The following is a 288,358-nucleotide window of genomic DNA, read 5'->3' as shown; positions in this document are numbered from 1 at the left end:
TCCCAGGCCCTGAGGTCACATCACAGCCAGAATTTTCCTCCACCAGGCTATATCTCATCCTGTCCTTGGCCTAGATATGTCCTGGCCAGAGGTTGTGTCAACCCCCTTTTTTTCACATGCCTCTCCACCATATATGGCATGGGCAGCAGTTCAGTAAATAAACTACTTTACCTGACTGAATACCATGCGGTGTTCTCTTCATTGGCTACCTAATGAAACTTACCTTATTAATATACCTTACACTTCAGAGTTTCTAGTTATGAATTCATGGATATTTTTCTGACATATGTGAGATCAATATCTACAAAACATATGTACTAACTCAACATTTAACAGTAAAATTCTGCCTGGAATCTTTTTTTTCAATTTTTTAATTTTGAAAATAATGTACAGAGAAGTTGCAATTACATTTGCAAGATAATGAGTACATGTCTTATTAAGCATTGGTGCCTCCTCCTTTTTTTTCCCCTATTCATCCCTTCCCATCTCCCACTTCCTCCTCCAAAGTTGTAAAGTTCGTTTTTTGACATAATGTGTTGTACATCTCATTGTTGCTATGGATCCACCTGTATCCCTATTGACATAATTTGTTTTTTTCCCTTCCCCTCCACAAAGACTACCAACATCTGAATTTTTAATAGCAGCCTAATTAACCTTAACATCTATTTTGTTTGCTTTGCTTTGTTTTGTTTTTAGCTTAAAATAATCCAAGATTTGGTGGGACAATCTGCAAAGATCTCTGCCTTCATATTTTCTAATCACCCTGGGCTACAACATGTGTGCTACCAGATCACATGATGGAACTTTGAAAAACTCGACAGCAGATACACATCATAAGGTCCATGGCTTTGGGATTTCTCAGATTCTTTTTTAAATGTAATTGTTACTAAGGTGTGTAGAGTGAGTTTACCATATCACAATTCATATAACGTGTACATTTGCCTTATAGACAGCGCCATCCTTCCCTGACCTTTCCCCCAGTTTTTGTTTGTTTTGTTGTTGTTGTTTGTTTTTGTTTTTGTGTCTAACTATCAGTTTCAACTCAGGATTGGTTTCTGCACCTGCGTTTTTGTAATCAAGGTTACTCTACCTCTGGAGTCCCAGCTCCCTTTATGGCTTTTTGGTTGTTAATTGGAGAGAAGAGTCACAGATTTTCTCACTCCTGCTGTCTTTGAACTGTGATCATCAGCCTCCTGAGTAGCTAGGATTATAGGCCTGAGTACCCAGTGTCCAGCTACTAACGTGTTGGTTTCATGCTTCCCTGGTTGTGTTACAATTTTCCTCAACTCTTGGCACTAATACTACATATTGCCTGGCTCAAATCTGAATTGGTGGAACATGCTTTTATTTTGAGGAAGGCAGGAATAGGAAACTATAGGCCATAGGGACATATAAGCTAAACAAATCATTTGGGACATGACATAAAGACAAGTAAATTTATTGCCAGTTGACTGTGTCCTGTCTTTACTGTTAATTTTGCATGGCCTGTGAATGATGTTAGACACATCCAAATGTCCATTGGCAGAAGTAAGGTTTCTCATCCTTTTCTAAAAACAAAACAAAAAGCCACCAAAAAATATTACGTATGAGTCCAGCAATTTCCTTGAATTACAGACCAATCTGCCCCTATTTTATGAAAAAATGTCCTTTATTCAAGTGCTGCTACTTTTTCTAACTACAAATATAATGAAAGCTTTAGTAGTCTGTAGAATTGTATACCACAGCTGTCATTTTAGTTTACAAGAAATTCAGACTTTAAAATGTTTATTTATTTTTTTGACAGTTATGGGGCTTGGACTCAGGGCCTGGACACTGTCCCTGAGACTCTGTGCTCAAGTTAGTTAGCATTCTACCAATTGAGCCACAGAGTCACTTCTGTTTTATGAGTTGTTGATTGGAGATAAGAGTCTTATGGGGTCTTTTCTTCCTGGGCTGGTTTTGAACTGCGATCCTCAGATCTCAGCCTCATGACTAACTGGGATTACAGGCATGAGAGACTGGCACCTGGCTTTAAATACTCATTTTTAAAATGAATTGCTTGGTGCCTCTGGCTCACATATATAATCCTAGCTATAGTTAGGTTTACAGTTATGAGAAACAAACACTAGGTAAGTGTTGTTCATGATGGTTTGTATTGCCATGCTTTAATATTGTTTGTTTCTTGTACTACAATGCTCTTATTTTTATTTTCACCTAGGAGCGGGTGATAAGTGCTAGTCAGTGTTGAACTTTCTTTGGATGAGATGGAGCCATGTGGATGATCTTTCCTAGAATGGCATGGAATTGAAATCTTCCTGCTCTCAGCTCCCCATGGGCCTGGGATGATAGAAGTATTCCATCACGCATAGCCAGGGGTTGGGGAGTATTGCAGGTAACCCTACACTGGTCTGGAACTGATGTCCCAAATACCTAGCTTTACAGGCAAAACCATCTTATATTCCATTTCACTTTGAATAGCTTATGTATATACTTAGAGCGTACAATGATAACATACTACATGTTAAGTATATAAAATAGCCAATATAATTAGCAGGTTTATCTCCCTAAACATTCAAGCTCATTTATTTTGGTAACCTCCTGACTCTAACTATTTGGGAATATACCATAAACACGAATACACTGACAATATGCAAATTATTGGAAGTTGACAGAGATAGAAACAAGTTAGATTGATGTTAGGAAAACGATCCCTTAAATATGTATTTTAATTTTTTTTCTTTCATGCATGTGTTTCTAACGCATTTATAAGATTATTTCTTTGTTGCTTTGTATGTTCCTCCCCCACAGTGTAACCCCCGCTTTCACTATATTTGATGTCAGTATAACTTGTGGAGGAGATGGGGACAAACAAGTCGTTTAAGGATTCAGGTGGACCTGTTGCAACAATGAGAAGTACAAAATGTCATGTCAAAACCAGCTTTACAATGTTGGTGTGGGGGGGAGGGGGGAAAGGATTGGGTGGGGGGGAGTGGGGAGGCTGGGAAGGGAGGTGAAGGGTAAACAAAGGAGGAGGCTGCAATGCTTGGTAAGAAATGTATGCATTATCCTGCCCATGTAATTGTAACCCCTCTGTACAGTATGTTCTCAAATAAAATAAAATAAAATTAATTAAAAAAAGAAACAAGTTAGATTATCTATAGTAAATATATATTTATCTATTGCTCCTCTGAAGAATATTATCATATATTCACCATGACAATACCACCATATATTCACCATGACAATAATTTTCCTGCAGTGTAGAATTTCCCATTTCATAATCTGCCATCTTCATCTTTTTGCATCTTTTTAGGTTATAAGTATGAATGTTTTCCTGTTTATTATAATGTTTTGAAATTATTATATGATGGAATTAAAAATTTGTAGAGTCTACTGAAATTATCTCATTTTGTTTGGATTTGTGATGCTAAATCAATAAGACCATGGTTTCCGGAAAATTATGCTAACAGACTATATCACCAAATTATATTCTAATTACATCTTATTATTGTATTTTTATATAGGGTTCTACTGTTGCTGTTTTATGATATAGAAAGTTGTGAAGCTAGACTGAAACTTGCAACCACACTGCCTCCAGTAACAATGTGTTATAACCAGGTTATGGAGGCTGATAAGTATAACTCTAACTAATCAGGAGTTTGAGACCTGAGATTTAGTTCAGACAGCCTGAGCATGAAATTTTATGAGTCTCTTCTCTCCAGTTCAGTACAGAAAGCTTGCAGTGGAACTGTGGCATAATTGGTAGATCACTACTGTCACCAGAAAGATACTCGGGCTTGTCATATAGCCCCTGAATTCAAGACCTAAAACACAGATATGCACAACACACCCTCACACACATACACACACACTCCAACACACATGTACACACACATTCTCTGGCAATGTTGTATCTTAAATTCTTATCCAGAGATTGGGCAATAGGCCACTAATTTGTGAAGGTTTTTTTCCTGATTATTTTGAAGGAGGAGGATAGTTCATGGGACAAAGATGACAAGACTTTAGTGAGGAATTCTTTATAAACGACTAGCTTATAAAAAAAAAAAAAGAGCACAGTTTTTATATTTAAAGCTTACATTCCTTCAACTATAGTATTTCTCTATAATAATCATTGAATTATGAGAAGACAATGCAGCACCTCTTCCCTCCTCCCCTTCCCCTCTGTCATAAAATATGACAAAAGTATCAAAAATACTCTCTTATCTTACAAGAATGTACATCTATAAAAATGTCTGACAATATGTGTAAGGTTTATTTTAAATACTTGTATGATTTTCCCACCTCTAAGTACTTAACTTTTTTCCACATGACAGCACACTGGGGCTTCAAGGGCAAACAAGATTAGGAAACAAAAAACTAACAAAGTCCTAGGATGTAGATGTCAAAAATAGATGCAAGAAGTACATGGCAGGCTGAGAGGGCCCAGAGAGGAAAAATGCTTTCTGTAGGATGAGAGGAAAAGTGACAAATAAGGCATGGATCTGACCTAGGAAGTGTTCCTTGAGGTTGAGACCATACTGATTCCCAGGCCTAGCTGAGGATATTGGGATTTGACAATGTTCACATATGTATAGAGTGATGTGGGAGGGGAGATTTCAGTCTCCAGTATGTCTTTGGGATGGTCTTATGTGAGCAGGAAGCTTAGATCATTGGGCTTTGAGAGATGACACTCTCTACCTCATAATGGAATAGAATATGGAACTCTGAGAGCCAGGCCACTGTAACTGACAGTCAGCTCAAGCCAGCTCAAGTGGCCTGTAGCTCAGGAATAAGAAAGATGTTCCTGTGTTGTTTGCAAAGTTCAAGAGACTCAGATCTCAGGCATGAGAGGTGTTAGTGCTTCACTCAATGCTGTAGACATTGGATCAGTGCCAAACCACGAATCCATATTCTCAGGCCCTTTTTAATTTTTTTATTATAAAGATACTATACAGAGGGTTACAGTTACATGAGCAAGGTAATGAGTACACTTCTTATTAAGCATTGTTACCACCTCCATTGTTTTCCCCCTACCATCCCTTCCCTCCCTAACTTCCCCGAGGTTCTTTTTTTTTCTTTAATAGTGATTAAGTGGTAACATAATTTCCCAAATTTCAAAGTATTGTGGAATAAGGATGCGCATTTAAAGTCACAAGCTCATTCTAATTTTCCTGGAGCAAATTCTCTATCACAGTCTATAACATATAATGGTGTACCCATATACACCATACATGTGATCAGCAGTATGGGATAATTAGTAGTGGTTCGACCAGATGAGTGGGAGTTCTTTGTTTCATAAGTCCTGTTAATTTTGTCATAACACCTAACATTTTGGATTTAGCATCCACTTATCAGGGAGACCACGTACCGCTTGTCTCCTTGCTCTTGGCTTACCTCGCTCAAAATGATTCCTTCTAGCTCCATCCATTTCCCTGAAAATGCCATTATTTTGTCATTTCTAATGGCTGCATAATATTCCATTGTGTATAGATACCAGAATTTTTGGATCCATTCATCTGTGGTGGGGCATCTGGGTTGTTTCCATATCCTAGCTATTGTGAACAGTGCTGCAATAAACATGGAGGTGCATGTGTCCTTGTATATTGGTTCCTGTTGTTGAGGGTAGATGCCTAGAAGTGGTAGGACTGGGTCATAAGGGAGGTCAATCTTTAGCTTTCTAAGGACCCTCCAGACTGCTTTCCAAAGTGGTTGTATAAATGTACATTTCCACCAGCAGTGTAATAGGGTTCCTCTTTCTCCACATCCCATCCAGCATTTATCATTGGCTGATTTGTGGATGTGGGACATTCTGACTGGGGTAAGGTTGTCTTTAGTTGCATTTTGGATTAAAAAACAAGACCCCTCTATCTGCTGCCTTCAGGAGTCACATCTTGCCCGTAAAAACAAACACATTTTCAATGTTAAAGGTTGGAACAAAATCTACCAAGCAAACGGCCGCCATAAACAGGCGGGTGTTGCAATCCTAGTATCAGATAAAATAGACTTCAAATTAAAATTCGTGAGAAGAAATAAAGAAGGTCGCTACATACTAATTAAGGGATCTCTCTTTCAGGAGGATATTACAATTCTAAATATCTACTTGCCAAACAATGGTGCACCCAAATTTATCCAAGAAACACTACTTTCCCTCAAATACCATAAAAATCCAAAGACATTAATTATTGTGGATTTTAACACACCACTCTCTCCACTAGATAGATCAACTCGGCAAAAACTCAACAGAGAAACTGCAGATCTAAACAGCTGCATAGATCAACTAGATTTAACAGATATCTACCGAACATTTCACCCAGCAGCATCAGAATACACGTTTTTCTCAGCAGCACATGGAACATTATCTAAAAGAGACCACATTTTAGGCCACAAAGCAAACTTGCCTAAATTAAGAAACATTGAAGTTATACCTTGCATCCTCTCTGACCACAAGGGAATAAAATTAGAACTCAACACCAAAAGCCACCAAAGAAAGTCCGGTATCACATGGAGGCTGAACAACACACTGTTGAATCACGAGTGGGTCATGGAAGAGATTAGAAAGGAAATTCAAATGTTCATGCTATTCAAAAAAATGAACACACAAATTACCAGCACCTCTGGGACACAGCAAAAGCAGTACTCAGAGGCAAGTTTATAGCTCTGAGCTCCTACATCAACAAATTGGAGAGATCAGAAATCAACAATTTAATGACACATCTACACCTCCTTGAAAAAGAGCAGCAAGATAAACCCCAATCCAGTAGACGGAAAGAAATAATTAAAATTAAATCAGAATTAAATGAATTAGAATCCAAAAAAACTATAGAAAGAATCAACAAAACAAAGAGTTGGTTCTTTGAAAAAATTAACAAAATTGGCAGACCCTTAGCAAACCTTATCAGAAAAAAAAGAGAACACACCCAAATAAATAAAATCAGAGATGAGAATGGAAACATCACCACGGAAACAACCAAGATTCAAGACATTATAAGGGAATACTTCTCAAAACTTTATGCTAATAAGTTTGAGAACATGACAGAAATGGACCTTTTCCTAGCAAATATTGACATGCCAAAACTAAAATAAGATGAGTTATATCAGCTTAACAGGCCCATATCAAGCATTGAAATAGATACAGCAATAAGAGACCTTCCAGCTAAGAAAAGTCCAGGACCAGATGGTTTTACAGCGGAATTCTACAAGGCCTTCAAAGCAGAGCTCACACTAACACTCCTCCAACTCTTCAATGAAATTGAAAGAGAAAGTTCACTACCGAACACATTCTATGAAGCCATCATAACCCTCATCCCAAAACCAGGCAGGGACTCATCAAAGAAAGAGTACTATAGACCCATTTCTTTGATGAACATTGATGCAAAACTTCTCAACAAAATTTTGGACAACCGACTTCAACAATTCACCCGAAAAATCATACACCATGATCAAACAGGATTCATTTCAGGGATGCAAAGTTGGGTCAATATACACAAATCAATTAATATTATTCATCACATCAACAGGAGCAAGAATAAGAACCACATGGTTATCTCAATAGATGCAGAAAAAGCATTCGACAAGATCCAACACCCCTTTATGATGAAGGATTTGGAAAAATTAGGAATCCATGGAACATTCCTCAATACAATAAAGGCTGTATATGACAAACTTACAGCCAGCATTATACTTAATGCTGAAAAACTAAAGCCATTTCCTCTTAACTCAGGAACAGGACAAGGATGTCCACTCTCTCCAATTGTCTTCAATGTAGTATTAGAATGCCTAGTTACAGCAATAAGACAAGATGCAGACATAAAGGGGATCCAAATAGGGAAAGAAGAAATAAAACTCTCCCTCTTTGCAGACGACATGATCTTGTATTTAAAGAATCCCAAAGACACCACTCCCAAATTACTCAAGCTGATTCAAAACTTTGGCAAAGTAGCAGGGTATAAAATTAACCCCCCAAAATCAATGGCTTTTCTGTATGCCAAGAATGAGAAAAGTGTGGCTGAATTTAGGAAAGGAACTCCATTTGTAATAGTCCTACCAAAAATAAAATACCTAGGAATTAACTTAACCAAAGGAGTGAAGGACCTCTATGATGAAAACTTTAAAATCGTGAAAAAGGAAATCAACACAGAACTTAAAAAATGCAAGATCTCCCATGCTCCTGGATTTGAAAGATTAACATCGTGAAAATGGCAATACTTCCCAAGGCTATCTACAAATTCAGCGTGATACCTATCAAAATTCCAAACTCATTCTTCAAGGAAATAGAAGAGGCAAAACTTCATATGGAACAATAAAGGACCCCGAATAGCAAAAACACTCCTCAACAGAAAGAACATTGCTGGAGGAATATCAATACCAAATTTCAAACTCTACTATAAAGCCATAGTAATCAAAACAGCTTGGAATTGGCATAAGTACAGACCTCAAGACCAATGGAATAGAATTGAAAACCCAGAAATGAACCTAGAGACCTACAGCCATCTAACTTTCCATAAGGGAGCTAAAACAATAGTATGGAACAAAGACAGCCTCTTCATTAAATGGTGCTGGCAAAATTGTTTAACTACTTGCAGAAAACTAAAGCTAAACCCTTATATATCACCCTGCACCAGAATCAACTCCAAATGGATCAAAGACCTCGAAGTCAAACCAGATACTCTGAAAACATTAGTGGATGGAATAAGAGAAACCTTAGGTCTCCTTGGCTCAGGCCGAAATTTTCTGAATAGAGACCAGGAAACACAACTAATCAAAGAAAGGTTGGACAAATGGGATTGCATAAAGTTGCAGAGCTTCTGCATTGCAAAGGACATAGCTAGCAAGATCAATAGAAAGCCCACGGATTGGGAGAAGATCTTCACTAGCCATACAACAGACAAGAATCTCATATCTAAAATATACTTGGAACTCAAAAAATTAAATCCCCAACAACAAATCCTCAAAGAAAAAACTGCCCAATAAATAAGTGGACAAAAGACTTAAAGAGAAACTTCTGTGAAGAAGAAAGAAGGATGGCCAATAGACACATGAAGAAATGCTCCACATCAATAGCCATAAAAGAAATGCAAATCAAAACAACATTGAGATACCACCTCACTCCAGTTAGAATGGCAAAAATTAAGAACTCTAACATCCAAGAGATGCTGTAGGGGAGGTGGACAGAAGGGAACCTTACTTCACTGATGGTGGGAATGTAAACTTGTTCAACCACTTTGGAAAGCAGTATGGAGGTTCCTCAAAAGACTTCACATAGAGCTCCCCTATGACCCAGCAATCCCACTTTTGGGCATTTACCCAAATGTTTACAAACAAGACCACACTAAAGATACCAGCACAACTATCTTTATTGCAGCATTATTTACCATAGCTAAGATCTGGAACCAACCCAGATGCCCCTCAGTAGATGAATGGATCAAGAAAATGTGGTATATATACACAATGGAATTCTACGCCTCCATCAGAAAAAATGACATTGCCCCATTTGTTAGGAAATGGAAAAACTTGGAAAAAAATATATTAAGTGAAGTAAGCCAGGCCCAAAGAAACATAGGCCCCATGGTTTCCCTTATTTGCAATATCTAGTATATGTATGAGTCAAGCGGAAAAGGTCAGATAATGTGATGTTAGGAAAATGAACCCTTAGATATGTATTTTAATGTTTTTTTCTTTCATGCATGTGTTTCTAACGCATTTATAAGATTATTTCTTTGTTGCTTTGTATGTCCCTCCTCCACAGTATAACCCCTGCTTTCACTATATTTGATGTCAGTGTAACTTGTGGAGGAGATGGGGAAAAAAAAGTCGTTTAAGGATACAGGTGGACCTGTTGCAACAATGAGAAGTACAAGTTGTCATGTCCAAAACGAGCTTTACAACGTCGGTGCAGGGGTGGGGTAAGAATGATTGGTATTGGGGGGAGGGAGGCTGGGAAGGGATGAGAAGTGTAAACAAAGGAGGGGGCTGCAATGCTTGGTAAGAAATGTACGCATTATCCTTCCCATGTAATTGTAACCCCTCTGTACAGTATGTTCACAAATAAAATAAAATTAAATTAAAAAAAAAGTATAACCAATTTAAGAGGTCAAATACGTATTTTGTACTGACAATCATCTTACAGCAATAACTTACTAACTAATTATGTCTGTATCTTCTTACCTAACATACAATAAGAGCTGAAAGCAGTCTCTTTTTCTAAATTAATATTGTAAATGCTTTGATTATGATGACTTTATTATTAGACAAATAATATGTACAGAAGGGTGGTTCCACTGAAATGACATGACAGACTCTGATAAATAAAAACATTTCAACACAGTTAGCTTTTTTCAGCCTCACCCTGTCCCCATTGGCAAACAACATTGCCACAGCACATGTACACATATACACATACACACATGTTCGCACATGTACACACACATATGCATGCATGCTAAATTCAGGGTTTATTGTACAAAAAATCCAAATAAAATATTAGTGATTAGGACAAATGATAATATGCCTTATTACAAAATAATACATAAACCATTACCACACATGTTACATTTTACCTGCCTTTCCACATGTGACCACTTAATTTATTTTTAATTAATTAATTACCCTATTAATTAATTCATTTGTTTGGTGCTAATCCTAGTGCTTGAACTCAGGGCCTAGCTTTGTCCCAGAATTTATTTTTTGTTTCAGTTTTCTCAAGGCTATGATTTTACTGCTTGTACCACAGCTCCATTTCTAGCTTTTGATTGTTACTTTCAAATTAGAATCTAATGGACTTTTTTTTTCTTGGTCTGCTTTCAAACCACAATCCTCAGATTTCATCTTTCTTATTAACTAGTACTAAAGACATAAGCCATCGGTGTGGCTTCTACTTTTTCCTCTATAGTTATCTAATGCCCATACTTATATAGTAATTTTAAAATGAGAGTATAGAAGCAAGATGTACAGTGATAATACTGTCCTGTCAGAAATTCAAGTTAGTAATGTAAATTTATTATTAAAACCATGCACAAACAATACCATGATATAGTGTAAGAGAACTCACTATTGAACATACGAGCTTTAAGAGTTTTCTAATAGATCCATTATTTATTGGTACCCAACATTAGAAAAATGTATGAGGCATTGGTAAAACAGAAGTCCTTTGCATGACTACATACATTCTTTTTTTTTTTAAAGACACTTTCTTTCATCTAAAATGTAGGCCTGACTATTGTCTTCATGTGATTTTGATGATTTAAAGTGCTTAGTGAGAAAGTCAAAACGTATTAGTAGTCCTTAACTATCAATTCTCATTTTCTTCTTGGAGAATATTATGATCAAATCAATAGTTCAGAATCAGCAAGCAATACTTCACAATCATGCTTCCAGTGCAAGTGGATCACCAGTAAAAAATCCTCAATACCAATTTCCACAAAGTTTTGTCACTGATACAATCTCCTTGCTTTCTCTAGCTGCTTTACTACCTTCTTATTCCTTCATTGTACAGGAAAAGTATGATTCAACTGATTTCAGTCAGATCTGTTACTAGAATTATTAAGGATTTAGTTTATTGTGTGTAATTTTGTCAAAGTTATATCTCTTTACATAGGCTACTAAAAATGTATTTACTAATTTCAAGTAAATACATAAATTCTATTTCCATCTCTTTTAAAAAAAATTTTGTTTGCTCTATAAATTGATCAGAGGCATGGATTTTGTGGCTAGCTAGGTCATTATACATCTGTCTCTCTCTTTCTCTCTCCCTTTCTTGGTTCTCATAGATAATATGATTGCTCCATAATTATCCTAATTTATTTTGCTTTTATATTTTTGATTGCATCATTTCACTTTTTCCTCTGCCATTTCCCATATCATTTATATAAAAGGCATTATTTCCTATTTCTCATTCCTAGAATAAGCTGCACATGAAGACATCACAGGTCCTCATTTTCATTGTGTACATTTGAATATGGAGGAACATCTTTCTGCTGCTCTCCATCAATTCCCTACTCTCCAGTTAGAATAATTTCGAATAGTAAAATTGGAAAAAGAGAAAATAAATCATGATGAATAAACAGTTGCAGAAAATTCACAGGATATTTCTGACCAGTTCAACCAATGTGAAATATTAGGGAAATACATGGACACCTCATTCCCACTGGCACTCAAAGTCTCTGGTTAGGCAATTCTTAGGAATATGGGGAACAAGATGAAAAAGTAAGGAATGGTATCAATTGCAAGAAATAAAATTGGAGAAGGATCCAAGCAATTTTCTTCATTGGGCTGCCGAAAATATTCAGCTTATTACATTGCGGAGACTTCTTTCCCAAAAGGCCACTCATGTGAATAGTAGGGATGATGATGAGTATACCCCTCTTCGAGAAGCCTACAGTGGACACTTAGACATTATCAGTGAGTTGATGTCTCAAGCGGCACATGCAATAACTGTAGATGACTGATCGCCCCTGCCCAGTGCATATACATGGAATAATACCAGAGTGGCTTCTTTCTTACTTCATCATGATACAGATACCAATGCCCAGACTAAAGGACTCATTTTTTTTAAAAAAATTTTTTTGGTTTGGTAGTGGGACCTGAACTCTGGGCCTGGACGCTGTCCCTCAGCTCTTCAGCTCAAGGCGAGCACTCTACTGCTTGAGCCACAGCGCCACTTCCCCAAACTAAAGAATTTTTGACACCTTTACATCTTGTTGCTGAGAATTGAGATAGCAAAGATACGCTGGATCACCTTCTGTTGAACCATTATATAAAACCAGGCTGGAAGAACAACATAGAAGATACTGTATTTGATATTGCCAAAAGGATAAGTATGTATCACTACCTCTATGAAGTTGTGATAGGCTATACAAATTGTTCACTGAAGTCCTAATGGTCGGGTTAAGTTTCTTAAATTTCAAAAATGCAAGTACATCTTTTGTGTCCCTATAAAATATTTTCACAATCCAAATAAGAGCAATATATATATTTTTTGGTCAGTCATGGGGCTTGAAATCTGGGCCTGGGAGTTATCCCTGTGCTCTTCAGCTCAAGGTTAGCGCTCTACCACTTGAGACACAGCTCCACTTCCAGTTTTCTAGTGGTTTATTTGAGATAAGTGTACCACAGACTTTCCTTCTCAGGCTGGCTTTGAACCATGATCCTCAGATCTCAGCCTCCTGTGTAGATAGTATTATAGGCATGAGCCACCAATGCCTGGCAGCACCAATATTTTACTGTAAAAATTCATGGATTCCGTGGAATTCTTCCAAGTGAATTGCCTGCCTTGGATGTCAAAATGTATTCAATATTTTTTGTATATATGTATAATAATTTCTTCAGAGTTTGTGATTTTTTTAATCAGAAATAATTTTAATTTATCTGTTGAAATGAGTAGTACAGAAACTAAAATATTTCTTGTGCTTGTCTGAAAAAGTATATTTTAAAATATTCTATATTATATGTTTGCAAAATGTTCATAATTTATTTTATTTTCTCCTAGATATACTTTGAATTCTACATTATCTTATAATATATAGGTTCATTAATGTGTCCTTTCCGATTGCATTCCATATAGAAACAGTTTGCTTCCTTTTTTTCTAGGACTTAATATTATTTTTATTTGGGATAAAATGACAATGTTGTCTAATTTGAGAATATTTGTAAAGTTTATGCTATGTAAACGCCTTTCTGAGGTGAAGATTTAATACACTGATGTCAAACTAAATTATATGAATTACGTGTATTTTACACTTGTAATTTTGTAATCAACTTTTTAATAACTGTTTTTCATTTCTTGAATCTGAAGAATGAAAAATATGGAATACTCCTCAAATTTTCATATTATCCTTGTGCAAGTGCCATGTTAATCTCTGTATTTTAATTTGAGTATACGTGCTGCTAAAGCGTGTAGTATCCTCTAAATTTAAGTAGTTAATCATGCAATCTTTATACAGGTTTATGTCTATGGGTGCCTACTTGTAACAAGGAAACTTTATTGTTCCTAACAATGCTATCGATCTTATTTCCCTAAAATTCTGTGAATAGTGGAAAATTTATATTTATCAGTCGATTGCTCACATTTGCAAAATTTTTTTGTCAATGACTATCTTAAGTCTTTTTATTTGGAATTTGATCATACTCTCAATTATTTATAGATAGGTCCAAAGGTGATGGCTTTTTCAAGTACTTATTTATTCAACCGAATTAGCTTTGCGGACCTAATGGATTCAAAGTAAGCGTTGCTTAAGAGCTACTTCTAAACTTCTTCAGCTGACATTTTCCCAAATGAGGTGTTACAGGAACAAATGTCTACCTGAGCCTTTACACTTCTTCCATGTGGGAACAGCCCAACCAGAATATCTTACCCTGACAGCATAGATTGTCTTACTAGAAGAAAACTAATCTTGGTTACAAGGGATCATAGAGAGATGAACAGTTCAAACAGAACTGTTCAGACTAGAAGGTATTTTATCAAAATATAATTGTTTATTATACCTTCCATTTCAAAAGTAGCTAATGCCAAGAAGGTGAAAAAATTGTTGGTATGCATGATTACTTAATGTCCTGGCCTGTCTACCATCCAACCATGCAGCAACTTACACTACTGCCTTTTTATCACCCAATATTTTCATAGTTGCAGGAGAAGTGCATATGTTTCTCCTCATTATTAGGCATTAAATTGATAATGTTTTAATCACAGTGTTTCCTATTGCCTCCATGCTGTAAATCTACAAATGGTAAATCTTTAGGTCTAACTCTATCAGACACTGAAGTAGAGATAATGGAATAATACTTTAAAATAGAGTTGCCTTTAATACAGTAACTACAACAGAACAATACAAAACGTGTGCTTTTTAATTATATTATATATAGTTATATATTTTATATTGATATGTGCTGATTTTATATTTCACACATTGAAACTGACTAGAATTAGTTGATAGTTTGACAAATAAATTGATATTTATTTATTCCAATAAATAGAATTGGAATATAAATAATTAGGTTTAAAATATATATTAGACTATAAAAATATCAATGCAATGTTTTTAGTATAAACTTATGATACATTCTAACTGTTCTTGGTCTTCTGAATCCACATGGTAAAAAAAAACAATGTTTTCCTCTAATCAATAATGGATTTTACTCTGCTGTTGTTTATTGTTTTAATTCGCTTGTCCCAAACTGTTTTTCTCCATATTTCTAAAGCATTCCTACTGATTATGCCCAAATTTTGCTAAGATGTCTAAAAAATATTATTCTTCAGTAATGCCCATGCATACTAGGAACCCAGGTCCGAGTTACCTGCATCATCAGATAACAGGGGCAAAACTTCTCACCAAAGCCCATGCAACATATCAACACAAAGTAATTGAAGACCCATCTCAATTTCGCATTTCCTATATTTCAGGGCACTAATTCCTTGAGATGCAGGAATTAGAAGTAAGCAATTGTGAAATACAAGGCTACTTAAAATGAAGGATGAGATCGCAAAATTTGAGAGAAAGTACTGTAATTTAAACATTCAACTTACAGATGACCAGCCCATATGAGTGAACAAGTTCACAAAGTGTCATAAGATTATTTTTAATACCCCTCACCTATTATTAACGAAAGATTTTATTCCAACATAAGTGGGCCAAAAAATAGTTTCTGGGAGGATAGATCAATAACTGGTCTACCAAAGCACTGAAATCTTGACTTAGAGCTCAAATGTAATTCAGAAAAACATTTGAAGCACTAAAGAGTGCTTCAAACACTGGGAATTCAGTACAACATGTTTCTGTGGTATAAAAATGTCACTCTCAAACCAATGATAATCTATATTTAATCTCCTGAAAGTGTATTCCTTTTCAAATAAACATTTTGAAATCACATTCGCCAAAATAACATTTGACAAGTTGATGATACTTAGTGACATTACAAGTTTTTCAAGTATAGGGAGCAAGTTACAATAGAGTTGAATTATTTACACAGCACTAATGCCAAACATGTTCAACCATTCATTAAAGTGTAGAAATAATACCACCCACAATTTGTGTTTTTCAGTAAGAGACTTCCAGAAGTGTGTTAAATAGATCAGCCTCCTAAATTTCAAACCCAAACGTTACCTAATAAATTTCATCATTTATTAAGGTACATTTTTAAAAAATCACAAATAGTTGCCTTATCATATGTTACTTTATGTTTTCCCTCTGTCTAACATAGTAAGAAATATGACTTTAAGTCTTGAATATGGGTACTCATCAGAGATATGACAAACATAATATCTGTCTTCTATTTCTATCATATTCCTCTCTAGGAATAAAGTAAATTTTCTTCTTTTTCCAAAACTTATAGGTAGTAGAAAATATTATTCCATGTAAAATAAAAGAATCACACCATTGTACAAAGCCATTTATAAAAATTCATTGTTAGGAGTACATTCTAAGCTATTTTTTAACTTTCTTTTTGACTAAAGATTAATCTTCCAAATGGGTGAGAATAAAATCATGTTTAGGTGCTTCACGTCTCCAGTCTTGCAAATTGTTGCTGCAGATGAATGAATTATGGAAATATAAGCTGACATCAGTTCAAGAATATGCAGGATTGAGACTCCATGGAATGTATATAAACCTTTCAAAGTATTAATAGATAGTTTAACAGAATGACTATCAGGAAGTTGAAACCAGAGAGGAATTATAATAAAGACATAGAATGAATGAAAAATGAACAAGGGGTAAGTACAGCTAGAATACTCAATGTACACATATCATGAAGGGAGTGGTAAATTGGAAATAAATCTTGGAGAAAGGGTTGGTTGAGAATGATGGAAGGAGTGACTCTGATCTAGGAGCATTGGACAATTAGATGGATATATTTAATTGTAACACAATTGCACAACCTTTTAAAATTCAGTTAAAAAACACAAGAAACAAAAACACACAAAAATCACAACCAAACAGCAATCTCTAGAGAGTATGAATATTACCTCTCAAAATTTGAATCAGTTAATGAAGGGCATTCTTGGGAAAAGCAAACAAAGCTGTTCAAAGAGGAAGTTTGGGGTAGGGGAGAATTTTGAACAGAATTAAATAGATTGTCTAAGGTTATAAATCACCTACATCTGCTCTAAACAGTATCTTTCTTCTATGAGTTTTCTGTCTGAACTGTATAATCCAGTCCTGAGAAACACTTGGTAGCTTGTGAGGTAGAATGGAAGAAACAAGATCAAGAACCCATTACTCCACTGGAGAGAAAACAATCCTCTATATTTTCTCTAATCTCTCTTCACTACTCTTTCTTCATAGTTTTAAGTCAATTGATTTTGAATTATATTTTTCCTTTTTCCTCTGGCAAAGTAATTGGTCAAAATAATTTCATTAAATATTATTTGTCATTTTCTTCTTTCATGCTGTTTAATTGGCCAAGTGAGTCCATTAAACTTCCCTCTTGCATTTGGTTGCCATGAAACAACATCTATGTTAATGAGGAGAAATCTAATGCTAAACTTTGTCTCCAGAAAACAGTCCAAGAGGCTCTAATCACAAATATTTGGCTGCATTTTTTTTTCTTTTACCTTGAAAGACTTCTTCTGGCTAAAGTGCCCACAATAAAAAGTACTACATCACTTGTTGGTTCAATCAGAATTGTCTAACCTCAAAGATATATTTTGCTAACAAGATGCTTAGAAGAAACAAAAAAAATACTGCACTTTTATCTTCTCTCTTAAGATTCTCCTTAGATACTATATCAGAAACAGTGAAGTTATTCTATGCAAAATTATTTCAATAGATTATTTTTCTCTTGGTCTTGCATTAGTTCACCAAGATGTATGGAGGAGAATAGAGTTAAATCACCCATACCTTGGAAGAAAGTGTGTGTTACAAAAGGACAATGCTTCTATGTCCTACTTCTATGTCCTTCTCTTAGCTCTTGCCGAGTTCCAATTAATCACAGCTTCTTGGCTTCAAGTCTAGTGAAGCTGAAGAGCCATACAGGCTCCACCACTGCTACATCTTCATTATTTCTCTTTTAAAACTCTTTAAGTTGCCTCATTTGGATGTGGAATTTATTTTCATGTCTTCATTCAATCAGTTCTGCATTATAGTGAGACAAATGTGCTCTGTAAAATCACTTTAGGGAGTAAAAATACTAACACAATTTACATCAAAAAGTTTTGGCCTCCCTTCACTGCAGAAGACAATACGCTTAGGTAAGGCTTCTAAGAAAACTTTTTTTTATTAACTTTTCCATTTGCTCAATTCTTTTCTGAACTTTTAGGCATATGTAATAAAAGAAGTCTTCACTATCTCATATTAATAAGAATATTATTTTTATGAGCCACTTGGAAATGTGAAATCATTGGTTTGAAGTATCCAATCAGATTTTTTTCTGTGTTTCACTGCTTCACGTCCAAAGACATTGTGGAAAGTGTTACAAACAGAAAGGTGTAATCCCAACACCTTCTTTCATTGTGGAGGTCACTTTCTCCCTAAATATTTTGACTCAAATTATCTTTTTCAGAGAATTAATGTTTGATAATTAAAGGTAAATTCACAAATTTTGATGCCTTATTTTTTTAAGAACTTTTAATTTAAATTCCAATACAACCTTGTTTCAAACACTGAGAATATAGTTCCTGGGTAAGGACAATTCTCAAGGGAACCTACAGGATTTACAGCAAGGTTTCTGAGGTCTGATTGTTTAGTGTGAAAAAGAGCCATCTTCATCCACATTGCTCCCTCTCTACTAAGTCTCCTTGGATTTCTTTGCATGAAAGCCTATTCTTCCAGGCAATTTAAAATTTTTTTAATAGGCTAAGTTGTTAAAAATTTTGAACAATTAAATTTTACCTGTCATAACTTTAAAACTCTTTGAAATCCTTTATCAGAACCGAGAATTCACCAATCCTAATTCCACCTTTACCATCAAAAAGTTAACATGCTTTTTTCAGAATGTTATCAATGCAGCTATTATTTTCCAGTGGCTTTGTTATGCGTATATATAACCATATTAGCTGATGCTAAGCAAAATGAATTCCAAGATATGGAACCAGATTTTTTTTTCATTTGTGGTTGTTGTTTTTGATGAACTATGTGATTTCTGTTTTCTTTGGGTTTTTCCCCTATGGTTTATCCCTGCTGTATTTCATTTTGTATTGTGTATACATTTACCTTGATTAGCGAAGGGAAAAGGAAAAACATAATGGTGAGACAAAGGACCAAAGGCAAACCAATGCAATAACACTACTCACAAGACATTATGTTGGAAATGTACATTACAACTTGTGAGGGGTAAAGGGGTGAAGGAAAACTGTGAGAAAAATGAGGGAGGGTTATCAAGTTTGAAAAGTTATGATTTTATACCTTACAATTACTGTAACCCCACTGTATATCATTTTTATAATAAAATTGAAAAAATAAGCTGCATAAAATATAATTTCACTGTATTGGCCCAGTAAATAATATTCTTTATGTAGTAACATTTTAAAAATCAATAATATTTGGCATCTAATTTGAATTAATTACCCCTTCTTTATCAGAGGGTCATCAACTTGAATGTTATCCAAGTAGACAATATTTTCACAATATACTTGCCAAATTTTTCAAAAAAGAATAAATTCAGTACTTTCTCATTCTAAAACAGAAAACAGTTTAATGCTATGGAAATCCATAATTTTTAAAAGTAAGTAAGTTGTTAAGAGGACAGAATATATGTGTTCTTCAAAATTCCTATGATTAATAGCTACTCATTTTTAAATTCTCAACATTCCTAAGAGATTCAAAACAGTACCTGTTTGCATGTTATGTAATTCTGCAATAGATGCACTTTCCAATGGGGTATTACAGATTGAGAACTAAACAGAAAAATAGCCACATTCTGGTAGAGGATAAAACTGTGAAGCATGTGTAATAATTAATTCTTCAAAAGTAAGCAATTGTTTATGAGTAAGCTATTATAAATATGACCATCAATCCCAAGATTTATGCCATAAAGTCATCCTAGCCCAACAGTTTCCAACTTGTAAGGGACACCTTAAAATTCCTTAATTCACATCATGAATACCTTATCTCTATTTTGAAAAAATACTACACCTCTGCTAATGTGACACCCTCCTTGTTCTGAAAAGAACACAATAAACTGAGCTGTATCATTGTTCCTCCACTGGTATTCTTGAGATCAGAACACTTGCAAATATTATTTATATTTATACTTTTTAAATTATCATAGATATTCAGTATGCTAAGATAAGAAAATTATGATCCAAAGCCCACCCAGGAAGGAAGGTTTCTTAGAATCTTACCTCCAAAAATCTCCACGAAAGCCAGACTCAAGTGGCCCTGAGATTGAAGTGGTAGGACATGAGCCTTGAGCATAAACAGGCTCAGAGACACTGTCCAGGCCAAGAGTTCAAGCTCTAGGACGAACCAATAAAACAAAAACAAAATTGAAAACAAACCCCAATCCCAGCATTTTTCTCCATGTATACAGAGGCACGTAAATAAGGAAATGGCTTCCTGTGTTACATATATGAAGAAGAAAGAAGATGTCACACAATTACTATCTTCATACCATATTAAAACAAACCCTTAAAAAATTGGTTTTTCTAAATGTATAAATTAATGTCATCCATTTGTTGGCAACTCTGTCTAGATTATTCACATTAACATGGTATACATGAACTGTGCAAATTATCTATTAACTATGTTCTAATTATAACTCTTTTGAAAGAATAACTAGGCAAATAGAATGCCAGAATCATTTGTGATTTTTCACTTAATCCCTCTACTTAAAAAGAATTTTGTAGTATCCTATAGAATATGAAATTACAAACAAAACCAAAAAATATATTTTAAATTTAAATTCTAATTTAACAAGGTCTACAAAGTCCTACATTAGACGAACTTTGATATTTCTCCAGACTTAAGCTTTTGTAATCCTTCAACATTTATTTGGAATCCAACAGAATGAGACTTACTTACTTTTGCAAATTTTTGGATGGGAATCATGAGCTATCTTGCATCTATGGATGTTCTGTAATGATGAGAGCATTTAAAACACAAGTGAGGATATATACGAGTTGCATTCACTAGGAAACATAATGACAAAATTAGGCCAAACTTACAACTGTGTATTCCTTTAATGTTGTTTGGTTTGTTTTACTGAGACAAAATTATTCTACCTGGTCCAGGGAAGGTACCGTTATGTAATTCCACTCTCTAATCTCCTGTCTGAGTGCTAGAATTCCAGGCTTGTATCACATTGACCTGCCATATTTTCTTTATTTAATCTAGAAACAGACTAGCAATTCTGAACTTCTCCTATGATCTTATCCACTAGACTGACTGCTCAGACTGTTTATGTACTATTTTCAAAGATGTTTTAACATTTGACACTGGATATAAACATTTTCAGATGCACCAACAGGGTTCCCTGACTCATTCCTCCATGGATCCTATCCCTTTAATAATGATTGTTTGACTCTCTTACTATCTTTGGTCCCTACCTATGTAATATTCTCAACTTCTGGGGGAAAGTTCACTTGAGGGATTTCTAATATTAAAAATTATCACTTGATTCTAGTCTTACTCAGGACCTATTTTCTATTTTTTCTAACTTTTCTACATATTCTGAGAGCTGTTTCATTTGTGTATTTTAGTGTGCGCCTATAAGTGCCTCTGTGTGTATGTGTATGTTTGTATGTATGTATGCAAAAACCTAAAGCTATTATTCAGCAATCTTGCTCGTGACTGGTATTCCATCTTTTGGCTGGTTAATTATAGGTAGTGTCTTAAAGCCTATACTGTCCAAGCCAGATGAAAATTGAACTTCCCAGACTCCTTTACATTCTTAGGTTTTATTTTTCCAGGAGTATCAACTTTTAAACTTCAAACACTTTTGTGAGTGTAAAGTCTAACCTGTAGCCCAGATTTTTAACTCAAGAATTCATATAAAGATAGATGAACATTTACATTACATATCCTGATTGTACACTGTTAGAAATGTGATCATAAACCAAGTCGTTGTGAGATCTGAGGATTGGGGTTTAAAGCCAGCACGGGTAGGAAATTCCTGGAGACTCTTTGCTCCACTAATTACCAGAAAACTGGAAGTGGCACTGTGGCTCAAGTGGAAAAGCACTAGCCTTGAGCTGCATTTCAGAGGGACAGCCCCTTGTCCCATATTTCAATTTCCACGAACAACAACAACACAAAAAAAAAAAAAGAATTTAAGAAAAGGAAAGAAAAAGAAATGTGATCTTAGCCACCAGGTTCATTGCTAGTATAATTCCTGTTCTCTCAGATGGACTCTTTTTTTCCAGTTAAGTCTATTCTTCCATATCTGACTTACATTGGAAACAGAATCCTTCTTCCATTCTCCTTTTTGCACATTTACGTGATTATCAAGCGTGATTTAGAAAAGGAGTAGCCTCATGCTTCATGTTCCACTTAGGAGTAATGGTTTCTCCATATCACTCACATAAATCTACATACTGAACTTGGCATTATTGTTTCAAAGTTTTCTTATTTGTAGAGTATTCTATATTGTATTGAACACTTATACATAAACACAGAACTTCTTTTTCTCCTATAATTGCTATTGTTTCTCTTACGGTTAACTCATGTACACTTGGGAAATTAATGCACAGCACATAGACTCACAAAAAATGATCTGAGGACCTTCTTCCCATTTAAAATTCACATTAATTTACAGAGCACATAAGAAGTTTGAACAAAATGTTCTCATGGATAATGTATAAATAAGCAATTTAAATTGCATTTCTATTTACTAAGTTGTCTCTGAAACACGTGTTACCTCATGTCCAAAAGTGTCCTTGTGCTATTTCAATGAAGCCAGAAAACAGTCATTATTTTCTGTAGCAGCACCATAGATTGTTACTGGAAATAAGTGGAAGTAACTGTTATTGGACGTGGAAACTGATCCCAGGAGAGGAATTGAACATGGAGAAATGATAAAGTTCAAGTTAACTATTGCTTTCCTTTTTACTGTACAAGAAAAGAATCCAAGGCTGGAAGGAAACTCTGTCCGTGACTTTTTTGAGTGTGTCCTTTACTCATATAAAACTTGTCTGTAAACATCTGGTTGAGAGTATTACAAAAGGAAACAATATGCCATTTGAAGGCCAGTATAGAACAAAAGGAAGTAACTTTGTTTTAAAAGTGTTCTACTGAAAAGAAGCAAAGATATGGAGGTTTTTAAGTGTCTTATAGATGGATGTTTCACTCCTGAGATGATTCTCTTGTTGCAGGAATCAGTTATCAATTCCTTTAGTCTGGTCATGAGTTTTCGATAGCAATAAGGATTCCAAAAAAGCAGGATCCAGTGAGTATGATCAGCAAAAGCAGTCTCTTCTCGGACCACCACTATTATAAGGAGAGTCCCAAAGAAATACCCAGGGTTTGTTTTGTTTGCTTGTTTATTTAGTTTGTGCTGGTTCTGGGGCTTAAACTCAGAGACTGGCCCCTGTCCCTGAACAGTTGTCTTTCTTTCCCACCTGGCCCAAAGCTAGTACTCCACTGCTTGAGCCAAAACTCCACTTCTGGCTTTTTTGGTGTTTAATTACAGATAAGTGTTTGACAGACTCTCTTGCCTGGGTTGGCTTTAAAATAAGACAATAAGAAAGCTAAGACATCAACTGTATTGACTTCTCTTTTGAACCAAGAAATATTAGATGAAGTTTATTATAAAGCTAATATTTGACAATTTTTAAAGGAGAGAATATATTTAGCAAAGAAGCCATAACAAATAACTCAGCGAAAGTAGGTGCACTACTAAATCATTTGCGAAGATTACAATTGACTTCATCATTTCTTTGGGGGAAACTTAAAGCCATATTTGCACTTTTTTGTTGGTTGTGGGGATTGAACATTGATCCTGGGCACTGTCTCACAGCTCTTCAGCACAACTTGATCACTCTACCACTTTAGCTTCAGCACCACTTCCGGGTTTCTGGGGTTAATTGAAGATAAGTGTTTCATGGACCAGTGTTTCCTGACCAGGCTGGCTTTGAACCACAATCCTCTGGTCTCAACCTCCTGAGTAGCTAGGATTACAGGCTTGAGCCACCAGCACCCAGCTCATATTTGCATTTATGTGCACTTAATGTCACTATGTAGACAAAGAATGGAAATCTGAAACAAATGATGTGACATTGCAGCTTTTCAGAAAAATTGAAGTAGCAATAAATATGTCCTCCTTTTCCATTTTGTTACATTAATGACTCATGAGTTATGGGACTCTTACATTAGCATCCCCTTTCATCTTTGTAGGCGTATTTAGTATCAGGAAATGTTCATAGAGAAGTATAGAAAGACAGATTTTTAGGAAGCAAAGGAGATCAGGTATGAAAGAACAGCATGGAAGAAGATACATTTATCACACAGAGATTAAGAACTAGCCTAGGAGATTTTTGAATGCTAAAGGCAATGAGGAATAAGCCTAGTTGATAACTAGTTCTTCAATAACCAAACATGGTTCCCTAGAACGGTTTCTCCTGTACCTTAGTTACTATCATTTTTTCTTTCCATCTGGAGTTATTCCTTCTCTTCTGTCAAAACTGTTAATTAGCCTTTGCCTTTTTGGTGTGATGACTAGCCAAAATAATTCCCAAATCTCACTTAGATTATCCTTCTCATGGTGACTAGCAGTGACCCCACTCAAAAGCCTGGAATCTTTTAATTTTCCAGTATTAATCTTCACCTGACATCTAAGCACATTCCCGGCATTAATTGCTGTGACCTAATGAACAAAACATTCTTTCAACACAGTATCCTAACATAGGTAAAGTACATGAATTAGGGACTATTGTCAGGTATTAGTATGGAAGGAGCAATTATATATTCCAAATATGGGTTCTTTATTTTGCATTTACTAACTAAATTGTTGTTGTTGTTGCTGTTGTTGTTTTGGCAGTCCTGGGACTGAACTCAGTGCTTGGGAATTATTCCTCAGCTTTTTTTTCCCTCAAGGCTAACCCTCCACCACTTGAGGCACAGGACCACTTCCAGTGTTTCCTTTTCAATTTATGTGGTACTGAGGAATTGAACCCAAGGTTTCATGCATGCTAGGCAATCACCATACCATGAAACCACATTCCCAGAACCCTAAATGACTTTCTTAAAATGGCATTACATTTTCATTCTGTAATTATGTATCATAATTTTAGCCAGTAATTTTTGCTAGAAAAGTGCATTGAACACAGTACGGAGTCCAGGAAGGCTAGACGGACAATGCATAACTGTCACAGTGTAGCCAGGGCACAGAGGGACTTACCTCATGGTGCTGGTACAACAGACTGAGTGAGACAGCTCCTGACCCACAGCCTACCTCCAGAATGAGAGGGCCACCTTGGTTCTAACCACATGGGGATGCTGAGAAAGAGAAAGAAAGAAGGCCAGAATTACACTTAAGCCAAGTGCCGGTGGCTCAGTCCTATAATCCTAAGTACAATAGAGGCTGAGATATGAAGATTGTGGTTTATAGCCATCCCAGGCAGCAACACCTCTGAGACTCTTATCTCCAAAGAACCACCAGAAAACTGGAAGTGGTGCTGTGACTCAAGTGGTAGAGTGCTAGCTTTGAGCTGAGGAGCTCAGGGAGCTGCCCCAGGCCCAAAGTTCAAGCCCCATGACTGAAAAGAAGTGGACTTCCCACCACAAAGTGTGGACTGAATAGCACCCATTGTCCTAGGGAGCATGGCAGAGAAGTCAGGCCGAGCTTCCTGTTAGCTGGGAGTCATTAGTAGGTCACCCGGTTTATCTGTGCCTCAGTTTCCCCAGCTTTAAAACTGAACAAAGTGAAGGATCCCATTACTCATGGGGATAGGATAATAAATAAAGAGATCCATGTTTTGTTTCATAATCCCATACCTGTTGCACCATTAATAACACACACCATCTGAGATCTTTCCGGGTATCTTCCTATCATATGCTCACGGAATTGCCAAGAATAGTATCAGATGGCCTCTTCCTCTGTGCCTGTCCCTGATCCAGAGATCCCTCTGTATTAATCTCTTGTTTCCTCACAACTGTCCCATGAGGAGATTGAAGTCCAATGGTTGAGGCCCAACCCAGAGTTTCACCTCTGGTCAAGAATCTGCTGCCGTGGACTGAGTTTGGGCCAATCTGACTAAACCAATGACTGAGCGTGGTGCTACATATCTACCATTCCAACTACAGAAGAACGGGCCTGGTGGCTAATGCCTGTCACAGATAGGAGGACCATGATCCAGCCCAGACTGAGCATATATTAATTCTCCATCTCAGAAATGCCCAAGACAGAAAAGCTTGACTCTCATGGTAGAAGACCTAACTGGCAAGCCTAAGGCCTTGAGGTCAAACCCTAATATACCAAAAAGAACCAGAGTCCCAGTGCCAGAGGCTCATGCCTATAATCCTAAGTACTCAGGAGGCTGAGATCTGAAGATCACAGCTCAAGATTTAAAATAGGGTTGACCTCACCCATCAGACGTCATGATGAGAAGACCCAGAGTCTGACCTATGCTCTTGCGCTCCATACAAGCAGAACTCATATCCTTACTAAGTGTTGGTCATGCTCTATGTCCTCCTGGGAAGCCATCCCCTGCAGGCCGCACTCCCAGGTCCTACAAAGCTCACACTGCCACCAACCAGGCCAAAATAGTACACAGCTCCATTGCACACAGATCCCTTGTTCTTGTAATTTAACAGTGCTGTGTCCCCTTCAAGCCTCTCACCTTTCCAGGCCCTCGACCTCAGCTGTGAATCCCATACATGCCCCAAAGTTAGCAGGTAGAAGTTAGCAAAGCATTCGGCCTCCTTGTTACAACCCACTTCTACACACACACACACACACACACACACACACACACACACACACACACACACACACACACACATCCAGACCGGTGACAGAAGTTTCATCCATGCAGCACCTGCAATTTGCCAACTGATCACAAACCTGAGCACAGTCAGGCTGTACAAGGAAAAAGATGATCTCTCTCTCTCTCTGTCTCTCTCTCTATGTCTTTGTTTCTCTGTTTTCAGGTGAAAGGTTGACCGAGCACAGAAGACAATGGCTCACACAGCAAGGTGTCTATCATCTGCATCCAACATCTCCTATCCCCAGAAAAAAAGGAAAAGACCCCAGAAGGCAGGTGTATACATGCTGCTCTACACCTCTGATTAAAGCCACCGGATTCTCATAATGGAGAGGAAGGGCGCAGATGTGCGGCTGTGTGGCTCCCACTGCTACAGGCCAGGGGATCTGTGGCACCCACTCCTCACCCAACCCTGCAACTCCCCGTTTCCTGGGACACTAGCCGCTGGGGATGGGGGTAGGATCTTCAGGTCAACACCCACCCCCTCCCCTCGGGCACATTTATGTCAGGGCATGGGCCAGAAGGTGGGGCACAGGAGAGGCGTGGGTCGGGGTCAGAGGGAGGAGATATGGGGTCCCAGGGTGCAGGGCTGTGTGGCAGCCATTCACATGTGTTGCTGGCAGAAGCTTTTGGCAGCTGCTCCAGGTGGGGCAAGCAGCAATGGCAGAGGCATTACAGACACTCAGGCCCTGAGCAGAGGACAGAGGAGCCAGGACCTGGGCCGCAAACTGGCTCGTGGCGCACCATTGCACCATTGCCTGAGGAAACCTTGGGTCTGAGCCCGCAGCACCAGGTTTGAAATGCTGCTCCATGGGGAAGGTGGGGAGGGGGCCGGGACTCAGGCAGGCACAGGGTGGGCCTGAGGAAGGCCTCTCCTTGTAGGCCTCGAGTCTCTTGCTCACCACTCAGCCACCTCTACCTTCCTTAACTGCTGGTAGTGGTGTCAACAAACAGAGGGAATCATGGTGCTACTGGGCAGCATGGAATGTGTGCGTGGCCACCATTCTTGTATCCCATTGGTCAGAAAGAACCATGAAACAATGGGGGTGTGGCTGGAATTCTGTGATGCAGGCAGAATGGGCGGAGTCAAAATGATGGCAGCCCCTTTCCCAGAGAACTCTGTCCAATCCAGTTGGGGACAAGAGGGTTACCTGCTTTAGCCGGATGGCTGCACAGATTGCTGTGTATGTCTGTTTGTTCCCAAACCTTGAACCCAGGATCTGGGCACAATCTGTGAGTTGCTTTAGATCAAGGCTAGTTCTCTACTACTGGAGCCACATGGCTTTACTTCTGGCTTTGTTGGCACAAGTTGGACAGGAGTTTCAAGGACTTTCCTGCCTATGGTGACTTTGACAACGATCCTCCTTTCACAGCCTTGTAAGTTTTAAGGAGGACAGATGAAAGCCACTGATGCCTGGCTAATCATTGGTTTTGCTGATGTTCTTGGACAGGCCTGTGAATTCCCTATCCTCAGGTTTAATTGGTAGGAGCTAGAGCCCACAGTTTGAATCCTAGTCTTGCCACCAACAAATGGCAGGAGATCCTATGAAACTCATTCCTATTCATATGATTACCAAAGGAATGTGAGGTATGTCATGGTTAAATGGGCAGTACTTGAGTGATTCGAGGATAAAATTATACACAATTACATTATAGGACACTGGTCAATATTAATTCTTTATGAAGCATTTAAACATTCACCTTCATTAAATAGAGTGCAAATGAAATACCTACGAATTGGGCATCACATAGCATGGAGATGCCTTTTTTTTTCTGCCAGGACTGGGATTTGAACTCATGGTCTAGGTAACCCTGTTGTTGCACTGTGTGGAAAGGGGAAGCTTGCCTCCTTGAATTCAAGAAATTCAAGTCTGTTCCGCGGGCCTGAAATCAATGCCCACCACTAGAAAACATCCTATTTGTGTACATTTTAAATATATGATTTATATTTATATGTATATGTTGATTACATATTGCATTCAGTGTAGTTACTTATTTTATTTTTTGTTTTATTCATGTATTGACTACTTATTTTGTTGACTATTATGACACATAGAACAGTGATTCCATTGATTACATAGGATATAGGTTTGCATATGTATTGCACACCCAGGACTTTACAAGAAAAGGAAAACATATGTCACCATCAGCTTCTTACTACACAATTCATTTTTTGGGAGTGCTGGCATCTGAACTCACAGCCTACAAGGACCAATTCATGAATGAGTGAGTGTCAGCCTGCCATCCTGTGTCAAATTGAGCTGACAGGCAGTTCCGAGTACCTGAGATTGAGCTCCAGCGGTTGACAAAATAAAAAAAGATTGACATGCCGATGGTAGTACACTAATAAATATATATCTTTATAGAGTGCCAGATATGTCTATACATTATTTAGTTATATAGACTACATTCCTACCAATTCTTGGGTATTTATAATGCTACATGTAATTAATGTTATTGCTTTCATGCTTAACAAACTATTAAGTAAATCAATCAATATTCTGAAAATATTGCATTCTGTAAATAATAGTATTCTTTTAATGCTTCATAAATATTAAATATTATCAGTCTCCTGAAATGATGCTGTCTAATTTTATAGGAGCGTCATTCACCATCAACTCATTGATAATATTACCTTGTTATTCCCATGGATGGGAACGAGTCTCTTAGTATCTCCTGCCATTGATTGGTGTCAGGACTGGGATTCGAAATCAGGGCCTACATTACCATGTGGACCTATGACTTCCTCAATAGTCTGACAACCTTCAGCAATCCAAGATGAAGTACCCTTTGCAAGAGTGTCATTCAGACCTAGGAGGGTAACCGTGCAAGGGAAGAAGACATAAAAAGGCCATCTTGCTGCATTTTTTCTGTACATTTTTGCCACACAAGGCCTGGGGTCTAGGATCCCAGTATCTACTGTGGGTCCAGTGGCTGCACCCCAGCATAGGGTGATCAAAGCTGAGGCAGAGTTACCACAACCTGAGTTCAAGCCCCCTGCTGGGCAAAAAATAATTAAAAAAGATTAGCTTCCTGGCTTGCAATTCACCCCGTTTATTCTGCCAGGGTTTGGATTTGAACTCAGAGTCTGGGAAAATCTGCAGCACTGTGGAAGAAGGGGAAGTTCACCGTACTTGAAGATAAGAAAGTCAGGCCTGTACTCTAAGCCAAAATTCAAGCCCCAGCCTTGGAAAACATACTATTTATATACATTGTAAATACAGGATTTGTACTTACCTATGGATGTTCAGTCCATACAGGTTAGGTGTGGTTGTTCCTTGTACTTTTTGTTTTATTCATTTATTTACCATTGATTTTATTATGATGAAACCCCTTCCCTTTATTACATTGATGACATCCTATCATATGGAATCTAATCTAAATTTGTAGAAGTGTTCTCCATCATGCCTGACACCCAAGACTCTCAGAGAAAAGGAAAAAATTTTCACACTTGGCTTCTTACTGCATGATCCAATTGTTGGTAGTGCTGGGATATGAACTCAGGGCCTAGCAGGACCAATTGGTGAATAGTTTAAGGTGACCACACCAGCCTGTGAGCAAGAAAGGTGTTAGGCCATTCCCAGGAACTGACATTGATCCCCAGGGTGGGCCACGATAGTCATAAATTAATAATTTAAACATAGGATCTATATTTACATATATGTGTGGACAGCATCTTACGTTTGGAGTACTTTTTCTCCTTATTTTCTGTCTTATGTAAGTTTTGTGTATTTTACTGAGTAAGGTAACAGATATAACTCTGCTGACATGGATGACAACCTGTTCCTATAGGTATAGGGTTGCCTATGCATTCTACATCCTAGTGGAAGACTGGGACTTACACAGGAGAGGAAAACATGTTTAACGACTGGCTTCTGACAACAGAATGAAACTTTTGTCAGTGCTGGGATTTGAACTGAGGTCTGTGTAGCTCTTTTGCACTTTGGGGGAAGGGAAATCTCACCATCCTTGAAGAATAGAATGTCAGGCCTGGTGCAGGGCCTGATATGAAGCCCCAGCACTGGACAAAAACAAGCCCGCCTTTTGTAAACATAGGATCTCTCTTTACCTACAAGTGTGGTATGCATCTTGCATTCAGTGTAGTTTTTCTTTTTATTTTGTGTCTTATTCATGGATGTATTGTGTATTTTATTGAGTATGGTGATAGATATAACTATGCTGACATGGATTACAACCTATTTGAATGGCTATAGAGTTGTCTATATAGAATTCTCCATGCTTGCTAAGACCCAGGACTTTCACAGGAGAGGAAAACAGGTGGATCGATTAGCTTCTCAAATCTATGGTGAATCTTTTGGCAGTGCTGGAATTTGAACTCAAGCCCTAGCAGGCCCAATTGGTGAATGGGTCATGGTGAACACACCAGCCTATGAGGCACTAAGGAGGTAGGCCATTCCCATGACCTGAGGTGAAGCCCTGGTGGGCGCCAATATAGTCATAAATTCATCATTTAAACAGAGGATCTATATTTCCATACATGGATGGGCAGCATCTTGCATTCAGTGTAGTCATTCTCTTTATTTTGTGTCTTCTTCATTGATGTATTGTGTATTTTCTTTATTATAGGATGACACATATAACTGTGGTGACCTGCATGACAACCTATTCCCATGAGTATAGAGTTGCCTATGCATTCTCCATCCTAGCTGAGACCCAGGACTTGCACAGCACAGGAAAACTGGTGCAATGACTGGCTTCTCACATCAGGGTGAATTTTGGCAGTGCTGGTATTTGAACTTCGGGCCTAGGAGGCCCAACTGCCCAATGGGTCCACGTGATCACACCAGACTGTGAGCCACTAAGGATCTGGTCCGTTCCCAGGAACAAAGATCGAGCACCAGGGAGGCCACAATTGTTCTGAATGAATCATTTAAACATGGGATGTATATTCAAATCGGTATGTGGACTGCATTGTGCATTTAGTGTAGTTATTCTATTTTGTATGCTATTCATGGATGTATTGTGTATTTTCTTCAGTATATGATGACAGGTATAACTGGGCTCACATGATAACAACCGATTCCCATGGCCACAGAGTGGCTCATGCATTCTGCATCCTAGTTGAGACCCAGGACTTGCACAGGAAAGGAACACAGGTGCAACAATTGGCTTCTGACATCAGGATGAATCTTTTGGCACTGCTTGGATCTGAACTTGGGGACCAGCAGACCCAACTGACAAATGGGTCCCTGTGAGCACACCAGCCTGTGAGCCACTAAGGAGTAAGGCCGTTCCCAGTACTTGAGATGGACCCCCAGGTGGGGTTGGGGGGACACACAGCAGTCATCCATTCATAAGTTGAAGGTAGTATGCAAATAAGTACACATTTGTATAGAGTAGGAGAGAAGATAATCTGTGATGGAATCCAATCTACCATCTGTCTACTGATTCTAGGATCTTTCCAGATGCCTTCATTTCATGACTGTGATGATTCCTGTCACGCTTAATCAACACTACTTTACAAATAAGCTATACCCCATGAGTCTTGCCTATCACTTCCTAGTCACATCATGCATGAACTACACATTCGATGAGATCCATGACTTTTCCTGGTACAGAAACCAGTATCTCAGGATTTCCCGCCATTGCTTTCTCATTGGGGTGGGCTGAATTCAAGCCTCAGGCATGGAAAACATACTCCTTGTATACATTTTAAAGACAGGATTTATACTTACATACAGATGTTCAGTAGATATCGTGTTTGGTGTGGTAGGATTTATACTTCCACACAGATGTTCATTCCATATCACGTTCAGTGTGGTTATTCATTTTATTTCTGTTTTTATTCATTTATTTACGATTTATTTCATTGACTTTCATGACACCTATACCATTTATTACACTGTTTACATCCTATCACATATCATCTAGATTTGTAGATGTGTTCTCTAGCATGCCTTCCACCCTGTACTCTCCCAGAAAAGTAAAACATGTGTCACACTCTGCTACTTACTCAAAGATTAAATTTTTGGCAGTGCTGGTATCTGAACTCAAGGCCTAGCAGGTCCAATTCATGATTGGATGAGTGTGAGCACAGAAGCCTCTAGCCAATTAAGCTGTCAGGTGGTTCCCAGGCACTGAGATCAAGCCCCAAGTTTGGCCAAAACAGCAATACATGGATAGGCAGAGGGTGGCATACAAATAAATATATATTGTTAAAGAGTTCCAGAGCTGTCTGTCTATGACTGAATGACATCTATTACGTTCCTACCAACTCTTAGGTATTTATTATATCTCCATTGAAACAATATTATTCTTTTCATGCTTAATAAACTATTAATTAAAGTCAATTAGCATCCTAGGATTATTGCATCCAATTTTAGACTAGACAAATGCATGAATTACTCTTTCAATCTGTATTCTTATGCATAGGAACGAGTCTCTTGTGATCTCCTGCCATTGGTAAGTGTAAGGATTAGGATTTGAACCCTGGGCCTATGCTGACATGTTGGCTTATGGCTTCCCTGATAGCCTGCCAGCCATCAGCAACGGCAGGCCATGTCCACTTTGAAACCATGTCATTCAGACAGAGGATAGTCACCGTGCAAATACAAAATTGTAAAACCCTGAGCCCTCTACAGCTCCCCACTTTTTGTGCTGTTCTGCTTTTTTTTTTCTTCTTGCAAGCCTTCTGGACCTAGGGTTCCAGGGTCAGCTTTGGGTCCCGAGGGTCCACCCCAGCCTAGGGAGAGTGAAGCTGAGTCAAAGTTGCCATGACCTGAGTACAAGCCCTGTGGTTGGCAAAACTAAATAAATTGAAATAATAAAGCTCCTTGGTTTGGAATTTTTGCCAGTTTTCTTTCCTAGTCTGGGATTTGAACTCAGAGTCTTGATGAATCTGTAACAATGTGACGAAAGGTGCAGAGTTGCCATTACTTGAATTCAAACCCCATGCCAAGCCAAAGAAAAGTCACTGACCTTAGCAGGAAAGTTAGTTGTGAAGATGGTAGGGAAGGGATGGTAGGGGAAAAACAAACAAGGAGGCAACAATGCTCAATAAGAAATGTACTCACTACTTTGCTCATGTAACTGTGACCCCTCTGCACAACATTTTAAAAATTAAAAACGTACAAAAATTATGTAGTGCTCAAGAAGCACTTTGGGGATAAGAGATGGATGTCTGCATAGCTGTACAAAATTCTACAGTGATTTTTTTTTCAGTGTTCAGTATGGAACTGAATAAACATAACTGTTTCTGTTACAAATATTAAGTCACTGTCTTGGAACTGGGGCCAGTATTTCTGCCATTGCTGGGATTTGAGCTCACTGCCCAAGTAACTCTGTTGCATTTTGGGTGAAGGCTAAGCTCCCTGTCCTTGAGGAAATGATTTTCAAGCTAGAGTTCCCAGGGCCTGAATTAAGGCCCTGCAATAGAAAAAATATTTGTGTACATGTGTAGTATAAATATATATAGGTACATATGCATGTTTTTTTCATATTATGATTATTATTATTGATTTTGTATTTAATTTTTATTTTGTACATTTTATTGTTTATTGTATTTAGTATTATTATACGCATAATAGTTATTATGTTGTGTACATATATTATAAATTATACACAATAATTCAGTACATTGACTCATTTTCATTAATTATTAAGTGTTGAAACATGATACATAATTAAATGGAGGTATTTGTCAAGTCATTACATGGTTAGAGTCTGTCCCCAGTATGAGCTTTGTCTTATTTATCTTTGGACAACTTCCTATAGGGATTTGTTTTGATGATTTATACTCAGAAACCTTTTCTCGTGACTAGGCAAGTTCAGGGATAAAATCTTGAATTTGGGGCTGGGAATGGGGCTTAGTGGTAGAGAGCTTGCTCAGCATGCATGAATGCCAGGGTTTGAATCCTCAGTGCAAAATACTCAGAAAAAGCCAGCAACTGTGGTGTGGCTCAAGTGGTAAAATGCTAGCCTTGAAAAAAAGTAGCTCAAAGACAGTACCCAGGCCCTAAGTTCAAGCCCCAGGTCTGGCAAAAACAATACGCCAGATTCCAGTGGCTCTGGAAACCTACTTTCTCAGGAGGCTGGGATCTTAAGAGCGTAGTTTGAAGACAGCCTAGGAAAGGAAAGCCTGTTAGACTGAACCATCAAAAAACCCCATGTGGGACAAATGGTAGAGTGTTTGCCTTGAGCTGAAGGGCCCAGAGACAGCGCCCAGGCTTCAGTTTGAGACACACAACTGGAAAAAGAGTGAGGGTTAATCAAAGTAATTTTCCTATTTGCTATTTATGAGAATATTTTTTGGAACATGAATGTTGATGTACACCAGAATTGGAGTCAGACCTCAAGGTTCATGTGTAGCACATCCATAAGCCCAGCCTCTCAGATTCTAGCATTATAAATATGTGTCCTACAGGGTTCTGAAAGGCACATTGTTGAAAGGCTTAATATGCTCCCCAAGCCTTTTGTGATAAGCAGTTGACTTGTATTGTCAATGTCATTACAGTTCTGACCCTAGCAGAGAACCAGTAGCTCACGCCCATCATCCTAGCTCAGGAGGCTGAGGTCTCTATCACAGGGTGAAACCAGCCAAGGAAGGGAAGTCTGGTACATTCTGACTTCCTGTTCTGAAAGGTCAGATGCTTAAGAAATTCCTGTGTTTCCCTTGGGGATGAGAAGTAACTTGCACTCTAGATGTTCTTGGAGTTCTTGATCTACAGAAGAAGGAAAGAAATATTATTGACCCAATCGGGGTTCAAATGAAGTTCTCAGGATCCAAACCCTAGCTCTGTTAGCAGGAAGAACTCCAGTGTAACACTATATTTGAAGGACAGGAAACTGTTTCAAAAGCCAGGCTAGGTACAGAGAACTAGGCCTGCAGGATTAGGAGGCAGAATGTACACACTCAACAGGGAAGTGAGCTGTGAAACCACTTCATTCATTCCAGGCACAGCCAGCAATGGGGTAAACCTGAAACATTTGTTAGAGTTACACCAGGGTCAGGCTTTTCTCAGCTTCCTCAAACAATGACTAATTAACCTTCCTCCCTCAGGTTAAGGGAGTCTCAGGCTATCTTTAGGTTACCAATAGAGAGACAGTTTAGTGGGGGGAGAGGAGGAACAGAGTAGAAAAACCTTGTTTTCTGGTCTCAGGGAGTGGGTTATTGTCTCTCCATTTGTCAGGTTCAAAAGCCCTTCTATCTCTGCCAGTCTTTTCTCCTTCCTTCATTCTCCACATCATTAATGCTAATCCCCAGTCCAAGGAGGGGCATGGCCATTTTTCTTCTGTCTCCAAGCACCTGAGTTAGAACCTGGCTCTGCCCTCTTGACTCTGGGACCCTTGGCTGCCTGAGAAGTGGGACAGAGACAGTCATCCTGCTCTGCATTTGTGTGAAGGCGATGCTGGTGTCCTGGCACACTGCAGAAAGGTTCATGACTGGGAATGTTCCCTTCTTTCTTTCTGATATCAAAAACAGATTCTTCTATCAACCTTCTTTCTTTCTTCCTTTCTTTCTTTCTTTCTTTCTTTCTTTCTTTCTTTCTTTCTTTCTTTCTTTCTTTCTTTCTTTCTTTCTTTCTTTCTTTCTTTCTTTCTTTCTTTCTTTCTTTCTTTCTTTCTTTCTTTCTTCCTTCCTTCCTTTCCTTCCTTCCTTCTTTCTTTCTTTCTTTCTTTCTTTCTTTCTTTCTTTCTTTCTTTCTTTCTTTCTTTCTTTCCTTCTTTCTTTCTTTCTTTTCTTTTTCTCTCGCTCTCTCTCTATCTCTATCTCTTTCTATTTCTTTCTTTCCAGCTATCTACCTACCTTCCTACCTAGGTAGCTATCTCTTTGCCAGTTGTTGGATTGAACTCAAGGCCTGGGCACTGTCTCTAGCACTCTGCTACTTGAGCCACAGCACATATTCTGGCTTTGTATGTGAACGGGTACCTGAGGAATCAAACCCAGGGCTTCTTGCATGCTAGGTAAGCACTCCCTCATTAATCCATATTCCCAGCCACTTCATTTTTTTTCCTTAATGGTAGTTTTTACATAAGTATGCTACCATTTTATGTTCTCAAGTTGAATTTTCTGAATACCGGTTACTTCTCTTCCCCATCTGATTTGTGATTGTTCCTGCATTGCCCTCATAATAAAATGTAAATAAAGCCTGCTGAAAGCTTCAGTGTGCATCATATAAAGGCACAGGCCTAGAACCCTGGAAGACAAAAGCAATGGGTCTGAAATGAAGAGAATGATGCTGTATTCACAATTAGCATATCTGAAAAATAAACCAGTAAATAAAAGCAGAGTTTGCACTATGGGAGGTAATATCCATACACACATAAGTAGGTAGGATACTGATATATAAACTTGGCCGTCTCTTTTTGAATTTTTCTGTGGCCATCCCAGGGCTTAAACTAAGGGCCCGATGTGTCCCTGAGCTGCTTTTGCTCAAGGCTGAGGCTCTACCATCACCAAAGCTCCACTTCCCGCCAACTGGTAGTTAATTGGACATAAGCAATTCCCAGGCTTTCCTGCCTGGTCTGGATTGTATCTGCTGCTCAGTTTTCGCTCTCAAAGCTGGAGCTCTACCCTCTGGGCTACTGCTCCACTTCTGGTTCTCTGTTGGTTTATTGGAGAAAATAGTCTCAGAGACTCTCCTGCTCTGCTGGTTTGAATAGCGTTTTCCTGAGGAGGCTTCAAGTGGTTTCCTCAGGGATTCACCGAGGAGCCGCTCCACACAAACCCTTAGTCTAAATCTCTAGGAGTACTAGAGAAAAATGGAAACATTGTTATACCCCAGTCGCAGGACCCCCACCAAAAAGACCACCGAGAGTCAGAATTTACAGCTGTTTTAATGTTTTACTTAAACGGGCTGCAGCTCGGGCCTTTTTATACACTCCGACACAGCAGCACCTAGGAGAAGAGCCCCAAGGTAAAGATTTGCAGGGTTTATAAAGGCACACAACCAACCAGGTGTTTGGATTACCACCACATGTTGCTCTGCTAGAAACAAGCAACAAGTGGTCACTGCCTCAAAACTTTAACCCTTCATTCTCCCCCCTTGACTTATGGTCCTAAGACACAATCTTGTGGCTCCAGCCTCAAACTAAACTCCAACAGCTCTTGATCTTGAAAGGGTATGGTCCCTAACTGACCTTAGCCATACTATTAAACAACAATACCAATAACAATCAGTTCATTTTTCTTTGCTTGAGGTTAACTCAGAGTGGTTGGGTAGGATGCTTTGAGACTTCCCATGTTTCCCCAAGGTTGTCCAGGGCAAAGGAGGTCCGCCGGTCTGGCGTGGGAGCAGAGGATCCAAGCAGCAATTCCATCCACCTAAAGGGATGTAGGTGTAGCCAGTAGCACCATGTAAAGTCCCTTCCACCGTGGTTCCAGAGATATCAGGTTGTGCCTTCGAACAAACACCCAGTCACCTGGTTTAAACAAATGTGGGGTAGGAATAGAAGCAGAATCATATAATGCTCTAAGCTGGGGCCACATATTCTTATGCACCAGCTGTAAATAGTCAAGTTTACACAGAAATTCAATATCATCCAAATCAGCAAGCAATTCTGTCTGAAGGCTAGGGATAATGGGTAGAGGGTGTCCATACATTATTTCAAAAGGAGTAAAGCCAAGCTGATTGGGTGAATTTCTTACTCTAAACAGGGCGAAAAGAAGCAGCGATACCCAGTCTGCACCAGTCTCCAAGGCCAATTTAGTTAAGGTCTCTTTTACAGTTCGATTCATTCTTTCTACCTGCCCTGAACTCTGGGGTCGATAAGCACAGTGCAATTTCCTATCCATCCCCAGTGCGGTGGCTATTACCTGACTTACTTTTGAGTTGAAGGCCGGTCCATTGTCCTACCCGATGGTGGATGGGAAGCCATAACTGGGTAGGATTTCTTCCAGGATCTTCTTCGATATGATATTCGCAGTCTCATGCTTTGTTGGGTAGGCTTTAACCTATCCTGAAAAGGTGTCTACAAAAACTAGCAAGTATTTATATCCAAAATTTCCAGTTTTAATTTCTGTGAAGTCTACTTCCCAATACACACCTGGCCTATCTCCATGGAGGTGAGCTCCTTTTGTAACCAGTTGAATAGGGGCATTGGTGAGCTGACAGGCTTTAAAATTTTTAACAATGTCCTCAATGAGTTGATTTCCTTGCCTGATTTTTATTTCTGAGTGTCAGCAAGTCATTCATTCTTCGGGTTCCCATTTGAGAGACCAGATGGATTCTCCTAAGAATTCCCTTGGCCAATCTTTGAGGCAAGATAAGTTTCCCCCACCAGTTTTCCACCAGTCTTTATTTCTTTCTCTGTTTGGGGGTTTAGAGGACATGGAAATTTTCTTTATCCACTCCAAGTCTTCTTGGGAGTACTGAGGCTCAGGAGGCAAAGCTTGTGACCCTGGGTCTACTTCCGCTCTGGGCTGAGGTTCACCTCCTTAGCTGCCTGATCGGCCAAGTTATTTCTTTTGGTTATTGAATCACTTACCTTTGATCTCCAGGACAGTGCATAATGGTAATATTTACTGGTTCCCATAAGGCCCAGATGAGGTTTCAAATTTCTTGTTCATTTATAATAGCCTTTCCCTCAGCTGTCAACAGCCCCCTCTCTTGGTAAATGGCTCCATAGACATACACAGTGGCAAAAACATACCGACTGTCCATGTAAATGTTTAGTCTCTTCCCTTTTCCCATCTGTAGCGCTTTTGTTAGTGCCTCTCTAGTTCTTCTTTTTGTGCAGACATTCCCTGGGGGAGTGCTTCTGCCCACAGTATCTCAATGTCCGAGGTGACTGCTGCACCAGCATACCTTTTTCCATCTCAAATGAAACTGCTGGCATCTGTTAACCAGGTATGCCTGGCTTGTGATAGTGGCGGGAACAACCAGTCTGGCCTCTTTTCTTTGGCCTGGTCGCTCCTTTCACAGTCAATTTCACGTTCTCTGTCCTTCCTTTCCTGTCTTTGCTGCTGTCTCTCTCTTATTGTAAACCTTTTCTGCTGCAGCTACTATATCCCTAATAGACTTTTTACCAAGTCTGTCTAGAGCCTGCAACTTTCACTTTATGTCTGGTGCAGCTTGATTTATATAGGCAAACATAATCATCTGAGCCAACACCTGGGTTTCAAGATCAAACAGGTATATTGACTAAAAGCTTTTATGAGCTGCTCAAGATATGCTGCCGGACTTTCACTTCCTCCCTGTCTATCATCAAAAACTTTGGCCATATTACTAGTTTGGCAAGCCACCGCCTTGAGACATGCCAAAAGAGCCTGGCGATAGATGAGGAATGGCTCCCTACTTTCAACTGTATTGTTGTCTCATGATGGTCAGATCTCAGGAAAATAGGCAGTTATCAGGGCAGGATCCAGGATTGGTGCTCCTGTGGGGCCAGGGATACGTTTCCAGGCTGCCTCTTGGATAGTCTCTCTCTTCGGTGGTAAAAAGGACCTGTAAAAGCTGACTAAAATCATCCCAAGTGGGCTGATGTGTAAAGAGAATACTTTCAAGCAAACAAATTAAATCCTGGGTTTCTTAGAAAAGGGGGCATTTTGGGTGTGCCAGTTGTATAGATTACTGGTAGAAAATCACCAATATTGGAGTGGCTGTTGACCATCCGCATCCACAGCACCTATGGCATGTATGGGGAAAACAGCTGCATTAGAAGGGGGGTTGATCCCATGGCATCATCGAGTGATTGACCCCTCAGAAACTGTAAGGGCAGGTGCCAAGTGTTCTATAGCTCCCTCCTCCTCTTGATCATTCTCAGGTTCTGCAAAAGGAACCTGGAAAGGAGAGTATGGTGGAGGAAACATTTCTTCTTCCAAGTTATCTCCCTGAAAAACCGGGGCGTACCTTTTCTTTTCCTCTGTCTCAGATTCTTTCTGTAAGTCTAGGGGGCTAGATGGAGTGGTGCCTATGGTTTCCAGTCCCGTAAGACATACAGTCCAAAAAACAATAAACAGTGCAAACAAAACACACCTTACAGTTACAAAAAAAGCCTTACAAAGTGGAGATCTCCCAAATTGGTCCACTGACTACAGTCACGGTGTGGTTCCACACCCAGGCCACACAGCAGAAGGAGCAGAGCCACAGTGGGGGAGTTGGGCCTCTGTTAGGAAGCACTCTTGGTCAGTTCCGGCCAAACACTGAATCGATCCCCACCCCCCAATTCACATGGCGGGGTTCCAAGAACCCCCACCCCACAAGAGGATCTTGGACGTCTCCCAGTTCCTCCAGGGTTGTGGTGCAAGCATGTCTGCTTCAACAACCCTTTATGAATCAGAGTGTCCATCCTCACAAAGGAAAACGAAAGTAAAACAGACAAATGATAGGACAAGACAAATTAACAATGACAGCTCTGTTCTACCTTTGGAGTCAGATCTCGGGGGTCTTTGGGGGGATCCCGGACGAGCCCCCACTAATATGTTATACCCAGGTCGCAGGATCCCCACCCAGAAGACCATCGAGAGTCAGACTTTACAGCAGTTTTAAGGTTTTATTTAAACGGGCTGACGCTCAGATCTCATCCTATACTCCAACACAGCGGAGCCTAGGAGGAGAACCCAGAGCTAAAGCTTTCAGGCTTTATAAAGGCACACAACCAACCAAGTGTTTGGATTACAACCACGTGTTGCTCTGCTAGAAACAAGCAACAAGCGGTCACTGCCTCAAAACTTTAACCCTACACATGAAGATGCTATTAGTGTGTTCTAGACACTTAACGCTGGAGACACAAAACACTCATAATTATTAGATCATTTTATAGCAAAAGGAGCAATGTAGACTGTATGAGGATCGCTCCAGCTTTCAGTCCTCATATCCTGAGACAGTAAATTCACAGCAGCTCAATGCAAAGTGACATAACTGGCATGTACTGTGGATATTTGCTCCCAAATCCTGTGACACTCATTTCTCACTTTTGGCCTAAACCTGTGACCAGAGGGGAAGATGAGGAGAGAAAATCATTCTCAAGGAAAGCAGCTATAAAGAACATTGGGTAGTTTACTTATAAATTAAATCCTTGGGAATGTCCCTGTTAAGAAGTCAGATTGTCCAGATTAAAAAATGAAGAAGCAAAGAAATAAGGTGCCAGTGGCTGCTGTCTGTAAACCCAGGTCCTCAGGAGGCTGAGATGTAGAGAAACTTAGTTTGAATCCAGCCATTGTAGGAAAGTCCGTGACACAGTTATTTCTAAGACATCACAGAAATACCCAGAAGTGGGCTTGTGACTCAAGCTTAATGCAGTACCTTTGAGCAAAAGGAGCTCAGGGACCATGCATAGGCTCATATTTCCACCCCAGGACCTGCCCCCTCAAAAAGAGCCTGTACTTCCATGTCTTTGTCTATGTATTGTATTCTTATAGGTGAAATTTCCGATTAGCTATGATGAATGGCAGCAACGTAGGAAATTTGTATTCAGTACAATGAGTTCATAATAGAGAGACTTCTTTCAAGATAGTGCATGTTCCGCGACTCCCCTCACTGTTCACAGTGTAACATGAGGTTTTCTCTGCATCACAGGCCTGCTGGAGGACGTCTCTCTCATTGCTTGGACAGGCACACAAAAGCCCTCACTCCTGTAGAGTTGGGTAACAAACAACTCCATCTGGGCCAGTTAGTGAGGATCTATGGGCAGGCTCTGAAGGTCAGGAGAAAAAGGCCTCTTTGTACCCTTAGCTATCTCTCTGCTCAATGCTCTGTTTCAACAGGAGACCTTCATTTGTGCAATGGCAGGCCAAGTTCTTTGCACTTATCCTGCCTTTGTGAGACTATATTCTGTTGTTCAGTTACAGAGCTCAATATAATTCAGGAGTCCTTCAGGCAGACAACTAGGGCACTGAACATAATGAAATGATTCATTGCAGGCAATTTTGGGCCTATGGTGCCTCTCCTATGTTTCCAGAAGCTTGGGAAATCCAAGCACATATTGGATATCACAAAGCTTCCTGTCATCTAGGACTGGTGAAGCTCATCAGGTTTTGAAACCATTGACTTCTCCTAGTTGGGCCCAGGGTGGCTAGGTTTTGGGTTTGAACACAGGGCCTGGGTGCTGACCATGAGCTCAGTGCAGAAGCCCAGTGCTTTACCATTTTGTGTAACAACATCACTTCTGCTCTGTGAGTGTATGTGTGTGTGTGTGTTTGTGCACACCACGTGTGTGTGTGCATGGCTGTGTGTGTGCATGCACACATATACATGAGTCCTTAAGCTTGACCTCAAGACCTGAGCACTGTACCTACTTTCTCTTGTAGAATGATATCCCTCTCCCACTTGAGCCACAGAGCCACTTTAGGCATTGTCCTAGTGATGTGGTCCTGAGAAGCGAAGCCCATGATTTCATATATGCAAAGCATTCTACCACTAAGGTACATTCCCAGCCCTCTACTTCAGCTTGGTTAGTTTATTTCTGTCTTTCTTTATTGTTGTTGTTGTCAGTGGCAGGAGTTAACGTCTTGGCATGGGTGCTGTCCCTGACCTCTTCAGCTCAAGTCTTGTGCTCTACCACTGGAGCTACAGAGCTACTTCCAGTTTTCTGGTGGTTCATTGGAGCTAAGTTTCTCATGGCCTTTCCTGCCCAGGCTAGCTTTGACCCATGATCCTCAGATCTCATCCTGCTGAGTAGGTAGGATAACTGAAATAAGCTCAAGCACCCAGCTTCACCTTCAGGTTCTTAGTAGTGAATTGGAGATAATAGTCTCATGGTACCTTTTGTGACTGAGATAGTTTGGAGTCCAGATTTTTAGAACTTAGCTTCCTGAGAAGGCAGGATGACAGACTTCAGCTATTGACCCGTTGGCCATGGCCTCTGCTGCAAGGGGGTCCATGGCTCCACGTGGTGGAGTGCTAGCCATGAGCCCAAGAGGTAAGGGTCAGTGCCTCAGCCCCGAGTTCAAGGTTCATGACCAAGAAAAAACCAAACCAAACAATTGTCTGCTGTAGACAACTCACGAGTCTTCAGTAATACATAATTTTGTCCCTGACATGGGGACCTATCTGAGCCTCAATATTCTGGTTTGTATAATCATCTAAGTTGTGGAGCTCTTACATAGACAAGATGTAAGAATGCACACGGTTAAGGACATAGCACATGGCACTCTTTGCATCACTCAGCACACAACATCCTATGAAAGATTCAGCACCCAGCACCCAATGCAGGACTCAGCACACTGCATCCTGTGAAAGACTCAGCACATAGCACCCTGTGTACGACTCAGAACTGAGCACCCTAAGGAGGACTCAGCACATAGCTCCATTCCACAAGCTGTCATTAGAATTAGGGTGCTTTCATCAGTATCACCATTCTTTGAGGAAAATTTACAAGCCATACAAGTTCAAATCTAATGGTTTAGTCGGGTGTTTTTCTTGGGAGGGGTTGTTAGCCATGGGGCTTGAACTCAAAGCTCTACCACTTGGAGCCACATTTTGAGGTGTCTCTCAGACTTCCTGCCAGGACTGGGTTTTAAAGCCCCTGAGCAGCTAGGATGAATGGCATAAGCCAGAATGACATGGGTAACCCGTGGATCTGGGTTGCAGTGGTTTACATATGGCTAAGTCAGGTTAGGTGGCAGCTGTCAGCACCAGACTCCTAGCTTGATCTCTAATGAGGTATTTGAAGTTCTGTCCTTCTATAAGTGCAGTTAGAATGTCCTACCTTTTTTGGCATCAGACCTAGGGCTTGAGTAAGAGCTTAGACACTGTCGCTAAACGTTTGTGCTCAAGGCTAGCACTTCATTGATTGAAAGACAGCAGAACTTCTGAGTTTTCTGTTTTGTGGTACTGAGGAATTGAACCCAGGGCTTCGTGCTTACTATGAGAGCACTCAACCACCGAGCCTCAGGAGTGAACGAGATGTAAATAGATAACGATTGCTGTATATAAATATTTTGTACACAAAAAGAGATTTCTGCATATTATTAAAGTATAGATAATATTGCTACCAATTCTTAGGTATTAAATTATGTCTCCATTTAATGATGTTTCGCAGTTAACAATTAATAAAGCATTAATTAATAATTACTCAATATCCCATAATTGTTTATCATGTATGTACATATAGCCGTACATATAATTAGATATTTCATAGAATGAGACCAATGTCTATATATTGTTAAATTATGCATCATGTCTTACTCCCAATTATTAGTTATGTCTCCATGTAATTTTTATTCTTTTAATGCTTAATAAAATATTAATTAAACTTAGTGCACATCCTACACTTATTGCATCTAATTTTATCCTAGAATGATTCATTACTAATTCAATCTGTTTATCATTTACTGTAGTGGTAATTCTTCTACCTATGATGTTTTTTACCTTTATTACATCCTATTACGTAGTATATAGATTTGCATCCAAATTATACATCCTACCTGACAACGAGCATTTTCACAGAAAAGGAAAACGTGTCATGCTCGGATTCTCACTCCAAGATTACATATTTGGGAGTGCTGGGATCTAAACTCGGGGCAAAGAAGGCTCAGTTCATGAATGGGTGACTGCCAGCACAGCAGCCACTAGCCAATTCAGCTGCCAGGCAGTGCCCAGGCCCTGAGATTGAGCCCCGTATATTGACTCCAAATTGTGCTTAGTGTAGTTATTCATTTTATTTTTTTATTCATTTAGCATTTATTTTATTGACTGCTATAACACATGGAATATTTACTACATTTATTACATAGGTTATAGAATTGCCTATGTATGAAACTTCACACCTGACACCCAGGACTTCCACAGAAAAAGAAAACATGTGTCACCCTGTGTCTTATTGCATGATTCAATTTTTGTTAGTGCTGGCATCTGAACTCACAGCCTACCTGGCCCAATTCATGAATGGGTGAGTATCAACATGCCAGCCTGTGGTATATGGAGCCGACAAGCAGTTCCGAGCACCTGAGATTTAGCCCCAGGGGTTGACAAAACAAGAACAGATGGACATTCAGATTGTAGTATACAAATAAATATAGATCTTTATAGAGTGCCAGAGATGTCTATACATTGTTTAGTTATATAGGCTACATTCCTACCAATTCTTGGGTATTTATTATGCCTCCATGTAATTAATATTACTGTTTTCATCCTTAATGAATTATTCATTATATCAACCACTGTCCTGAAACTATTGTGTCCATGTAATTAATAGTTTTCTTTTAATGTGTCAAAAATATTCATTAAAATCCATCGGCCTCCTAAAATCACTCTCTAATTTTATGCTAGTATCATTCAGGAACAAGTAATTCAACCTTGACATTCGTAACTTTCCATCAGTATTCCTATGAATCGGAACGAGACAATTAGGATCTCCCTCCATTGGTAGGGGTCAGGACCTTGCTTCGAACACAGGGCCTATGTTGTCGTGTTGGCCCATGGCTTCTCTGGAAGAACGACAGCCTTCAGCAATGCCAGGTTACCAACATTTTTCAGCCCTGTCATTTAGACCCAAGATGGTCACCTTGAAAAGAAAACAAATGTAAAACCGGCAGCCATCTGCAAGTTACTGTTTTTTTTTTTTTTTTCCTGTGTCGTTTTATTTATTTATTTTTCCTGTCAGCCTATGAGGCCCAGGAACCTAGGTTCGCCTGTGGTTCCAGTTTCTGCAACCCAGCCTAGAGTGATGAAAGCTGAGGCAGAGTTGCTATGCCCTGAGTTCAAGCCCTGTGCTTGACAAAATAAAAATACATAATACATACATGCATACGTACATATACATTAAAATATTTAAACAATCATTAGGCTACTTGGCATTGTATTCATGCCATTTTTTTCTGCCAGACCTGGAATTTGAACTCAGGGTCTGGGTAAATCTGCATTCCTGTGGGGGAAGGGAAAGCTCACAGTGCTGGAAGACAAGAAAGACAGGCTTGTTCCTAGCATTCGTAAAAATAATATTTGTACACATTTTACATACAAGATTTATATTTAAATACACATGTTTACTGCATAATGCAGTTAGTGCAGTTATTCATTTTATTTTGTTTTTTATTTATTCATTATATATTTTAGAGAGTATGATTACAAGTATGATATTTTTTACATCCTATTACACAGAACATAGATTTGCCTATGTATTATACATCATTCCTGAGACCCAGGACATTCACTTATAAGGAAAACTAGTGGGACAATTGTCTTCTTCCACCAGGATTAAGTTTTTGACAGTTCTGTGATTTGAACTCTGGGCCTAGAAGGCCCACTTCCTGAATGGGTCAATGTTAGCACACCACTCTGACGCAAGTGAAGTTGTCGGGCAAATTTGAGGACCTGAGATGAAGCCCTAGGAGTGGCCAATATATAAACAGATAGATGTGTAGATTGCAGCGTGTGTGTGCATTTACATATGTATATGAATCTATAAATAAAGTTATATAGAGAAACAAATAGACATTTATGTAGATTCTAGTGGATAACTCTGTATAAAGAATGATGACCTATATCTTATTTTTATATATTCTATTACTATGAATTATTTGGTCTAAAATTATGCCTCCATTAATTAATCACGGTGGGAGACTTAATAAAGTATTAATTAAATTAATCAATGACCTATATTTATTGCGTACAATCTTATACTACAATGACTAGCTAATTAGTAGTTCAATTGGTACATTACAAAGATTCTATTATTGTTCCTATAAACAGGAACGTGTAGGTGAAAGTCCCAGGATCAATCTCAGGGCCTAGGTGTCTTCGCTGGGCTCAGGCTTCACTGACAGCCCACCAGACTTCGGCCATGCAAGGACATGTACAATTTTCAAGCTGAGTCATTGAGAGTCAGGATGGTCACAGTGCAAAGGAAACAAAGGTAAAACTGTTGTCTAAAACTTCCTGGTTTTTCCTCCTCCATCTTGGTTGGTTTATATTTTTGCCAGAGCTGGGAGTTGAACTCGGGTTGTAGGAACCCTGGATCATCTGTGGGTGTAAAAGCTGCACCCCAGCCTAGGGTAATAAAGGCTAAGGCAGAGTTGTGGCGACCTGAGTTCAAGCCCCGTGCCTGCCCTCCCAAAAAAGTTAAGGTCCTGGATAGGAGTTTGAGCCATTTTATCTGTCATACCTGGAATTTGAACTCAGGGACTGGGTAACAGTATTGTGCTCTGGGTGAAGTGAAAGCTAACCTCCTAGAGGAAAGAAAAATCCGGAACATTTCCCAGTGTGTGAATTCCAGCCCTAGAAATGGCAAAAAAAATAATATTTATATACATGTATAATATATATCATACACATGTATTTGCATAGATATTACATATTGTATCTAGGGCACAATATTTCCACAGAAAGGAAACCAGGTCAACATTGGCTTCTTACTCCCCTATTGACTTCGGCACTCCTGGGATTTGAACTCAGGGCCTGGAATGTCTAATTCATCAAGGGGTAGTTTAAGCACAGCATCCTCAAACAAATTCAATGCCAGGCAGTTCCCAGGACCTGAGTTCTAGCCCCAGGATTGGCCAATATATAAATAGATAGATGTGCAATTTGCTGCAAATATATGTAAATAAATATATATAGTGAGAGAAAGAGAGAGATGTATATGTATATTCCAGTGTACATTTAAATATAAAAATATTATAGAATGTGAGATGTCTATATATTATTAAATTACATGTAATATATTACTAGTAATTATTAGGTATTGAATTATGCCTCTATTTAATGAAGTATCATGGATTAAGGCACAATAAAGTGCTTCCTTGTGTAAATGGAGCTCACAGACAATTTCTAGGCTCATAGTTCAAGCCTCAGGATCTGCACTAAAAAAAGGGAGCCAGTAACTGCATGTGTATGTGTATATATGCATGTATTTCTATCAGTGAACATCATAGTCGTTATGAAGAATAGCACCCAGTAAATTTGCTTTGAATTGAATGATGTCATAGCACAGAGAGTGCTTTCAAGACAGTGCATGTTCCTGGTCAAAAAAAATTTAAGACCGTCCTTGGAATTTGAACCATTTTTCTGACAGGCCTGAGATTTCAACTCAGGGTCTGATTAACTCTCTGACACTGTGGGGGAGGGGAAAACCACCATCGTTGAAGACAAGAATTTCAGACCGGTTTCCAGGGCCTGAATTCAAGCCCCAGCATTGGAAAAAATCCTTTATTTATTTTTTATTGATTTTATTTAGTAGTATTACATATATAACATTTATTTCACTTATTACATCTTATGACATTGACTTATTTCCATATAGATTATACATCACACAGAGACCCAGGACTTTCACAGAGAAGGAAAAAAATGTGTCAAAATTGTCTTCTGACTCTACATATAAACTTTTGGCCAGGCTGGGATTTGAAATCACAGCCCACAATGCACAAATCATGAATGGGTCAGTTGTAAAAAAAGTCTTTGGCAAACTGAACTGCAAGCCATTTCTGAGGACCTGTGATCAAGCAATAGTAGTGGCGGGTAGACAGATAGATAGATTGATAGACAGACAGACAGACAGACAGACAGACAGACAGACAGACAGACAGACAGACAGACAGACAGACAGACAGACAGATAGATAGATAGATAGATAGATAGATAGATAGATAGATAGATAGATAGATAGATAGATAGATAGATAGATAGATAGATAGATAGATAGATAGATAGATGTGTAGTTTGTTATGTATATAGAGAGAATGTGAGGATATTAAATTATATATATTATGAATTATTAGTTATTAAATTATGCCTCCTTTTAATGAAATGATGTATCATGGTTGAATACTTACTAAAGCATTAATGTAAAAGTAGTCAGTATTCCTTAATTGGGAGAATCATACCATGGTGCTAGAATGGAAGACATTATCCAATACGTTTTGTGTGGCATTCTATAAGAGAATCATGAACTAACTGCAAATTTAATTGTTACTTTTATAACATTCCATTGGGCATTCCCATGGATAGGAATGATTTTCTCAAGATCTCCCTCCATTTGTAGATGGCGGTACTGGCACTTCAATTCCAGACCTGGGTATTTTACTTCGAAATGCAAACCATTGGAATTGCACTGTGAAGATTTCAAATTGTCAGGATGAAAGAAAAGAATGAGAAGAAAAGAAAGCCAAGTGTCTGTGGATCCTACCTGTAATCCTAGCTCTTCAGGAGGCTGAGAGGTAGAGAATGCCAGTTTGAATTCAGCCAGGACAGGAAATTCCACCACACTTTTATTTCTGAGGGATTAGAGGAATAAAAATTCCCATGAACGGAGCTCTGACTCAAGGGCAGAGCGCTACCCTTGAGCAAAAGTAGCTCAGGAACATTGCCTAGTCTCACAGTAAAATCCCTGGACCAGCCAATAAAAAAAAAGCCAGTAACAACATGTCTCCCCATGATTGTATGCATGTATTTCTACTGATGAAGGTCTAGAGTTCCTATGATGAAAGGTATCCAGCTAGGCAATTTGTTTGAATAGAATGATTTCATAGAACAGAGAGAGTTTTCAAGACAGTGCATGTTCCGGGGCTCCTCTCAGTGTTCCCATTGTAGCCTGAGGTTTTCTCCACATCGGGGACTGCTGGAAGAAGTCTTCCTCATTGTTGGAACAGGCCTCACTTCTGTACAGCTGAGTGATAAAAAAAAACTCCTTCTAGGCCAATTAGTGAGGAGTTTGGGTAGGCTCTGAAGGCCAGGAGAAAAAGGCCTCTATGTACCTTAAGCTATCTCTCTGTCGAGAGCTCTGTTGTGACAGGAAGACTTCATTTGTGCAGCTCCCGTGGCCAAGTTCCCTGCACTTATCCTGTCTTTATTAGACTATGTTCCAGTGTTGAAATAACAATTAATTCAAGGGTCGTTCTGGCAGACAACTAGGGAGCGGAACCTAATGAAATGATTCATTATTGGCAATGATGCCTCCCTGGGTTTCCAAAAGCTTGCTAAATCAAAGCACATATGTAATATCACTATGCTTCCTGTCATCTAGGGCTGGTGAAACTCAACAGATTTTGAAATTTTGACCTCTCCTAGTTGGGCCCTGGGTAGCTGTGTTTCAGGGTTGAACACAGGACCTGGATACTGACCATGAGCTCAGAGCAGAAGTTCAGTTCTTTATCATTTGGTGTCACAGCTTCACTTCTGGTATCTGTGTGTGTATGTGTTTGTGCATGTATGTGTGTTCATATACTTGTCCTGGAGCTTCAACTCAAGACCTGAATACTGTACCTGAGTTTCTCCTGTACAAGGATATCACTCTACCACTTGAGGCACACAGCCATTCCAGGCTTTTTTCTAGTGATGTAGTACTAAGGAATCCAACCCAGGGATTCATACATGCAAAGCACTGTACTCCTAAGACACATTCCCAGCACTCTACTTTAGATTTCTTTCTTTCTTTTGTTGGAAGTTGGAGGTATTTAAGTCTAGTCCTAGGTGTTGTCCTTGAGCTCTTTAGCTGAAGCCAATCACTCTACCACTTGAGCAACAGCACCCCTTGAGATTCTTGGTGGGTCACTGGAGAGAAGCGTCTCAAGCAATTTCCTGCCCAGGCTGGCTTTGGGCCTTGGACTGTGATCCTCAGCTCTCAGTGTCCTGAGTACCTAGGATGACAGGCACAAGTCAGCAGCCACTAGCTTCCACTTCAAGTTTCTAAGTGGTGAATAGGAGATCATAGTCTCATGGGACCTTTGTGTCTGGGATAGTTTTGAACCCAGATCGTCAGATCTCAGCTTCCTGAGTAGGCAGGATGACAGACCTCAGCTACTACACGCCTAGACTGTAACAGTCTGTTGCAAGGGGGTCCTTGGCTCCATGTGGTAGAGCGCTACCCATGATCCCCACTGGTAAGTGTCAGTAGCTAGGCCCTGAGTTCAAGGTTCATGATCAAGAAACAAAAACCAAAACAATTGTGTGCAGGAGACAACTCACTAGAGTTAGGTACATACATAATTTTGGCCCTGACATGAGGACATATCTGAGCCACAAGTTTCTCATCTGCACAATAATCTTACTTGTGGACCTCTTACAAGAACCAGATGAAAAAATGCACCCCATGAAGGACTCAGCACACAACAACTCATGAAAGACTCATCACATAACTGTAACCCACATAATGTCATTAGAATTAGGGTGCTTTCATCAGTATCACCATTCTTTCAGAAACACGCCACATACAATCCAAATTTAGATTTTAGAGTGGTGAGGGTTTTTTTGGGGGGAGTCAGCCACGGGGATTGCACTGAAATGTTGGGGGTACTGTACTAAGGTCTTTTGATCAGACTAGAACTCTACCACTTTAAGCCACAGCTCAGAGTTTCTCACACTTCCTCTTAGGGCTGGGTTTTAAACCCACCAGTGTCAGATATCAACTCCCGAGTATCATGGATGACAGGGTGAGCAAGCCAGCAGCATCTAGTCCCTGGCACTGGGTTCCAGTGGTTTACCTCTGGCTAATTCAGGTTAGATGGTAAATGTCAGCACTAGACCCCCAGCTTTCTCTCTGATGAGGTATTTACAGCCCTATCCTTATATAGTTGCAGTCAGATCATTCTATCTTTTCCTTTTTTTTTGGTTTGGTGCCTGTCCTGGGTCTTGAGTAAGGATCTAGACACAGTCCCTAAGCCTTTATGCTCAAAGCTAGTGCTCGAATGTTTGAGCTGCAGCACAACTTGTGGATTTCTCTATGCAAATGGTAGTGAGGAATCGAACCAAGGGCTTTGTACTTACTAGGCGAGCACTCTACCACTGAGCCTCAGTAGTGACAAGTGTATAAACAGATAAATGTGTAGATTGGTAGATAGACAGACAGATAGATAGATAGATGTAGATATATTTAACGAGAGATGTCTGTAAATTATGAAATTGAATATAAATATTGACAATTAAATTATTCCTTCCTTTTTAAGTATCATGATTGAATGCATAATAATGTATTAATTGAAAATTAGTCAATGTAGTATAATTGTTGTGTATAATTTTATAATATAATCGTACACTAACTACTAATGTAATTGTTACTTTTACAACATTCTATTTTTACAGATGTCTATTGGAAAGCATTTCTTCTTTAATTTTAATTTTTTTAATTTGTTTTTTTTTGGGGTCCGGTTGTGGGTCCTGAACTCTGGGCCTTATCGCTGTCTCTCAGCTCTTCAGCTCAAGGCTAGCGCTCTACCACTTGAGCCACAGCGCCACTTGCAGCTATTTTTCTTTTTGCTAATGTGGTGCTGAGGAATCGAACCCAGGGCCTCTAGCATTCAAGGCAAGTGCTCTACCACTGAGCCACCTTCCCAGCCCTGGAAAGCGTTTCTTAGAATCTCCTGCCAGACATTCATTAGTGGGAATCCGCGGATTCAACCTTCAGGCCTAAGTTGCTCATTTTGGCTTGGCTTCCCTAATAGCCCGCCAAACATCAGCAATGTAAGGTCATGTACGTTGTCTAGGCATTGTTATTTAGACCCAGGATGGTATTATACAAAGGAAAAAAAAGTAAAACCATCTGATTGAACTTCTCAGTTTTATCCTTTTCCTTTTTATTTTTTTTGCCAGCCCTGAGATCTGAACTCAGGACCTAGGATTCCAGGATCAACTTTGGAAGAAATGCCAAGATTTGAGTTCAAGCCTGGTGCTTGGACTAAAAAAAAATAACAATAATTATAATGATAACAATAATAATAATGATGATGATGATGATGATGATAAGGCCCTGGCTTGGAATTTGCACCATTTTACTGGCAGGCCTGGCATTTAAAATCAGGGTCTGGGAAACTCTGTGGCACTGTGGGTGAAGGGGAAGATCACCGTCCTTGAAGACAAGAACTTCAGAAAAGTTCCAAGGGCCTGAATTGAAGTCCGAGTACTGGAAAAAATAATACTAATATATGAGATCTATTTACATACATGGGTTTATTCCATATGACTTTTATTACCCTTATTTATTTAGTATAATTACAAATAAAACATTTATTTTATTACATCATATCATGTATACTGAGACCCAGGACTTTCACAGAGAAGGAAAAAAATGTGTGAAAATTGGCTTCTTACTCCATGAATACATTATTGGCCATGCGGGGATTTCAACTCACAGCCTACAATGCCCAGTCCACCAATGGGGTCACAGTCTTAGCCCGGAAGATCTGAGTACTTGTGGTCAAGCCACAGTAGTGCCATACATATATCTATATCTATATCTATATATCTATATAGATTATCTATCTATCTATCTATCTATCTATATATGTGTGTGTGTGCATATATATATATGTGTGTATATATATATATATATGCATATATATATATATATATATATATATAGTATACTGACAGAGGGAATGTGAGGATATTATTGAATTATATATTTTTACAAATAATGTGTTATTAAATTATGCATCCATTTAATGATGTATCATCATCTAATACTTATAAAATATTAATAAAAAATCAGTCAATATCCATAATCATACCATCGTGCTAGAACGGAAGATATAAATTCAATAATTTTTGTGTGGCATTCAAAAATAAAGTCATGAATTAAGTGCAAATTTAATTATTACTTTTATAACATTCCATTAGCATTCACATGAATAGGAATGAGTTACTCAGGATCTCCCATTATTTGTGGGTGGCCATCCTAGCATTCGTATTCCAGGCCTGGGAAGTTTACTTCGAATGCAAACCATTGGTATGACACCGTGAAGAATTCAGATTGTCACGATAAAAAAGAACAACAAGAAGAAAAGGTTGCCAGGTGTCAGTGGCTCTTGCCTGTAATCCTAGCCCCTCAGGGGGCTGAGATGACAATTTGAATTCAGCTGGGTAGGAAAGACTGCGATATTCATAGTTCTTAAGAGATCACAGGAAATGAAAATAACAACAAAAAAAACCCTGAGTGGTCCTGTGGCTCAAGTTGCATAGCACTACCCTTGAGCCAAAGGGCTCAGGGACATGGCCTGGATGATGGGCATTCAGCAGGTTGCCATGCCCAGTCCCCCAACCTTGACAAACTGGAACAAGCCCTCAGAGAGTGCTAAGTCTGAGCAGGCAGCTTGAACAAACATCCTTCAGTGCAGTTTAAGAACTGAAGCCAGGAAGCATTTGCCTGGGCTGGTGTGTACAACAGGTGAATTATGTCCTGACACTTATCAAGGGAAAACACAATTCTTAGGCTGTAGGAATTGTCGAAGGTTGTGGCTCCATATCCTATATCCCTCTGTAGGATGTGAGCCTAGGTCTCTGGGGCCTGCTGGCCATCACTCATTCATCATTCCTCATTGCCGAGTTTCAGGCTGGTCCTAAATCCTGGGAAGATAGAAAATAAGCAGCAATTTCTGTGCCAAAAGGGGTAATCCAATAAATCCCACTGTCATAACTCCTGTTAAAAGTAAGACTTCAGCTTCAAATGTGGCTTACTGGTAGAGTGCTTACTTAGCACACATGAAGCCCTGAGTTTGATTCCTCCCTAACACGGAAATAGAAAAAGCCAAAAGTGACACTGTGGCTTAAGCAATAAAAGTGCTAACGTTGAGCAAAAGAAGCTAAGGAACATGCCCAGACCCTGAGGTAAAGCTCCAAGACTGGCCAAAAACAAAAACAAAAAAAAACAAAACAAAGGTAAGCATGGTAAGACATTTTCTACTGGAACGTAGAAGAGGGCCGAGGTTATGGGTAACAGGTAGAGGGCAGGTGCTGTTGCCTCACCCCATTAACCTTAGGTATTCATGAGGCTGAGATTTGAGAATCCCAAATACAAGCCAGAAAGTCTATATGATACTCTTTTCTCCAATTAAACTCCCAAAAAGCCAGAAGTACAGCTGTGGTTGAAGTAGTAGAGTGCTAGTCATGAGCATAAAAGATCAGGGATAGCATCCAGGCCCTGAATTCAAACCCTAAGACTGGCACACGCACACACACGCACACACACACACACACACACACACACACACACACCAAGATAGAGAATTTGACAGTCAGCCTGCACAATTTCCACCTCAGAAACTCAATATTTAAAAAAAAAAGAGGGAGAAGGGAGGAAAATCTTGCTCTAGGAGGTGATATGATCAGTGCCAAAATTCCACAGGAGTTCTAAGATGTGGAACAGGACAGAGAGCCTCAGGCACAAGGTACAGCATGGGCAAAGGTATTGATTTGTGGGGTAGAGCATGTGGTGTGGATGGAATGAAGGTTCTGTGGCTTCATACAAGTCTGGCCGAACACTGAAGGTTGGGTCAAGTTTTGTACTTGAGTCACAGGTAGGGCAGAGGGAGGGGTCCCAGATTGAGGCCCAGAGAAAGATTAGCTTGACTCTTCACCAAAGACCCCAGACAATTTCTGTGGCTGGAAGCCTATTTTTCACAGCTCCTGACCCTCAGGCAGTCTTTGCATGGAGGAGTCAGGGCAAATGCAGGGAAGAACTCTTGCTTAAGAAAAGTTTCTAGCTCAATCCCACCAGTGGCTCACGCCCTGCAAACCCTAGGTACTCAGGAGCCTGAGAGCAGAGATCATGGGTCAAAGCCATCTCAGAGGAGGAAAGTTAGTGAGACTTTCTTGACCATGAACTAACAAAATCCAGAAATGGAGCTGTGGCTCAAGTGGTAGAATCTCCACATTGAGAAAAAACGTTAAGAGACTACAGGTCAGAACCTGAGTTCAGGCCCCAGAATTGGCACCTAAAAAATAAAGAAAAGCTTTCAGGAGCTCCTAGTCCACTGTGGTGATAGGCCTCATCAGCCAGACAAGGATGGCTTATGCTGGCCCTCCTAGCTCCTCAGGCTGACATGTGAGGATTGCCGTGCAAATCCAGCCTGGGCAGGAATGTCCGGGAGACTCTGATCTCCAGTGATCCACCAGAAAACCAGAAGCGGTGATGTGTCTGAAGTGCTAAGCTGACGAGCTGAGAGATGGTGCCCAGGCCCAGACTTAGAGCCCCATGACCAATACCTGGCCTACTTTGACCTCATGCTGTGGCTCTAGGCAGACTACTTTCCACTGGGCTCCTGATGGTCTTCCAATGTCTATGTGTCTTACAAGCCTTGAAAGCAGCCTCCCTAAAAGCCTTTGCCTACAGAGCGGGACACAGTACAAGACAAGAATCAAGCCTTGTGGCATGGAGGTCATAGGCCGGGTCATCAGAAGGGCATCTGTCATGAGTGCAGTATGGATCTGAGCACTAAATCGATGTCTCAGACCACGGTTCTGCATCAGAAGGGGTAGACCAGATAACGCCGGCTCACAAGGGAATCACAAGAATGTGAATTTGTCAGGCACACCGTGGGCAGGTTTTGGGCTCATGAGAGACTTGTAGGCTGAGGAATCCAAAGCAGGCTGGCTGCTGCTTGTAGCAGTCACTATATCCCAGGAGTCCCAGGGTTCAGAGCCCTGCTTAACTCACCATTGCTCATTGGCAGATGAAGGTCTGCTATCATGGGATAACTACAAAGGAGCATCCATAGTGTCCTTCCCTTGGTTCTATGGCCCCGTGCTGGGATGGAGGGGCAGGTTCCATGGAACTTCCTGCCATAGGCCAGACTCCTCAGCCCAAGAAGGACTTAAGGAGAAACTACTGACGTAGCTTGAGAGTTTACTTGGATTATGCCTCAGGACTGCCCCTAGTTCTAGCTCAGCTTATCATTACTACCTTCCTCAGTGTGTGTGTGTGTGTGTGTGTGTGTGTGTGTGTGTGTGTGTGTGTGTGTGTGTGTGTGTGTTTGTGTATGTGTGTGTGTGTGTGTGTGCATGCACACACACGTGCATGTGAATGTGTGCATGAGTGAAACTTAGTAGTAGGGCTTGACTTCAGGGCCTGTGCTCTGTCCCTCAGTTTTTTCATTCAAGGATAGCACTCTACCACTTGACCACAGCTTTTCTTCCAGCTTGCAGGTGGTTCTTGGGAGAGGAGAGTCTCACAGACATTTCTTGTTGGGCTGCATCTGAATGTTAGTCCTCCGATCTCAGCCTGCTGAGGGAGCTAGGAATATGAGAGCATGAGCCATTAGAATCTGGCCTCGCTTTCCTTCTTGGATAAAACAGAATACCTATTTCCTAGCCAAGCACCCATCTACAGCTATCCCTCTTTCCCTTCCCCTAACCCTCTGGGATTCAGAGGAAACATACTCTTCCCTGAGGACAAAGAAAAAGGATGCCCTGACAGGTTTGAGCTTTATGTTCTCCACAGAGTCAGGGGCTGCTGGGAGCTGATGTACAGGTCAGAGATCTAGGCCAGGGCAAGTAGACAGCTGTTAGAACAGATAGTATGAAAAGACATCCGTGCAGCTGCATGCAAGTGGCTCATGCTTATAATCCTAGCTACTCAAGGCTGACACTGGAGGATCAATCAAGATTCAAAGCTAGCCTTGGCATACTCTTATCTCCAAAGAATCACCAAAAAGCTTGGAAGAAGAAATACTATAATTCAAATGTTAGAGCACCAAACATGTGCAAACAAGCTAAAGGTTACCCCTAGGCTCTTCAAGCCTTGATAAACACACACACACAGAAACACACACACACACAACCCATATGCATGCAAAATCAGAGATTTCCACACTGTAACCTTTGGGTATTCTCTGCCTTTTTCCCCACTAAGTCTGGTGGTTGTTGGCCTAGGAGTTGGATGCATCCAACACCACCTGACATCTATAATTTTGGGAACACACTGGCTATAACGTCAGCCTTCCCCAATCCCAGTTCCTTGATTGGATCATAGTCTATCCAGACCCTTTGGGGTTCCTTTTACAGACTTGCCAAGATCCTTTAAAGAGGCATCACACGCTGGTCACTGGTGGCTCAAGCCTGTCAAGTTAGCTACTCAGGAAGGTGAGATCTGGCTTCCAAGCCAGCTCGGGTAGGAAAGTGTGAGACTCTTATCCTTGAAGAACCATCAGAAAACAAGAAGTGTCCCTGTGCTCAAGTGGTAGAGTGCAAGCCTTGAGAAAAAGAGCTCAGGGACAGCTCTCATGGAAAACAACAACAAGGAGAGGCATTGCATGTTGGCTTTGGGATTGGCATGGGCCAAATATTGGAAATTTCAAGTGCACCAAGATAAAGCAATACTTCCTTTAATCCCATGCTCTTCTATCTTGTCCAAACCGTGGCCTTGGCCATGCTTTGGGTCAAGATGGCTCTGGCTTGACGGGAAAGCTCCAAGGAGGAAGATCCCAGACCAATTGCCCTGGCTCCTTCCTCCATGCTCACACTGCTGCTTCTGCTCTTTGCCATAGACCTTCTTCCTGAAATCCATCCATGAGATCATTGACACCAACACAATGGTGAGTGGTGGGTCCAGCCTAACTCGGGGAAGTCAGAGGTGGAAGTCAGATTGGGACTAGGAGCTTCTACCCTGGGTGTGGGCTGAGGCCAGTGCTGACATTTATTTCATCCTGAGCCTTGCAGGGGCAGGGGACAGTGTAGACAAAACATTGCGTCAGGTAAGACGGGAATCTGTAGGACCACTTGTGTTGGGGAGACTGTGGGACTCAGGGGACCACTGTTCTTGGTACTCTTCTCTCAGACGTCCCTCTCCCTCTCTCATCCCTCAATACTAAAAGAGAAACTTTAAGTAAGGGTGTCGATGAGGGGGCAGGGAAGTATTTCCGCGTGAGCCAGACTTGTGCTTCATATTCATCCTAACCCCTAATTCCTATTTATCTGAGGATTGGCCATATGGGTTTAGGGGTGGGGGATCATCCTAGATGAGAATGTAGCTCAGAGATAGTCACCTAGCAAGCCTGAAGACCTGGGTTCAATTCCACCAAGAAACCCTGGAAGGGGAGGTGGGGCTCAACTTGTAGACCACCAGTCTTGATCAAATGGAGCTCAAGGACAGTGGCCAGGCCCTGAGTTCAAGCCCGATAACTGGAAGAACAAATCTTTGTTGAGGCTTTATTTTCCCTTTGGAAACGATTTATGCTTTGTGATAAACACAACATGGGCCTCTTCCCTGGCCACCAATGGGCCATTAGATGTCCCTGGAATTTGGGCCTCCTCCCAGCAGCCTCTGCTCTACTCGGCCCACAGTTTACCCTTCCATCACCAGACAGATGGAGGCCTAGAGAAGCCCACCTGGCCACCTAGTTCTGGTGGCTGCTGAGGATTTTGGGACTCAGCATGTCACATAGGGAGTCATCATCCCCATCAGTCTACAGGAAAAAGAGATGGAGCACTGCAAGCCTGAGTGCACCAGCTGTGGTAGTTTTGGATTTGGGGATCTGCCGCAGGATATGCTCTGTGGGCTAGTCCTGTACGGGGCATGGAACCCTGACCTCTCCTCTTGCAGTTTCCACACTATCCTGAAGTTGCAATTCTTCAAAACCTTTCTGCGCCTACCTCATCTTGACCACCCATGAGCCTGAGGCCTCTGAAGCAGCTGCACTGGTGGGGAGCCCAGCCTGTGTTGGCATCTGGAGCCCCGTGTAGGAGTGAGAGCAGCTCTTGCAGCTATCTACTCTTCATCTTCTCCTGGGACAGCTGGCACATGCACGGGGCTTTCTCCTGACACAGCTGATCCAGAATGAGCATCTGTCCTTTAAATGCCAGGAGGGATTCCTGGGCAGTGCGGATATGTGCCGACAGCTGGTTGCATCAATGGTGGAGCTCATCTGCAGGACTCGGGAAGTCCACCTCATCAGGCAGGTTGTGGATGAAGCAGATTTTCTTCTTGGATGCCCGCATGTCCCACTTCCCATTCTCCCACATGTTGTGGTGGCAGCTCACGGGGTGGAGGACCTGTGGCTCTGGCTCTATCTGGCACTGAGCTGTCCAGAAAGGGGGAGTGCCTCAAGCAGTCCGGCAGGAGATTCCCCATGTGGATCTCAGCCTCTGACAGTGCTAACAGAGCCACATCCCTCTCAGTTTGGGGGACATCTCCATCCTCTGCCATGGGCACATTGAGGAGAGTCGCCTCCTCAGATTTTGCTTCTCCAGGGTTCACAGCTTCCCCTTCCACAGGGAAAGCCAGGAACCTCAGCTGGGCCTGCAGGTGCTTCCTCTGTAGACTGGTCACTTCCAGGCACTTGAAACTGTCCTGTCACTTTGGGGGCACCACCTAGTGCCCCAGTTGGTCGGACCCTGCAAATGTTTCAGCTGCTCCAACAGCTGGGTCAGCTTCTGCAGGTGCTACTGCAGGACCTACTACTTGGAGCACAGCTGCTCACTTGAAGTGATATGATGCTCACAGGTGGCTCTGAGCTCCTGTATCTAGGCCAGAGACTGCTCCTGCTGCTCCTACATTTCCCGAATCGCTTGGCTCTCTCTCAGCCACCTCTTTCCATTCCTCTATCTTCTCCTCTGAGCCGTCCAGCTGTTCCGGCAGATGTTTCTTCACCTGCTGCTCTGAGTCCAACGATGCTAGAGAGAGCCTCCTTCTCACTGCTCACCCTGTGGAGAGCGTCCCGCAGCAAGACCAGCTGTTCCTCCAGCTGTGGGTTGCACACACATGCACATCGTGGGGTCTCGGGGATCTCCTGCCGATCCTTGGTTTTCTTCTCTAGTCTTCCCAGTTGCTCCTGCTGCTCCCCAATCTGGAGATGGAGTCTCTGGTTTTCCTGGACCTAGATATGAAGTTGTTCCTCCAGGTATTTCAACCCCATCTGCTGCGGTAGGTGTGGGCCTGCAGTTGATGCTCCTCCTGAGATGGACCCTCGGGGGGCCATGGCTCTGCCAGCTTCCTTCTCTGTCCCCCCAGTTATTCTCTAGGTGCAACACCTACCTCGATCCTCACTCCTTCTCCTCTGTCAGTTGGTTTACCTGTTCGGTCAGCCAACACGCCTCCTCCTTCTGCGCGGACCTCTCAATGCTCAGGTTCTACGAGAAGGTGTCTGTCTCCAGATTTGCTGCGGTCACCATTCAGCTCAGGTTGTCCTGAAGTCTCTTTAGTACCTCACACCCGTCCAGCACTTGTTGGAACTTGAAGATTCTGTTCTTCTTGTTGCTCCTCTATGTCCAGAGTGCTTCCAGCTTCTCCTAAATCTCTGTGTTCACTTGCGCCAGGTCATAGAAACTACTGGGTTTTTCCTTGAGTTGAAGTGTTACATCATTCAGCTGTTCAAACAATATTTCAGTCTCCTTCTGTAAGTAGTAACCACAGAAGCCTCCATCTCCGGCTCCCCCATGTACTGCTCTGCGGCCTGTAGGCAGCTGGTTAGAGCTTCGTGCTCCATTTCTCTGTCATATGCCATGAGCTTCATGTGGGCTTGTGCCGATTGTAAATCACTTTCTGCTGAAACCAACCTCTGTTTGGGTAGCTTGTGGATGTCTAGCTCTGTTTTTGGTGCTTTGTGCACTTGGGCTACCTTCTCCTTCTCTTTCTCTTGTCAGTCCTGCAGGTCTGTCTTTTCCTGCTTCAGTGGTTGGATCTTGGCACAGAGCACCTGGTTTCTTCTTTTGCTGCAGTACAGGGAAGGCACCACATGTTGGTAGCACCTCTGCAGATTCTTGGTGGTATCGGGACCCTTGACACTCTGGACAGTGATGGCTGTGACTGTGTCCAAAGGCAGGGGAGGCCTGTAGTAGGCATCACCTTTGGCCAGACCCTGCATTGAATCACCCTCCCAGTAGTGTTTGTTACCATTCAGCTCAGGTTGTGCTGTAGTCTCTTCAGTACATCAGGCTTCTGCAGCACTTGTTGGAACTTGCAGATTCTGTTCTTCCTGTTGCTCCTCTATGTCCAGAGTGCTTCCAGCTTCTCCTAAAACTCTGTGTTCACTTGCTCCAGGTCATAGAAGCTTCTGGTCTTTTCCTTGAGCTGAAGTGTTACATCATTCAGCTGTTTGAACAACATTTCAGTCTCCTTCTGTAAGTAGGAACCACAGAAGCCACCATCTCCAGCTCCCCCATGTACTGCTCTGTGGCCTGTAGGCAGCTGGTGAGAGCTTCATGCTCCATTTCTGTCATCGGCCGTGAGCTGCATGTGGGCTGGTGCCGATTGTAAATTACTTTCTGCCAAAACCAACCTCTGTATGGGTAGCTTGTGGATGTCTAGCTCTGTTTTTGGTGCTTTGTGCACTTGGGCTACCTTCTCCTTCTCTTTCTCTTGTCAATTCTGCAGGTCTTTCTTTTCTTGCTTCAGTGGTTGGATCTTGGCACAGAGCACCTGGTTTCTTCTTTGCTGCAATCCAGGGCAATCACCACATGTTGGTAGCACCTCTGCAGCTCCTTTATGGTATTGGCACCCTTGACACTCTGGACTCTGGTGGCTGTTACTGTGTCCAAAGACAGGGGAAGCCTGTGGTAGGCATCACCTTTGGCCAGACCCTCCGTGTTGAATGACCCACCCCAGTGGTGTTTTTCTTTGGGATCCTTCCCTTTTTTGTATTCTTTGTTTTCTTGAATGTTGAAGGTCTGATGGGAGGATTCTTCTGGTGTTCTGGCAGTAATTTGTTGCCCGCAGCTCTGTCTCAGAGTCTTGTTGTTTCAGGCATCTGCGCCCTGGGATGGGAAAGATGGGCTGGCCACATTCGCAGGCTCTGGGAAATGCTCTATTCTCCCACTAACTGACTAGGTCGTCAATTTCCTATTGTACTCCAAATTCGCATCGAGACTCTTGCTTACCCCTCAGTTACCTCTACCTTCCTCAACTGCTGGTAGTGGTGTCAACCAACAGACGGCCGGATGGCTGCACAGATTGTTGTGTATGTCTGTTTGTTGCCAGTCCTGGATATTGAACTCAGGATCGAAGCATAGTCGATGAGCTGGTTTTGATCAAATCTACCCCTCTACCACTGGAGCCACACGGCACTACTTCTGGCATTGTTGACACTGAAATTGGACAGGGGTCTCAAGTACTTTCCAGCCTAGGGTGATTTTGACCATGAATCTCCTTTCACAGCCTTGTAAATATCATGGAGGACTGCTGAGAGCCACTGGTGCCTGCTTAATCATTGATCTTGCTGATGATGTTGGACAGCCTGGTGAGTTCCCTATCTTCAGGTTTAAGTGGTGGGAGCTGGAGCCCACAATTTGAATCCTGGTCCTGCCACCTCCAAATGGCAGGAGATCCTAGAAACTCATTTTTATCCATATGAATACCAATGGAATGTGATGTATGTCACGATTGAATGGGCAGTTCTTGAATGATTCTAGGATAAAATTATATACAATTATGTTCTAGGATACTGATTGATTTTAATCAATACTTTATGAAGCATTTAAAAAATTATATTCATTAAAAGGAGAAATAATGAAATACCTAAGAATTGGTTGTCACATAGCATAGAGATGCCATTTTTTTCTGCCAGGAGTGGGATAGCAACTCAAGGTCTGGGTAACTCTGTTGCACTGTGTAGGAAGGGGAAGCTTGCTTTCTTGAAGTCAAGAAATTCAAGTCTGTTCCTTAGGCCTGAAATCGATCCCCACCACTAGAAAACATCCTATTTGTGTACACTTTAAATATATGGTTTATATTTACATTTATATATTTACTCCATATTTCATTCAGTGTATTTATTCATTTTACCTTTTGTTTTGTTCATGTAGTAACCATTTATTTTATTGACTATTATGGCACAGAGAATATTGATTACATTGATTACATAGGATATAGGTCTGCATATGTATTCCACTTCATACCTGACAGGCAGGACTTTCACAGGAAAGGAAACATGTGTCACCATCTGCTTCTTACTCCACGATTCATTGTTTGGGAGTGCTGGCATGTGAACTCATGGCCTACAGGGCCAAATTCATGAATGATTGAGTGTCAACATGCCATCCTGGGACAAATTGAGCTGACAGGCATTTCCCAGGACCTGAGATTGAGCCCCTGGGGTTGACAAAATAAGAACAGATTGGCATGCACATGGTAGTATGCTTATATATATATATATATATATATATATATATATATATATATATATCGTGTTCCAGAGATGTCTATCCATTATTCAGTTATATAGACTACATTCCTCACAGTTCTTGGGTATTTATTATGCCTCCATATAATTAATATTGTTTTCATCCTTAATAAACTATTAAGTAAATCAGTGTCCTGAAATTATTGTGTCTCTGTAACAAAAAGTTGTCTTTTACTGATTCATATTAAATAAAATCAATCAGCCTACTGAAATCATGATGTCTAAATTTATATGAGTACCATTCATGAGTAACTTATTCAACCGTGACACTTACAACATTCAATCATTATTCCTATAAATGGGAACAAGTCTCTTAGATTCTCTGGGATTCGACTCTAGGCTTATATTGCCCTGCAGGACTATGTCTTCCCCAGTACCCTGCCAGCCTTCAGCAATACAAGGTGAAGTACACTTTAGAGCTGTGTCATTCAGACCCAAATGATCATGGTGCAAAATGTTAAAAAGCCATCCCACCACTTCTTCTCTGTACGTTCCCCCCACCCCCACCACAAGGCCTGGAAGTCTAGGATCCTAGGATCGCCTGTGGTTCCAGTGGCTGCACCCCAGACTAGGGTGATGGAAGCTGAGTTAGAGTTGCCGTACCTGAGTTCACGACCTTGTTTCGTAAACAAAGAAACAAACAAACAAAAATGATCTGCCTGGCTTGCAATTGGTGCCGTTTTTTTCTGCCAGGGTTTGGATTTGAACTCAGGGTCTGGGTAACTTTGCCGCACTGTGGACAAAGGGGACACTCACCGTGCTTGAAGACAAGAAAGTCAGGCCTAGTCCCTAGGCTTGAATTCAAGCCCCAGCCCTGGAAACATACTATTTATATACATTGTAATGATAGGATTTGTACTTACTTATAGATGTTCAGTACATATCCTGTTTGTTGTGATTATTTATTGTATTTCTGTTTATTCATTTATTTACCATTTATTTTATTGACTGTGGTAACACATTCCATTTATTATTTTGATGACATCCTATCACATAGTATCTATATTTGTAGATGTGTTCTCCATCATGTCTGACACCCAGAATGCTCAGATCAAAGGAAAACAGGTGTCACACTCGGCTTCTTACTCCACGATCCAATTGTGGGCAGTGCTGAGATCTGAACTCAGGGGTTAGCAGAACCAATTCATGAATGGGTGTGTCAAAACGGCAACCTCAATCCCAGGAAACTGAATTCCCAGACCCTGACATCGAGCCACAGGGGTGGACAAAATAGCCATACATGGATAGGCAGGTGGTAGTATACCAATAAATATATATTTGTATAGAGTGCCAGAGACATCTACCTAGGATTCAATGACATCAACTACGTTCCTACCAACTCTTAGGTAGTTATTATGCCACCATTGAAAGAATAGGATTCTTTTCATGCTTAATAAACTATTCAATAAGATCAGTCAGCATCCTAGGATCATTGTGTCTAATTTTAGACTAGACTGATCCATGGAGAAACTTCTCAATCATGAGTTTGCTCACATTCCATCGGTGTTCCTATGCATAGTAATGAGTCTCTGGGAAATCCCCTGATTGGTAGGTGTCAGGACCAGCACTTGAACTCAGGGCCAACATTGTTACATGGGTCTATGGCTTCCCTGATAGCCCACTAGCCTTCGCCAATGCAAGGTGACGTACCCTTTGTAGGCGTGTCATTCAGACCCAGGATAATCACCGTGGAAAGGAAACATTGTTAAAAATCCATCCTGTGGCTTTTTTTTTTCTGTGTGTGTATGTGTGTTTTCCTGCAAGACATCAGGGCCTAGGATCCCAGGATTGACTATGGGCCCATGGCAGCCCGCCACCCTAAGGTGATTGAAGCTGAGGCCAGGATAGTCCTAAATTCATAATTTAAACATAGCATCTATATTGACATACATGTGCAGACAGCATCTTGAATTCGGTGCACTTCTCCTTAATTTGTGTCTAATTCATGGAGGTATTGTGTATTTTACTGAGTATGGTGACAGTTATAACTGTGTTCACATGGATGACAACCTGTTCCCATTGTTATAGCGTTGCCTATGCATTCATTCTCCTTCCTAGCTGAGGCCCAGAACTTTCACAGGAGAGGAAAACAGGTGCCATGACTGGCTTCTGACATCAGGATGAATCTTTTGTCAGTGCTGGGATTTGAACTCAGGTCTGGTAACTCTGTTGCACTGTGGGGGAAGGGGAGGCTCACCATACTTGAAGACTAGAATGTCAGGCCTAGTGCAGGGCCTGATTTGTAGCCCAAGCACTGGACAAAATAAGAAGCCCAGCTCTTTTAAACATAGGGTCTCTATTTACATACAGGTATGGTATGCATCTTGCATTCAGTGTATTAATTCTTTTTATGTTGTGTCTTTTTCAGGGATGTATTGTGTATTTTATTGAGCATAGGATGACATATAAAACTGTGCTGACATGGATGACAACCTATTCCCACAGATCTAGGGTTGCATATGCTTTTTTGACTCTTGCTGAGACCCAGCACTTGCACAGTACAGGGAAACAGGTGCAAGGATTGGCTTCTCACATCAGAATAAACCTTTTGGTAGTGCTGGGATTTGAACTTGGGGTCTAGGCAGCCCAACAGCCAAATAGGTCCACATGAGCCCATCAGCTTGTGAGCCACTAAGGAGCTAGGCCATACCCAGGACCTGAGATTGAGCCCCAGGGTGGGGATGAGGCACAATATTCATCCATTCATACGCTGAAGCTAGTATGCTAATTACCTATTTGGATAGAGTAGGAGATGTAGTGAGCTGTGTTCGAATCCTATCTACCATTTGAGTACCGATTCTTGGATCTTTCCCAATGCCTGCAATTCCTGAATATGATTCTTATTGTCACACTTCATGAACTATTATTTAAAACTAATTGTTGTGCCATACATCTTGCCTATCATTTCCTATGAATTCAAGCACCTCATAACATTTATAGACATGTTAAATTTATGATTTATACTTACATCAATATATTCAGTCTATATCATGTTTTTTGGAGTGATACATTGTGTTTTACCATTTATTTATTTAGTTAGCATTTATTTTATGGACCGTTAGTGCACCTATAACATTTATGACATTTATTCCCATCTATTCCATAGCATGTAACTTTGCAGACATATTATGAACTTGTACAGAAAAGGAAAACAGGTGTCACCCTTGAAATCTTACACTAGGAAGAAATTTTTGGTAATGATGGTACCTGATGTGAAGGCCTGAGAGGCTCAATTCATGAATGGGTGAGTGTCAGCACCGCTCTAGCCCATTCAGCTGCCAAGTGGATCTCAGGACCTGGGAGCAAGCCCCAGGTTTGGCCAAAATAGCAGTAACTTTCTATGACGATGGTGGTAAATAAATTAATATAAATTTATTTATTTATTTATTTATTTTGGGGTTCCATCGTAGGGCCTGAACTCTGGGCCTGGCGCTGTCTCTCAGCTCTTCAGCTCAAGGCTAGCACTCTACCACTTGAGCCACAGTGCCACTTCCGGCTTTTTTCTTTTTGCTTATGTGGTACTGAAGAATCAAACCCAGGGCCTCAGTCATGCAAGGCAAGAGCTCTACCATTGAGCCACTTTCCCAACCCAAATATAAATTTAGATATTTAGGTACTGCCAGAGGTGTCTATCTAGTATTCAATTACATATATTACCTTCCTACCGATTCTCATGTATTAAGTGAGGACTCCATTTAATCAATAGTATTCTTTTAATGCATAATAAACTATGAATTAAAATCAATCCTGTCCAGTGATTATTGGGTCTAATTTTATGCAAGACTGATTGAGGGACTACTCATCCAACCATGACATTAATCACATTCCCCTGGTGTTCCTATGGACAAGCAATAGTTTCTTAGGCTCTTCAGCCCCTTGTAAGTGGCATGACCAGGATTTGAACTCAGGGCCTAGTGTCCATGTTGGCCTATGGCTTCACTGACAGCGCCAACCTTCAGAACTGCCAGGTGACCTACAGGTTGCAGCCATGTCTTTCACACCCAGGATGGTCAACGTGCAAGGAAGGAAAACAGAAACTGCTGACCATCCGTGGTTTGTGTCTTTTTTTCGATGCTGCTTTCATTTTGTTTTCCTTTGAGCCAAAATAGCAATACATTTCTATGCAGACAGTGGTATACAAATAAATATATATTTAGATATTGCCAGTGATGTCTATCTAGTATTCAATGACATATACTACCTTCCTAGTGATTCTCAGGTATTTAGTGAGGACTCCACTTAATCAATAGTATTCTTTTAGGGGCTGGGAAGGTGGCTCATTGGGAAAGTGCTTGTTTTGCATGCATGAGTCCCGGGTTCGAATCCTCAGCAACACATGATCAGAAAAAGCCAGGAATGGTGCTGTGTCTCACATGGTACCACACTAAACAAGAGCTGAAAAGCTGAGGGACAACACCCAGGCCCAGAGTTCAGGACCCACTACAGACAAAACACACACACACACACACACACACACACACACACACACACACACACGCACACAGTATTATTTTAATGCATAATAAACTATAAATTAAAATCAATCCATATCTTGTGAATTCTGGGTTTAATTTTATGCTAGACTAATTGACAAACTAGTCTTCCAACCATGACATTGACCACATTCCTCTGGTGTTCCTATGGACAGGCAATAGTTTCTTATGCTCTCCAGCCATTTGTAAATGTCATGACCGGGATTCAAACTCAGGGCCTAGGTGCGAAGATTGGCCTATGGCTTCGCTGACAGCCTGCTGACAGCAATGCCAGGTGACCTACAGGTTGCAGTTGTGTCATTTGGACCCAGGATTATCACCATGCAAGGAAAGTAAACTGAGAAACCTCAAACTGTTCGCAATTCATGGCTATTTTTCCTTGCCATTTTCACTTTTTTTCCTATCAGCCCCTGAAGACTAGAATCCCAGGATAGGCTGTGGGTCCAGAGGCTGCACCAACCCAGGCTAGGGTGATGGAAGCTGAGGCAGAGTTTCCACAACTTCCAGCTCCGTGCTTGGCTAAATAAATAAATAAATAAAACAATAAAATAATGAAATATATAGAAAATAAATTAAAATAAAAAATTTAATATATTAAAAATACTAATGGAGCTCCCTGGCTTGGAATGAGTGCTCATTTTTTTTCTGCCAGGACTGGTATTTGAACTTGGAGTCTGGGAAACTCTAATGCACTATGGGGAATGGGGAAACTCACCCTCTTTGAATAAAAGCAATTCTGGCCTGTTCCTTAGGCCTGAATTCAATCCCCAGACCTGTAACTTAATTTTCATCCACATTTGAAATTATTAATATCCACATACTTATGTTTACTGCATATTGCTTTTTTGTATTATTCATTCATTATATTTATAGACTATTATTACACTTATAACACATATTAAATTTATTACATCTTATGAAAATTATACAGATTTGCATATGTATTATATATCTTACTTCAGATCCAGGACATTCACAGAAATACTATAGTAGATGATTCCATCCTTAGAAAAACAGAAAGAATACACCAACCAAAGTCTAGTTTATCACTAGGCACCACAGTAGCTCACATCTGTAAACTACTCAGGAGGCTGAGACCTGGAAGATGAAATTTCAAAGCCAATGAATGCAGAAAGACTGAGAGATATCATCTCCAATTAACTGGCAAATGCCAGGCTACAGGCATAGCTGAAGTGGTAGAAAATCAGCTATGAACAACGAAGCCAAGAAAGAGCAAGCTGAGTTCAAATGTGAGGAGAGGAGGTAGGGGGATAAAAGGGAGAGAAATCCTCCAAAAACAGAACAAAACGACAATACACAAACCCCACCTAATTTAAGGTACCAACCAAACTGAAAAAAAATGAAGCTTGTTCAGTTGTATAACTTTACATTAGCACATAAGATCTTAGGTGCACTTCAAAGCTATGTTTTATGTTTTTAATAATATATGTATATATATATATATATATTAATAATCCATGTATATATATACATATATATATATGTATATATATATATATATATATATATATATATATATATATATATATATCTTTAAATAAACTAAGAATCCAGCCAATGAAAAAATACTTCTGAATTAGTGCCTTAACCATGGCATTATAAATTATTTGTACTAAAAGTGCATTCCAAGTTTCTTTTCTCAGAATCAGGAAGCTGTGATCTGAGGTTGGTGGTTCAAAGTCAGCCCAGGCAGGAAAGTCCATGAGACTTATCTCCAAAAAACCACTAGAAAACCGAGGTGGCACTCTGACTCAAGTAGTAGATCCCTCGCCTTGAGCTGAAGAGCACAGGGATAACCCCTGAGTTCAAGCCCCAGGGCCAAAAAATAAAATTTTAAAAAAGTTTGTTCATGCAGATCATAAAATTCTAACATTGTGAGCTTTAGGAAACTTTTCTGCCAGGGTCTTATGCTCTTTAGGCAAATACTCCACTACTGAGATAAATCCAGTCCCATTGTTTTTGTTTTTCATTTTGCAATCCACTTTATTGAGGTTTTATTCAGAAACCCAACATTTTGTGCTATGAGGACTCCCCTAGTGTATTCCGTGGTAGGCACTGAGGAAAACTCATATGACACAAATGCAGAGAGTTTAGAATTGTGGAAATAACACTAAATAGAAATAAATTCATCTGTCCCGACATTCTAGGGAGAAATGATGTCCTTATTTTCATTCTCACTCTTCAGGGCAGATGGTCAAAATAGAAACACCTATGTATTATGCTGAAATGTAAATGTTTAAACCCCTTTTTTTGAAAAACTCTCGTGCTATAAAATCAATATATATCAAATAAAGGCGAAGTTAACTTAAAAAATATTAAAAATGAAGCTCCCTGACTTGGAATGTGTGCCATTTTTTTTTGTCTACAAGTCCTGGAATTAGAACCCGGGGTATGGGTAACTCTGTTGCACTGTGGGGAAGGGGGAAGCTCGCAATGCTTGAAGACCAGTATGTCAGGCCTGTTCCCTAGGCCTGAATTCAAGCCCCAGACCTGGAAAATGTACTCCTTTACATATTTTAAAGATAGGATTAAACTTCCATACAGATGTTCAGTCTATATTATGTGTGGTGTGGTTATTGATTGTATTTTTTATATTTTTCATTAATTTACCGTTTATTTTATTGACTGTGATGAATCCTAACTATGTATTACATTGTTTGCATCCTATCACATACCATCTAGATTTGTAGATATGTTCTCCATTATGCCTGACACCCAGGACTCTCCCATAAAAGGAAAACAGGTGTCACACTTGGCTTCATACTCCAAGATTAAATTATTAGCAGTGCTAGGATCTGAACTCAGGGCCTAGCAGGTCCAATTCATGAATGGGTGAGTGTGAGCATAGCAGCCTCTAGCCAATGAAGCTGTGAGGTGTTTCCCAGGTGCTGAAATCATGACCCAGGATTGGCCAAAACAGAGATACAAGGATAGGCAGTCAGTAGTATACAAATAAATATATGTTGGTAAAAAGCACCATAGCCGCCTATGTATGATTGAGTGACATATACTACATTCCTACCAACTCTTAGGTGTTTACTATACAATAATTAAAGGAATATTATTCTTTTCATGCTTAATGAAGCATGAAATTAAAATCAATCATTGTCCTAGGATTATTGCATCAAATTTTAGGCTCAACCAATGTACAAACTTCTCTTTAATTGGTATTCCTATACATAGGAATGAGTGTCTTGTGATCCCCTGCCATTGGTAGGTGTCAGAACCTGGATTTGAACCCAGGGCCTATGTTGATAGGTTGGCCTATGGCTTCCCTGCTAGCCTGCCAGCCTTCAGCAACGGCAGGCGAGGTCCACTTTGCACCCATGGCATTCAGATCCAGGATAGTCATCATGCAAAGAAAAAAAAATTAAACCCCCAGCCCTCTGCAGCTTGCTACTTTTTGTGCTATCTCACTTTTTTTTTCTTTCTGCAAGCCCTCTGGGCCTAGGATTCCAAGATTGGGTAGGGTCCCGAGGCTGCACCCAGCCTACGGTGATCGAAGCTGAGACAGAGTTGCCACGACCTGAGTTCAAGCCCCATGATCGGCCAAAAAAAAAAAAAAAAAAGAAAAAGAAAAAAGAAAAAAGAGAAAAGACAAAAATTGATTATTTAACTAAATTTAAAAAATAGAGCTCCCTGGTTTTGAATTTCTGCCAGTTTTCTTTCTTAGACTGGGATTTGAACTCAGGAACTTGTAGCAATGTGAAGGAAAGTGCAGATTGCTACTACTTGAGTTCAAACCCCGTGCCAAGACAAAATTAAAAAATTAAGTCACTGAGCTTGGCAGGGGGAGTCATTGTGGAGATGGGAGGTAAGGGATGGTAGGGGGAAAACAAAGGAGGAGGTAACAATGCTCAATAGGAAATATACTCATGACCTTGCTCATGTAACTGTGACCTCTCTGTACAACATTTTTTACAATAAAACCATACAAAAATAGACAATATAGTATTCTGAGAAGCACTTTGAGGTTAAAGGAAGGATGTCTGAATAGATGTACAAAATTCTACACTGCTTTTTATTTAATGTTCAGCATGAAACTGAATAAACTGCTTCCATTAAAAAATTAAGTCACTGTCTTGGAACTGGGGCCAGTATTTATACCATTGGTGGGATTTGATCTCACATTCCAGGTAACTCTTTTATACCATAGGAGAAGGAAAAATTTACTGTCCTTGAGGAAAAGAAATTCAGGCTAGAGTTCCCATGTCCTGAATGAGGGCCCTGCAATGGAAAATATATTTCTATACATGTGTAATATATGATATATACTTACATGTGTATGTTTTTTACATGTTATGATTCTCATGATTGATTTTGTATTTATATTATTTTTTATTTGATTCATTCTTTTATTGTTTTTCTATTTATATTATCATTCTCATTTATATTTTGCACATCTATTATAAAATTATACACAATAATTTAAGACATTGATTCATTTATCATTAAAAATTTTTGTGTTGAAACATGATACATAATTAAATGGAGGCATTTGTCACAGTTTTCTCACGTTTAGCGTCTCTCCCAAGAATGAGCTTTGTCCTATTTATCTTTGGACACCTTCCTATAGGGATGTCTCTAGATGATTTATACAGAGAAGCTTTTTCTTGAGGACAGGCAAGTTGTGGGATAAAATTGTAAGTGGGAGGCTAGAAATGTGGCATAATGGTAAAAAGCTCACTCAGCATGCATGAACACCAGGGTTTAAATCCTCAGTGCCATATACTCAGAAAAAACCAGACGAGGTGGAGTGGCTCAAATGGTAGAATGGTAGCCTTGAGAAAAACAATCCCCAGGACTGTCAAAAACAATAGACCAGATGCCAGTGGCTCACACCTGGAAAACTACCTCTTCATGAGGCTGAGATTTGAAGACCACAGTTCAAATACAGGCTAGGCAAGAAAAGCCTGTTAGATTCTTATCTCCAGTGAACCACTAAAAAATCCCATGTGGAGCTGTGGCTCAAGTGGTAGAGGGTTAGCCTTGACTGAATTGCTCAGGGACAGTTCCCAGGGTTGATATAAGACACACAACTGGAATAAAATTGAGGGTTAATCAAAGTATGTTTCCTATTCGCTAATTATGAGAACATTCTCTGGAAAATCAATGCTGATATATACCAGAATTGGAGTCAAACTTCCAGGCTTAAGTGTAGCAGATGCACATGCCCATCCTCACAGACTCTAGCATTGTAACCTTGTGTCCACAGGGTTCTGAAAGGTCCAATGTTGAAAGGCTTAATATGGTCCCCAAGCCCTGTGTGATAAGCAGTTGACTTGTATTGTCAATGTCATTACACGTCTGAACCTAGCAGAGCACCAGTAGCTCTTGTGCATCACCCTAGATCAGGAGGCTGAGGTCTTAGGATCACTCTGAAGCCAGCCAGTGCAGGAAAGTCTATGACACTCTGACTTCCACGTCTGAAAGGTCAGATGTTCAAGAGCTTCTTGTTTTTCCCTTGGTGATGAGAAGTTACTCTAAATGTTCTTAGTGTTCTTGACACATCAACCTATCCTGGGTTCAAATGAAGTTCTCAGGATCCAATCCCTGGCACTGTTAGCAGGAAGAACTCCAGTGTAACACTATTTGAAGGAGAGAAAACAGTTTCAAAAGCCAGGCTAGGTGAAGAGGACAAGGAGGCAGAATATACAAATTCAACAGGGAAGTGAGCTGCACAACCACATCACTCATTCCAGGCACAGCCAGCAATGGGGGAAAACCTGAAACATTTGTTAGAGTTATACCAGGGTCAGGTTTTTCTCAGCTTCCTCAAACAATGACAAACCTTCCTCCCTCAGGTGAAGGTAGCCTCAGGCTATCTTTAGGTTACCAATCGAGAGCCAGTTTAGTTAGGGAGAGGGAGGAACAGAGTAGAAAAGCCCTGCTCTCTGTTCTTAGGGAGTGGGTTTTTTACTCTCCATCTATCAGATTTAAAGGCCCTTCTACTTCTGCCAGTCTTTTCTCCTTCCTTCATTCTCCACATCATTATTGCTAATCCCCAGTCCAAGGTGAGGCAGGGTCATTTCTCTTTTGTCTCCAAGCAGCTGAGTTAGAACCTGGCTCTGCCCTCTTGGATCTGGGGCCTTCGCCTGCCTGAGAAGTGGGAAAGAGACATTCTTCCTACTCTGTGGTTGTGTGAAGGTGATGCTGGTGTCCTGGCACACTGCAGAAGGCCTCATGACTGGGAATTGTTCCCTTCTTTCCTCCTGAAGTCCAAGACCAGCGTTATCTATCATTTTTATATCTATCTATCTATCTATCTATCTATCTATCTATCTATCTATCTATCTATCTATCTATCTATCTATCTATCTATCTATCTATCTATCTATCTATCTATAGGCCTTTCTTTCTTTCTTTCCTTCCTTCCTCCTTTCTTTCTTTCTTTCTTCCTGTCATTCTTCCTGTCTTTCTTTCTTTCTCTTTCTTTCTCTTTCTTTCTTTCTTTCTTTCTTTCTTTCTTTCTTTCTTTCTTTCTTTCTTTCTTTCTTTCTTTCTTTCTTTCTTGCTTGCTTGCTTGCTTGCTTTCTTGCTTGCTTTCTTTCTTTCTTTCTTTCTTTCTTTCTTTCTTTCTTTCTTTCTTTCTTTCTTTCTTTCTTTTCTTTTCTTTCTTTCTTCCTGTCATTCTTCCTGTCTTTCTTTCTTTCTTTCATTTTCTTTCTTTCTTTCTTTCTTTCTTTCTTTCTTTCTTTCTTTCTTTCTTTCTTTCTTTCTTTCTTTCTTCCTGTCTTTCTATGTATGTATGTATGTATGTATGTATGTATGTATGTGTGTATGTATGTATCTATCTATCTATCTACCTATCTATGTACCAACCCACCTGCCTGCCTACCTACCTACCTACCTACTACCTACCTACCTACCTACCTAACTACCTAATAGTTATCTCTTTGACATTTCTTGGGCTTAACTCACGGCCTGGGCACTGTCTCTAGCACTCTGCTACTTGAGCCACAGCACCAATTCTGGATTTTTCTGTGTATGTGTTACTGAGGAATGGAACCCAGGTCTTCTTGCATGCTAGGCATGCACTCTCCCACTAATCCACATTCCCAACCCCCTCATCTTTTTTCTTAATGGTAGTTTTTACATATATATACTACCATTTTGTGTCCCCAAGTATAATTTTCTGAATACTGCTTATTTCTATGAACTCTGATCTTCTCTTCCCTGCCTGATTTGTGACTGCTCCTGCATTGGCCTCATAATAAAATGTAAATAAAGGCTGCTGAGAGCTTCAGTGTGCACCTTATAAGGAAACAGGCCTAGAACCCTGGAAGAGAAAAGCAATAGGGCTGAAATGAAGAGAATGATGCAGTATGTACAATGAGCATATCTAAAACATAAATCAGTAAATAAAAGCAGAAGTTTTGCATATAGCCTCTTTGCATTTAGGGAAGTAATATACTCATGTAAGTAAGTAGGACACTAAACTTGGCTTTCTCTTTTTGAATTTTCTTTTGTGGCCATCCCAAGGCTTAAACTGAGGACGCGATGCATTCCTCAGCTGTTTTTCACAAGACTGAGGTTTTAATACTGCCACAGCTCCACTTCCAGCCATCTGGTTGTTAAATGAACATAAGTGCCTCCCAGGCTTTCCTGCCTGGTCTGGCCTGTATCTCCTGCTTGGCTTTTTCTCTCAAAGCTGGAGCTCTACCCTCTAGGCCACTGCTCCCCTTCTGGTTTTCTAGTGGTTTATTGGAGACAATAAATCTTTCCTCCTAGGGCTGGCTTTGAATGGAGATCTCCTGAGGAGGCTTCAAGAGGATTACCTCAGGGTTTCACCTAGAAGCCGCTCCACCAAAACTTTAGTCTAAATCTCGAGAGGTACTAGAGAAAAATGGAAACAAGAACATGCTTCTAGTGTGTCCTAGATACTTAAGGTTGGAGATACAAAACACTCATAATTATTAGATCATTTTATAGGCAAAAGGAGCAATGCGGATAGTATGAAGATCGCTCCAGGTTTTGGTCCTCATGTCCTGAGACAGCAAATTCACTGCAGCTCACTTCTAAGTGACAGAACTGGCATGTCCTGTGGACATTTGTTCCTAAATCCTGTAACACTCATTTCTCACTTTTGGCTTCAATCCTGTGACCAGAGGGTAAGATGAAGAGGGAAAATACTCTCAGAGAAAGCACGTGTAAAGAACATTAGTAGTTTACTTATAAGTCCAAACCATAGAAATGACCCTATTAAGAAGTCAGTCCAGATTATAAAACAAAGAACTAATGAAAGAACTTGAAAGTGCCTGCTGATTGCAATCCCAGCTCCTCAGGAGGCTGAGATGTAGAGAATTTGAGTTTGAAACCAGCCAGTGTAAGAAAGTCTTTGACAATGTTATTTCTAAGAGATCACAGAAAAACCCAGAAGTGGGGCTGTGACTCAAGCTTAATGCAGTACTCTTGAGCAAAAGGAGCTCTTGGACCAGGCCTAGGCTCATAGTTCAACCCCAGGACCTACCCCCTCAAAAAAAAACCTGTACCCCAATTTCTTTGTGTATGTATGGATGTATTCCATAGGTGAAACACCAGAGTAGCTATGATGAATGGCACCAAGCAAGGAAAATTATATTCAATACAATGAGTTCATAACACAGAGAGTGCTTTTATGATATTGCATGTTTCAGGGCTCCCCTCACTGCTCCCAATGTAGCCTGAGGGTTTCTCTGCATCCCAGGCCTGTTGGAGGAAGTCTCCCTCATTGTCTGGACAGGAACACAAAAGACCTCATTCCAGTACAGCTGTGTACCAAATAACTCCATCTGGGCCAATTAGTGAGGATGTGTGGGTGGGCTCTGAAAGTCAGGAAAAAAAGGCCTCCTTGTACCCTTAGCTATCTCTCTTCCCAGTGCTCTGTTTTAACAGGAGACCTTCATTTTTGCCACCTCCCATGGTAGGCCAAGTTCTGTGCTCTTATCCTGCTTTATGAGACTATATTCCGGTGTTCAGATACAGTGCTCAATATAATTCAGGAGTCTTTCTGGCAAACAACTAGGGCACTGAACATAATGAAACGTTTCATTGCCGGCAATGATGGGCCTATAATGCCTCTCCTAGGTTTCCAGAAGCTTGGGAAATCGAAGCACATGTTGGATATCACAAAGCTTCCTGTCATCTAGGACTGGTGAAGCTCATCAGGTTTTGAAACCTTTGACCTCTCCTAGTTGGACCCTGGGTGGCTAGGTTTTGGGGTTGTACACAGGGCCTGGGTGCTGACCATTAGCTCAGAGCCAAAGTCTTTACCATTTTGTCACAGCTTCACTTCTGCTTTCTCTCTGTGTGTGAGTGCGTGTAAGTGCATGTGTGTGTACATACACTAATCCTGGAGCTTGAACTCAAGACATGAGCACTTTACCTAGTTTCTCTTGTACAAGGTTTGCCCTCTCCCACTTGAACCACAGAGCCACTTCAGGCTTTTTCTTACTGATGTGGTTCTGAGAAATCAAGCCCAGGGTTTTATATATGCAAAGCACTCTATCCTTAAGGCACATTTCCAACCCTCTACTTCAAGTTTGTTAGTTTGTTTCTGTCTTTGTTGTTGTTGTTGTCATTTTAGGAGTTGAAATCTGGGCCTGGGTGCTGTCCCTGAGCTCTTCAGCTCAAATCTTGTGCTCTACCACTTGAGCCAGAGAGCCACTTCCGGTTTTCTGGTGGTTCATTGGAGCTAAGTGTCTCAAGGACTTTCCTGCCCAGGCTAGCTTTGAACCATAATCCTCAGATCTCATCCTCCTGAGTAGCTAGGATGACCGGCATGAGCCACAAGCACCTAGCTTCCACTTCAGGTTTCGTAGTGGTGAATTGGAGATAATAGTCTCATGGTACCTTTTGTGTAAGGGATAGTTTGGAACCCAGATCTCAGCTTCTTGAGAAGGCAGGATGACAGACCTCGGTTATAGAACCCTAAGATGTGGCACTCTGCTGCAAGGGGGTCCTTGGCTCCATGTAGTGGAGTGCTAGCCTTGAGCCCTAGAGTATGGCTCAGTGCCTAGGCCTTGAGTTCAAAGTTCATGACTTAGAAAAATCAAGACAAAACAATTGTCTCCTATAGACACATCACTAGTCTTCAGTAGTACATAATTTTGTCCCTGCCATGGGGACAGATCTGAGCCTCAATATTCTTTTCTTCATACTCATGTCAGTTGTGTAGTTCTTATGAGGACAAGATGAAAGAACGCACCCTTTGAAGGACAAAATACATAACACTCTTTTTTTTTTTTTGTCGGTCATGGGGCTTGAAATCTGGGCCTGAACTCTGTCCTTCAGCTCTTCAGCTCAAGGCTAGTGCTCTACCACTTGAGCTACAGTGACACTTCCAGTTGTCTGGTGGTTTATTGGAGATCACAGATTCAGCGACTTTCCTGACCGGGCTGGCTTTGAACCACGATCCTCAAATCTTAGCCTCTAGAGTAGTTAGGATTACAGGCGTGAGCCACTGGTGCCCGCCTGCAAATAACCCTCTTTACAGGAGACAGCACACAGCATCCTGTGAAAGACTCAGCAACCAGCACCCAATGCAGGACTCAGCACACTGCACCCTGTGAAGGACTCAGCACATAGTATCCCGTGAGGGCCCCAGCACCCCAGGAAGGACTCATCAAGTAGATGTATCCCACAAGCTGTCATTAGTATTAGGGTACTTTCATCAGTATCACCATTCTTTCAGAAATACATCACAAACAGCACAAAGTTCACATCTAATGATTCAGAGGGGTATTTTTTGGGGGGGATGGGAGTCAGCCACAGGGATTGCACTAAAATGTTGGGGTTACTGTCCTAATATCTTTTGCTCAAGGCTAGAGATCTATCCACTTTGATCCACAGCTCAGAGTTTCACAGACATACCGCCAGGGCTGGGTTTTAAACCCACCAGTGTCAGATCTTAGCCCCTGAGAATCTTGGATGACAGGGGTGAGCAAGCCAGAAGCATCTGGCTCTGTGGGGCTGAGTTGCAGTAGTATACCTCTGACTAAGTCAGTTTATATGGCAGCTGTAAGCACCAGACTCCCGGCTTGCTCTGTGATGAGGTACCCATCTTGGACCTTGAGTAAGAGTCTAGACACAGTCCCTAAGCTTTTATGCTCAACGCTAATGCTCGACTGCTTGAGTGAGAGTACAACTTCTGGATTTTTATATGCATATGGTAGTGAGGAATCGAATCCAGGGCTTTGTATGTACTAGCCATCATTACACCACTGAGCCCCAGGAGTGACAATTGTATGAAGAGATAAATGTGTAGATTGGCATATATGTATATATATATATATATATATATATACATATATATATATATATGTATATATATATATATGTATATATATATATATATGTATATATATATATATACACACACATACATATATATACATATATATGTATAATATATATGTATAAAACAAGAAAAAGGTGTCTGTATAGTATGAAATTACATATATTACTACCCATTATTGACAATAAAATCATTCCTTCCATTTTTAAGTATCATGGTTGAATACATAATAAAGTATTAATTGAAAATTAGTCAATGTAGTATAATTGTTGTGTATAATTTTATAGTATACTCATACAGTAATTACTAATTTGTTACTGTTATAAAATTACATTCCTATGGATGTACATGGGAATGGGTTTCTTAGAATCTCAGGCCAAGACTTAATGGCAGTCCCTGGATTCGACCTCCAGGCCTAAGTTGAGGTTTTGGCTATGGCTTCCCTAATAGCCAGCCAAACATCAGCATGCAATGTCATGTACACTTTCTGGGCCTTGTCATTTACACGCAGGATGGTCACAATTCAAAGGGGAAAAAATGTAAAACCACCTTCGTGTATTTCTCCATTTTATCCTTCTGCATTTTATTTTATTTCTTACCAACCCCGAGATTTGAACTTGGATCCTAGGATCCCAGTGTAGCTGTGGCAGAGATGCCAAGACCTGAGTTCAAGCCCCGTGCTTGGCAAAAATAAAATAAAATAAAATAAGGCCCTGGTTTGGAATTTGTACCATTTTTCTGGCAGGTCTGGGATTTGAACTCAGCATCTGGGTATCTCTGTGGCACTGTGGGTGAAGCGTAAGCTCACCGTCCTTGAAGACAAGAATTTCAGACCAGTTCCCAAGGCCTAAATTTAAGCCCCAGCACTGGAAAAATACATACATGAGCTTAGCGAGTATGGCATTTATTACCTTTATTCATTTAGTATTATTACACATATAACATTTCATTTATTACATCCTATCACACAGGATATATTTGCATATATGAGACCCAGGACATTTTTTCAGGAAACAAAATGTGTCAAAAGTGGCTTCTTACTCCATGAATAAATTTTTGGCAATGCTGGGATTTCAACTCACAGCCTACAATGCCCAATCCATAAATGGGGTCAGAGTCTTAGCACATCAACCTCTGACAAACTGAGCTGCTAGGAAGTTCTGAGGACCTGTGGTCAAGCCACAATAGTGCCATATATATATATGTAGAGAGAGAGAGAGATGTGTAGATTGCTGTATATATATGCATATATATATATATGTAGAGAGAGAGAATGTGAGGATATCATTAAATTTTATATATATATAGTTATAAATAATTAGTTATTAAGTTATGTCTCCATTTAATGAAGTATCATAGTTGAATACTTATGAAAGCATTAATTAAAAATTAATCAATATCCTTCCATTAGGGGAATCATAACATGGTGCTAGAATGGAAGATGTAAATGCAATAATTTTTGTGTGACTTTCTAAAATAGAATCATGAATTAACTGCAAATTTAATTATTTTTATAACATTCCACTAGCATTCACATAAATAGGAATGAGTTTGTCAGGATCTCCTTCCATTCGTGTGTGGCAGTCCTGGCATTCGTACTCCAGGCCTGGGAAATTTACTTCGAATGCAAACCATTTGAATGACACTGAAGATTTCAGATTTTCATGATTAAAAAAGAACAACAAGAAGAAAAGAAAGCCAGGTGTCAGAGGCTCCTGTATGTAATACTATCTTCTCAGGAGGCTGAGATGTAGAGATGCCAATTTTAATTCAGCCAGGGCAGGAAAGTCCGCAACACTCTTATTTCTAAGAGGTCACAGGAAAATATCCCTATGGGTTGTGGCTGTGGCTCAAGGGCTGAGAGCTACCCTTGAGAAAGAGGAGATCAGGGATAGGGCCTAGGCTCATATTTCAAACTCAGTCCTGTCAAAGAAAAAAAAAGATGGCAGTAACTACATGTCTCTGTGTATTTATGGATGATGTGTGGATGATGGGAATTCAGCAGTTTGCCCATGACCAGATCCCCAACCTGGGCAAGCTGCGACAAGCCATCAGAGAGTACTAAGTCTGAGCCTGTAGCTTGAACAAAGCATCCTTCTCTGCCATTTAATAACTGAAGGCTTGCCTTGGCTGGGGTAAGCAATGGGTGCATTATGTTCTTGCTGAGTTGTCCCACTGGAACATCTAGCAGCTAGCCGCTGCCTCTAAGGGAGACCACTGTTCCTAGGTGGTAGGAGTTGTGGAAAGTTCTGGCTCCATATTCCATAACACTCTGTAGTATGTGAGCCTAGATCTCTGAGGACTGGTGGCTATCACTCATTCATCATTCCTCATTGCCGAGTTTCAAACTGGTCCCAAATGCTGGAAAAGATATGAAATGGCCAGCGAATTCTTTTTTTTTTTTATACAGTGAAAGCAGGGGTTATACTGTGGGGGAGGGACATACAAAGCAACAAAGAAATAATTTTATAATTGCGTTAGAAACAAATGCATGAAAGAAAAAAAACATTTAAATACATATCTAAGGGTTCATTTTCCTAACATCATATTATCTGACCTTTTCTGCTTGACTCATACATATACTAGATATTGCAAATAAGGGAAATCATGGGACCTATGTTTCTTTGGGCTTGGCTTACTTCACTTAATATAATTTTGTCCAAGTCTTTCCATTTCCTAACAAATGGGGCAATGTCATTCTTTCTGATGGAGGCATAGAATTCCATTGTGTATATATACCACATTTTCTTGATCCATTCATCTACTGAGGGGCATCTGGGTTGGTTCCATACCTTAGCTATGGTAAATAATGATGCAATAAACATAGTTGTGCTGGTAGCTTTAGTGTGGTCTTGTTTGTAAACATTTGGGTAAATGCCCAAAAGTGGGACTGCTGGGTCATAGGGGAGCTCTATGTGGAGACTTTTGAGGACACTCCATACTACTTTCCAAAGTGGTTGAACAAGTTTACACTATCACCAACAATGAAGTAAGGTTCCCTTCTGTCCACATACCCTCCAGCATCTGTTGTTATTAGAGTTCTTGATTTTTGCCATTCTAACTGGCATGAGGTGGTATCTCAATGTTGTTTTGATTTGCATTTCTTTTATGGCTAGGGATGTTGAGCATTTCCTTATGTGTCTATTGGCCATCCTTCTTTCTTCTTCAGAGAAGTTTCTCTTTAAGTCATTAGCCCACTTATTTATTGGGCAGTTGTTTCTTTGAGGATTTGTTGTTGGGGGATTTAATTTTTTGAGTTCCAAGTATATTTTAGATATGAGACCCTTGTCTCATATCTGTGGGCTTTCTATTGATCTTGCTAGCTATGTCCTTTGCCATGCAGAAGCCCTGCAACTTCATGCAATCCCATTTGTCCAAACTTTCTTTGATTTTTTGTGTTTCTGGGTCTCTATTCAGAAAATTTTGGCCTGCGCCAAGGAGACCTAGGGTTTCTCCTATTCCACCCTGTAATGTTTTCAGAGTGTCTGCTTTGACTACGAGTTCTTTGATCCATTTGGAGTTGATTCTGGTGCAGGGCGATATATAAGGATCTAGCTTTAGTTTTCTACAAATAGTTAACCAATTTTGCCAGCACCATTTACTACAGAGGCTGTCTTTCTTCCATTCTATTGTTTTAGCTCCCTTATCAAAGATTAGATGGCTATAGGTCTGTAGGTTCATTTCTGGGTTTTCCATTCTATTCCCTTGGTCCTGAGGTCTGTTTTTGTGCCAATACCAAGCTGTTTTGATTACTATGGCTTTATAGTTGAGTTTGAAATTTGGTATTGATATTCCTCTAGCAGTGTTCTTTTCGTTGAGGAGCGTTTTTTTTATTCGGGGTCTTTTATTGGTCCATATGAATTTTTGGATTGCCTCTTCTATTTCCTTAAAGAATGAGTTTGGAATTTTGATAGGTATCGTATTAAATTTGTAGATAGCCTTGGGAAGTATTATGGCCAGCGATTTCTGTGCTGAAAAGTGTATGCCAATAAATCCCACCATCATAGATCCTGTTAGAAATAAACCTGGGACTGTGAATGTGGCTAAGTGGTAGACTGCTTACCAAGCAAGCATGAAGCCCTAGGTTGGATTCTTCAGTACACATAAACAGAAAAAGCCAAAAGTGGCACTGTGGCTTAAGTGATAGAATGTAGCCTTGAGCAAAAGCAACTCAGGAACATGCCCAGACCCTGAGTTCAAGCCACAACACTGGCAAAAAAATGTGAGCTTGGTGAGACATACACTTCTGGAACTCAGAGGATGGCCGAGGTTATAGGTAAGAGGTCGAGGGCAGGTGGTGATGGCTCACACATGTAATATTAGCACTCAGGAAGTTGAGGTCTGAAGATTATAACTGCCAGCAAGTGCAGGCAGGAGTCTATATGATACTCTTTTCTCCAATTAAGCACCAAAAAAACCAGAGCTGTGGTTCAAGTAGTAGAATGCTAGCCGTGAGCATAACAACTTAGGGATAGCATCCAGGCCATGAATTCAAACCCCAGGACTGTCATACAGACACACACACACACACACACACACACACACACACACACACACACTGGAAATTCTACTTACCTATCAAAAAGAATATTGTACCATTTCTATCTCTCATTTCTAATGTCATCTGCCTTGTATCTCACTACCATTGTATTTTCCCTGTACTGCACTAACTGACACATGCAAACTGATGTAAATGATTTTCAGGGTTATGGGCTAACCATAGATTCCTGAGTATGAGTTCTCTGCTCATTCTCTTTGTCTATTCATGCCTTTGAGTAGTGATTGTACAGATTCATTTGTACCATTTGCTACAAAGAAAAGAGATGAACCATACATATATATGTATGTATATATATATATATATATATATATATGATTATATACATACATACATGGATATATGCACACATTGGATATATATTGAATACCTGAGTACGTTTTATGTTTTCAAGAATTATGGAGCTAACAAAAATCACATGTATTTTCCTTCCTTTTCAATTTTTTTCAAAACATAAAGAACTTTGCCTCTTTTGAATATTAATTTTTAAGAGAATATCACCATCTCTTATTTGTCAGTTGCCTTGAAATTAGATGTTCAAATGGACAAAATTATTTAGGCTTTTTGATGGAAGAAAGGAATATTACTAGGGTTCTATTCAGGGGTTCTCTGCTTGCTAGACAAGACTTTGTCTGTATAGCACCAAGCAGCTCAAATACTTTGCCATACTTCTAGTCCATTTTATTTACTTTAGTTCTTGAACTTTTTGCCCTGGTCTGATCTTAGATTGACTGAGACTTGCTACCTATGCCTCATAACATAATTAACTAAGATTACAGATGTGAACCACTAGGGCCAGCTTGTTTGTTGAGATGTTTGTCTTGGCAGTTATTTATCTGGCCTGGCCTCAGACCATGACGCTTGTCATTTCTGCTTCCCAATCAGCTGGGATTACAGATGTGGGCTACTATACTTGGTGTACATAAAACCTTCTGTTTTGTGTTTTTTTGTGTGTGTGTCGGTAGTGGGGTTTGAACTCTGGGCTTGGTCGCTGTCCCTGCGCTCTATAGATCAAGGGAGCCACCTACCGCTTGAGCCACAGCACCAGTATCGGTTTTCTAGTGGTTTTATTGGAGATAAGAATCTCACGGACTTTCCATCTCAGGCTGGCTTTGTACCTTGATCCTCAGATCTCAGCCTCCTGAGTAGCTAGGATTTCAGACGTGAGCCACCAGTGCCTGACACACCTGTTTTTTAACAGAGGTTTTTATTGCAAAAATAATGTATAGAGGGGTTAAAGAGTACAAGTTAAAGAGTACATTTTCTATCAAGCATTGTTACCTCCTCTTTTATTTTTCCCTAACCCTCCCCTCCCACCTCCACAACTCCACTCCCCTCTCCTCCCTTCCCCTCTTCCCCGCTTATATTTTAAAGATCCTTTTTCAACATTGTGTCTTGTGCATCTCATTGTTACAATGGGTCAGCCTGTATCCGTATTTAACTATTTTGTTTTTTCCCTTCCCCTCCCCAAGCTAGAGAAGGGTGTATACAGGATGCAGTGAACCGTCATTAAATACAGTGAAAACAGAGGTTATACCATAGGGGAGGAACATAAAAAGAAAAAAAAAACACATGGTAGATTATAAACCCTATCTTGGGGTTCATTTCGCTTAACATCATCTTATCTGGTCGTATGTACATAGCTTTTGAACTTTTATGCTTCTCTGAGACATATAATAGTTATTTTAAATAAGGGAAACCATAGGACCTATGTTTCTTTGGGTTTGGCTTACTTCACTTGATATAATTTTTTCCAAGACTCCACTTAGAGTTCCCCTATGATCCAGCAATCCCTTTTTTGGCATTTGCCCAAATGTTCAAAAACAAGACCATATTAAGCTACCAGCACAACTATGTTTATTGCAGCGTTATTTACCATAGCTAAGATATGGAACCAACCCAGATGCCCCTCAGAAGATGAATGGATCAAGAAAATGTGATACACACACACACACACACACACACACACACACACACACACACACACACACACACAAAATGGAATTCTATGCCTCCATCAGAGAGAATGATATCGCCCCATTTGCTAGGAAATGGAAAGACGCAGAAACAATTGTATTAAGTGAAATAAGCCAGGCTCATATAACCATAGGTCCCATGATTAATCTTACTTGCAGTAACTAGTACATGGTACCATATAACCATATAAGAAGATGTTATGTGAAACGAACCCCAAGATAGGGGTTATCTCTATATAGTCCCCCAAATAAAGTTGGAAAGGGAGCTGTCGTTCAAATACAGAGCATCACCCTTGAGTTAAAAAGCCTAAGTGACAAGTTAAGGTCATGAGTTTAAACCATAATATCAGCAATCAAAAAAGTTGATTTCTTTTCCTTGAGGTTTTTATTAAATTGCTCAGAAAATAATCAACGTTATATTTATGTTTAGCATTACTATTAAAATCATGATATATTTCTTTATGTTATTCTTTATTTTCTTTTTTTTCTTTGTTGTTTTTTATTAAGTTTTTTTAATTGTGAAAATACTGTACAGAGGGGTCTTTATTTTCTTAAATTTTACTTACACATTAATATCCAGTAATGATAAGAGATGATTACTGTTTCACACGTTTTTATGTCAGTTGAATATATGGATGAGAGGTGCATACAAGGAGTTTGGACTGAAAATAGATAATTGCAAGCCCTTCACATAAAGAATGGATAGTTGAAGGAGCTGCGGGCATGTATAAGATAAACCAAAGAAACCAGCAAGGAAAGATAAGGTATGATTCTGGAAACCACACAATTTTGGAAGAAAAAAAACAGGGAAAATATGTGGCTTTTGGTAAGAACTTTGTAACCCACCTACATATTTGATTCCTTATTTCTAGCGGAAGGCATTTCAGTTAACTTTATTTTACAAAGTTAAACATGATTGACCTTTAATGCTAACTGGCCTCTGTCTCAGGTAAGCAATTATTCTACCCAGGTGCCAGGGTCTCATGCTTATCATCCTAGTTACTCAGAGAGCTGAGACCTCTAGATCGTAGTATCAATCCCATCTGGAGAGGAAAATTGGTGAGACTTTTCTGTTCAATTAACCATAAGAAAATTGGAAGTGGCACTGTGGCTCAAAGTGGGAACACTAATGTTGAGTAATAAATCTCAGAGACAGAACCCAGGCCCTGAGTTCAAGCTCTCTGAAATTATTCTTAAAATACTTGTTCTCAGTAATTCTTTAATTTGTCTAGAAGACTGTCTAAACTTAGAGATTTTTTTATTTAATGTTGTCAGAATTTAATTTTAAGATGTTCAGAGAAAAATTATGTATATTAAGAACTGGTTTGTATTGCTTTGTATTACGTATTGCTTCTACACCTACAGATCAGCTGGAAAGTAGATGGCCAAACCACTTCTACCCCCAATAAAGTTGTAAAGTTCATGTTTCGACATAATGATTCGTACATCTCATTGATGCAATGGGTCCACCTGTATTCCTAGTTAAACGATTTGTTTTTGCCCTTCCCCTCCACAAATTATACCAACATCAAATGCAGTGAAAGCAGGGGTTATACCGTGGGGGAGGGACATACAAAGCAATATAGAAATCATCTTATAAATATGTTAGAAACAACTGCATGAAAGAAAAAAAAATTGAATACTTACCTTGGGGTTCATTAACCTAGCATCAACTTCATCTTACCTTTTCTGCTTGACTCAGACATATACTAGATATTGCAAATAAGGGAAGCCATGGGACCTATTTTTCTTTGGGTCTGGCTTACTTCACTTAATATAATTTTTTCCATGTCTTTCCATTTCCCAACAAATGGGGCAATGTCATTCTTTCTGATGGAGGCATAGAATTCCATTGTGTATATATACCACATTTTCTTGATCCATTCATCTACTGAGAGGTATCTGGGTTGGTTCCATGTCATAACTATGGTAAATAATTCTGCAATAAACATAGGTGTGCTGGTAGCTTTAGTATGGTTTTGTTTGTTATCATGTGGGTAAATGCCCAAAAGTGGTATTGTTGGGTCATAAGGGAGCTCTATGTGGAGTCTTTTGAGGAACCTCGATACTGCTTTCCACAGTGGTTGAAAAAGTTTACACTCCCACCAACAATGTAGTAAAGTTCCCTTCTGGGCACATCCCCTCCAGCACCTGTTGTTATTAGAGTTCTTGATTATAGCCATTCTAACTGGGGTGAGGTGGTACCTCAATGTTGTTTTTATTTGCAATTCTTTTATGGCTAGAGAGGTTGAGCATTTCTTCTTGTGTTTATTGGCCATCCTTCTTTCCTCTTCAGAGAAGTTTCTCTTTAAGTATTTAGCCCACTTATTAATTGGGCATTTGTTTCTTTGAGGATTTGTTGTTGGGAGATTTAATTTTTTGTGTTCCAAGTATATTTTAGATATGAGACCATTGTGCATTGTATGGCTAGTACAGATCTTCTCCCAATCTTTGGACTTTCTAGTGATCTTGCTAGCTATGTCCTTTGCCATGCAGAAGCTCTGCAATTTCATGCAATCCCATTTGTCCCATTTATCTTTGTTTGTTTGGTTTTTTTTTTTTTTTTTGTATTTCTGGGTCTCTATTAAGAAATTTCGGCCTGTGCCAAGGAGAGCTAGGGTTTCTCCTATTCTGTCCCGTAATGTTTTCAGAGTAAGACTTGAAACTTTTAGAGTTTCAAATATTACAGGAAGATCTTGGATTCATGTTGAATGGATGTGAGTAGATTAAGCTCTTGCAAAATTCGTGTGTGTGGGGGGCGGGTTATGTTTATTATTGAAATCAAGGATTAGGAACTTGGTTCCTTTTTCTGAGATATACATTATGGTGTATCTTTGTTGGTGGTAGGCTCTGATTGCTTGCCTTTTCCTGACGTGTACAATCCAACTCTATTTTTCAATTAAAGTTCTTTAATTATTATTGAACTTATAGTGCTCTGATATTGCTTTGTCTTTAGTCTGCCATCTAGGATCTTCTTTTCCTCTTAAATGTTAACATTCAATATAAATTTTACCTCCTGACTGATTTCCCCCTTTAATCTGCATTTTGCAATAAGTATTATAATACCTTTGATCTCTGTATTCATGAAGAAAAACCGTTTCGAATTCTTTGTTTAATGTAATAACACCTGGACAGAGTTGTTAGCACCAAGACCTTAAATTTTCTTTTGTAGTTTTAGTTTAAAATAACCTTCCTCCATGTTTTTAGCATAGGTAGATAAAGAATTCCCACAATGCCTCACAATTTTTATATTTCACTTTGTCTATGTGTCTTTGTCCCTGCTAAATTTTTCTGGATGCCTGTGTTAGCTACCCCAACCCTTGCAAAGCTGTTGCTGCTACCCAATTTCCTGCCACTGCAACTCAGCAATTACAGTCACACTTACCCTTTCCCTGGTATTCCCTTTCTCTGCTACTCATTTTGCTACCCATAAATCTTATCACCATGATTCCAGCCACCTGATCCCTGACACCCTTGTCTCTGCTACCGCATTCCCAAACAAAGCAAGGCAAGAGTAGGCACAGACAGTCGACTTGGGTACTACTCTTGCAAGTACAATGGGGCGTTATTCCTCAGGTATTTATTATGAGGGACTAACTAGTGGTGAAAAGAGAAGAGGTTACTCAGAGGGGACTAAAATCAAAGGATATCAACTTATAACTTGTTTCTAAGAAAAGCAGACCCTAAGGTGAAAGTTAATGAAAAAAGAAAATTTGACAAACATATTGGCGATGATATAAAAAGTTTAGCTGAGTCTCTTGTACCAGTGATATGAATTATTTTATGACATAGATATGTAACTACTTTGCATTTTAAAAAGTATATGAAGATGCACATTTATGTGATACTTATATTAATTTATGGAATAGTTGCATATGATCATGTTAATGATATTCAATAGTTTATGCTTTATGATATGCTGATTACTCTGCCTTTAGCAATATGAATTGAGCTCTCTAAAAATAAATGGAATTGCAATGTCAAATACTACAAGGAGATTACTGAGGCTAATACCAAAACCAAAGCTGATAAAGAAAACTGAAAAAAGCTACAAGTTTGAAGGGAAGGGATCAGTGGTATATTACTAGCTTTTTAAACATTCTTAGAAAGCAGAACATGATTTTTGATTCTTGCATTTTGGAACCTCTTTAATGAGTAAAACAAACAATTATCGAAATGACTGAAAATCCACTGACATGAATTATTAGATTAACATTATACTCAAAGTTGCCTTGAGATGCAGGCAGGCTTTATTCCTTTCCTATTAAATTAATGGAATAAGCTTACTTTTGAATGGTTGGACAGTCCATGACACTTGTTCCAAAACAAGAAAAGATACTGGAGAGAAAAAAAAGAGGAAGGAGACTCAAGGCTGCTGAAATTAGCATATTTTCCATTTGGACTTTAATGGGTTGTTACTACAAAGAATTAGAATTTCATCTTAAGATAATAATTTCAAAATGGATGTGCTAAAGGATAGCTTCGAAATGTAATATTTAATGCTGTTGGATTACTTAAAGACAAAGGTTTACAGAAAACTTTAAATTCCAGAGAAACTGTAATGTACCAATAAACACCTAGAATAAACATAATTTAAAAATTCACCTGTTCAAAGCAAACCCTTGCAGGAAAGTCTGCGAGTCACTTATCTCCAAATAAGAAGTGGCTCTGTGCCTCAATTGGGAGAAGGCTCACCTTGAGCTCAAGAATTCAAGGATATGTTAATACCCAGTCCCTGAGTTCAAGCCCCATGGCTGACAAGAAGAAATTTTAAAGAATTAAACCATTAGGGCCGGAAGGAGACTCAGTGGTAGAATGTTTGTCTTGCATGCATGAGGTCCTGGGTTCAATTCCTCAGCACCACATAAGCAGAAAAACCTGGAAGTGGCACTGTGGCTAAAGGGAAGTGTGCTAGCCTTGAGCTGAACAACTCAGGGACAGCACCCAGACACAGAGGTCAGGCCCCCCTATCACCACCACCACCACCACCACCAACAACAACAACAGTTAAAGCATCAAACAGCCTGAAGATGTTGTCCAAAATAATGAATGCAGCATTATCCATTTACATGACTTAGTGAATTGAAACCTAGTTTACCAGTGGAGATGGTAGGCATTTTGTGTGTGTGCCAAAGCCTGCAAAATTATTTTGTACTTTAACAGGGAGGGAGAAAGGAGGAAATGGGGGGGAGAAATGAGGTGTTTGGTGGACTTGCCTTTTGATTCACTGATTGTTTTCTGGAGTCAAATTCAGAGAAATTCTGCTTGCAATCCTAGTTACATGGGGAATTAAGAAGCCATGTCCTGGAAGTGGTTTTGTCCTGTCCTTGGCCTGGTTCTAACCACCACTGGATAATCCAAGTCCCACTTCAGGAACAAGATGCCTTGAAGACTACTGATCCATTGAGCAGGTGGACCTAACCACAGCCAGAATAGGTAGAAAATGCAATTCCGAGGGCAGCCCTGAAAATCTACAGCAGGTAGAATTTTTTATATATTTTTATTGTAAAAATACTGTACAGAGGGCTCAGAGTACAGGACTAGGTAATGAATACATTTCTTATACAGCATTGTTACCTCCTCCTTTGTTTTTCCCCTGCCATCTTTTCCCTCCCCATATCTCCAACTCCTCCCTCCTCGACCCCTGCCTGACATTTTAAATTCATTTTTGACACAGTGTCTTGTACATCTCATTGTCACAATGGATCAACCTGCATCCCCATTAAAGCATTCTGCCATATCCCTTCCACTCCCCAAATTACAAATATATATATACGATTCAGAATACTTGAATCAAACAGGGGTATACCGTGGGGGGATGAACCTACAAAAGAAAGAAAGGAAAAACCACTTGTGTCTCTGACTTGGGGTACATTTCGCTTAACATCATCTTGTATGGTCATATGTTCTCAGCCTTTGATCTTCTCTGCTTGTCCTTGACATGTTCTAATCCTTGCAAACAAAGGTAAAACAAGGTAAACCATGGGTCCATTGTTTCTTTGGGTCTGCTTACTTCACTTAATATAATTTTTACCAAGTCTTTCCATTTCCTAACATATGGAGCAATGTCATTTTTTCTGATGGAAGCATAGAATTCCAGTGTGTGTGTGTGTGTGTGTGTGTGTGTGTGTGTGTGTGTACCACATTTTCTTGATCCATTCATCTGCTGAGGTGCATCAGGGTTGGTTCCATATCATAGCTATGGTGAATAATACTGCAATAAACATGGTTTTGTTGGTAGCTTTGTGATCATTTGGGTAAGTGCCCAAAAGTGGGGTTGCTGGGTCATTGGGGAGCTCTACATGGAGATTTTGAAGAAATTCCATACTGCTTTCCAAAATGGTTAAACAAGTTTACTCTCCTACCAATAATGCAGTAGGGTTCCCTTTTCGCTACACCCCCACCAGCATCTGTCATTATTACATTTATTGATTATAGCCATTCTAACTGGAGTGAGGTGCAATCTCAATGTTTTGATTTGCATTTATTTTATGACTAGAAAAGTTGAGAATTTCTTCATGTGTCTAATGGACATTTTTTATTTCATCTTCAAAGAAGTCTCTCTTTAAGTCTTCAGCCCACTTAGTTATTGGGCAGTTGTTCCTTTGAGGATTTGTTGTTGTGGGATTTATGATTTTGAGTCCTAAGTATATTTTAGATATAAGACTTTGTCTGTTTTATGACTCATGAATAACTTCTCCCAGTAAGTGGGCTTTTAATTGATCTTGCTCTCTATGAGCTTCACCTTGCAGATGCTCTGCTTGTTACATGCAATCCCATTTCTACAACCTTTCTTTGATTTGTTGTTTCTTGTTCTCTATTAAGAACATTTTGGCATGTGCTAAATAGCCCTTGAGTTTCTCTTATCCTTCATGTAATGTTTTCACGGTGTCTGCTTTTATTTTGAGGTCTTTGATCCATTTGGACTTGATTCTCATGCAGGTTGATATATATATAGATATATCTATATCTATATATCCATATAGATATAGATATATATGGATCTAGCTTTAGTTTTCTACAGGTGTTTAACCAATTTTGCCAACACCATTTACTGAAAAGGCTGTCTTTCTTCCATTCTATTTTATTAGCTCCCTTGTCAAAGATCAGGTGGCTATAGGTCACTTGGTTCATTTCTGAGTCTTCAGTCCTATTCCATTGGTCCTCAGTTCTGTTCTTGTGCCAGTATAAAGATGTTCTTATTACTATGGCGTTTCACTATAGTTTGAAATTTGGAACTGATAATGCTCCAGTGCTGTTCTTTTGGCTAAGGACTGACGAATCTACAGCCAGCATTATACTTAATGGTGAAAAGTTAAAGTCATTTCTTATAAATTCAGGAAAGAGATAAGGATGTCTGCTCTCTCCACTCCTCTTCAACTTAGTATAAGAATGTTAGCTGGGACAATAAGACAAGATGGAAAATTAAAGGGAATCCAAATAGGAAAAGATGAAGTAAAACATACAAGATGACCAATGGAGTAGAATTGAAAACCCAGAAATGAATCTACAGTCCCATAGGCATCTAATTTTCGGTAAGGAAGATAAAAAATAGAATGGAAGAAAGACAGCCTCTTCAGTAAATGGTGCTGGCAAAATTGGTTAACTACTTGTAGAAAAATAAAGCTAGATCTTTATTTTCACACTGCACCAGAATCAACTCCAAATGTATTAAAGACGTATGAATCAAAGCAGACACTCTGAAATTTTTACAGGATGGAATAGCAGAAACCCTACGTCTCCTTGGCACAGGCTGAAATTTTCTTAATAGAGATCCAGAAATACAAAAAATCATCAAAGACAAATGGGAAAAATGGGATTGCATGAAATTGCAGAGCTTCTGCATGGCAAAGGCATAGCTAGCAAGATCACTAGAAAGCCCATGGATTGGGAGAAGATCTGCACTAGCCACACAATGGACAAGGGTCTCATATCTAAAATATACTTGGAACACAAAAAATTAAACCCCCCAACAACAAATCTTCAAAGAAACAACTGCCCAATAAATAAGTGGCCTAAAGACTTAAAGAGAAACTTCTCTGAAGCGGAAAGAAAGATATCCAATAAACACATGAAGAAATGCTCTTTAGTAATCAAAGAAATGCAAATAAAAACAGCATTGAAATACCACCTAACCCCAGTTAGAATGGCTATAATCAAGAACTCTAATAACAACAGATGCTGGAGGGGATGTGGACAGAAGGGAACCTTATAGTACTATTGGTGGCAGTGTAAACTAGTTCAACCACTTTGGAAAGCAATATGGAGGTTCCTCAAAAGATTACACATAGAGCTCTCCTATGACCCAGCAATCTCACTTTTGGGCATTTACGCAAATGTTCACAAACAAGTCCACAGTAAAACTTCCAGCACGACTATGTTTATTTCATCATTATTTACCATAGCTAAGATATGGAACCAACGCAGATGCCCCTCAGTAGATGAATGGATCAAGAAAATGTGGTATATATACAAAATGGAATCTATGCTTCCATCAGAAAGAATGACATTGCCCCATTTGTTAGGAAATGGAAAGACTTGGAAAAAATTATATTAAGTGAAGTAAGCCAGACCCAAAGAAACACACCTCCCATGGTCTTCCTTATTTGCAGTAATTAGAATATGTCTGAGTCAAGCAGAATAGGTCAAATAAGTTGATGTCAGGTCAATGAACCCTAAGATATGTATTCAAATGTTATTTTTTCTTTCATGGGATTGTTTCTAACACATTTATAAGATTATTTCTTTGTCGGTTTGTATGTCCCTCCCCCATGGGATAACCCCTGATATTGGTACAATTTCTGGAGAGGAATGGCAAAAACAAATCATTTAACTAGGGATACAGGTGGTCCCATTGCAACAATAAGATGTACAAGTCACTATGTCGAAATCGAACTTTACAACTTTGGTGGTGGGGACCAGGATTGGGTGGCGACGCAAGGGGAGGATGGGAATGGATGGATCTGGGAAACAAAGTGGGAGGCTACAACGCTTCAGAAGAAATGTACTCATTATCTTGCCCAGGTAATTTTAACCCCTCTGTACAATATTTTCACAAGAAAAAAAATAATAAATTTAAAAAAAGAAAACAAAACCGGAAGATGACATGATCTTGTATTTAATGGACTCCAAGGACTCCATTCCCAAGTTACTTGAGCTGATCAGAAACTTTGGCCAACTAGCAGAATATAATTTTGTCTCAATAAAACCAACAAAGAAAGGAATAAATAATAAACAAGAAAGGAATACACAGTTGGAAATTGGGGCTAATTTTGTCATTATGTTTTGTGAAGTCAAGTTCCCTATACAAATGCAACTCATATATAATGCTCAGTTGTGTTTTAAATTTTGTCTTAATTACAGAATATTTCCAGATGAAAAAGAGCTCATGATTCCCAACCAAATATTGTATAAAGTAAGCATCATTCTGTTAGATTCCAAAGAAATGATGAAGGATTAAAAAGTTTAAGCCTGTATAAATAGGAAAGTTCATTTAATGTAGGACTTTGTAGACCTAGCTAAATTAGAATTTAGATTTAAAATAGATAACTTTTGTTTGTAATTTAATATTCTATAGGATACTACAAAATTCTTTTCAAGTGAAAGATTTAATTTACAAATTCACAAATGATTCTGGCATTCTAATTGACTAGAGTAGTCTTTCAAGAGAGGTATAACTAGAACTTAGTTAATAGATAATCTCAACAGTTCATCTGTAAAATGATAATGTGAAAAATCTATACAAATTGCCAACAAATTGATGATATTAATTTATAAATATAGAAAAAGAGCAATCTTTTGAGACTTTGGTATAACATGGTATAAGGAGAGTAATTGTGTGACATTTTTTTTTCCTCCTATACATAACACAGGAAGAAATTTCCTTAGTTATGTACCTCTGTACACAATGAGAAAAATGCTGGGTTACAGGTTTGTTTTTATTTTGTTTTTGTTGTTTGGTTTGTCCTAGGACTTAACCTCTGGGTTTGGGCACTGTCCCTGAACCTGATTATGCTGAAGGCTACTGCTCTACCACTTGAACCTCAGTGCCACTTGGATCTGGCTTTTCCTTATGAGTTTATTGGAGATAAGAATCCAAGGAACTTTTCTGCCTGGGTGAGCTTTCAACCATAATCTTAAAATCTTAATATTAAGATATACAGATCTCCTGAATATCTATGATAGATAATATATAGATATGTAATAAAAAACATAAAATAAAAATAAAAATAAATAATATTTGCAAGTGTTCTGATCTCAAGAATACCACTGCGGGGAAAATGATGTAGCAAAGTGTAGTGTAGTATTCTTTCCACAATAGGAAGTACATCACATTAGCAGAAGTGTAGTATATTTTCACAATAGTGATAAACTAGTCATGAATTTAGGGAATTTTAAGTTGCACCTTACAAGTTGGAAATTGTTGGGCTAGGATGATTTTACGGCATAAAAACTTGGGATTGATTGTCATAGAAATAATAGCTTAAGGGAGTTCCGGGAAGATGGCGGAGGAGAAGCTGGAATCTGAACAAGCTCTCGCATAGAAAGCAGTTTTAGAGTTCCAGTGAACAGTCCTAAGCCAGAGAATCACACCAAGTGAGCCATCACAGGACAGAGAGCTAGACAAGAGAGGGGAAGCCAAGACAAGGAGACACATCTGAGCGCCTGCCAGCAGCCGCCGCGGCGGCGGCAGGGTCGCAGCGGCGACCGCAGCCGCGGCCATACCTGAGCGCTCACACAGAGAGTCCGGGACGAAGGAGCCAGACGCAGCGGGCGAGAGGATTCTACTCAACACCAGCAAGAACCGACAAGGAGCGGACATCTTCATCCTGCACTTTGCAGACCAGAGACGACCCAGGATCCAAGGCTCGGCGTGAGTAGAAGCCCGACGTCCTCACTCCTTCTCAGGGAGCAGAGGAGGGAAGGCCACCCCTCCCCCCCCCAGCACCGGTGATCTCCATCTTGGATACCGACAAAGCTCGGAGGAGCTGCTAGCTCCAACTCAGGCCTTGGAATAAAACGAGTCATTTAACAGGTCACAAGAACTTAACGGCGAAGTGACCTGCCAGACTGAGCTCCATCCAGGGAAAAGTCACCCAGCTCAGGCACCAGCCATTGGAGTGGCTTTCCTCACTGGGTAACCAGAGCCAGAGGCTGCCCCTCCCTCTAGCAGCCACCACAATCAATTGAAAAACAGAAACCCTGAGAATGGCTCCAGGGTGAGCTCTGTGAATTTTTCACAAAATAACCCCAGGGAAAAGCTACTGTTTGTTGAAAGGCCTCAACTCTACCAGAACTTAGCCTCATCACCCCTCTTTTGTGATTCTCAAAGCAGATCACCCTCCCATTAAACTAACCTGGGAGGGGGATCTCAAAATCTTGGGTAAAGCAGAGCATTTTTCTGCCTGTTCGAACAAACTGACTTAAGAAACCAAACAAGCCACAGGACCTCAAGCTGACCAGACACTCCAACAAGAGGCTGGTTACAGACAAAAGGGAGATACAGGATTCTTCCCACCCCTCCCAAAAAAATCAAAAAAAAAAAATCAAAGAACTTTTTTTTTCTTCTTTTTTTTCTTTTTTTTTTTTTTGGTACCTTATATATATAAAAAAATTTTTTTTTCCTTTTCTAAAACTTTTATTAATCTTTAATTTTTGCCTTTTTTGAAAAATAATTGTTTTCCAGTAACTTTTTTTTCCCTCTTATAATTTTTATTTTAGGAATACGTGAATGTACGTTTTCCTTTCTTTTCTTGTCTTCTCTCTCTTTTTCTTTCTTTCTTAATTATCTTTTTGTTTTTTGTCTAGCTCTACTGAACTTCTGATCTTTTTTTTTTCTCCCTTTCTTATCCTTTTCACCTTTTCCTTTCTTTTGTTCTTCTGTATGTGACTTAACTCTTGTCCTGCACATCCTCAGATAAACCCATAGTTAACTAGTAGACCCTATCCCCCATTGTGTACACACTTAATCCACAAATTTATTATTCAATCCGAAACCTCTGAGACTTAAATTCCTTAATAGCAGTACTACCTCTTTATACCTATATAATATTTTAAGCATTTTTTAAGTTTTTCACATCTCCTCTATCTTCTTCCTGTTTTCTCATTATATTCACATTCCTCTCTAAATAGATGGTCTTTCAATCTCCATAACTATATTAATTTTTACGTTTCTAATTTTTTTTCTGGTCTCTTTTCATTTCCCTTTCCCTTTCTTCTTTTTCTCTCCCTCTCTACTTGCATCCTACCCAACGTATTTCCTGCATTGAGATTAGGACATAGTTAACTCTCCTTGTGCCTCCCCACACCAATCTATTCCTAATTTTTACCCACATCTCTCCCTAACCCTAAAAATTTCTGGTTTTCCAAATTCTTCTCTGCGGTTCGAAGCCCATTAACATATAGTTGTTTGATGTTGAATAGATGTATCTGTTGAACTAGATTGTATCTGTAGACTATTGACTGTATAAATGCAAACGTTGGTTGATGGTTGCCTTAAGATAGTGTTCTAGCACAAAACTGGTGCTATCTTCATCTGAAATGGGCAGAGTAAGCCGGAAAAACACAAGAAAAATGGCAAATCCGGGTATCTCAATTCCCAATCTTGATAATCAGGGGTCAGATCAGATAATGAACAATCCAGAGGAGAGTTCCCAAATAGCTCTACAAACACTGGTGGCAAACATGATAAATGAGAAGTTTGACAACTTACAAAGGACTCTGTATGAGCGTGATAGGGAGAGAGAGGAGGCATCCCAAAAGTTTATACAGGAATATCATAAGCGTGAGGAAGCTACTCAAAAACTGATACAGGATTTGCGTGAACAACTTGAGAATACTCAAAGAGAAAGGGAGGAATGGCGTGAGCAGGCTGAGAACACTCAAAGAGAACTGCAGGAATCCCACAAACGGGAGGAAGCTAATCAAAGAGTAATTCAGGAATTGAGAGACCAGGTAGAGAACACACAAAGATCACTAAAGGCATTCATGGAATCCATTAACAAAGAGCTGAAGGAAGTCAGGGAGACCACAAAGGGAATTCTGAATGGAGCCCAACAGAAGGAATGGGAGTCCAAAGAAACCATAACCAATCAATTAAGTGATTTGAGAACAAACACTGAACACCAAATTAAGGAAGTAAAGAAATTCATACAAGACCTAAAACAGAGATTCAACAAAGAACTTGAAGCCATCAAAGCTGACCAATTAGAAGGAAAAGAGATAAAAAAACAAAGTAGAGAGTCTTGACAGCAGGTTAGACCATGCAGAAGATCGAATCTCAGGGATTGAAGACAGCCTAGCTATTATAGAGAAAGAACATACAACCATCCAAGACAAGTCCAAGAAGTATGATAGATCTATCCAACACCTGGAAGACACCATCAGAAGGCCTAATCTAAGGATAATGGGTGTAGAGGAGCACCTAGAAACAGAAGTTAATGGTCTAGGAAATTTGTTTAACAGGATCCTAGCAGAGAACTTCCCAAACATACAAAAAGATAGGCCTATTCAGATACAAGAAGCTTTTAGAACCCCAAATAGACCAGACCAGAATAGAACATCCCACCGTCACATTATAATCCACACAGGATCAACTCAGACCAAGGAAAAGATCCTTAAAGCTGTCAAGGAGAAAAGGTTAATCACCTATAATTGGAAACCAATTAGAATCACCTCAGATTTCTCAGCAGAGACAATCAAAGCAAGAAGAGCCTGGAATGATGTATGCCATGCCATAAAAACAAACAACTATCAACCAAGAATACTGTACCCAGCTAAACTCTCCTTCATAACTGAAGGCCAAATAAAAACCTTCCATAGCAAAGAAAAATTGAAACAATACATATCCACCAAACCAGCCCTACAAAAGATTCTTAAAGATGTCCTACAAATAGAAAACCAACAAGACCGCAACGAAGGCCAAGAAACTGCACCCAAACTGAGAATCCAAGAACCATAGGAAGAACCCAGTTTTCGCAGCCCCCAACAAGGTGGATAACATGGCAGGAACTCCCAAATACCTCTCAGTCCTATCTCTTACCGTTAACGGACTGAACTCTCCAATTAAGCGACATAGACTGTCTAGTTGGATTAAAAAACAAGACCCTCTATCTGCTGCCTGCAGGAGTCACATCTTGCCCGTAAAAACAAACACATTTTCAATGTTAAAGGCTGGAACAAAATCTACCAAGCAAACGGCCCCCATAAACAGGCGGGAGTTGCAATCTTAATATCAGATAAAATAGACTTCAAATTAAAATTCATGAGAAGAGATAAAGAAGGTCGCTACATACTAACTAAAGGATCTCTCCTTCAGGAGGATATTACAATTCTAAATATCTATTCACCAAACAATGGAGAACCCAAATTTATCAAAGAAACACTACTTTCCCTCAAATCCCATATAGATCCAAAGACATTAATTGTTGGGGATTTTAACACACCACTCTCCCCACTAGATAGATCAACTCGGCATAAATTCAACAGAGAAACCGCAGATCTAAACAGCTGCATAGATCAACTAGACTTAACAGACATCTACCGAACATTTCACTCAGCAGCATCAGAATACACGTTTTTCTCAGCAGCACATGGAACGTTTTCTAAAATAGACCACATTTTAGGCCACAAAGCAAACTTGTCTAAATTCAGAAACATTGAAGTTATACCTTGCATTCTCTCTGACCACAAGGGAATAAAATTAGAACTCAACACCAAAAGCCACCAAAGAAAGTCCGGTATCACATGGAGGCTGAACAACACACTGTTGAATCAAGAGTGGGTCATGGAAGAGATTAGAAAGGAAATTCAAATGTTCATGCTATTCAACAAAAATGAACACACAAATTACCAGCTCCTCTGGGACACAGCAAAGGCAGTACTCAGAGGCAAGTTTATAGCTCTGAGCTCCTACATCAACAAATTGGAGAGATCTGAAACTAGCAATTTAATGACACACCTAAACCTCCTTGAAAAAGAGCAGCAAGATAAACCCCAATCCAGTAGACGGAAAGAAATAATTAAAATTAAATCAGAATTAAATTAATTAGAATCCAAAAAATCTATAGAAAGAATCAACAAAACAAAGAGTTGGTTCTTCGAAAAACTTAACAAAATTGACAGACCCTTAGCAAATCTTATCAGAAAAAGAAGAGAACACACCCAAATTAATAAACTCAGAGATGAGAATGGAAACTTCACCACGGAGACAACCAAGATTCAGAACATTATAAGGGAATACTTCTCAAAACTTTATGCTAATAATTTTGAGAACTTGACAGAAATGGACCTCTTCCTAGCAAATATTGACATGCCAAAACTAAACCAAGATGAGTTAAACCAGCTTAACAGGCCCATATCAAGCATTGAAATAGAAACAGCAATAAGAGACCTCCCAGCTAAGAAAGGTCCAGGACCAGATGGTTTTACAGCGGAATTTTACAAGGCCTTCAAAGCAGAGCTCACACCAATACTCATCCAACTCTTCAATGAAATTGAAAGAGAAAGCTCACTACCGAACACATTCTATGAAGCCATCATAACCCTCATCCCAAAACCAGGCAGGGACTCATCAAAGAAAGAGAACTATAGACCCATTTCTTTGATGAACATTGATGCAAAACTTCTCAACAAAATTTTGGCCAATCGACTTCAACAATTCATCCAAAAAATCATACACCACGATCAAACAGGATTCATTTCAGGGATGCAAAGCTGGTTCAATATACGCAAATCAATTAATATTATTCATCACATCAACAGGAGCAAGAATAAGAACCACATGGTTATCTCAATAGATGCAGAAAAAGCATTCGACAAGATCCAACACCCCTTTATGATGAAGGTTTTGGAAAAATTAGGAATCCATGGAACATTCCTCAATACAATAAAGGCTGTATACGACAAACCTACAGCCAGCATTATACTCAATGGTGAAAAACTAAAGCCATTTCCTCTTAACTCAGGAACAAGACAAGGATGCCCACTCTCTCCACTTCTCTTCAATCTAGTATTAGAATGCCTAGCTACAGCAATAAGACAAGATGCAGACATAAAGGGGATCCAAATAGGGAAAGAAGAAATAAAACTCTCCCTCTTTGCAGATGACATGATCTTGTATTTAAAGAATCCCATAGACTCCACTCCCAAATTACTCAAGCTGATTCAAAACTTTGGCAAAGTAGGAGGTTATAAAATTAACCCCCAAAAATCAATGGCTTTTCTGTATGCCAACAATGAGAAAAGTGTGGCTGAAATTAGGAAAGCAACTCCATTTGTAATAGCCCCACAAAAAATAAAATACCTAGGAATTAACTTAACTAAAGAAGTGAAGGACCTATATGATGAAAACTTTAAAATCTTGAAAAAGGAAATCAACACAGAACTTAAAAAATGGCAAAACCTCCCATGCTCCTGGATTGGAAAGATTAACATCGTGAAAATGGCAATACTTCCCAAGGCTATCTACAAATTCAACGCAATACCTATCCAAATTCCAACCTCATTCTTCAAGGAAATAGAAGAGGCAATCCAAAAATTCATATGGAACAATAAAAGACCCCGAATAGCAAAAACGCTCCTGAATGGAAAGAACACTGCTGGAGGAATATCAATACCAAACTTCAAACTCTACTATAAAGCCATAGTAATCAAAACAGCTTGGTATTGGCATAAGAACAGACCTCAGGACCAATGGAATAGAATTGAAAACCCAGAAATGAACCTACAGACCTATAGCCATCTAATCTTCGATAAGGGAGCTAAAACAATAGAATGGAAGAAAGACAACCTCTTCAGTAAATGGTGCTGGCAAAATTGGTTAACAACATGTAGAAAACTTAAGCTAGATCCTTATATATCACCCTGCACCAGAATCAACTCCAAATGGATCAAAGACCTTGAAGTCAAAGCGGACACTCTGAAAACATTACAGGATGGAATAGGAGAAACCCTAGGTCTCCTTGACTCAGGCCGAAATTTTCTGAATAGAGACCCGGAAACACAACAAATCAAAGAAAGGTTGGACAAATGGGATTGCATAAGGTTGCAGAGCTTCTGCAGGGCAAATGACATAGCTAGCAAGATCAATAGAAAGCCCACGGATTGGGAGAAGATCTTTACTAGCCATACAACGGACAAGGGTCTCATATCTAAAATATACTTGGAACTCAAAAAATTAAACCCCCCAACAACAAATCCTCAAAGAAACAACTGCCCAATAAATAAGTGGGCGAAAGACTTAAAGAGAAGCTTCTCTGAAGAAGAAAGAAGGATGGCCAATAGACACATGAAGAAATGTTCAACATCCCTAGCCATAAAAGAAATGCAAATCAAAACAACATTGAGATATCACCTCACTCCAGTTAGAATGGCAAAAATCAAGAACTCTAACAACAACAGATGCTGGAGGGGATGTGGACAGAAAGGAACCTTACTTCATTGTTGGTGGGAATGTAAACTTGTTCAACCACTTTGGAAAGCAGTATGGAGGTTCCTCAAAAGACTTCACATAGAGCTCCCCTATGACCCAGCAATCCCACTTTTGGGCATTTACCCTAATGTTTACAAACAAGACCACACTAAAGCTACCAGCACAACTATGTTTATTGCAGCATTATTTACCATAGCTAAGATATGGAACCAACCCAGATGCCCCTCAGTACATGAATGGATCAAGAAAATGTGGTATATATACACAATGGAATTCTATGCCTCCATCAGAAAGAATGACATTGCTCCATTTGTTAGGAAATGGAAAAACTTCGAAAAAATTATATTAAGTGAAGTAAGCCAGGCCCAAAGAAACGTAGGTCCCATGATTTCCCTTATTTTTAATATCTAGTATATGTATGAGTCAAGCGGAAAAGGTCAGATAATGTGATGTCAGGAAAATGAACCCTTAGATGTGTATTTTAATGTTTTTTTTCTTTCATGCATGTGTTTCTAACACATTTATAAGATTATCTCTTTGTTGCTTTGTATGTCCCTCCCCCACAGTATAACCCCTGCTTTCACTATATTTGATGTCAGTATAACTTTGGAGGAGATGGGGAAAAACCAGTTGTTTAAGGATACAGGTGGACCTGTTGCAACAATGAGAAGTACAAGTTGTCATGTCCAAAACGAGCTTTACAACGTTGGTGCGGGGGGGGGGGGAGGGGGAGGAGAAGGATTGGGATTAGGGGGGGAGGGGGGAGGCTGGGAAGGGATGTGAAGGGTAAACAAAGGAGGAGGCTGCAATGCTTGGTAAGAAATGTACGCATTATCCTGCCCATGTAACTGTAACTCCTCTGTACAGTATGTTCACCAATAAAATTAAATTAAATTTAAAAAAAAAAGAAAAAAAAAAGAAATAATAGCTTAATCTGATGAACAAACGTTTACTCTTACGGAATTATTTATTGGAAGTGGCGCTGTAGCTCAAGCGGTAGAGCACTGACCTTGAGCTGCAGAGCGCAGGGACAGCGCCCAAGCCAAGAGTTCAAGCCCCACGACTGACCAAAAAAAAAAAAAGGAATTATTATAGATACTTCACAGTTTTATCATCTACAAGAACATGTCTATTTTTTCTGTTGACTTTTAAGTATGTAATGCCTCATTGAAAAATGTTTCTATTGCAGAATTAAATAAAATGCAAAGAGGTACTATTTTGAATGTCTCTGGTATGGCATTTTCAGAATTTGAAAATGAGTAGTTAGTAGTCATAGGAATGTTGAGGAACAGATATATTCTGTCCTCTTAACAATTAGTCAGTTTTCAAAGTTAGGAGTTTCCATAGATGTGAACTGTTTTCTGTTTTAGTATGAGACAATACTAAAATAATGTTTTTTCCAAAGAATGGCAAGTATATTCTGAAAATATTGTATAGTTTGATAACAGTTGATGTCCCTCTGATAAAGAAAGAGCTAATTCAAATTAGCAGCCAAAATGTTCATTTTTTTAAAAGGTAATATACATAGAATAATATTTACTATACAAATACAATGAAATTATATTTTATGTAGCTATTTTTTAACTTAATTTTAATGTCAAGGTGATATATAGAAGGGATTACAGTAACTGTAAGATATTGAATACATGACATGTCAAAATTTTTACCCCCTCCCTCATTTTTCTCACACTTTTCTTCACCCCAATACCCCTCACAAGTTGTAATGTAAATTTTCAACATGTTGTCCTGTGAGTATTGCTATTGCATTGGTTTGCTTTTGTCCTTTGTCTCGACATTTTATTGTTATTCTTCCCTTGCCAAATGAAGATAAATATATATACAATATACAGGATACTGAAATAAAATACAATACTGGACATACCAAAGGGGAAAACACAAAAGAAAAAAAGAAATCACATCGTACCTTAAAAACAACAACCACAAAGAAAAACCGCTCTTTCCATATCTAGCAGTTTATTTTGCTCAGCATCATTTTATATGGTCATTTATACATAGCTATGGAGCCATTCTGCTCATCTGCTAGGACTATCTTAGATATTTCCTAGCTATTACAAATGAAGGAAACCATGGAATCTGTTTCTTTGTGTCTTGCTTATTTTTCTTAGTAGGATTTTTCCAAGTCTTTCCATTTCCTTATGAATTGGAAGCATAGACTTACTCTGTACATATATAAACCACATTTTGTCAATTCGTTCATTTACTGAGTGGCATATTGCTTTAAAACATGATTGCATGTAAGTATCACTTAAGACCATTCAAAAATGACAGATGCAAATTGTCATGTCAAAAACGAGCTTTACAATGTCGGTGGAGGGGAGCGGGGGGAAGGATTGGGTGGGGGAGAGGGGGGAGGCTGGGAAGGGAGGTGAAGGGTAAACAAAGGAGGAGGCTGCAATGTTGGGTAAGAAATGTACGCATTATCCTGCCCATGTAATTGTATCCCCTCTGTACATTATGTTCACAAATAAAATTTAAAAAATGACAGATGCCACCTCACTAGATATACTAATATCATGATTTCTAAGTAAGATAGTATTTTATGGTGGTAGAAGTGTTGAGATATAGGATGAGTCTAAGGTATATATTGCACTGAATTAGACAGGAAGATATCCAATATCATGTAGGATAAAAATGGTAGTGACAAAATATTTCCCTTGAGAAAGATATAGGAGGCTGCCAGAAGTATGAAGTAGTTCAGATAATTTTGAAGAACTTAGAAATTCAAGCTCAATTATGTCTCTTTAAATAATAGTTATGTAAGTGGAAGGGCAAAAGAAGGGTAAGAGAAGAAAATAACTGACAGTAGATCATTGTCCCAAGGTAAAGTATAAAAAGACATAATCTATAACTTCTAAGTTAAAGTGAGACCAATATAATACGTCCCACTTAATTTAGGTACATGCAAAATATTTACTTGGATTTTCCCTACTTATATGCTCCAAAATAAATGAACATTTATAAGAAAAGTTATGTGATTGCCATTGCTTCAACTTGAACACTAACTGTGCTCAGCCCTATTTTCTCACTTTGCACTTGGAAAACAGTCCCTAAGTTGATGATGTTGTTGTGGCTGATTAGAGTCAGAGTTAGGGGCTTCTACTTGTACAATTATCCCATAATAGGTTAAGGCAGTTTTCCCCCAAGATATCCAACTGCATTGTCTGAATCTGTACTTTGAACACACCCTCACACCTGAGCACATTATTTGAAATTATACTTCAGCTTTTCTTGGTACATTCTACTTTGTGCCTTTGTCTTCTTTGCACATTCCTTTTCAGTTCATAGTTGCTCTATTTCCATTTCATCTGTACAAATTGCTAAGAACATTGTTCAACTACCACTTCTTGTTTGTACACGCCCAGTCTATGAATGAAGGTACTTTGTCCATGTTAAGCAATAGGGTAATACTCACTCTCTGAGGAGAAAAGTTCCACAATATAACCCTATGCCCACATTAAAGGATATAGAATTTAAAGCATTTTGAGACAAACAGTGATATTAGAATTGAAAGGCTTCTTAGGGACATTTTCCTGGAGTTCATTAGTTTACCCAGGAGAAATATATATATCCACAAAATTTGGAGCTATTTAGTAAGTATCCGAATTAACATTAGATCCTAGATGTTGTGTTAATACAAGTCACGATTGTATTATTGTTAAATCAGAATCCTTCACTACTTGACAATGTGTATGAGAAAATGAAAGAAAGGCATTAAAATAAAATGTCTTATCTTTTTAGGAATTTAATCCTAGGGGTGAGAGTAATGTCTGAACTTTTCCATTCAATAAAAGCTTGAAGTTTATAAGAACATTTTCCTACATATAAGAATTATTGTCAGGTTGGTTGACAGGGTTATTTCAGCATGGAGATTTACCTAACAAGAATTAGATTTCAATAGTGTATATGGCAGTTATGATGTGTCAATGGCTATTGAGGCATTTTCTATTCTAAAGAGGAATAAATTCCTGGAGTCTTCCGTCACATCAGTAAAGCTGTATATTCAACCTAATAATTGGTGTTACTTGTCCTACATTTATAATGAGTAGGCTGATAAGATATCCAAATATATCTAAATATATTTCAATAAAATCCCACAGATATGGGTAGATGGGTCACTAATTGGTAGGACAAATTAGGCCTGTCTGTTCAAGCTAAAATCTCCTGGCTAAATAAAGTTTTCAAAAATATTCACACAATACCAATGAGTAAAGTTCATGACAGTTATATCTGTATAATATTTCTAAGGTCAGGATTAAAGCATTTATACCCAACATTTAGAATCAACATGATCTGTTGAATTAATGGATCCAGAATTTATGTCTTCACATTCATATCTCAACATTTTACCAATATGACTTTCACCAAAACACTATTCTTATTGAACTTGTCTATGTCCTTTTACTTTCCAAATCCAAACAGTAGATTTCCTTCAATATCTTTCTGAAAATTATTTCCTTCCTTTTCTTCTGTAAATCTGTGTTTATTACTTTTTTGTTTCCTTATTTATCTATTGCCTCCATCTTCTCCACACTGGTACTCACATTGTTCACACTTTAGTCACAACTTTCCTTTTACTCTTCCCTTTAATAATGTCCCTGATTTCATTATTATTTTTCCTATTTATGTTCATGGATATTTTGATGATGTTCAAACAGACTTGCATCTGTTTAACATAAACCTTAGAACTAGCAGAGAGTTTTATCCTCTAAATCCATGTTTTCCACCTGTTGTCCTTATCACCAAGAATGTAACTAACACAGTTAGGAGACAGAGATGTGGAAACACTGTAGATTTCCTCTTACCCTACCTCCATCCATTAGATAAGATGAATGATCAAGATTTTCTCAGTTTCTGTCACTAATGTAATTTCTATGTACTCCTTTTTATACCCCTGACACAAGCCTATTGCAAATACTCATCACCAGTCACTCAGTCCTAAAACAACTGTTTACAAAGTATGCATTTCTCCCCATAGTCTTTTCATATTGGTCCTCTCCATCACCCAATGACTCTCCTTGTAAACACACAGAGTGAAGAACTCAGACAAAAATTCTAGTATCATTATTTACTCACAACATTGACTGGTGATCTTACATTTCTCATTTGGAAATGGATGTAATCTACCAGAAATATTAAAGAATATATTTGTTGAATTCTAGAGCAAGGAAAAAGAAAAGTGAAGAGTCCTTACATTTTCTAACTTATCTTTCAAATAAGGAAAGAGTCAAATTCAGTTTGTTGGTATAAAGTCAGAAATAGTTTCATGCTGAAATAAAAATAAATTTTAAATCCTGGCTCTAGAGCCTGTGTCCTTTTATGGTACCTGCAGATATATAAGTAGTATTATGTAAATTGTCTCATGTATTTACAGCTGTAATGAAGAACATACTCTTAATATATCATTGTAAAACATTGGTTATTGAATGGTATCCATATGAAAATGTTATTCGAACTAATCACACAAAGTTGGAACCTACATCTTAGTCCATCAAAATATGGAAATAAACGATTTTATTTATAAGAAAATAATACCACCAAGAAAGGTGAGTATACATTAGAAAGACTGCTGGAAAAAAATTAGGGTTTTTACTGACTCTACCTGCTTATTTGATTGTATTTCCTGATATTCAAACTCTCCTCTTGTTATTCTGTTTTTATTTTTTATTTTGGTTGGTCATGGGGCCTGGACTCTGGGCCTGGCACTGTTCCTCAGCTCTTCAGCTCAATGCACTCTACCCCTTGAGCCACAGTGCCACTTCTTTCTTTTTCTGCTTATGTGGTGGTGAGGAATCAAACCCAGAGCCTCATGTAGGCAAGGCCAGCACCCTGCCACTGAGCCAAATTCCCAGCCCTCCTCCTTTTATTCTTATTGTATGTAGTCCAATGCTGTTTATAACTATGCATTCAATGTGGGAAATTCAACTTCAAAGATGTCTAAGTTTTTTTTCCCTTTCAATCACAACATCGTCATTATCAGGCTACACTCTGGTCATCATCCTCTCCATCAAAATTATTATTAGCATTATAAGTGCTAATTATTGAACGTCAGATATGTGTGTATTATTTTATTATTATTTGTCTTTTGATTAATAATTTTAATGTTAGCACTGTGCATGCGTCCATATTGAAATTTTGAACAAATAAACAAAAAACTAAACCATATCAGATAGCTTGACTACGTGCTTATAACAAATTATGGAATAGATTGTTTTGAAGCATTGCAAATTCCTAATCAGTATGAATTAACTTCCTCATCCCCTAACTACAATCAAATATTTAAGAATTTGGGCAGAACCTTTTCAAGTAATATACTGTAAATGTTACTACAATATCATGTGTATATCAAAAATTCTCTTGAAAGTAATAAACTCTACTTTCTATTAAAATATTAGCTTTTTTATTGTAGGAAACTTTTAGAAAAAGAGACTGTATATCTTTCAAATTAAAAAGGTCAAAATTAGTAGCATAAATATTTTAGAGGGAGTCTGTCTTCTCTCTCTCTCCCTCTCTCTCTGTATATATATATCTGGCTTCTATATATATGTGTTATGTATACAATAGTACATTTTTAGAGATTATTTTTCCTCAGGAATATATACATATATAAAAATTTATGTGTAGAATGATATACATTATAGTGAAACAAGCATCTTAAAATATAATTAAAATTAAAAAAAAAAAAAACTTCATGAAACCAAGTGCCTGTAACTGACCCTTATAATAGGAGTTATTCAGGGTGCTGAGATCTTAGAATTGTTTTCTAAACTAGCCCAGACAGAAAAGTACTTGTTAGATTCTTATCTCCAATTAACCATTAAAAACAACACCCACAACAACAAAATTTATCACATTAATTTCACAAAGGCCTCTTTTAACTGCTGTGAACATTTCTTAGAAACATGAATACATAGCCCTGGAAAATGTTAAGTAAAAAGTCCAGAATAATTACATCTATGTTAAAGACATGACTATTTAGATTGTTTAAGATATTTAGGTAATGATTAGAAGTTAAGAAAAATGATAGATAGGTAATATATTGGGACTGTTTTTTTCATTCTATTTTACAATAGCAATAAAATGATATTTATAATCATTATATAAAATTACTCTTGGGAGGTGAAGGGTAAACAAAGGAGGAGGCTGCAATGCTTGGTAAGAAATGTATGCATTATCCTGCCCATGTAATTGTAACCCCTCTGTACAGTATGTTCTCAAATAAAATAAAATAAAATTAAAAAAAATAAAATAAAATTACTCTTGCTTGGTATTTGAATTATCATAAGTGATAAATATTTTTAAATGATTTCCAAAGCAAAGGAATATCAATTCTTTTGTAATTTCAAAAAGATTAAGAAAATGATTTCAAGGCTGGTTCACTCTAAGTCTATATTTGTTTTCTTGTTCTAGTTTTCATATGTTAGTAGAAATTAAAATTCCAAAAATTTAATGGATATTGGCATTCAGGAACATCTTCACATACACTAATATTGGAGTCCCTTAAGTGGAATTGTTTTATTTCATTTGTTGCTCACAATAAATCAAGATTATTTTGTATTTTGTTCTTTTCACTGCTTTTGGCTCTTATCTTGAGAATATGTTTTTCCTAGCAAAGTAGAGATAAGCAATTGGATTAAGTAAGTAACATATGACTTTCATAAAATGCAGATGCATAGATTTGGGTCTTCTGTCATTTGCTAAAACTTCCTTCCAGAAACGTTTCTCAATTACTTAGAAGTTTTTCCCCTTCCCCTCCACAAATTATACTGACATCAAATACAGTGAAAGCAGGGGTTATACTGTGGAGGAGGGAGCAACAAAGAAATAATCATATAAATGTGTTAGAAACAATCGCATGAGAGAAAAAATAACATTTGAATACATATTTTAGGGTTCATTTCCCTAACATCACCTTATCTGACCTTTTCTAGACTCAGACATATACTAGATATTGCAAATAAGGGAAAGCATCGGGGAAAAAATAGGGCTACAAGTGGACCCATTGCAACAATGAGATGTACAAGTCATTATGTCAAAAAGGAATTTACAACTTTGGTGGGGGGGTAGCGGGGAGGATTGTGTGGGGAGGGGGGGAGGGAGGGAAGGGATGGGAAGGGGAAACAAAGGAGGAGGCTACAATGCTTGATAAGAAATGTACTCATTATCTTGTCCATGTAATTGTAACCCCTCTGTACATTATTTTCACAATAAAAAAATAAAAATAATAAAAATTTTACTTAGAAGTGATGCATAATTCCTAGGTAGTCCAGTTATCACATATACTTTTGGATTGAGTTATCTCTGTATAAACTCAAACGGACAAAATACCCTCAAAATAAACAGAAATCAAATCTTTGTTTTAAATGCAGTAGTTTACAAAGAGTTTTTCGCCAACACCAAAAACATCTTTTTAGCTATTTTGCATTTTGTGTGAAGAAGTATTAACAATAGTTTTTTTTCCTGACATGCAATTCACTTACAATATATTATCTCTTTTTATTATATACATTTTAGTGCTTTGGAAGTAAATTATACCTTCATAGGTTTTCAAAGCCTAATTTTCACAAACTTGCATCTTCAAATAGAAATGCTATAAATTTTAGAACAGACATTAAAATAGATGTAAAATTCAGTTACAGGAACTTGTCCAGCATACATCCTCTATAGTGTGTCTTTTCAAATTTTGTTTTTGGGGATTATTTCCAGGGTCTCACGCATACTATTGAATTTCACTGTCAATAAACTACATTCTCTGTTCAAAAAAGTTTTTTACTTCTGTTTAATACATTTATAGAAGTGTAATGCCTGGATCCTATAAAATTCTCTTTCACCTTTTGAAGACTTCAAAACTTGTTTGCTAAAATGATTGCAGTATTATACAAATCGATCACTATGAGAAATATATCAATTTCTTCACAAATGCATTACTATATTTTGCGTCCTCTTTTTATATTATGGTCATACTAGTGAGTTTTCATTTTATTATTTCTTACACACCAAAGAGTAGCTTATTTCATATGCTCCTCCCATTTACTATTAATTTACATATGTTATTTAAAGAAATATCCTATTCAGGAAAAAATTTATATAGAATTAGAAGATATAAAAATACTTAAGTTTCAGAATCATTGTAGCATTAACAAATATGTGCCCTCTATCTGTTGGATATGGTTTCATTTCTGTTTTAGTGACCTTTGAATTATGAAAGGTTATCACTTGATATAATCAAGTTCTTACTTTTCTTTAGCAACTAATGTTTTCCATGTCAAATTTTTAGAAACCTTACTGATCCAATGTCATGAATTTTTACATTTATGTTTTATAGGTTTTTACATCTTACATTTAGTTTGATAATCATTCTTTATAAGGATTGAGGTAGGCCAAGTGCCGGTGGCTCACGCCTGTAATCCTAGCTACTCAGGAGGCTGAGATCTGAGGATCGTGGTTTAAAGCCAGCCCTGGCAGGAAAGTCCATGAGATTCTTATCTCCAATAAACCACTAGAAAACCGGAAGTTTTGCTGTTGCTCAAAGCGGTAGAGTGCTCACCTTGAGCTGAAGAGCACACGGACAGCGCCCATGCCCAGAGTTCAAACCCCATGACCGGGATACCAACAAACAAACAAAGGATTGAGGTAGTAGTCTAAGATCATTCTTTAAATCTAGAGAGGCAATAGTGCCAATACAACCATTTAAGATTCTGTTTTTATTTCATAAAGTCATAGCATCCTTTTCAAAATCTGTGGACCATAAAACTAAGAATTTATTTTTGACAAATCTGTTACCTTCTTCTATGTGTCTGTTCTTATAGTAGAACTATGTTATCTTCACTAAATATGGTAATATGATTCAAAGCTAGTATGAAGGCTCAAGCTACACCATTTTACAAGATTTCTCTGACTGACTTGTATTCCTTGAATTTACATACGAGATTATTGAGCAGGTGAACCAATATTCTACAGAGATATCTAGATGTTTGATAGCCACTCATATTTCCCAACTTGTGAAAACACAAACCCCTGATATTATGTATAGAAAAATGTCTTTAGAGATTGCTCAAAGCACCTAAAATTAATTTAGGAATGAGTTAAGATTTAGATAACATTATAGCATAATAAAGTTGAATGATAACTACTTGAGCTGTACTGTAGAAGAGGGGGGGGGGAAGAATGGTGAACCACATAGGAGCTGTATGTCATTGGTATTGTTTCAAAAAACAGAAAGACTTCAGAGAAGAGAAGGAGAAAAATAAACTGTCCTGAATCTAGTTTGTTTTTAATCCACCTGATAGTTTGGACTGAAAGTCCGATAACATGGGAAAAATAAAATAGAAAATAAAGCATTGTATATAGCTGTTACAATGTAAAAAATTTGCAATAGGAATATAATTAATTTTAAAAGAAATAAGAGAAAGAATATCAATAACAATTGCTAAAGTGGATAGAAGATGGATCACATTTTATCATATATAATTTTGAAAAAGCATACTAGCAATGAAAATTTAAAAGTCATAACTTAAATACAATTTGTATTACAACTAGACAGTATAGTTCAGTGGTAAAACATTGGCCTAACATATGTGAAGCAATTGTGTGATCTCCCAAGCATTACAAAGTACACACAGAAAAAACCCACATAGACACACACACACACACGCCACATACACATATTTGGAATATTGTTATTATCATATTAAACAGAGGAAATTATCACAAACAATAAAAGTACTTTAATATATAAAATCATAATATTGCTCATACTATTTTAAAGTTTAGTAGAAATAAAATACTCATAAGATAATTGGATTCTTATAGATTAAGTAAATTGAAAATTAAGATATAAAAGACATGTGAAATTTTCAAACAAGTTTTAAATAATAAACATTTTGAAACATGTATCCTTTTATTTTGACAAAAGATTGATGTTACTGGTGTTTTAACTCAAGATTTAGAATATGATAACCAGGTGCTCTATATCTTGCTAGGGATGGCTATATCTTTAATCATTTCACTCTGGAAATTTTATGATAAGTTCTCATAGTTTCCCAGTCTCTCCTGAATTACAAACCTTATTTACACTTCCCACCATAGTTAAAAAATGGAAACCACAAATCACTATGCCCAGCTCAGTTTTTTTTTTAATTAAAGTATAAATATTTCCAAAAAGTGACCATGTAATGAAGCCTTTTTAATAAAGTATGTGATTCTTAAAAATACAGTATTTGTTACCTGGACAAATATGTTTAGAACTATAAGAAAATAAATATATTTAAATTCACCAACCATATAAAATTTAAGAAAATAATTTTTAAATATTCACATGTTAACTATTTTGAAAGCAAAATATATGCCTGAATAATTTACATGTGTTAAAATTATGCAAAACTAAATTAACTAATCCTACAACTCTGAAAAAAGAATTGGCCTAAAGAAACGAAAATAATTAAGTTCAAAATTTGAAATTTAGAAAATTAAATGAAGTAACTTAAGTAACTGTAAGCCCTCTGTATATCAATTTTATGATAAAAAATGCATTAACAAAGAAAGAAAAGTACCCATTGGACAATAGCGACAGGAAAAGTATCAGTAGTTTTTTTTTGAGTGTGCAAAAAAATCAATGGAAAAGATAACAATGTTCTTTCCATAATAAATGTACTCATTACCTTATTTATGTAACTATATCCCCTCTGTACATTACCTTTACAATAAAATTAAATTGAAATTAAAAATAAACTAAATAATATACCAATTAAGAATTCGTAGAGAGCTAGGAAGGTGACTCAGTGGTAGAGCTCTTGACTTGCATACTTGAGGCCCTGAGTTCGTTTCCTCAGCATCACATAAACAGGAAAAAAAAGCCGGAAATGGCGCTGTGGCTCAAGTGGTTGAGTGCTAGCTTTGAACTAGCCTTGAGGAACAGCGCCCAGGCCCAGAGTTCAGGTTCCACGACCGGACCCCCCACCAAAAAAAAAAAAAGAGAGAGAATTACTAGAAACCATTGGTTAAAAACTTTTAAAAAACTGCCCTAAGTACCCAAGTAATATAATTTGATGACACTATTAAATTAGTTCAAATTCAGCAGAGAAGCCAAAAGTTTAAAAACTGTTACAAAGTAAAGTAATAAATCAGAATATTTACTACTACTAATAATCATAAGATGAATTTATAGTGGTAGTCAAATATGTAAGAAATGAGGCAATTTGCCATTCGTTTGCACTGAATAAGTGAGAAAGAATTTTCTAGGTCTTATTAAATATATAATAACTTTAATGAAGAAACTATTCATCATATGATAATTAGATGAAGCTGATATTAAAGAGCAGATTGTACTAAGTTTTTGGATGTTTAAGTATATACTTATTTTGGTTGTGGGAAATTGTGTTCATCTTGGGGTATTGTTTTTGTTAGACTGGTGTCATATCAGTGATTAATTTTAGGATAGGGGTTCCCTTTCCACAAGAACATGCACCTGATCTGTCTTCTTAGCCTCCCCATTATCAATGGCTTAAGAGTTGCACACCAACTTGCCTAGATTCCTACCTTGGCTGGCCTGGATTCTGCAGTCCTTCCAACCTCAACCTGTAGATAGTGCAGGAGGGTGGAAATGATCCAATGCACCCAGCTATAGATTGAGAAAAATTTCTACTAATCTTTTGGCCTGGGTTCTGTTCTCAAGCTTCCTCAGTAGTTAAGAGTTCAGATGGGAGCCCCTGGTGCCAAGCAGTAAGAGTATTTCTTAAAGCAACTAGACATATATATGACTTAGGCATGTGAACACCTCAGGACAAGAATAAAAGAGCAGTGAAGCGTAGAGGACAGGCCTAATTTTAACTAGCTACTTGGAGGCTGAATAAGCTTAGCTAGTTACTCTGGAGGCTGAGATATGAAGACCACTATTCAAAGCCAGTCCAATCATGAAAATACATGCGATTATCTCTGAAAAACCAGAAGTAGAACAATGGCTCAAGTGGTAAACCTCTATCCTTGGTCACAGAAGCTTAAGCATGATGAATGAATGAATGAGCACTTGCACATGGGCATGTGTGTACAAACATGCATGTGTACACACACATACACACACACACACACACACACCTGAGTATTTCAATGCGAAGTTCTTTTTTTACCTTGCTGTACTCTATTTCCCTGTATTGGTTTACAAATTAACAAAATCAACTAAGCAACTATTTATATACAACTCATCATGTTTCTCTAAACTCAACTATCTTTTTGGAAGCATGCTTTTATTTGACCCAAATGTAAACTATTCAGGAATTTGATTCTTCTCCCTCAATTCTGTAGGATTAGATGATTGTTTAGCTTCCTCCAAGCAATATAATTTTGTGAAATCCTGCATCAAGCAACATATTTCTTTCACTAGAAGGGAAGCCTCTGTCAAACAATTAATAATAGATTTTTCTTCTCCTTGCTAGTATCTGTAGTTTTATTATCTTCATATATTTCATGATCTGTCTGTGTATAACAAAGACTGCTGTAAATATAAAAAGACTCTTCACAGCACTTATCATTTATATACCATCCATAGGTATGAAGGTGTTTAAATATTACTGAAATTGCTTTGGAACAAATCATGTTCATATTGACTGTCGTGAAAAATAAGAATTGGTTTCTCAGCACTTTAGGTAAGAACTTTTTTGAAAGAAACAAAAGGAAAAGTAGGAACAACTCAACACATATATTCAAATGAAACAAAACAACCCAAGAAAACAAATTAATTCAGTACTCATGAACCTGCAGGAAATTCAAAGATTAAAAAAAAAAAAAAGCATCAGCTATGACAAGCTTATGAAAATCCTGACTACATGGGAGTCTACTCTTGTGAGGATAGAGGTTAAAGCCCAGACTGGACAGAAATATCTGTACACAATGCCATGTACCTGCTATTCTAAATTCCAGGAAGAATAATATAACATGGACTGAGCCCAAGGTCATACACAAGTATCTGAAAAATAATCAGGATGATTTAGGTCTGGGGACATGACAAAGTGGTAAGAACACCCATTTAGGGGACACAAGACACTCAATTCAAACTCTAATATTTGGGTATTATGTAAAAAGCTATGATTTTAAATAATTGGAATAATTGTAAGATTTGAGTATTTGAGTGGAAAAATGCATGAGAGAGATAGAATGAACCCATGGTGCAATACTTTCAACTTAAATGAAAATGTTTTATGGTACTTCAGACAAAACAGAGTTACCTTGCAAATGAGCATGGTTGTACATTTGGGTGATGGAAATACTTTACTTACACAGGTGTAAATTAAATAGATTTTTTTAGGTAGATTGTACTTCTTGAACTAAGACTCTGGATGATGTCCCTGAGATTTTTCTCAAGACTACCACTCTACTACTTTGAGCCACAGTTCCAATTCTGATTTTCTGTTGGTTGTGTGGTGATAAGAGGATGCTAGACATTCTTCCCCAGGATGGCTTCAAACCATGATTGTCAGATCTCAGCCTCCCGAGTAACCAGGATGCCAGGCATGAGCTGTCGATAGTTTTCATAATTTAGTAAATTGTACAGTTACCGAAGTTGTACATTATCATTATAACCTGTGTAATATATGTGTGTATGTATATATCAATGCATACGGATAGAAATATTTTAACATATTTTTGTATCTACAGTAGATTTATGAAATTATCCATTATAAAATAAAATGGAAACAAAAGTTAATAAGGATCAAAACAAAGGAAATTATCACATGTTTCTTGATGTTTAATGGAATACGAATTGCGAGAATCAGTTTGGGAAAACCATCTCTACGTTAACAAAATGGATAAAATGGATAAGAGGTATTAATTCCAATCCATCTATTTGCCCATATTGTGCAACCTCACACATGAGTGTCAAAATCAAACAACACTTTTTGCCTTTGCTTTTAACTCACCGGTTATAATTTACGGGTTAGATGAAGTAATCAAATAAAGATTAAAATAATGTTATGTGAGGCTATGAATTAGAGCTGAAAATGATTTTAAACATGATAATAGCTAATTAACTTGCATATTTCTTACTTTTACTTTGTCATGTCCCTCATTCCCATATTAGGAAAGTATATAGAAGGTTCTCACTGAATTATATGTACAATTATGAAAAAAAATGTATTGAAAGAATATGGGCACAATGTGGTTTTAGCTTATTGAGACCTGTAGGGGGAAGTGTGTTTTTGAGGACTTGCAATACATTGTGATGAAGATGAAGGGAGGGATGTGCTTATTCTGGAAAACTGGCTAGGGGATTGCTCCCATAAAGGTAGTGATGAATTCTTCCAAAAGGTTACAGTAAAATCACTTTCACAAGCATGTTCACTGCTGCACAATTCACCGTAGCCAAGTTACGGAAACAGCCCAGATGCCCTTGGGCGGAGTGTTGGTTGGAGAAAGTGTGGCACATATTCACAATTGGATTGCACCTATCCATTTTTAAGACTGTTACATTATTTGCAAAGAAATGGATAGATCTAAAAATTTATTAAGTGAACAAAGTCAGAGCCAGACACACAAAGGACCCATGTTCTGTCTCATATTTGGAAGCTAGAAATTTATACAAGTTTACACAAAAATATTAACCAAAGCATGAGATTTGCAGAGGAGTATTTCAAAGTTGTAATTTCTTATAAAATTGAACTTTACTCCAACAAAATTAATAGCAGGAAACTATCATTTGGACGATGTGAGTGGAAGTCAAAAGGAAGGAATAAAGAGAGTTATGGAAGAAGAGAGTGAAGGTATAATATTCAATGCAACTGTATAAAACTAGAAAAAATTAAAGTGGGATGAGGTTTGGAAGGGTGTAGAAAAGTTATATAAAGATCCATTATATTAAAAAACTGATTTGATGAATGGAAATTCCCTTGTACAAGTATTTAAGATAAGAAAATTATAATCAAAAACAATGGAGACATCTGATCATAAATTCTATTTCCATCTCTTTTAAAAATAAAAATTATTTGTTCTATAATTTGATCAGAGGGATGGATTTTGTTGCTAGCTATGTCATTGCACATCTGTCTCTCTCTTCCTCTTTCCTTCTCATGGTTCTCATAGATAATATGATTACTCCATAATTATCCTACTTTATTTTGCTTTTATATTTTTTTTACATCATTTCACTTACTGCTCTGTCATTTCCCAATTCATTTACATATAAGGCATTATTTCCTATTTTCTCATTCCTAGAATAAGCTGCACATGAAGACACCACTGGTCCTCATTTTCAGTTTGTCCCTTTGAATAGAGAGGAAAATCTTTCCTCTGCTCTCTACCAAATCTCTACTCTCCAGTTAGAATAATTTAGAATAGTAAAAATGAAAAAAGAGAAAATAAATAATAGTGAAAAAACAGATGCAGAAAATTCACCAGAATAACGATGAATATACACCTCTTCATCTAGAAGCCTACTGTGGACACTTAGACATTGTCCATGAGTTGGTGGCTCAAAGCAGATATTCATGGAATAACTGTGAAAGGCTGGATACCCCTGCCCAGTACTTATACATGGAATAATACCAGAGTGGCTTCTTGATTTCATCATGATGCAGACACCAGTGGCCAAACTAAAGGCCTCTTGACCCCCTTGCTGCTGGGTATAGATATAGCAAAGAATCGCTGGATCTCCTTCTGTTGAACCATTATATCAAACCAGATCTGAAGCACAACTTAGAAGAAACTGCATTTGATATTACCAAAAGGATAAGTATGTATCACTACCTCTTTGAAGTTGTGGAAAGCTGTACAAATTGTTCTCTTAAGTCCTAATGTTTCCATTAAGTTTCTTAAATTTCAAAATTGCCAGTCCATCCCATGTGTCCATACAAAATATTTTCACAATACAAAGCAACAGCAATATTTTACTTTAGAAATTCATGGATTCCATGGTATTCTTCCAAGTGAATTGCCTGACTTTGATGTCAAAATATATTCGAGTTGTTTGTATACATCAATAATGATATCTATAGAGTTTGTGATTTTTTTAAATCAGAAATAATTTTAACTTATCTGTTGAAATGAGTAGTAGAGAAACTAAAGATATTTCTGGTGCTTGTCTGAAAAAAGTATATTTTAAAATATTTATATTCTGTTTGTATAATGTTCATAATCTATTTCTTTCTCTCCTAGATATAATACTTTGAATTTGACATTATATTATAATATATAGGTCCATTAATAAATGTGTTCTTTCAGATTGCATTCCATATAGGAACAGTTTAAGATTCCTTTAATTCCTAGGTCCTTATAGAATTTTATTTGTTTGGGATAAAATGACAATGTTATCTTATTTCAAAAGTTTTATAAAGGTTATGGTATATAAAGGTCTTTCTAAAAAGGTGAAGATTGAATACACTCATGTCAAACTAACTTTTATTTCTATGAATTATATGTATTATTACACTTGTATATTTGTAATCAACTTTTTCATAACTGTTTTTCATTTCTTGCATCTGAAGAATGAAAAATATGGAATACTTCACAAATTTTCATATCATCCTTGTGCAAAAGCCATGTTAATCTCTGTATTGTAATTCAGGTAGACATGCTGCTGAAGCATGTAGTATCTTGTAAATTTACGTAGTTAATGATGAAAACTTAAGATAGGCATATATCCTTGGTTGCCTATTTGCAACAAGGAAACCTATTGTTCCCAAATTTGCTATTCATCTTATTTCTGCAAAATTCTGTGTATGGTGGAAAAAACTTATATTGTTTGTTCAATTGCTCACATTTGCAATTTTTTGTCAATAACTATTTTAAGTCTTTTTCATTTGAAATTTGATCATACTTTGAAGCCTTCATAGCTAGGTCCAAAGGTGATGGATTTTCAAGTACTTATTTTTTAACTGATTTAGCTTTGTGGAGCTAATGGATTCAAAGTAAGCCTTGCTTAAGAGCTACTTCTAAACTTCTGCAGCTTAAAATTTCCCAAATGAGGTCTTACTGGCACAAATGTCTGCCTGATCCTTTACCCTTGCTCCATGTAAGAACAGACCTACCAGAATATCTTACCCTGACAGCATAGATTGTCTTATTGGAGCAAAACTAATCTTAGTTACAAAGGATCATAAAGTGATGAACAGTTCAGACAGAACTGTTCAGACTAAGCCAGGCGCTGATGGCTCTCGCCTATAATCCTATCTACTCAGGAGGCTCCAGGAGAAGTCCATATGTTTCTCCTTGTTATTAGGCCTTAAATTGGTAATGTTTTAATCACAGTGTTTCCTCTTGTCTCTAGGATGTACATCTCCGAATGGTAAAGCTTTAAGTTTAATTCTACCAAACACTGAGGTAGAGGTAATGGAATAATATTTTAAAACAGTTGTCTTTGTTACCTTTACCACAACAGAACAATGCAAAGCATTTTCTTATATTATATATACTTATATATTTTATATTTATGTGCTGATTTTATATTTCACACAGTGAATCTTACTGGAATTAATTTATAATTTGACAAATTAATTGATATTTATTACAATAAATAGATAGGAATATAAATAATCAGGATTAGAATATATATTAGAATATAAAAAGTATCAATGCAACGTTTTCAGTATAAACTTGTGATACCTTCTATTTGTTCTTGGTTTCTGAATTCACATGGTAAAAATAAACAATGTTGTTTTCTTTTATCTATAAGGGATTTTACTCTGCTGCTCTGTTTATTGTTTTAACTCGCTGGTCCCAAACTGTTTTTCTCCATATTTCTGAAGCATTCCTACTGATTATACTCGAATTTTGCTGATATGATGTCTAAAGGGTATTATTCTTCCACAGGATCCACGGGTCCTAGGATCCCAGGTCCCAGTTACCTGCATCATCAAATAACTAGGGCAAGAGATCTCACCGAGGCCCATGCAACATACCAACAGAAAGTAATTGAAGACCCATCTTAATTTCTCATTTCCTATATTTCAGAGGCCCAATTCCTTGAAATGCAGGAATTAGCAGTAAGCACTTGGGAAATGCAAGGCAACTTAAAATCCAATATGAAATCACAAAATGTGAAAGTACAGTAATTCAAACTTTCTATTTTCAAATGACCATCCCATAGGAGTGAACAAGACCACAAATGTCACAAAATGATTTGTAATACCCCTCTTCTAATGATTAATGAATGATTTCAGTCCAGCATCATCAGGCCAAAAAATAGTTCCTGGAAAGATAGATCCATAATAATTGATCTACCAATGCTAGGAATATTTGTCATACAGTTCAAATATAATTCAGAAAAAACATTGATTGAGAAGAACCTTATTGCTTCAAAACACTAGTACTTCAGTCAAACTTGGTTCTGTAGTGTAAAAAGGTTGTCATTCTCAAACCAATGATAACCTACATTTAATCTCCTGAAAGTATATTCCTTTTCAAATAAACTTTTTAAAATCACATTTGCCAAAATAACACTTTACAAGTAGATGATATTTAGTGACGTTACTAGTTTTTCAAGTGTAGGGAGCAAGTTAAAATAGAGTTGATTTATTTACCCAGCACTAATGCCAAACAGGTTCAACCATTCATTAAAGTGTAGAAATAGGACCCCTCACCATTTGTGTTTTTCAGTAGGTGCTTTCGAAAATTTGTTAAATAGATCAGCCTCCCATATTTCAAACCAAAACATTCGCTAATAAAGTAAATTTCATCACATAAAAAATACTTTTTAAAAAGTCATGAATAGTTGCCCTATCATATGGTGTTTTATGTTTTCCTTATCTGTCTAACATAGTAAGAAATATGACTTTAAGTCTTGAATATGGGTACTCATCAGAGATTTGACAAACATAAAATCTGTCTTCTTTCTCTATCATATTCCTCTACAGTAGTAAATTTTAGTTTTCTTCTTTTTCCAAAACTCATAGGTAGTAGAAAATATTATCCCATGTAAAATAAAATAATCACAAACCACTTTACAAAGCCATAGGAATACATTCTCAGCCATTTTTAAACTTTCTTGTTGACTACAGATTAATCTTCCAAATGGAGGGGAATAAAATCAGGTCTAGGTGCTTCATGTCTCTAGGCTTGCAAATTGTTACTTCAGATGAATGAATTATGGAAATATAAGCTGACATCAGTTTAAGTATATGCAGAATTGAAACTCCATGGAATGTATATAAACCTTTCAAAGTAGGAGCAGACAGTTTAACAGAATGACTATCAGGAAGTTGAAACCAGAGAGGAATAATTGTAAAGACATAGAATGAATGAAAAATGGCACAAGGGTCAAGTACAGCTAGAATACTCAATGTACACATGTGAGAAAGGAAGTGGTAAATCGGAAATAAATCTTGTAGAAGGGGTTGGTTGAGAAGGATAGAAGGAGTGACTCTGATCCAGGAACATTGGACAATTAGATCGACATACTTAATTGAAACACACTAGCACAACCTTTTGTAATTCAGTGAAAAAATACAACACAAACACACAAAAAGCACAACCAAACAGCAATCTCTATAGAGTATGATGATGACTTCTCAAAATTTTAAATAGTTAATGAAGGACAATCTTGTGAAAAGCATACAAAGTTGTTTAAAGTGGGCAGTTTGGGGTGGAGGAGAATTTTAACAGATTTAAATAGATTGTCTTAGGTTATAAATCACCTATATCTGCTGCAAATATTTTCTTCTGCATGTTCTCTTTGTCTGAACTGTATACTCCAATCCTGAGCCACACTTGATAGCTTGTAAAGATAGAATGTAAGAAACAAGATCAAGAACCCATTACTCCACCGGAGAGGAAACAGTCCTCTCTGTTTTCTCTCATTTCTATTGACTACTTTCATTCATAAGTTTATGTCAAGTGATTTGCATTATATATTTCCTTCTTTGTTTTGGCAAAGTAATTGTTCAAAATAATTCAGTAAATATTATATTCCATTTGTTCTATCATGCTGTTTACTTATCCAAGCGAGTCCATTAAACTTTCCACTTGCATTTCGGTGCCACGGAAACCCAGCATCAATGTTAATGAGGACAATCTCTAATGTAAAACTTTGTCTCCAAAATACCAGTCCAAGAAGCTGTGATCACAAATATTTAGCTATACTTTTTTTTCTTTTACCTTGAAAGTCTTCTTGTGTCCAAAGTGCCCTCAAAAATCAGTACTCCACCAATTTTTGGTTCAATCACTTCTAACCTCAAAGATATATTTTGCTAACAATATGCTTAGAGGAAACCGAAGAATACTTCACTTTTATCTTCTCTCTTAAGATTCTCCTTAAATACCATATCAGGAATATTGAAGTTATTCTTTGCAAAATTATTTCAGTAGATTATTTTTCTATCCGTCTTGCATTTACTCAAAAAGTTGTATGGAGAAGAATAGAGTATAATCACCCATACCTTGGATGACAGTATCTGTTACAAAAGGACAATGCTCCTATGTCTTATTTCTCTGTCCTCCTCTTAGCTCTTGCCTGATTTCCCACTTATCACAGATTCTTGGCTGCAAGCCTAGTGAAGGTGAAGGACTATAAGGGCCTCCCCCATTGCTACATTGTAGGGCTAGATCTCCAGCATGAGGTAATCATGAACGACGCACAAAAGGAACACATGTTGGGAGAACAGACTTAAGCATGTCTGGTTTTTTTCTGCACAAGGGTTGGGATTTTATAGCCCCAGCTTTTCCAACCTCCGGAGTCCTTCCCAGCCAATTACTTAGCAGGGAGTTGATGATGGGCACTGCTTGGTGACAGGCACTGTTTGGTCCCCTTGGGGCATGTAGGGATCTTGGATAGCTCATGGCTGGGTCACATCTCTATTAGCAGGAGGTGTGCTTCAACAGCTACTCTAGCTGACTCAACCAGATCTGACCGGCTCTACCCACAAATTTCCCCTTTTCTTTTAAAAGGACCGTCATTATGGTGACCCGTTGTTGGAGGCGTTTTTGCCGGGAGTGCAAGCATTTAATAATTCCTAGGAGAGAAAGCCCTACAAGTGCAAGGCCTCCCCAGATGACCAGAGAGGATGTCAAAAACCATTGTTGTAACTTTTTAAGCACTCTTCTAAAAAGGAGGCAGTGGGAATAAGCTGTATGGTGGTTTGGTTTAGGCGGGTAACATCATGCACCAGGTTTGGGGTGAAGTTTAAGTACTTAAGGGACCAAGGGCCTTTGATGTAGTTACTAAGTTCAGTGACATTGGGTGCAGGAGTGGAAAGCTGACAGACAGAAGTAGTCATTGCATTATATAGTCCTCCTTGTTGTAATCGAAGAAACGTAATCTGTTCTTGGAGCAAGTCTATTTGTTGTTGGAGCACAAGGAGGCCTCCCTTAAGATGATTGGCAACTTGTAAATGCTGTAATTCTATGGATGACAGTTGAGGGATGAGCTGGTTTATCTGTTGCACAGTGGACACGCTTTGGGACAGCAATATAGCAGCGGTGGTAGCTGAAGCCACTGTAGTGATGATTTCGGACCCGATTGCAATGATCAATCCTACTGCTCTTTTAGTGCATGGGCGAATTAATTGAACCTGGGAAAACTGAGAGTCATTAGTAGAGAGATCAATAAATGGGGGAACACGTACCAAACCTGCAAAAGGCTATGAGTCATTGGGTTGCCAGTGATTGCTGAGAGTGCAAGTAGTGGAAGAGTTGTCTCCTAGACAAAAAAAGAATGGGGCTCTAACCACTACCATTCCTGACACCTGGTCGTATCCATATTGGTTACAGTGACGAATATTGGCCAATAGGAAAGGGGACAAATCGAGGCAGGAATGTGATGAGCAAACGATTGGCATGGTGGCTCCTAGGTCTCCCAATCATCCTCCTGAAGAGTCAAAAAAACTCATTTAGATTTTGAGGTTTGGGATCTTTTTCAGATTGGTTGTATATAGCCGGGTAGAGGGACAACGCGCGAGCTCCCCAAACACTTTGCCTTGCCAAGAATTGGCACAAAGGCTAATCACTAATTGCTCAAGAGGAGTGCGTATAGTGCCAAAGCTATCAAACTCCCAGCGTGGGCACAACTGCATATGAAAATGTATGTCAGTAGCCTGATTACAATTTTTTTCCAGTGGGACAAATGGGGTAGGGTCCTGTGTAGTTCCACCATCCCATCCCATGCATTACTGTTGCGAGGGGGATGGTACAGCCATCAAATTGCTTTATCATCTCGTTTGAAAAACAAAAACAGATGGCTCCCTTCCATCTAAAAATAAGGTTTGTTTTTTGATGCCATAAGGCGTCTGCTGAGAAAGGAAGGCCAACCCTGCCATTGGAAGAAAGCATTTGAGATCATTAAGATTTGGGGGCTGGGCACTAAAGTTATCTTACCCTGCCCTGCAGCAGATTGAGAATTGGCTGTAATAATGGCACACAATAGGAGGAATAGAGTACCATGCCCTGGGTCAGGGTCTGGGGCCATAACCTGGGCTTGTTCGACCAATATCTTTAGGTCTCCCCAAGTGTTGGCATGGGCTCTAGCTCGAGGTTTGTGTCTCCTCCTCCTCACACTGTTCACGCATAGCTGACGCATCTTGTGCTTAGGTGGTGACGGTTGGTCAGACAACTCCAGCTGGGATCCAAACAGGTTTATCACTCGTGTCTGGAAAGATACAAGCAAATCCTGTCCCTTGTGCCATTAAGGGAGCAGGGCCCTCCCATTTTCTTGTGATGGGGTCCCTCCATCTATCCAAAGGGACCAGAGTAGGTGTTTCATGAGTCCCCAGTACAGGGAGGTGGGGGGTCCCACATGTGGTGGGTGTGAATGTTAAAAAGTTTTTTACTATAAGGCAATAATTTAATTGTGTTTGGGGATTTTTAAGCCCTAGCCCCTCCAGTTCCCCCTTTTCTTTTAAAAGAATGGTCTTGATATCTTTATGACTGTGTTCAACAATGGCTTGCTCTTGTGGGTTATATGGAATACCTGTCTGGGGTGTAATGTTCCAAAAGGTACAAAATTCACAAAAATGTTTGGAGGTGTAAGCAGGGCCATTGTCTGTTTTAAGGGTCCAAGGAACTCCCATAATTGTAATGGCATGTAGAAGTGACTTAACAGCGTGCCTTTTTTTTCACTGTTAAGGCTAAAGCAGTTATAAAGCCTGAGAATATATCTATGCATTCAGAGATGTACTTTTGTTTACCGAATTGGGGGATATGGGTTATGTCCATTTGCCATGTTCTATTGGGTCTAAGGCCTCGTGGATTTGTTCCCATGGGTTGAAGTGATCCTAAGGGTAAAAGAGGTGCACAAGAGGAGCAGGACCGAATCATGTGCTTGCATTGTTGGTGTGTTAAATCAGGAAATAACTGTTTGATAGTAGCTGCCGATAAATGAAAACGATCATCTAATGTTCGGGCCTGGTCCATGCACATATTTGTGAGTAGTACAGTTGGTGTGACAGCACGATCAATGGCTTCATTACCAGCAGCTAGGGGTCTGGGGAGGTTAGTATGAGATCTAATGTGTTGAATGTACCAGGGTTGGACACGATTGTCTAATACATTTTGTAGTTTACACATTATTTTTGCTACACCATCTTGTAATAAAGCTCCAGGAAGAATGGCAACAGTTTGTACAGTATATAAAGTATCAGAAAATATATTAAGAGGTTCTTTGGGAAAAGATGTGAGGGCGAGCAAAATGGCCAGTAATTCAGCAGCTTGAACAGACGGAATGTTTTTGAAGCATGTATTTTTTAGTATTGGCATTGTAAAATCCATAAACAGTTTTGTTAACATCTGTAAAAAGTACAATGGCTTGATGTATACGTTGCCCATTGGGACGAGTACAACATTTCCATGAAAGTGGGAGTTCTTGGGTAACTTTTAAAACGAGGTTTTTGGGCATATGATTATCAATGTTAAAATAGTAGTGGATGACTTGTAAAGCTAATGCCTTTTCGGTTGTTAGGAAATCAAAGATTGTTTTTGTAATGGGCCATCTAAGATGGTCAGGGAATCGGCCATAAGTTTGACGGCATCATTCCGCACATTTGATGGCCAGATTGCATAGCATGGTAATGGATGTGCTAATTTTTGGTAATTGGGAAGTGGCAAGGTATACCCATTGTAACAAAACCATGGGTTTGCATCAGTGCCACCATTAGACCATTATTATTTAATATAATTAGGTTGATTTCTTGGGTGGTATCTAAAAACACCAAGGGTGTTGAACATAATCAATCAGCGACTTGTTGTGAAACTTGTGGAGCATCAGGTGAAAGTATATGAAGGGAAGTTGGGTCAGAGGGTCCTTGAAGCAATTGAAATAACAGTTGGAGTTGTTGGGTGGGGAGACACATAAAATTGCATAACCAGTTGATATGTCCACATAATTGTTGTAATTCAGTTAAAGTATATTGAGATTTAATGACAATATGAGGCCCATTTGGGGTAATTGTTTGATTTAAATGGTATCCAAGATATGCGTAAGGGGCTTTGAGTTGAATTTTTTTCCGGGGCAATATTAAGGCCCAGCACTGTAAAGTTCTCCTTGAGTTCTGTTAAACAGATTTGCATGGTTGTAGCATCTTTATGTGCTATTAAAAAGTCATCCATGTAATGGACACAAAAGCATTTGGAAAGCAAAGTCCTAATAGCATGGGCAACATACATCTGACACATAGTAAGGCTATTTTTCATACAGTTAGGGAGAACTTTCCATAGATATCGGTGAGTACGTAGTTGACAATTAGGTTCACATACTGAGAAGTCAAAATATTCTTTATCTTTGGGGTGTAGGGGGGTGGAAAAAAGCAGTCCTTGATGTCAATAATGGGAATGTGCCAATCTTTGGGTATTGCAGAAGTGTGTGGAGTCCGGGTTGAAGCGTTCCTATCTTTTGTATATGACTATGGAACGTAGATCATGGAGAAATCTCCACTTTCCTTGAGCCCTTTTTTGGATAATAAAAATGGGGAATTGTGGGGACTGATGCTAGGTTCTATGTGTCCCTTTTTTAGTTGCTCCTCCACTAGAACCTGGAGATGAGGGAGCTTTTCAGAGGAAATAGGCCACTATTCGACTCAAATGGATTTGGTGGTGTCCCATTGGAGTGGAATTGGCTCTGGTCATGCAACAGTGGCCATTAGAATTGGGGGTAGTGTGGGTTATTAACGGCTCGATCGGTTATGATGTCTTCATAAAAAGCCGTATCATCTGTTGTTATCAGAGTACCCATATTAGTGAGGACATCTCTTCCTCAAAGATTGTATGGAAGGCCAGGGGAAACAAGAGGTTTAAAAGCCCCGGTGGCCCCACCACAGTTTTCCCGTCTTACAGGCCATTGGACATGGAGGGAATCTGTTTTTCCACCGACACCTTGTATGCAGGCGCCAGGAATTAGGTTCCATCCCAACCCTTCTACTTCATCTTTTCTAAGGACTGTACAGTCAGCTCCTGTATCAATGATGCCCTTAAATTCTGTTCCATTGATTTTAAGTTTCATTCTAGCTTTTCCATTTTGGGTAGGTACTCCATAACACTTGAGGTGGTGGCTGTTGCCTTTGTCCTATTGTGGTCGGGGCTGAGGACTGCCCCTTATTTAGTTGAAAGGCTGAGTCGTAGAGCAGCATTCAGAGGTCCAATGAAAACAATTTTTGCATTTAGGACATACAGAAGGAGGTTGTCTTCTTTTGGGTGAGCCCCAGAGTGATGGGCAATCCTTTATAAAAATGACCAGTTCTGCCACATCCCCAACAAGGTCGATTTCCCATTCTGCCATTAGGGGGCACGCGAGCACTGGCAGTCATAGAGGCTAAAGGAGGTGCAAGGATACTCAGCATGAGTTGATGACCCCAAATCTTTGGTGGATAGGATGCAATCAGTGATCTCCATATTTCGTTCAGGGGCAATGGCTTTTCTGCATTCCTGTGTAGCCCCTTCCCATATTAGGCTCTTGATTAGCACATCTCAGGCTCCAGCATGGGATACTTTCCAGGCCAATGCTTCTTGAACAAAGGCAACGAAGTCAGTGAAAAGATCGTTGGGACATTGTATGAGGGGTTTTAGTTGTTTGTCCCCTTCTTTAGAAGGGACTGAGGAGACAACCCTCAACGCACAGAGGCGTACTTGGTCAAAGTACTGTGGAGGTGCTACTGCTTGTGCGGCAGGAGATGCATAAGCTGCCTCACCTTTTAAACAATCAGGGTCCCCCATGGTGGCATCCTGCCCTCTGGTAGTGATATTTTGTGTGCTTTGTTGTTCACATTTATCAGAAAAAGCAGCCTTCCATAAAAGGAAGACCCTGAAGATAATGCTGTGTTCATTAAACTCTTCCAATCATGGGGCAGTTAAGATCAATGCTAAGGGATTCAAGCATCTGTTGAGCGTTCAGGGACTGTAACCCATCTTCCCTGACAGCGGCCCAGTATTTGTCAAGTACTTTTGGGTCACGGGGGTACCATTGGTTAGGTCATACAGAGGTTCGGTGGACGTTTACCGGGAATATGAACTGGGGTTCATTTATAGGCTTGGCTGTCGTTGCCACGATAGTTGTGGGGCCCATGAACAACTGTTGTATTACTTGGGGAACAATGGGTTTTTGTTCCTGGGCAAAGTTGGATATCTCTGCCCAAGGACACAAAGTTTTCTGAGGGGAGTTCCCAGGCTGGCCTAAACAGCAAAAAGAAGTGACTGGGCAGGCTTCCTGGGACTGATAGTGTGGGGGAGGCGGTTTTACAAGTATAGCTGGCCAGCCCCCTGTGTCACTTGATAGTGGAAGTTGTTGGTTATCTGTGTTCTTGCTGGAATTGTTTGCTGTATCACAAGAAGATGGGAGTGCTTGAGCAGCTTCGCCATTTTCCTTTTGTTGTTTCTTCTTGCAGCGAGGTGTTAAATGCCTGCAGAGTTTCCCCTTCTTCTTTCCCTGATAGACAGGCTTGAATACCTACTATGATGGGGTAAAAGGTTAGGGGCAGCTCAGCGCCTTCACGGACTTCCTTTTTATGAGCTGCCTGAAGGACGTGGGTCCACCTGTCTGGATCCCAAATGTCCCCGGTGTCAATCCAGGGACACAATTCACTCACTATTTCCCATATTAAAGTAGCTTCCTTTTGTGATACTTTCATCTGCCTACTCCAGAACAGGGCAACAAGTGCTCGTGATTGAGGCTCTCCTGCTGCGGAGGAAGGTTACCCATAGAGGCACTAACCTTGCACTAGACCCTAGACCATCTATCTGCCAAAAGCAATCGAGCCTGTCGTTAGGCACCACTTGTAGGGCTAGTCTCTGGCAGGAGGTAAGTGTGAACGAAGCACAAAACAACACACGTTGGGAGAACAGGCTTAAGTAGGTCTCGTTTATTTCTGCACAAGGGGGTGATTTTAAAGCCCCAGCTTTCCCAACCTCCTGAGTCCTTCCCAGCCAATTACTTAGCAGAGAGTTGCTGTAAGGCACTTGTGATGAGCACTGCTCGGTGACAGGCACAGATTGGTCCCCCGGGGGAATGTACGGAGTATGGACCGCTCATGGATGGCAAGCTAGGCAGACATGCCTGTGGATCATGTCTCTATGAGCAAAAAGTGTGCTTCAACTGCTACTCTAGCTGACTCAACCAGATCTGACCCACACTACATCTTCATGGTTTTCCTTTTACAACTCTTTTTATTGGATGTGGAATTTATTTTCATGTCTTCATTCAATCTGTCCTGCATTGTAGTGATCTAAGCTCTGTAAAATCACTTTAGGTAGCAAAAATATTAAGACAATGTATATCAAGTAGTTTGGCCTCCCTCCACTGCTGAAGCCAATATGCTTAGCTAGGGCTTCTAAGTACGCGTTTTCTTGCCTTTTCAATTTGCTCAATTCTTTTCTGATCCCAAAACTTTTTGGCTTATGTAATAAGAAAAGTCTTCTCTATCTCATGTTAATAAGGATATTATATTTTGTGAGCTACTAAGAAATGTGAAATCATTGGTTTCAAGTATCCAATCAGATTTTCTTCTGTGGTTCAGGGCTTCATGTGCAAAGGCATTGTGGAAAGTATTACAAATAGAAAAGTGTAAACCCAATACCTTCTTTCATTGTTGAGGGCACTTTCTCCCTAAATATTTTGACCCAAATTATCTTTTTCAGAGAATTACTGTTTGGTAATTAAAGTCAAGCCACCAATTTTGATGTCTTTTTTTTTTTTTTTTAAAGAAGTTTGAATTTAAATTCCACTACAACCTTGTATCACACAGTAAGAGTAGATTTCCTGGGTAAGGACAATTCTCAAGGGAACCTACAGGATTTATAGCAAGGTTTCTGAGGTTTGTTTTTTAGTGTGAAAATGACCCATATTCATCCACATTGCTCCCTGTCAGCTAAGTCTCCATGGATTACTTTGCATGAAAGCCTATTTTCCCAGGCAATTTTAAATTTTCATAATAGCTAAGTTGTTAAAAAGTTTGAACAAATTAAAATTTACCTGTTATAATTTTAAAACTCTTTTGAAATTCCTTTATTAGAACCACGAATTCACCAATCCTAACTCCTCCTTTACCATCAAAAACAGTTAACATGTTGTTTTCATGATATAGTGTCCATGAAACTATTATTTTCCAGTGGCTATGTTATGCATATATATAACCTTATAATCTGATTCTGAGCAAAATGAACTCCAAGATATAGAAACAGAGAGTATTATTTGTGGTTGTTGTTTTTAATGTACTATGTGATTTCTATTTTCTTTTGGTTTTTTCCCCTATGCTTTATTCCCTGCTGTATTTGATTTTGGTAGCCTGTGTATTGTGTATATATTTACCTTAATGAGGGAAGGGAAGAGGAACAACAAAATGGTGAGACAAAGGACAAAGGCAAACCAATGCAATAACAATACTCACAAGACAATATGTTGGAAATGTACATTACAACTTGTGAGGGGTATTGGGGTGAAGGATAACTGAAGAAAATGAGGGATGGAGTAACAAGTTTGGAAAGTTATGTATTCACTACTTTAAAATTGCTGTAACCCCACTGTACATCACTTTGACAATAAAATTAAATTTTAAAAATAAGCTGCATGAAATAAAATTAAACTGTATTGGTATAGTAAATATTATTCTTTATGTAGTAACTTTTAAAAAATCAATATTGTTTGGCATCTAATTTGAAGTAATTATCCCTTTTTACTCAGAGGACCATCAACTTGAATGCTATCTGACTAGACAATATTTTCGCAATATACTTACCAATATTTTGAAAAAAGAACATAGTACTTTCTCATATTAAAAGCGAAAACAGTTTAATTCTATGGAAACCTATAACTTTTAAAAGTAAATAAGCAGTTAAAAAGACAGGATATATGTGTTCTTCAACATTCCAATGACTAATAACTACTCATTTCAATTCCGGAATATTCCATACCTGAGAGATTCAAAACAGTACCGGCTTGCATGGTATGTAATTCTGCAATAGATGCATTTTCAAATGAGGTGTTACAGATTGAGATTCAACACAAAAATAAGTACATTCTGGTAGAAGATAAAACTAATTAGCAACTGTAATAATTCTTCAAGAGTAAGCAATTTTTTATCACAGTAAGCTATTATTTTTATGACCACCAATCCCAATATTTATGATATAGAGACATCCTAGCCCAACAGTTTAGAACTTTTAGGGTGCACCTCATACTTCTCTTAATTCACATCATGAATAGCTTATCTCTATTGTGAAAAAATGCAACTCTGCTAATGTGATGCCATACATGTTCTGGAAAGAACACCACAATAAACTGGTTTGCATCATTTTCCCACCACTGGTATACTTGAGATTGGAACACTTGCAAATATTATTTATATTCATACTTTTTTAACTATCATACAAATTGTGGAGGCTAAGATCATAAGATTACAGTTCAAAGCTCACCGAGGCAGGAAGATTCCCTAGATTCTTATCTCCAATAAACTTATCAGCAAAAATCAGACACAAGTGGCATTGAGGTTGAAGTGGTAGAGCACGAGCCTTGAGCATAAACAGGCTCAGAGACAGTGTCCAGGCCCAGAGTTTAAGCCCTAGGACAAACAAATAAAACAAAAACAAAAATAAAAACAAACCCCAAACCTAACATTTTTCTCATTGTATACAGTGGCAAATAATTAAGGAAATTGCTTCCTGTGTTACATACAGGTAGAAGAAAGAAGATGTCACACGATTATTCCCTTCATACCTTGTTATACCAAATCCTCAAAAAAATTGCTCTTATTATAATTTATAAATTAATATCATCAATTTTTGGCAACTCTGTCTCCAACATTCACATTATCATTTTATACATGAACTATTTTAATTATCTATTAACTAAATTCTAATTATAACTCTCTTGAAAGAATATTCTAGGCAAGTAGAATGCAAAATCATTTGTGAATTTGTCAATTAAACCCTCTACTTAAAACGAATTTTTGTAGTATCCTATAGAATATGAAATTACAAACAAAACCAAAATATTTATTTTAAATCTAAATTCTAATTTAGCAAGATCCTCATAATCCTACATTAGATGAATGTTATTTTTAGATGAATTATTATTAGATGAATTGCTATTTTTCCAAGCTTAAGTTTTTGTAATCCTTCATCATTTCTTTGGGATACAACAGAATGATGATTACTTATTTTTTCAAATTTTGGATGGCAATCATGAGTCATTTTGCATCTGGGAATGTTCTGTAACGAAGAGAGAATTTAAAACACAAGTGAAGATTAAGTATGAGTTGCATTTCAACAGGAAATTTGACTTCTCAAAACATAATGACAAAATTAGCCCAAACTTCCAACTATGTATTCCTTTCTTGTTTGTTTTGTTTTATTAAGACAAAAGTATACTACCTGGTCCAGGGAAGTTATCACTATGTGATTCCAGTCTCTAATCTCCTGTCTTAATCTCAGTGCTAGAATTCTAGGCTTGTATCACATTGCCCTGCCATAGTTTCTTAGTTTATTTAATCTAGATACAGACTACCAATTCTGAACTTCTCCAGGGATATTATACACTAGAGTGACTGTTCAGACTGTTTATCTACTATTTTCAAAGATGTTCTAACATTTGACACAGGATATGAATATTTTCAGATGCACCTGCGGGGTCTCTGATTCATTCCTCCATGGAAGCAATCCTTTTAATAATGATTAATTGACTCTCTTACTATCTCTGGTCACTACCTATGTAATATTGTCAAACTTTATTGAAGGAAGTTCACTTGAGGACTTTCTAATATTAAAAATTATCACTTGATTCTAGTCTTCTTCAGGCTATATATTCTGTTGTTTTCTAACTTTTCTACACATTCTGAGAGTTGTTTCATTTGTGTATTTGTGTGTGCACATATAAGTGCCTCTGTGTGTATGTGTATGTTTGTATGTATGTATGCAAAATCCTCAAGCTCTTATTCAGCAATCTTGCTCATAACTGATAATCCATCACCTGAGCCATCTTCCAATCCAGGTTTGGCTGCTTTATTATATGTACTGTTGCAAAGAGTGTTCTGCCCAGGCTGGATGCAAACTTAACTTCCCAGACTCCTTTACATTCTTAGGTTTTATTTCTCCAGGAGTATCAACTTTTAAACTACAAATATTTTGGGGCTTGGAAGGTGGCTCAGTGGTAGAGCACTTGCCTTGCATGCCTGAGGCCCTGGGTTCGATTCCTCAGCACCACATAAGCAAAAAGAAAAAAGCCGGAAGTGGCACTGTGTCTCCAGTGGTAGAGCACTAGCCTTCAGCTGAAGAGCTGAGGGACAGCGCCCAGGCCCAGAGTTCAGGCCCCACGAATGGACCCCCCCAAAAAAAAAACTACAAATATTTTTGTGAGGGTAATGTCTAAGCTGTAGCCTAGATTTTTAACTGAAATATTCTTTTTTGTTGTTGTTGTTTTGGTGGGTGGTCCGGTCATGGGACCTGAACTCTTGGCCTGGGCGCTGTCCCTCAGCTCTTCAGCTCAAGGCTAGCACTCTACCACTTGAGTCACAGCACCACTTTCGGCTTTTTTCTTTTTTGCTTATGTGGTTCTGAGGAATCGAACCCAGGCCTCATTCATGCAAGGCAAGCACTCTACCACTGAGCCACCTTCCCAGCCCCTAACTCAAGAATTCTTATAAATATAAATGAACACACACATTACATATCCTGAGTGTACACTGTTATAAATGTGATTGTAAGCTGGGTTGTGGTGAGATATGAGGATTGGGGTTCAAAGCCAGGCCAGGTAGGAAAGGCCCAGAGACTCTTTTCTCCAATTAACTAAAAGAAAACTGGAAATGGCACTGTGGATGAAGTGGTAGAGCATTAGCCTTGAGCTGAATAGTAGAGAGACAGCTCACAGGCCCAGAGTTCAAGTGCCAAGACCACGGCCAACAAAAAATATACATAAATAAGTAAAGAAATAATTAAAGAAATGTGATCTTAGCCACCAGTTCATTGCTAGTATAATCCCTGCTCTCATAAGATGAACATTTTTTTTCCAGTTAAATCCATGCTCTTATATCTGACTTGCTTTGGAAACAGGATTATTCTTCCATTCTACTTTCTACGAAGTTACATGATTACCAAGCATGATTTAGAATGAGATTGGCCTCATACTTCATGTTCCACGTATGAGTCTTGCTTTCTGTATATCACTCCCATAAATCTACATACTGGAATTGGCTTTATTGTTTCAATGTTGTCTTATTTGTAGTCTTCTATATTGTATTGAACCCTTATACTTAAACACAGAACTTCTCTTTCTCCTATTATTGCTATTGTTTCCCTTACTGTTAGCTCATGTCCACTTGGGAAATAATGAACAGCACATACACTCACAAAAACAATGTTCTGAGAACCTTCTTCCCATTTAAAATTCGCTTCAATTTACAGAGAACTTACAAAGTTTTAACTCAATGTACTCATGTATAATGTATTTATAAGCAATATAAATTTCATATTTTCTCTTTACTAAGTTGTCTCTGAAACACGTGTTACCTCAGGCCAAAGGTGTCATAGTGTGATTTCAGTGAAGCCAGAAAACGTTCATTATACCTCAAGCAGTACCATTGATTGTTACTGGAAGTAACTGTTACTGGATGTGGAAACTGACCCCAGGAGAGGAATGGAACATAGAGGAATAACAAAGTTCAAGTTTCCTTGTGCTTTCCTTTTTAGAGTACAAGAAAAGTATCCCAAGGCTTGAAGGAAACTCTGTCCCTGGCTTTTTCAAGTGTGTTCTTTACTCATATAAAATTTTTCTGTAAACTTCTAGTTGAAAGTATTTCAAAAGGAAATAATGTACCATTTGAATGCCAGCATAGAACAAAAGGAAATAACGTTGATTTAAATGTGTTCTCCTGCAAAGGAACAAAGACATGGAAGTTTTAAAGTGTCGTATGGATGGATATTTCACCCCTGAGATGATTCTCTTAATGCAGGAGTCAGTTATCAATTCCTTTGGTCTGGTCCTGCGTTCTCCAGAGCAATAAGGATTCCAAAAAAGCAGATTCCAATGAGTATGATCAGCAAAATGAGCCTCTTCTCAGACCAGTACTCCTTTAGGGAGGGTCCCAAAGAAATATCTGTGATTTTTTTTTTGTATATATTTTTATTTTAAAAATTCTGTACAGAGAGGTTACAGTTACATGAGTAAGGTAATGAGTACATTTTCCTATCGAACATCACTACCTTTTCCTTTGTTTTTACCCTAACATCCCTTTCCTCCACACCTCCACAACTCCTCCCCCTCCTCCCAAAGTTGTAAAGTTCACTTTCTTTTTTTTTTTTTTAATTTTATTTTATTTTATTTGAGAACATACTGTACAGAGGGGTTACAATTACATGGGCAGGAAAATGCATACATTTCTTACCAAGCATTGCAGCCTCCTCCTTTGTTAATATCTGTGATTTTTATTTGCTTGTTTGTTTAGTTTGTGTTGGTTCTGGGGCTTGTACCCAGAGGCTGGATCATGTACCTGAACACTTGTCTTTCCTGCCCACCTGCCCCCAAAGCTAATGCTCTACTGCTTGAGCCAAAACTCCACTTCTGGATTTTTGGTGTTCAATTTGCTATAACAGTTTGACAGACTCTCCTTCCTGGTTTGGCTTTGAATTAAGTAATAAGAAAGCTAATGACATCAACTGTATAGACTTCTCTTTTGAAACAAGAAATATTAGATGAAGTTTATTGTAAAGCTGTTTGACAATTTTTAAATTAAATAACTCAGTACAAGTAGGGGCACTGAATCATTTTGAAATTATTTTTTCTGCTTGGGAAGATTATTGATCTTGTCCTTCTTTTTCGGGAAACTTAAGGCAATAATTGTACTTTTTGTTGGTTGTGGGGCTTGAACTCTTATCCTGGGTGCACTCCCTCAGCTGTTCAGCTCAAGTTGAGCACTCTACTGCTTAAGCTACAGCACCACTTCTGGGTTTCTAATGGTTAATTGAATTTAAGGGTCTCATGGACATTCCTGACCAGGCTGGCTTTGAACCACAATCCTCTGGTCTCCTTAATAGCTAGGATTACAGGCGTGAACCACCAGCACCCAGCTCATATTTGTGCTTACGTGCACTGAATGACACTATGTAGACAAATAATAGAAATTTGAATCAAATGATGGCATTGCAGATTTTCAGAAAATTTGAAGTAGCAATAAATATGTCCTCCTTTCCATGTTGTTTCATTAATGACTCATGAGCTATGGGACCCTTACTTTAGCATCCTGTGCCATCTTTGTAGGTGTATTTAGTATCAGGAAATGTTCATAGAGAAATATAGAAAGACAGATTTTTAGAAAGCAAAAAAGATAAGCTATGAAAGAACAACACAGAAGGAGATACATTTATTACACAGAAATTAAGAAGTAGCCTAAGAGATTTAGAATGCTAAAGGCAATGAGTAATAAGACTTGTTGATAACTACTTGTTCAATAACCAAAAATGGTTCTCTAAAACAATTTCTGGTATATCTTAGTTACTGTCATTTATTCATTAACTCTGGAGTTATTCCTTTTCTTCTGTGACAACTGTTAATTTGCCTCTGCCGTTTTGGTGCCAAATCTCACTTAGACTACCCTTGTCATTGTGATTAGCAGTGACCATTTAAAAACCTGGAATCATCTTTACCTGACATCTAAGCACATTCAAGCCATTAATTGCTGTGACCTAATGAACAAAACTTTTTTTCAACACAATATCCTAATATAAGTAAAGTACATGAATTAGGGACTACTGTCAGGTGTCAGTATGGTAGGAGCATTTATATATTCCAAGTATGGGTTCTTTACTTTTTATTTACTAACTAAATGTTTTTTGGTTTTGTTTTGTTTTTTTTATTTTGTTTTTCTTTGCTAGTTAAAGGGCTTAAATTCAGGACTAAGGAATAATTCCTGAATTTTTTTTTTTTGCTCAACTCTATCACTCTACCACTTGAGGCATGGCACCACTTCCAATGTTTTTCTGTTTATGTGGTACCGAGCAATTGAACTTAGGGTTTCATGCATGCTAGGCAATCACCTTATCATGAAGCCATATTCCAAGAGCCCTAAATGACTTTCTTAATTTAACATTACATTTTCATTCCATAACTATGTACCGTAATATTGGCCAGATGCTAGAAAATGATGTGGAAAAGAATACAATAAAATAAATCCAGTAAGGCTACATGGAAAATGAATAACTCTCACAGTCTAGCAAGAGCACAGAGGGCTTAACTCATGGAGATGTACCAACACGCTGAGTGAGACAGCTCCTGACCCAGTGCCAACCTCCAGAATGAGTAGGTGATCTTGGGTTCCAGCCACCTGGGGACATTGGGCCACCTCCTACAGCACCCATTCAACCAGCTCCTGAGGGAGAGAGAGAGACAGAGAGAGAGAGAGAGAGAGAGAGCGAGCCAGACACAGACAGACAGACAGACAGACAGACGGACGGACAGACGGACAGAGAGACAGACAGACAGACAGAGAGAGAAAACCAGAATTAGAGTTAAATCTGGTGCCAGTGGCTTAGAACTCTAATACTGACTAAACAGGAAGCTGAGATATGAGGATCATGGTTCATAGATAGCCCAGGCAGGAACGTCTGTGAGAATCTTATCTCAAAGAGCCACCAGAAAACTGAAAGGGGCACTGTGCGCTCAAGTGATAGAGTGCTAGCCTTGAGCTGAGGAGCTCGGGAACAGTGCTCAATCCTAGAGTTCAAGACCCACGACTCAAAAGAAGTGGACTTCCCACCACAAGAAGTGGATGGAATAGCACCCATTGTCCTAGGGAGCATAGAAGAGAAGTCAGGCCGAGCTTCCTGTGAACTTGAGGTCATAAGTAGGTCACTTGGCTTCTCTGTGCCTCTGTTTCCCCAGCTGCAAAACTGAACAAAGTGAAGGATTTCCTTCTTCATGGGGATAGTGTAATAATGAAAGAGAGCCATGTTTCGGTTCATAATCCCACACCTGTTCAATGATTAATAACAGGCCCCACCTGAGCCCTTTCTGGTATATTTCTGTCATATACTCACAGAATTGCCAAAACCTTATCTGAAGGCTGCTCCCTCTCTGCCTAGCCATTCTCCAGAGATCTCTCTGTATAAATCCCTTGTTTCCTCACAACTATCCTGTGAGGATAATGAGGTCCAATGGTTGAAGCCCTACCAAGAGCTTCACGTATGGTCAAGAATCCACTGCTATGGACTGAGTTTGGGATAATCCTTCTAAACCAACTACTGAGCATGGTGCCACAAGTCTACCATCCCAACTACAGAGGACCAGGCTTGGTGGAGCATATCTTTCAGAGGAGTACAGCGATCCAGCCCATCCTGAGCATATATTTAGTTTCTATCTCAGAAATGCTCAAGACAGAAAGATGGATCATCAGAGCCGGGGAGAGGAAAAAACTAGGGGGGTCATGGTGCCCCCATAAGGATGTTTGACCAGGGTTGAGTTGGTGTTGGGGTGGCTACTCAACTGTGATGCTGAGAAAAGCTGTTGTCAGCTGCTCCAAGTGGAGCAGCAGAGATGGCAGCAGCAATGCGGACATATGGGCCCAGAGCAGAAGACTAGGGGCAGGGACCAGGTCGGGGATTTAGGACGGCTGGCAGCACACCAGTGCCTGAGTTTTGAAACCAAGCACCGCATGAAGGGAGGGAAGGGGACGGGTGGGGTAGGGGCATTAATTTCCTACTATACTCCAAAGTCACCTCAAGTCTCTTCTGCAACACTCAGCCACCTCTACCTTCCTCAACTACTGGTAGTGGTGTAAAGTAACAGGGAATAAATGTGTTACCTGGCAGCAATGGAATGTGGGTGTGGGCAGCATTCTTGTATCCCATTGGTCAGAAAGAAACAAGAAAGAATGGTGGTGTGGCCAGAATCTTGTGAAGCAAGGAGAATGGGTGAGTGTCAACAGGCCATCCTGGGGCAATTTGAGCTGACAGGATGTTCCTAGGACCTAAGAATGAGCCCCAGGAGTTAACAAAATAAAAACAGATTCACATGCAGATGGCAGTATGCTAATAAATATATATCTTTATAGAGTGCCAGAGATGTCTATACATTATTCAGTTATATAGACTATATTCCTACCAATTCCTCAGTATTCATTATGTGTCCATGTAATTAATGTTATTGTTTAAATCCTTAAATTATTAATGAAAGCACTCAGTGTCCTGAAATTATTGTGTTCCTGTAAGTAATAATATTCTTTTAATGCTTCATAAATATTAAATAAAATCAACTAACCTTCTTAAATGATGCTGTTTAATTTTATAGGATCATCATGCACCATGAACTCATTCAACTGTGACACTGGCAAAATTCCAGTGTTATTCCATTGGTTGGGAACCAGTTTCTTAGTATCTCTTGCCACTGGTTGCTGTCAGGACGGGGATTCGAAATGAGGTCCTATGTTGCCACATGGGCCTATGGCTTCCCTGATAGTCTGTCAGCCTTCAGCAATGCAAGGTGAAGTACCATTTGCAACAGTGTCGTTCAGAACCAGAAGGGTCACTGTGCAAAGGAATAAAACATAAAAGGCCACATTTTTTCTGTGCATTGTCTTCCCTGCAAAACCTAGGGTTCTAGGATCACAGGAGCACCTGCGTGTCCAGTGGCTTCACCCCATCCTAGGGTGATCGAAGCTGAGGCAGACTTGCCAAGACCTGAGTTCAAGTCCTTTGCTGAGAAAAAAATTAGCTCCCTGACTTGCAATTCACACAGTTTATTCTTACAGGCTTTGGATTTGAAATCAGGATCTGGGTAAATCTGCAGCAATGTGGATAAAACGGAAGATCACCTTACATGAAGATAAAAAGTCAGGCCTGTTCACGAGTCCTGAATTCAAGACCCAGCCCTGAAATACATACTATTTATATATATTGTAAACATAGGATTTATACTTACTTATGGATGTTCAGTCCATACATGTTTGGTGTGGTTGTTCCTTGTATCTTTGGTTTTATTCATTTATTTACCATTGATTTTACTATGATGAAACCCATTCTATTTATTACATTGATGACAACCTATCACAGAACATCTAGATTTGTAGAAATGTTCTCCATCATGCCTGACCCCCAGGATTCTCAGAGAAAAGGGAAAAAAGTTTCAAACTCTCCTTCTTACTCCATGATCCACTTGTTGGTAGTGCTGGGATCTGACCTCAGTGCAGAGCAAAACCAATTGGCCCAGCAGTCAAGGTGATCATATGAACCAGTGAGCAACTAAGTTGTGTGGCCAATCCCAGAATCCGACATTGATCCCCAGGATGGTCCACTATAGTCATAAATTCATAATTTAAACATAGGATCTATAATGACAAAATGTGTGGACAGCATCTTGTGTTCAGTGCAATTATTCTCCTTATTTTGTCTCTATTTCATGGAGGTATTGTGTATTTTAATAAGTTTGGTGACAGGTTTAACTGTGCTGACATGGATAACAACTTGTTCCCATGGTTATAGGGTTGTCTATGCATTCTCCATCGTATTAGAGACCCAGGACTTTTACAGGAGAGGATAAAAGGCACAACGACTGGCTTCTGACATCAGGATGAATCTTTTGTCAGTGCTGGGATTTGAGCTCAGGTCTGGGTAACTCTAACTCTGTTGCACTGTGGGGGAAGGGGAAGCTCACCATTTTTGAAGACTAGAATGTCAGGCCTGATGCAGGGCATGATTTGAAGCCCCAGCACTGGACAAAATAGCAAGTCCACCTTTTTTAAATATAGGATTTCTCTTTAACTACAGATGTGGTATGCATCTTGCATTCAGTCTACTTATTCTTTCTATTTTGTGTCTTATTCATGGATGTATTGTGTATTTTATTGCATATGGTGACAGAAATAACTGTGCTGACATGGATGACAACCTATTCCCTTGGCTAAGAGTTGCCTATATAGCATTCTCCATCCTCAATGAGACCCAGGACATTCATAGGACAGGAAAACATATGCCACCATAAGCTTCTGACATCAGAATGAATCTTTTGGTAGTGCAGGAATTTGAACTCAAAGCCTAGCAGGCCCAATTGGTGAATGGGTCATGGTGAGCACACCAGGCTGTGAGCCACTAAGGAACTAGGCCATTCCTGGGACCTGAGATGGAGCCCTGGTGGGGGCCAATATAGTCATAAACTCATAATTAAATAGAGGATCTATATTTCCAAACATGAGTGGGCGGCATCTTGCCTTTGTTGTAGTCTTTCTCTTTGTTTTGTGTCTTGTTCATTGATGTATTGTGTATTTCCTTGAGTATAGGATGACAGATATAACTGTGGTGAACTGGATGACAACCTATTCCCATGAGTATAGAGTTGCGTATACATTCTCCTTCCTAGCTGAGACTCAGAACTTTCACAGTACAGGAAAACAGGTGCAATGACTGGCTTCTCACATCAGGGTGAATTTTTGTCAGTGCTATGATTCAAACTTGGGGCCTAGGAGGCCCAACTGCCCAATGGGTCCACATGATTTCACTCGACTGTGAGCCACTAAGGAGCTGAGCCATTCCCAGGAACTGAGATCGAGCCCCAGGAAGTCCAAAATAGTCCTCAATTATCATTGAAACCTGGGATGTATATTCACATCCGTGTGTGGACTGCATCGTGCATTGAGTGTAGTTATTCTCTTTATTTTATATGCTATTCATGGGTGTATTATGTATTTTCTTGTTTATATGATGACAGGTATAATTGGGCTGACATGGATAACTTATTCCCATGACTACAGGGTGGCCCATGCATTCTTCACCCTTGCTGAGATCCAGGACTTGCACAGGAAAGAAAACAGGTGCAACGATTGACTTCTGACATCAAGATGAATCTTTTGGCAGGGCGGGGAATCTGAACTCGAGACCTAGCAGGACCAAGTGGTGAATGGGTCCACATGAACACACCAGCGAGCACACCAGCCTTTGAGCCACGAAGGAGGTAAGCCATTCCAAGGACCTACGAATGAGCCCCCGCCCACAAGGGGAGAGCGGGGAGCACAACAGTCATCCATTCATATAAGGTGTAGGTAGTATGCAAATAAGTACACATTTGTATAGAATAGGAGAGTGGTAACCTGTGGTGGAATCCAATCTATGTGACTACCGATTCTTGCATCTTTCCTGATGCCTCCATTTCATGACTGTGATGATTATTGTCATGCTTCATCAACTGTTCTATACAAATAATCGATACCCCATGAGTCTTGCCTATCATTTCCTACTTACATCATGCACAAATTACTCATTCACGGATGAGATCGATCACATTCCATGACTCATCCCAGGTTCACAAACGAATATCTCAGGATCTCCCGCAGTTCCCTCCTCATAGGGGGGCTGAATTCAAACCTCAGGCCTGGAAAAGATCCTCCTTATATACTTTATTTTTTGGTCCACTCGTGGGCCTGAACTCTGGGCCTGGGCGCTGTCCCTCAGCTCTGCACATCAAGGCTGGTGCTCTACCACTTGAGACACAGCGCCATTGCCGGCTTTTTTTTCTGCTTATGTGGTGCTGAGGAATCGGGCCCAGGGCCTCATGCATGCAAGGCAAGAGCTCTACCATTGTGCCACCTTCCCAGCCCTCCTTATATATATTTTCAAAGTGATTTATACTTCCGTACAGATGTTCAGTCCATATTGTATTTGGTGTGGTTATTTATTTTATTTCTTGTTTCATTCATTTATTTATAATTTATTTTATTGACTCTGATGACACCTATACCATTTATTACATTGTTCACATCCTATCACAAAACATCCAGATGTTAGATGTCTTCTCCATCATGCCTGGCAGTCCCAGGATCTGAACTTAGTGCCTAGGAGGCCCAACTCATGATTGAGTGAGTTTGAGCATGGTAGCCTCTAGCCAATGAAGATGTCAGGTGGTTCCCAGGCTCTGAAATCGACCCACAGGTTTGGCCAAAAAGCGATACATGGATAGGCAGACGGAGGTATACAAATAAATATATATTGGTAAAGAGTTCCATGGCCGTCTATCTATGATAGAAGGACATCTACTATGTTCCTACCAACTCTTAGGTATTTGTTATATGACCATTGAAGGAATATTATTCTTTTCACACATAATAAACTACTAATGAAGATCAATCAGCACTCTAGGATTATTGCATACAATATTAGAGTAGGCCCATGCATAAACTACTCTTTAAATCGGTATTCCTATGCATAGAAATGAGTCTCTTGTGATCTCCTGTTATTGGTGTCAGGACTAGGATTTGATCACAGAGCCTATGTTGACAGGTTGGCCTATGGCTTCACTGATGGCCCACAAGCCACCAGCAATGACAGGTCAGGTCCACTTTGCAGCTTTGTCATTCAGACCCAGGATGGTCACAGTGCAAAGTAAAAAAAAAAAAAAAAAAACCCAAGCTCTCTGCAGCTCACCATTTTGGTGCTTTCCAACTTTGTTTTCTTCCTGAAAGGCCTCTGGCCCAAGGATCTCATGATCGGCTATGGGTCCAATGAGTGCACCCCAGTCAAGTGAGATCGAAGCTGAAGCAGAGTTTCCACGACCTGAGTTCAAGTCCCATGCTTGGCCAAAAAAATAGAAAACAAGAACATATAAAAAATTAACTATTTAATTAAATTTTAAAAAATGAAGCTCCCTGGTTTGGAATTTTTGCCAGTTTTCTTTCCTAGCCTGGGATTTGAACTCAGGGTCTTGGTAAATCTGTAGCAATGTGAGCAAAGAGTTGCCATTCCTTGAGTTCAAACCCCGTGCCAACCAAAAATGAAAAACTAAGTCTCTGACTTCGCCAGTGGGGGGTAGTTGTGGAGATGGGAGGGAAGGGATGGTAGGGGGAAAACACAATAGGAGTAAACAATGCTCAATAGGAAATGTACTCATTACCTTGCTCCTGGAACTGTAACCCCTCTGTAGAACATTTTTACAATAAAAAACAACAAAAAAAGACACAATGTAGTTTTCAGAGAAGCACTTTGCAGGTAAGGGAAGGATGTTTGAATAGCTGTACAAAACTCCACACTGCTTTTTTAAAGTTCAGTATGGAACTGAATAAACATAACTGCTTCCATTAAAAAAATTAAGTCACTGTCGTGGAACTAGAGCCAGTATTTCTGCCATTGCTAGTTTTTGAGCTCACCGTCCAGGTACCTCTTTTGCATCATGGGTGAATGCGTAGCTCACTGTTCTTGAGGGAAAGAAATTCAGGATAGAGTTCTAGAGTTCCCAGGACCCAAATGAAAGCCATGCAAAGGAAGAAATATTTCTATACATGTTTAATATATAATATATACTTATATATGCATGTTAATTTCATATTATGATTTTTATTATTGATTTTGTATTTTGTTTTTCTTTGATTAATTTTTGATATTGTATTTAGTATTATTATACACATAATATTATATTTTGCACAGCTATTATAAAATTATACACAATAATTTAGGGCATTGACTCATTTTAATTAACATTTTATTAAGTGTTGAAACATGATACATAATTAAGTGCAGCATTTGTCACAGTCTTCACATGTTTACAGTCTCTCCCAAGTATGAGCTTTGAGTTCAAGCCCCAAGACTGGCAAAAAAATTGAGCCTGGTGAGACATATTATACTGGAACTCAGAGGAGGGACGAGGTTATAGGTAAGACAGAGTGTAGAGGGCAGGTGCTCGTGGCTCACAACTGTAATCTACTCAGGAGTATGAGATCTGAAGATCCCAATTGCAAGCAGGAAAGTCAATATGAGAATTTTTTTCCAATTAAACACCCAAAAAGTTACAAGTACAGCTGTGGTTCAAGTAGTACACTGCTAGCCTGGAGGATAGGATAGCATCCAGGCCCTGAATTCAAACCCCTGGACAGGCATACACACACACACACACACACACACACACACACACACCAATATAGAGCATTTACCAGTCGGCCTGCACAAGTCCCATCTCTAGCAACTCAATATTAAAAAAAAAAAAATGGAGAAGGGAAGAAATGACTTGCTCCAGGAAGTGATATACCCAGTGACAAAATTCCACAGTAGTTCTAATATGTTGGTACAAGACAGACAGCCTCAGGCAGAAGGTATAGCATGGGCAAAGGTCCTGAGGTGTGCGGTAGAGCACGTGGTGTGCATGGTATGAAGGTTCTATGGCTTCAGAAAATCTGGCAGGAAATTCAAGGCTGGGTCAAAGTTGACTGAGTCACAGGGCAGAGGGTGAGGTCCCAGAATGGCGCCCAGGGGGAAGATTAGCTTGGCTTTTCGCCAGGGACCCAAAGCCATTTCCTGTGGCTGGAAACCTGTTTTCACAGCTCCTGATCCTCAGGCCTTCTTTGCTTGGAGGAGTCAGGGCAAACGCAGGGAAGAACTCTTATTTTAGAAAAGCTTCTAGCACAATGCCATCAGTGGCTCAACCCATGTAAATCCTAACTACTCAGGAGACTGAGATAGAGATCGAGGGTCAAGCCAGCTCAGTAGAGGAAAGTTAATGAGACTCTTCTTGCTGATTAACTACCAAAATCCAGAAATGGAGCGAAGGAAAAAGTTTAGAAACCAGAGCCCAGACCCTGAGTTCAAGCCCCAATACTAGCATAGGAAAATTAAAGAAAAGATTTCAGGAGCTCCTAGTACACTGTGGTGTAAGGCCAGATCATCCAGGCACATGTGGCTCATGCCTGTCCTTCTAGCTCCTTAGGAGGCTGAGATGTGAGGATCACATTTCAAGGCCAGCTGAGGCAGGAAAGTCTTGGAGACTTTGATCTCCAAGGACCCTACGGAACACCGGAAGTTTCTCTGTGGCTCACGTGGTAAGATGAAGAGCTGGGGGACAGCGCCCAGGCCCAGAGTTCAAGCCCCATGACCAATACCTGGCCTGCTTGCACCTTACTCTGTAGCTCTAGGCAGAGTACTTTCCAGTGGGCCTCTGAGGGTCTCCTAATGTCTAGGTGTCCTACAATTCTTGGTAGCAGCCTTTTGGGGGGCCATTACCTACACAACAGGCCACAGTACCAGAGAAGTATCGAGCCTTGGGGCATGAAGATCATCAGAATGGCATCTGTCATGGGTGCAATGTGGATAAGAGTAGTAAATCACTGTGTCAGACCACGGTTTGGAGCCAGGAGGGGCAGGAGCATAAGATGTTACAACAGATAATGCCCAGTTACACGAGTATCACAAGAGAGCAAATTTGACAGTCAGACCCTGGGCAGGTGTTGAGTTGGGCTCATGAAAGTTTTGTAGGCTCAGGAATCCACAGCCAACGGGCTGCTGCTTGTAGCAGTAGCTATCCCAGGAGTCTGAGGGCTCGATGCCCTGCTTTCCTCTCCAGTGCTTGGGGAAAGGGGGTAGATGTAGGTCTGCAATCATGAGCCGACTACCAAGGAGCAGCCTTAGTGTATCTCCCTTGATCCAGTAGCCCCATGTTGAGATCAAGGTGCAGATACCATGGAACTTACTGCCATGGCCCAAACCCCTCAGCCCAAGAAGGACTTAGGGAGAAACAACATGATCTGGCTTGAGAGTTTACTGTGACTATGACTCAGGACTGCTCCACAGTTGTAGCTCAGCTCATCCAGGTCAAAACTATTGCCCCAGAACATTGAGGTACTGGCTATACCAGTCTCTAATCCCCCAGTTCACTGGCCCTTGAATCTAAAGTATATGCCTCTGTATTCTGGGCATCCGGAAATGTCTAGAAGGACCTGAGAGGCCCAGCTGGGGCCAGAAGATAGATTTGCCTACGATAAGGTATATTGACATTTCCTAGACATCAAACAATACATCCAAGCCACCTTGACCTCACCTCTCATGTAGCCCCAGATTATCCTTGTTTGGGGAGCCTTCAGTTAGCTATCAAGGTCGAGTTGGCAAGATCCACTGGCAACCACCCTTCTCCCACACCGCTACCAGCCTGCTGGGAGTTGAACATGCAGCCAGGGGTCCAGCTGAGAAAAGGACAGGACACAGCATGACTGACCCTGACACCCCAGAGGCAGGCAAGAACATATGCCAGCCGGCCCTGAGGACCCAGAATCCCCTGGATGAGGACAAAGATATGGACAGCCAGACTTGGGTCCCAAGGAAAAGCTGGAAAATGCAGGTCTCTGGCAATTTAGGACTCATTGTAGACCATGATAGGGGACTAAAGACAAGGCTGTTATTAAGGAAGGCCACCATCCAAGGTCAGGAAGAGGCAGACAAGCACCCAGGAAGTGGGCAGAGAATGATGAGGGAAAAATACACACATACACACACACACACACACACACACACATGGGTAGCCCAAGGCCTCAGCAGTCCCTGAGCAACTGAACATCACAACCTCCGAGAAGATGGCACTACCATCCTCAGACTGAATGTTGACAAACTCTGAGCCTCTCACACATCTGGAATGGCTCATAAAACAACATGGCATTTCCTACTGTACACACCGCTATGAAGAAAACTCAGCCACATTATTTTTGGTCGTCTGTCATGGGGTTTGAACTTTGGGCCTGCGTGCCATCCCTCAGCTCTACACCTGAAGTTGTCCACTCTACCACTGGAGACATAGGACCACTTCCTGTTTTCTGGTGCTTCACTTGAGTTAAAGTCTCACAGACTTTCCTACCCAAGCAGGCTTTGAACCGTGATCCTCAGATCTCAGCCTCCTGAGTATCTAGGATGACAGTTGTGAGACTCTGGCAGTGCCTGGTTTCAGCCACGTTCTTACAACCAGGGGAAATCCAACTTGTCAGGCCATAAAGCACATGCAACCCTTCACTTTCAGACTTTGACACCAGTACGCAAAGCCATTCTTCCTTGGTTTGAGAGAATATAATCGACACTACCCTCCAACCCTGCTTTCATTTGCCCACTACCTGCCTACGATAGGCCACAACTTCTGGAGTTCTTGGTAAGACAACTCCCAGCCTGCTATAACTTCACACTCGGGCAAACTTGGGGAGTTCGTAGAAATGGCTGTACACTGAGGCCAGAACCTGGTGTCCCAACCACAGCAACCCCACTCTTTCACCATCTCTGGCAAGCAAGGGGTGTGTTTCTTACTTGTTTTTTTTTTTTTTTTTTTTGGATGAGGGGATTGAACTTAGTGCTTGGGTACTGTCCCTGATGATGAATTTTGCTGAAGGCCAGTGCTCTTCCACTTGAGCCATGGTACCACTTCCTGTTGGAGACTGGAGATGAGACTCTCTTTGGACTTTACTTCTTGTGCTGGGAAACAAGACCCTCTGGATCTCAGCCTCCCATGTAGCCAGGATGACAGGCGTGAGCCATCAGCGCATGGCTTATGGTGTCTCATTCTTTACAATTTCCAACTAGTCCTTCTCTAGACACTACCACCTAGACCCTCCTCTACCTCCCTCAGAGACAGCAAAGGGAGGCTCAGAATCTGGGGAGGGCCATGGGCATTAAAGGGCCCCCTTCACATCACTACCCATTTCTAAGCTCCCATCCACATCCTCTGGGTGGCCTAGTTGTCTGGATCCACTAGGACTTCTTAGGCCTGCCCTTTATCCCCCCGCCTCACCAATAGATACCTGAGAATTTCTGGGGCCAGCTGCTCCATGTCACATTGGAAGACATTGGGAGGGTTGCTGATAATGGGGATCAGGGGTGCCCAGGGCAGAAAGAGTGTCCAGATCCCCTCTGTCAAAGAAGGAGACACAAAGCATGGATGGATCTACTAAGTGCTACAGGGCACACCATCCACCTGTCACCCAGGTCCCTTGGAGGGAAGTTTTATGTTGACAGTTCTGGGGCTTGAACTCAGGGTACAGGCGCTGTCCCTGAGCTTCTTTTGCTTGATGTGAGCACTCTTCCACCTGATCCACAGTACCACTTCTGGCTTTTTCTGTGTATGTGGCACCTAGTAATCGAATCCAGGGTTTCCTGTGTGCTAGGTGAGCCCACTACTGCTAAGACAAATTCCCAACATTGGATAGCTCTTCTTCTATGACCCCTTGGGCCTGTAGCGGGACAGTCTTACACATCTTTACGGAGTATCTAACCAGCAGCCTTGGCTGGAAAAGAACACGATCTGCTATGTTGTCCTTTATCTATGGCATCTTTTCTCTCTGTGCTTCCTGTTACATCCTCCTTGTTAAGCAAGACCCCCTTTCAAGTGCTGCCTCTAAGAAGCCCACTCCAATCACCCTGGCAGAGGGGGATCTTCTCTGCTCTGTAGGCTGCTGTCCTTGTCATGGTCTGCCTCCAGCTAGTGTGGCTGAGAGCCCACGAAGGCGAAGGCCTGGCTTTCACCACCCAATTTCTGAAGGCTCTGATACACTACCGCAGGAACCAGTGTGGTATCAAACTCTGTGAGAGGGCACTTGAGGCCCAGGGAGCCTGTGGGCAACAAATAGGGCCATATCTTGTGTGCGTTTGAACTGAGGATCTAGGAGCGTTCTCTCTCTGAGTTTTCATGATCAAGGCTTCTACTCTACCACTTGAGCCACAGCTTCACGTCTGGATTTTTGGTGGTTCCATGCAGAGAAGATTTTTATCGGCTTTCCAGCTTATGGCTGGTTTCGAAATGTGATCCTCAGATCTCTGCCTACCAAGGAGCCAGGATATCAAGTATGAGCCTGAGCCAGACTGGCTCCAGAAGTTTTCCTTTGAGCTTATGTTTATCTCGTGTCAGCTAGCAAGCCCTAATTAAAATAGTCATTTATAGGGGATCAAGTTACTCTCCTAGTTCAGTTAACCCAAGGAGATAAAGTATCTTTGGAAAAGGCTAGTCAGTGTTGGTCTAGGTGAGAGAGAAAGAGAGAGAGAGAGAGAGAGAGAGAGAGAGAGAGAGAGAGAGAGAGAATGTGTGTGTGTGTGTATGAATTTCAGGGATACCTACCTCCATCACTCTGGAGCTTCTTTCCCCCAGTGGTGAGTACATCCAGGATCCCCACCCCAAGTAAGGCAGATAGGGGAGGGTACTTAAGGTCACATCAAGTGGAATGATCTGAATTCTATCCTGTAACTGAAGACAGGAGAGATAATAGAGAGAAGGAGATGTTTAGAGGAACATCAAGGGAAGCCCTTTACCGTTGGATACAAGTATCTGAGAGAAGAATGTATCCATCCTTTTTGGTAGTAAGATAACAAGTGCCCATTATTCATTCATTTTATTTTTTGTAAGTCCCAGGTCTTGGATTCAGGGACTCATTGTCATCCCTGAGCTTCTTTTACTTAAGGCTGAGGCTCTATCACTTGAGCCACAGCACAACTGGCTTTTTTCAGGGGGGGAAGAAGGTAGTTTATGGGAGATGAGAATCTCACAGACTCTCCTGCCTAGGCTGGCTCTGAGTCATGACCATCAGAACTCAGCCTCCCGATTAGCCAGGATGACAGGCGAGAGCCACTGTCACCTTACAACCACGATCCCCTAGGGCCAGTGCTGGGCTACCTGAAATGCATCCTCCTTTTTGTGAGTGGGAAGCAGACCTGGGTGGGTTTGATACTTCAACAGCCTACCTACCTTTGAGCATTGTTCTGTCTCAGTCTTATGCCGGCTTCCTCCTTATCCACAGCAATGACTTTGCGCTGTCACAGAACAAATGTCCCCCAGGAGGTGTTGGATCTAGGGTCTTTCCTCTGCACACTGCTCCCTCTCCCTGAAATGACACACTGCACCAACGTGAAGGAGACATAGAGTGAATTCTGTTTCTTATAATCAGGGTCTAGCCAGATAGGTGGCAGTGAGGATCAGAGGTTCGGGATAGTACTGTGCAGTTGGACAATGCGATGCCTCCTCATCCACTTTCCTTTAACTGTCTTAGCAGAGGGTAGTGGGGAAGGACTCACCAGACAGACTGACAATGAGTAACCATCACAGTCTACCCCGGGCACAGAGGGGTTTACCAAAGGGATCTAGTTCCACAGTCCAGGCGAGAATGATCCTGACACACAGACTACCTCCAGAATGAGAGGGTCACCTTGGGTCCCAGCCACATGGAGACAGTGAGCCATCTCCTCCAGCACACATTCAAAAAGTTACTGAGACAGAGACAGAGAGACACAGAGAGAGACAGAGACAGAGACAGAGAGACAGACACAGACAGTCAGACATACATACAGACAGGCAAACACACACACACACACACACACACACACACACACACACACACACACACAGGATAGCCCAAGGATTCAGCAGTCCCTGAGAACAGAAACGTGAACTCCCTCATTTAGGATCAGATCCCACCCCCTAGAAGGTGGCAGTACCGACATCAGACTCACTGTAGACAAAACATTGAGACTCACACATATCTGGAATGTCTCATAAACCAGCATGGCATTTCCTATCATACACACTGCTATGTGGAAAACGTAGTCACTTCTTTTTGTTGTTGGACAAAGGGTTTGAACTCTGGGCCAAGTTGCTGTCCCTCAGCAATTCATCTGAATGTGAGCACTCTCCCACTTGAGCCAGGGCAACACTTCCTGTTCTCTAGTGGTCTATCATCATGTCTCACAGACTATTCTGCCCATGCTGACTTGTAACCATGGTCCTCAAATCTCAGCCTTCTGAGAAGCTAGAATGAGAGTTGTGAGCCACTGGTGGCTTCCGGCTTCAGCCACATTCATATACACAGAGGAAACCCATCTCGTCAGGCCACAAACATTTTGCAACCCTTCACTTCGGATTTTGATACCCAGCATCCAAATCTATCTTTCAATGGAGGATATAAAGACAAAACAATCTCACACGTGCACCCCATCGCCCACTCTCTGCCTGTTAAAGGACACGTCCTCTTGAAGCTGTGGTCTCAAACTGGGACAAACTTGAGGAGTTCTTACATTTGTCTGTACAGTGAGGCCAGCAATTGGTCTCCCAAACACAGCAACCTCCCTACACCCCTACACCACAACCATTATTTGAAGGCAAAGATGTCTTACTCTCTTTCTTTTTTATGTTGTGAGGCTTAAACTCTGGGCCTGGGTGCTGTCCCTGAGGACTTCAGCTTAAGGCAAGCACTCATTTCTTGAGCCACAGCACGGCTTCTGGTTTTCTGGCAATTCCTTTCATGTAAGAGTCTCAGGGTCTTTCCTAACCAGGCTGGCTTTGACCCTTGATCCTCAGATCTCCCCTCCTTAGTACCTAGGATAACAGCCATGAGCTGATGGCACCCAGTCAAAGAAACTTTTCCATTCCTGTCATCCTCTCCACTCAGGAGACTGAAATCTGAGGACTGCAGTTGGATGCCACTTAGCAGCAAAGCCCGTGAGAACACTTTATCTCCAATTAAACACCCCAAAAAGCTGGAAGTGTAGCTGTGATTCAAATGGTAGTGTGCTATCATGGAGCATAAAAGGTAAGATCCATGCCCTAGTTTCAAGCTTTTGCTAGCATAGGCCCAACCAAGAAAGGAAAACAGGTGGGCATATGGGAGCTCAAAGTTAACACATAATACTCAGGACTCCCAGAACAGACCCCATCCAGCTCTGATTCTCTAGATTCTATGTCCTACATCATGGCAGACTTAGAAGGGACTGACCATGCACAAAATTGGGACATTCAAGTACAATCTCATACTGAAGATCCCCTGACCTTATCAAAGACTCAGGATCTCTCACTGTCCTGCCTCAGCACTGGGCATTGAGGTAAGGTCTAGTTATCCAATCACATGATATGGGAACTAAACGGTTTCCTGGTCAAGGGATGGTAACTGGGGAGATATAGGTCCCTCTTGGGGAGGTGCAAAGGGCTGCTCTATCCCAGAAATGTTCCTATGTTGTGAGTATTATCAAAGAAACAACCCTGCTCAGAGCCCAGTGCCTCTGGTTTTCCACCCAGCCTCTACCCAGATCTGCCACACATTTAGCCTGCTCTCTCTGAATCCCAGATCTGCCATCTACAATAAAGACTGAGCCAGACAAGAGACCCACTTCCTGCCCTCATTCCCAGGCTGTCCTGTGGCAGTGGCATACTTACCTCAGTCTTTGGTGGAGGAAAGAACACCGGGGGTGGTATCGTCAGATTGAGCCCTGGAAATTCCTAGTCCCTAAGGATGTACTGCACAGGCATCCTGCAGTGAACAGCAGCCAGGTTGTCAATGATGAACCCAAGGTGCCAAGACTTTTAATAGCAGTGTGGCTGGATCAAAGGCTGGTAGTCTATGTTGCCAGGTGAGGTCATGTCTCCAATGTCCTGACACATGTGACCTAGGATCATTCTTCCTCTTCAAATTCCTACTTATCCTTTGACCACCCCCCCTTGAAACTCTCTCACTCCAATACCTTCCTAGCCCTTGGAAACTTTCTTCTTATCTGACCAGAAAATAAACTTGATGTGGCTGGTGATAATTGAAACTTGGTGACCCATCCTGTGCCCTAGGTTCAACTCGAGGCTGGTTCCCTCTATAGTCGGTGACCACACAGCTCCTGAATGGCATGACGTTGCTGAGGGTTCACTGGCTTGGTCCTACATACTGGCTTTGGTCTCAGAAACTGTACCTACAGAGATTGTGAATTATTGGCTCCCTTGATCCAGGGACTCCAAACCAAGGCGTGCGTGTTCTCCATTCTTCCTTCCTTTCCTTTTTTTCTCCCTCTGTCATTCCCTCCTCTCTCTCTTTCTTTACTTTCTTCATGTCAGTCCTGGGCCTTGTACTCAGATCCTAGGTGCTGTCCCACAGCCTTTTTTCTCAAGGCTACCAGTCTATGTCTTGAGCCACACATCCACTTCTGGTGTTTTGTTTTTGGTAGTTAATTGAAGACAAGAGTCTTACAGGCTTTCCTGCCTGGGCCAAAAGCCTCAATCCTCTGATCTCAGCCTCCTAAATAGCTACGATGACAGGCTTGAAGCACTGGCACCCACATCAATCCAAGGTTTCTACATGGGCTGTGGAACCAGTCCTGGAACTTTTCATTGTCTATGACCCCCCAGAGCCTGGTGCACACTGTAATGGTTTGTTGGATACATAAATGAACATCTGTCTATGACAATACTACAGAAAATTCCCATCTGATTCAGGTAAGAATACTCTGTGGGGGATGGGAAATGAAGCTTTATGAAGCTCTCCCACAGTTCTCCTTCCTCTGTCTTACCCCCTCCTGGTGCCACCACACTTAACTGTTTTGGCTCTGAGGGTGTGAGCCACTATGTACTTGCTACATTCCAGGGCCTCTGGGATGCCTATCTTCTCAAAGATCTCTATCCAGCAGCTGACCAGCTCTGTGGCACTCAATTCCCCATGTACATGTGAATGAGGCTGCTGTCAGCTGAAGGCCTGGCTCAAGGGGCCTCCTGTCCTCCCCCTGGGGCCAGCCAGTATCATCCATCACATCTGGCCCCTAGGTTTCATGTTGCAGAGTAAGGATCCTTGAGGCAGCCTGGGTTCTCTAAATCTCCCAGAGTCCAGTACAGGTGCTGGGAATCATCTCTACTCATAACTGGCAGGCTGGGGATGGAGAGGTCACAATCTCTGCTCCCCACAATGTCCTCAAGTGGGGTGGTCACCCTAGGTAGATTCAACAGCTGCCAAAGAAAGGCAGTTAAGGCACAACCTTCAAAGCAGGAGACAATCTGGCTTGGGAACTCTGCCTGTGCCACTTTGAACATCATTGTTTGCCGGCTGAAATCATCCATCTAATTTGATCCATAATCCCAGGCATTAGTGGAAATTGCCAGCTTATATTTAAAAATCCTGGAAAATGTGGTATTTAATTTGTCCCAATCAAACTTAAAGGGTTCCAAAGTCAGTGGTCCCCTTTTCCTTCCAGACAGTGTATAGCAGGTTACAGAAACTGGCATTCAGCGAGCCCTAGCTAACTGCCACCTCCTGATACCTAGCAGGCTCCAGTAGGGGGAATGGATTTGCCTACCACTGCCCAGCTGGAAACAGCCCAGGTGGGACACAGATTAGATTCTGCAGGACTTCAGGGAGGATTGATACTGGGCACTGGCCCACGAGGGTATCATCACCACCAGTGGGTGCCTGCAGCCCTGTGCCCGGATGCCCACAGAGACCGTTAATGCCCTAGATATGGTTCCACTCTCATCCACTGTCATGTTGAACCATCTGCCATGTCACATTGTCCGCCAATCTCCAAAACCTCATAGCTACACAGCCCCTGCCCTATCCTTTCCCTCATCTTCTTCCCTAATTATGTTGGGCAGACACATTCCAAACCCTTGAATTACCTCCAACTAAACACACAAGAGCAGAGTGTCTGGCTGGAAGAGTGTGGCTGTGATCTCATTCGCCTCACCAAACTTCTGTCTGGGGATATAAAGACAGGGGTCCACTCCAGTCCAGGGTTCACACCGTTCTTCTAGGGGAGGCCCACTCAGGCCCAGCAGCTACTGTGGGCAACAGAATAGGAGGAAGAGAGAGGTGGAAAGGGGAGGAAAGTAATGTCTACTGAAATCTTTCATAAAGGAGCCATGAAACTGTGAAGGAGAAAACAAAAATTGTGACTGGGCTTGTACTTGGTATTGAAGAAAGAAAAACAACAAATACAGACACGGAGAGAGAAATAAAATGCTTTTGCTGTTTTTAGACATGGTGACTTAAATATATTTTCATTGTTCTCATCTCTCTGCTCTTCCAACACAGACACAGACACAGACACACAGACACACAGATACACACACACACACACACACACACCCCTCCAGAATGATGACAGATGACTCTTCCATGCAGCACCTGCAATTTGCCAACTGATCACTCACCTGAGGAAAGTCAGGCTGAACAAGAGAAAGATTCTCTCTCTCTCTTTCTCTCTCTCTCTCTCTCTCCCTCTCTCTCTCTCTCTCTCTCACACACACACACAAACACACACACACACACATACACACAAACACATACACACAGACTCAGAGTAGTACCTCTCCTAAGTTTGTTGATTCCTCATCTGGGACAAGGTATTAGCTGGAGCACGTGGGTTCCCATTCTCCGTTCCCTTGTGAGAACCAAGGACTCCAACACAAGGAGAGTACCACTCTAATGACACACCACGACCCCGCCTCTCCCCTTCTCCAGGGCCAGACCCTTCCCCTTGGGAACAACCAGCCTTAACTCCCCATTCACTAAAACCCTAGGCCAGGACACTGTGTGAAGTAATCCCAAGATTGGTGACTCCTCAGAGCCAGGACTGAAATAAGCAGTGGGTCATGGGGTCCCAAGGCGAGTGTCTGACCCAGGGTGGGGGCACTGTTGAGGAAATGGATGTGGTCCTAAAGGCTACATACAGGGACAGACTCCTACTTCCAGCCTAGATGCTTCTGCACAACTGGGCAGATTCTTGGTGAGGACTAGGAGACCAGATAGACAGGGAGCACCAGCAGACGCTGGCAGAGCTGGGAAATGTGATCACCCTGTGAGTACTGTTGACAGCTGGGGTGGGGGGATAGGCCGGGTATATGTGTATCTGAGGGTGTGTGTTCCTCCCACATATTCACCTACTATGTGACCCCCAGTGCCCTCACCTCCCTAGTGGGCTTTTCTGGGACCCTCCTCAGATGAAAGGGTGACTGAGCACAGACAAGAAGGGCTCACACAGCAAGGGAGGCCTATCTTCTGCATCCAATACCCCCCATTCCCAGAAAAACAGAAAAGACCCAATAAGGAAGGGGCACAGGTGCTGTTCCCCACCTCTGACTAAAGCCACCAGGTTCCCACCAGGGAGAGGATGAGTGCAGATGTGGGACTGTGTGGCTCCCACTGCTCCAGCCAGGGGCTCAGTGGTGAACCCTTCTCACCCATTCCTGCATCTCCATTTCTAGGGATACTGGCCACTAGGGATGGAGGTGAGTTCCCAGAGTCAACACCCACTCCCCCACCCTCCACTCCTGGGGCGCATTTGTGGCAGAGTCAGGACTGGCCTGCCTGGTGCTGGGAGGCATGGTTGGGACACAAGAGAGGAGGCGGGATTTGCAGGGGGGGGAGTGGGAGTGGTAGGGGGAGGTCTCAAGGTGCTGACCTGTGGGTGGCCACTCACTTGTGCTGCTGGGAGAATCTGTAAGCTATGGTTCTGTGTGCAGCGTGCAGTGATAGCAGTGGCATGGTGGATGCTTGGGCCCAGAGCAGAGGACCAGGGACCGGTACCAGGTCAGGGCCTTAAACCCACTGTGGGCACACCACCACTGGATAACTCCAAGAGGCGCCGCAGGTCTGAGCCAGCAGAGATGTAAAGCTGCAGGGAGCGCAGGAGATGGGGCAGGGGCTGGGGCTGGTGGATGGCTGGGCTTAGGATGCCCCTGCTGCAGCTGAGCTCCCAGTGCAGGAGCCTAGGACTCAGGGTATACCTAGCCTCTGAGCCTCCCTGGGGTGGTGTGAGGGATTTGCCTTATGTGCTGGCTTTGTGTGCTCTGTGATCCTGGCCAGACCCATGCTCCTAAAGCAGCAGAGGCATGGAGGCCGCCATCCCTCTTGCATGTGCCTGCTTTTCTCTCTGCTCTCTTTCTGCCCCCCTTCTCTCCTGGGCTGCCCCACCCCTGCTGCGCAAGTGCTCCAGCCCCTGTGTGGCCCTGGCTGCAGCGGATATGTACCCCCTCAGCCACGCCCTGTCCTCCCCTGTGTCACGCCTCCTCCCCCCTCAGGCACGTCCCCATCCCTGGCTTTGTGCTGTCCTGACTCTGCCCTAAGGGTACCAGGCCATGGAAGAAGCAGCCTCACCTCAGGTCAGGGCTTCCCCCCAACCCCAGCAGCTGCCCAGGTGCAGGGGATCGAATCTCCTCTCAGCCCAACCACTGGGGGACTCTTCTCCATCCACCCCACACACCAAGCAGTTGCACGGTATGCCTCCATGTTTGCGTGTGTGTGTGTGTGTGTGTGTGTGTGTGTGTGTGTGTGTGTGTGTTGGAGATACCTATAACTACCACTCAAGGACTCAGAACAATTTTAAAAAATAGCACAAAGAACCCTGTGTAATGGACTCAGCACAATGAGCCTTTTGAAGGACTCAGCACATAGCAACCTTTGGGATACTCATGGTAATCTAATGACTAATAAGATAAGACATGCCATTTTGACATCACTAAACTTACATATCATAGTATTATGACATCATATGTCATAGTGACATTATAGACATATTGTGCCTATTCTGTGATTTCATTCTATTTCAAGTGAGCAATATTGGTGGATATCAGAAATCTGTTATGACCTCAAAGCCATTGTGACATGAAAATCCCTTTGTGACATCACAGTGCCATTCTGATAGTAACCTTTTGTGACATCACAAACTGGTCCTGTCCATTGTGACCTCATCACCAATGTGACATCACAAAGCCATTGTGATATCACATTGCTGGTGTGACATTACAATCACCTTGAGACCTCCCAAACCCATTATGACATCTTTAGCACCTTTGAAAAAACACATGGCCTTTGTGACATAACAGTCACTTTGTGTATCCATATCCTCATTGTGAAATGTCAATTGAGATCAGATATGACAAAGAAATATCACAAAGGATTTACAATATAATCATCGGTGGGACATCACATTGTCATTATGACAATATCAGCTCATTGTGACATCACAAATCTGTAATGACATCATACCACTATGACATCACCTTGTCATTGTGATATCATATATACATTGTGAATGCCTATTATGTGATTTCATTATATTTCAAATGTGGCATGTGGGTTCATATCAAAAACACATATTGACTTCATAACCATTGTGACATCACAATCCCTTTGGGATGTAACATTGAAATTGTGATATCTTTAAGCAACTGTGACAACTCAAACATGTCCTGTCCTCAAAGGTTTTGTGACATGTTGCCACTGTGTTATGTTAGGCCCATTTATAGCTCAATCTATTTTCGACCACATATTATTTCAGGAAAGACATGAAATATTAGAAATATACTTTGACATCATGAGCATAGTGACATCACACTGCTAGATGTAATGACCATTGTGTCATATTGTCACATCACAAATCTGTTCTCACTTCATCACATTTGTGCCAACAAATGCTTTGGAATCCTCACAAGCCCATTCTAAATTTACATACTCAGTGTGAGTTAATGACAATTGAGGTCTGGAATGCCATTTTCACATCGCAAGTCAACTGCGACATCACAAACAATTTTGAACTCATCACTATTTTGGCATTACCAATTAATTAGAATTTGACATCATATTGCAATTGTGATATTACTATACCATCATGCTTTCACAAACCTATTATGACCTAATCACATCTTAGAAAATGCATGGCCTTTGGGACATCAAGCTCCTTCTGTGGACTTGTATCATTGTGAAGTTGTAGTAATTGAAATTTGAAATAATATGTGATATTACAAACTAGTTTTGACATCATTAACCCATTTTTATATCATTAACACTTTGACAACCAAAACCTGTTAGGAACTTTAGCACTTTTGACAAAAAACATGGCGTTTGTGTCATCACAGTTCATTTGTGGATGTCATGGTGACTTCATTCTCATGTCCTCACTGCAAACTAATAGCAATTAAGATCTGACATACCATTGTTACATCACAAACCATTTGTGATATCATCACTAGTGTGATATCAATCATTATGACACCATCAGCATATTGTGACATCAACAAGCTACAGTGACCTCATAGCATTATGACATTGCATTGCCATTTTGCTGTCTTAGACACATTGTGAATGTATATCCTGTGATTTCATTCTATTTAAAATGTGGCATGTCAGTTGATATCAGAAACACATTGTGACCTCATAACCATTGCAACATTATAAACCCTGTGTGACATTATAACTGGTATAACATCACATTGTTGTTATGACACCTTTAGTTTATGGTGACATCACAAAATGGCAATGACATTATAACATTTGCCATTATGTCATTGTGATATCATAGGTCACATTATGAATGCCTGATCTGTGATTTCATTGTATTTGAAATGTGGCAGGTGGGTTGATATCAGAAACTCATTGTGATGTCACAACCATTGTCACATCAAATCCATTTGTGACATCAATTTGGCAATGTGACATCACAATGGCAATGTGATGGAACTAAGGCATTGTGATATCAAAATGGTCATGAACACACAATAGGTTTCTGATATCCACTGACATGCCACATTAGAAATAAAATCAATAACATAATAGGCAAACACGTGTCTATGACATCAGAATAACAATGTGATGTTGCAATGCTATGATGTCATTGTAGTTTTACATGTCAAAATGAACTGATGGTGTCATAATGGCAACATGATGTCACAATTATGATGTCAGAAAGGATTTGTTATGTTTCCTTTGTATGTCTGATGTCAGTTGTCATTAGTTCCCCATGAGGTTATGGATACAAAAAAAGTTCTGTGATGTCACAGATGCCATGTGTGTTTTCAAAGGTGGTTATAAGTCATAATAGTTTTGTAATGCACAATGTGATCCATAATGTCGAAATGGAAATGAAATGTCCCATTGGGTTTTTGATGTCACAGTGGTGATGAGGTCACAATGGCTTTGTGATGTCACAGTTTGTTTGTAATATCAGAATGATATATCCAATTTCAATTACTCATAATTCAATATGAGGATACCAGCTGATAGAAGAAGCTTAATAGTGTGAGGTCATACTATGTGAAAACCCAATGGGACAGTGATTTCCCAATGACAATGTGATGTCTCAACATCATGTTATAATAATATTTTGATGTCACAATTGGTGATGCCGTACTGATGAGGAGGTTATAACTTAGTCATAACTTGTGTGATATGTTGCCATTAGGATATTTTAGGCTTTTAGTAAGCTTATAATCTGTTTTGAAACTCATAATTCAGGTATGACATATGATATCAGAAATTGACTCTGACATCATGAACATTATGACATCATGAACATTGTGACATCACATTGATAGACATCAAGACAATGGTGGCACATTATTAACTCACAAATCTGTTAGGACTTCATCATATTTGTGAAACACATGACTTTAGAGACAGCACAGTCCCTTTGTGAACTCATATCTTCATTGTGAATTAATGACATTTGAGATCTGGCATGCCATTGTGACATTTCCAACCAATTGTGACAGCACAAACCTATTATAGTAGAAACACCTTGTGATCTAATAGCCATTGTGATAGCACAATCCCTTTGTGACCCCACATTTCCATAGTGATAACACTAACCCACTGTGAAATTCCAATCCTCTTAAACATAATCCAGGTATGAAATGTGATACTCAAATCCAGTGTGACATCTAGATTATGGTGATATCACACTGATAGATGTTATCAGCATTTTGTCACATTCTGACAACATATACCTGTTAGGACTTCATCACTTTTGTGAAAGTGCATGCCTTTGGAGACATCAGAGTCCCTTTGTGAGCTCATGTACTCATTGTGAGTTAATGACAATTGAACCCATTGTGACATCACACAATGAAATTGGACATGTGATTATGATTTCATCATAATCACATTTGATTTCATCACCAATGTGTCATCACAAAACCATTGTGAGCTTTCATTGCTATTTGACATCACTATCACATTATGACATCGCAAACCTATTAGGACCTCTTAGCACCTTTGAAAATACACATGACCTTTGTGACAACTCAGTCCCTTCGTGGAACTATACACTAATTATGAACTGACAATTGATATCAGATATGCCAATTTAACATTATGAACCCTTTTTGACATCACCAGAGTGACATACCATTGTCATTATGACAGCATCAACTACTTTTGACATGACAAAACTACAATGACAATATAGCATTATGAGATCACATTGTCATTGTTATGTTATAAAAACAATTGTGAATGCCTGTTTTTAATATTTTTTTTGTCGCTCATGGGGCATGAACTCTGGGCTTGGGTGCTGTCCTTGCTCTTCAGCAGTAGGCGAGCGCTCTATCGCTTGAGCCACAGAGCCACTTCCGGTTTTCTAATGGTTTTTATTGGGAACAAGATTCTCATAGACTTTCCAGCCTGAGCTGGCTTTGAACCGAGATCCTCAGATCTCAGCCTCTGGAGTAGCCAGGATTACAGGCGTGAGCCACCGGCGCCCAGCTTTTTCATTCTATTTCAAATTTGACATGTGTGTTAATATCAGAAACGTAATGTGACCTCATAACCATTGTAACATCATAAATCAGCAGTGACATCAAATTGTCATTATGACACTATCAGCTCATTGTGACATAACCAAACGACAGTGGCATCATAGCATTATAAATCACAGTGACATTGTTACATCATAGACTTAACAGTGTGAAGTCCTATTCTGTGAATTCATTCTATTTCAGAAACCCATTTTGACCATATAACCATTGTGATATCACAATCCTTTGTGACATCACATTGCCATTGTGATATGATTAACCTGCTGTGCCATCACAAACCAGTCCTGTCCTTATTAGTTGTGTGACATACTGCCATTGCCATACATTAGGCCCTTTGTGAGCTCATAATCTGTTATCAATCTCATATTTCTGGTATGACATGTGATATCAGAAATCTCCTGTGACATCAAACTGCCAGATGTCATGATCATTGTATCACATTATGACCTCACAAGCCTGTTAGAATGGCATCACATTTGTAACAAAACATGCCTTTGGAGACATTACAGTCCCTTTTTGAACTCATATATTCATTGCCAATTAATGACAGTTGAGATCTCTCATGCCATTCTGACATCGTGAACCCATTGTGATATCACAAACTTACTTTGACCTCATCACGAGAATGGCATCAACAACTAATTGTTGTATCAAATCATTATTTTGAGATGATATTTTGGTATTGCTGTTGTGGTATCACTCTCCCATTGTGTTTTTACAAACCTGTCATGGCCTCACCAGATCTTAGAGAATTCATGGCCTTTGAGACTTCAAGCTCTTTCTTTGGACTCATGTACATATGACCTCTAAGGCAAGGAGACCAACCATTGATTCACATTTAAAATAATAAACCAGGGAGGATTGGGGGGGGAGGGTGGAGGTAGGGAAGGGATGTGAAGGGTAAACAAAGGAGGAGGCTGCAATGCTTGATAAGAAATGTACGCATTATCCTGCCCATGTAATTGTAACCCCTCTGTACAGTATGTTCACAAAAAAATAAAATTAAATTAAAAAAAATAATAAACCATTTTTCAATAGAAAGGGGACTGTGATTACCTTATCCTGGACTGGATACCCAGTTTCAAGAGCAGCCTTGACCACCAAACCTCAGACCTCCAATGGGCAGCCCCACCCTTTCTTAATTGTTCTGCAAACCACCAACCACTAAATTATGATCTCCAAAGTTGCAAACCTCAATGGGCAAGGCTTTTTTCTTTTCCATTCTTCCCTCCTTCTCTACAGACCTGTCATTCCTTCCTAGTCTTTCCCTTTTTCCCTTCCACCAATTCCTTCTTCTCTTCAGTCCTCTCCACTCTCCACAGGCCTGCCCTACTCTGACCCAGTGACCACTTGCCAACCTTCTGCTCTCCCTCAGATTGCTTTCTTCTCAGGTTTTTCCTTTCCTGCTGTCTTACCACTTTCTTTCATACGGGTCGGGTATCTCCCATTTTTATCTCCCCGTACAATGCTCTGAAAATGAAACTTATATATAGGTTGTACCCCTCCTCCCTCCAACGGATCTCAAGCCTAACTGTTTTCAACCATCATTCCCAAAACTGCCCAATGCTCAATCACTTCTTGACAGCTCACCGTGTAAGGCTTGACACCTCCACCTTTGGCGGCATTCCCCACACTCTCTGGTGGGCCACGCCAAGAATTTACAATGAATATTGGCTCCCACAGATAATTCTGGCCCCACTGATTATTATAGTATCCTCATAGTGAATTAGAAGAAATTGAAATTGTATATGTCATTGTTATATTACCAACTTGATGAGACATCATTAACTCTTTGTGACCTCATCACCTCGGAGACATCACAAACTCATTGTGTTATCACATTGCCATTGTACCAACATATCACATTTTGAAATCCCAAAACTATTATGACCGCAGAAGCTTTGAAAGAAAGCATGACCTTTGTGACATGACAGGCCTTTTGTGTACTCATATCCTCATGTTGAGCTAATGACAATTGAGATCAGGCATGCCATTTTAACATCGCAAAACCTTTGTGACATCATCACAAGTGTAACATCACATTGTCATTATGATAACATCAGCCCATCATGACATCATAAAACAACAATGACATCAAATCACATGTAATTGTGATGTCACAGATACATTGGAATGCCTATTCTGTGATTTCATTCTATTTCAAATGTTGCAGGTGGGTTGGTATCAGAAATACATTGTGACCACATAAGCATTATAATATCACAATACCTTGATGACACCACATTGCCATTATGATATCACTAACCCACTGTGACATCACAAAACACTCTTATCCTCATAAATTTTTTGACATGCTGCCAGTGTGATCGCTTTGGCCTCTCTAAGTTCATAAATTTTTTAACTCATAATACTTCAGGCATGACATGTGATATCAAAAATCAACTGTGATATCATGACCACTGTAATATCACACTGCCAGATGTCATGACCACTGAGTCACATGAGGACATCAAAAACATGTTAAGACACATTACACTTGTGCCAACATGTGCCTTTGGATACATCATTATCCCTTGTGAACTTATATTTTCATTGTCAATTAGAGATCTGGCATGAGATTGTGACATCACCATCCCATTGTGAAATCACAAACCTATGTGAACTCATCACCTGTATGGAATCACCATTTGTGACTTCAAAACAATACTATCTCATGTAATAGTTGCATCACATTGCCAATGGGATATCTCTGTCTCATTGCATTTTCACCAGCCTATTATGTCCTCATAATATTTTACAAAATTCATGACCTTTCTGACTTCTAGATCCTTACGTGAACTCGTATCTTCAATGTGATCTAGTAGAATGAAATTGGACATGTAATGGTGATATTACACATTCATTGTGACATCACTATCCATGTGTGAACTTATCACCACTTGACATCACAAACCCATTGTGACATCATATTGCTACAGTGATATCATGATCACCTTGTGATATCCCAAACCTGTTGTGACCACTTAGCACCTTTGAAAAAGCACATGGTGTTTGTGATATCATGGTCCCTTTGGGTAACCATGTCGTCATAGTTAACAAAGACAGCTGACATCAGACATGCCAGTGTACCATTACAAACCCTTTGTGACATCATCTCCAGAATGAGCTCACATTGTTGTTATAATACCATCAGCCCATTGTTACATCCCAAAATGACAATGACATCATGGCATTATGACATCACATCAAGAACAATGTGATTGCCTATTCTGTGATTTCATTCTATCACAAATGTGGCATATAGGTTGATTTCAGAAACCCATTGTGACCACATCATCATTGTGACATTACAATCACTTTGTGAACTCATATTGACATTGTGATATCATTAATGCAATGTAACAACACAAACCTGTCTTGTCCTCATACATTTTGTAACAAGTGACTACCTTCCAATGAGCTGGATGCCAAGAGCTAAATTCAGTCTCAACCATGAACCCTCAGACCTCCAAAGAGCAGTTCAACCATTTGTTAACTGGTCTGCAAACAACCAACCCCCAAAATAATGACCTCCAAAGCTCCACACTTCAAAGGAGAAGGATTTTTCCTTTCTCTTCATTCTCCTTTTCTACAGATCTGTCCTACCTTTCAGGTCTTTTCATTTTTTCCTTCCACCATTCCATTATTCTCTTCAGGCTGCTCTACTCTTGACAGGCCTGCCCTGCCTTGTCCAGGTGGCCAATTGCTGTCCTTCACTTCCTGCTTTCTCTCAATTTCCTCTCCTCCAAGGTCTTTGCCCTCCAGCAGTCTCATCACTTCTTTCCATCCAGGCCTTTAACTTTTTTCTCTCCACTTCTCTTGCTCTGAAAATGCAGCTTATATATAGACTGTACCCTTCCCCAACTGCAATATGTTTCTTGCCTTCCAGTTTTCAATTATCACTTACCAAATGTCCATGCCCAATCACTTCTTGGCAGCTAACCATGTGGGGCTTGACATCCTATCTCCTTCAGCAGCATGTCTTGCCCCCTCCAGTGTCATGCACCCCCCTCTTCATTTGCTCAGACTAGGAGGACATGATGAATGTCTGTTCCCGTGGATTGTAGCGGCACTTCTGGTGTCCTCATGGTGAACTAGTAGCAATTGAAATTAGACAAATAATTGTGATATTACAAACTCATGACATATCTAACCCATTGTGACCTCATCACCACTGTGACATCACAAATCCATTGTGACTTCACATTGTTGTTTTTGATGCCAGGATCACATTGTGACATTCCAAATCTATTATAACCTCTTATAACATTTGAAAAATACATATCTTTGTGATATCAGAGTCCCTTTGTGTACCCAAAGCCCACTGTGAAATATTGACAATTGAGAATCAGACATGACAGTTTGTGAGATTATCATAATTGTGACATCACATTATCATTTTTATACCATCTACTCATTGTGAAATCACAAAACTAAAATGATATGATAGAATTATAACTTCACATTGTCATGGTGACATCATAGACACATTATGAATGCCTTTTCCGTGATTTCATTCTATTTCAAATGTGGCATGTAGGTTGATATCATAAGCAAATCAGGAACTCATAACCATTGTGACATCACAATCCCTTTGTATATCATGTTGCCATTGTGATATTACTAACCCGCCGTGATATCACAAACCTATCCTCTTGTCATAACTTTTGTGACATGCTGCAATTCTGATACCTTAGGCCTTTTTGTCTTCCATTGTGTCAAATTCTGACATCACAAACCTTTTTGGATTTCAATATATATGTGACAACACATATTTTTGGAGAAACCACAGTCCCTTTGTGAACTCATATACTCATTGTAAGTTAAGACAAACGAGAATCATCATGTCATTGTGACATGCCTAACACATCACCAATATTTTGTGACCTCACCACCAATGTGGAATCATCAATGAACTGTGACACCAAAACGGTATGTTGACATGATGTAATGAGTTGACATTGTCATGGTGATATCACTGTGCCATTCTATATTCACAAACCTAAAATGACCTCCTAACATTTTAAAAAATTCATGTCCATTAGTACTTCCAGCTCATTCTGTGAACTTGTATGCACGTTGTGAAATAGTAACAATTGAAAATGGACTTGTGTTTGAAATATTACAAAATCATGATGACATCAAAAGCCCATTGTAACCTCATCACAACTGTGTATCATAAAGCTATCATGACCCTTAAGTACCTTTGAAAACACACATGGCATATGTGACATCATAGTCCCTTTGTGTACCCATATCATTGTGAACACATGACAATTGAATTAATATATGCCATTGTAACATCACAAACCCTTTGTGACCCCATCACCAGTGTGACAACACATATTCATTATTACACAATTACCTCCTTGCAACATCAACAATTTAAAATGACCTCATAGGATTATAGTTATTGTCATTGTGATGTCATAAACATATTGTAAATGCCTATTCTCTTATTTCATTCTATTTCAAATGTGGCATGTGGGTTGATGTCAGAATAAATATATGGCATCACAATCACTTTGTGACATCACAGTGCCATGGTGATATCACTAACACACTGTGACATCAAAAACCTGCCCTCTCCTCATAAGTCTTGTGATGTGCAGCAATCGTGATGTCTTAGGCCAGTTATGAGCTCGTAATCTGTTTTCAAACATAATATTTCAGTTATGATATATGATATCAGAAATCCACTGTGACATGACCATTGTGACCATTGTGACATCACACTGACAGACATCATAAACATTGTGTCACACTGTGACATCACAATCCTCTTAGGACTTCATAACATTTGTGAAAACATGACTTTGGAGATAACACAGTCTGTTGTGAACTCATATTCTCTCTGATTTCATGACAAATGAGATCCATTATGCCATTTGTATATCACAAACCAATTGTGACATCATAGACCCCTTACCGTATGGAATCACCAATTAATTGTGACATCAAAACCTTTTCTGATGGCACAATGTGACACGATGATCATGACATCTGTCAGTGTGATGTCACACTGGTCATGATGTCACAGTTGATTTCTGTTATCTCAAGTCGTACATGAAATATGAGGTTGAAAACAAATTATGAGGGCAAAAAGGTCTAAGACATCACAATGTCAGCATGTCACAAAAGTTATGAGGACAGGAGAAGTTTGTGATGTTATATTGTTAGTAATATCACAATGGTACTGTGATTTCACAAAGTGATTATGATGTCAAAATAGTTTGTAGGCACAAAAATGCATTTCTGATATCAACTCTCATGCCACATTTGAAATACAATGAAATCACAGAATAGGCATTCACAATGTGTCTATGACATCACAATGAGAATTGTTGTCATAATGTGATTCTGTCATTGAGTTTGATGATATCGCAATGAGCTGATGTTCTCATAATGAAAATGTGATGTCACACTGTTGAGGATATCACAAACACTTTTTGATGTTATAATGACATGTCTGATCCCAACTGTCAGTTCACAACAAGTATATGGGTACACAAAGGGACTGTGATGTTGAAAAGGGCATGTGATTTTTCAAAGGAGCTAAGAGGTCATAATAGATTTGAGATGTCACAATGGAATCATGATGTCACAATGACAATGTTGTCAAAAGGGGTTTGTTATGTCATGGTAGCAATGATGTCAAAATGGGTTTGTGATGTAATACCACAATCAAATTTCCAATTTCAATTGCTACTAGTTCACAAGGAGGATACTGTAAAAATCAGCAGGGCCCGATAATCTATAGGGTCCGATAATCAGCATGGGCCCATCTCCTGGTCAGCTGGAGAGGACAAAGAATGCCACCAGAGAAGGTTAGGCATCCTGTGGGAGGGACTGTTGAATTAATCACCACTTGTTGAGCTGTTAAGAAGTGATTGGGCTGTGGGCAGTTTGTGATGTGATAGTTGAAAACAGACAGTTAGAGTGGAAAAGGGGTACAGACTTTATATAGGCTGCTTGTTCAGAGCAAAAGAAGGTGAGAGAAAAAGGAAAAAGTCCTGGAAGGAAGGAAGTGGTGTGATAGCATAAGGGGAAAGACGTGGGTGGAGAGGAAGTTGAGGGAGTGCAGAAGGTGAAGGATGGCCACTGAGGAGCCTTGCAAAGCAGTTCAGGTCTGTGGAGAGTCCTAAAGAGAAGAAGGAACTGGTAGAAGGGAAAAAGGAAAAAACCTCGAAAGAGGTATAGGTCTGTAGCGAACGAGAGACAAAGAGAAGGGAAAAGAGGCTTTCCCTTTGATGTTTGGAGCTTTGCATATCATAATTTGGGGGGTTGGTTGTTTGAAGAACATTTATCATATAAAACGTGTCTCGATGGATTTTCTTGAACTATAGAGGTCCTTGTTTTGGACCCATCTGGAAGCTATTTGTGGCTTCCTTGGGACGCCATCTGGAACCTACTTGAGAGATAATGTAGAGCTTCCGTGGGAAGCCATCTGGAAAGTCATCAAGAGTACAGCTGCGACCTCCTTGACAAGCCATCTGAGACCTACGCTGGAGGTCATCTGGGGCCTTCTACAGGGGCCATCTTGGACTATCTCCAGAGGTCATCTGGGGCTTCCTCAGGAGGCCACATGAGATCTCTTCAAAAGTAGTCATTGGGGCTTTCTTAAGAGGCAATCTAGGACCACCTCCTGAGGTCATCTGGAGCTTCTTTGGGAGGTCATCTCAGGCTACCCTGATGAGAAATCTATGACCATCTTTGGGCATCATCTGGGACTTCCTTGAGAAGCTATATAGGACCTTCTCTGGATGTCATCTGTTGCTTTCTCAAGAGGGTTATCTGTAACTTCCTCTGGAGTTCATATGTGGCCTCCTTGAGTGGACATTTGGGAGCTACTTGAAAGGTAATCTCAGCTTCATTATAAAGACATCTGGAAACTCCTTTGGAGGTCTTCTGACACTTCCTTGGGAATCCATTTGGAACCTCCATGAGAGGTCATCTAGGGCCTCCTAGGGAGGACATATGTGACATCCTCCAAAGGTCATCTGTGGCCTCCTCAAGAGGCAATCTGGGACGTTCTCTCTGTCATCTGGGACCTCCTGTAGAGGTCAACATTGAGAGGTATGGGACATGTGGGTTAACTGTCTGTGGCTCTTGGTCTTTGTATGTATGCTGATAGTTCTATCTGTGTCCTGTATGCACCTGTTTACTCCGTTTCTCAGGATAGGAGAACAAGGCCTTAAGTTATCATATCCAAAAAATATTCTCCCCCAGGTTTACAGAATCCCTCAGAGGAAGATGCACTGATGTACTCTCTCTCCTAGTCTTTGTCATCAGCAACTCTAATAAGTCCTCCCATACCACAAGTGGTTACTTGTAGCAGCCTGAGGTGGTACACAATGTGGTTTGTTACCCTTATTACCCTTGAGACAGGAACATGGAGGAGATGGTGGGCAGGACCCCTTTCTAATATATGTTCCCTTTACAAGTAGTGACCTGTATAACTGGAAACAGAAAAATCCATCCTTTTCAGAAAAAAGAAAACAGGGGCTCATTACCTCATTAGAGACTGTAATTTTCACACACAAGCACATCTGGGATGGCTGTCAGCAAATTTTACAGGTGCATCTCAGCTGGTAGAAAAGGGAGTGCATACTGTTGGTGACTTGACGGTAGTCCTTGGACCAGAGAGTAGCCCCCCTATTGAACCAGACTATTTGGAGCTAGTCTTTCCCAGACTTACCCAAGCTGAGACTAACAGCACTCGAGGTATAGAGATGCTTAGCAATTATTTCCAGGTTTAGCTAGCAGGGATACCGCAGTGGCTAGAAAGCCAAGTCTTCAATCTAAGGTGAGTGAGATGGTACTGTTCCCCAGTGAGAATCCTAATGCTTTTTCTGGAACTTCTCCCAGATGCCTATAGGACCTAAAGGCTATAGATCTTTAAGTCCTGGAGAATCAAAGAGTCCTAAATATGGCCTTTGCTACCCAGTCAGCCACATATATTAGAAGAAAGCTTGAAAAGTTAAGGTTTTGAGGTAAAGTGGTTGCCCAGTTGGTGTTTGAAAACAGAGACACCCTGAAAAACAAAAAACGAGTCTAAGAAGGGAGTTTGAGTTTTGGTAGGAGCACTAGAATAGGGATCAAGAAACCTTTGGCAAAGACAGTACAATTCATTTGCTAATGGCAGTTGGGAACCTCTAGTACTAGATCAGTGAGCTTAATGCAAGCAAAATGGACATTAGGAAAAGGAATGTCCAAAGAGGAGAAAGATAGAAAATGACAGGTTACGTAGTCACATTAACCACCTGGAAAATGTAAATGACAGGTTAAGTAATCACAGTAACCACATGGAAAATGTGTTCATAGCTCTGGAGAAACATGCAAAGGACCTCTGAATTCCATTAAGAAGTTATGGCTATAAAAAAGGAGCTGGGGGGCTGGGAGGGTGGCTCAGTGGTAGATTGCTTGCCTTGCATGCATGAGGCCCTGGGTTCAATTCCTCAGCACCACATAAGCAAAAAGAAAAAAGCCAGAAGTGGCACTGTGGCTCAAGTGGTAGAGCGTTAGCCTTGAGTTGAAGAGCTGAGGGAGAGTGTCCCGGCCAGAGTTCAGGCCCCACGACCGGACCCAAAATAAAAAGAAAAAGAAAAATAAAAAGGAGCTGGACCTGATATAAGAATATAATAGGTTGAAGTACATGTCGATTATAAACTATGAAAAGTGTCACCAGAAATTCAAAGCAACAGAGAAAGAAGGAAAGAGTAGTTAGCAGAGAAGATGGGGAAGTGCTGTGTCATAGAAGATGAGGCCAAGAAAAGAGAACAGGAAAATATCAGGCTCAAGAAAGAGATTGTTTCTCTTCAGAAAGAGTTAAAGGACCACTTGCTTTGATATAGAATACCATGGAAAGGGAAAGAGCATTAGGAAGAAAAACAAAAGAGCTAAACAAACCGTTGAAAGATCTGTCACAAAAATACACTGAAGTGGAAAACTAGAAAGAGAAACTACTAGAGTAAAAGCCCCAAAAGACGGCTGAGATCTTCACCATGAATGTAATACAGAAGCATCGTGTCCCAGTGGAACAAGTGGGGGTGGGAAAAAATACCTCTCACTAGCACCTTTGTGAACTTAAGGGAGGAGCTGAAGAGCAAGCAAAGGTGTTGTGAGAAGGAGCAGCAGGTGGCCAGTCAAGGGAACTCTCCTGTGACCCTGCCAAAACACTTGCAGATTAAGGAGCACATTGAGAAGGATAGTGGGATAATGAAAGAAAGTTTGAGATAAAAGGAGGCGAATAAAATGGAAGAAGTCTCCTAGTACTCTTACTATACAGGAGTTAAAGAAACTAGAGACCCTAAGATACAGGGAAACATCTGAGCTGATCAGGTAGCTTGGGAGACCACTCTAAAACCAGTTGGTTCTCTAGAACAACTAGTCATCAATATTAAAGGAAGAAGCAAAAACAGTGGTAATAAGTGTGCAAATGTTGACACTGAACTTGTGAAAAATGCATACAGGCTCAAGCTTTCTGTCAGTTTACATGTAGATATTTGCAACCTGGTAAATTGCCTGAGGACACTGCCTAAAACTGTTTTGAATACCAGTGAGGCCTCAGCCTGACAATACTTTATAATGTGGTAGGTAATTTCCAACAGGTAAATGCTGAAATGCTGGAACATATGGAAAGAATTCATATGTGAAGAACCTCAGATGGTGAATTTGGGAAAGTGGACTCCACAGAGGTAAAGCCTGGAAAGAATGGCTATTGGTATCTGTTAGTAATAGTAGACATTTTTTTCAGGCTGAGCTGAGGCATGTAATAATACCTTGATTTTGCTTTCCCTTAGCTGTGAGGTCCAAAGATGGCCCTGCATTCATGGCCCAAGTTCTCAATTATTAACTAATGCCCTAAGAATAAATTGGAAGTTACAATCCATTTATAAGCCTCAGAGTTCAAGCACTAGAAAGAATGAATATGACCTTAAAGGAAACGTTAACTAAATTAAATACAGAGACTGGCCATGGGTTAGGTACGCCTCCTCTACTTCACTCTCCTTCGAGCAAGATGTATGTTAAAGGATTCAAACCCTCTGAAATACTTTAGTGTAGAGCACTCCCTTGGGTTCCTAAAATTAGGAAGCCTATATTACAGGAAATGTCTAACTACAATCTACAGGCTTTACAACATATTCTTTTATGTACCTATCCTTTGGTAACCAAGGCCCACCGGCCAGATAAGAAAAACTCCACCTGAAATGGTGGGACCAAGAAGGTGATGGAACAGCAGGGAAACACCACAGCTCTCTCCAACCAAATACAGAGTTTGGATTTCAATGCTCTGTTTCTCCAAGTGACTGACCAAAAAAAGGCAATTACTCAGAGAGATAAAGGAAGTGCAAAAAGAAAAGAGAAAAACCTACACAGACAGTAAAGTGGGAAGACCCTTCCCCCACCCTTTGCTGGTGATGGGGCTCCACGTTGTGCAGCTTAAGTTATGGGGTTTTGTGCCAAGCTGCTTAACTGTCCCGGTTCTGGACCTTCTGAGGACCACACACCCACAAGCATCCCAAGTCTCCCAGGAGACTCCCAAGAGCTGGGCCAACCCAGAATATACAAACAGAAATCTCAGAAGGCAGAGCTAGAAACAAAGACTCCCCTCACCCTCCCTGGAAGAGCGCCGCTGCCTGGCTGATACAAGTTGCCTAGCCCAGTCAGGAGCAGTAGCAGCTGTCAACAGTGGCTAACTACCCTAGACTCTCAGGGTGGCACCTCTGTCCTGCTGGTGTAAATAGCCTAGCCTAACCTGGAACAGCAGCCAGCTTGCAGTGGTGGCAACGCACCCAAAATTGGGGCACAATGCCTCTTGGCACTTGCCCAGACCAGCCCAGGGCAGCAGCGGTGGCTGAGGTGGAGACAGCTGCAGTGAACAAGTCCAGACCCGTGGTGGTTTGTGCCTCTCCATACTGGCCTGCATAAGTGGCCCACCCTAACCCGAGACAGCAGCAGTGGTTAACACCTGACTTTTGGTGGGGTGCCTGGCTTGCATAAGTGGCCCAGCTGATCCTGGGGCAGTGGCAGCAACTGGGGCAGTGGCAGCAGCTGTGGCGGCAGCAGTGGCATCAACAGCAGCAGCAAAAAACTCTGGACCCATAGTGGGGTGTGGCTCCTCTCCATACTGGCTTGCATAAGCAGCCCATGGTGGCAAAGGTGGTGAACAACCCCAGACTTGAGGCAGGGTGTGGTACTGAGCAACCCCAGAAAAGCCTCATGACCTTTCCTACCTGAAAGGTAGGTTTGAACCTGAATACACAGATCTGAGCCTCCTGAGTAGCTAGAATTACAGGTATTCACACCAGTAGGGTTTTCCTCTTGCAACCCCCCTAACTTTTTCTAAAATAGATCATTTCTTAGTTCATACATGGAATTTAAGCAAATACAAGAGGATTGACATATAATACTTGTATTCTGTCTGAGCATGGTGGAATCTAACTAGTTCTCAATAACAAGGCATATAGTTGAAAAAAACACATGGAAATTAAACAGCACTCTGTTGAACAATACATGGATCACAGAATAAATTAAAGAAGAAATTAAAAAGTTCCTACAATTCAGTGAAAATGAAGATATATCACAAAGAAACCAATGGGACACAGCGAAAGCAGTCCTGAGGGGCAGATTTATTGCTCTCAGTGCACACATCAAGAAAACATAGAACAAGTAAAGGATCTTATGATGCAACTAAAAATGCTAGAGAAATAAGAAAAAATTGAAACTAAAGTTGCTAGACAGAAAGAGAACCGAAACAAGAGCTGAAATTAATGAGACAGAGACTTATGAAAATTATAAATAAAATTAATTTTTAAAAGCTGTTTAAAAAAAGGTCACTAAAACTGAGGGACCACTGGCAAGAGTAACTAACAAAATAAGAAAGGAGACTCAAATCAATAATATCAGAGATACCACAGGAAAAATTATAACAAACATCCAAGACATCAAAACAATCATAAATAAATAATTCCAGACTCTACTCCCAAAGGAAGGAAAACCTAGCAGAGATGGATGAATTTCTACAGAAATACAAATTGCTACCCTCCCTTTCTTTTTCAGCCATTCTTCTCTACCATATATGGTGGGGCAGCAGTTCAGAATATAAACTTCTTTTCATGCCTGAATACCATGTGGTGTTCTCTTCATGGGCTACTTAATGAAACCTACCTGTGTAATATACCTTACAAATAGTGCCATGACTGGGATGAGGTTTTTGAGTTGAAAATGCTAGAATTTCCTAACCACCCCTTTTGTTCAAACTAAACTGCCTTGAGACACCATGTGAGAATTTTCACCAATACCATTGCTGGCCTTCACATCCACATCTGCACACCACTTCTCTACTCTGGTGAATGAAACTACTCTCCATGACTCTCTGTTGCTCAGTCTCTGCTCAGATGTGGCACCATTCCAGAGAGCTCCTACTGCCTTTAGCAGAAAGGATGGTCATCTCTGAAGCGATGAATGCCTGGTTTAGGGGTCTAAGCTATTTCTCTCTATAGGGGTCTTGGGCAAGCCGGGACACCGCTTCTTCCTGGTCAGCTCTCCGTCACTCACCAAACTGACTCTCTAACACATTTAATGGGGTCCTGCGAGTCATGCCCGAGCCGTGAAACCCTGCTGACATGCCTCCTGTGCTCCCTGGATAGCCAGATGACTTAATATTTTTTGCTCTTCTCAGATTTAGACAATTTATGCCTCTGCAATGGTACATTGTCAAAAGTCTCTCTACTTTCAGGCTCTCTTTGCTCTCTGCTATTCATGTCCAACTTTCTATATCTCTACAACTTTTTGGATTGTGCCCTGAAGAGTGCAACATGGGCTGGTTCCCGGGGACGCCTCTCAAAGGCTAGCCAAACTAGGCTTGATTTTTTTTTTTTTTTGTCAGTCGTGGGGTTTGAACTCTGGGCCTGGGCGATGTCCCTCAGCTCTTCAGCTCAAAGGGAGCGCTCTAGCACTTGAGCTACAGCGCCACTTCCGGTTTTCTGGTGGTTTATTGGAGAAAGGAGTCTCACGGTCTCTCCTGCCCGGGCTGGCTTTGAACCGTGATCCTCAGATCTCAGCCTCCTGAGTAGCTAGGATTACAGGCGTAGCCACCAGCACCCGGCTAGGCTTGATTTTTTGTTCAGGCTTTCTTTACTTTTTTTTCAGAAATTCACCATCTTGAGTTCGCTATCTCGGCCACATGGTGGATTAAGGGTTTGGCCCCATCAAACCCTTACACTTCCAAGAAGCTTGCTATTCCTCCATCCATCTATTCTAATATACATTGCTAACAAGTTGCTCTTTCCACAGACATTGGTAACTGAGGCCCAACCATCTGATATGCTTTGTTAGCAAAGATGTCTAAATATTGTTGTCAAAAATTTTGAGTTTTGCCTTTCTTGTTTTGTGTTGTGTAGTATAGTACTGACTACGTGATTCTAACATATTAGGCAAATCTGTGCTAAGACTCTCACATCTAATGAGTTTTGTCATTGCAGAATATTTGGTCAATTCTTGATAAGGACCAGGTAAGCTCTACTTATTATATTTGATCTCCTTGTTGCTTTCATTGTAAATAACAAAGAGCTTTTGTGGAAAAGATTGCAGTGCAAGCCAGCCTGGGTTAAAAAATCACTCAAACTCCATCTCCCAACTAACCTGCAAAGAGCCAGGCTGGAAGCATGGCTCAAGCCTCTTATCTCTAACCAGGAAACACTACAAGTGGTACCATCACTCAAAGTGTTAGAGTGCTATACTTGAGCAGAAGTGCTCAGGGACAGTGCTCAGGCCTTGAGTTCAAGCCTCCTTGAATACCAACTGGGACTAACCATCCCAGCAATGAGCACCTAGACTCAGCCAGTCTGGGGAACAAAGGAACATGGAGAGGAGTAAGAGTAGAAGATATCACATCAGCCACTTTGTGCCTGCCCTATCAAATTTAACCAGAGCCGGGAGGTCAATAGAAGTAAGAAGACTGCCCATCTAATGTCCATACCTGTCTACCATTCAACTGGACAGGAATTTATATTCGTGCCTTTGTTAATTGACTTCTTCTCTATATAGTCACCAGGTGTCAGAAGAAGGTAAGGACATTTCTACCAACATTTTGAGCCCCAAGTCCTTCCTCTAGTATTTTTTTCAGTTCCTCAATGCGTCATGAGACTTCTCCAAACCTCGTGATGAGACTTGCCTCCTCCAGACTTTTTTTTGCATTATTCTTTTTTTTTTTATTGTGAAAATACTGTACAGAGGGATTACAATTACATGGGCAAGATAGTGAGTACATTTCTTACCAAGCATTGTAGCCTCCTCCTTTGTTTACCATTCCCATCCCTTCCCAGCTTCCCCCCGCCCCCCCCCACTGAATCCTCCCCACCCCCCCCTCCCACTAAAGTTGTAAAGTTCATTTTCACCATGACAACTTGTACTTCTCATTGTTGCAACGGGTCAAACTGTATCCTTATTTAAATGACTTGTTTTTACCCTTCCCCTCCACAAATTATACCGACATCAAATACAGTGAAAGCAGGGGTTATACTGTGGGGGAAAGACATACAAAGCAACAAAGAAATAATCTTATAAATGCTTTAGAAATAATTGCATGAAAGACAAAAAACATTTAAATACATATCTTAGGGTTCATTTTCCTAACATCACCTTATCTGACCTTTTCTGCTTGACTCATATATATATTAGATATTGCAAATAAGGGAAACCATGGGACCTATGTTTCTTTAGGCTTGGCTTACTTCACTTAATATAATTTTTTCCAAGTCTTTCCATTTCCTCCCAAATGGGGCAAGGTCATTCTTTCTGATGGAGGCATAGAATTCCATTGTGTATATATACCAAATTTTCCTGATCAATTCATCTACTGAGGGGCATCTATAAAAGACCCGAATAACAAAAAAGCTCTTCAATGGAAAGAACACTGATGGAGGAATATCAATACCAAATTTCAAAATCTACTATAAAGCCATAGTAATCAAAACAGCTTGGTACTGGCACAAGAACAGACCTCAGGACCAATGAAATAGAATTGAAAACCCAGAAATGAACCTACAGACCTATAGCCATCTAATCTTTGATAAGGGAGCTAAAAAAATAGAATGGACGAAAGACAGTCTCTTCAGTAAATGGTGCTGGCAAAACTGGTTAACTACTTGTAGAAAACTAAAGCTAGATCCTTATATATCACCCTGCACCAGAATCAACTCTAAATGGATCAAAGATGTCGAAGTCAAAGCAGACACTCAAAAAATATTACAGGATGGAATAGGAGACACCCTAGGTCTCCTTGGCGCAGGACAAAAATTTTCTTAATAGAGACCAGGAAAAAACAAATCAAAGAAAGTTTAGACAAATGGGATTGCATGAAGTTGCAGAACTTCTGCATGGCAAAGGACATAGCTAGTAAGATCAATAGAAAGCCCACAGAGGAGAGAAAATCTTCACTAGCCATACAACAGACAAGGGTCTCATATCTAAAATATACTTGGAACTCAAAAAATTAAATCCCCCAACAACAAATCCTCTAAGAAACAACTGCCCTATAAATAAGTGGGCAAATGACTTAAAGGAAAACTTCTCTAAAGAAGAAAGAAGGATGGCCAATAGACACATAAAAGATGGCCAATAGACACATAAAAAAATGCAAATCAAAACAACATTGTGATACCACCTCACCCCAGTTAGAATGGCAAAAATCAAGAACTCTAATAACAACAGATGCTGGAGGGGATGTGGACAGAAGGGAACCTTACTTCATTGTTGGTGGGAGTGTAAACATGTCCTCCAGACTTTATCTAAGGACTCAATGCCCAAGTGACAGCTGTTGCCTTCTGCCTTCTCCCAGATTGGACCACATATCAGCCTTTTACCCTTACTGTCAATGACGCTTGCAAACAGGAAGTAGCCAGACAGAATCTTCACACTTTTTCATAATTATCAAATGGCTGGAATGTAAGTTCTGAACAGCGACACCTCCCTCCCTGTTGGCTCAGTTTCCATGCAATATCTGTTACATAGGTAACTGGAAGACCTGGAAGCAATCACCTTCTCCTGCTAGGTAACATCCTAGGCTACCTCTGGTCACATGCCTCCCATCTGACCTTCGGAGGGTTCCAGACCCTGAGGTCACTTCCGGATCCAGTGTGGCCACAATTTCCAGCATCTGGCCACACCTCTTCCTGTCCCTGGCCTAGATAAGTCCTGGATCAGAGGTGGGTCAACTCACTTCCTTTTCAGTCATGCCTCTCCACCATGCATGGTGTGGGCAGCCTTTTGGTAAATAAACTTCTTTTCCTGCCTGAAAAAGAAGAAATACAAATTGCCCAAAAAGAACCAAGAAGAAATAAATCAATTACAAATGTTAATAACCTACAATGAGATAGAAGAAGTAATAAGAAATCATATAACAGGAAAAGCCCAGGACCTGATGGATTCACTACAGAATTCTATAAGGCGTTTAAAGAGAAGCTAATACCGATACTCCTCAAGCTCTCCAGAGAAATAGAAACAGAGGAAGTAATCCCAAACTCATTCTATGAAGCCAATATCACATTCATCCCCAAACCAGGCAAAGACCCAACAAAAAATCTCTTTGATTAAGACAGATACAAAGGTCCTCAATAAGGTTGCAGCCAACAGAATCCAGAAACATATAAAAAATCATACATTATGACCCAGTAGGCTTCATCCCAGAGATGCAGGGATGGTTTAACATATGTAAGTCAATAAATGTAATCTATCACATCAACAGATCCAAGGTCAAGAACCACATGATTATCTCCATTGATATGGAAAAGGATTTTGATAAAAATTCAGCACTCATTCATGTTAAAAGCTCTGGAAAAAATAGGAATAGAAGGTAAATTTCATAAGAAAATAAAAGCCTTACATGGCAGATCAAAAGCCAATATTATGCTTAATAGGGAAAACTACAACCAATTCCCCTAAAAACAGGAACAAGGCAAGGATGCCCAGTCTCTCCACTCCTCTTCAATATAGTTCTGGAATTTTTAGCCAGAGCAATAAGGCAAGAAAAATACATTGAAGGGATCCACATAGGAGAGAAAGAATATAAATTCACTCTTTTTGCAGATGGCATTATTTTATAAATTAATGATCCCTAAAGCTCCATCCCCAAACACTTAGAGCTTATAAACCAAATTGGCAAAGTACCAGGATACAAAATTAACCCACAAAAATCAGCCGGCTTTCTGTAAACCAACAAAGTACAAACATAAATGGACATCAAGGAAGCAACCTCATTCACAATAACCTCAAAAAAAATTATTTAGGAAGTAACCTAATCAAAGATGTAAAGCGTCTATTTCATGAAAACTATAAAAGCCTAAAAAAGGAATCTTAGAAGATACCAGGAAATGGAAAGACTTCCTATGTTCCTGGATAGGCAGAATTAATATGGTGAAAATGGCCATACTGCCAAAATTAATAAACATATTCAATGCAATTCCCATTAAAATTCCAATGACTTACTTTACTGAAATAGAGAATATAGTCCAAAAGTTCATATGCTAGGTCCAAAAGACCTAGCATAGCCAAAACAATTTTAGGCAAAAGAAAAGATGCAGGAAGGATCATGATACAGGACTTCAAGCTCTACTATAGAGCCATAATAACAAAGACAGCTTGGTACTGGCACAAAAAGAGACCTAAAAATCAGTGAGACAGGTTAGAGGACCCAGAAATATAGCCGCATATGTACAATCAGTTGATATTTGACAAAGTAGCCAAAGACATAAGGTGGAAGAATCATAACCTCTTCAACTAATGGTCCTGGGAAAACTGGCCACATGCAGAAAACTAAAAGCCTATCACCATACACTAACATCAACTGAAAATGGTTTAAAGACCTTAACATCAAGCCTGAAACTCTGAAACTATTGCAGGACCGAGTATGAGAGAGACTTGGACTTATAGGCAAAGGCAGGAACTTCCAGAACAGATTCCCAGGGTCACAACAAATTGGAGAATGACTCGATAAATGGACCAACCTTAAAATAAAGTTTCTGCACAGATAAAAAATAGCAATCAAACTAGAAAGAAAGCCAAATAATTGGGAAAAATATTTACCAGCAATATATCAGACAAGGGTCTAATATCCATTATATATGGTAAACTCAAGAAACTAACCCTTTACAAACCTAACAAACCAATTTTGAAATGGTCAAGAGAGACTTCTCAGAAGAAGAGGAAAAACAGCACAGAAACACATGAGGAAATGTTCATCATCCCTGGCTGTAAAGAAATCCAAATAAAAACATCTCTGAGATACCAGGTTATCCCAGTCAGAATGGCCCACATCCTATATTCAGCCAATGACAAATGTTGGAAGGGATGCAAAGAAAGAGAAGCATTACTACATTGCTGGTGGGAATGTATACTAATAACAACTACTTGGAAAAAGTCTGGAGGTACCTCAGAAAGCTAAATAATGACCTGTCCTATGAACTGGCCATACCACTCCTAGGCATGTACTCAGAACAACAGGAACCAGTATAGAAAGACACACACACCTTTATGATTATTGCAGCATTGTTCACAATAGCCAAGATTTGGAAACATCCCAGATGAGCCACTACTGATAAGTGGATCCAAAAATTGTGGTACCTATATACAATGGAACACTATGCAGCCATTAGACAGGACAAAATGATGGCATTTGTAGGAAAATGGATGGAACTAGACCAAATTATTTGAGTGAGGTAAGCCAAGAACAAAGAGACAAATGGCACAGGGTCTACCTGATATGTGGATTCTAAAGCTAAAATGCAAGAAGGTATGACAAAGTAAATAGGACTTGAGAAACAAAGGACAGCCACTCTTTTTGTTGTATCACCCTTAATGACTCCATGTTCTTGACTATGTAGATGGTAGAAATATGTACGCAATGGAGGGAAGCCAGAAGGAGGAACAGAATAACTGGGAAATTGAACAACATACAAGAAAGGGGTCCATCAGCTGCACTGGACATAAAAGAAAAATAACTAAGTAACCCAAACACAGTGATGGGAAGGGAGGAATGAGAGGGAAAGAGGGTGGAGAGAAGGGAATTTTTAGGATTTGGTAAGAAGGAATTAAGGATTTGATTGGACATGAAAACCAGTGGGGGGTATATAAAGCAGACGGGCCCTAATAATCAGCAGGGCCCACTAATCAATGTGGTCCCATGTCCTGGACCACTGGATTGCATGGAACATACCACCAAAGGGCCAGGGTATGTTGTTGGAAGGGGTAGGATGTCATCCTCACATGATTAGCTGTGAAAAAGTGATTGGGGAATGGGCAGTTTGTGAAGTGATGGTTGAAAACTGTCAGGCAGGAGACCCACTGGATTGATGGAGGGATTCAACCTATGTATAAGCTGCATGGTCAGAGAAATGGAATTAGAGAAAATCAAGGGAAGGAAGTGGTGAGACAGCAGGAGTGGAAAGACTTGGGAGAAGAGGAATTTGAGGGATAGCAGGAGGAAAAGTATGCCAATTGGCCACAAGGTCAGAGAAGTGTAGGCCTGTGGATAGTGGAGAGGCTTAAAAAGAAAAAGGAAGTGATGGAAGGGACAGGGGGAAATGAAGGAAAGTCTATGAAGAAGGAGGGAGTAAGGGAAAAGTACAAAGCCTTACCTACTGAAGTTTGGAGCTTTGGAGATGATAATTTGAGGAGTTGGTGCTTTGCAGACCAATTAAGTATGTGTGGCTGCCCATTGGAGGTCTGAGATTTGGTGGTTGGGGCTGGCTTGTCACTGAGTTTACATCCCAGGACAAGGTAAATGCAGGCACCTTTCCAGTGTAAAGTTATTTTCAATGTGCCTCATTGGATTGTCTTGTGTTTTATGCATCATAAGTATACACAAATTACCAGCTCCTCTGGGACACAGCAAAAACAATACTCCGAGGGAAGTTTACAGCTCTGAATTCCTACATCAACAAATTAGAGAGATGTGAAACCAACAATTTAATAAAACATCTGCACCTCTTTCAAAAAGATCAGCAAAATAAACCCCAATCCAGTAGACAGAAAGAAATAATTAAAATTAAATTAGAATTAAGTAAATTAGAATCCAAAAACACCATAAAAAGAATCAACAAAACAAAAAGTTGGTTCTTGAAACAATTAACAAAATTGACAGACCCTTAGCAAATCTTATCAGAAAAAGAAGTGAACACACGCAAATAAACAAACTCAGAGACATCACCATCAGAACATTATAATGGAATACTTCTCAAAACTTTATTCTAATAAGTTTGAAACCTGGCAGAAATGGACCTTTTCCCATCAAATATCGACATGATGAAATTCAACCAAGATGAGTTAAAACAACTTAACATGCCCATATCAAGCATAGAAATAGAAATAGCAATAAGAGACCTCACATCTCAGAAAAGCCCAGGACCAGATGGATTTACAGCGGAATTCTACAAGGCATTCAAAGCAGGGCTCACACCAATCCTCCTCCAACTATTCAATAAAATTGAAAGAGTAAGTTCACTACCAAATTCATTTTATGATACCAAACTAACCGTTATTCCAAACCAGGCAGGGACTCATCAAAGAAAGAGAACTATGGACCCATTTCTTTGATGAACATGGATGTTAAACACCTCAACAAAATTTTGGCCAATCGACTTCAACAATTCATCCAAAAAATCATACACACGATGAAACAGGATTTATTTCAGGGATGCAAAGCTGGTTCAATATATGCAAATCATTTAATATAATTCATCACATCAACAAGAGCAATGATGAGAACCACATGGATATATCAATAGATGCAGAAAAAGCATTTCACAAGATCCAACACCCCTTTATGATGAAGAGTCTGGAAACACTATGAACCAAGAGAACATACCTCAATACAATAAAGGCTGTGTATGACAAACCTACATCCAACATTATAATTAATGGTGAAAAACTAAAGCCATTTCCTCTTAACTCAGGAACGAGAAAAGGATGTCCACTCTCCCCACTTCTCTTCAATTTAGTATTAGAATGCCTACCTACAGTTATAAGACAAGATGCAAACATAAAAGGGATCCAAATAGGGAAAGATGATATAAAATTCTCCCTCTTTGCAGATGACATGGTCTTGTATTTAAAGAATCCCCGAGACTCCACTCCCAAATTACTCACGTTGATTCAAAACTTTGGCAAAAAAGCATAGTATAAAATTAACTCAAAAATCAATGGCTTTTCTGCATGCCAACATTGAGAAGTGTGGCTGAAATTAGGAAAGCAACTGCATTCATAATAGCCCCACAAAAAATAAAATACCTGGGAATTAGCTTAATCAAAGAAGTGAAGGACCTTTATGATGAAAACTTTAAAACCTGAAAAAGGAAGTCAAAACGGAACTTAGAAATTGGAAAAACCTCTCATGCTCCTGGATCTGAAGGATCAACATCGTGAAAATTGCAATACTTCCCAAGGCTATCTACTAATTCAATGTGATACCTATGAATATTCCAAACTCATTCTTCAAGAAAAGAGAAGAGGCAATCCAAAAATTCATATGGAACAATAGAAGACCCCGAAGAGCACAAATGATCCTTAACAGAAAGAACAGTGTTGGAGGAATATCACTACCAAATTCCAAGCTCTACTACAAAGCCATAGTAATCAAAACAGCTTGGAATTGGCACAAGAACAGACCTCAGGACCAATGGAATAGAATTGAAAACCCAGAAATGAACTTACAGACCTATAGCCACCTAATCTTCGATAAAGGAGCTAAAAAAATAGAATGGAAGAAAGACAGCCTGTTCAGTAAATGGTGCTGGCAAAATTGGTTAATCACTTGTAGAAAACTAAAGCTAGATCCTTATATATCACCCTGCACCAGAATCAACTCCAAATGGATCAAAGGCCTCACAGTCAAACACCCTGAAAACATTACAGGGTGGAATAGGAGAAACCCTAGGCCTCCTTGGCACAGGCCGAAATTTTCTTAATAGAGACCCAGAAACACAAAAAGTCAAAGACAGGTCGGACAAATGGGATTGCATGAAATTGCTGAGCTTCTGCCTGGCAAAGGACAAAGCTAGCAAGATCAATAGAAAGCCCACAGATTCGGAGTTCTTCACTAGGCATACAACAGACAAGGGTCTTATGTCTAAAATATACCTGAAACTCAAAAAATTAAATCCTCCAGCAACAAATACTCAAAGAAAGAACTCCCCAATAAATAAGTGGGCTAAAGACTTACAGAGAAACTTCATTGAAGAGGAAAAAAGAATAGTGAATAGACACACGAAGAAATGCCTAGCCATAAAAGAAATGCAAATCAAATCAGCATTGAGATACAACCTCACCCTAGTTAGAATGGCTATAATCAAGAACTCTAATAACAATAGAAACTGGTGGGGATATTGGTGGGACTGTATACTTGTTCAACCACTTTGGAAAGCAGTATGGAGCTTCCTCAAAAGACTACATAGAGTTCCCCAATGACCCAGCACCCCCACTTTTGGACATTTAACCAAGTGATTACAGACAATACCATACTAAAGCTACCAACACAACTATGTTTATTACAGCATTATTTACCATAGCTAAGATACGGTTCCTACCCAGATGCCCCTCAGTAGATGAATGGATCAAGAAAATGTGGTTTATATACACAATGGAATTCTTTGCGTCCACCAGAAAGAATGGCATTGCCCCATTTGTCAGGAAATGGAAAGCCTTGGAAAAAATTATATTAAATGAGGTAATCCAGGCCCAAAAAAACATAAGTGCCATGTTTACCCTTATTTGCAATAACTAGTATATGTCTGAGACAAACAGAAACTGTCAGACAAGTTGATGGTAGGAGAAATGAAACCTAAGATAAGGACTCAAATTGTTTTTTTATTATTTGTTGCTTTTTATGTCCCTCCCCCACGGTATAACCCCTGTTTTCACTGTATTTGATGTTGGTATAATTTGTGGATGGAAAGGGAAAAACAAATTGTTATACAGATGGACTAATTACCACAATGATTTGTACAAGACATTATGTCGAAAAACGAACTTTACAACTTTGGTGTGGAGGGGATGGTGGGGTGGTAGAAGGGGAGATATGAAGGGATGGGAAGGGGAAACAAAGGAGGAGGCAAAAATGCTTGATAAGAAATGTACTCATTACCTTGTTCATGTAAGTGTAAACCCTCTGTATTTTCCACAATAAAAAATCATAAAATAATAAAGTAAAATTCATGTCAATTTTGTTTTGTCGGTCGTAGGGCTCTAACTCTGTGCCTAGCCACTATCCCTCCTCTCTTCGGCTGAAGGATACCACTGTATCTCTTCAGCTACAATGCCGTTTCTAGTTTTCAAGAGATATATTGGAGATAAGAGTCTCACAGATTTTTCTGCCCAGGCTGACTTTGAACCACTATCCTCACATCTCAGAGTTTTGGGTAGCTAGGATTACAGGCATGAGCCAACAAAGCCCAGATCTAAGACAATTTTTTTAAAAGTAAACTTATTGAAACTTCTGGCTTTTTCCAATAAACAATCTTACTTTTTCAGCATTAGTTTATAATTATGATTTAATTTTAGATGTAACTGTGAATTTTTTAATCGAATCATATATGAGTTTTACTATTTCTCAGTATCTCACAAAAATCCACAGTTATTGACTTTCCCCAAAGACAATTATTACATACTATATTACTTACTATTATTATTACACTCTTATTACATATAATGTGAAGTGAAAATAGTTCGGATCATTTCAGATAAATTAGTAGTGGCTATTTTAGAATTAAAAATTCACATCTGTGATTTTAAACGATGGAAAGAAGATTTTCGAGTTAAAATGAAGTATGAATGTGTAGTGCATCCTAATTGAAACAAAAATTCTGAATTCATACAGACAAAATTATTTTCTTTCCACTTATGACTTTGCAGTAATACTACTGGAAATAGTGAGGCAAGAGGAGGAAGAATTCAATCTTTTTTTTTTCTTTTTGTCAGTCATGAGGCTTGAATTCTGGGCTAGAGCCCTGTCCCTGTGCTCCTCAGCTCAAGGCAAGTGCTCTACCGCTTGAGCCCCAGCCAGACTTCTGGTTTTCTAGTGGTTTATTGGAGATAATAGTCTCAAAGAGTTTCCTGCCCGGGCTGCCTTTGAACCATGATTCTCAGATCTCCGTGATCCTCCTGAGTAGCTAGAATTACAGGCATGAGCCACCGGTTGCCCGCAAGGAGGAAGAATTCAAGTCATGTCAAACAATGTCTCTGTATGAAGACCTGCTTATTCCTAGTTGTCACAAAATTTCAAGTGTCTATCTTAGAATTCTATTTAGAAAAGTTCTGAATCATTGATTCCTTTTGTACTTTCTGTTATAGGAAACAAAATATAGACACAAAACAATTGTAATAAAATGCACACATATGTTGAAGTCACAACTGGAAAAACAACCAACAAAGTAGAATTCCCCCAGGAACAAAAGCATGTTGTACCAGGTTTTTTTAAAGCACAAAATCCTCAAATGCATGTTAACTTGGCATAGAGCCATAAAGACAACTGTGTCTCAGAAATACAGTTGTGTGAATTTGTAATTAAATTCATTTAGATGAAGCTAATATAGCAAATCCCTTGAATGGATCAAATTGTTTAAAACAAATGTGACTGTATGCGGAGTGAGATCTGCACATATTTGAAAGAATAAAATAACAAAATCATGACATACTTAAAAAATTCAGAAATGTAATGAATAACTTCAATAGTATTCATATTGAGAACTAATTCCTACTGATTTAAGAAGAAGAAATATGCAAATAGTAGAATCTGAGCATTGTAAATGAGTGTGCATAATTTTAAACTACTGCAAATTACACTGTGTAGAAGACTGAATGTGGCTTATCTAAAGGAAAACATCAACACATGATATGAATGAAATTAAAAATCTCATTAAAAGAGTGAAGTAGTTTCTGGAAAATAATAGTTTAATAAATGGTAGTCAAAATCTAGTACTGACAAAATTGCATATCTATTTATTTAGATCCAAAAAAGACCCAAGTTACTCGTGCAGATTTGAAACTTTGGCAAAGTATCAGTATACATCTGTAATATTATTATGGGTGTTGACTCTGGCAAGGAATTCATTCCCTCTTTGATCTGACAAATGAATATATGAAAGAACTTCTCCAACTAAATATCAAGACCTAACTAAACATATAACCAGAAAAGTCTTCATGTAAGCCGTATTGCAACTGGGGTAAAAGAAAAATCAGTCGTACTGATTCTTTATTTATTGTAAATGTTGGTTTTTTTCATAAATTATTTCCTTTAGCTTGCATTTTTAAAACATTGTGTTACATGATGTATATCTTAATAACTAATTTTGGATGCTTCATTAAATTTTGTTCTGAGTATAATGTCTCACTTCAGTTCCTAACCCATGAAATGATGTTGATTACAAAAAAAAATCTAGTAACCACTGTTTATAATACACAAAATCTCATAAACATGACACTAGTAAGCATTGGCTAATATTTTGATATCATGGTTTCATGACTGATGAGGCTTATCTACATGAGTATCATTGTACCTAGATTCCTCAGCCTGAATTTTGCTACTGTTAAAAAATATTTATATCTTTATTTGTCACCGATCAGAGATTAAATTTGAGTATAAAGCCTAAGGAAAATTATAAAGTAAGAATTTAGCTTTTCTGGATATAAAGTAAACAAAATTCAGCATAGAGAAACTAACTGGTTTGAATTCAACCAATTTCTCCAAAACATTCTAAGCATTTCCTTACGATGTGTATTGTTCTCAAGAAGGGAATGGGTAATGTGAGGAGAGGACTAACCAAGCATTGTCTTCAAATATACATAATTTGGATTACCCTCTACATTGGATATAAGCATTTCTGATAAAAACTGTTTGAATAATTGATTTTCAGGTCAGGTATAATATATCCTAGTTTCATATACCAAACTACATTCAGAAAATCGTATAAACTAATTAACTAAAGAAAGTCCTGGCAGAAAAATGGCATCTCTATACTATGTGATACCCAATTCTTAGGTATTTCATTATGCCTCCATTTAATGAATGTGATTGTTTAAATGATTCATGAAGTATTAATTAAAATTGATCATTGTCCTATAATATAATGGTGTATAATTTTATCCTAGAATCATTCAAGAACAGCCCATTCAATCATGACATACATCACATTCCACTGGTATTCAATCGGACAGGAATGAGTTTCTTAGGATCTTCTGCCATTTGGAGATGGCAGGACCAGGATTCCAACTATAGGCTCCAGCTCCCACCACTTAAACCTGAGGATAGGTAACTGTCCAAGAACATCAGCAAAACCAGTGATTAGGCTGTCACCAGTGGCTCTCAGCAGTCCTCCTTGATACTTACAAGGTTGTGATAGGAGGATCATAGTCAAAGTCACCATAGGCAGGAAAGTCCTTGAGACCCCTGTCCACCTTCAGTGCCAACAAAGCCAGAGGTAGAGCCATATGGCTAAGTGATTGAGAGCTAGCCTTAAGCAAAAGCAGCTCATGGACTGTGCCCAGATCCTGAGTTCAAGGTTTGGGACTGGCAACAAACAGACATAGACAACAATATGTGCAGCCATCCAGCTAAAGCAGGTCACCCTCTTGTCCCCAACTGGATTGGAAAAAGTTCCCTGTGAAAGGGGCTGGGGGAGCCGCTGTCATCTTGACTCCACTCATGCTGCCTGCATCACAGGATTCTGGCCAAAACCCCATTCTTTCAGGTTTCTTTCTGACCAATGGGATACAAGAATGGTGGCCTCACCCACATTCCATGATGCCCAGCATTAGGATTCCCTTTGGTGTTTGACACTACCAACAGCAGTTGAAGGTAGAGGTGGCTGAGTGGTGAGCATGCCACATGAGGCGACTTTGTAGTAGAGTGGAAAATTGATGTCCTAGTCAGACAGTGAGAGAATAGAGGATTTCCCAGAGCCTGGGAATGTGGCCAGCCCATCTTTCCCAATCCCAGCACTCAGATGTCTGAAACAACAGGACTCCGTGAAAGAGCTACAGGCAAGAAATTACTTCCAGAAAACCAGCAAAGGAATCCTCCCATCATACCTGCAACATTCAAGAAAACAAACAACACAAAAAAGGGAGGGATCCCAAGACAAACACCACCGGGGAGCGTGATTCAACAGAGGGTCTGGCCAAAGGTGATGCAGACTGTGGACCTTCCCTGCCTTTGGACACAGTCACAGCCACCAGGGGCCAGAGTATCAAGGATCCTGATACAATCAAGGATCTGCAGAGGTGTTAGTGACACGTGGTGCCCACCCTGGACAGCAGCAAAAGAAGAAACCAGACACGCAGAGGCAAGAATTCACCACTGAAGCAGGAGAAAACAGACCTGCAGGATCGACCAGAGAAAGAGAGGGAGAAGATAGCCCAGTTGCATGAAGCACCAGAAACAGAGCTATAGATCCACAAGTCACCCATACAGAGGTTGATTTCAGCAGAAAGAGATTTACAATCTGCACCGGCCCAAGTGAAGCAGGTGGCCAATGACAGATAAATGGAGCATGAAGCTCTTACCAGCCACCTGCAGCCACAGAGCGGTGTGTGGCAGAGCTGGATATGGTGTCTTCTGTGGTCACTGCTGCACAGAAGGAGACTGAAATGTTCTTTGAATGGCTGAACGGTGTGACCCTTCAGCTTGAGGAAAAGACCAGAAGCTTCGATGACCTGCAGCAAGTGAACACAGAGTTGCAGGAGAAGCTGGAAGTGCTCTGGACACAGAATAGCACCAGAAGAACAGAATCTGCAAGTTCCAACTAGTGCTGATGGGGCATGAGTTACTGAAGGGATTACTGGACAACCTGAGCTGGATGGTGACCTCAGCAAGTCTGGTGACAGACACATTCACAGAGGACCTAAGCATTGAGAGGAGCCTGAGCATGGAAAGAGGAGACTCAGTGGCTGACTGAGCAGGTGAACCAACTGACAGAGGCGAAGGAGAGAAGGGTGAGGCAGGTGCTGGATTATGAGCTGGGGGAACTGAGAAAGAAGCTGACAGAGCCATGGCCTCCCGCAGGACCATCTTAGGCAGAGTTGCAGTTGCAGGCCTAGGCCTACTGCACACAAATGGAGTTGAAAAAACTGGAGTAACAACTTCACATCCAGGTCCAGGAAAACCAGATTCTCTTCTCCAGAACACAGAACAGCAGGAGCAACTGAAGAGACTGGAGGATAATGCCAAGGATCTGCAGGAGATAGCCTAGATCCCACAAGGTGCATGTGTGTGTGTGTGTGACCCATTGCCAGAGGAAGAACTGGCCCTGCTGTGGGACACTCTCCAAGGTCGAGCGGTGAGAAGGAGGAGCTCACCAGCATCCTGAACTCAGAGCAACAAGTGAAGAAATAACTGCGGGAACACCTAGACCATTCAGAGGAGAAGATAGAGGAATGGAAAGAGGTGGCTGAGAGAGAGAGAGAGAGAGAGAGAGAGAGAGAGAGAGAGAGAGAGAGAGAGAGAGAGAGAGAGAGAAAGAGCCAAGCATCTTGGGAGCTGCAGGAGCAGCAGGAGCAATCCCTGGCCCAGCTGCAGGTGCTCAGAGCCACCAGTGCGCAGCACATTGCCTCCAATGAGCAGCTGAACGCTGAGGCAGACCCAGCTGCTGGAGCTGCTGAAGCAAGTGCAGGGCCTGAACAACTGGGGGGACCAGGTGGTGCCCCCAAAGTGGCAGGACACTCTCAAGTGCCTGGAAGTAACCCGACCATAGGAGGAGCACCTGCAGGCCCAGCTGAGCTTCCTGGCTTTACCTGGGGAAGTGGAAAGTGTGAGCCCTGAGGAAGAAAAGGAGAGGAGGTTACTCCCCCCAACGTGACCATCCCAGAGGATGGAGACATGCCCCAGACCTAGAAGGACGTGGATCTGTGAGCCCTCTCAGAGGCTGAGATCCACAGGGGAAAAATCCTGCTGCAAGAGCAGAAGCCCTGCTGCACGTGTCCAGCCCACCTGCAACTCAGTGCCAGACAGAGCTGGAGCCACAGGCCCCCTACTCTGTGAGCTGCCACCATAGCTGGTGTTGGGATGGCCAGTGAGACACGTGGGCATCTGAGAAGAAAATCTGCTTCATCCACGACCTGTCTGATGAGGTATACTTCCATAGTCCTGTGGATGAGCTCCACCATCAATGTAGCCAGCTGTCTGCACACATCCGCACCATCGAGGAGTCCCTCATGGCATGTAAAGAGCAGATGTTTGTCCTGGATGAGCTGTGTCAGGAGAAAGCTGAGCGCTTGTGCTGGCTCTCCCAGGAGAAGATGTAGAAGAAGAGAGAGCTGCAGGAGCTGCTGTGGGTCCTTGCAGGGGAAGGCATGGACAGTGGGCTCCAGATGCCAACACAGGCTGACCCCCTCCCCCACTGCTTCAGATGCCTCAGGCTCTGGGGTGGGTGAAATGAGCGAGGAACAGAAAGGTTTTGAAGAATTGCAACTTCAAGACAGCTTGGAAACTGCCAGAGGAGAGGTCGGGGTTTTAACCCTATGGATGACTCCCCCATGGAGCACAACCTGCGGCAGATGCCCCACATCCAGAGCCGCCTACAACTTGAGGGCTCAGGCAAGGAGCACTCCCTCCCTTTCTTCTGTAGACTGATGTGGATGATAACTCTCTAGGTGACATACTTACTCTCAAAAGCCTCGGCAGCCACCATAATTAGGTTGCAGGTGGCCTTCTCTCAGGCCTCTATCTGCCACAAGATGGGGGTAAACTATGGGTCAGGTAGGGCAGAGGCTTCTGGGAAGTGGCCCAAATTCAAGGGACATCTTATGGCCCATTGGTGGCCAGGGAAGAGACCCATGTTATGCTTATCACAAAGAATAAATTGTTTTCAAAGGGAAGAAAAGCCTCCAACAAAGATTTGTTCTTCCAGTCCTGGGGCTTGAGCTCAGGGCCTGGCCACTGTCCTTGAGATCTTTTTGATCAAAGCTGGTGCTCTACCAGTTGAGCCCCACCTCCCCTTCCACCTTTTTCTGTGTGGAATGAAACCCTTTGTATCAGGCATGCTAGGCTACCAATCTACCACTGAGCAACATTCTCAGCTAGGATGATTCCCCCCATCCCAAACCCATATGGCCATTCCTCAGATAAATAGGAAGTAGGGGCTAGGATGAATATGAAGCACAAGTCTGGTTCACACAGAAATACTACCCTGCGTCCTCTTGGACCCACTTATTTGTAGTTTCTCTTCTACCATTGAGGGATGAGAGAGGGAGGGGGGAGTCTTTAGAGAGGAGTACCAGGAACAATGGCCCCCTGACCCCACAGCCTACCTCACACAAGTGGTCCTCTAGATTCCAATCTTAGCTGACTCAATGTGGATTCTACACTGTCTCCTCACCTCTTCAATGCTCAGGATGAAATAAATGTCGGCTCTGGCCTCAGCCCCCACACAGGGTAGAAGCTCCTAGTCCCATACCGACTTCCATCTCTGACTGCCCCGAGATAGGCCAGACCCACCACTCACCACAATGTTGGTGGCAATGACGTCATGTATGGATTCCAGGAAGATGGTCTGTAGCAAAGAGCAGAAGCAACAGAGTGAGCGGGGCAGAAGAATATGGTGGCGGTGATTGCTCTGAGATCTTCCTCCTTGGAGCCCTCCTGTCAAGCCAGAGCCATGCTAACCAAAGCATGGCCAAGGCCAGAGTGTGAGATGAGAGAGAGGAACACAGAACTAAATGAGGTACTGCTTTGCCTTGGAGCACTTGAAAATTCCAATTATATTTGACCCATACCAATCCCAAAGCCAACATGCAATGCCTCTACTTGTTGTTGTTGGCTGTGAGCACTGTCCCAGAGCTCTTTTTCTTAAGGCTGGCACTCTATCACTTGAGGCACAGGGACACTTTTTGTTTTCTGATAATTCATCGAGGATAAGAGGCTCACACACGTTCCTGCCCAGGCTGGCTTGGCACAATAATCCTCCAGATCTCAGCTTCCTGAGTATCTAGGATGACATATATGAGCCACCAGTGCCCAGCATGTGATGCCTTTTGAAGGCATCTTGGCAAGTCTGTATAAGGAGCCCCAAAGGGCCTGGATAGACCACAACCCAATCAAGGAGCTGTGATGGGGGAAGGCTGACTTTCTAACCATACTGTTCCCCAAAATTAAAGATGCCAGGTGGTTTTGTATGCAACAAATACCTAGGCCAACAGCCATGAGGCTTAGTGGGGAAAATGTGGAGAATACCTAAAGATTGTACTGTATAAATCTCTGATTTTGCATGCATGTGGTGTGTGTGTGTGTGTGTGTGTGTGTGCGTGTGTGTGTGTGTGTGTGTGTGTGTGTGTGTGTGTGTGTGTGTGTGTGTGAACTCAGGGCCTAGGCTCTATCCCTGAGTTTTCTTGCTCAAGCCTAGTGCTCTTCCACTTGAGCCACAGCCCCACTTGCATTTTGATGGTTAATTTTATGTAAGAGTCTCAAGGACTTTCCTGTCCAGGGTGGCTTCAAAGCATGATGGGGGCCCCAGGGCAGTAAGAGTAAACATAACTCACAGGTACAATCACTATGGTGGGTGACTCCTGCCTCCTCGTGGCCAGACGTGAGACATGCAGCCCCATGTCATCATCCTCTAGAGTTCAATTGGGGGAAGTGACCAGGGCCAAGCTGACTTTTGCTCACCCTGAGTACTGATGCCAGAGCAGGTCTGTTCCACCCTAGGCCAAGAGAGTTCCAGGAGGCCCAGCTTCCAGAGGCACAAGGAAGGGAGAGATCAGCTCCAAGCTGAGCTAAGAGCCTTTGCCCACAGATACACCAAGTTGGCCTTCCTAATCACCGTAAGACCTGTCAAAGAATAAACAACAAAAAAAATATTGGAGCTGTGCCTCCAAGTGCTATGCTAGAGCTCTAGATTGAACCAAAGAGCTCAGGGTCAGGGCCCCCAAACATTGAGTTCAAGACCCTCACCTGATCCTCCCGCAGTTTAGCTAAATATGAACTAGTAGGATTTGTGAAGTGTTTCTGAAGAATGGTGATACTGAAGAAAGCATCCTAATTCTAATGAAAACTGCGCTTGTGACATACAGCTATGTGCTGAGTCCTTCACAGGGTCCTGTTTGCTGGGTCCTTCCGACATGGGGGTTTTGTGCTGAGTCCTCAAAACGTCCTGTTTGCTGAGTTATCCCAAAGGGTGCTATGTGCTGAATCCCTGAGAAGAATGGGACCTGCTTGTTTTTGGGTACTCTGCTGTGTCCATTACACAGCTACTGTATGCTGAGTCCTTCTAAAGGTGCAGTGTGCTAATTCATCCCAAAGGGTACTGCTATGTGCTGAGTCCTTGAGATGAGATGGATAAGGTGAATTTTTCAAGTGCTATGTGACAAGTCCTTTACACGAGGTGCTCTGTACTGTCCTTCAAATGGTGCTATGTGCTGAGTCCTTTGACAATGTTGTATGTGCTGAGTCCTTCCACAGGGTAATATGTGCTCAGTCCTTCAAAATTGTGCTATGTGCTGTGTTTTTTGAAGGGTGCTGTGCACTATTCTACACAGTGAGCTATGTACCCAGCCCTTCAAAGGGGGCTGTGTGTGGTCTTAACACAGGGTGCTATGTACTGAGTCCCTGAGAAAGAATGGTATGCATTGAGTTTTTCAAAGCATGCCATGCACTTAGTCCATTACCTTGTGGGCTATGGACTCCCTCCTTCAAAGGGTGCTGTGTGCTGAGTACTCTACACAGGGTACTATATGCTGAGTCCTTCAAAGGGAGCTGTGTGCTGAGTCCTTTACACTGGGTGTTTTGTGCTGTTTTTGGAAGTGTGCAGTGTGCTGATTCATCTCAAAGGGTATTATGTTCTAAGTCCTTGAGAGGTAGTTATCCCCAACAATCACACACACATAAACAGACACAAACAAACATATACACACAAACATACACAGAAGCGTCTCCGTGCACCTTTTAGGTGTGTTGAGTGGAGGAGGATGGAGGAGAGTCTCCTCCAGCGGTGGGGCTGAGGGGAGATTTGATACCCAGGGCAGGTACTGGGGTTGGGAGGGAGTGATGAGTTGAGGTGAGGCTACAAGTTCCATGGCCTGGAAGCCTTTGGTCCCAGTCAGGGCTTGAATTGCAGCCAGAGGTGGGGGCCAGGCCTGAAAGGAAGAGGGGTAAGGGGTCAAGAGAAGGAGGGGTTGGGGCCCAAGGCACACTCCCATGGCAGCAGTGGCCAGGGGCACGAATCAGGGGAGGGCAAGGGGGTGGGCATGCCCGGCAGGAGCAACACAGCCCAGGAGAGGAGTGGGGGCAGAGAGAGAGCAGAGAGAAGAGCGAGTACACATAAGAGCAGGTGGCTTCATCAGCTGGCGGCCTCACTGATCATAGTGCAGTTTCTGGTGGGGAGCACAGAGCACATGGAGCTGGCGGGCACATTGCCACAGGTAGCCACGTGGAGGCACGGTGGCCATGGCAGCCCTGAGACTGAGGTCCTGGCAAGGGGGGCACTGGAGCGGCTGAGGTGGAAATGGTGTTGGCTGAAGAAGGGGAGCAGGGGCCACATGCAGCTCTGCCATGTGCCCGCAGATGCCCCTGCCCCTTCCCAGCAGCATTGCATTTCAAACATGGCACTTTCGGCTCTGACCAGCTGCACCTCTCACAGTTGCCCAAAGGAGATGGTACGCCCTGGCCGGCTTGTGGCCCCGAACTGGTCGCCACTGCTGGTCCTAGGACTCTGGACCCATGTGTACCCGGAGCCACCACCTACAGCTCTCCCATTAGTACACATGAGTGGTGGCTCTGAGGGCCCACAGCCTGGAAACACTCCGGCTAACCAACCACTAACCTGGACCTGCACCTCCTGCCTCCCCTTTCTTGTCTCCTCCTCGAGTTCACCCTCCCCCCCCCACAGTCTGCCATGTCCTTGTCACAAATGTGCCCCAGGGGTGGGGGGCAGGGGTGTGTGTTGACCTGGGGATCCCACCCCCATTCCTAGTGGCCAGTGTCCCAGGAAACAGGGAGATGCAGGAATGGGTGAGGAGGGGTGCCACAGAGCTTCTGGCCTGGAGCAGTGGGAGCCACACAGCCGCACATCTGCACCCTTCCTCTCTCTCATAGAACCTGGTGGCTTTAATCAGAGGTGGGGAGCAGCACCTCCACACCTGCCTTCGCGAGTCTTTTTCTTTTTGCTGGGGGTCTTGGGTGTTGGATGCAGAAGATAGGCCCTCCTTGCTGTGTGAGCCCTTGTTTTCTGTGTTCAGTCACCCTTTCACCTGAGGAGGGTCCCAGAAGAGCCCACTAGGTATGTGAGGGTACTTGGAGTCAGACAGAAAGTGAATATCTGCGAGGAATATATCCACTCCAACCCACATACACCGAGCCTGTCTGCCCTCCCCGCCTTCCCAGCTGTCAACAGTACTCACAGGATGATCACATTTCCCAGCTCTCCCAGCATCTGCTGATGCTCTCTGTCCATCTGGTCTCCTCGTCCTCCCCAAAAATCCACCAAGTCACCCAGAAGCATCTAGGCTGAAAGTAGCGAGTCCATCCATGTATGTAGCCTTTAAGACCCTATCCGTTTCCCCAACACTTCCCCAAACCCAGGTCAGACACCCCCTGGGGCACCATGACCTCTTGCTTGTTTTCAGCCCCGGCTCTGAGGAGCCACATATCTCGGGACACCTTCACCAAGTGTCCTGGCATAGGGTTTTGGTGAATGGGGAGTCAAGGCTGATTGATCCCAAGGGAAAGTGTCTGGCCCTGGAGAAAGGGAGAGGCATGGGTTGTTCTGCCTTATTAGAGTGGTGCTCCCTTTGGTTGGATCCCCTGTTCTGACCAGGTAACCCCCGTGCGCCAGCTTGTACGTTGTCCCAAAGGAGGAACCAACAAATTCAGGAGAGGCACTGCTCTGAGTCTGTTTGTGTGTGTGTGTGAGTGTGTGTGTGGGTGTGTGTGTGCATGAGAGATAGAGAGGGAGCACAAGAGGGAGGAGAGAGAGAGAGAGAGAGAGAGTGAGAGAGAGAAAGACAGACAGACAGACAGACAGACCGACAGATCATCTTTCTCCTTATACAGCCTGACTGTGCTCAGGTGAGTGATCCCTTGGCAAATCGCAGGTGCTGCATGGACTAATCTTCTGTCACAGTTCTGGATTTGTGTGTGTGTGTGTGTGTGTTTGTTCATTTGTGTGTGTGTATTTGTGTTTGTGTGTGTGTGTTGGGAGAGCAGGGAGATGAGAACAATGAAAACACATTTAAGGCACCATGTCTACAAAGAGCAAAAGCATTTTATTTGTGTGTGTGTGTGTGTGTGTGTGTGTGTGTGTGTGTGTTGTTCTTTTTCATCAATGCCAAGTACGAGTCTAGCGATAATTTGTGTTTTCTCCTTCACCATTTCATGGCTCCTTTGGGGAAGGTTTCAGTACACGTTCCTTTCCACCTCTCTCTTTTCCCTTTCCTGTAGCCCACAGTAGCTGCTGGGTCTGTGTGGGTCTCTCCTAGGAGGCCTGTGTGAACCACAGACCAGAATGGACACCTGTCCTTCTGTCTTCAGCCAGAAGGCTCGTGAGGCAACTGTGACCACACCCGTACTCTTCCAGCCAGACAGTCTGCTCTAGTGTGTACAGTTGGAGCTAATTCAAGGGTTGGGAGTGTGTCTGCCAAATGTAATTAGGGAATGAGATTGGGGGGGGGGTGCGATAGTGCAGGAGCTGTGATGCTAGAAGGGTATGAGGAGTGGTGAACGTTGTGACATGGCAGATGGTTCACCACGACAGAGAATGAGAGGGTAAACTTACCCAGGGCATTGACTGTGTCTATGGGGACTCCAGGCCCCCACTGATGGCATGGATTCCCTCCCGGGTCAATGTACTGGAGGACAGTCCTCCCTGGAGTCCTGCAGACTCCAGTCTGTGTCAGGCCTGGGCAGTTTCCAGCTGGGCAGTGGTAAGCAAGTGCGTTCCCCCTGCTAGAGCCTGCTTGCTAACTGCCGTGGCAGTTAGCTAGGGGTCTCTGAATGCCACTTTCTGTAAACTCATGTAGGCTGTCTGGAAGAAAAAGCAGATCACTGAACTGAGAACCCTTCAAGTTTGATTGGGACAACTGAAATGCAATGTTTTCCAGGTTTTTTTTTTTTTTTTTTTTTCTTGAAGCTAGCAATTTCCACTAGCACCTGGGATGAGGGGTCAAATCTTGCAGACAATTTCAGCCTCCGAACAATGACATTCAAAGCAGCACAGGAAGAGTTCCCAAGTAAGATGGTCTCCTGTAATGAACGTCGTGCCTTGACTGACTTTCTTTGGCAGCTGTTGATTCTCCTCTGGCTCTCTCTAGGGTGACTACCACAGTCAAGGATGTCCTGGGGAGCAGAGATCGTGACCTCACCATCCCTAGCCTGCCAGCTATGAGCAGAGACGATTCCCAGTACCTGCACTGGACTCTGGGAGATTCAGAAACCAGGGATACCTCGAGGATCCTTACTCTGCAGCATGAAACTTGGGGGCCGGATGTGGTAATCCTGACTGGCCCCAGGGGGAGGTGAGGAGGCCCCTTGAGCCAGGACTTCAGCTCACAGAAACCTCATTCACAGCTAAGTGGGGAATTGAGTGCCACAGAGCTGGTCAGCTGCTGGACAGAGATCTTTGAGAAGATAGGCATCCCAGAGGCCCTGGAGTCCAGAGAGTACATAGTGGCTCACATCCTCACAGCCAAAACAGTTAAGTGTGGTGGCACCAGGAGGGGGTAACACAGAGAAGGGAGAACTGTGGGAGAGCTACATAAGGCTTCGCCCCCTCTCCCCCACAGAGGATTCTTACCTGAATCAGATGGGACTTTTCTGTAGTATTGTCATAGACAGATGTTCATTTATGTATCCAACAAACCATTACAGTGTGCACCAGGCTCTGGAGGGTCATAGACAATGAAAAGTTCCAGAACTGGTTCCACAGCCCATGTAGAAACCTTGGATTGATGTGGATGCCAGGGCTTCAAGACCGTCATCCTAGCTACTTAGGAGGCTGAGATCAGAGGATTGAGGCTTTTGGCCCAGGCAGGAAAGCCTGTAAGACTCTTGTCTTCAATTAACTACCAAAAACAAATGCCAGAAGTGGATGTGTGGCTCAAGACATAGACTGCTAGCATTGAATAAAAAGGCTTGGGGACAGCACCTAGGCTCCAAGTACAAGGCCCAGGACTGACACAAAGAAAATAAAGAGAGAGGGAAGGGAAGGACAGAAGGAGAAAAAGAGGAAAGGAAGGAAGGGAGAACATGCAAGCCTTGGTTTGCAGTCCCTGGATCAAGGGAGCCAACTATTCACAATCTCTGTGGGGACAGTTTCAGAGTCTAAAGCCATTATGTAGGACCAAGCCACTGACACCTCAGCAACTTCATGCCATTCAGGAGCTGTGTGGTCACCAACTATAGAGGGAACCAGCCTCGGGTTGAACCTAGGGCTCAGGGTGGATCACCAGGTTTCAATTATCCCTAGCCTCATCGAGTTTATTTTCTGGTCAGATAAGAAGAAAGTTTCCAAGGGCTAAGGAGGTATTGGGTGAGAGAGTTTCAATGGGGAGGCAAGGGATAAGCAGGAATTTGAAGAGGGAGGATGGTCCCAGGTCAGGTGTGTCAGGAAATTGGTGCCATGACCTCACCAGACAACATAGACTACAAACCTTTCATCCAGACACACTGCTATTAAAAGTCCTGGCACCTTAGGTTCATCATTGACGACCTGGCTGTGGTTCACTGCAGGATGCCTGTGCAGTACATCCTTGGGGCTAGGACTTTCCAGGGCTCAATCTGATGATACCTCCCCGGGTGTTCATTCCTCCACCAAAGACTGAGGTAAGCATGCCAGTGCCACAGGAAAGCCTGGAAATGAGGGCAGGAGGTGAGTCTCTTGTCTGGCTCAGTCTTTAGTGTAGATGGCAGATCTGGGATTCAGAGAGGACAGGCTGACGGTGTGGCAGAACTGGGTAGAGACTGACCTGAAAACCAGAGGCACTGGGCTCTGAGCAGGGTTGTTCCTTTGATAATACGCACAACATAGGAACATTTCTGGGATAGAGCAGCCCTTTTCACTTCCCCAAGATGGACCTAGATCTCCCCAGTTTCCATCCCTTGACCAGGAAACCGTTTAGTTCCCATATCATGTGATTGGATAACTAGACCTTACCTCACTGCCCAGTGCTGAGGCAGGACAGTGAGAGATCCTGAGTCTTCGATAAGGTCAGGGGATCTTCAGTATGAGATGGTACTTGAATGTCCCAACTTGGTGCATGGTCAGTCCCATCTAAGCCTGCCATGATGTAGTACATAGAATCTAGAGAATCAGAGCTGGATGGGGTCTGTTCTGGGAGTCCTGAGTATTATGTGTTATCTTTGAGCTCCCATATGCCCATTGCTTCCCTTTCTTGGTTGGGCATATGCTAGAAAAAGCTTGAAACTAAGGCATGGATCTTATCTTTTATGCTCCATGATAGCACTCTACCATTTGAATCACAGCTCCACTTCCAGGTTTTTTGGGTGTTTAATTGGAGATAAAGTGTTCTCACGGGCTTTGCTACTAAGTGGTATCCAACTGCAGTCCTCAGATTTCAGTCTCCTGAGGGGACAGGATGACAGGAATGGAATGTTATGTTTGGCCGGCTGCCAGTCCCTCAAGGCTTTTATCCTAGGTACTAAGGAGGTGAGATCTGAGGATTATGGGTCAAAGCCAGCCTGGTCATGAAAGACCCTGAGACTCTCACATAAAAGGAATTGCCAGAAATCCAGAAGCAGTGCTGTGGCTCTATAAATGAGTGCTTGCCTTAAGCTGAAGTCCTCAGGGACAGCACCCAGGCCCAGAGCTCAAGCCCCTTATCCAACAACAAGAAAAAGAGGTGATTAAGTTTTCCACATAGCAGTGTGTACGGTTGGAAATACAATGCTGGTCTATGAGGCGTTCCAGATATGTGAGAGGCTCAATGATTTGTCTACAGTGGGTCTGATGTCAGTACTGCCACCTTCTTGGGGTGGGATGTTATCCTAATTGAGGGAGTTCATGTTTTTGTTCTCAGGGACTGCTGAATCCTTGGGCTATCCGTGTGTGTGTGTGTGTGTGTGTGTGTGTGTGTGTGTGTGTGTGTGTCTGTCTGTCTGTCTGTCTTTGTCTGTATGTGTTTGGAGGTAGAAGAACTGGGCCTTGAACTCAAGGCCTAAATGCTGTCCCTGAGATTACTTGCTCAAAGCTAGGGCTCTGACACTTGAGCCACAGCTCCACCTCTGTCTGGCTAGTTGGTGGTTCAGTGTAGATAGGAGCTTCACAAACTTTCCTATGGGGCTGGCCTTGAACAGTGATTCTCAGACCTCAGCCTCCTGAGTAACAGACACGAGCCACCCGTGATGGCTTTGTGTGTGTGTGTGTGTGTGTGTGTGTGTGTGTGTGTGTGTGTAGAAGTTGGTTGTAACAAGGAATGCTGGAACCTTTGGTAACTTCTAAACGCTCTCTTGGGGGCAGTATGGGCTTTGAGGCTGAGGTCTGGGGGCCTAGAAGGGTGAGACCATTGAAGGGGACTCAGCAACTTTAAATTATAAGAGCAAGGGAAATTTGTGCCCTGGAACTGTCTACTCTCGTGGGCCTGTTTGATGGCAGAGGGAGTGTGGGAGGATCTGGAGGTGGGGCCCACAGGGGGTGGCTCTCCAGGGGGACAGAGAGCATCGTCAGCACTTAGTAAGGCTTTGAGTCCTGTTAGTATGGAACATATTGGCATGGGTCAGACTCTGGGTCTTTTCATCATGACATCTGATGGGCAAGGCCAACCCTACTTTAAATCTTGACCTGTGTTCTTCAGATCTCATCCTCCTGTGTAGGTAGGGTTATAGGCATGAGCCTCTGACACCGGACCTCGGATTCTTTTTGGTATATTAGAGTTTGAACTCAAGGCCTTATGTTTTCCAGTCAGGTCTTCTACCTTGGGAGCCAAGCCTTTCTGTCTTGGGCATGTCTGAGATAGAGACTCCATATATGCTCAAGCTTGGCTGGATCATGGTCCTCCTGTGACAGGCATGCGCCACCATGCCTGGTCCTCTGTAGTTGGGATGGTAGATATGTAGCACCATGCTCAGTCATCGGTTTAGATGACCCTGCCAAACTCTTAGTCCACAGCAGCCGATTCTTGACCACAGTTGAAGCTCTGGGTTCGGCCTGGAACCATTGTTCCTCAGTCTCCTCACAGGACAGTTGTGAGGAAACAAGGGATCTATACAAGGGGAACTCTGGGGCAGGGCCAGGCACAGAGGGAATGGTCATCAGATAAGTTTCTTGGCAATTCTGTGAGCACATAACAAGAAGATACCTGGAAATGACTCAGAAGGGGCTTGTTATTTATCATGCCACAGGTATGGGATTTTAAACAAAACATGGCTCTCTCTCTCATCCTTACCCTGACCCATTAGGAAGGGGATCCTTCACTGTTCAGCTTTGCAGCTGGGGAAAATGAGGCACGGAAATGCTTGGTGATCTACTCATGACCCCCAGCTGACAGGAAACTTGGCCTGACTTGTCTGCCATGCTCCCTAGGACAATGGGTGTTATTCAGTCCATTTCTTGTTTTGGGAAGTCCACTTATTGTCAGTCGTGGGGCTTGAATTCTGGGCCTGGGCACTGTCACCAAGCTCCTCCGATCAAGGTTAGGACTCTACCACTTGAGGCACAACACCACTTCCGGTTTTATGGAGGTTCTTTGGAGATAAGCATCTCACAGACATTGCTGCTGGGCTCGCTATGAACCATGATCCTCATATCTCAACTTCCTGTGTAGTTACCATTGTAAGCCTGTGCCACCGGCCGCCAGCTTAAGTGTAATTCTATCTCTCTCTCTCTCTCTCTCTCACTTGTTGAAAGGGTGCTGGATGAGGTGCCTCAGAGTCCCCATGTGACTGGGACCCAAGGTGACCCTCTTATTCTGGAGGTAGGCTGTGGGTCAGAAGCTTTCTTGCTCAGCCTGTTGAGCTAGCTCCCTTAGGTAAGCCCTTCTGTGCCCGGGATAGACCATGATGGTTACTCATTGTCAGTCAGTGTGGTGAGTACTTCCCCACTACCCTTTGCTAAGACAGTTAATGGAAAGTGGATTAGGAGGCATCGCATTGTCCAACTGCACAGCACTATCCCGAGACTCTGATCCTCATGCCACCTATCTGGCTGGACCCTGATTATAAGAAACTGAATTCACTCTATGTCTACTTCACGTTGGTACAATGTATCATTTCAGGGAGAGGGAGCAGTGTGCAGAGGAAAGACCCTAGGTCCGACACCTCCTGGGGGACATTTGTTCTGTGACAGTGCAAAGTCATTGCTGTGGATAAGGAGGAAGCCGGCATCAGACTGAGCCGGAGAAATGCTCAAATGTAGGTAATCTGTTGAAGTATAGAACCCACCCATGTCTGCTTCCCATTCACAACAAGGAGGGTTCAATGCAGGTAGCCCAGCACTGGCCCTAGGGGGTTATAAATGGATGGGGGCAGTCAGGTGCCAGTGGCTCTCACCTGTCATCTTGTCTAATCAGAGGCTGAGTTCTGATGGTAGTAACTCAGAGCCAGTCCAGGCAGGAGAGTCTGTGAGACTTTTTTTTTTTGGTCCAGTCATGAGTCTTGACTGGGCACTGTCCCTCAGCTCTTCAACTCAAGGCTAGCACTCTGCCACTCGAGCCACAGTGCCACTTTTGGCTTTTTTCCTTTTTGCTTATGTGGTGCTGAGGAATCGAACCCAGGGCCTCAGGCATGCAAGAGAAGCACTTTACCACTGAGCCACTTTCCCAGCCCCAAGTCTGTGAGATTCTTATCTCCCATAAACTACCTCCCTCCTCCCCTTGAAAAAGCCAGTTTTGGTGCTGTGGCTCAATTGATAGAGCCTCAGCCTTAAGTAAGAGAAGCTCAGGGATGACACCGAGTCCCTGAATCCAAGAACTGGGACTGACAAAAAATAAAATAAATGAATAGTGGGCACTTATTATCTTACTACCCAAATGGATGGATTAATTCTTCTCTCTGGTATTCATAGTCAAAGGTAAGGGGCTTCCCTTGATGTTCCTCTAAACCTCTTCTTCTCTCTATTATCCCCCTGGCTTCAGTTGCAGGATAGAATTCAGATCATCCCATTTAATGTGAACTTAAGTACCCTCCTTACCTGCCTTCTTGGGGTAGGGATCCTGGGTGTACTCACCACTGGGTGAAAGAAGCACCAGAGAGATGTGGGTAGGTATACCTGAAACTCATACTCACACACACACACACACACACACACACACACACAAACACACACACACTCATACTCATACACACACACACACACTCACCTAGGCCAACTCTGACTAGCCTTTTCCAAAGACACTTTATCTCCTTGGATTAACTGACCTAGGAGAAAAACTTGATCCACAATAAATGATCATTTTAACTAAGGCTTGCTAGTTGACACGAGATAAAGAGAAGCTCAAAGGAAAGGTTCTGTAGCCTGTCTGGCTCAGGCTCAAACTTGACATCCTGTCTCCTCGATAGGCAGAGATCTGAAGATCAAAGATCAAAGCCAGCCATAAGCTGGAAAGCCGATAAGAATTTTCTCTGCATGGAACCACCAAAAATCCAGATGTGGAGCTGTGGCTCAAGTGGTAGAGTAGCAGCCTTGATCATGAAAACTCAGAGAGACAGCTCCCAGAACCTCAGTTCAAACCCACATAAGAAATGGCCCCATTTGTTGCCCCCAGACTGCCTGGGCCTCAAGTGCCCTCTCACAGAATTTGATACCACACTTGTTCCTGGGTAGTGTATCAGAGCCTTCAGAAATTTGGTGGTGAAAGCCAGGCCTTCGCCTTTGTGCGATCTCAACCCACACCAGGTTGAAGGAAGAGCATGACAAGACGAAGAGCCTGCAGAGTGGAGAAGATCCCCCTCTGCCAGGGTGATTAGAGCAGGCTTCTTAGAGGCAGCACTTGAATGGGGGTCTTGCTTAACACGGAAGATTTGACAGGAAGCACAAAGAGAAAAGATGCCATAGATAAAGGACAACATAGCGGAGCGTGTTCTTTTCCAGCCAGTGTTGTTGGTTAGAAACTCAGTAAAGATGAGCAAGACTGTCCTGAGACAGGCCCAAGGAGTCACAGAAGAACAGCTACCCAATGATGGGATTTTGTCTTAGCAGTAGTGGGCTCACCTAGCACACAGGAAACCTTGCGTTCGATTCCTAGGTCCCGCATACACAGAAAAAGCCAGAAGTGGTACCGTGGCTCGGGTGGAAGAATGCTCACCTCAAGCAAAAGAAGCTCAGGGACAGCGCCTGGACCCGAGTTCAAGCCCCAGCACTGTCAACGTAAAACTGCACTCCAAGCGACCTGGGTGACAGGTGGATGGCTGTGCCCTGTAGCTTTTAGTAGATCCATCCATGCTTTGTGTCTCCTTCTCTGATAAAGGGGATCTGGACACTCCTTCTGCAATGAGCAACCCTGCACCCGGTTATCAGCAACCCTCCCAAAGGCTTCCACTGGGACATGGAGCAGCTGGCCCCAGAAATCCTCAGGTATGGGTTGGGTGTGGAGGGAGGCTACAGGGCAGGCCTCAGACATCCTAGTAGGTCTGATCTACCCCAGACATCCAGGCCATCCAGAGGAAGTGGATGGGAGCTTAGAAAGGGGTAGTGATGTGAAGGGGGCCCTTTAATGCCCATGGCCCTCCCCAGACTCTGAGCCTCCCTTTGCTGTCTCTGAGGGAGGTAGAGGAGTGTCTAGGTGGTAGTATCTAGAAGCGGACTAGTTGGAAATTGTAAAGAATGAGACACCATAGGCCATGCGCTGCTGGCTGATGGCTCACGCCTGTCATTCTAGCTACTCAGGAGGCTGAGATCCAGAGGGACTTGTATCCCAGCACAGAGAGGAAAGTCCAATGAGAGTCTCATTTCCAATCCCCAACCGGAAGTGGTTCCATGGCTCAAATGGAAGAGCACAGGCCTTCAGCAAAATTCATCATCAGGGACAGTACCCAAGCCCTAAGTTCAATCCCCTCATCCAAAAAAACAAGTAAGAAAGACACCCCTTGCTTGCCAGAGATGTTCACTATCTCTGGGGTTGCTGTGGTTGGGACACCAGGTTCTGGCCTCAGTGTACAGCCATTTCTAAGAACTCCCCAAGTTTGCCCGAGTGTGAATTTACAGCAGGGAGGGCATTGTTTTACCAAGAACTGCAGAAGTTGTGGCCTGTATTAGGCAGGGAGTGGGTGAATGGGAGCAGGTGTGGGAGAGTAGTGTCAATTATATTCTCTCCAACCCAAGGACGAAAGTTTTTGATGCTGGTGTCAAAGTCTGAAAGTGTGGGGTTACATGTGCTTTATGGCCAGACAAGTTGGGTTTCCCCTGGTTGTAAGAAGGTGGCTGAAACCAGGCACTGCCAGTGTCTCACAACTGTCATCCTAGCTACTCAGGATTCTCAGATCTGAGGATCACGGTTCAAAGCCAGCTTGGGAGGAAAGTCTGTGAGATTTTAACTCAAGTGAAGCACCAGAAAACTTGAAGTGGTGTTGTGGCTCCAGTGGTAGAGTGCACACCTTCAGCTGAAGATCTGAGGGATGGCACGCAGGCCCAAAGTTCAAACCCCATGACAGACGACCAAAAATAATGTGGCTGAGTTTTCTTCATAGCGGTGTGTACAGTAGGAAATGCCATGTTGTTTTATGAGCCATTCCAGATGTGTGAGAGGCTCTGAGTTTTATAAACATTTGGTCTGAGGATGGTAGTGCCATCTTCTCGGAGGCTGTGATGTTCAGTTGCTCAGGGACTGCTGAAGACTTGGGCTAACCGTGTGTGTGTGTGTGTGTGTGTGTGTGTGTGTGTGTGTGTGTGTGTGTGTGTGCGTGTGTTTCCCTCATCTTTCTCTGCCCACTTCCTGGATGCTTGTCTGCCTCTTCCTGACCTTGGATGGTGCCCTTCCTCAATAGCAACCTTGTCTTTAGCCCCGTATCATGGTCTACAATGAGTCCTAAATTGCTAGAGACCTGCAAATTCCAGCTTTTCCTTGGGACCCAAGTCTGGCTGTCCATATCTTTGTCCTCATCCAGGGGATTCTGGGTCAGCAGTGCCAGCTGGCTTATGTTCTCTCCTGCCTCTGGGGGGACAGGGTCAGTCATGCTGTGTCCTGTCCTTTTCTAAGCTGGGCCCCTGGCTGCATGTCCCATTCCCAGCAGGGTGCCAGTGGAGTGGGGGAAAAGTGGTTGCCAGTGGCTCTGGCCAACTCGACCTTGATAGCTGACTGAAGGCTCCCCAAACAAGGAAGATCTGTGGCTACATAAGAGGTGAGGCCAAGGTGGCTGGGATGTACTTTTCGATGTCTAGGAAATGTCAATGTACCTTATCGTAGGCAAATCTATCTTCTGGCACCAACTGGGCCTCCCATGTCCTTCTAGATTCCGGATGCCCAGAACAGAGAGGTATATACTTTAGATTCCACGGCCACGGAACTGGGGGATGAGAGATTGGTATGGCCAGTACCTCAATGTTTTGAGGCATTAGTTTTCACTTGGATGAGCTGAGCTAGAACTGGGGGCAGTCCTGAGTCATAGTCACAGTAAACTCTCAAGCCAGATCAAGTGGTTTCTCCCTAAGTCCTTCTTGGGCTGAGGGGTTTGGACCATGGCAGTAAGTTCCAAGGAACCTGTCCCTCGATCTCAACACGGGGCAACAGGATCAAGGGAATGACACTAGGGATGCTCCTTTGTAGTCAGCCCATGATTGCAGACCTTCATCTGCCCCCCTTCCCCAAGCACTAGTGAAGAAAGCAGGGCTCCAAGCCCTCGGACTCCTGGGATAGTGACTGCTACAGGCTGGAGACAGTTGGCTGTGGATATCTGAGCATACAAACTTTCTTGAGCCCATCTCAACATCTGCCTAAGGTCTGACTGACAAATTTGCACTCTTGTGATACTCCCATGAGTGGGTATTATGTTGCAGCTCCTGCCCCTCCTGGCCCAGAACCGTGGTCTGAGACAGTGATTTACTACTCCGATCCACATAGCACCCATGACAGATGCCATTCTGATGATCTTCATGCCCCAAGGCTCGATACTTCTCTGGTACTGTGGCCTTCTCTGTAGGCAATGGCCTCCAAACAGGCTGCTATCAAGACTTGTAGGACACCTAGACATTAGGAGACCCTCAGTGGCCCACTGGAAATACTGTGCCTAGAGCCACAGAGTAAGGTCCAAGCAGGAAAGGTGTTTGCCATGGGGCTAAAACTCTGGGCCTGGGCGCTGTCTCCCATCCCCCAGCTCTTCACCATACTACTTGAGCAACAGAGCAACTTCAGGTTTTCTGTAGGGTCCTTGGAGATCAGAGTCTCCTAGACTTTCCTGCCTGGGCTGGCTTTGAAATGTGATGCTCACATCTCTGCCTCCTAAGGAGCTAGAAGGACAGGCGTGAGCCACCTGTGCCTGGATGATCTGGCCTTACACCACAGTGGACTAGGAGCTCCTGAAATCTTTCCTTTAATTTTCCTGTGCTAGTATTGGGGCTTGAACTCACGGTCTGAGCTCTGGTCTCTAAACTTTTTCCTTCAAGTTTACCACTTTAACACTTGGGCCACAGCTCCATTTCTGGATTTTGGTAGTTAATCAGCAAGAAGAGTCTCATTAACTTTCCTCTACTGAGCTGGCTTGACCCTCGATCTCTATCTCAGTCTCCTGAGTAGCTAGGATTTACAAGAGTTGAGCCACTGGTGGCATTGGGCTAGAAGCTTTTCTAAAGCAAGAGTTTTTCCCTGCATTTGCCCTGACTCCTCCATGCAAGGAGGCCGGAGGGTCAGGAGCTGTGAAAACAGGTTTCCAGCCACAGGAAATGGCTTTGGGTCCCTGGCGAAAAGCCAAGCTAATCTTCCCCCTGGGCGCCATTCTGGGACCTCATCCTCTGGTCTTTGACTCAAGTCAACTTTGACCCAGCCTTGAATTTCCTGCTAGACTTTTCTGAAGCCATAGAACCTTCATACCACACACACCACCTGCTCTACCGCACACCTCAGGACCTTTGCCCATGCTATACCTTCTGCCTGAGGCTCTCTGCCTTGTACCCACATATTAGAACTATTGTGGAATTTTGTCACTGGGTATATCACTTCCTGGAACAAGTCTTTCCTTCCCTTTTCCATCTTTTTTTTTAATATTGAGTTACTAGATATGGAACTTGTGCAGGCTGACTGGCAAATGCTCTATATTGATGTGTGTGTGTGTGTGTGTGTGTGTGTGTGTGTGTGTGTGTGAATCCTGGGGTTTGAATTCAGGGCCTGGATGCTATCCTATCCCTGAGGTTTTGTGCTCCAGGCTAGCACTGTACTACTTGAACCACAGTTCTACTTCTGGCTTTTTGGGTGTTTAATTGGAGAAAAGTGTCTTAAATTGACTTTCCTGCTTGCAATTGGGATCCTTAGATCACTTCCTCCTGAGTAGGTAACAGGGGTGAGCCACCAGCACCTGCCCTCCACACTACCTCTTACCTATAACCTCAGCCCTCCTCTGAGTCACAGAAGAATATGTCTCCTCAGGCTCAATTTTTTTTTTTCCATTCTTGGTGCTTGAACTCAAAGCTCATACTTGGCAGAGTCTCTAAACAGGTGAAGACTGTGACAAATGCTTCCATTTAATTATGTATCATGTTTCAACACTTAATAAAATGTTAATTAAAATGAGTCAATGCCCTAAATTATTGTGCATAATTTTATAATAGATGTGCAAAATATAATATTATGTGTATAATAATACTAACTACAATAATCAATAAATGAATCAAAGGAAAATAAAATACAAAATCAATAATAAAATTCATAATATGAAATTAATATACATATATAAATATATATCATGTAATACACATGTATAGAAATATTTTTTCCATTGCAGGGCCTTCATTCAGGCCCAGGGAACTCTATCCTGAATTTCTTTACCTTAAGGACAATGAGCTTCGTGTTCACCCATGGTGCAAAAGAGTTACCTGGATGGTGAGCTCAGAAACTAGCAATGGCAGAAATACTGGCCCCAGTTCCACGACAGTGACTTAATTTTTTTAATGGAATCAGTTATGTTTATTCAGTTCCATATTGAACATTAAAAAAAGCATTGTAGAGTTTTGTACAGCTATTCAAACATCCTTCCCTGACCTGCAAAGTGCTTCTCTGAGAACTACGTTGTTTCTCTTTTTTTCTGTTTTGTTATTGTACAAATGTTCTACAGAGGGGTTACAGTTCAGGAGCAAGTTAATGAGTACATTTCCTATTTAGCATTGTTTACTCCTCCTGTGTTTTCCCCCTACCTTCCCTTCCCTCCCATCTTCACAACTTCCCTCTCCTGACGAGGTCAGTGACTTAGTTTTTCATTTTTGGTTGGCACGGGGTTTGAACTCAAGTAATGGCCACTCTTTGCTCACATTGCTACAGATTTACCAAGACCCTGAGTTCAAACCCCAGGCTAGAAAAGAAAACTGGCAGAAATTCCAAACCAGGGAGCTTTATTTTTCTTAATTTAGTTAAATTATATATATATATATATATATATATATATATATATATATATATATATATATGTATGTGCATATATATATATGTATGTGCATATATATATGTATGTATGTATGTGTGTATATATATTTATATATATATATATATATATATATATATATATATATATATATATATATATATATAGGTTTATAGGTTTTTTGGGGCCAAGTATGGGGCTTGAACACAGGTCATGGAAATTCTACTTCAGCTTGGATCTCCCTTGGCTGGGTGCATTCTCTGGACTCATAGCCGATCCTGGGATCCTGGGCTCAGAGTGCTTTCAGGAAGAAAAAATTTGGAAAGCACAAAAAGTGGTGAGCTGCAGAGAGCTGGGGTTTACGATTATTTTCTTTGCACAGTGACCATCCTGGGTCTGAATGACATAGCTGCAAAGTGGACCTGACCTGCCATTGCTGGTGGCTGGTGGGCTATCAATGAAGCCATAGGCCAACCTGTCAACATAGGCCCAGGGTTCAAATCGCAGTCCTGACATCAATCACAAGAGATCACAAGAGACTCATTCCTATGCATAGGAATACTGATTGAAAGAGTAGTTTATACATCGGTCGACGCTAAAATTAGATGCAATAATCCTAGAAGGCTGGTTGAGCTTAATTAATAGTTTATTAAGCATGAAAAGAATTATATTCCTTAAATTGTAGTATAATAATACCTAAGAGTTGGTAGGAACATAGTAGGTGTTATTCTATCATAGACAGTCAGCTATGGAACCCTTTAGCAATATCTCCATCTGCCTATCCATGTATCGCTGATTTGGCCAAACCTGGGGGTCGTTCTCAGAGCCTGGGAACTACCTGACATCTTCATTGGCTAGAGACTGCCATGCTCAAACTCACCCAATCATGAATTGGGCCTGCTAGGCACTAAGTTCAGATCCTGGCACTGCCAGGCATGATGGAGAACACATCTAACATCTAGATGTGATGTAATATGATGTAAACAATGTAATAAATGGTATAGGTGTCATCAGAATCAATAAAATAAATTCTAAATAAATGAATGACACAAGAAATAAAATGAATAACCACACCAAACACAATAAGGACTGAACATCTGTATGGAAGTATAAATCCTATCTTTAAAAAATATATATGGAGGGCTGGGAAGGTGGCACAGTGGTAGAGCTTTTGCCGTGCATGCATGAGGCCCTGGGCCTGATTCCTCAGCACCACATAAGCAGAAAAAAAAAGCCAGCAGTTTCACTGTGGCTCAAGAGGTAGAGTACTAGCCTTGAGGAGAAGAGCTGAGGGACAGTACCCTGGCCCAGAGTTCAGTCCCACGAGTGGACCAAAAATAAAGTATATAAGGAATATCTTTTCCAGGCCTGAGGCTTGAATTCAGCCCCCCTATGCAGAGGGAATGGTGGGAGATCCTGAGATACTTGTTCCTGGACCTGGGATGAGTCATGGAATGTGATCGATCTCATCCTTGAATGAGTAGTTCTTGCAGGATACAAGCAGAAAATGATAGGCAAGACTCATGGGGTATTGATTATTTGTAAAGAACAGTTGATGAAGCATGACAATAATCAGCACAGTCATGAAATGGAAGCATCAGGAAAGATCCAAGAATCGGTAGTCACACAGATTGGATTCCACCACAGGTTACCATCTCTCCTACTCCATACAAATGTGTACTTATTTGCATACTACTTTCAGCTTATGAATGGATGACTGTTGTGCTCCCCGCTCCCCCCTCTTGGGGGGTGCTCAATTGCAGGTCCCAAAGGCTGGTGTGCTCATGTGGACTCATTCACCACTTGGTCCTGCTAGGTCTCGAGTTCAGATTCCCCGCCGTGCCAAAAGATTCATCTTGATTTCAGAAGTCAATCGTTGCACCTGTTTTCTTTCCTGTGCAAGTCCTAGATCTCAGCTAGGATGGAGAATGCTTGGACCACCTTGTGGCCATGGGAATAAGTTGTTATCCATGTCAGCCCACATATACCTGTCATCATATACTCAAGAAAATACATAATACACTCATGAATAGCATACAAAATAAAGAGAATAACTACACTCAATGTACCATGCAGTCCACACACGGATGTGAATATACATCTCCTGATATACATCTCCTGTTTCAATGATCATTGAAGACTACTTTGGCCTCCCTGGGGTTTGATCCCAGCTCCTTAGTGGCTCACAGTCTGGTGTGATCACGTGGACCCATTGGGCAGTTGGGCCTCCTAGGCCCAAAGTTCGAATCCCAGCACTGCCAAATATTCACCCTGATGTGAGAAGACAGTCGTTGCACCTGTTTTCCTGTACTGTGCAAGTTCTGGGTCTCAGCTAGGAACGAGAATGTATACGCAACTCTATACTCATGGGAATAGGTTGTCATCCAGTTCACCACAGTTATATCTGTCATCCTATACTCAAGGAAATACACAATACATCAATGAATAATACAGAAAACAAAGAAAATGACTACATCAAACACAAGATGCCTCCCATCCATGTTTGGAAATATATATCCACTGTTTAATTATGAATTTATGACTATATTGGCCCCCCACCAGGACTCCATCTCAGGTCCCAGGAATGGCCTAGTTCCTTAGTGGCTCACAGCCTGGTGTGCTCACCATGACCCATTCACCAATTGGGCATGCTAGGCTTTGAGTTTAAATTCCTGCACTACCAGAAGATTCATTCTGATGTAAGAAGCCTATGGTGGCACATGTTTTCCTGTCCTGTGAATGTCCTGGGTCTCATTGAGGATGGAGAATGCTATATAGGCAACTCTTAGCCAAGGGAATAGGTTGTCATCCATGTCAGCACAGTTATTTCTGTCACCATATGCAATAAAATACACAATACATCCATGGATAAGACAAAAATAGAACGAATAACTACACTGAATGCAAGATGCATACCACATCTGTAGGTAAAGAGAAATCCTATGTTTCAAAAAGGTTGGCTTGTTATTTTGTCCAGTGCTGGGGCTTCAAATCAGGCCCTACACCAGGCCTGACATTCTAGTCTTCAAAGATGGTGAGCTTCCCCTTCCCCCACAGTGCAACAGTTACTCAGACCTGAGCTCAAATCCCAGCACTGACCAAATATTCATCCTGATGTCAGAAGCCAGTCGTTGTGCCTTTTATCCTCTCCTGTGAAAGTCCTGGATCTCAAAAACGATGGAGAATGCATAGACAACCCTGTCAACATGGGAGCCGGTTGTCATCCATGTCAGCACAGTTATACCTGTCACTATACTTATTAAAATACACACTACCTCCATGAATTAGAGGCAAAATAAGGAGAATAATTGCACTGAACACAAGATGCTGTCCACACATGTATGTCAATATAGATCCTATGTATAAATTATGAATTTATGACTATAGTGGACCACCCTGGGCATCAATGTCGGATTCTTGGAATGGCCACACTCCTTAGTTGCTCACAGGCTCATATGATCACCTTGACTGATTGGCCAATTGGTTTTGCTCTGCCCTGAGGTCAGATCCCAGCACTACCAACAAGTGGATCATGGAGTAAGAAGGAGAGTTTGAAAATTTTTTTCCTTTTCTCTGAGAATCCTGGGGGTCAGGCATGATGGAGAACATTTCTACAAATCTAGATGTTCTGTGATAGGTTGTCATCAATGTAATAAACAGAATGGGTTTCATCATAGTAAAATCAATGGTAAATAAATGAATAAAACAAAAGATACAAGGAACAACCACACCAAACATGTATGGACTGAACATCTATAGGTAAGTATAAATCCTATGTTTACAATATATATAAATAACATGTATTCCAGGGCTAGGTCTTGAATTCAGGACTAGTGAACAGGCCTGATTTTTTATCTTCATCTAAGGTGATCTTCCGTTTTATCCACATTGCTGCAGATTTACCCAGATACTGAGTTCAAATCCAAAGCCTGTATGAATAAACTGTGAATTGCAAGCCAGGGAGCCAATTCTTTTCTCAGCGTGGGGCTTGAACTCAGGTCTTGGCAAGTCTGCCTCAGCTTCGATCATGCTAGGATGGGGTGCAGCTACTTGACACACAGGTGCTTCTGTGATCCTACACCCCAAGTGTTGCAGGGAAAACAATGCACAGAAAAAATGTGGCCTTTTATGTTTTATTCCTTTGCACAGTGACCCTTCTGGGTCTGAATGACACTGTTGCAAAGGGTACTTCACCTTGCATTGCTGATGGCTGGCAGACTATCAGGGAAGCCATAGGCCCACATGGCAACATAGGCCCTCATTTCGAATTCCCGTCCTGACACCAACCAATGGCAGGGGGTACTAATAAACTGGTTCCCATCCAAAGGAATAACACTGGAATTTTGTCAATGTCACCGTTGAATGAGTTGTTTGTGAATGATGATCCTATAAAATTAAACAGCAGCATTTCAGAAGGCTGGTTGATTTTATTTAATATTTATGAATCATTAAAAGAATATTATTACTTACAGGAACACAATAATTTCAGGACACTGAGTGCATTCATTAATATTTTCAGGATGAAAACAATAACATTAATTACATGGACGCATAAGAAATACCCAGGAACTGGTAGGAATGTAGTCTATATAACTGAATAATGTATAGACATCTGTGGCACTCTATAAAGATATATATTTATTGGCATATTGTCATCTGCATGTCAATCTGTTCTTATTTCGTTCGCTCCTGGGGATCATTCTCAGGTCCTGGGAACAACCTGTTAGCTCAATTTGCCCGAGGATGGCATGTTTACACTCCACCATTCATGAATTTGGCCTTGTAGGCCATGAGTTCAGCTGCCAGTGCTGCCAAACAATGAATCGTGGAGTAAGAAGCTGATGGTGACACATGTTTTCCTTTACTGTGAATCTTCTGTGTGTCAGTTATGAAGTAGAATACATATGTAGACATATAGCCTATGTAATCAATGTTCTATGTGCTATAATAGTCAATAAAATAAATGGTCCATACATGAATACAACAAAAATAAAATAACTACACTTAACACACTATGGAGTCAACATATGTATATAAATATAAAACATATATGTAAATTGTACATGAATAGGGTGTTTTCTAGTGCTGGGGATCGATTTCAGGCCTAAGGAACATACATGAATTTCTTGATTTCAAGGAGGCAAGCTTCCCTTTCCCACACAGTGCAACAGAGTTACCCAGACTGTTAGTTCCAATCCCAGTCCTGGTAGAAAAAATGTTATCTTTATAGTATGTGAGGCCCAATTCTTAGGTACTTCATTATGCCTCCATTTAATGAATGTGATTGTTTAAATGTTTAATAAAATATTAACTAAAATTGATCAGTGTCGTGTAATATAATTGTGTATAATTTTATCCTAGAATCTTTCAAGAACTGTTCATTCAATCATGACTTACATCACATTCCATTGTTAGTCATATGGATAGGAAAAAGTTTCTTAGGATCCCCTATCATTTGGACGTGGCAGGACCAGGATTCGAATTGTGGGCTCCAGCTCCCACCACTTCAACCCGAGGATAGGGAACTAACAAGTCTGTCCAAGAACATCAACAAGAGCAGTGATTAGGCAGGCACCAGTGGCTCTCAGCACTCCTCCTTGTTACTTACAAGGCTGTGATAGGAGTATCATGGTCAAAGTCACCCTAAGCAGGAAAATCCTTGAGACCCCTGTCCAACTTCATTGCCAACAAAGCCAGAAGCCTTGTAGCTCTAGTGTAGAGGACCAGCCTTGAACAAAAGCAGCATATGGATTGTGCCCAGATCCTGAGTCCAAGGTCTGGGACTGGCAACAAACAGAAACACACAACAATCTGTGTAGACATCCAGCTAAAGCAGGTCACCCTCTTGTCTCCAACTGAATAGGACAGAATACCCTGGGAAAAGAGCTTTGAGAACAGCTGTCATCTTGACTCCCCTCATTCTGCTTGCTTCACAGGATTCTGGCCACACCCCCACTCTTTCATGCTTCTTTCTGACCAATGGGATACAAGAATGGTGGTCACACCCACATTCCATGCTGCCTGGTAGCACTGGGATTCCCTGTTAGTTTACACCACTACCAGCAGTTGAGGAAGGTAGAGGTGGCTGAGTGGTGAGGAAGAGACTCGAGGTGACTTTGAAGTATAGTAGAAAATTGATGGTCCCACCCCAACCCGGCCCTTTACACTGTGCCAGGTTTCAAACCTCAGGCAATGGTGTGCTGCCAGCCTGCCTAAATCCCCGACCTGGTCCCTGCCCCGAGTCTTGTGCTCTGGGCCCATGTGTCCGCAATGCTGCCGCCATCGCTGCTGCCCCATTTGGAGCAGCTGCCAACAGCTTCTCCCAGCATCACAGGTGAGTGGGCGTCCCAACACCAACCTACCCTGGGTCAAACACCCCTCTGGGAGCACCATGACCCCCCTACTTGTTTCCTCTCCCTGGCTCTGATGAGCCACTTTTCTGTCTTGATCATTTCTGAGATAGAAACTAAATATATGCTCAGGCTGGACTGGATGGCGGTTCTCCTCTGAAAGGTATGCTCCGCCAAGCCTGGTCCTCTGTAGTTGGGATGGTAGACATGTGGTGTCATGCTCTGTCATCGGTTTAGATGGATTATTCCAAACTCAGTCCACAGCAGTGGATTCTTGACCACACGGGCAGCTCTTGGTAGGGCCTCAACCATTGGACCTCAGTCTCCTCACAGGAGAGTTGTGAGGTAACAAGGGATTTATACAGAGAGATCTCTGGAGAATGGCTAGGCAGAGAGGGAGAGGCCTTCAGATAAGGTTTTGGCAATTCTGTGAGCATATGACAGGAAGATACCAGAAAGGGCTCAGGTGGGGCCTATTATAAATCATTGAACAGGTGTGGGATTATGAACCAAAACATGGCTCTCTTTCATTATTACACTATCCCCATGAGGAAGGAGATCCTTCACTTTGTTCAGTTTTGCAGCTGGGGAAACAGAGGCACAGAGAAGCCAGGTGACCTACTTATGACCTCAAGTTCACAGGAAGCTCGGCCTGACTTCTCTACCATGCTCCCTAGGACAATGGATGCTATTCAGTCCACTTCTTGTGGTGGGAAGTTCACTTCTTTTCAGTCATGGGTCTTGAACTCTAAGATTGGACACTGTTCCCGAGCTCCTCATCTCAAAGTTAGTGCTCTATCACTTGAGCCCACAGTGCCACTTCCAATGTTCTGGTGGTTCTTTGGAGATAAGATTCTCACAGTTGTTCCTGCCTGGGCTGTCTATGAACCATGATCCTCATATCTCAGCCTCCTGTGTAGTTAGGATTAGAGTTTTATGCCAGTGGCACCCGATTTAAGTGTAATTTTTATTTTCTTTCTCTGTCTCTCTCTGTCTCTCTCTCTCTCACTCTCGCTCTCAGGAACTGGTAGAATGGGTGCTATAGGAGGTGGTCCAACGTCCCCAGGTGGCTGGAACCCAAGATGGCCCACTCATTCTTGAGGTGAGTTGTGGGTCAGGAGCTGTCTCATTCAGCGTATTGATACATCTCCATGAGGTAAGCCCTCTATGCCCTTGAAAGACTGTGAGCGGTATTCATTGTCCATCTAGCTTTACTGGATTTACTATATTGTTTTCTTTTCTACATCATTTTCTAGCACCTGGCCAATATTATGGTACATAGTTACTGGATGAAAATGTAATATCAACTTAAGAAAGTCATTTAGGGATCTGGGAATGTGGCTTCATGATATGGTGATTGCCTAGCATGCAGGAAACCCTGAGTTCAATTCCTCAGTACCACATAAACAGAAAAACACTGGAAGTGGTGCTGTGCCTGAAGTGGTACAGTGATAGCCTTGAGCTAAAAAGCAAAAAAAAAAAAAAAAAAAAAAAAACCCAAACCAAAACAAAACCAAAAAACATTTAGTTAGTAAATGCAAAATAAAGAATCCATACTTGGAATATATAATTGCTCTTGTCATACTGACACCTGACAATAGTCCCTAATTCATGTACTTTACTTATATTAGGATATTATGTTGAAAAAAGTTTTGTTCATTAGGTGACAGCAATTAATGGCTTGAATGTGCTCAGATATCAGGTGAAGATTAATTCTGGAAATTCAAAGCTTCCAGGTTTTTGAATGGTCACTGCTAATCACAATGAGAAGGGTAGTCTGAGATTTGGAAGTCTTTATGTTTAGTCATGGCACCAAAACTGCAGAGGCAAAGTAACAGTTGTGACAGAAGAAAAGGAATAACTCCAGAGTTAAGTAATAAATGATAGTAACTAAGTTATACCAAAAACTGTTTTAGAGAACTCTTTTTGGTTATTGAGCAAATAGTTATCAACGAGTCTTATTCCTCATTACCTTTAGCATTCTAAATCTCTTAGGCTACTTGTTAATCTCTGTGTAATAAATGTATCTCCTTCTGTGCTGTTTATTCTTACCTTATCTTCTTTGCTTTCTGAAAATCTCAGCCTTTCTATATTTCTCTATGAACATTTCCTGATACTAAATACACCTACACAGATGCCAGAGAATGCTAATTTAAGGGTCCCATAGCTCATGAATCATTAATGAAACAACATGGAAAAGGAGGACATATTTATTGTTACCACAAATTTTCTGAAAAGCTGCAAAGCCATCATTTGATTCAAATTTCCATCATTTGTCTACATAGTGTCATATCAGTGCACATAAATGCAAATAAGACCTGGGTACTGGTGGTTCACACCTGTAATCCTAGCTATTCAGGACACCAGATGATTGTGGTTCAAAGCCAGCCTGGTCAGGAATGTCCATGAGAACTTTATCTTCAATTAACCACCAGAAAGCCTGAAGTGGTGCTGTAGCTTAAGCCGTAGAGCACTCAACTTGAGCTGAAGAGCTGAGGGAGTGTGCCCAGGATGAGAGTTCAAGCCCCACAACCAACAAAAAGTGCAATTATAGCCTTAAGTTTCCCCAAAAGTTAGGACAAGATCAATAATCTTGCCAAGCAGAAAAAATAATATCAAATGATTCAGTGCACCTATTTTGCTGAGTTATTTAAGTTATGGCTTCTTTGCTAGACATAGTCTCTTCCTTTAAAAATTGTCAAATATTAGCTTTACAATAAACTTCATCTAATATTTCTTGTTTCAAAAGAGAAGTCTATACAGTTGATGTCACTTAGCTTTCTTACTATCTTAATACAAAGCCAAACCAGGCAGGAGAGTCTGTCAAACTCTTATCGCAAATTGAACACCAAAAAACCAGAAGTGGAGTTTTGGCTCAAGCAGTAGAGTACTAGCTTTGGGGGCAGGTGGACACGAAAGAAAGCTGTTCAAGAACAGAATCCAGCCTCTGGGTTCAAGCCCCAGAACAAACACAAACTAAACAAACAAGCAAATAAAAATTCCAGATATTTCTTTGGGACCTTCTTTAAAGAAGTACTGGTCAGAGAAGAGGCTCCTTTTGTTGATTATATTCAATGGATCCTGCTTTTTTGGAATCCGTTTTGCTCTGGAGAACTCAGGACCAGACCAAAGGAATTGATAACTGACTCCTGTATCAAGAGAATCATCTCAGGGGTGAAATATCCATCCATAAGACACTTTGAAACCTCCATGTCTTTGTTACTTTGCAGGAGAACACATTTAAATCAACGTTATTTCCTTTTGTTCTATGCTGGCATTCAAATGGTACATTATTTCTTTTTGTAACACTCTGAACTAGAAGTTTACAGAAAAATTTTATATGAGTAAAGAACACACTCGAAAAAGCCAGGGACAGAGGTTCCTTCAAGCCTTGGGATACTTTTCTTGTACAGCAAAAAGGAAAGCACAAGGTAACTTGAACTTTGTTATTCCTCTATGTTCCATTCCTCTCCTGGGGTCAGTTTCCACATCCAGTAACAGTTACTTCCAGTAACAATCGATGGTGCTGCTTGAGGTATAATGAATATTTTCTGGCTTCACTGAAATAACACTAGAACACCTATGGACCTGAGGTAACACGTGTTTCAGAGACAACTTAGTAAAGAGAAAATATGAAATTTATATTGCTTATTAATACATTATACATGAGTACATTGAGTTAAAACTTTGTCAGTTCTCTGTAAATTAAGGCGAATTTTAAATGGGAAGAAGGTTCTCAGAACATTCTTTTTGTGAGTGTACATGCTGTTCATTATTTCCCAAGTGTACATGAGCTATCAGTAAGGGAAACAATAGCAATAATAGGAGAAAGAGAAGTTCTGTGTTTAAGTATAAAGGTTCAATACAATATAGAAGACTACAAATAAGGCAACATTGAAACAATAAAGCCAAGTCCATTATGTAGATTTATGGGAGTGATAAACAGAAAGGACTACTCCTACGTGGAACATGAAGTATGAGGCCAATCTCATTCTAAATCATGCTTGCTAATCATGCAACTTTTCTTTTTTTTTTTTTTTTTTAATTTAATTTTATTTTATTTGAGAACATACTGTACAGAGGGGTTACAATTACATGGGCAGGATAATGCATACATTTCTTACCAAGCATTGCAGCCTCCTCCTTTGTTTACCCTTCACCTCCCTTCCCAGCCTCCCCCCTCCCTCCCACCCAATCATACCCCCCCCCCGACATTGTAAAGCTGGTTTTGACATGACATTTTGTACTTCTCATTGTTGCAACAGGTCCACCTGAATCCTTAAACGACTTGGTTGTCCCCATCTCCTCCACATGTTATACTGACATCAAATATAGTGAAAGCGGGGGTTACACTGTGGGGGAGGGACATACAAAGCAACAAAGAGATAATCTTATAAATGCGTTAGAAACACATGCATGAAAGAAACAAAAACATTAAAATACATATTTGAGGTTTCGTTTTCTTGTACAGCAAAAAGGAAAGCACAAGGTAACTTGAACTTTGTAGAAAGAAGAATGGAAGAATAATTCTTTTTCCAATGAAAGTCAGATATAAGAGCAAGGATTTAACCGGAAAAAAATGTCCATTTTGTGAGAGGAGCGATTATGCTAGCAATGAACTGGTGGCTAAGATCACATTTCTTTTTTTTTTCTTTACACACACACACACACACACACACACACACACACACACACACACACACACACATATATTTGTTGACTCAGGATATGTAATATGTGTGTTCATCTATCTTTATAAAAATTCTTGAGTTAGGGGGTGGGAAGGTGGCTCAGTGGTAGATCGCTTGCCTCGAATGCATGAGGCCCTGGGTTTGATTCCTCAGCACCATTTAAGCAAAAAAGAAAAAAGCTGAAATTGGCCCTGTGACTCACGTGGTAGAGTGCTAGCCTTGAGCTATAGATCTGTGGGAAAGAGCCCAGGCCAAGAGTTCAGGCCCCATGACCGGACACCCCACCAAAACAAAAAAAAGTATTCTTGAGTTAAAAATCTGGGCTACAGCTTAGACATTACCCTCACAAAAATGTTTGTAGTTCAAAAGTTGATATTCCTGGAGAAATAAAACCTAAGAATGTAAAGGAGTCTGGGAAGTTAAGTTTGCATCCAGCCTGGGCAGAACACTCTTTGCAACAGTATATAAAATTAATCAGTCAAAAGCTGGATTGGAAGAATGGCTCAGGTCATGGAATATCAGTCATGAACAAGATTGCTGAATAAGAGCTTGAGGCTTTTGCATACATACATATAAACATACACATACACACAAAGGCACTTATATGTGCACACACAAATACACAAATGAAACAACTCTCAGAATGTGTAGAAAAGTTAGAAAAAAACAGAATATATATTCTGAAGAAGACTAGAATCAAGTGATCATTTTTAATATTAAAAAGTCCTCAAATAAACTTCCTTCAAATAAGTTTGAGTATATTACCTAGGTAGGGACCAGAGTTAGTAAGTGAGTCAATTAATCATTATTAAAGGGATCGCATCCATGGAGGAATGAATCAGAGACCCCGCAGGTGCATCTGAAAATATTCATATCCTGTGTCAAATGTTAGAACATCTTTGAAAATAGTAGATAAACAGTCTGAACAGTCACTCTGGTGTATAATATCCCTGGAGAAGTTCAGAATTGGTAGTCTGTATCTAGATTAAATAAACCAAGAAACTATGGCAGGACAATGTGATACAAGCCTAGAATTCTAGCACTGAGATTAAGACAGGAGATTAGAGAGTGGAATCACATAGTGATACCTTCCCTGGACCAAGTAGTATACTTTTGTCTTAATAAAACAAAATAAACAAGAAGGGAATACATAGTTGGAAGTTTGGGCTAATTTTGTTTTGAGAAGTCAAATTTCCTGTTGAAACGCAACTCATACTTAATCCTCACTTGTGTTTTAAATTCTCTCTTAATTACAGAACATTCCTAGATGCAAAATCACACATGATTCCCATCCAAAATTTGAAAAAGTATGTTTTCATTATAATGTTATATCCCAAAGAAATGATGAAGGATTACAAAACTTAAGCCTGGAAACATTGCAAAGTACCTCTAATGGAGGATTTTTTTTTTAATTTAATTTAATTTTATTTGAGAACATACTGTACAGAGGGGTTACAATTACATGGGCAGGATAATGCATACATTTCTTACCAAGCATTGCAGCCTCCTCCTTTGTTTACCCTTCACCTTCCTTCCCACCCTCCCCCCTCCCCCTCACCCAATCAACCCCCCCTCCCCCCCCACTCCGACATTGTAAAGCTGGTTTTGAAATGACATTTTGTACTTCTCATTGTTGCGACAGGTCCACCTGAATCCTTAAACGACTTGTTTGTCCCCGTCTCCTCCACATGTTATACTGACATCAAATATAGTGAAAGCGGAGGTTACACTGTGGAGGAGGGACATACAAAGCAACAAAGAAATAATCTTATAAATTCGCTAGAAACACATGCATGAAAGAAACAAAAACATTAAAATACATATTTGAGGGTTCGTTTTCCTAACATCACATTATCTGACTTTTTCCGCTTGACTCATACCTATACTAGATATTGCAAATAAGGGAAACCATGGGACCTATGTTTCTTTGTGCCTGGCTTACTTCACTTAATATAATTTTTTCCAAGCCTTTCCATTTCCTAGCAAATGGAGCAATGTCATTCTTTCTGATGGAGGCATAGAATTCCATTGTGTATATATACCACATTTTCTTGATCCATTCATCTACTGAGGGGCATCTGGGTTGGTTCCATATCTTAGCTATGGTAAATAATGCTGCAATAAACATAGTTGTGCTGGTAGCTTTAGTGTCGTCTTGTTTGTAAACATTAGGGTAAATGCCCAAAAGTGGGATTGCTGGGTCATAGGGGAGTTCTATGTGAAGTCTTTTGAGGAACCTCCATACTGCTTTCCAAAGTGGTTGAACAAGTTTACATTCCCACCAACAATGAAGTAAGGTTCCTTTCTGTCCACATCCCCTCCAGCATCTGTTGTTGTTAGAGTTCTTGATTTTTGCTGTTCTAACTGGAGTGAGGTGATATCTCAATGTTGTTTTGATTTGCATTTCTTTTATGGCTAGGGATGTTGAACATTTCTTCATGTGTCTATTGGCCATCCTTCTAGTTTCTCTTTAAGTCTTTCGCCCACTTACTTATTGGGCAGTTGTTTCTTTGAGGATTTGTTGTTGGGTGGTTTAATTTTTTGAGTTCCAAGTATATTTTAGATATGAGACCCTTGTCCGTTGTATGGCTAGTAAAGATCTTCTCCCAATCCGTTGGCTTTCTATTGATTTTGCTAGCTATGTCATTTGCCCTGCAGAAGCTCTGCAACCTTATGCAATCCCATTTGTCCAACCTTTCTTTGATTTGTTATGTTTCCGGGTCTCTATTCAGAAAATTTCGGCCTGAGCCAAGGAGACCCAGGGTTTCTCCTATTCCATCCTGTAATGTTTTCAGAGTGTCTGCTTTGACTTCCAGATCTTTGATCCATTTGGAGTTGATTCTGTTGCAGGGTGATATATAAGGATCTAGCTTTGGTTTTCTACATGTAGTTAACCAGTTTTGCCAGCACCATTTACTGAAGAGGCTGTCTGTCTTCCATTCTATTATTTTAGCTCCCTTATCGAAGATTAGATGGCTATAGGTCTGTAGGTTCATTTCTGGGTTTTCAATTCTATTCCATTGGTCCTGAGGTCTGTTCTTATGCCAATACCAAGCTCTTTTGATTACTATGGCTTTATAGTAGAGTTTGAAATTTGGTATTGATATTCCTCCAGCAGTGTTCTTTCCATTCAGGAGCGTTTTTGCTATTCGGGGTCTTTTATTGTTCCATATGAATTTTTGGATTGCCTCTTCTATTTCCTTGAAGAATGAGGGTGGAATTTTGATAGGTATTGCGTTGAATTTGTAGATAGCCTTGGGAAGTATTGCCATTTTCACCATGTTAATCTTTCCATTCCAGGAGCATGGGAGGTTTTGCCATTTTTTAAGTTCTGTGTTGATTTCCTTTTTCAAGATTTTAAAGTTTTCATCATAGAGGTCCTTCACTTCTTTAGTTAATTCCTAGGTATTTTATTTTTTGTGGGGCTATTACAAATGGAGTTGCTTTCCTAATTTCAGCCACACTTTTCTCATTGTTGGCATACAGAAAATCCATTCATTTTGGGGGGTTAATTTAATGTAGGATTTTTTTGGGGGGAGGAGGGCCCGGTCTTGGGGCGTGAACTCTGGGCCTGGGCGCTGTCCCTCAGCTCTTCAACACAAGGCTAGCACTCTACCACTTGAGTCACAGTGCCACTTCCAGCTTTTTTCTTTTTGCTTATGTGGTGTTGGGGAATTAAACCCAGGCCTCAGGCATGCAAGGCAAGCACTGTACCACTGAGCCACCATCCCAGACCTAATGTACGATTTTGAAGATCTTGCTAAATTAGAATTTAGATTTAAAATAAATATTTTGATTTTTTGTAATTTTATATTTTATAGGAATCTACAAAATTCTTTTTAAGTAGAGTGTTTAATTGACAAATTCACAAATGATTTTGTATTCTATTTGCCTAGAATATTCTTTCAAGAGAGTTATAATTAAAACTTAGTTTATAGATAATGCCAACAGTTCATGTATAAAATTATAATTTGAACGTTGAAGACAGAGTTGCCAACAAATTGATGATATTGATTTATAAATTTAGAATAAGAGCAATTTTCGGATTCTTTGGTATAACATGGTATGAAGAGAATAATCGTGTGACATCTTTTTTCTACATGTATGTAACACAGGAAGCAATTTCCTTAATTATTTGCTACTGTATACACTGAGACATATGTTAGGTTTGGGGTTTGGGGTTTGTTTTTATTTTTATTTTTTTTTTGTTTTATTGGCTTGTCCTAGGGCTTGAACTCTGGGCCTGGACACTGTCTCTGAGCCTGTCTATGCTCAAGCTCGTGCCCTACAACTTCAACCTCAGTGCCATTTGCGTCTGGCTTTTGCTGAGAAGTTTATTGGAGATAAGAATCTAGGGAAACTTTCTGCTTGGGTGGGCTTTAACTGTAATCTTCCGAACTTAGCATCCAGAATTTATATGATAGTTAAAAAAGTATAAATATAAATAGTATTTTCAAGTGTTCTGATCCCAAGAATACCAGTGGGGGGGAAAATGATGCAACCCAGTTGGTTGTGCTGTTTTATCCAGAACATGTATGGCATCCCATTAGCAGAGTTGTATTTTTTCACAATAGAGATAAGCTATTCATGATGTGAATTAAGGGAAGCTTGAGGTGTACCCTAAAATTTTGAAACTGTTGGGCTAGGATGACTCTATATCATAAATATTGGTATTGATGTTCATAAAACTAATAGCTTATTGTGATTAACAATTGCTTACTCTTGAAGAATTAATTATTACCAATGCTAATTAGTTTTATCCTCTACCAGAAAGTGGTTATTTTTCTGTTGACTCTCAATCTGTAACACCCCGTTGGACAATGCATCAATTGCAGAATTTCATAACATGCAAGCTGGTACTGTTTTGAATCTCTCAGGTATGGAGTTCTCTGAATTTGAAAATGAGTAGTTACTAGTCATTGGAATGTTGAAGAACACATATATTCTGTCTTCTTAACAACTTATTTACTTTTAAAAGTTATAGGTTTCCATAGAATTAAACTGTTTTCGCTTTTAGTGTGAGAAAGTACTATATTTATTCTTTTTTCAAAATATTGGTAAAAATATTGTAAAAATATTGTCTATTCGGATAGCATTCAAGTTGATGGTACGCTGATAAAAAGGGGGAATTAATTCAAATTAGACGACAAACAGTATTGATTTTTAAAAAGTTACTCCAAAAAGAATATTTACTATACCAATACAGTTTAATTTTATTTCATGCAGCGTATTTATTAAATTTCATTTTATTGTCAAAGTGATGTACCATGGGGTTACAGTAATTTTAAGGTAGTGAATACATAACTTTTCAAACTTGTTACCACATCTCTCATTTCTTCACAGTCTTCCTTTACCCCAATACCCTTCACAACTTGTAATATACATTTCCAACATATTGTCTTGTGAGTATTGATATTGCATTGGTTTGCCTTTTAACTTTGTCACACAATTTTGTTGTTCCTCTTCCTTTCCTTAATTAAGGTAAATATATACACAATACACAGGCTACCAAAATCAAATACAGTAGGGAATAAAGCATAAGGGAAAAAACAAAAAAAAATAGAAATCACATAGTACATTAAAAACAACAACAGCAAACAATAATCTCTGCTTCCATGTCTTGAAGGTCATTTTGCTCAGAATCAGCTTATAGGGTTATATATATGCATAACAAAGCCTCAAGAAAATAATAGTATCATGGACACTATATTATGAAAACAACATGTTAACTGTTATTGATTGTAACGGTGGAGTTAGGATTGGTGAATTTGCGGTTCTAATAAAGGAATTTCAAAAGAGTTTTAAAATTATGAGAGGTAAATTTTAATTTGTTCAAATTTTTTTTAACAACTTAGCATATTATGAAAATTTAAAATTGCTTGGGAGAATAGGCTTTCATGCAAAGTAATCCATGGAGACTTAGCTGAGAGGGAGCAATGTGGATGAAGATGGCTCATTTTCACACTAAAAAAACAAACCTCAGAAACCTTGCTATAAATCCTGTAGGTTGCCTTGAGAATTGTCCTTACCCAGGAAATCTACTCTTACTGTGTGAAACAACGTTGTAGTGGAATTTAAATTCAAAGTTCTTTAAAAATAGACATCAAAATTTGTGAAATGACTTTAATTACCAAACAGTAATTCTCTGAAAAAGATAATTGTTTCAAAATATTTAAGGAGAAAGTGCCCTCAACAATGAAAGAAGGTGTTGGGTTTACACTTTTCTGTTTCTAATATCTTCTACAATGACTTTGCACGTGAAGCACTGAACCACAGAAAAAATCTGATTGGTTACTTGAAACCGATGATTTCACATTTCTTAGTAGCTCCTTATTAACATGAGAAAGTGAAGACTTCTCTTATTACATAAGCCAAAAAGTTTTGGAATCAGAAAAGAATTGAGCAAATTGAAAAGGCAAGAAAACGGATTCTTAGAAGCCCAAGGTAAGCATTTTGGTTTCAGCAGTGGAGGGAAGCCAAACTTTTGATATAGATTGGTGTAATATTTTTGCTAACTAAAGTGATTTTACAGAGCCTATTTACCTCACTACAATTTAGAACGGATTGAATGAAGATATGAAAATAAATTCCACATCCAAATAAAAGAGTTTTAAAAGAGAAACCATGAAGATTTACAAGTGGGGAAGGCCTTATAGTCCTTCACCTTCACTAGACTTGAAGCCAAGAATCTGTGATTTGTTGGAAATCAGGCAAGGTCTAAGAGGAGGACAGAGAAATAGCACATAGGAGCATTGTCCTTTTGTAACAGACACTGTCATCCAAGGTATGGGTGATTATACTCTATTCTTTTCCATACATCCTGCTGAGCAAATGCAAGTCCAATAGAAAAATAATCTATTGAAATAATTTTGGAAAGAATAGCTTCACTGATCCTGATATTGTATCTAAGGAGAGTCTTAAGAGAGAAGACAAAATGGAGTATTCTTCGGTTTCCTCTAAGCATCTTGTTAGCAAAATATATCTTTGAGGTTAGAAGTGATTGAACCAAAAATTGGTGGAGTACTGTTTTTTGAGGGCACTTTAGACATAAGAAGACTTTCAAGGTAAAAGAAAAAAGAAAAAAGTATATCTAAATATTTGTGATCACAGCTTCTTGGAGTAGTATTTTGGAGACAAAGTTTTACATTAGAGATTGTCCTCATTAACATTGATGCTGGGTTTCCGTGACACCGAAATGAAAGTGGAAAGTTTAATGGACTCACTTGGATAAGTAAACAGCATGATAGAAAAAAATGGAATATAATATTTACTGAATTATTTTGAACAATTACTTTGGCAGAACAAAGAAGGAAATATATAATGCAAATCACTTGACATAAACTTATGAATGAAAGTAGTCAATAGAAATGAGAGAAAACAGAGAGGACTGTTTCCTCTCCGGTGGAGTAATGGGTTCTTGATCTTGTTTCTTCCATTCTATCTTTACAAGCTATCAAGTGTGGCTCAGGATTGGAGTATCCAGTTCAGACCAAGACAACATGCAGAAGAAAATATTTGCAGCAGATATAGGTGATTTATAACCTAAAACAATCTATTTGGACCTACCTATAAAGGCTTCAAAGTATTATCAAATTTCAAATGAAAAAGACTTAAAATGGCTATTGACAAAAAATTGCAAATGTGAGCAATTGAACAAACAATGTAAGTTTTTTCCACCGTAAACAAATTTTACAAAAGTAAGATGAATAGCAATTTAGGGAACAATAAGGTTTCCTTGTTACAAATAGGCAACCAAGGATATATGCCTGTCTTAAGATTGCATCATTAACTACTTAAATTTACAGGATACTACATGATTTAGCAGCACATCTACCCGCATTACAATATAGAGGTTAACATGGCTCTTTCATGAGAGCCATGTTAATGATATGAAGATTTGTGAAGTATTCCATATTTTCCATTCTTCAGATGCAAGAAATGGAAAACAGTTATGAAAAAATTGATTACAAATATACAAGTGTAATAATACATATAATTCATAGAAATAAAAGTTAGTTTGACATCAGTGTATTCAATCTTCACCTTTTCAGAAAGGCCTTTACATAGCATAACATTTATAAAACTTTGAAATTAGATAACATTGTCATTTTATCCCAAATAAATAAAATTCTATAAGGACCTAGGAATTAAAGGAATCTTAAACTGTTTCTATATGGAATGCAATTCGAAAGAACACATTTAGTAATGAATCCATATATTATAAAAACAATGTCGAATTCAAAGTATTATATCTAGGAGAGAAAGAAATAGATTATGGACATTATATAAACAGAATACTAAATATTTTAAAATATACTTTTTTCAGACAAGCACCAGAAATATCCTTAGTTTCTATACTACTCATTTCAACAGATAAGTTAAAATTATTTCTGATTTAAAAAATCACAAACTCTATAGAAATCATTACAGATGTATACAAAAATGTCGAATATATTTTGACATCAAACTCAAGCAATTCACTTGGAAAAGTACCATGGAATCCATGAATTTCTAAAGTAAAATATTGCTGTTGCTTTGTATTGTGAAAATATTTTGTATGGACACATGGGATGGACTGGCAATTTTGAAATTTAAGAAACTTAATGGAAACATTAGGACTTAAGAGAACAATTTGTACAGCTTTCCACAACTTCAAAGAGGTAGTGATACATACTTATCCTTTTGGCAATATCAAATGCAGTTTCTTCCAAGTTGTGTTCAGATCTGGTTTGATATAATGGGTCAACAGAATGAGATCCAGCGTATCTTTGCTATATCTATACCCAGCAGCAAGATACAAGGGGGTCAAGAGGCCTTTGGTTTGGCCTTTGATGTCTGCATCATGATGAAATAAAGAAGCCACTCTGATATTATCCCATGTATAAGTACTGTGCAGGGGTGTCCAGCCATTCACAGTTATTCCATGAATATCTGCTATGAGCCACCAACTCATGGATAATGTCTAAGTGTCCACAGTAGGCTTCTAGATGAAGAGGTGTATAATCATCGTTATCCCTAGTGTTCACATGAGTGGCCTTTATGGAAAGTAGTTTCTGCACTGTAGTAGGGTGATTACTTTCAGCAGAACAAAGAAGAAATTTGCTTGATCCTATTCCATTTTTTCTTGCAATTGATACCATTTCTCACTTTTTCATCTTGTTCCTCAACTTCATCAGAATTGCCTAACCAGACACTTTGAGTGCCAGTGAGAATGAGCTGTCCATGTATTTCCCCAATAGTACACATTGGATAAACTAGTCAGAAAAATCCGGTGAATTTTCTGCATCTGTTTTTTTTACTATTATTTATTTTCTCTTTTTTCATTTATACTATTCTAAATTATTCTATCTGGAGAGTAGGGATTGGGTAGAGAGCAGAGGAAAGATTTTCCTCCGTATTCAAAGGGACAAACTGAAAATGAGGATCAGTGGTGTCTTCATGTGCAGCTTATTCTAGGAATGAGAAAATAGGAAATAATGCCTTATATGTAAATGAATTGGGAAATGACAGAGCAGAAAGTGAAATGATGCAACCAAAAAACATAAAAGCAAAATAAATTAAGATAATTATGGAGTAATCATATTACGTGTGAGAACCATGAGAGGGAGAGAGGAAGAGAGAGACAGATGTGCAATGATCTAGCTAGCCACAAAATCCATCCCTCTGATCAAGTTATAGAGCAAATAATTTTATTTTTTAAAAGAGACAGAAATAGAACTTAAGATCAGATGTCTCCATTGTTTTTAATTATATTTTTCTTATCTTAAATACTTGTACAAGGGAATTTCCATTCAACAAATCATTTTTTTTAAATATAATGGATCTTTATATAACATTTCCAAACCCTTCCAAAGCTCATCGAAGTTTAATTTTTCTAGTTTCATACATCTACATTGAATATTATACCTTCACTCTCTTCCTCCATAACTCTATTCCTTCCTTTTGACTTCCACTAACATCTTTCAAGTGATAGTGTCCTGGTATTCATTTTGTTGGAGTAAAGTTCAATTTTCTAAGAAATTACACCTTTGAAATACTCCTCTGCAAATCACATGCTTTGGTTAATATTTTTGTGTAAACTTGTATAAATTTCTAGCTTCCAAATATGAGACAGAACATGGGTCCTTTGTGTGTCTGGCTCTGACTTAGTTCACTTAATAAATTTTTAGATCTATCTATTTCCTTGCAAATAATGTAACAGTCTTCAAAATGGATGGGTGCAATCCAATTGTGTATATGTGCCACACATTCTCCAACCATCACTCCGCCAAAGGGCATCTGGGCTGTTTCCGTAACTTGGCTACGGTGAATTGTGCAGCAGTGAACATGCTTGTGAAAGTGATTTTACTGTAACCTTTTGGAAGAATTTATCACTACCTTTATGGGAGCAATCCTCTAGCCAGTTTTCCAGAATAAGCACATCCCTCCCTTCATCTTCATCACAATATATTGCTAGTCCTCAAAAACACACTTCACCCTACATGTCTCAATAAGCTAAAACCACATTGTGCCCATATTCTTTCAATACATTTTTCCATAATTGTACATATAATTCAATGAGAACCTTCTATATACTTTCCCAATATGGGAATGAGGTACATGACAGAGTAAAAGTAAGAAAAATGGAATTTAATTAGGTATTACCATGTTTTAAATAATTTTCAGCTCTAATTCATAGCCTCACATAACATTATTTTAATCTTTATTTGATTACTTCATCTAACCCGTAAATTATAACCGGTGAGTTAAAAGCAAAGGCAAAAAGTGTTGTTTGATTTTGACACTCATGTGTGAGGTTGCACAATATGGGCAAATAGATGGATTGGAATTAATACCTCTTATCCATTTTGTTAACGTAGAGATGGTTTTCCCAAATTGATTCTCGCAATTCGTATTCCATTCAACAACAAGAAGCGTGATAATTTCCTTTTTTTTTAATCTTTATTAACTTTTGTATCCATTTTATTTTATAAGGATGATTTCGTAAATCTACTGTAGATACAAAAATATGTTAAAGTATTTCTATCCGTATGCATTGATATATACATACACACATGTATTACACAGGTTATAATGATAATGTACAACTTCGGTAACTGTACAATTTACTAAATTATTAAAACTATCGGCGGCTATTGTCTGGCATCCTGTTTACTCAGGAGGCTGAGATCTGATGATCATGGTTTGAAGCCATCCTGGGCAAGAAAGTCCAGGAGCCTCTTATCACCAAACAAACAACAGAAAATCAAAATGGGAACTGTGGCTCAAAGTAGTAGTGTGGTAGCCTTGAGAGAAAAATCTCAGGGACATCATCCAGGCTCTTAGTTCAAGAAGTACAATCTACCCAAATAATATCTATTTAATTTACACCTGTGTAAGTAAAGTATTTCCATCACCCAAATGCACAACCGTGCTCATTTGCAAGTTAACTCTGTTTTGTCTGAAGTACCACAAAACATTTTTACTTAAGTTGAAAGCATTGCACCATGGGTTCATTCTATCTCTCTCATGCATTTTTCTTCTCTCTCATGCATTTTTCCACTCAAATATTCAAATCTTACAATTATTCCAATTATTTAAAATCATAGCTTTTTACTTTAATACCCATAATATTAGAGTTTGAATTGAGTGTCTTGTGCCTCCTAAATGGGTGTTCTTACCACTTTGTCCTGTCTCCAGCCCTAAATTATCCTGATTATTTTTCAGATACTTGTGTATGATCTTGTTCTCAGTCCATGTTATGTTATTCTTCCTGGAATTTAGAATAACAGGTACATGGCATTGTGTACAGATGTTTCTGTCCAGTCTGGGCTTTAACCTGTATCCTCACAAGAGTAGACTCCCATGTAGTCAGGATTTTCATAAGCTTGTCATAACTGATGATTTTTAAGACTTTGCATTTCCTGCATGTTCATGAGTACTCAATTAATTTGTTTCCTTGGGTTGTTTTGTTTCATTTGAATGTATGTGTTGAGTTGTTCCTACTTTTACTTTTGTTTCTTTCAATAAAGTTCTTACCTAAAGTGCTGAGAAACCAATTCTTATTTTTCACGATAGTCAATGTGAACATAATTTATTCCAAAGCAAATTCAATAATATTTAAACACCTTCATATCTATGAATTGTATATAAATGATAAGTGCTGCGAAGTGTCTTTTTATTTTCACAGCAGTCTTTGTCATACACAGACAGATCATGAAATATATGAAGATAATAAAACTACAGATGGTAGCAAGGAGAAAAAAAAAACCTATTATTAATTGTTTGACAGAGGCTTCACAAAATTATATTGCTTGGAGGAAGCTAAACAATCATCTAATTCTACAGAATTGAGGGAGATGAATCGACCTGAATAATTTACATTTGGGTCAAATAAAAGTCTGCTTCCAAAAGGAGAGTGGACTTTAGAGAAACATAATGAGTTGTATGTAAATAGGTGCTTAGCTGATTTTGTATATTTGTAAACTAATACAGGGAAATAGATTACAGCACGGTTAAAAAAAGAACTTCGCATTGAAATACTCATTTGTGTGTGTGTGTGTGAGAGAGAGAGAGTGTGTTTTTACACATGCACGCGTACACACGCACATGCATGTGCTAGTGCTCATTCATTCATTCATCATTCCTGAGGCTTGATAGTGCCTGGGAACTCTCCCTAATCTTTTGTGACCAAGGATAGTGGTTTACCACTTGAGCCATTGTTCCACTTCTGTTTTTTTGGAGATAATCGCGTTTATTTTCATGATTGGACTGGCTTTGAATAGTGGTCTTCATATTTCAGCCTCCAGAGTAGCTAGCTAAGCTTCTTCAGCCTCTATGTAGCTAGTTAAAATTGGGCCTGTCCTCTATGCTTCACTGCTCTTTTATTCTTGTCCTGAGGTGTTCACATGCTTAAGTTATATATATATGTCTATTTGCTTTAAAAAATACTCTTACTGCTTGGCACCAGGGGCTCCCATCTGAACTCTAAACTACTGAGGAAGCTTGAGAACAGAACCCAGGCCAAAATTTTAATGGACTTCCTTCTCAATCTATAGCTTGGTGCATTGGGTTATTTCTACCATCCAGCACTATCTACATGTTAAGATTGGAAGGACTGCAGAATCCAGGCCAGCCAAGGTAGGAATCTAGACAAGTTGGTGTGCAACTCTTATGCCATCGATAATGGGAAGGCTAAAAAGACAGATCAGGTGCATGTTTTGTGAAAAGGGAACCCCTATCCTAAAATTTACTACTGATATGACACCAGTCTAACAAAAACAGTACCCCAAGTTGAACACAATTTCCCACAACCAAAATATTTATGGACATTAACATCCAAAACTTAGTATAATCTGCTCTTTGTTCTAATATCAGCTTCATCTGGTTATCATATGATGTGACAATAGTTTCTTCATTAAAGTTTTTATATATTTTAAAAGACCTAGAAAATTCTTTCTCAGTTATTCAGTGCAAACGATAGGCAAATTGCCTCATTTCTTACATATTTGACTACCACTATAAATTAATCTTATGATTATTATTAATAGTAACATATTCTGATTTATTACTTTACTTTGTAACACTTTTTAAACTTTTGGCTTCTTGGCTGAGGTTGAAGTATTTAAATAGTATCATCAAATTATATTACTTGGGTACTTTGGGTCAATTTCTAAAAAGGTTTTAACGAATGGCTTCTAGTAAGTCTGTTGGTTTTTGGGGGGGGGGGTGTTCTGTCCTGGAACCTGAACTCTGGGCCTGGGTGCTGTCCCTTAAGGCTAGCTCAAGGCTAGCACTCTACCACTTGAGCCAGAGCGCCACTTTCGGCTTTTTTTTCTGTTTATGTGATGCTGAGGAATCTAACCCAGGGCCTTAAGCATGCAAGGCAAACGCTCTAACACTGAGCCACATTCCTAGCTCTCTACGAATTCTTAATAGGTATATTAATTAGTTTATTTTTAATTTCAATATAATTTTATTGTAAAGGTAATGTACAGAGGGGATACAGTTACATAATTAAGGTAATGTGTACATTTATTATGGAAGGAACATTGTTATCTCTTCCATTGTTTTTTTTGCACACTCAAAAAAAATCTACTAAGGTATCTCCTGTCGCTATTGTCAAATGGGTAGTTTTCTTTCTTTGTTCATGCATTTTTTATTATAAAATTGATATACAGAGTGTTTACAGTTACTTAAGTCAACTAAAGATTACACTTCATTTTATTTTCTGAATTTCAAATTTTGAACTTATTTTGTTTTGTTTCTTTAGGGTAATTCTTTTTTCAGACTTGTAGAATTAGTTAATTTAGTTTTGCATAATTTTAACACATGTAAATTATTCAGACATATATTTTGCTTTCAAAATAGTTAACATGTGAATATGTAAAAATTATTTTCTTAAATTTTATATGGTTGGTGAATTTAAATAAATTTATTTTCTTATTATTTCTAAAGATATTTGTCCAGGTAACAAATACTGCATTTTCAAGAAGCATATACTTTATTAAAAAAGGCTTTATATAGTTTTTTGTTTTTTTTTTTGTCGGTCGTGGGGCTTGAACTCTGGGCCTGCAAAAGGCTTTATTACTTAGTCACTTTTTGGAAATATTTGTACTTGAATAAAAAAAAAATGTTTGAGCTAGGCATAGTGGTTTGTGGTTTCTATTTTCTAACTATGGTCGGAAGTGTAAATAGGGTTTGTAATTCGGGAGAGACTGAAAAACTATGATACTTTATCATAAAATTTCCAGAGTGAAATGATTAGAGATATAGCCATCCCTACCAAGATATAGAGCACCTAAATCTTGAGTTAAAACACCAGAAACATCAATCTTTTGTCAAAATAAAAAGACACATATTTCAAAATGTTTATTATTTAAGACTTGTTTGCCAAGTTCTCATATCTTTTATTTATTAATTTTCAATTTACTTAATCTATAAGAATCCAAGTATCTTGTGAATATTTTATTTCTTCTAAACTTTTAAATTGTATGGGCAATATTATGATTTCATATATTAAAATACTTTTACTATTTGTGATAATTTTCTGTTTAATATGATAATAACAAATGTGTGTATGCGGTGTGTGTGTGTTTATGTGGGTTTTTTGTGTGTGAGTTTTGTGTGTACTTTGTAATGCTTGGGAGATCACACAATTGCTTCACATATGTTAGGCCAATGTTTTAGCACTGAGCTATACTATCTAGTTATAATACAAATTGTATTTTAAATTATGACTTTTGTATTTTCATTCCTACTATGTTATTTCAAAATTATATATGATAGGACTGGGGAAGATGGTGGAGGAGAATCTGGAGTCTAAGTAAGCTCTCACATAGAAAGCAGTTTTAGAGTTCCAGTGAACTGTCCTAAGCCAGAGAATTACACCAAGTGTGCCATCACAGGATAGAGAGTTAGGCCAGAGAAGGAAACCCAGGCAAGAAGACACTTCTGAGCTCTTGCCAGCAGCCGCCGTGGCGGCAGCAGCTGGCGGTGGGTGAGCGCAGGAGTCATACCTGAGCAACAGAGAGTCCAGGACGAAGGAGCCAGATGCAGCAGGCAAGCGGATTCTACTCAACACCAGCAAGAACTGACAAGGAGCAGACATCTTCATCCTGCAGTTCGCAGACCAGAGACAACCCAGGAACTAAGACTCGGCATGAGTAGGAGCCTGACGTCCTCACTCCTTCTCAGGGAGCAGAGGAGGGAAGGCCACCCCTCCCCACCACAGCACCGGTGATCTCCATCTTGGATACCGACAAAGCTCGGAGGAGCTGCTAGCTCCAACTCAGGCCTTGGAATAAAATGAGTCATTTAGCAGGTCACAAGAACTTAACGGCGGTGTGACCTGCCAGACTCAGCTCCACCCATGGAAAAGTCACCCAGCTCGGGCGCGAGGCCTAGGAGTGGGTTTCTTCACTGGGTAATCATAGCCAGAGGCTGCCCCTCCCTCTAGCAGCCTCGACAATCAATTGAAATTCAGTAAACAGAAAGCCTGAGAATGGCTCCAGGGTGGGCTCTGTGAGGTTTTCACAAACTAGCCCCGGAAAAGCTACTGTTTGTTGAAAGGCCTCAACTCTACCCAGAACCTAGCCTCATCACTGCATCCCCCTCTTTTGTGATACTCAAAACATACTCCCAATGAACTAGCCTGGGAGGAAGATCGCCAAATCCTGTGTAAAGCAGAGCATTTTTCTGCCTGTTTGAACAAACTGACTTAAGAAACCAACCAAGGCACAGGACCACAAGCAGACCACAGACTCCAACAAGAGGCTGGTTATGGACACAAGGGAGATACAGGATTTTTCCCACTCCTCCCAGAAAAATCAAAGAAGTTTTTTTTTTTTCTTTTTTCTTTTTTTTTTTCTCTTCTTCTTCGTCTTCTTTGGTACCTTGTATAAAATTTTTTTTTTCTTTTCTAAAACTTTTTTTTAATCTTTAATCTTTGCTTTTTTTGAAAAAAAATTGTTTTCCAGAAACATTTTTTCCCCTTATAATTTTTTTTCTTTCTTTTTTGGTCTTCTTTCTCTTTTTTTTCTTTTTTAATTATCTTTTTGTTTTTTGTTTAGCTCTACTGAACTTCTCATCTTTTTCTTCTTCCTTTCTTATCCTTTTCACCTTCTCTTCTCTTTCGTTCTTCCTTATGTGACTTAATTCTTGTCCTGCACATCCTCAGATAAACCTGTAGTTGACTATTAGACCCTATCCCCTATTGTGTACACACTTAATCCACAAATTTATTACTCAAGTCAAAACATCTAAGGCTTAAATTCCTTAATAGCAGTACTACCTCTTTATAACTATATAATATTTTAAGCATTTTTATTTTTAAGTTTTTCACATCTCCTTTATATCCCTCCCCTTCTCTCAATAAATTCCCGTTCTGATCTAAATAGATTGTTATCGATCTACATAATTTTATTAATTTCTACCTTTCTATTTTTTCTGGTCTCTTTTCTTTTCCCGTTCCCTTTCTTCTTTTTTACTCTCTCTCTACTTTCATCCTACCCAACCTACTTCCTGCTTTGAGATTAGGACTTAGTTAACTCTCCCTGAGCCTCCCCACATCAATCTATTCCTATTTTTTTACCCACATCTCTCCCTAACCCTAATAATTTCTGGTCTTCCAAATTCTACTTTGCGGTTCGTAGCCCATTAACGTATAGGTATTTGGTGTTGAATAGATGTATCTGTTGAACTAGACTGTATCTGTAGACTATTGACTGTGCAAATTCAGACTTGGGTTGATGCTTGCCTTAAGATACTGTTCTAGCACAAACCTGGTGCTATTTTCATCTCAAATGGGCAGAGTAAGCCGGAAAAACACAAGAAAAATGGCAAATCCGGGAACTCAATTCCCAATACCGATAATCAAGGAACAGAACAGATAATGAATAATCCAGAGGAGAATTCCCAAATAGTTCTACGAACACTGTTGGCAAACATGATAAATCCAAAGATTGAAAGCATACAAAGGACTCTGTATGAGCGTGATAGGGAGAGAGAGGAGGCAATCCAAAAATTTATACAGGAATATCATAAACGTGAGGAAGCTACTCAAAAACTGACACAAGATTTGCATGAGCAGCTTGAGAATACTCAAAGAGAAAGGCAAGAATGGCCTGAACAGGCTGAGAACACTCATAGAGAACTACAGGAATCCCACGAACGGGAGGAAGCTAATCAAAGAGTAATACAGGAATTGAGAGAGCAAGAAGAGAGTACACAAAGATCACAAAAGGCATTCATGGAAGCCATTAACAAAGAGCTGAAGGAAGAAAGGGAGACCACAAAGGGAATGCTGAATGGAACCCAACATAAGAAATAGGAGTCCAAGTAAAGCATAACCAATCAACTAAGTGATCTGAGAATCAACACTGAACATCAAATTAAGGAAGTAAAGAAGTTCATAAAAGATCTAAAACAAAGCTTCAACAAAGATTTTGAAGCCATCAAAGCTGACCAATTAGAAGGAAAAGAGATAAAAAACAAAGTAGAAAATCTAGACAGCAGGTTAGAACATGCAGAAGATCGAATCTCAGGGACTGAAGACAGCCTAGATATTATAGAGAAAGAACATACAATCACCCAAGACAAGTCGAAGAAATATGATAGATCTATCCAACACTTGGAAGACACAATCAGAAGGCCTAATCTAAGGATAATGGGTGTAGAGAAGCACGTAGAAACAGAAGTTAATGGCCTAGGAAATTTGTTTCACAGGATCCTTGCAGAGAACTTCCTAAACATGCAAAAAGATAGGCCTATTCAGATACAAGAAGCACTTAGAACTCCAAACAGACCAGCCCAGAATAGGACATCCCACCTTCACATTATAATACACACAGGATCAACTCAGACCAAGGAAAAGATCCTTAAAGCTGTCAAGGAGAAAAGATTAATCACCTATAAAGGGAAATCAATTAGAATCACCTCAGATTTCTCAACAGAGACAATCAAAGCAAAAAGAGCCTGGAATGATGCATGTCATCCCCTAAAAACAAACAACTATCAACCAAGAATACTGTACCCAGCTAAACTCTCCTTCATAACTAAAGGCCAAATAAAAACCTTCCATAGCAAACAAAAATTGAAAGAATACATCTCCAGCAAACCAGCCCTACAAAAGATTCTTAAAGATGTCCTACACATAGAAAACCAACAAGACCAAAGTGAAGGCCAAGAAACTGCACACAAACTGAGACTCCAAGAACCATAGGAAAAACCCAGTTTTTGCAGCCCCCAAGAAGGTGGATAACATGGCAGGGACTCCCAAATACCTCTCAGTCCTTTCTCTTAACGTTAACGGAGTGAACTCTCCAATTAAGCGACATAGACTGTCTAGTTGGATTAAAAAACAAGACCCTTCTATCTGCTGCCTTCAGGAGTCACATCTTGCCCATAAAAATAAACACATTTTCAATGTTAACGGTTGGAACAAAATCTACCAAGCAAACGACCCCCATAAACAGGCGGGAGTTGGAATCCTAATATCAGATTAAATAGACTTCAAATTAAAATTTGTGAGAAGAGATAAAGAAGGTCGCTACATACCAATTAAGGGATCTATCTATCAGGAGGATAGTACAATTCTAAATATCTACTCGACAAACAATGGCGCACCCAAATTTATCCAAGAAACACTACTTTCCCTCAAATCCCATATAAATCCAAAGACATTAATTGTTGGGGATTTTAACACACCACTCTCCCCACTAGATAGATCAACTCGGCAAAAACTCAACAGAGAAACTGCAGATCTAAACAGCTGCATAGATCAACTAGATTTAACAGATATCTACTGAACATTTCACCCAGCAGCATCAGAATACACGTTTTTCTCAGCAGCACATGGAACATTTTGTAAAATAGACCACATTTTAGGCCACAAAGCAAATTTGCCTAAATTCAGAAACATTGAAGTTATACCTTGTATGCTCTCTGACCACAAGGGAATAAAATTAGAACTCAACACCAAGAGCCACTAAAGAAAGTCTGTTATCACATGGAGGCTGAACAACACACTGCTTAATCACGAGTGGGTCATGGAAGAGATTAGAACGGAAATTCAAAAGTTCATGCTATTCAACAAAAATGAACACACAAATTACCAGCTCCTCTGGGACACAGCAAAAGCACTACTCAGAAGCAAGTTTATAGGTCTGAGCTCCTACATCAACAAATTGGAGAGGTCTGAAACCAACAACTTAATGACACATCTAAACCTCCTTGAAAAAGAGAAGCAAATAAACCCCAATCCAGTAGACGGAAAGAAATAATTAAAATTAAATCAGAATTAAATGAATTAGAATCCAAAAAAACTATAGAAAGAATCAACAAAACAAAGAGTTGGTTCTTCGAAAAAATTAACAAAATTGACAGACCCTTAGCAAATCTTATCAGAAAAAGTAGAGAACACACCCAAATAAATAAAATCAGAGATGAGAATGGAAACATCACCACGGAAACAACCAAGATTCAAAACATTATAAGGAAATATATCTCAAATCTTTATGCTAATAAGTTTGAGAACTTGACAGAAATGGACCTCTTCCTAGCAAATATTGACATTCCAAAACTAAACTAAGATGAGTTAAGCCAGCTTAACAGGCCCATATCAAGCATTGAAATAGAAAGAGCAATAAGAGACCTGCGAGCTAAGAAAAGTCCAGGACCAGGTGGTTTTACAGCAGAACTCTACAAGACCTTCAAAGCAGAGCTCACACCAATACTCCTCCAACTCTTCAATGAAATTGAAAGAGAAAGTTCACTACGGAACACATTCTATGAATCCATCATAACCCTCATCCCAAAACCAGGCAGGGAATCATCAAAGAAAGAGAACTATAGACCCATTTCTTTGATGAACATTGATGCAAAACTTCTCAACAAAATTTTGGCCAAACGACTTCAACAATTCATCCAAAAAATCATACACCATGACCAAACAGGATTAATTTCAGGGCTGCAAAGCTGGTGCAATATACGCAAATCACTTAATATTATTCATCACATCAACAGGAGCAAGAATAAGAACCACATGGTTATCTCAATAGATGCAGAAAAAGCATTCGAGAATTCCGGGAAGATGGCGGAGGAGAAGCTGGAATCTGAACAAGCTCTTGCATAGAAAACAGTTTCAGAGTTCCAGTGAACAGTCTCAAGCCAGAGAATCACACCAAGTGTGCCATCACAGGACAGAGAGTTAGTCAAGAGAGGGGAAGCCAAGCAGACACATCTGAGCAGCTGCCGCTGCGGCGGCAGGGTCGCAGCGGCGACCACCACCGCGGAGGCATACCTGAGACGCAGTCCCGGACGAAGGAGCCAGACGCAGCGGACGAGAGGATTCTACTCAACACCAGCAAGAACCGACAAGGAGCAGACAAATTCATCCTGCACTTTGCAGACCAGAGACGAACAGGGATCCAAGACTCCGCGTGAGTAGAAGCCCCACTTCCTCACTCCTTCTCTGGGAGAAGAGGAGGGAAGGACACCCCTCCCCCCCCAGCACCGGTGATCTCCATCTTGGATACCGACAAAGCTCGGAGGAGCGGCTAGCTCCAGCTCAGGCCTTGGAATAAAACTAGTCATTTAGCAGGTCACAAGAACTTAACGGCGAAGTGACCTCACAGACTCAGTTCCATCCAGGGAAAAGTCACCCAGCTCAGGCGCCAGCCATTGGAGTGGCTCTCCTCACCGGGTAACCAGAGCCAGAGGCTGCCCCGCCCTCTAGCAGCCACCACAATCAATTGAAAAACAGAAACCCTGAGAATGGCTCCAGGCTGGGTGCTGTGAGTTTTTTTTTTCACAAAATAGCCCCAGGGAAAAGCTACTGTTCATTGAAAGGCCTCAACTCTACCCTGAACCTAGCCTCATAACTGCATCCCCCTCTTTTGTGATTCTCAAAGCAGATCACCCTCCCAGTAAACTAACCTGGGAGGGGGATCTCAAAAACTTGGGTAAAGCAGAGCATTTTTCTGCTTGTTCCAACAAACTGACTTAAAAAACCAATCAAGCCACAGGACCTCAAGCTGACCAGAGACTCCAACCAGACTCTGGTTACAGACAAAAGGGAGATACAGGACTCTTCCCACCCCTCCCAAAAAAAAAAAAAAATCAAAGAACTTTTTTTTTCTTCTTCTTCTTTTTTTTTCTTTTCCTTGTTTTGTTTTTTTTCATTTTTTGTTACCTTATATATATATAAAATTTTTTTTTGCTTTTCTAAAACTTTCATTAATCTTTAATTTTTGCCTCTTCTGAAAAAATAATTGTTTTCCATTAACTTTTTTTTTTCTCCTCTTATAATTTTTATTTTAGGAATACGTGAATGTGTGTTTTCTTTTCTTTTCTTGTCTTCTTTCTCTTTTTCTTTCATTCTTAATTATCTTTTTGTTTTTTTTTTCTAGCTCTACTGAACTTCTGATCTTTTCTTCTCACTTTCCTATCCTTTCCATCTTTTCCTCTTTGTTCATCTTTATGTGACTTAACTCTTGTCCTGCACATCCTCAGATAAACCCATAGTTAACCAGTAGACCCTATCCCCCATTGTGTACACACGTAATCCACAAACTTATTACTCAATTCAAAACCTCTGAGACTCAAATTCATTAATAGCAGTACTACCTCTTTATACCTATATAATATTTTAAGCATTTTTTTAAAGTTTTTCTCATCTCCTCTATGTCCCTCCCTTTCTCTCAACATATTCATATTCCTCTATAAATAGATGGTCTTTTAACCTCTAAAATAACATTAATTTTTACGTTTCTATTTTATTTTCTGGTCTCTTTTCATTCCCCTTTCCCTTTCTTCTTTTTCTCTCTCTCTCTACTTACATCCTACCCAACCTATTTCCTGCATTGTGATTAGGACATAGTTAACTCTCCCTGTGCCTCCCCACACCAATCTATTCCTATTTTTTACCCACATCTCTCCCTAACCCTAATAATTTCTGGTTTTCCAAATTCTTCTCTGCGGTTCGAAGTCCTTTAACATATAGTTGTTTGATGTCGAATAGATGTATCTGTTGAACTAGATTGTATCTGTAGACTATTGACAGTATAAATGCAAACGTTGGTTGATGGTTGCCTTAAGATAGTGTTCTAGCACAAAACTGGTGCTATCTTCATCTCAAATGGGCAGAGTAAGCCGGAAAAACACAAGAAAAATGGCAAATTCGGGTATCTCAATTCCCAATCCTGATAATCAGGGGTTAGAACAGATAATGAATAATCCAGAGGAGAGTTCCCAAACAGCTCTACAAACACTGGTGGCAAACATGATAAATGAAAAGTTTGACAACGTACAAAGGACTCTGTATGAGCGTGATAGGGAGAGAGAGGAGGCATCCCAGAAGTTTATACAGGAATATCATAAGCGTGAGGAAGCTACTCAAAAACTGATACAGGATTTGCGTGAACAACTTGAGAATACTCAAAGAGAAAGAGAGGAATGGCGTGAGCAGGCTGAGAACACTCAAAGAGATCTGCAGGAATCCCACGAACGGGAGGAAGCTAATCAAAGAGTAATACAGGAATTGAGAGACCAGGTAGAGAACACACAAAGATCACTAAAGGCATTCATGGAATCCATTAACAAAGAGCTGAAGGAAGTCAGGGAGACCACAAAGGGAATGCTGAATGGAACCCAACAGAAGGAATGGGAGCCCAAAGAAACCATAACCAATCAACTAAGTGATTTGAGGACAAACACTGAACACCAAATTAAGGAAGTAAAGAAATTCATACAAGACCTGAAACAGAGCTTCAACAAAGAACTTGAAGCCATCAAAGCTGACCAACTAGAAGGAAAAGAGATAAAAAACAAAGTAGAGAGTCTTGACAGCAGGTTAGACCATGCAGAAGATCGAATCTCAGGGATTGAAGACAGCCTAGATATTATAGAGAAAGAACATACAACCATCCAAGACAAGTCCAAGAAATATGATAGATCTATCCAACACTTGGAAGACACCATCAGAAGGCCTAATCTAAGGATAATGGGTGTAGAGGAGCACCTAGAAACAGAAGTTAATGGTCTAGGAAATCTGTTTAACAGGATCCTAGCAGAGAATTTCCCAAACATGCAAAAAGATAGGCCTGTCCAGATACAAGAAGCCTTTAGAACCCCAAATACACCAGACCAGAATAGGACATCCCACCGTCACATTATAATCCACACAGGATCAACTCAGAACAAGGAAAAGATCCTTAAAGCTGTCAGAGAGAAAAGGGTAATCAATTATAAATGGAAACCAATTAGAATCACCTCAGATTTCTCAGCAGACACAATCAAAGCAAGAAGAGCCTGGAATGATGTATGCCATGCCCTATAAACAAACAACTATCAACCAAGAATACTGTACCCAGCTAAACTCTCCTTCATAACTGAAGGCCAAATAAAAATCTTCCATAGCAAAGAAAAATTGAAACAATACATCTCCACCAAACCAGCCCTACAAAAGATTCTTAAAGATGTCCTACACATAGAAAAAGAACAAGACCAAAGTGAAGGCCAAGAAACTGCACCCAAACTGAGAATCCAAGAACCATAGGAAGAACCCAGTTTTCGCAGCCCCCAACAAGGTGGATAACATGGCAGGAACTCCCAAATACCTCTCAGTCCTATCTCTTAATGTTAACGGACTGAACTCTCCAATTAAGCGACATAGACTGTCTAGTTGGATTAAAAAACAAGACCCTTCTCTCTGCTGCCTACAGGAGTCACATCTTGCCCGTAAAAACAAACACATTTTCAATGTTAAAGGCTGGAACAAAATCTACCAAGCAAACGGACCGCATAAACAGGCGGGAGTTGCAATCCTAATATCAGATAAAATAGACTTCAAATTAAAATTCGTGAAAAGAGATAAAGAAGGTCGCTACATACTAATTAAAGGATCTCTCCTTCAGGAGGATATGACAATTCTAAATATCTATTCGCCAAACAATGGAGCACCCAAATTTATCAAAGAAACACTACTTTCCCTCAAATCCCATATAGATCCAAAGACATTAATTGTTGGGGATTTTAACACACCACTCTCCCCACTAGATAGATCAACTCGGCCAAAACTCAACAGAGAAACCGCAGATCTAAACAGCTGCATAGATCAACTAGACTTAACAGACATTTACCGAACATTTCACCCAGCAGCATAAGAATACACGTTTTTCTCAGCAGCACATGGAACGTTTTCTAAAATAGACCACATTTTAGGCCACAAAGCAAACTTGTCTAAATTCAGAAACATTGAAGTTATACCTTGCATTCTCTCTGATCACAAGGGAATAAAGTTAGAACTCAACACCAAAAGCCACCAAAGAAAGTCCGGTATCACATGGAGGCTGAACAACACACTGCTGAATCATGAGTGGGTCATCGAAGAGGTTAGAAAGGAAATTCAAATGTTCATGCTATTCAACAAAAATGAACACACAAAATACCAACTCCTCTGGGACACAGCAAAGGCAGTACTCAGAGGCAAGTTTATAGCTCTGAGCTCCTACATCAACAAATTGGAGAGATCTGAAACTAGCAATTTAATGACACACCTAAACCTCCTTGAAAAAGAGCAGCAAGATAAACCCCAATCCAGTAGACGGAAAGAAATAATAAAAATTAAATCAGAATTAAATGAATTAGAATCCAAAAAAACTATAGAAAGAATCAACAAAACAAAGAGTTGGTTCTTCGAAAAACTTAACAAAATTGACAGACCCTTAGCAAATCTTATCAGAAAAAGAAGAGAACACACCCAAATTAATAAACTCAGAGATGAGAATGGAAACATCACCACGGAAACAAGCAAGATTCAGAACATTGTAAGGGAATACTTCTCAAAACTTTATGCTAATAAGTTTGAGAACTTGACAGAAATGGACCTCTTTCTAGCAAATATTGACATGCCAAAACTAAACCAAGATGAGGCAAACTATCTTAACAGGCCCATATCAAGCATTGTAATAGAAACAGCAATAAGAGACCTCCCAGCTAAGAAAAGTCCAGGACCAGATGGTTTCACAGCGGAATTTTACAAGGCCTTCAAAGCAGAGCTCACACCAATTCTCCTCCAACTCTTCAATGAAATTGAAAGAGAAAGCTCACTACCGAACACATTCTACGAAGCCATCATAACCCTCATCCCAAAACCAGGCAGGGACTCATCAAAGAAAGAGAACTATAGACCCATTTCTTTGATGAACATTGATGCAAAACTTCTCAACAAAATTTTGGCCAACCGACTTCAACAATTCATCCAAAAAATCATACACCACGATCAAACAGGATTCATTTCAGGGATGCAAAGCTGGTTCAATATACGCAAATCAATTAATATTATTCATCACATCAACAGGAGCAAGAATAAGAACCACATGGTTATCTCAATAGACGCAGAAAAAGCATTCGACAAGATCCAACACCCCTTTATGATGAAGGTTTTGGAAAAATTAGGAATCCATGGAACATTCCTCAATACAATAAAGGCTGTATATGACAAACCTACAGCCAGCATTATACTCAATGGTGAAAAACTAAAGCCATTTCCTCTTAACTCAGGGACAAGACAAGGATGCCCACTCTCTCCACTTCTCTTCAATCTAGTATTAGAATGCCTAGCTACAGCAATAAGACAAGATGCAGACATAAAGGGGATCCAAATAGGGAAAGAAGAAATAAAACTCTCCCTCTTTGCAGATGACATGATCTTGTATTTAAAGAATCCCATAGACTCCACTCCCAAATTACTCAAGCTGATTCAAAACTTTGGCAAAGTAGCAGGTTATAAAATTAACCCCCAAAAATCAATGGCTTTTCTGTATGCCAACAATGAGAAAAGTGTGGCTGAAGTTAGGAAAGCAACTCCATTTGTAATAGCCCCACAAAAAATAAAACACCTAGGAATTAACTTAACTAAAGAAGTGAAGGACCTCTATGATGAAAACTTTAAAATCTTGAAAAAGGAAATCAACACAGAACTTAAAAAATGGCAAAACCTCCCATGCTCCTGGATTGGAAAGATTAACATCGTGAAAATGGCAATACTTCCTAAGGCTATCTACAAATTCAACGCAATACCTATCAAAATTCCTCCCTCATTCTTCAAGGAAATAGAAGAGGCAATCCAAAAATTCATATGGAACAATAAAAGACCCCGAATAGCAAAAACGCTCCTCAACGGAAAGAACACGGCTGGAGGAATATCAATACCAAATTTCAAACTCTACTATAAAGCCATAGTAATCAAAACAGCTTGGTATTGGCATAAGAACAGACCTCAGGACCAATGGAATAGAATTGAAAACCCAGAAATGAACCTACAGACCTATAGCCATCTAATCTTCGATAAGGGAGCTAAAACAATAGAATGGAAGACAGACAGCCTCTTCAGTAAATGGTGCTGGCAAAACTGGTTAACTACATGTAGAAAACTAAAGCTAGATCCTTATATATCACCCTGCACCAGAATCAACTCCAAATGGATCAAAGACCTTGAAGTCAAAGCAGACACTCTGAAAACATTACAGGATGGAATAGGAGAAACCCTGGGTCTCCTTGGCACAGGCCGAAATTTTCTGAATAGAGACCCGGAAACACAACAAATCAAAGAAAGGCTGGACAAATGGGATTGTATAAGGTTGCAGAGCTTCTGCAGGGCAAATGACATAGCTAGCAAGATCAATAGAAAGCCCACGGTTTGGGAGAAGATCTTTACTAGCCATACAACGGACAAGGGTCTCATATCTAAAATATACTTGGAACTCAAAAAATTAAACCACCCAACAACAAATCCTCAAAGAAACAACTGCCCAATAAGTAAGTGGGCGAAAGACTTAAAGAGAAGCTTCTCTGAAGAAGAAAGAAGGATGGCCAATAGACACATGAAGAAATGTTCAACATCCCTAGCCATAAAAGAAATGCAAATCAAAACAACATTGAGATATCACCTCACTCCAGTTAGTACAGCAAAAATCAAGAACTCTAACAACAACAGATGCTGGAGGGGATGTGGACAGAAAGGAACCTTACTTCATTGTTGGTGGGAATGTAAACTTGTTCAACCACTTTGGAAAGCAGTATGGAGGTTCCTCAAAAGTCTCCACATAGAGCTCCCCAATGACCCAGCAATCCCACTTTTGGGCATTTACCCAAATGATCACAAACAAGGCCACACTAAAACTACCAGCACAACTATGTTTATTGCAGCATTATTTACCATAGCTAAGACATGGAACCAACCCAGATGCCCCTCAGTAGATGAATGGATCAAGAAGATGTGGTATATATACACAATGGAATTCTATGCCTCCATCAGAAAGAATGACATTGCCCCATTTGTTAGGAAATGGAAAGGCTTGGAAAAAATTATATTAAGTGAAGTAAGCCAGGCCCAAAGAAACATAGGGCCCATGGTTTCCCTTATTTGCAATATCTAGTATAGGTATGAGTCAAGCGGAAAAATTCAGATAATGTGATGTTAGGAAAACGAAACCTCAAATATGTATTTTAATGTTTTTGTTTCTTTCATGCATGTGTTTCTAACGCATTTATAAGATTATTTCTTTGTTGCTTTGTATGTCCCTCCCCCACAGTGTAACCCCCGCTTTCACTATATTTGATGTCAGTATAACATGTGGAGGAGATGGGGACAAACAAGTCGTTTAAGGATTCAGGTGGACCTGTTGCAACAAAGAGAAGTACAAAATGTCATGTCAAAACCAGCTTAACAATGTCGGTGGGGGGGGGTATGATTGGGTGGGAGGGAGGGGAGAGGCTGGGAAGGGAGGTGAAGGGTAAACAAAGGAGGAGGCTGCAATGCTTGTTAAGAAATGTATGCATTATCCTGCCCATGTAATTGTAACCCCTCTGTACAGTATGTTCTCAAGTAAAATAAAATAAAATTTAAAAAAAAAAAAAGAAAAAAAAAAGAAAAAGCATTCGACAAGATCCAACACTCCTTTATGATGAAGGTTTTGGAAAAATTAGGAATCCATGGGACATTCCTCAAACAATAAAGGTTGTATATGACAAAACTACAGCCAGTATTATACTTAATGGTGAAAAACTGAAGCCATTTCCTCTTAACTCAGGAACAAGACAGGAATGTCCACTCTCTCCACTTCTCTTCAATCTAGTATTAGATACCTAGCTATAGCAATAAGACAAGATGCATACATAAAGTGGATCCAAAAGGGAAAAAAAATAAAACTCTCCCTCTTTTCAGACGACATGATCTTGTATTTAAAGAATCCCATAGACTCCACACCCAAATTACTCAAGCTGATTCAAAACTTTGGCAAAGTAGCAGGGTATAAAATTAACCCCCAAAAATCAATGGCTTTTCTGTATGCCAACAATGAGGAAAGTGTGGCTGAAATTAGGAAAGTAACTCCATTTGTAATAGCCCCACAAAAAATAAAATACCTAGGAATTAACTTAACCAAAGAAGTGAAGGACCTCTATGATGAAAACTAAAATCTTGAAAAAGGAAATCAACACAGAACTTAAAAAATGGCAAAACCTCCCATGCTCTTGGATTGGAAAGATTAACATCGGGAAAATGGCAGTACTTCCCAAGGCTTTCTATAATTTCAACGCGATACCTATCAAAATTCCAACCTCATTCTTCAAGGAAATAGAAGGGGCAATTCAAAAATTCATATGGAACAATAAAAGACCCCAAATAGCAAAAATGCTCCTCAACGGAAAGAACACTGCTGGAGGAATATCAACACCAAATCTCAAACAATACTATAAAGTCATAGTAATCAAAACAGCTTGGTATTGGCATAAGAACAGACCTCAGGACCAATGGAATAGAATTGAAAACCCAGAAATGAACCTACAGACCTATAGCCATCTAATCTTCAATAAGGGAGCTAAAACAATAGAATGGAAGAAAGACAGCCTCTTCAGTAAATGGTGCTGGCAAAATTGGTTAACTACATGTAGAAAACTAAAGCTAGATCCTTATATATCACCCTGCAACAGAATCAACTCCAAATGGATCAAAGATCTGGAAGTCAAAGCAGACACTCTGAAAACATTACAGGATGGAATAGGAGAAACCCTGGGTCTCCTTGGCTCAGGCCGAAATTTTCTGAATAGAGACCCGGAAACATAACAAATCAAAGAAAGGTTGGACAAATGGGATTGCATAAGGTTGCAGAGCTTCTGCAGGGCAAATGACATAGCTAGCAAAATCAATAGAAAGCCAACGGATTGGGAGAAGATCTTTACTAGCCATACAACGGACAAGGGTCTCATATCTAAAATATACTTGGAACTCAAAAAATTAAACCACCCAACAACAAATCCTCAAAGAAACAACTGCCCAATAAGTAAGTGGGCGAAAGACTTAAAGAGAAGCTTCTCTGAAGAAGAAAGAAGGATGGCCAATAGACACATGAAGAAATGCTCAACATCCCTAGCCATAAAAGAAATGCAAATCAAAACAACATTAAGATACCACGTCACTCCAGTTAGAATGGCAAAAATCAAGAACTCTAACAACAACAGATGCTGGAGGGGAAGTGGACAGAAGGGAAACTTACTTCATTGTTGGTGGGAATGTAAACTTGTTCAATCATTTTAGAAAGCAGTATGGAGGTTCCTCAAAGACTTCACATAGAGCTCCCCTATGTCCCAGCAATCCCACTTTTGGGCATTTACCCAAATGTTTACAAACAAGACGACACTAAAGCTACCAGCACAACTATGTTTATTGCAGCATTATTTACCATAGCTAAGATATGGAACCAACCCAGATGCCCCTCAGTAGATGAATGGATCAAGAAAATGTGGTATATATATACACAATGGAATTCTATGCCTCCATCAGAAAGAATGACATTGCCCCATTTGTTAGGAAATGGAAAAATCTTGGAAAAAATTACATTAAGTGAGGTAAGCCAGGCCCAAAGAAACATAGGCCCCATGGTTTTCCTGATTTGCAATATCTAGTATATTTTATGAGTCAAGCAGAAAAGGTCAGATAATGTGACGTTAGGAAAATGAACCCTTAGATATGTATTTTAATGTTTTTTTCTTTCATGCATGTGTTTCTAACGCATTTATAAGATTATTTCTTTGTTGCTTTGTGGGTCCCTCCCCCACAGTATAACCCCTGCTTTCACTATGTTTATGTCAGTATAACTTGTGGAGGAGATGGGGAAAAACAAGTCGTTTAAGGATACAGGTGGACCTATTGCATCAATGAGAAGTACAAGTTGTCCTATCCAAAACGAGCTTTACAACGTCGGTTCCCGGGGGGGGGGGGGGGGGGGGAAGAAAAGGATTGGGATTGGAGGGGGAGGGGGGGCTGGGAAGCTATGTGAAGGGTAAACAAAGGAGGAGGCTGCAATGCTTGGTAAGAAATGTACGCATTATCCTGCCCATGTAATTGTAACCACTCTGTACAGTATGTTCACAAATAAAATAAAATAAAATAAAAATTATATATGATAAAATGTGATCCATCTTCTATCCATGTTAGCAATTGTTAGTGTTATTCTTTCTCTTATTTCTTTGGAAATTAATTATATTCCTATTACAACTTCCTTACATTGTAACAGCTCTATACAATGCTTTATTTTCTATTTTGTTTTTCCTTTGTTATCTGACTTTCAGTCCAAACTATCAAGTTGATTAAAAAGAAACTAGATTCAGGACACTTTATTTTTCTCCTTCTCTTCTCTGAAGTCTTTGTGTTTTTTGAAACAATACCAATGACATACAGCTCCTATGTGGTCCACCATTCTTCCCCCACTCACTCTCTTCTGCAGAACAGCTCAAGTCATTATCGTTGAGCTATATTATGCTGTACTGTTATCTAAATCTTAACTCATTCCTAAATTAATTTTAGTTGCATTGAGCAGTCTCTAAAGACATTTTGTATATATAATATCAGGGGTTTGTATTTTCACAAGGTGTGAAATATGAGTGACTATGAAATATTTAGATATCTCTGTAGAATATTGGTCCACCTGCTCAATAATCTCTTATGTAAATTCAAGGAATACAGGTCAGTCAGAGAAATCTTGTAAAATGGTGTAGCTTGAGCCTCCATACTAGCTTTGAATAGTATTACCATGTTTAGTAGTGAAGACAACATAGTTCTACTATAAGAACAGACACATAGAAGAAGGTAACAGATTTGTCAAAAATAAATTCTTAGTTTTATGGCCCACAGATTTTGAAAAGGATGCTATGACTTTATGAAATAAAAACAGAATCTTAAATGGTTGTATTGGCACTATTGCCTCTCTAGATATAAAGAATGATCTTAGACTACTACCTCAATCCTTTGTTTGTTTGTTTGTATGTCGGTCATGGGGTTTGAACTCTGGGCATGGGCGCTGTCCATGTACTCTTCAGCTCAAGGTGAGCACTCTACCGCTTGAGCAACAGCAAAACTTCCAGTTTTCTAGTGATTTATTGGAGATAAGGGTCTCATGGACTTTCCTGCCTGGGCTGGCTTTAAACCACGATCCTCAGATCTCAGCCTCCTGAGTAGCTAGGATTACAGGCGTGAGCCACTGCTCCTGGCTTCAATTCTTTGTTATTGTGGGAGCATTTAAGTAGGAAAAAGCCAAGTAAATATTTTGCATGAACCTAAACTAAGTGGGATAATATCATATTGGTGTCTCTTTAACTTGGAAGTTATAGATTATGTCTTTTTATACTTTAACTTGGGACAATTATCTGCTGTCAGTTATTTTCTTCTCTTACCCTTTTTTTGCCCTTCTACTTACATAATTATTATTTAAAGAGACATAATTGTGCTTGCATTTCTAAATTCTTCAAAATTATTTCAACTACTTCATATTTCTGGCAGCCTCCTATATATTTCTCAAGGGAAATATTTTGTCACTACCATTTTTATCCTATATGATATTGGATATCTTCCTGCTTAATTCAGTGCAAGATATACTTTAGACTCATCCAGATATCTCAACACTTGTACTACCATAAAATACTATCTTCCTTGGAAATCATGATATTAGTATATTTGGTGAGTTGGCATCTGCCATTTTTGCATGGCCTTAATTGATACTTACATGCAATCATGTTTTAAACCAATATACCACTCAGTAGATGAACGAATTGACAAAATGTTGTTTATATATGTACAGAGGAATTCTATGCTTCCAATTCATAAGGAAATGGAAAGACTTGGAAAAATCTTACTAAGAAAAATAAGCAAGACACAAAGAAACAGATTCCATGATTTCCCTCATTTGTAATAACTAGGAAATATCTAGAATAGTCCTAGCAGATGAGCAGAATGGCTCAATAGCTATGTATAAATGACCACATAAAATGAGGTGAGCAAAATAAACTCTTAGATATGGAAAGAGAGGTTTTTCTTTGTCGTTGTTGTTTTTAATGTACGATGTGATTTCTTTTTTTCTTTTGTGTTTTCCTCTATGGTTTGTCCACTGTTGTATTTGATTTCAGTATCCCATGTATTGTATATACATTTATCTTCATTTGGCAAGGGAAGCGGAACAATAAAACGGTGAGACAAAGGGTAAAAGACAAACCAATGCAATAGCAATACTCACAAGATAACATTAGAAATTTACATTACAACTTGTGAGGAGTATTGGGGTGAAGGAAAAATGTGAGAAAAATGAGGGAGGGGGTAAAAACTTTGTCATGTTATGTATCCACTAGCTTACAATTATTGCAACCCTTCTATATATCACCTTGGAAATAAAATTAAGTTAAAAATGAGCTGCATAAAATATAATTTCACTGTATTGGTATAGTAAATATTACTCTATATGTATTACCTTTTAAAAATGAACATTTTGCCTGCTAATTTGAATTACCTCTTTCTTTATCAGAGGGACATCAACTGAAATGTTATCAAACTACACAATATTTTCAGAATATACTTGCCATTATTTTGAAAAAAACATTATTTTAGTATTGTCTCATACTAAATCAGAAAACAGTTCAATTCTATGGAAACGCCTAACTTTGAAAACTGACTAATTGTTAAGAGGACAGAATATATCTGTTCCTCAACATTCCTATGATTACTAACTACTCATTTTCAAATTCTGAATATGATATACCAGAGACATTCAAAACAGTACCTGTTTGATTTTAATTAATTCAGCAATAGATGCAGGTTCCAATGAGGCATTACCTATTTAAAAGTCAACAGAAAAAAATAGACACGTTCTGGTAGAGGATAAAAATATGAAGTATCTATAATAATTAATTCCGTGAAAGTAAACATTTGTTCATCAGAGTAAGCTATTATTTCTATGACAATCAATCCCAAGTTTTTATACTGTAAAGTCATCATAGCCCAACAATTTCCAACTAGTAAGGTGCACCTCAAAATTCCCTAAATTCACATCATGACTACTTTATCGCTATTGTGAAAAAATACTACGCTTCTGCTAATGTGATGCCCTTCCTATTTTGGAAAAAAATACTACACTGAACTTTGCTACATCATTTTCCTTGCAGTGGTATTCTTGAGATCAGAACACTTGCAAATATTATTTATTTTTAATTTTATTTTTTATTTATTTTATTATATATATTATCTATCATAGATACTCAGGAGATCTGTATATCTTAATATTAAGATTTGAAGATTATGGTTGAAAGTCCACCCAGGCAGGAAAGTTCCTTAGATTCTTATCTCCAATAAACTCATAAGGAAAAGCCAGACCCAAGTGGCACTGAGGTTCAAGTGGTAGAGCAGTAGCCTTTAGCAAAAACAGGTTCAGGGACAGTGCCTAATCCCAGAGGTCAAGCCCTACTACAAACCAAGCAACAAAAACAAAATAAAAACAAACCTCAAACCTAGCATTTTTCTCATTGTATAGAGGTACATAATTAAGGAAATTTCTTCCTGTGTTATGTACAGATAGAAAAAAAATATCACACAATTACTCTTTTCATACCGAGTTACACCAAAATCTCAAAAGATTGCTCCTTTTCTATATTTGTAAATTAATGTCATCAATTTGTTGACAATTTGCCTAGATTATTCACATTATCATCTTACACATGAACTGTTGGAATTATCTATTAACGAAGTTCTTATTATACCTTATTTGAAAGAATATTCCAGCCAATTAGAATGCCAGAATCACTAGTGAATTTGTAAATTAAATCTTTTACTTGAAAAGAATTTTGTAGTATCCTATAGAATATTAAATTACAAACATAAAATATCTATTTTACATCTAAATTCTAATTTAGCCAGGTCTACAAAGTCCTACATTAAACGAACTTTCCTATTTCATCAGGCTTAAAGTTTTGTAATCCTTCATCATTTCTTGGGATTCTAACAGAATGATACTTACTTTTCCAAATTTTTGGTTGGGAATCATGAGCTCTTTTGCATCTAGAAATGTTCTGTAATTAAGACAAAATTTAAAACAAAACTGAGCATTACATATGAGTTGCATTTCAATAGGAAACTTGACTTCTCAAAGCATAATCACAAAATTAGCCCAAATTTCCAACTGTGTATTCCTTTCTTGTTTATTTTTTATTCCTTTCTTGTTTGGTTTTATTTAGACAAAATTGTATTCTTCTAGTTGGCCAAAGTTTCTGATCAGCTCACGTAACTTGGGAGTGGAGTCCATGGGGTCCATTAAATAAAAGATCATGTCATTTTCATGTTTTTTCTTCTTTTTTTCTATTTTTAAATTCATTATTTTTTATTGTGAAAAATTGTACAAAGGGATTAAAATTACCTGGGAAGATAATGAGTACATTTCGTCTGAAGCATTGTAGCCTCCTACTTTGTTTCCCCTTCCCATCCCTTCCCATCCTCTCTCCATGCTCCCACCCAATCCTCCTCCCCACCACCAAAGTAGTTAAGTTCGTTTTCGATATAACGACTTGAACATCTCATTGTTGCAATGGGTCCAACTGTATCCCTATTTAAATGATTGGTTTTTTTACCTTCCCTTCCACAAATTTTACCAACATCAAATACAGTGAAAGCAGGGGTTATATCATGGGGGAGGGACATACAAATCAACAAAGAAATAATCTTATAAATGTGTTAGAAACAATCCCATGAAAGAAAAAAAAAACATTTGAATAGATATCTTAGGGTTCATTTCCCTAACATCAACTTATCTGACCTATTCTGCTTGACTCAGACATATGCTAGTTACTGTAAATAAGGGAGACCATGGGACCTATGTTTCTTTGGGCCTGGCTTACTTCACTTAATATAATTTTTTTCCAAGTCTTTCCATTTCCTAACAATTGGGGCAATGTCATTCTTTCTCAGGGAGGCATAGAATTCCATTGTGTATATATACCACATTTTCTAGATCAATTCATCTACTGAGGGTCATGTGGGTTCGTTCCATATCTTAGCTATGGTAAATAATGATGCAATAAACATTGTCGTTCTGGAAGCTTTAGTGTGGTCTTGTTTGTGAACATTTGGGTAAATGCCAAAATTGGGATTGCAGGGTCATAGGGGAGTTCTATGTGGAGTCTTTTGAGGAACCTCCATATTGCTTTCCAAAGTGGTTGAACAAGTTTACACTGCCACCAACAATGCAGTAAGGTTCTCTCCTGTCCACATCCCCTCCAGCATCTGTTATTAGAGTTCTTGATTATAGCCATTCTAACTGGGGTTAGGTGGTATTTCAATGCTGTTGTGATTTGCATTTCTTTCATTGCCAGAGCGTTCGAGCATTTCTTCATGTGTTTATTGACCATCCTTCTTTCATCTTCAGAGAAATTCTCTTTAAGTCTTTTGCACATTTATTTATTGGGCAGTTGATTCTTTGAAGATTTGTTGTTGGGGGATTTAATTTTTTGAGTTCCAGGTATATTTTAGGTATGAGACCCTTGTCCGTTTTATGGCTAGTGAAGATCTTCTCCCAATCCGTGGGCTTTCTAGTGATCTTGCTAGCTATGTCCTTTGTCAGTCAGAACCTCTGCAATTGCATGCAATCCCATTTGTCCAAACTGTTTTTGATTTTTTTCGTGTGTTTCTGGGACTCCATTAAGAAAATTAAGGCCTGTGCCAAGGAGATCTAGGGTTGCTCCTATTCCATCCTGTAATATTTTCAGAGTGTCTGCTCTGACTCTGAAGACTTTAATCCATTCGGAGTTGATTCTGAAAGGGTAATAAATAAGGATCTAGATTTAGTTTTATACAAGTACTTAACGAATTTTGCCAGTACCATTTACTGAAGATGCTCTCGTTTTCCATTGTATTTTTTTTAGCTCCCTTATCGAAAATTAGATGGCTATGGGACTATAGGTTCATTTCTGGATTTTCAATTCTACTCCATTGGTCATCTTGTATGTTTTAATTCATCTTTCCCTATTTGGATTCCCTTTAATTTTCCATCTTGTCTTATTGTCCCAGCTAGCATTTTAATATTAAGTTGAAGAGGAGTGGAGAGAGGGGACATCCTTATCTCTTCCCTGAATTAATAAGAAATGGCTTTAACTTTTCACCAATAAGTATAATGCTGGCTGTAGGTTTGTCAATTCTTAGCAGAAAGAACAGCACTGGAGTAATATCAGTTCCAAATTTCAAACTATAGTAAAAAGCCATAGTAATAAAAACAGCTTGGTACTGGCACAAGAACAGTACTGAGGACCAATGGAATAGGACTGAAGACTCAGAAATAAACCCACTGACCTATAGCCACCTAATCTTTGACAAGGGAGCTAAAAAAAATAGAATGGAAGGAAGACAGCCTTTTCAGTAAATGGTGCTGTTAAAATTGGTTAAACACCTGAATAAAAACTAAAGCTAGCCATATGTGTGTGTGTGTGTGTGTGTGTGTGTGTGTGTGTGTGTGTGTGTGTGTGTGTGTATCACCCTGCATGAGAATCAAGTCAAAATGGATCAAAGACCTCAAAATAAAAGCAGACACCGTGAAAACATTACATGAAGGATAAGAGAAAAGAGGGCTCTTTAGCACAGGCTAAAATGTTCTTAATAGAGAACCAGAAACAACCAATCACAAAAAGGTTGTAGAAATGGGATTGCATGAAACAGCAGAGCTTCTGCAAGGTAAAGCTCATAGATAGTAAGATCAATTGAAAGCCCACTTACTGGGAGAAGTTCTTCATGAGTCATAAAACAAAGTCTTATATCTAAAATATACTTATGACTCAAAATCATAAATCCCACAAAAACAAATCCTCAAAGGAACAACTGCCGAATAACTAAGTGGGCTGAAGACTTAAAGAGCGACTTCTTTGAAGAGGAAATAAAAAATGTCCATTAGACAAATGAAGAAATGCTCAATTTTTCTAGTCCTAAATGAAATGCAAATCAAAACATTGAGATTACACCACACTCCAGTTAGAATGGCTATAATCAAGAAATGTAATGATGACAGATGCTGGTGGGGATGTGGCTAAAAGGGAACCCTAGTGCATTACTTGTAGGAGTGTAAACTTGTTTAACCACTTTGGAAAGCATAATGGAATTTCTTCAAAAGACTCCACCTAGAGCTCCCCAATGACCCAGTAACCCCAATTTTGCGCACTTACCCAAATGATCACAAAACTACCAGCACAACCATGTTTAGTGCAGTATTATTCACCATAGCTATGATATGGAAACAACACCAATGCCCCTCAGTAGATGAATGGTTCAAGAAAATGTGGTACACACACACACACACACACACACACACACTGGAATTCTAGGATTGCATCAGAAAGAATGAAACTGCCCCATTTGTTAGGAAATGGAAAGACTTGGTAAAAATTATATTGAGTGAAGTAAGCCAGACCCAAAGAAACATAGGTCCCATAGTTTACCTTTTTTTAACTTTGTTTACAAGGATTAGTACATGTCTAGGACAAGCAGAGAAGATCAAAGGCTAGGTACATATGAACATGCAAGATGATGTTAAGTGAAATGTACCCCAAGTCAGAGACACAAGCGGTTTTTCCTCTCTTTCTTTTGTTTTTAATATGCTTATAATGCACTATATGATTCTTTTGTACGTTATTCCCCCATGGTAAACACCTGTTTTCACTGTATTTGATTCCAGTGTTCTGTATCTTATATATACATATATATATATATATATATATATATATATATATATATATATATATAAATTTGAGGAGTGGAAGGGATACATTAAAAGATCTGCATTGGGAAAGAAGAAATTAAACTATCCCTTTTTGCAGATGACATGATACTATACCTTCATGATCCCAAAAACTCCATCCCCAAACTCTTAGAAATCAGAAATCACTTTGGCAAAGTGGCAGGATACAAAAATCAATCCAATAAAATCAGTTGCCTTCCTGTACACTGACAACGTACAAGCAGAGAGGGAAATAAGGGAAGCAACCTCATTCACAATAACCTCCCCCAAAATAAAATATTTAGGAATTAACCTAACCAAAGATGTAAAAGAACTATTTAATGAAAACTATAAAAAAGTTAAAGAAAAAATTACAGAAGACACTAGTTAATGGAACGACCTCCTATGCTCTTGGATAGGCAGACAATATAGTGAAAATGGCAATACTGTCCAAATTAATATACAAATTCAATGCAATTCCTATTAAAATCCCAATGATGTACATCTCTGAAATACAGAAAACAGTCCAAAAATTCATATGGAACCACAAAATACCTAGAATAGCCAAAACAATTCTAGTGAATAAAGACAACATGGGAGGGATATCCATGCCGCACTTCAAACTCTACTATAGAGCCATAATAACAAAGACAACATGGTACTGGCACCAAAACAGACCCAAAGACCAATAGAATAGAATAGAAGATCTAGAAATAAATCCACATGCCTACAGTTAGCTGATATTTTACAAAGGAACCAAAGACAGACAATGGAAGAAACACAGCCTCTTCAACCACTGGTGCTGGGAAAACTGGGCAGCCACATGCAGAATAATAAAAGTGGACTCCAGCATATCACCATACACCAACATCAACTCAAAATCGATTAAAGACTTTAAACATTAAATCTGAATCTCTGAAACCTCTGCAGGCAGAGTAGGAGAGACACTTGAACTTATAGGCCCAGGAAAGAATTTCCTGAACAGAGTCCCAGGGTCACAACAAATTGGAGTGAGACATGACAAATGGGACTACCTTAAAATAAAAAGCTTCTGCAAAGCTAAAGCTATCGCAACCAAGCTAGAAAGACAATCAATTAATTGGGAAAAAATATTTACCAGCACTATATCCGAAAAGGGGTTAATATCCAGTATGTACAGGGAACTCAAGAAACTAGGACCTCAAAAACCTAACAAACCAATTACTAAATGGGCAAGGGAACTAAAGAGAGACTTCTCAGAAGAAGAGATAAGAATGGCAAAGAAACACATTAGGAAATGTTCACTATCCCTGGTTTTGAAGGAAATGTAAATAAAGACAATCATTAGATACCACCTTACCCCAGTCAGAATGTCCTACATCTTCAAGTCAGCCAATGACAAACGCTGGAGGGGATGCGGAGAAAGAGGAACCCTACTACACTGCTGGTGGGAATGTACACTTATACAACCACTTTGGAAAACAGTCTGGAGAGTCCTAAGAAAGCTAAATATTGACCTCCCTTATGACCAAGTCATACCACTTCTAGGCATCCATCCTGAACAACAGGAACCAGTATACAAGGACACATGCACCTCCATGTTTATTGCCGCACTGTTCGTCATAGCCAGGATATGGAAACAACCCAGATGTCCGACCACAGATGAATGGATCCCAAAATTGTGGTATCTATACACAATGCAATATTATGCAGCCATTAGAAGTGATAAAATAATGGCATTTGCAGGGAAATGGATGGAGCTAGAAGGTGATCATTTTGAGCCAGGTAAGACAAGAGCAAAGAGACAAACAGTACATGTTCTCCCTGATAAGTGGATGTTAAAACCAAATGTTAGGCAATACGACAAAATTAACAGGACTTAAGAAACAAAGGACTTCCACTCATCTGGTCGAATCTTTACTAAATAACCCCATGCTGCTGATCACATGTATGGTATATATGTGTACAATGGAGGGGAACCAGGAAGATGACATAGAAGTAGAGGGAATCAGGGAAAAACCCGTCAGCTGCACTGGACATTGACCAAAATGAACTAAGCAAGTTAATGGCAGGGATGGGAGGGAGAAAACAAGTGGGAAAAAGGGAACAGCTGATGTTATGCAAAACAAAAGAAATGTACATACCAACTAATGTGGAAGTAATAACTGTATCGCAAAGCTCATAGAACTCATAAATGTTATAGACTGTGATAGACAATTTGCTCCAGAAATGTTAGAATGTGTTTGTGACTTTAACTGAGCATCACTATCCCACAATACTGTGAAATTAGGGAAATTATGTAACCACTTAATTACAATAAAAAAGCACAAACTCTCCAGAAATCATTATAGATGTATACAACTAACTCTTGAATACATTTTGACATCAATGTCAGTCAATTCACTTGGAAGACTTCCATGGAATCTATGAAATGTTATAGTAAGCTATTATTTTTATTTGGATTGTGAAAATATTTTGTATGGAAACAAAAATGCAATGGCATTTTTGAAATTTAAGAAACTTAACCAAACCATTATGACTTAGGAGAGCAATTTGTACAGCCTTCCAAAACTTCAAAGAGGTAGTGATACATACTTATCCTTTTGGCAATATCAAATACAGTTTCTTCCAAGTTGATCTTCAGACATAATGGTTCAACAGAAGCAGATCAAACATGTCTTTGCTATCTCTATTCCCAGCAGCAAGATGCAAGGGGGACATTGGTATCTGCATCATGATGAAGTAAGAAGAAAGCCTCTCTAATATTACTCCACATATAAGCACTGCCCAGGGTTGTTCAGCCATCTACAGTTATTGCATGAATATCTGCCGCTTGAGTCACCAACTCACGGACAGTGTCTAAGTGTCCACTGTAGGCTTCCTGATGAATATGGGTATAATCATCGTCATCCCTAGTATTCACACGAGTGGCCTTTTTGGAAAGTAGTCTCTGCATTGTAATAACCTGATTATTTTCAGCAGCCCAAAGAAGGAATTTGCATGGATCCTTCTCCATTTTTCTTGCAATTGATACCATTCCTCACTTTTTCATCATGTTCCTCGTCTTCATTAGAATTGCCTAACCTGAGACTTTGAGTGACGATGGGAATGAGGTGTCCATGTATTTCCCTAATAGATCAGGTTAGTTGAACTGTTCAGAAAAATCCGGTGAATTTTCTGCATCTGTGTTTTCACCATGATTTATTTTCCCTTTTTCCATTTTTACTATTCAAAATTATTCTAACTGGAGAGTAGGGAATTGATGGAGAGCAGAGGAAAGATTTTCCTCCGTATTCAAAGATACAGACTGAAAATAAGGACCAGTGGTGTCTTCATGTGCAGCTTATTCTAGGAATGAGAAAAGATGAAATAATGCCTTCTATATAAATGATTTGGGAAATGGCAGAGCAGAAAGTAAAATGATGCAACCAAAAATATAAAAGCAAAATGAATTATGATAATTATAGAGCAATCCTATTATCTATGAGAAATATTAAAGAGAGAGGAAGAGAGAGAGATGGGCAATGAACCAGATAGCCACAAATGCATGCCTCTGATCAATTTACAGAGGAAGAAGAATTTTATGGTTTAAAAAGATGGAAATAGAATTTATGTATTTACTTGAATTGGGTAAATACATTTTTAGCAGCCTACATGAAGAGACGTAGTTTTAATCATATTGCAGACAAGAATCTAAATCCTTGATAATTCTAGGAACAGATATGAATGAAATCAGTTGAATCACACTTTTCATGTATAATGAAGGAATAGGTCCAGGCTAGGAAAGCAGCAAGAGAAGGCAGGCCGATTGTATCTGTGACAAAACTTTGTGGAAAATGGTATTGAGGATTACTTACTGTTGATCCACTTGCACTGGAAGCATGATTCTGAACAATTGCTTGCTGATTCTCAAATATTACTTTGATCATTATATTCTCCAAAAAAGAAAAAGTGAGATTTAACTTATAGCAAAGGACTACTTATACATTTTGATTTCTCATTAAACACCTTCAATCACCACATTATTTCTTTTTTCTTTTGTGTTTTCCCCTATGGTTTATTCCCTGCTGTATTTGATTTCAGTATCCTGTGTATTATATACACATTTATCTTAATTTGGCAAAGGTAGAGGAACAACAAAATGGCGAGACAAAGGACAAAGGGAAAACCAATGCAATAGTAACACTCACAAGAAAAGATGTAGGATATTCACATTACAACTTGTGAGGCGTATTGGGATGAAGTAAAAGTGTGAGAAAAATGAGGGAGGGCATAAAAAGTTCGACTTGTTAGATATTCACTACCTTACAATTACTGCAACCCCTTCTATATATCACCTTGACAATAAAATTAAAATTAAAAATAAGCTACATAATTTCACGGTATTTCTATAGTAAATGATATTCTATGTGTATTAAATTTTTTAAAAAATGAACAATATTTGGCTTTTAATTTGAATTAATTTCCCCTGTCTTTGTCAGAGGATCATCAACTTGAATGCTATCAAACCATAAAAATTTTCAGAATATACTTGCCATTATTTTTTTAAAAAGCATTATTTTAGTATTGTCTCATACTAAATAGAAAATAGTTCAATTCTCTGGAAACTCCTAATTTTTAAAACTGAATATTTGTTAAGAGGACAGAATGTATGTGTTCTACTAACAACTCATTTTCAAATTCTGAGCATGCCATACCAGAGACATTTAAAACAGTGCCTGTATGCATTTTATTTAATTCGGCAATAGATGCAATTTCCAATGGGGCATTACATATTTAAAGGTCAACAGAGAAACTAGCCACATTCTGGTAGAAGATAAAACTATGAAGTATCTATAATAATTAATTCCTCTAGAGTAAACATTTGTTTATCATAGTAAGCTATTATTTCAATGACAATCCATCCCAACATTTTATGCAGTAAAGTCATTCTAACCCAACAGTTTCCACCTTGTAAGGTGCACCTTAAAATTCCCTAAATTCACAGCATGACTAGCTTATCAGTATCGTGAAAAAATTCTACACTTCTGCTAATGTTATGCCCTTTCTATTGTTGAAAGAACACTACACTAAACTTTGCTGCATCATTTTCCCTCAAGTGGTGATCTTAAGATCAGAAAACTTGAAAATATTATTTATACATATATTTTCGTCTACCATAGATATTCAGGAGGCAAAAATCTGTATATTATGGTTCAAAGCCCACCCAGGCAGGAAGGTTCCTTAGATTCTTATCTCCAATAAACTGCTCAGGAAAAGCCAGACACAAGTAGCACTGAGGTTCAAGTGGTAGAGCAGTATCCTTGAGCAAAAAACAGGCTCAGGAAAAGTGGGCAGGCCCAGACGTGAAGCCCTAGGACACACAAAACAACAAAAACAAAATGAAAACAAACCCCAAACCTAGCATTTTTCTCATTGTATACAGAGGTATACAATTAAGGAAATTTCTTCCTTTGTAATGTACAGGTAGAAGAAAAAAGATTTCAAACAATATCTCTCTTCATACCATGTTACACCGAAGTCTCAAATATTGCTCTTTTACTAAATTTATAAATTAATAGCATCCATTTATTGTCAACTCTTTCTAGATTATTCACATTATCATGTTATACATGAACTTTTGGAATTATCTATTAACTAAGTCCTAATTACAACTCTCTTGAAAGAATATTCTAGACAAATAGAATGCCAGAATCATTTGTGAATTTGTAAATTAAAACTTCTAATTAAAAAGTATTTTATAGTATCCTATAGAATATGAAATTACAAGAAATAGATATTTATTTTAAATCTAAATTCTAATTTAGTAGGGTCTACAAAGTCCTACATTAGATAACTTTGCTGTTTCTCCAGGCTTAAGCTTTTGTAATCCTTCATTATTTCTTTGGAATCCAACATAATGATGCTAAATTTTTCAAATTTTTGGTTCGGAATCATGAACTATTTTGCATCTAGAAGTATTTTGTAATGAAGAGAGCATTCAAAACATGACTGAGGATGATATATGAGTTGCATTTCAACAGGAAAATTGTCTTCTCAAAAAGTAATGACACAATTAGCCCAAGCTTCCAACTGTGAATTCCTTTCTTGTCCTTTCGTTTGTTTTACTGAGGCAAAATTATACTACCTAGTCCAGGGAAGATATTACTATTTTATCCACTCTCTAATCTCCTGTATTAGAGTGCTAGAATTCCAGACTTGTATCGCATTGCCCTGCCATAGTTTGTTGGTTTATTTAATCGAGAAACATACTAGTAATTCTGAACTTCTCCGATGATCTTATCCACTAGACTGACTGCTCAAACTGTTTCTGTACAATTTTCAAAGATGTTCTAACATTTGACACAGGAGATGAACATTTTCATATGCACCTGCAGGGGTCTCTGATTCATTCTTCCATGGATCCGATCCCTTTAATAATTATTACTTGGCTCTTTTACTATCTCTGGTCACTACCTATGTAATAGTCTCAAGCTTTTGGGGGGAAAGTTCACGTGATGACTTTCTAATATTAAAAATTATCAATTGATTCTAGTCTTACACAGGACATATTATCTATTATTTTCTAACATTTCTACACATTGTGAGAGTTGTTTCATATGTGTGTTTGCACATATAAGTGCTTCTGTGCGTGTGTAAATGTTTGTATGTATGTATGCAGAAACCTCATGCTATTATTCAGCCCTGTTGCTCATAACTAGTATCCCATCACTTGAGCCATTCATCCAATGCAGTTTTTGGCTGGTTAATTATAGGCAGTGTTGCAAAGACTGTTCTGCCGAAGCTGGATGCAAACTTAACTTTCCAGACTCTTTTACATTCTTAGTTTTTATTTTTTCAGGAGTATGGTTTTAAACTACAAACATTTTTGTGAATGTAAAGTCTGACTTGTAGCCTAGATTTTTAACTCAAGATTTCATACAAAGGTAGATGAACATACACATTACATATCCTGAGTGTATACTGCTAGAAATGTGATCTTAAGCCTGGTACTGGTGGCTCAAACCTATAACCCTAGTTACTCAGGAGGTTGAGATCTGAGGATTGCAGTTCAGATCAAGCACCAGTATGAAAGTTTTCTGAGGCACTTATCTCCAATTAACCACCAGAAAACTTGAATTGGAACTGTGGCGCAAATGGTAGAGCTCTAGCCTTGAGCTGAAGAGGGGAGAGACATCGCCCAGTCCCAGAGTTCAAGACCCACAACCATCAAAAAAAAAAACTAAAAAAGAAAAAGAAATGTGATCTTATCCACCAGTTCATTGCTACTATATTTCCTGCTCTCTCAATATGGCCTTTTTTTCCAGTTAAGTCCATGCTCTTATATCTGACTTGTTTTGGAACCAGAATTGCTCTTCTGTTCTACTTTTTACAAATTTGCATGATTAGCTACCATGATTTAGACCTAGTAGAAAACAAGAGTGGCCTCATCGTCCATTTTCCACTTAGTAGTAATGCTTTCCCTATATCACTCCCATAGATCTACATACTGGCCTTGGATTTTATTGTTTCAAAGTTATCTTATTGAAAGAGTCTTCTATAGTGTATTGAACCATTATACTTAAGCACAAAACTTCTTTTTCTCTTATTATTCCTATTGTTTATCCTACTTCTAACTTATGTACACTTGGGAAATAATGCACAAAACAAACACTCACAAAGAATGTTTCTAAGAACATTCTTCCCACATAAAATTGGTCTTAATTACAGAGCACTTAGGAAATTTGAACTTAAAGTAGTCCAGGATGTTTTTTTCATGTTTTTTATTGTAAAAATGGTTTAAAGAAGGGTTAGAGTTACATAAGAAAGTTAATGAGTACATTATCTATCAAGCATTGTTACCTCCTCTTTTGTTTTTCTCCTACAATCCTTTTCCTCCCCACAAACCCAACTCCCTTCTCCCCTCCTCAAGTTGTAAAGCTAATTTTCTACATAGTGCCTTGTACAACTCATTGATACAATAGGTCATACTGTATACATGTTTAAGCATTTTGTTATTTCCCATCCCCTCCCCACATTAGAAAAATGTATATGCAAGATGCAAGTCGCTGACAATAAATATAATGAAAACAGGGGTTATACCATGGAGGAAGAAAATAGAAGAGAAACAAAAATTCACATACTACATGTTAGATACTTTTAAAAAAATAGCACGAACGAAAAAGCAAGTTGTGTCCCTATCTTGGGTTCCATTTCACTTAACATCATCTTATATGGCCATATGTACATGAATAAGGTTTCATAAGCCATTCAAATTCAATATTTTCTCGGTATAAAGTTATCTCTGAAACACATTTTACCTCATGTTCAAAGATATACTTGTGCTATTTCAATGAAGCCAGAAAATATTCATTTTACCTGGAGCAGCACCATAGATTGTTACTGAAAGTAAGTGGAAGGAACTGTTATTGCAAGTGAAAACTGATCCCAAGAGAGGAGTTGAACATAGGAAAATGACAAAGATCATGGTAATTTGTGCTGTCATTTTTATGATACAAGAAAAGAATCCAAGGCCTGAAGGAAACTCTCTTCCTGACTTTTTCAAGTGTGTCCTTTACTTATATAAACCTTGTCTGTAAACTTCTAGTTAAGAGTATAACAAAAGGAAACAATATGCCATTTTAAGGCCAGCATAGAATAAAAGGAAATAAATTTGTTTTAAAAGTGTTCTCCTGCAAAGAAACAAAGTTATGAGAGTTTTAAAGAGACTTATGGACAGATATTTCACTCCTGAGATGATTCTCTTGTTGCAGGAGTCAGTTACCCAATTCTTTAGTCTGGTCCCGAGTTCTCCATAGCAATAAGGATTCCACAAAGCAGGATCCAGTGAGTACGAACAGCGAAAGGAGCCTTTTCTCAAACCAGTGCTTTAAGGATGGTCTCAAAGAAACATGTGTTTTTTTTATTTCTTTGTTTGTTTGTTTAGTTTGTGCTGGTTTTGGGGCTTGAACCCAGAGGATGGATCCTGTCCCAGTACAGTTGTCTTTCGTGCCCAACTTCCCCCAAACCTAGTACTCTATTGCTTGAGCCTAAACTCCACTTCTGGCTTTTTTAGTGTTTAATAACAGATAAGAGTTAGACAGACTGTCCTGCCTGGGTTGTCTGAACTGAGATAGTAATAAATTCAAGTGACTTCAACTGTATGTACTTCTCCTTTGAACCAAGAAATATTAGATGAAGTTTATTATAAAGCTAATATTTGACAATTTTTAAAAGAAGAGAATATGTCCAGCTAAAAAACCATAAAAGAAGGTGCACTGAATCATTTTGGAATTATTTTTCTGCTTGGGAAGATTACTATTGCCTTTGTCGTTCCTTTTGGGGAAACTGAAAGTCATATTTGCACTTTTTTTTTGGTCTTGGGTCTTTAACTCTGATACTGGGCCTTGTCCCTCAGTTCTTCAGCTCAAGTTGAGCACTCTGTCACTTTTGGTACAGCACCACTTCTGGGTTTTATGTGGTTAATTAAAGATAAGAGTCTCATGGACTTTCCTGACCAGGCTGGTTTTGAACCACAATCTTGTGGTCTCAACTTTCTGAGTAGCTAGGATTACAGGTGTGAGCCACCAGCATCCGTCTTATATTTGCAATTATGTTTACTTATTGACACTATGTAGACAAAGAATGGAAATTTGAATCAAATGATGACATTGCAACTTTTCAGAAAAATCGAGGTAGCGATAAATTTATCCTCCTTTTCCATGTTGTTACATTAATGATTCATGTGTTAAGGGACTCTTACATTAGCATCCTCTGCTGTCTGGATTTGTCGACTTAATATCAGAAATTGTTCATAGAGAAATATAAAAGACTGTGATTTTTAGAAAGCAAAGGAGTTCAGGTATGAAAGTACAGCATAGAAGGATATACAACTTATCACACAGAGATTAAGAATTAGACTAATTACTACAATGCTAAATGCAATGAGGAATAAGCCTTGTTGATGACTAGTTCTTTAATAACCAAAAATGGTTCCCTAGAACATTTTGTGGTATAACATAGTTATTATCATTTATTCCTTCCATCTGGAGTTATTCCTTCTCTTCTGTAAAAACTATTAATTAGCCTCTGCCTTTTTGGTGCCATGACTTACCAAAAAGTTTTCCAAATCTCACTTATACTACACTTCTAATTGTGATTAGCAGTGACCACTCAAAAGCCTGGAATCTTTGAATTTCCAGAATTAATCTTCACCTGACATCTAAGCACATTCCTGGCATTAATTGCCGTGAATTAATGATTAAAAGTTTTTTTTTTCAAAATAGTATACTAATATAGGGAAAGTACAGGTATCAGTATGGAAGGAGCAATTATATATTCCAAGTATGAATTGTTTATTTTGCATTTACTAACTAAATGTTTGTTGTTATTGTTGTTGGTTAAGTCAATTAGACAAATACCACATCAAGTGTCAATTTACTTAAAGGCACCAACATTTTAGTGTTCATGAATATCACTCATCTTTAGAAAATGACTAGTCACAACAAAGTTTATATTTCAAATTTAAAAAATAAAAATTACACCCAGATTTGATGGGAATATTCTGTTTCCAGGAATACATTTATTCAGCAAACAGGGAAACAAAAAATAAGGGCTTGTCATACAGAAAGAAAGATGTAAAAGCATACTGTCTTTCCTTAAGATGATACATACATGCAAATCGTGTCATTTATTCAAAGATCCTATAAAAATTCATGAGCGGATTTGTCATCAGAAGTGATAGGTAAGCAAAGTAACTGGAAAACTGTATTTGTAAATAGTGCTTTCAATATATGATGACCTTTTCAATAAATAAGCCTATAGATGATGATTTTGTATCTGTAACACACATCCAGTATTCAACATTTTAGACATACTCCCATTCTCTTACCTCAGTTCTTGATTAATATTCTTCTACTTTCATGATGTCAATTGCTACTAAAGTAACAAGGTGGGTTTTCTCTTGGTTTCTATATCCAATAAATTTTAGTGTTTTGCAACGATGTATAAACTCATGGAGTTTTGACTTGGATGTGAAGTTTGAGGATACTCTATTCAGGGTATTAATTGGCCTGAAGCAGCCAGGAACCTATTGTGAATACACAGACACACGGTATACTAAGAATTAGAGAGTTGATCTCGGGGAAAGTTAAAGGTCCAAGCAAGATCTTGAAGCTGAGATAAAGCAATGCAGCAAACATCAATCAACTATCATTACAAGGGAATGGAACTTATCTCTGATGTGTCTGGGTGGCAGCTGTGTGTGTGTGTGTGTGTGTGTGTGTGTGTGTGTGCATGTTTGTGTGTGTGTGTGTGTGTGTGTGTGTGTGTGTGTGTGTGTGTAGAGAATTTTAGTGTGGCTTCTATGTTTACAGTCCATAGAGCATTACTTTTTAAGGAGAAGGTGCCCTTACCAGAGCTCTGATACCACTGTCATCACTTTTTACTGCAAAAAACACTTGCTTAATCTCTAATTAAAAAGGGAAAAATAAACTAACATCTTACATGATTGTTTTGAAAATTGATTGGCAAATTGAAGGCCAAAGGGAGAAATTGGAGATTAATATAATCCTTTTCCTCTCTTCTGATTATTAAACTGCAATAGCTGTGATTTTCAGGAATTTCCTGTAATATACTTACTGCTGAATTACTAATATGTTTAATAATATGAAACATATGATAGAGAAATAGATCAGGCAGCAAGCACAAAGAACCAGTGATAAGATCGACCTTTTGAGCAGGGTTGCCACATCTTTTATGAATGCAATTCCTTCATATGCATTTCAAATTTTATGGCTTTCCCTGTGTGATTAAAAGGTAAGAAAGTACTGTAGAAACAAAAATTCCTGTTCAGCCAAGTAGAAAGTGCTCATGTTCCCATCCTCATGTTGCAAATTTCCATTTCATAAAGACTCTTTGTTAGAGTGCTTTCATTTAATATACTTCAGCACAGCATCCATCCCTGTTGGAGACATAAAGAAAAGATAATTTTGTTTGAACATTATCTTATGTAAGTTAGTGTGTACCGGCATGATTTGTATAATTACAGAAGTTTGTAATAAATATAAGCAGGGATCATGTCACAAATATAAAATATAATTAAAATCACATAAGACTAGAAGCCACAGAATTTTGTGCATGAAAACATACATTAGATTAGTTGCAGAATTTCTATTTTGAGACAGCCTTTTATTAAAGTGTAAAGCACTTTATTAAGGGTTGAAACATTTTATTGAAAAAAATACATTTCTTAGAGATATTTTTGCTTCATATTTTAAGAAGAAAAATGGTCCCAAAGTAATTATTTTTTAAAAATTATTTTCCTGTTTCCAGGTGATTAACCTCCAAATTAGAAATCCAGATATTTAATTTAATTTAAATTAACCAAAAATATTTATTGAGTATAAGAACCTTCTGCTCTCTACATTCTTCACACTAACTTTACCAAATATGATGAGTCTGAAATAATCAGTCTCTTTGTGACCTGTGTTGATATTATTTACAATGTGAGCAAAATGTTTAAAAAGTAGTAATTATTTTAGCTTAATTGCTCTGAAGAGACAATAAATGATATAATCAAAGGCTAAAAATGATTAGACTTAAATTTAGAATTTAGGAAATATTTTTGACCACACTGGTTACTGGATCCTTTGCAACAACCTCATGAGATAATTTATATTGATGAAGCAAAAATCCCAGAGGTTAGACATTTACGAATACAAAAAACGTGTCATTCTGAATATGTAGAGCTACATATCAAAAATAGAAATTTTAGCTTTTAAATACCTGAATATATTAATACATTTAATTGCAGGGTAAGTACTTGTTGTGAAAGGAGATAAAATTGCATTTATTTTGAAAGTAAACCTAAGTATTCATTTGTATGAAAGACCATGTTTAAACATCACTCATTCAAGAAACAAGATGTACAGTTAGTTGTTTTTCATGCCAATTATGATGTCTAAAGTAACTAGATTAGTAAACTTAAATCATTGCTTCATAGGGAAATAGAAATTTAGTTTCCTAAAATTCATGTCTATAACTTATTCTCAATTACTAAAAAACTGTTTTGTGTATTTTTCATGGAATCTTATTTGATATATTTTTGTTCATTAAGTTAAATAATTGACCAATAACAATATAAAATATGCATGAACAAAGTTTATCTAACACAAGTATTTTATTCCCCAGATATATCAATGGCTCTCTTAAAAATTACTAGGTATTTTGTTAATGGTTATTAATTGTCAGAAGTGGCAATACCATAATATGTTTAAAGCATTTGATTATACTCCCTGCCTCTATTTTCTTTTCATTACTTCTTCTTCCAAAGATCTTCTGTATTTCACATAAAGTTTCATCTTTTTATTTGCACATATAATCTAATTTGGGAAAAAAATGAGCTAAACTGCAATTAATTCAAGTTGTATAGTGGATTAACAGGATGAACAAAAACTTGAATATTTTTGTTAACTTCTGAATTGAGCTATCATTATTATTATGTTTAGGTTTAGGATCTCAGACAGAATTAGAATTAGGATTAGTGAAATAGGTTCAATGCAGGATGCAACAATGATACTTAGAAGACCCTATGTTGAAAATGAACTTTACACCATGGGGAACGAGGAGTAAGGGAGGTGAGGTAGTAGGAGAAAAACAAAGAAGTGTTTAACAATGCTCAACAAGAAATATACCCATTACCTTACTCGTGTAACTAATTTGACTTTAAAGCATCATTACAATAAAATAAAATTTAAAAAAATAATTAAGATGGGTGTCAGTGGCTCACGCTTGTAATCCTTGCTACGCAGGAGGCTGATGTCTGAGGATCGGAGTTCAAAGCAGCCCAGGCAGGAAAGTCTGTGAGGCTCATATCTCCAATAAACCACTAGAAAACCATAAGTGGCGCTGTGGCTCAAGTGGTAAATCGCTTGCCTTGATCTGAAGAGTGGAGGGAGACCGCCCAATGCTAGAATTTAGGCCCCATGACTGAACAAAAAAAAAAAAAATAGAAAGATAAAGAAAAAGAAAACCTGACAGGAAATAGAAAAACACTTAAAAATGTAGGCTCAAAATGCAAGTAAAATTTAGACCTACATGTTGAGCAAGAGAATAAAAGTGCAATAGAAGCTTGCTATTAACATTATGATTCGGTTATATGTAGGTTTAGGATTAGGCAAGGTGTTCCAGTTAGATTTGGGGTTAGCATGAGAAAAAGATGTAAGATATAAAAAGATGTAAAACAGTAACATATTTTAAGAAGAATGAATGGCATCAAGGTTAGAATGAATGAAAACCAGTGTCTGTGTTACTTTGAACATTCAGACATAATTTGGCTTAAAGGGTGAATTACATTTTTTTCTCTTTAGGTTTAGGGAAGGATATGCTTTAGTGTAAAATTTAGTTTTCCAATAAGACGTAGAAGCAAAAAAAAATGTGTGATTGAATAGAATCTAGACAATTTTCCTTACAGTAACTATTTGGTGTTAAATTAGATTGTGATTAGGATTAGGTTTCTGGTTAAAGGGGGTTGAGAATAGGATAAAGAAATTGGTTAAACTAGTTTCTCATGCCTATTATCCTAGCTAATCAAGAAGCTGTTTTCTGAGGATTGCAGTTCAAAGCTTGCCGGGGCAGAAAGTCCATGAGACTTTTATCTCCACTTAACCACCAGAAAACTCAAAACTGGTGCTGTGGCTCAAGTGGTAAAGTGCACACCTAGAGCTAAAAAACTCAGGGATCATGACCTAGAGCTCAGGGATCATGCCCAGGCCCAGAGTTCAAACCCCACGTTCGACAAAAAGAAAAAGAAAACAAATGTTTTAAATGTTAAGTAAATCTGAACTTATTTTAGGTTCTAGGAATTCAGGAAAAGCTTGGATAGTGGAAGTACAATGTATTTCATAATATCAGGATTTGAGATCAATGGATATAATGATTCCTGTTAAGGAACAAGATAGATTCAGAGTTAAGAGTGATAAAATCTATAGCGTTTAGGAAAACCTTCAATTTATTTCAAGAATTACAGGTGGAATTTCAGTAAGGATAACACAAAACAACCATTTTTCATAAATTTTAGAAGTAAGATAACATTAGTGTCAAGGATATGGTTAGGATTCTAGACATGATTGGGATTAGAGTGAAGGAGAAAAAATGAGAGTCAAATTGAAGGTAAATTTTAGAATAAGCCTGTCAAGAATTAGCATGAATGTGAACTAGAGTATTGATATTAATATTAAAATCTACTTGCAATTATGGTTATGGTTATTCTCAATGTTCTAGTTAAGATTCAGTTTAGGGTTAGAAAATGACTAAGATATTGGAAAAAAAATTGAAAACTATTTTGGAAGGCATATTTGAATCAAGTTAGGATGAGTGAAAACTAGTGTACTTGTGTTAGTGTTAGTATTGACATATAATTTGGATTAACATTAGGGTCAGTATTTTGTTCTGATTATGAATAGTGTTATGAATAGGAAAGTTTTTAGTATAATATTCAGTTTTCACTAACATGTGGAAGCAAAAATATGAGATTGAACAGTAACTAGAGCATTATCATTATATTTATTTCTCAGTGATCATTCTCGTAATGATTAATGAGAGTTTTCCAGCCAGGTTTAGGTTGAGAGTTAGAGTTAATTAATGGAATAGATGGTAAGTAAATCTGAAATTGTTTTAGGGCACAGGGGTTCAGGAAAAGGTAGGATCATTGGAAACTACAGTATTTTTTCCTGATAAGAGAATGTGAGGACAAATAATATAAAGGTTCATGTTAGGGAACAAGATAACTTCAGAGGAAGAGTCAGAAAATTTATGGGAATTAGGGCAAACTGAAACTCATTTCCAGAGTGCAAACTGGAGTATTCATTAGAATGAATAAAAACAGAGTATTTTTCTTAAACATTAGAATTGGACTATCATCAGGGTGAAAGTTAGGTTTCAGTTCCAGCTGGAGTTAGTGTTAGCATTAGGGAAATGGAAAGTTTAGGGTCAAACTGAAAGTAAATCTTCGAATAACAAGCCTAGTTAGAATTAGGATGAATGTGAAGTAAGAAACTACTAATAATTATTAAGATTAGGGTATGGTTAGTGTGAGGGTTAGCCTCAATATTCCAGTTAGGGTTAGGGTTACAAAAATGGCAAGATAATGAGAAAAACTACAAACTATTTGAGAGATGAGTTGAATCAAAGTTAGGATGAATAAAAACTAATGTATTTGTATGGCTTTTAGAATCCAGAGGCTATTAGTTCTAGGGCTAGGGTTGCTTGTCTAGTTCAGGTTAGACTTAGGCTTAGGGAAGAGTAAGCTTTAAGGTAAAACTGAGTTTTCTGCTAACACTTTCAAGTAAAATAAGTTTGAAATTTAACAAATACTCCAGAGTTTTCCTAAGTTTCCTATTCAGGGTTCAATAGGGTTAAATTTAGAGTTAGGTCTCTAGTAAGGTTTAGATATATAGTTAGGGTTAGGAACTAGAGTAGATTTTAAGTAAACCTGCAACTTCTTTTTGGAGACAGAGGAGTTCAGAAAAAGTTAAGATCAGTGGAAACTATGGTAGTTTTCATGATATGAAGATTTGAGCTTAATGATTCATAATAGGGAACGATTTCAGAGTCCAAGTTAGGGAATCTGTAGGATTTGTAGCAAAGTGCAAATAAATCATTTCAAAGACAATGAGAATCTGTCAGGATATATTTTCCATTAATTTTAGGATTGGGTTACTATTATCATCAAGGTTGCTCTTAGGGTTCTGTCCAAGATTTGAGTTAGGATTAGGGAAATGGAAGATTGAGAACTTGAGTGACTGACTTCCTTGTGTATGTATATGTACAATTCTAAGGCTTGAAAACAAGGATTGGGTTCTGCCCCTGAGCTTTTTGCTGTAGTCTAGCATTTTACCACTTGAGCCATGAGTCCACTCCAGCTTTCTTTGGCAGTGAATTGGAGATGAGCGTCTCACAGACGTTCCTATCTAAGCTGACATTGAACTGAGATCCCCAGATCTCTGCTTTCTGATTAAAGGTAGGATCAAAGATACCAGAGCCCAGGAAAGTGCCTGAATTTTACTGATTGTTTGTACTTTTGTTCGAGATTGAGACTTGAATTCAATATCTGACAGCTTTGCTCACTAAGTAGCACTCTGCCACGTGAGCCATATCTCCAAAAATGATTATTTTAAATAGCTGAAAATCATTAAATTTTCTTCAGTGATATGTATCATTAGTATTGTTTTAAAACTTATCCTAACAAAAAAGACTTATAGACCCGGGAGTTGATCTGAGCAAATTCTCCTTCTTTGCTTCTAATTGCATAACAGTTTAGGGACATGATTTTTTAATTATTATTTTAAGTAGCATAGGAATTATCATTAAACAGATCATTTTATGCGTACAATATACCTAGATCAATGCCAACCCTTTCAATATTCTCATCCACCCCTCATCTATGCACTTCTTCCTTCACTCTTCTTAATATTGTAGGATATTTATGGATTCCTCTCTGCATTTTCCCCCTTTTCTCCTGTTCATTCTTCTACCTTTTAAACCTTCACGCCTCTTTTGACTACCCACTACCATATGATCCAACAACTCTATTCCTGGTCATTTACCCGAAAGATTACAAACCAGGATATAGTAAAGGTTTCAGCCCAACCATTCTTATTGAATCTGCCCAGATAACCCTCAAGAGAAAAATTAATCAAAAAATGTAATACACACACACACACACACAAACACACACACAAATACAAACACACACACACACATACAAGAAATTCTACTTAACCATCAGAAAGAATATTTTTAACATTTGTATCTCTCATTTCTCAATTCATCTGCCTGGTATCCCACTGTCATCGTATGGTCCCTGTACTGCAGTCACAGAAATATGCAAACGGTTGTAAAAGATTTTCAGGGTTATGGGCTAGCCATAATTTCCTGAATATGAGTTCTCTGCTCATTCTCTTTGTCTATTCATGCATTTGAGTAGTGATTATACAGGTTCATTTGTACCATTGGCTACACAGAAAAGAGATGAACCATTTGTATGTATATATATACATACATATATACATACATACATGGATATACATACTTACATGGACATATGCACACATATGGATATATATTAAATACTTGAGTACATTTTATGTTTTCAAGAATTATAGAGCTAACAAAAATCACATGCATTTTCCTTTTCAATTTTTTCAAAACCTAAATAACTTTGTCTCTTTTGAATAGCTAATTTTAAAGAGAATGTCACCATCTCGGATCTGTCAGTCGCCTTGAAATTAGATGTTCAAATAGGATAAAGTTATTTAGGCTTTTTGGTGGAAGGGTTCTATTCAGGGATTTTCTGCTTGCTAGACAGGACTCTGTTTGTATAGCATCAAGAAGCTCAACTACTTTTACCATATTCTAGTCCATTTAATTACTTGAGGTCTTGAACTTTTTGTCTGGGTCTGATCTTAGATTGACTGAGACTTTGCTACCTATCCCTCCCACATAATTAGCTAGGATTACAGATGTGAACCACTATGGAAAGCTCATTTGTTGAGATGGCTATCTTGGTATTTTTTTCTCTGGCCTGGCCTCAGACCATGATCCTTGTCATCTCTGCTTCCCAATCAGCAGTTATTATAAATGTGGGCTACTATACTTGGTGTACATGACACCTTCTGTTTTATAAAAGGGGTTTTTACTGTAAAATATAGTATAGAGGGGTTATAGTTACATGAGCAAGGTAATGAGTAAATTTTCTATCAAGCATTGTTACCTCCTCCTTTGTTTTCCCCTACCCTTTCTTCCCTCCCACCTCCACAACTACACTCCCCCTCTCCTCCCTTCCCTACTTCCCCGCCCATATTGTAAAGTTCCTTTTTCAACATAGTGTCTTGTGCATCTCATTGTTACAACGGGTCAGCCTGCCCTATTTAAACATTTTGTTTTTTCCCTTCCCCTCCCCAAGCTAGAGAAGGGTGTATACAAGATGCAGGGCACCAACATTAAATACAGTTTAAACAGGGGTTAAACCATGGGTGGGGAGGAACATAAAAAGAAAAAAAAAACCATGGTAGACTATAAACCCTATCTTGGGGTTTATTTCACTTAACATCATCTTATCTGGTTGTATGTACATAGCTTTTGAACTTGTATGCTTGTCTGAGACATATAATAGTTATTGCACGTAAGGGAAACCATAGGACCTATGTTTCTTTGGGTTTGGCTTACTTCACTTGATATAATTTTTCCAAGACTCCAGTTAGAGCTCCCCTATGATCGAGCAATCCCATTTTTGGCATTTGCCCAAATGTTCAAAAAGAAGACCATATTAAGCTAACAGCACAACTATGTTTATTGCAACATTATTTACCACAGCTATGATATGGAACCAACCCAGATGCCCCTCAGTAGATGAATGGATCAAGAAAATGTGATACACACACACACACACACACACACACACACACACACACACACACACACACACACACACCATGGAATTCTATGCCTCCGTCAGAGAGAATGACATCGCCCCATTTGCTAGGAAATGGAAAGACGCAGAAACAATTTTATTAAGTGAAATAAACGAGGCTCAAATAACCATTGGTCCCATGGTTAACCTCACTTGCAGTAAGTGGTACATGATACCATATAACATTATAAGAGAATGTTATGTGAAATGAACCCCAAGATAGGGACACAAATCTTTTTTTTTTATTCCATGAGATTCTTATCTCTATATTATCCCCCAAATAAAATTTGAAGGAGAGCTGTGGTTCAAATACAGAGCACCATGCTTGAGGGAAAAAGCTTATGTGAGAAGGTAAGGTATTGAGTTTAAACCACAATATCAGCACTAAAAAAAGTGATTTGTTTTCCTTGAGGTTTTTATATTGCTCAGAATATAATCAACGTTGTATTTATGTTCAGCATTACTATTAAAATCGTTATACTTATTGATATTATTTTTTATTTTCTTAAATTTTACTTACACATTAATATCCAATAATGATAAGAGATGATTACTGTTTCACAAGTTTTTATGGCAGTTGATGAGAGGTGCATACAAGGAATTTAGACTGAAAATAGATGTTTGAAAGCTCTTCACATAAATAAATGATGGCTGAAGAAGCTGTGGACATTGATGAAATAAAATAAAGAAACCAGCAAGGAAAGAAAAGGTATGATTCTGGAAAGCACACAATTTTGGAAGAAAAAAAAACACAAGGAAAATATGTAGCTTTTGGTAAGATCTTTGTAACCCATTTACACATTTGATTCCTTATTTCTAGTGGAATGCATTTCAGTTAGCCTTATTTTACAAAGTTAAACATGATTGAATTTAATATTAACTGGCCTCTGTCTCAGGTAAGCAATAAGCCAGGTGCCAGGGGCTCATGTCTATAATTCTAGCTACTCAGAGGGCTCAGATCTCTAGATCTAGTTCAAAGCCAGGTTGCAGAGGAAAGTTGGTGAGACATTTCTGTTCAACTAACCACGAGAACACTGGAAGAGGCACTGTGGCTCAAAGTGGCAACCCAATCGTGAGTAGTAAATCTCAGAGACAGAACCCACGCCCTGAGTTCAAGCTCTCTGAAATTATTTTTAAAATACTTGTTATCAGGATTTCTTTAACTTGTCTAGAAGAATGTTTTAAACTTAGGGTTTTTTATTTCATGTTGTCAGCATTGATTTTTAAGATGTGCAGAGAAAAATTATTTATAGTCAGAAATGTTTTGTATTGCTTTGTATTACACATTGCCTCTACACACAGAGATCAGCTGGAAAGCAGATGGCCAAATCCTGGCTGTTGGCAATGAAGATGGATATGTATTTCTTTTAGCAAAGAAAAAACTTATGAATTGGTAGCCTTTATATATAACACCTTAATAGTAACAACAACATTATTATTATTACTATTATTATTTTTTGTCAGTTGTGGGGCTTGAACTCTAGGTCTGGGCATTGTCCCTCAACTCTTCAGCTCAAGACTAGCACTCTACCACTTGAGCAACAGTGCCAGTTCACATTTTCTGAACTTTTAGTTGGATATAAAGATCTCACAGACTTTTCTGCCCTGGATGGATTTGAACAGTTCTCAGTCTCCTTAGTCTCTAGGCCCAGCAATAAAATTATTTTGAAAAAGAAAAACCCCACGATTGTATACTTAAAAAAATCACAATCTGGCAAGTGTATCTATAACATTGTTGTATCAAGTAACCATAGGCAGCACTCATTTTTACATCTCACTGTGTACTTTCTAATGCCAGATAATATTTCATTAATTTATTTTAATTTTTCCTAACAAAGTTCACTATGAATTCCCAACAGCACAATTTTCTAGAGAGTATAAAAATTCTTCAACATATTTATTTCAACGAAAAGCAATTTGCACTTGGTTTTTTTTTAATTTTGCCAGAGCTGGAGCTTGAAATCAGGGTCTGTGCACTCTCCCTGAACTTCTTTTGCTCAAGACTAGCACACTATCAATTGAGTCACAGCACCACTTGCAGTTTTTCTGCTTACGTCATATTTAGGAATCAAATCAAGTGCTTCTTGCATGTATGGCCAGCACTCTACCAATAAACACATTCCCAGTCATTGGGTCTTTTGTTGTTGTTGTTGTTGTTTTAAGATAGCATTTACCTATATGTCCATCTGAAGGCTTAAAACTTAGGCTGGCCTACAAACATTGACTGCCATATTCAGCTCATGATTCTTTGTGAGTGAATACTCTTTTCAGATATAGGAAGAGTTATTCTGTCTTTCTTTGACTAGATAGATTTTGCATTCAGCAATTTTAATCACATTTCTTGTCCTGGTATTTTTCTCCTTCTAGATCAATAGAAATATTTTAGGTTCTGAACTTGTAGCTGATCCCTACCATCCAACAACATCACATTCTTGTGAATAGCACAAGAATGGCCTCATGAGCATAGCAGCCAGCTGAAGTTGAGCTATCTGATGGCCTTGGGCTCCAACAATATAATCATTTCTGTGCACAGACTGAAAACTGTCATAGGTAATTTTGATTTATTCCATTCTGTTCTCAGCTACTTGCCATCCTCAGCTTTGTATGTTTTAAATTCTGTTAAATTTTAATTACTATTTCCAGCCATTCTCAAAAGTAACATATATGTCTTACTTTAAAACTCATTAAAACATGAAAAAATGTTAACATAGTTGCTTTCCACCAGTGGCTCATATTTTAAAACCTAGCTATTTTAGAGGTCAAAAACTGAGGATTCGGGTTTAAAGCAGCCCATGCAGTAAATCCGAGATACTTCTCCAATTAAGAAAACAAAATTCACTTGGAGTTGATTCTGGTGCAGGGTGATATATAAGGATCTAGCTTTAGTTTTCTACAAGTAGTTAACCAATGTTGCCAGCACCATTTACTGAAGAGACTGTCTTTCTTCTATTCTATTTTTTAGCTCCCTTATGGAAGATTAGATGGCTAAAGATCTGTAGGTTCATTTCTGGGTTTTCAATTCTATTCCATTGGTCCTGAGGTCTGTTCTTATGCCAATACCAACCTTTTTTGATTACTATGGCTTTATAGTAGAGTTTGAAATTTGGTATTGATATTCCTCCAGCAGTGTTCTTTCCATTGAGGAGTGTTTTTGCTACTTGGGGTCTTTTATTGTTCCATATGAATTTTTGGATTGCCTCTTCTATTTCCTTGAAGAATGAGGGTGGAATTTTGATGGGTATCGCTTTGAATTTGTAAGTAGCCTTGGGAAGTATTGCCATTTTCACGATGTTAATCTTTCCAATCCAGGAGCATGGGAGCTTTTGCCATTTTCTAAGTTCCGTTTTGATTTCCTTTTTCAAGTTTTTAAAGTTTTCATCATAGAGGTCCTTCACTTCTTTGGTTAAGTTAATTCCTAGGTATTTTATTTTTTGTGGGGCTATTACAAATGGAGATGCTTTCCTAATTTCAGCCACACTTTTCTCATTGTTGGCATACAGAAAAGCCATTGACTTTGGGGAGATAATTTTATACCCTGCTACTTTGCCAAAGTTTTGAATCAGCTTGAGTAATTTGGGAGTGGAGTCTATGGGATTCTTTAAACACAAGTCAAAGCTTACACTCTAAAAACATTAGAGGATGGAATAGGAGAAACCCTAGTTTTCCTTGGCTAAGGCTGAAATTTTCTGAATAGAGACACAGAAACACAAAAAAATCAAGGAAAGTTTGGACAAATGGGATTGCATGAATTTGCAGAGCTTCTTTATGGCAAAGCACATAGCTAGCAAGATCAACAGAAAGCGTATGGATTGGGAGAAGATCTTCACTAGCCATACAACAGACAAGGGTCTCATATCTAAAATATAATTGGAACTCAAAAAATTAAATCCCCCAACAACAAATCCTCAAAGAAACAACTGCCCAATAAATAAGTGGCCTAAAGACTTAAAGAGAAACTTCTCTGAAGAAGAAAGGATGGCAAATAGACACATGAAGAAATGCTCAGCCTCCCTAAAGGTTGCATAAAAGAAATGCAAATCAAGCCACCATTGAGATACCACCTCACGCCAGTTAGAATGGTAAAAATCAAGAACTCTAATAACAACAGACGCTG

General features: G+C 39.6%; 2 pseudogenes; both read right to left on the bottom strand.

The window, feature by feature from the left end:
- Nucleotides 1-13,772: 13,772 nt before the first annotated feature.
- LOC122099694 lies at nucleotides 13,773-13,869 on the bottom strand (annotated as a pseudogene).
- Nucleotides 13,870-121,794: 107,925 nt separating this feature from the next.
- On the bottom strand, nucleotides 121,795-121,891 carry LOC122099692 (annotated as a pseudogene).
- Nucleotides 121,892-288,358: the final 166,467 nt, after the last annotated feature.

This window comes from Dipodomys spectabilis, unplaced genomic scaffold, assembly GCF_019054845.1.
Source record: "Dipodomys spectabilis isolate Male_0828 unplaced genomic scaffold, ASM1905484v1 ptg000529l, whole genome shotgun sequence".
Classification (NCBI taxonomy): Eukaryota; Metazoa; Chordata; class Mammalia; order Rodentia; family Heteromyidae; genus Dipodomys; species Dipodomys spectabilis.
Note: the sequence above shows the minus strand (reverse complement) of the source record. Positions and strands in the feature narration are given on the sequence as shown.